The 254,249-nt window shown below is 45.6% G+C and overlaps 4 protein-coding genes across 12 annotated transcripts; all 4 read left to right on the top strand.

Annotated features, from left to right (window-relative positions):
• The first annotated feature begins 42,342 nt into the window (after positions 1–42,342).
• Ablim3 (actin binding LIM protein family member 3) lies at positions 42,343–157,044 on the top strand. 8 transcript variants are annotated; one of them, XM_051201141.1, is made up of 23 exons: positions 42,671–42,950; positions 86,789–86,926; positions 100,428–100,611; positions 102,180–102,292; positions 108,890–109,016; positions 112,925–113,018; positions 118,811–118,898; positions 132,417–132,475; positions 134,719–134,790; positions 136,613–136,768; positions 138,296–138,325; positions 138,767–138,896; positions 139,542–139,640; positions 141,494–141,541; positions 143,856–143,990; positions 144,531–144,595; positions 146,113–146,260; positions 148,483–148,512; positions 148,923–148,981; positions 150,977–151,037; positions 151,795–151,802; positions 152,259–152,339; positions 155,590–157,044. In XM_051201141.1, the coding sequence occupies exons 1-23, from the start codon at positions 42,938–42,940 to the stop codon at positions 155,701–155,703; spliced, it is 2,052 nt and encodes a 683-aa protein (XP_051057098.1). In that variant the 5' UTR covers positions 42,671–42,937; the 3' UTR covers positions 155,704–157,044. The 8 variants fall into 8 exon arrangements, with proteins under 8 accessions (XP_051057091.1, XP_051057092.1, XP_051057093.1 ...); XM_051201134.1 differs by lacking the exons at positions 150,977–151,037; positions 151,795–151,802 and adding an exon at positions 42,343–42,514 and having other exon boundaries at positions 42,851–42,950; XM_051201135.1 differs by lacking the exons at positions 138,296–138,325; positions 150,977–151,037; positions 151,795–151,802 and adding an exon at positions 42,343–42,514 and having other exon boundaries at positions 42,851–42,950.
• A 12,010-nt stretch (positions 157,045–169,054) lies between these two features.
• Positions 169,055–222,206, top strand: Afap1l1 (actin filament associated protein 1 like 1). 2 transcript variants are annotated; one of them, XM_051200747.1, is made up of 19 exons: positions 169,055–169,197; positions 191,943–192,071; positions 192,948–193,031; positions 193,766–193,863; positions 194,928–195,036; positions 197,862–197,960; positions 198,513–198,724; positions 201,460–201,639; positions 203,503–203,595; positions 205,912–206,005; positions 206,222–206,374; positions 207,862–208,073; positions 210,029–210,174; positions 210,705–210,777; positions 212,055–212,166; positions 214,974–215,138; positions 216,853–217,031; positions 218,812–218,940; positions 221,136–222,206. In XM_051200747.1, the coding sequence occupies exons 1-19, from the start codon at positions 169,182–169,184 to the stop codon at positions 221,157–221,159; spliced, it is 2,307 nt and encodes a 768-aa protein (XP_051056704.1). In that variant the 5' UTR covers positions 169,055–169,181; the 3' UTR covers positions 221,160–222,206. The 2 variants fall into 2 exon arrangements, with proteins under 2 accessions (XP_051056704.1, XP_051056705.1); XM_051200748.1 differs by lacking the exons at positions 169,055–169,197; positions 191,943–192,071; positions 193,766–193,863.
• A 3,866-nt stretch (positions 222,207–226,072) lies between these two features.
• Grpel2 (GrpE like 2, mitochondrial) lies at positions 226,073–236,889 on the top strand. Its single transcript, XM_051200870.1, has 4 exons — positions 226,073–226,238; positions 231,622–231,775; positions 233,027–233,108; positions 236,096–236,889. Exons 1-4 carry the CDS (start codon positions 226,165–226,167, stop codon positions 236,458–236,460), a joined length of 675 nt encoding a protein of 224 aa, XP_051056827.1. The 5' UTR covers positions 226,073–226,164; the 3' UTR covers positions 236,461–236,889.
• A 6,150-nt stretch (positions 236,890–243,039) lies between these two features.
• Pcyox1l (prenylcysteine oxidase 1 like) lies at positions 243,040–252,963 on the top strand. The gene is made up of 6 exons (XM_051200787.1): positions 243,040–243,268; positions 246,902–247,108; positions 248,163–248,337; positions 251,027–251,238; positions 251,464–251,604; positions 252,039–252,963. Exons 1-6 carry the CDS (start codon positions 243,058–243,060, stop codon positions 252,698–252,700), a joined length of 1,608 nt encoding a protein of 535 aa, XP_051056744.1. The 5' UTR covers positions 243,040–243,057; the 3' UTR covers positions 252,701–252,963.
• Positions 252,964–254,249: the final 1,286 nt, after the last annotated feature.

Below are 254,249 nucleotides of genomic sequence, written 5' to 3'. Positions count from 1 at the left end.
TGCCTGCTCTTAGAAAGCCTCTCTGCAAATGCTTCTTTGACTGTTTGATAAAGCCAGGCCAGTGAGAAACCATCTGCAGTATCAGTGACCCACTTACAGCGCTGAGCATCCGAGCTCCCAGCTGTGGACCCCAAAAGTCCCGGTGAGAGAGAATCCAGGAAATCACCCAGCGTTACCCAGAACGTTATGGGTGAAGGGCTGAACTACCCAAAACATTTAATGTGTCAGGCATTCATGAAGAACTAGTCGTGCTAGACCAACCTCTTTTCTGTTTCAGATGGGCAGTGGAGCCGGGGAATGCACCTCATACAACCTCGGAAATCTCCCTTGAGGTCACTCACAGGAGGTAGAGCGAACAGGCCACATACCTTTGAGACTGCTCAGGGGCTTGACTGCTCTAACATGCCAGCCACAGGATCACTGGGCACTGATCCCCTCCCCCCTTCCTACCCAGAGCAAAGGTCTGCAAGAACACCCAAGGACAAGAAGGTACTTGCAGAGAGAGGCAGGGTCCTGGCAGGCCTATACCTCAGGCTCTCTGGAGGCTGAACTTTCAGGTTTCGCTGGGCTTTTAGGAAGGGCAGTGGCCTGGTCGTGTACATTTTAGGAGGAACATGGAGTGACCGTGAGAAGGACAGGAGTCATCTCCCTGGAGTAATCCAGAGTGTCCCCAGTGTATCCTGGATCAGCCTAGGGACACCACTACAGCTTCCCAAACTGTATGCTAATTGGTTGTGAGTCAAACAGAACGTGCTTTCTATGAGCCAAGCACTCATTATATAGTATTTAAGGACCATAAGAGCCCCATAATGCAAGCATTTTTCCCCTTTTTTGATAAGGGCAAAAATAAGTAAAGAAGGACATTTCACTTGCCCAAGTATGCACACACACACACCATTTCTGAATGTCACGCTTAGTACTTGGGCCCATCCTGGTTGGTCCCATGGTTTTAAGTGTCACTTTCTTTGACGTGTGAGCTCCTCCCACCAGTATCAAACACAGGCAAATGTTCTTACAGAGAACCCTCTGGACCAGCCATCCATGGTGGAAAGCATAGGAAAAGAGGAGGGCTAGGAACGACAAGGGCTCTCGGGGGTGTGGTCCCTTGATCCCGGCCCCCTCATGGTGGGCGTTTTGTCTGCACAACTGTTTAAAGTGTCTGTTTTCTATGATGTATACCCTGCCCTCCCCTCACCCAAACCTACTGCAGATGAAAGGGTAAGTTGTTCTTCAGAATGCAGCCATTCAAAGTCTCTGAGAAGTCCTCAAGAATCAGACAATGCAGAGTAGCCAAACCCTGGTCTCTGTGTGCAAATGGATAGTCTCAGCCCTTCTCTGGGACTTATCCCCTTATCCCTCCCATGCAGGGACCACACAAGCAGAAATGATGATGGATCAAGACCCAGGTCAACTGTCCCAGAGGACACCCTGGGGAAGCTGGTTGAGACAGACATTTTGGCAAGTCTGAAATGGATGCCCATTTCGAGGATTCCCTCGAGATGCAAAGACCTCAGTTCTGATCATGAATTGTTCTGATGAATCATCAGAACAAAGAGATTTCTAGGCAGAGAAGCAGCAGGAGCAAAGGCCCTGTGGCATTACACCTAGATTGCATATTAAAGAAAGCATGGTTGCTAGAGTAGGGGAAGATGGGGCGGGGGAGGAGGGTGAGCTCAGAGGCCACAGTGGCAAACTCTCCTTGTCTCCACGCTGGAGCTCTTGAGGGCAAATAGCTGTATTTGTTGTTAGCTTAAAACATCAGGCAGGTTCTCTACTATTGAGCTGTATACTCCCAGCCTGATTGATCATGTTTTTAGATTAGGATGAATTTCTTGAGATGAAACTTCACCCTAAGTGCCTTCACAACCACCTTTACACTGGTGGCCAAACACCTATGATAGTTTCCTGCTAAAAGACTACAATTCCCAGCTTCCCTTGCAGGCTATGGATGTCATTTCAACCCCTATAAGAGACCATATTCCTGGGGCTGGAGAGATGGATCAGAGGTTAAGAGCACAGGCTGTGCTCTTCCAAAAGTCCTGAGTTCAATTCTCAGCAATCACATGGTGCCCTCTACAGGCAGAATATTGTATACATAGTAAATAATCTTTAAAAAAAAAAAATAGTAATCAATTCGTTTAAAAGAAAAAAAAAAGAGAGAGACCATATTCCCAATCTTCATGTTAGGGCACAAGTGAGTGACAAGATGTCCTCTAGTAAACATGGTCAGGCCTAAGATCAAACTAAGCCTTCCCTCCCCCTCCTCTGTTTTGTGTTGTGTTGTTTTGTTTTGTTTTGTTTTGTTTTTTAATAATCTAAGAACCTGGGCACCTGCAAGTTGGCACAGAACAAACTATTCCCTCCATGGCCTCTGTATCATCTCCTGCCTCCAGTTTCCTGCCCTGCTTGAGTTCCTTCCTGCCCTAACTTCCTTTGAGGATGGACTGCGTGTGATGTGGAAGTGTGAGCCAAATAAACCCTTTCATCCCAAAGTTGTTTCGGTCATGGCATTTCATCACAAGAGTAACCCTAAGATGCCAGGTGACCCACAGTGTCTGTGCTGCTAATAGAGAGGAGACATCAGCCTAAGACCTGCCACTGGCTGTCTCAGTGGAGCAGTGAGGATGGAGAGGGGAGTGACCTCAAAGGGAGAAATCCAGATGCATCATCAGCAAGCATTATTCCCTTTACATGTTTGGTGGCAGCTGGTGCGAATGAAGTTGGTTAGGTGATGGAGTGGCAGCTGACCCAGCAGGGGAGAAACAGGGAGAGGCGCCTCTGCCCAACCTTGGGAAGCCCCTGCTGTGCTCTCCCCTAGGGGGAAACACAGGAAGGGCTACTCACATCAGCAGGGGTTCTTCCTTCTGGAGACCAAACATTCACAACTGCTGGTGGAGTTCCCCACCCTGTACATGTCACAAACTAGTTCAAGAAACCTTCCAGAGCTCAGAGTGCCCAGAACTGCAGGCCAGGGACTGAAGACCAGACTTAGCCAGGGAGCTCCTGGTTTGCCACTGCACATGGAAATATATCTTCTCTTGGAAATTTTACAATCACGTCAGGGTAATGAGAAGTGGAGTGAGTACGGGGCAGAGGGTGTGTCTAAGGTATAGCACTGAACATGGGGAAGGCCTGGATTCCAGCCCCAGCATTAAAAAAAAGACAAGGGGAGAGAGGAAGGAAGGAAGGGAGGGAGGGAGGGAGGGAGGGAGGGAGGGAGGGAGGGAGGGAAGGAGGGAGGAAGGAAGGAAGGAAGGAAAGCTACACCTGTGGGAAAGAACTGAAAAGGCCTTGCTACAGGTTGAACTATGCTCTTCTTGGAGGCAGGGAATGGGGGGGGGGGGGACACAGAAGTTTTACGTGTTAAGCATCAAAATGTGATTCTGTTAGAAATTAAGTTGTTGTAGGTGTCATTATATAAAGAGCACAGTAGAACTCCAATCCAGTATGAATGGTTAGAGAGAGAGAGAGGAAGAGGGAGAGAAAGTGAGGGGGAGGACAACTCAGCTGCGCGTAGTGACCCTCCATTCACCCAACATTCAGGGTGCTGGGGTGGAAGGGTGGAGAGTTCCAGGCCAGCCAGAGCCATGAAGCAAGACCCTGTCTCAAAACAGCAAGAACCAGGCTGGGCATGGCCCCACATCTGTATTCCCAACACCCAGGAGGCAGAGGCAGGTGGATCTCTAGGTTAGAGTCTAGCCTGGCCTACATAGTGAGTTCCAGAATAGTCAGGGATACACACTGATACCCCGGCTAAAATCAAAAAAGAAAGAAGAGATGGAGGGAGGGAGAGAGGGAAGGAGAGAGGGAGGAAAGGAGAGAGGAAGGGAGGAAAAAGGGAGGGAGGAAAGGAGGAGGGAAAGAGGGAAAGTATGAGCAAGGTACAGTGATACATGTGTAGGCAAATGTCACAATGAAACATTCATTTTGTGTTAACTTTAAAAGTTAATTAAATTTCTTCCTGGTCATAAAAGTCCTTACTGTAGAAAAGCTGAAAGCACAGAAACATAAAAAAAAAAAAAAAAAAAAAAAAAACCTCAGTGACGTCATCCCCTCGAGACATACCAGTGTTACTCAGTGTAATGTCCGAGTCTTTAAAGCACATATTGCACTTTGTACTTTGTCATTTTCCAGTCTTACATCACATTGTAGACCATTTTTCATCCCTTTTTAAATTTTAAATTTTTATTTATTTTATTTGTGTGAGTGTTTTGCCTTGGAGATCAGGAGTTGGTAGAGTCCCTGGAAATGGAGTTGACTGGTTGTGAACCACCCTGTGGGCTCCGAACCAGGAGCTCTGCAAGAGAAACACATATTCTTGACCACTGAGCCATCTCTCCAGCTCTGTTCATCATTTTTAATGGCTGCCAAGTGGTGTGGTTCTGATCCCCTACAAAGCTCCTTTCCTGTTACAGGACATAGGGTTCTTTGCGTTGACAGAATTGTTTTATTTTACTTTTTTCATTGCAATAGACAGAAAAGTCTAAAATAGAGAAAGAGCAAGAAATAGAGTGCCCTCATGGGCCAATGACAGCAGAGAATAGAGTGTGCCTCCTGCAACTAAAGGACAAGGATTACTGTAGTAGTTGGAGCTGGGTTTTGGGAGGAGAAACGATCCTCCTCTCAATTCCAGGGGAAGTGTGGCCTTGACAATTTGCTGTGTTTTTTTTTCCTTAAGTTTATTACATTTAAATGTATGTGATTTATTATTTTTGTGTATATGTGCATGGGTTTGTGTACACTTATGTGTGTGAGTGTTCTTGGATGCCAGAAGACGGTATTGGATCCCTGGGAACTGGAGTTAGATAGTTGTGAGCCACCAGAGGACATGGTGAACCAAACTCCAGCCCACTGAAAGAGCAGGGTCCTAGTTTCTGTGGTTTCTTTTGCTGTGATAAAGACCACAACCAAAGGAAGGAAGGGTTTGCTTAAGCTTACAACTTCTAAGCCTTCATGAAGAGAAGTCAGTGCAGGAACCTGGAGGCAGGAACTGAAGCAGAGACCATGGAGGATGCTGCTTACTGGCTTGTTCCCCGTGGATTGCTCAACCTGCTTTGTTACCTGGGCAGGACCAACTGCCCAGGGATGGCACCACCCACAATAGGCTGGGCCCTCCTACATCAATTGTTTATCAAGAAAATGCACCACAAACATGCCTAAAGGCCTATCTAATGGAGACATGTTCTCAATGGAGGTTCCTTCTTCCCAGATGATCATAGCTTGTAGGAAGATGACAAAAAAACTACCCCACACAACAGTGAGTGCTCGTAACCGGTGAACCATCTCTCTGGTACCATCTGCTGACACCTCAGTGTGGATTTCTGACCTCCAGAACTAGGAGACAATAGATTCTTGATGTTTGAAACATCCAGGCTGAAGTGTGTCACAACTATTGTTGAACCTCTCATGTCTTAAAATCAGGTTTCCAGGTCAGCAAGCTGAGGTAGGACTCTGTGTGTGTGTGTGGTGTGTGTGTGCGCGTGTGCCAAGTTGCTGATGACCCCAGCCAGATCCCAACACTCCCTACCACTCCCAAACAAAGGAATTTCTTTTCAGTTCAGATCAACTTCTGAAGGAATTTAAATCTCAGGCATCAGACCCAACAGAGTGGGTGGGGAAGAGGAACCTCCTAGTCAGTGAGTGCACCTGGGTGTCCTCTGAAGGGAGGACATCAGGGGGCTATAGGGGTAAGCTGATGACAGCATTCAAGAAACAGATGGTCATAGTGGTTTAGTAGTGAGAAAGAAGTCTATGTCCAAATTCAAAGAAAAACTCTGAGGACATCACTATGTGATACATAAAGTTTCCATGTGATGTAAAAGTGAGAGTCTATTTAACACACATAGACAGAAGTCCTGAATGTGTGTGTTTGTGTGTGTGTGTGTGTGTGAGACTGTGTGTGTGCAGATCTAGTCATTCCCACCCACCTGCCATGTGCAGTTCCCTGAACTGAGAAGGAGCTTACAGGAATCAAAGTAGGGAGGAGATGGTCTCTTGTAGTGCATGATCTTTTGTGTCACTGAACATTTTTCAACTATAATGTTCCACAGCAGTTTTCATGCTGTAAATATAAAGATACATGAAGGAAGAGGAAAAGAAAATGTTCACATATAAACATGGCCAGTCATGGATTCCTATAGAAGGGAGGTCTGAATCCATTTTATCAAGAGATTAGTAATGAAATGAACATGAAAATAATTTAAAATACTAATAAATGAGAAAAGGAAAAGATGAGACAATTAGAAGAAAATGTATACCTATGTAAGCCAACACATATCAATAAAATAATTGCTTGTCTTTAAATTTTAGTTTTACAAAAAGAAGGAAGGTCTGGGCACATTCTAAGCCACTGTACTCCTCTCCTGCCCTGACCCAAAGAATGCTGGGCATCACAGAGGGTGGTTCCAGTTTCAGAGCCAAAAGCAAGAGGCATGGCATTTGGAGGGAAGAGGCAGCACTATCAAAGAGGTTGCTGTCACAGGCATAGTCTGATAACTGGTGGTTTCTCAGTTTCCTGGTGATATGAGAGCTGCCCAAGGCCCCAACTGATAGGGAGCTCCTGCTCCCTGGAGTAAGCAACAATTTAGGGTCATCTGCTGGCATGGAGACAATGAAAGAAGACACACCATCCTCTGTGCTCCTCCCCAGAAATAAATAGGGCCACCATCCCTAATGCCCATCCCTAAGATGGCAATATTAGGCGGGGTCCAGTAGTGGCTCCTTAGGTTATTGGAGGTGGTCTATCTGGGGGTTTGTGTACCTCACCCAGTCCCTTCCCTCTGCCTGCCCCATGAAGCACTTCTCGCCATTACTGTACCCCCCCATCCTCATCAGAGATTGAGAAAATGGGACTACTTAATCTTGGACTTGGACCTTCTGACTATGGACAAAATAAGCCCCCTTCACTTCAAAAGCAGCCTCTTGGGGGCGTTTTGTAACAGTAGTTCCATGATGACTATTCTAGCAAGCAAGATGTCGCAAGGTCCTTGCTGGGACCTGGAGGACAGCATAAGTGGCTTCCTCTACTTCTGAAGACACCACTTTTCTGCCCATACATTCTGGTTGAGTATAATGTGAGACTACACAGATGGACACCCCATACACACTCAGTTCTAGGCCTTGTCTTATCTGGGAGAATGAACTAGCAAGTCAGAAGGAACCTGCTGTCAGCCATCATAGAAATAGAAATCTTACTGTTTGCCTTCGCCTCCAAGTTGTCAACTTGTAGCCAAAAGACCTAATTTTGAATGTACACTCTTAATTGTAGGCCTCTTTAAATACAAGCACAAAAATCAGAAATAAATGAGGGTAACATAAAAGCTCTCACAAAATGGTGCTGAGCTGTCTAAAAGGTGTATGTAGGTGTTTGTTCTTTGCTTGTGCAAAGCCTGTGTGTGCTACCTGTTCTATTTGTCTCCGCACATTCTGTGAGTGGAAAATGTAAAACCACAAAGAGGAGAGGGCATTCTTCAGTGAACAGAATGCACCAATAAGTGAAAATGGAGAGTAAACCCCAGACCCTGCCACAGAGCCCACATGCCAATCCACCCAACAGAAGGCAGATCACCAGAAAGATGCCTTGCAGCATCTTTGAGTCTGACCCTTCATTCTTCAACAGACCTGTTTGCAAGCCTTTTACTCAAGAAGGGAAATATGCTTGTGCAACTGTTTCTATCTTCTAAGACATGTGTGGACATATTTGCTAAGTTCATGAATTTGTGCAACATGAAAGGGTGTGTATGTGGGTCCCTTTTCTAGATATTTTCATTGACTGCTTTCAGATGGTGAGTTTGGACAAAGTAAACTCTTCCTGGAAATGTTTTTGTCCTTCCTGTTGTGATGTAACTTCAAGCCCCCATACCACTTCCTTGAAAATTTTGTTTGTTTCCCTGGAGGTAGATGTGTGTCTTAGTAACTTTTCTATTTCTGTAAAGAACACTGTGACCAAGGTAACTCTTGTAAAAACAAAACAAAAGCAAACAAACAAATAAAAAAACATTTAATTGGGGGCTTGTTTACAGTTTCAGAGGTTTAGTACATTATCATCATGATGGGAGTTTGGCAATACTCATGATACTAGAGCAGTAGCTGAGAGCTCCATCTTGACCCACAAGCCAAGAAAGAGAGAATTAACTGTGCCTGGCATGGACTTTTAAAAACTCAAAGCCCACTCTCAGTGACACAATTCTTCAAACAAGGCCACACCTACTTCACAAGGACGAACTTAATCCTCCTCAAATAGTTCCACTCCCTGATGACCAAGTCATTATCATTCAAACTGCCTCATCCTACTCCCATAGGCTTGTAGACACATCATACTGCAAAACTGCATCGGGTCCAACTTCAAGAGTTCTGAAGTTCAAAGTCTCTTCTGAGACTCAAGGCAATCTCTTGGGTAATAGTAACACCCTACAAAATCAAAATTAAAAAAGAAACAAATCACATACTTCCAACATACAATAGTACAGAATATGCATTACCATTCAAAAGGGGGAAGAAAGGGAGCATTGGGAGGAAATGCTGGACCAAAGCAAGATCGAAAACCAGCAGGCCAAACTCCAAACTCAGCATCTCCATGTCTGATGTCAAAGTGCTCTCCAGATCTCCAGCTCCTTTCAGCTTTGTTGACTGCAACACACTTCTTTCTCTTGGGATGGTCCCACTCCCTCTTAGCAGCTTTTTTTTTTGGAAGGTATCCCACAACTCTGACATGTCTTAGGGTCACCTACACAACCTCATGCAATGGCCTCCCTGGGCCTCCATGCAGGAACACCCCTGATACTCACCTGGCTTTCCTTAGCCACAGATGGAGATCCTACAATCCCTTTCTTATATTATTAATTCGATGGCCAGAACCACGTGGCCAAAGCTTGGTGAGTTACATTTATATAAGCTCTCTATTGTTGATCATTCCCATCACTGCTTAAGCTTTTTATTTTTTTAATTCTTTTTCACAAACTGGTAGCTTAGCTTGGAGTGACAACTAGTAACCACATGGCACAGTTAATACTAGGCTGTTTGAAATTTCCTCTGCCAATGCTATTTATCCAAAACTCTTCAATGTAGCCTCTGGCAATTTTTTAGAACAAGAAAGCAACCAATATCTTTGCCAAAATATCACAAAGATCTTCTCTAGACCATTTGCTAATAACCCTCCCCATTTGCTAATAACCCTCCCCTCGTTATTTCTTTTTACTGTAATGAACATTCACAGAACCCTCTGTGTTGAGTGAGAGAAACCCTAAGGATGACCTGGGGCATTAATTCAACAGTTACTAAAAAAACGACTACATTTCAAGTGCAACCTGGCTTAGAGAGACAATAAGGGGAGTGTTAAGCCCACAAGTAAGGTGTGCCCTTTGGAAGAGGTAGAATCCTAGTAAATATGAGAGAGACTAAGCAAACAACATTAGCCACAGCGAGCAGAGGCAGGGAGGATATGGACACATAGCAGGAAAGCTAGAGGCATCCCCATTATCTCATCCACTGGTCCAGGGTCCACACCCTTCAGTGCAGAGCTGGCACTCACCTCAGCCCAGGGCCAGAATGCACCCAGCTTGTCAGCCCTGGGCTGAGGTGGAAGTTCTCCTTCTACAAACTAGTGTTTTCTTCTAAGCTTCCCCCACTTGTATCTCAAACTCATATACCCAGCATAGTGTTGGCCCCAGGACACCAGAATGCCCATCACACACTTCCTGCAACTCCGGGATGGGCTCCTGACCCCGGGGTGCAGACTCAGACTCTGAGTGCCCATGGGGTCCAGGAAGTAGCACCAGCAGTGAGCAGCAGTGGTCCCCACTCACCCATCCCAATCTGCCTGAGCTAGCAGAGCCCACATCTTGGATGGCGATCATCTGGCTCTCCTTGGCATCCCAGACCACAGACCCCAAACGACTAGCAGGATTCATGAGCCACTCACAGGTGCCAAGGGCAGGCTGGGACCTGCAGCTCCCAAAACTGTGTGACCCCCATGCCCCGGCCCTGCTTTCCTATGGTCCACACTCTCTTTCTTCCGTGGGGTAGTGACTGTCATTAACAACAAACATATACACACACGTGTCCTCTATGTACCCTCTGTTGCTCAGCGTTCCTTCCAGTTTATCTCTGTATCGAAAGCCTTATGCCAAATAAAACAGCACCTGTTTGTAGAGCCTCCTCTTAGGACTTGCCTTGAGCAGGTCTTGCTAGCCCTGCTGTTCCAACCAACTGCCCTTCTGGGTTGTCCTCTATGCTCTCCAGCCTTTGCTAGACCCTTTCATGATAGTCTTCTAGGGCTGCCATCTGCTCATCCTTACAGGCATGGAACTACATTTTTTAACCTTTCATTTTTTATTCATTTTCACACTGACTTCCTGTTTTGTGATTATTTACTCACTATATGTTCCATAGGGTTCTAAGCTTGTCTGTTTTGAGTCACCTTGCTTAGCTTTATACTATGTATCCTCAAAGTATCTGCAGAATAAAGAAAATGATGGTGAACTTTCACGCAGATGGCATGGAGCCAGACATTAGCAGCCTTGCTTGTCTTTCCCAGACCAGTAAACATACACAGGCTCTCCTTGATGCAACTAAGGGACCTGGCAGATGAGAACAAATTTATAGTGGATTAAGACACAAGAGAAACTCATAGATCACTCGGTATAGAAACCAGCTAAGGCAGTAGGAGGGAACAGCCTGTATCCTAGAACACACAGTGAAGTGAAGACCTCGCTTGAGACCCATCTTATGCCCCAACAAACTGTGCGGTCTTATGAAAATTCAAAGCCTTTCTGTGCTTTGGTTTCTACAGCAATTAAATGGGGAAGGGATGGTACCTACCTTGAAGGTTTGTCGTGAAGATTAAATGTGCTATTCAGAATAAAGCTGTGCCTATAATAAATATTATCCAATATAATGACCTGAATTATAGTCCAGCAATCTTTCTACCATCTGTATACCAGTTCAAGAATTGACACCTAGTACACGATATATGCCAATGAGTATATGTTATCTAAATGAGCAGCGTTCACCCATAGAAGAAAATGCATTCCACACTGGTGCTTAAGGGTAGACTATTTATCTGGAGCACTCTGGGTCAAAGAATGTTCATTCATGGCAAGGCTTAGTGGGGAAACCAGACCTAAGGCAATGTACTATCTATTGCACAAGTTGAAAATCTAGAACTTCAAGGAATACTGGGCACCAATAGCTAATCCTCTCACCGGCTCTCAGCTTAGTCAGTTTCTCAAACTGGGAGAGTTGTGGCCAGCCCATCAGTGTAGAACAGAGGTGAGCAACTGCTGAGCTGGTCATAGTGGGACTGGAATGCCTCTCCCTGTTTTGTTGTTTCATCGCTGTACCATCGTTGTCTTTTATTCTATGCTGTACTGTTGATTATTCTCAAACCATACCTTAGGAAATATTAATAAGTCAAAAAAAACTGGAAAAGGAAACTCAGCACAGAAAATATACCTAATAAAACAAGGGCTAAAATTACATGGGAAATCTAGACAGCAAGGCAAGCCTCAGCATGAGCTGGGAAATGCCCACATTGTTGAGTCACATTCTTCTCAGGTTCCAGTAGCTACTTACTGAGCAAGCACATTACCAAGAAAGACCACAAAAAGTTGACTCTTTCAAAATAGAAGCAAAAGTACACTTCTTTAGTACTGCACCAAGTTATAACTTTAACAGATCTGCACAGTACAGAATATCTGAGAAAGAAACTATATGAAAGTAATAGCCAATCAAATCCATGTTAGATTACCTACACTGTTGACTCTACAGGGTTTGATTGCTAATATTTTAAGTCTCCATGAGCAATACACACATACATAGAAAGAAATCTATTTGTTTTTTTAAATTACAGCTGCTGGGAAATGGTCTCAAGTGTCTTGATTTCAACCCTCTACTGAGCCTCTTAGCACCTCAAAGATCCCATCCCGGCTTCAGTAGATGCATGATGGCAACAGTTGCATGAAGATGGTATTTTGCAATTTTAGCTTTGTATTTATACTTCAATGGTGTTTGTTGCATGTAAATTTAATCTTTTTTATGGCTCAAGGAGAATGAGACAAACCACGTCTAAATCTTTTCTTCAGGGAAACATTTGCCATCCTAAAGCCAAGACTCTACATTCATGACGACACAGAAACCATTATGCCCAGGCTACTGAGTCTCTGGCTGGGCTAAAGCTTACTTCCTACTGAAGTATAGAGCCTTCCAACTTTCAGAAAGCACCTAGCCTAGATCGTCTGTAAATATAGTCTAAAACATAGTCTTTAAAACATTTTCTATGTTTAAAACAGCAGTGTGGTTGTATGTTATTGTTGTTGTTAGTAGTACAGGGCCAGTTTTATTTGTTTGTTTGTTTGGTTTTTGTTTTGTTTTTTGAGACAGTTCTGGCTGTCTCAGAACTCATTCTGTAGACCAGGCTGGCCTCGAATTCAGAGATCCACCTGCCTCTGCCTCCAGAGTTCTGGGATTAAAAGGATGTGCTCCCACATCCATCCCAGAGCCATCTTTAAAAGAAGTAGCTTGGAGCTCAAGGGATCAGAACCAGTCATTGACTGGATTGTGTTAGCTTGACTCTGGTCTGAGTGCCTGCATGTCTGTCTCAGTTCATTCTCCTGCAAGGAGGGAACTTCCCCCTGTCTTCTTCCCACAGATGCAGAAGCTGAGGCCCAAAAAGATGCCATACCTGACAGACTCACACAGTGAGGCTACCTTGAAGCAGATGGACAAAGGCTACCCTGTGTAAGCAGTCAGAGTGTGGAGCTGCAGTAGTGAGGGTCTAGAATCCTTGACACAAAGATCTGTGGCCCAGATGAGTTTGTCAGGCAATAAACTAAATCACTCAATGGCAAGGTAGGATGAAATGTGAAAGACATAGGTTAATATATTTAGCCTTAAAGAAAGGGAAACCCTAGGAGGCAGAAACAAAGGCAGAAATCAAAGCTCTGGGCAAGTGGGAGCAGATGCCTTGAGAGCCTAGAGGTCCTCAGAGCTGGAACTGGATTCCCCTCAGATAGTAGCAATTTCCCTGAGCCTGTGTGAAGCAGGAATGCTAGAGATGGTTCTTGCCGAAAGACCTGACAACTGGAATGGTTACTGCTCAATCAAAAGGGAGGTAGGAAACTTTCTTCCACCTTCCAAGGATACATTGAGGAAGCGCAGCATCTGTCTGAGGCCTTGTGTGGAAACTGCCAACCAGCAGGCCACTCCCTGAGACAGAGGAGGAACTGAGTCCACCTATCCATGTGGGATAGAATGAGTCCAGAACACAGACATTGCATAGACTCTTGACGCAACAGCCACTCTCTAAGGACTTTCATAAGGAAATATTCATGAGAAGCCCATTCCAAAAGCTGAACTTCAGAGTGATTCAGCGTAGCTCATGGTTATACAGATTCAAATCACACAAGAAATTAACCACCAAGGGAGTGGGGATAAGAGAGAGAGGAAAAACACACAAAAAGGAAATTATCAACTTGTTAATCTTCACTGCAAAGATAGAAAATGAGAGCTATTCCCCAAGGTGTGACCTTGGCAACTCCACCTGTGAGACTCTTCAGAGACCTGAAAAGCATCAGGATCCACCAAAGGAAAGCTTGAGGGGAGAAGGAACTAGCCTTTGCTGAACTCCCAGCATTTCAGGACCTGGGACAGGAATGAGAGAGACAGTCCAAACAAAAGGGCAATCACAACAATCAGGCCAGTCAATAGTCATGTCTTTGTCTCCACCCAGCTCTCTCCCTTTATATCATCTTTTTAATGCCCAGTGCCATTTCAGCAAGCCAGCTCAGCCCCACTCAGTTCCTGCTCTGTGTTTCTTTTTTTCCCCCTTCCTAACTCTTTCCTTTTACTTACTCATCTCCTGAAAAATACAGTCTGGCCTAGTTTATAAGTCCTATGTGCCTCAGATTTCTGAGGCACAAGACTGCTTGACATTATCGTGTGGTGTGTATGTGCGCGTGTGTACATATGCACACACACACAGATATATATATATATATATATATATATATATATATATATATCTTTCCCTCTTCAATCTACCTTTAGCCCAATTCCCTTATTCCTTCATTCCTATGGTTCTCTTCTATGTGCACAATAATTAATGTATTGTTATATACACTGCTTCCCAACACAGCATCCACAGCAGCAAAAGCTACTCTCTAAGGAGAGACCGTGTGATGCTATCCATGTCTCTTTACTTAAGGGTTGATGATTTTACAGTTGATTTTCATTGTTTGCATAGTGGGTCTACTCCTGGATACTGACTATTTCCTCAGATAGTGTCCATGCATGGAGAGTACTGGAGAAACTGCCCTCCAGAACAGCAATCTAACAGGAGAAAATGACACCTAAGTCTCTCTAGAACACCACAAACATTTCTAATGAAAGAAGAAAAGGTGGCTTAAAAATTAAGTTAAAAAACTTCAACCATAGATTTAACTCCTAATATGTAAGTCCTAACAGAAAACCGTCAGTAACATGAAAAGCCAGACAGCACATCTCCTCCATAAATCTACCAATTTCAGAGTAATGATTCCTACTAAATATGACTTAAATGAAATGCCTGACAATGAATTCAGCAAAATGATGTTAAATATGTTCAAATAAGTGGAAGGAAACATCAAAAATGCCTGAATTGATTCAAATGAACACAAATGAACAGTTGAATGAAATAAGGAAGTAAATGCAACTTATTAAATGGAATTCAATAAAGACACACAAGATAGTGGTGGGAACTGAATATGATGTTGGTAATGAAAAAAATCCAATGTTAAATATCTGACAAAATAGACTAGTCAGAAGACATGAAGGCCACTTCATACCAATTAAGGGAACTATCCATCAAGAAGCTATTAGGATTCTGAACATACATGTGTCAAATGCAAGTGCAGCCAATTCTATAAGGAATACACCACTAGATATAAAGTCACAGATTAACTTCAACACAGAAATAGTGGGTGACTTCAATATTCCACCCTCACAGACAAGTCACCCAACAGAGTACAGCAAAGTATTATAGCTAAATGGCATCATAGCAAATGGACTAAACAGAGCATCTATACAAACATTTAAAATATATACATTATTCTCAGTTAAATATGGGCAGATCTAAAATAAGGGCACCACCAGCCTCCCTCCAGATTCATTATGCACGCATGCATGTACACTACATACATTTACACCACATTCCCATACACACAAGAAGTCGCCGTGCTAACACGTGGAAGCTATTCATGTGTTTAAAGAGTAGATCTCATGTTAAGTGCTCCTGCTGTCACTTAAAAACAGAGACCACTGACTATAATGAGACATGAAATTTCTAACCAGCAAAAAGTGGCATTGAAAGCACAAGTAAGCATTTTAGGGTCTGAGCTGGTCACTTTTCTTGTGACCGTAATAGCGTAGCTGGCAAAAGCAACTGAAGGAAGGCAAACTGAACCACTTTGGCTCATGCTGCAAGGGTTACAGTCTGTGATGGTGGAGAAGAGTCATGATGGCAGAAGTGTGAGGCAGCCGGTCACATTAGATATGCAATCTAATGTGGAGGTGGAGAGCGATGGATGCTGGTGCTCAACTCACTTTTCTTATCTGGTCTAGGACCCAGCCCATGGAATGGTGCTGACCATTTAAGGTCTCCCCTTCATCTAACCTCATCTAAGGATTTCCTCACAGTCATGCCCAGAGGCTTAGCTCATAGGTGATTTTTTTTTTTTTTTAGATCATTATTAACCTTCAAAAGGTGATTTTTTGCAAGTCTTTGAAAATATACAAAACTTTGTTGCTATTTACAAATAGTATACAAATAGCAAGAGCAGAAGAACATGAATTAGTGATCTCCACTGTCACACACAAAAGTGCTTCCAAGTGCACCCACAATGAGCACACACAGAGAGACACACTCACACAGAAACCCACATACATCAACTAACCTTTTTCGTTTTTAATTCTTCTTTTTTCTTTTGAGACTGGGTTTCTCTGTGCAACAACTCTGGCTGTCCTGGAACTCCCTTTGTAGACCAGGTTGGCCTTGAACTCACAGAGATCCATCTGCCTCTGCCTCCCAAATGCTGGGATTAAAGGCATTCGCCACCTCCACTCAACACATCTACTATTCTTAAGTGTCAACAATAAAGATGAAGTTCTATTACCTTCAGAAGACCTGAGATCCTTGTTGCCACCCTGGCTGGACTCAATGCTAGGTCTACTTCATTAGGAGGAGGATATCATTGCCTCTTAGAACTTCTCAGAGCCAACTGTATGCCTGCAATCCTAGCTCCTGAGAGCAGAAGGCAGGAGGGTGGAGCCATTCAAGCCAGCCTGAACTACAAAGTGAGACCCTGTGTCATGTCGTCTCCCTTCCTAAGCTGCTTTCCTGCGAAGTTCACGGAGACCAGAAACACACTGTTCCCATGACAAGCAGCCTACCCATCCCCTAGTCAGATTTCAAGGGTGACTTCCCTCTCAATATAATGTGTCTCCCCCCCCCCCGCCCCCAATGTGGCCATTAAAGGCTCTGGGGGGGGGGGATAGCACAGTGACACAGGGAGAAAAGCTACAGGCAAAGAATGGAGATGCAGCAAGTGCTGATGCCTGCCTCAGAAAATGTATGCAAGTGAACGTTTTCTACCAGTGACAGCCAGTGGTACCCACAGGCATGGTGCACAGGTGACCTCCAGGGACCTACGCATGGTTCTGTTTGAGGTCAGGTTGCCTGACTGCCATTCCTTTGGGCCCAAAGTTGCTGAATGTCCACAGTCCAGAGTGCACAGCATCCATGTTCCTTTTTCTCTCTTCCCAGGCTCTTGGCTCTTCTCCCTTCCTATCTAATGCTCAACGGGCAAATAAAGAGGAAATGGTAGCGCTACTTCCCAGGGAATGGGGATGTTACTGCCAGTGTCAGGCTAGCCCTTAGCTAGGAAGCTAAACTACAGTGACTAAGGAAACTCAGTGCTTCTGGGTTGCTGAAGTTCAGGACGGGGGTGATATTGAGGTATCTGTGGGGCTGGCTAATGCACCCCATCTCAAAAAGGCCCCAGTGAAAAGGGAGATACCACCACGCAGGGGGAGCTGTGGTCATCTTCCCTGACACTCGGGCAGCCGGTTGACTTGAAATGCCAAGTTGCAGATACCAACAAGCAGATTATAAAATGGGATGCTCTGCTAGCATCAGGCCAACATGCTGTCAACAACACCACCAGTAACAACCTCAATAATAAGAACAAGTGTGTGTCAACATGCACAAGCACACTGAACCAGACACCAGTCTAAGTGCATTTAAACTCACGAAAATCTTGTTAAGCAGATGCTAATACGTGTTTGCACGTGAGAAAACTCAGACACCACAGAATGCCATTCACTGAGAACTGACTCTGAAAACTCCTGAGCTATGCTGCCACCTAGTGGTTTTCCAAAGATGGATTCCCAAAAGTCTTCAATCCTGTTTCACCTACTGCAGCCAGCCACCTGGTTAACCCTGCAATTACACAAACTTAATCAAGTCGTGAGTCCAGCTGCACCAGACGTGGACTCCTGACGTGAGAAGAAGCTAGCCCATCTGATACCTGGTATGCAGCTTTTTCTCTATTCCTGTCCCTAGGAACCACCAAAAACTACAAGCTGGAGAGCCAGCAGCATACCTTTACAGTCCTACCTCAAGCATTCTCCATCCCTACATCATAATTTGGTTTTCAGAGACTGAGATTGTGTGCATCTTCCAGAAGGTACCATACTAGTCTTTTGTATAGGTGATATTATGCTAATTATAGAGCAGAAGATAGCAATGAATCTGGACTTGATGGTAAATTATATGCATACCAGAGGGTGGGAATAAATCCAACCAAAATTCAGAGCTCTTCTAATTCAGCAAAATGTTGATGAATGCAGTGGTGAAAAAGTATTCCTACTAAAGTGAATTTAATTTTTTTTTTTTGCATGTGGCCCCTCCCACCAAGAAAGAAGCATGGCACTTAGTGGGTATTGGCATTTGGAGGTGACACATTCTGCCCTTGGGTGTCTTAATCTGGACTATTCACCAAGCGATTCAGAAAACTGCTGGCTTTGAGTGGGGTTCAGAACAGGAGAAGGCTCAGTAAGCTTTTTTGAGTGCTCAGTGCATTATTGCTACCTATAGTCTCTCTACAGCACAATAACACACCATAACATCTCACTCCCATCTAACAGTAACTCTGTGCCCACTGATCAACCTTTCCCGCCCCTCTCAACCCTATCTGTACTCCTCAGCCATTGGTAACCACTACCATTCTACTTTCAACTTCTATGAGATGGACAAGTCTAGATTTTATGTGTGATGTCGGGTGGTACTTGCCCTTCTGTGCCTGGCTTACTTCACTTAAATAGTGACAAGCATATTGTCACAAATTATAGTAATTCATTCCTATTTTTGGTCTAATACATATATGCCATACTGTCTTTAGCCATTCATTCAGTGATAGACACAAATTATAGTAATTCATTCCTATTTTTGGCCTAATACATATATGCCATACTGTCTTTAGCCATTCATTCAGTGATAGACACTTAGGCTCTGGCTCTGGTGGCAATACTACATGAGAGGCAGCCATCTCCTAGGCATGGCTGTGTCAACCCCTTTGGTAGTAGGGTTCCTGTGTCATATGGTAGTTCTATTTTTAATTTAGGGAGGAACTTCTGAGCTGTTTTTTCAATGGTGATGAATGTATTGTTTTTAGAACATGTTTATGTTTTAAACATAAGCAAGAGGTGGTCCAGTGTGTAAAGATGCTTGCCATGCAAGCGTGGTGGCCTGGGTCTGATCCCTAGAACCCACATAAAAGCAGAGGAGAGCTCCAACTGCACACAGTCATCCTCTGACCTTCTCCCATAGGAGCACCATGGCTCATGTGCCCCTGCACACAAAGTTTAAAATATGCTTGTGGACACTGACATTCTTGTTTCTATTGCCTTTGCCTACACTTAGCTGTTTAAGAGGGAACACCCATCTCTCTGTCTCAAATGCTTCTGGACTTGGCCCATAAGTGTATCCTGCAACAACGCTTCTCGCATTCTTTAGTACAAGCTTAGTTTTCAGTGAGTACTCAAGTTGAAGGGACTAGAAAAATCTCCCTTGGGGATTAACAGAAGACACAGACAAAAAGTAGTAAGGTAACAAAAGAATTCATCAAAAACTTTAATACAATGTATCACCAAAAATGAGCAGATTAGATATACTTTTCAATGAATATGGATCAGCCATCAAAATAAAACACATTCTGGAACAAAATACAAGTGTTGATCAATTTAAAAGGGTTGGAATCAATTATACATATTCTCTAGCAACAAAGGAATTAAATTAGAAACCAATAAGAGGCCTATACTTGGAAAATCCCCAAGAACAAACTGATCAAAATGTTTCTGAGTAACCGAGGGAACATGGGAGGAATCAAGAGAGAAATCAGAAAGCAGTTTGAACAGAAATCAATCCAAACACAACACATGAAAACTGGCAAGGTCACAAAAGAAATGTGTAAAAGGGCCATTAAGCCATCAGATTCTAAGATTAGAACAGAGAGAGTCCAAAACAAGGGGAATATGGAATGAAAATAATAAATATAAGAGCAGAAATCAAATAGGAAAAAAGAAAGAAAGAAGAAGAAAACATGAGTGAAGTCAAACAGTTATCTCATTCACAGATCAATAAATGTTTGCTGCCACAGGACCCAAACCCCCTTAAAAACACCGTTCCTCAGAGCTGTGAGGCCAGGGCATGTGAGTACTGGGTGGGGCTCCTGTGTAACAGTGCCTCCTCTCATCTCCTACTAGACATACCAGAGACCCAAGACCTGACTCTCGGCAAAACACAACAACTTCGGGTATCCAGGCAACAAGGGGGAGGTAGGAAAACGGGATGGGCAGCCACCTGCCTCCATAGAGCTCATGAACTGTCAAGCCTTGGCCTGAGGAGCAGCTCCTCCCTGCCTCTCTGAAGATTGCTTCATGCCTATCAGGCTGTGGAACATTCTTCACATTCTAGGACTGAGATGCACCGTTTGGTACTTTTGAGGGCTGTCAGCATGGAGGAGGGCAGAGAGCATCCCAGGAATCAAGTTCTTGTTGCTTTCCTGAGTGCCAGCCCTTGGAAAAATAACCACACCTAGGCTCACTCTGAAAACACCTCCCTTGGCTTTCTGATAAATCTGGAGGGGTGGGTGCAATCTTAACCTCAGTGCCAGAACCATCAATGAGCCAGCTCCTCTTTTGAGAGTATGTAAGCCCTCAGCCACTGATTCCCAAGGTCCTATGCCAACCAGGACTTCCCACATGATGAACTGGAAGACCAAATATGGCTTTGGCTACAAATATGTACAAAATCCAGCCATACAAGGTAAATTAATAAACCTGCTGGCATCTGGTATGCAACTCCAAAAGGAGTGGCACTATTAGGATGTGGGGCTTTGTTGGAGTAGGTGTGGCCTTATTGGAGGTGGGCTTTGAGGTCTCATATAGGCTCAAGCCATACCCAATATGACAGGCCACTTCCTGTTGCCTATGGGTCAAATGTAGGACACTCGGCTACCTCTCCAGCACCATGTTAACTGCCTGTACACCTCCACATCCCACAATGATGAAAATGGACTAAACCTCTGAAACTGTAAGCCACTCATAATTAAATGTTTTTCCTTTATAAGATTTGTGTGATCATGGTGCTTCTTCACAGTAGAAACCCTAAGATACTACCTCTTTAGTTGGGCAGGCAAAAAAGGAGTTGACATATGAGCTAAACCTTGAGCTCTCAAAATTGAGGTAGAAAAACTAGGGGCTGAGTACAAACTTGAGAAGAGAGATTAATGACACATCCAAAGATCTCTAATAAATTACTCAATACTTCCTTAGGCACTGTTTTCTGAATAAATTCTTGGGCTTAATTCTGATTCTATTGCTGTAAATGACAAAAAGTGCTTGTGCACACAGATAAGCACAAAAGTCAGGAAAGTTAAATGCACAGGCATCCTTCAAAGGAAAGATGTTTAACCTGTTCCTCCTGGAGTCTGGGAATGGTTGTAGTTCACAACCTGGTGATCCTTTGATACCTGTTGAGCCAGGATCCACCCATCTCACTGACTTTTCCCTCTAAAACCTTGAGTATTGCTTCCAGACCATTAAACTAATCCTTGTGAGAGATGTCACTTGTACTTTATAACAGCCTAAGTGACTTATATTTTGTCTTATGGCCAGGCCAATCCTGACACCCATGGCCATTATGTTTACCTCAGTTGTTCTCTTTAGAATCTTTTCTTAAGCATTGTGTCTAAGTCAACAGGATTTTGCAAAGAGCTTCAATGTAAGCATATCTTAAACTTTGTTGTACTCATGGGGCTGAGTTCATCATTATTAGAAAACTTTAAGCTATGCTTAAAGATGGTAAAAAAAATAAGTTGGTGGTCAGACTCTTGAAGTCCTGGCCCAATACCAGTACCAAAAACAGGGCTGAGGTGAGTTTCATTCTTTTCTCTTCACAGATCATTTTCCTGACTGCTGTGAAGCCTGCAGAAACCTCCAAAACTTAACACAGTCTTAGGTGAGGGTACAAACTCAATCTCTCAGACAGGGTTTCTGTTGTTTTACTGTATGTAGAACAACCAAGCTAGCTGGTCTGTGGGCTCCTGAGTATTCTCCTGCCTCTGAAGGCCATCTCTCCATTAGCAGTACTGGAATTATGGACACAACTATATTCAGCTGCTACAAGACCTTCAGGCTTGCAAGACAGGCGCTGTTCTCAGTCATCACCCAGAACCTGCTCTCCCCATTTCAGTGTGAGCCGTGGCAAGTCAATCCTTCTTTCTGTTTTGCTGTCTTTTCTTCTTGCCTTAGGCTTGCTAGAAGTTTATAAATTAAAGTTTATTTATATAAATTTATAAATTATTTCTTCTGTATTCCTATTCTCTATTTTATTGACTTCTACTCTGACCTTTATTTCTTTATGTCTTCTTGCTTTGTATTTAATCATTTTTAATGTTCCTAAGGCTGGTGGTACATGAGTTAATCATTGTAAGATTTTTCTCCTTTTAAGTGTTTTTCTCCTTTCATAAGTTCTCCAGGTTATTCTTTGGCTGCAATCATACCCATTTTATAGACCGTGGTTTTACTCCTCACTGCAAGAAGACTTAGAATTTCCTTACACTTTCACCTTTGCTCTATACACTACTTGTAAGTGTAGAATTTTTGTTTTCTAATTATTTGGAGTTTTCTCTCTGCCATTCCCTCACTCACCTCTGTTTTAATTTCATAATGGTCAGAGAATATGCTTTGAGTTGTTTAATTCCTTATAAACTGGAGAAAATTCATTTCATAGTCTAGAATATTACTTATCATGGTATGTATTTTATATACTTGAAAAGAATCACATTTGGGTTATGTTAATAATAACCTTTAAGTTTGCAACCAAAAGGTAGTATCTTCAGAGTACTTAGGATTCATAAAATCTTAAATATGTGTGCAATTAATAATCACAATTAATAATACAGAAAGAAGGAACTGAGATAATTGTATAAATTATCCACAGCTGTATTTGGAGACACCAGCATCAATCGCTAGAATGAGTAGTTAAGAAAACAGAGTAGAAGCTGAATTCAACTCAGCCCACATTTCTCCTCTGTCAATATCACATTACCATTATCACACATGTGTTGCTCCCTTGGTATATATTTGATTAGGGCCTGCAAAGTCCTGTGTCTACAAAGCACAAGCCAGCAATTAGCAGGTGATGTCACTTGGGTGACAACCTGCTTTAGATGCCGGAGGAGGCATATCCATGTTACATAGTATGAGACAGGCCTAACTAAGGATCAGGTCCCAGTCAGTTTTTAGGGGGACATGACCTAGAGTAAAACTAGACCTTCTGATTTTTTATGAAAACCAAGAAGCTAAACCTTTAAGTGAAGAGTCCTAATTCTTGACATTGGAAAGGTAACTCAGGATAGATTTGAAAACGAAGAGGGTGATACCTAAGCACAAATAAACTTGTCTACAGGCTGGGTCCTAATGGCCTTTGCTTTGCAATGGTTCTTCCCCTTGAAGATCCCACAGTCTAGTTGACAGAAGGAGATATGCATCTAGACTCTACATGTTAAATGAGTGTGCAATTATATCCACTGGAAGATGAGGACAAAGGGCTGTGCTTTCTTTTCTGATTCAGCAGGCATGCCTCCATCACCCAAAATACACCAGCCATTTCATCGGGGAACCAACAGACAAATTCCTGCTCTCTGACAGTGAAAGAAACAAGAAAATATGATGTTCTGAGTTATAGGTGATGAGTAATATTTTTAAAAACATAGTTGGAGTGTACTACATGAAGAGACCATTCCTAAGCGTGTGAATAAAGTTAATCAAGAGTCAGGCAATAGCTGGGTGACTTTAGCCTTGTCATGCCAGAAGGGGGCAGAAGAGAGCAAGATTGCTGGCACCTGGACCAGCAAGTGGACTACCAAGGAGGGAGGTCTGCTGTCAGGGGTTGTTAGTACAGGTGCTACAACTCTTGTCAAAGGAAACAGACAGGCTTAGCAGAGAGTGGATACCCAGGCTACTCACCAACCCCTCATCCCATCCTAGTACCTGCTATTGGCTGCCCAACAGCCTCTTGGCAGGACATGTTTGAAGATTGTTATAAGAAAGCAAGATAAGGAAGGCTGGAAATAGGTATGCTGGCATGCTCCTGTAATCAGGTCCTCCGAGGCAGGACAGTGAGCTTGAGACCAATGTAGACTATGTAGCAAACCCCTGTGGAAAAGAAGTAAAAGGAGGAGGACATGGGAGAAGATGAGGAAGAGGAAAAGGAGAAGGGGAGGAGGCAGCTCAGAATGCATAGAAATGGCCAGGGGTACAGTAGGAGACAAGTTAGGGAGGCATGTGGTTTGTAAAGTATGGTTGTCTGTGTTCGGAGCACTGGCTTTCACTCTGAGAGAACCATGAACCACTTCGGCATCTTAGCAGAATACTGGCGGATTTGATGCCCATTTTACAGGGGATCATTCTGGTTACTCCGAGAAAAGTGATTGTGGGTAGAGAGGGGCAAAGGTCAAAGTCGTTGGCCCTGACTTGGGTTGAAATGGTAGCAACGGGTTAGTAACAGGTCACAGAAAGATCCAACAGTATAAATGCAGAATGGATTGCACCAGTGTGTGAAAGACGCCACAGTGTCCAGGACAGTTTTAAACATTTCAGCCTGGGCACTGAGAAAGACGGAGCTGCAGTTAACCGGTACAGGAAAGCCTGGGAGCGGGGCTGGCTTAACTGGAGGAGGGTGAAGAGGGGACATGTCAGTGTCACATCTATTGGATGTCCAAATGAAGACACTGAATCCACGGTGCGGAATTTACGAGAAAAATGCGACTGAAAATGTAAATGTGAGATTCAAAGAGCAGAGAAAGATCCTGGGGATACAAAAAAGGAAGGCAGTACTTCTAATTGGGATAAAAGGCAGAGTTACAGCAGCAGACAGGTGAGGGAATTACTGCAGTAAGGCGTAGCGCAGGAGGCTGGAGGCACGTTTCAGGGAAGGCTGGTAGAGTCTGGAGGAGCTGTAGGCTTGGGTTTTAAAGGAAGTTAGGCAGAAATAAAACCGTCCTCGGCGCCGCTCCTCCATCTTGATTCCTGCAGTTGTCATCCATTTGGCACGCATTTATTGGGCACCTCCAGGACCGTTCTGTTCCAGATGCTGATGATAGGTGCTTATTGAGCACCGCACACTCAATAAAAAGAAGCAAACTTCATTTAATCCTTGCAGCACTCAGAATGAAGAGTCAGTCTCCCCAGTCGAAAGACGAGGAAACCAGGTGTCAATGTTTTCCGGTCCTCTCAGCCAATAGAGGAGAACGGACTCAGATAGAACCTGACAGTGTGACCCTGGGACCTTTGTCCTTCACACTCTTCCTTGCTGCTAGGAAACCTCAATCTAACCAGGCATCTGTGAGGTGCAGGCCAGCAGCCAGTTGAAACACTATTGAGCTAAGGGCCTGCGGTGCTGACCGCTCAGTTTTCAGGACACACCCTTATCAGAGGAGGAGCCAGCTGAGGAGCCAGAAGCAACTGTTCTAGGGGGAAAGGTGGCTGCTGATCAAGGCAGAGGTCATCAAGCTGCTATTCTAGCCTCATCCAGAGGGACCAGTTGCTCCTTCCAAAATGTCGGCTCGCCATTGCTCGGCTCCAAAACAAACCAGGGTGAAGTCCATCACCGGAAGTGAACTCTGAAGTAGCCTTCAGCATCAGTGCATCTGCCCCTCCTCGCCTCCTTCTCTTCCAGGCCCATTTCAAGATAGAGAAACTGAGGCAATGTCTGTGACCAGGCCTGTCTGTATTAGGACTCATGTCTGAGGACTTGGTTCACAACACACTAACACTTATATGACCCATGCTAAAGGCTAGGCTCCCCACAGCAGACTAAGGTGTGTGTGAGTGTGTGTGTGTGTGTGTGTGTGTGTGTGTGTGTGTGTGTGTGTGTGTGTGTGTGTGTGGTCCATGGCCCCAGCCCAGGATTGATGCTCCCTACCACTCCCAGGCAAAGGAATTTTTCAGTTCAGCTCGACTCCCAGAGGAATTTAGGACGCAGGCATCAGTCTCAGCAAAGGGATAGGAAGCAGGGATCCTGCTAGCCAGTGAGTCCACCTGGGTGCTCTTCCCTTCGGGTGTTCACGCCTGGCCCCCTGGAGGCTATGTGAGGAGACTGACCGCAGCATCCTAGAAACAGTGAGGGAAGAGGGGTGAAAACGCCCATTGAAGTAGAGTGGAAACCTAGCAGTGAGAAACAAGTGGGTGTCAAGAAGAAAGGAAGGAATCCAAAGATAAGACATATGATGTAAAAAGAAAGAGGAAGAGAAAGGAAAGAGAAACTGGCAGTACCATGGAGTCGGCACGAACCCATTTATTTGTGAAAAAGTATATGTACATATGTGATATGCACAGGAGGCTCCCTCGGCATGACAGCTGGCATGCATCTGTTCCTCCCAAGAATGCACTGGGTACCCCTCCTCTGCTAGAAGAGGGTCAGGCAGATAGAATGGGCAACACCCTGCCTCTCACAACTGTGCAAAGAACTGGGGCCAAGATGCTGTTGTTGTCAACTCTGTATCACCATGGTAACAAGCTTCTGAGCATGTCTATGAAGGATTATCTAGATTAGGTTAAGTGAGGTGGGAATACCCACCCTAGAGATAAGACCATCCTCATTGGTGGAGTCTTGGGCTGAATCAAAAAGAGAACCAAATATGAATCTTCAGCCTCTCCTTTCTGCCTGCAGATGTCCTGTGACCAGCTGCTTCAGGCGTCTGCTGCCATAACGGACAGTATCCTTGAACTATGAAGAGAACAAAACACACCTTGTCTTCCTCACATTTCTTCCTGTCAGTCAGATATCTTGCCAACAACGAGGAAAGTAACTGACACAAATGGGGTTAGGGAAAGGCACGCTGTCTTTTTTTTTTTTTTTCCTCACAAAATTTCACATCAGAAATTCATGGTGATATGTTAGAATATTTACCTAGCATGCATAAAACCGAGTTTGATCCCCAGTGCAAATAAAATATTTTACAAAGATGCTAAATAAGACACTTAATATTTTCCTGTGAGAAAACCCCATTAGTTTATTTTTTCAATTGTTAAGCACTCGCTTATATACTTGGTGTGTATGTTTGTGTACCTGCCAGAGTCAGCATGTGAAAATCTAAAGACAAGTTGCAGAAATCAAATTTGTTTTTCCATCATGTGGGTCCTGGGTATCAGACTCAAGCTTGATAGGCTAAGGCATCTTGCAGTCCTCTTATTAGTTGTTCTTTTTCACAGTCTTATATAGCTACTGATAGTTTATACATACATATATATACACATATATATGTATATACATATATATATATATTCTGAGTGAGAGCTATAGTGTTGTAGCCATTGCAGATTAAGCTGACAGTTAATCTTTAAATGTTCAAAAGAAGGAAAGTTCAGAAACCATAAAGTTACCTTGGATTAGCACCAACTTCTCAGGTTATTCAGTAACCTTTGTAAAAATCCTTTTAGTTTCAAAACTAAATGGTATGCTTTGAAAGACACAAGCATGGCTCACTGTAAATTCTCCAAGGTCTTATGACTCTATAGCTTTTAGCATTAGTAGTCAAGAAGTCAAGCTTCATAGGTCTATCTGAAGCTTTTGCAAAATGATTTATTCATGAATGTGCCATTGCAGACATGTATGTAAGAGAAGTGTGGGGACTTATCACTGAATAAGGGTCATAGGAGCTCTTAGAAGGGAGGCCAATGTTCCCTAGGCTATTGCAACCCAATAGGCAAGCACCACCCCCTACCCCATTCCACCCCACCCAGTCTCAAGCACTATACCCAGTCTCTGAGAAAGAGGAGGAAGATAGTTCTTCCTATCATGTGTAGGAATACACATGATACTGTGTATCCCACAGCAAGTGGGTTCCCATAACTACAGAGTCCTGTACTTCTTGTTGCTTCAATAAAATGTCATGAGCAAAAGCAAGCAGTTTTTTTGGGCTTATGATTGTGGAGGAAGAGTACATAATGGAAGAAGAGACATGGCAGTAGGCAGCTGGATGGTAGCTGAGCGATGGCATCTCCATCCACAGGCAAGAAGCAGAGAGCTAACTGGAAATGAAGCAAGGCCATAAACCCCCAAAGTCCACTCCCAGTGACATACTTCCTCCAACAAGGCTCTGCCTCCTAAAGGTTCCATAACCTTTCCAATAAATGCAACCAACTAGGACCAAGTATTGAATACCTGATCCTGGAGTGGGATGGGGGGAATTCATCATTCAAACCATCATACATCCCATAGTCTCCTGCAGACTGGCATAGACCCGTGCCTAGAGAGGCTCTATAGAAAGATCTCAGGGAAATACCTCCATTTTCCTCCATGAATGTCATATGATATGGTCATACTATCATTTTCCTGATCACAGATCTCCTTTCAGCTGTGTTCTCTGAATAGCCAGGCTTTTAGAGAGCCCTGCCCATCCTTCTCAAATGTACATTCCCTCAATGCAGACTACCCAAGAGCAGATGAGGAAGAGTAATGCAGATTATATGGAGGGACATACCCTTCCAACCTGACTCCATCCCTGAGCTTCTACACAGAAAAACCAACAAGATCAACCATTAGTCAATGATAGCAAACATATTATCCTCATTCCAGATGCTAAGAATGCTGTGATAGACTGGTCATTAAATCTGAAATCAAAGTTCCTTTCTAGACTTTGGATCTATCAGTTGTAAGCTACATTCCTTTACAGTCACTTACAACATATAACAAATATGAATTATCACTATTAATATTTTGGGTGGGGATAATTAAAAGGTTTGTCCTACAGAATAGCTATGAGGATTCAGAAAGGTTCACAGTGCTTGAGTTCTGTTGCTCACAGTTTGTACTCATGTGTGGGAAGGTGGCACATTCTGAAGGTTTTGGGGGATTGCCTGTGTGTCTAGAATGGGCAAGAGAATGGGGAGGAAAAGGTGCCCAGATGAGCAGAATGTGTCTGTAGCTGGCACAGAGATAAACTCTGCTTCAACAGAAACACTACACGGAAGTGCATCCAGGTCAAACCAGACCTGCCTGTCCTCAGAAAAACAGATTTCTTTCTCTTGCCTCAGACCGGGATCAGTTTGGTTTCTTCTCTCCTCTTGCCCATGAACTGCATTCCCCACACATGACGTTTGCAAGTTATTTCCTTCATAAGCAGGAGAAGAAGAAAAGGAGGAGGAAGAACAGGAGGAAGAGAAAGAGGAAGAAGAAGGTGTAACTATGTACTCAGTACTTTCCATCCTTACACTATATTAGGCTTCACTGAGCTGTCTTCCCGTTTTCACGATTCTGTCTCATCTGGGGTGTTTTTAGTGATACATTTCTGTGGGTGATCTTGAGAAAATCAAGCATTCCTCTTTCAGCCCCTTCCCCTCTTCTTTAGTCCCCTCATACCTCTGCTTTCCTTTGGAAAGCTTTTGGCCAACTCCTTTGGAGAGTGTGTGCCCAGACCCTCCTCCAGGAGTTCAGGTGTGTTATATCCGAGACACCACTTAAACATCCAGTGCTTTCCCTGTGTCCTTCTGGTGTAGCACCCACCAGTCAAGGTTCTACCAGCATGCTTAAAGCAGCTCCCCGGGGACTGGCTACAGTGGATCATATGGGCAGGTTCCTTGGAGCTGACTCTGTGGAGAATCAGAACCTCTAATACAAAGTCCTGGGGATTTTCCATTGCTTCCTAGGGAATTCTGGTTAGCATTTGTATTGGCACGTGTTGTAACAAGGTTCTTTTTACAGGGCAAGGTCCACAATTTCCAGCTTGGGTTTGTTTCTGACTCTTCTAATCCACACTGGTTAATTAAAAACTTCACCAACAGGGGGCAGCATGGGCAGAGCAATTGGACTTGAGAGACTTCATTGTGACCTTTTTCATTCCTACCAGCAACAGTTATCAAAAACAAAAAAGCAAAACAAAAACAAAACAAAACCCACCTACACAGAGCTACCTGTGTCTTCAGAGACACAATGTGTGACATCCTTCACCATACCTTCAAAGCAGGTATTCCACCTTGGTGTTAGTGGGAAGGAAATCTATGGTCTGAGACATGTCAGATAATGTCTTTAAGTCTTTATGTCCAATAATGGCAGAGACAGGCCTCTCACAGATTCTGGGAGGGGGTCAGATGAAACAGAAACCATACATGATTGCATCATCATGTAAAACTTAGAATACCAGAGAGCTAGCCCCAGTTGGTAAAGTATTTGCCTTAGAAGTATGAGAACATGATTTTGTTCCCCAGGACCCACATAAGATAAAAACAGGCATGATGGCCACGCACTTGTAACCCCCAAGGTGGATGTGAGATATGTGTTATCTGGGGCTCACTGACCAGCCAGCCTAGGCTACTGATATAGTTTCTGACCAGTGAGGGAACTTGTCTATAAGTAAATAAATATAAAACAAACCAGAAACACAAACTTGCTGTTAGGAGTTTGGCTCATTAAGAAAGTCCAGATACTTTTAACCTAAACAGAGCCACGTTCCTATGGAGATCAGGCAAGCAAGTGACACAGACACATCCACACTGTACAGGCAACAAAAGTGACAGCTGGTGAGAGGGAATCAGTGAAATGCCCCAGACTGTCTCTCTGTTCAGTACATTTACATAATATCCACTACTGTGTCTTGTCTTAAAGTGAAAATGAACTACCTGGGGTCTTTTCGAAATGCAGACTGCATCTTGGGGGTTGGGGCAGGGCCCTCTGCAGACTCCTCTGTGATCATCCACAACCTACACCCCCTCCAGCCTCTGCAGCTCTTTTGCATGAGTGAAGGCCCTCAGTCTGGATGGTGTGAACAGTGGAGCCGTGGACCTCTTGGTTCTACACCTCTGCCCACTGAGGGCAGTTAATACTTAAAGATGCATCACTCTATCAAGCTCATCACTTTATACTCACTGAAGAATCTGTGATAATAGCAAAGTTTCAGGCTCCTAAATTTTGAGTGACTGATCCCAATGTGTTGGAAATGTAAAGTAAGCACAATTTGCTTGGAGCAAAGTAGGGGTTGTTTGTTTGAATTTTCTGCAGGGTTTATCAAGGAATATTTTGTCTCCCTGAGGACACCTAACCTGGAGCCTTTTTAACTGTCACAACCAGCTACTAGCTTCTCACTACTACATGAGACAGGAGTACACAAGCTGCCAAGCATAGAACCCATGAGAATACCCTGCTCACAGGGGCACAGCTGGAGAGAAACGCTGCTGCAGCATCACACTCGGAAACATCTTTGGCAACTCAGTGAATGATATTTTAAAACACCGCTACAGGTCCTGTGTAAGAGAAAGATTACAGACTAGACATCTGAACTGGAAACCGTGGAGGCCTCATGCTTTCCACAAGGTAGGACAGGGGAGTGGTTGAGGGGTCAAGTAACTAGGTTTAGGTGCTACTTTAGCCACCACGGATCCGATCCTAACGGATTGGGAATGTTCCCCACAATCTCTCAGCCTTTATTTCTCAGACATCAAGCCACTGAGTCCCTGAGCAAGGGCTGCTTCAGGAAGGCAAACGCATGAATTTAGCTTGTTTCTCTAGTAAGGGCTACTGACTCACTAAGGGAATGAGGGCCCTTGATTTTAAAATCTACTCATTGACAACTCCATACATGCATATAGTGTATTTTGATCATATCCACCACCCCAATTAGCCCTTCTTAGCCCACTCCCATTGAATTCTTCCCAAGTCCCTCTCCTACTGTTATCATAATTCCTTTTAAAATCTGATGCAAACTCAGCCTTTTAAGTGTTGGTTGTTGGCTATGAAAATGACTCAGTCAGTAAAGTGTTTGCCATGAAAGCATGGAGACCTGAGTTTGGATCCTAGCACCCGAGTGAAAGCTGGCCACCTAGTCCCAGGGCTGGGAAGACAGGGATAGATGGATTGCAGGCCAGCCAGTCTAGCCAGACAAGTGAGCTCCAGGTTTCAAAAATAAGGTGGGTAACAATTGAAGAAGATATCAGTGTTAACTCCCACCGTCCATATGCCTGTGCACACATATGTACCCATACAAACAACACACATGTTGATTGGGACGTGAATATTAGGGATTAATGTTATCAGGTGCATAACCAGACTTGCATTAAGATATTGTATTTTGTATATTTTGTATCATTATAGGAGAGACAACCATGATGTGAGCTAAGATATTTGATTTTCTATCTCAGGCTTAGTTTCTTCATGTGAAAAATAACAGTAATAATCTCTATCCCACAGGTCCCCCCCACACACACACAGGAAAATTAAATTTAAATGAGACAATGGACACAAGGCCTTTTGCACAGTGCCTAGCTCTGTGTACAAGGAGGCTTTTTATGCTCTTAGCCTTCAGCGGCCAGATCAACACCTGATCAATTACCTCTCCACAGACAGGAGGAGACAGTTCAGAAATCAGAACCGTCCCTGCGACCAGGTTGACCCAGCTTCTCTCTCCTGGACAGAAATTCAGGACTCCAGCCTCCTCCACCTCTCCTCCAAGTGCAAGAACAAGGGTGTTGGAAGTAAATACTTCATGTTCTTCAGCACACTCCTGTAGCCAGATTCATAATGTACCACAGTGACTGGGTACCCAATGCTTTTGCTCTACTGCCAAGCCAAAGACACTAAAAAAGATGGCAAAGCTGAAGGTTATTGAAAGGGCAAGCAATGATGGGGATAAAAAGAAAAAACAAAACAAAACGCCTTTGACTACATTTTACACAAAAAAACTCCATGTCACTGTGCACCAGAGACCCATGCCACCACATGCTTCACATACCATTTGTTATGAGAATGAGAAAAAAGAAACAGAAAACATCCAAACTAGCATCAAGGCAGCATTCAAGAAGGTAAGTTCAAGCATATATTTGTTTGTGCTCTATGGCATGGGGAAAGCTCGGAGCCAAGCAGAAGCATCTCTTCCAAGCCCTCCATCTTCCAGATGAGCAAACTGAGGCACCTGGGGATTAAGTAACAGGTCCCATTCTTCAGCCTGCACTGACTGACTTGGGAATCTGGGTGCAGACTGCTCATTCCTGTTTGACTGGGAGGTGACACTCCCAGCCTGTAGAGCTAGAAAGAAATTCAGAGTTCTACTCTAAGCCGTTATACTCATATTTCATTCAAGTAGTGGTGACTAGCCTTTTACCACGTGCCAGGCACCATCCTCTGCACTTGGGCTAAAGGAGAGATGGGGAGGGTGCCTACTCCTTTTATGTCTACGTACAACCCAGTCCATAAAAAAGCACAAACAAATTGTACACAATGGCTTCAGATAGCTATGGCTAAGAAGGAAGGACAAGTTATCCTCCAGGAGGCATTGTTTACCAGACCTGAGACTTGATGGATAAGAGGTCACTGGTCTTGTGGCATTCAGATGGAAGACCTGGGCTAGGGAGGAGCATTCCTAGTTAGGGTTTCTATTGCTGCAACAAAAGGCCATGGCTGAAAAGCAGCTTGTGAGGGAAAGGGTTTACTCAGCTTACATTTCCACATTGCTGTTCATCACCAAAGGAGATCAGGGCAGGAACTCAAGGCAGGAACCTGAAGGCAGGAGCTGATGCAGAGGCAATGGAGGAGTGCTTCTTACTGGCTTGCTCCCCATGGTTTGCTCAGTATTTTTTCTTATAGAACCCGGAACTATCAGCCCAGGGGATTACACAACCCATAATGGCCTGGGCCCTGTCCCATCAATTACTAATTAAGAAAATGCCTTATAGTTGGACCTTTTGGAGGCATTTTTTTAAAATTGAGGCTTCCTCCTCTCTCATGACTCTAGTTTGTGTCAAGTTGACATAAAACCAGCCAGTACAGGGCAGTAACCACAAAAGCTGTAGGCAGGTGAGGGAGGTAGTATAGACAGAGGAAGTCTATGGTGGGAAGAGTGGGTGAGGTCGAGATTTGAGGAAAGTAGATCAGGGAGGTGGGCAGAAGCAGGATGTAGAGATGCGTGGATGCAGGGATGATTTGTCTGGGTGCTCCTGGCTTGCCAGGTAGAAACGAGGCTGAGGTAATAGCTGAAGCCTCTGAGCTCCCTGGATTGATTTCCACAAAGGTCCTTGCATCATCATGGAGGCCTTGTGTTAAGACACCACAACAATTCAAGAGGTGACACACTGGCCCTCAGACTTATTATGTTCACACTTGGGGCCCAGCAAGGAATAAGCTTGCAGATGTTCACAGAGCCCCAGGAGCAGAGCGATGAGGCTTAAGAGTGGTCCCCTTCACTTTAGTTACCCTGAATCACAATCATAAATCAACCCCACAAGCCTAGAGCAAAAGTTTTGCTAGAGCTAAAGGCTAATTTTTAATTGTTAGGATTTTGGTTTTGTTTGGTATGATTTGCTTTTTACTTTTTTTTTTTTTTTTAAACAGGGTCTCTCTTTGTAGCCCTGGTCATCCTAGAATCTCTCTATAAAGTAGGAGAACCTTAATCTCATGGACTCATGGGGATCAGCCTGCCCCCACCCCCAGTGCTGGGATCAAAGATGTGTACCACAATACACAGTATTAATTTTCAATTACATGAGAACACCCAAATATATTTTCCTTGTTTAAAAAGGGAGGACTTAAATAAAATATGGTCCCTGCAGCCAAAGCCCCCTGAGAGTCCTCCTCCCTGAACTTAGTCCCTAGCAGTCTCCACCGCTTTCCCACTAAGAACTACATACATCTTCAGCTCAGCAAATATCCTTCTAGATCATATCTTATGCCTTAAAATTTATAAGCTATGTCATGTGGTATTTTATGAGTTTGTTTTAGTACATTCAAGCAAACTATAAAGATCTACAATTTGATTTTGCCCCATCCAGGCAATATGTTTTAAATGGCTATGTAGGTCACTGCATAAACATCCATTTTCTAATTGCTACGTAATATTCCTTGATATTATATAAACAAATTGTAGTTTAGAATGTTTCAAATTATTCTTTTTTGTAATGTGTATAAGTGTTTTTCCCGAGTGGATGTCTGTGTACCATTTTTATGCCTGGTGCCTGAAAAGGCCAAGAGAAAGCATTGGACCTCCTGGAACTGGAGGAACAGGGAAGCTGTAAACCAAGAAGGTTCTGGGACTCAAACCTGGGTCCTCTGGAGCAGCCAGTGCTCTTAATCACTCAATCATCTGTGGTGGCCAGTTCTGTCATCTTCACACAAGCTAGGGTCATTTAGGAAGACAAAAACTCAACTGAGGAAGTCCCCCTGCTAGATTTGACCTTTGGGCAAGCCTGTGGTACATTTTCTTGATAGATAATTGATGTAGCAAGGCCCAGCTCATTTTAGGTGGTGCCATCCCTGGGCTGAATTCTATGAGAAAGCAGGCTGAGCATGCCGTGAGGAGCAAGCCAGTGAGTAGCACTCCTCCATGACCTTTGCATTAGTTCCTGCCTACAGCCTCCTGCCCTAACTTCCCTCAGTGATGGGTTGCTACCAAGTATAAGATAAAATAAACTCTTCTTCCCATGTTACTTTTGGTCAGGGTGTTTTATGGCAGCAGTAGAAACCCTAAGACATCATCCTCTCCAGCCCCCTCCAATTCTTCCCATATTACAACAAATGCTGCAATGAAATTTCTTCTTTGTGCACTTTTGTGATGGTTCCTCTCAGAAAGATGGAAGACTTGACTCTTAATGCAGTTCCCCAATGAAACTGAGTCAGCTGAGGACATTTTTCAGAACTTAGTGATGGCCTAGGTTTGGGAGACCCATTCTTATCATTGCTTCCATCACAGCCTTATCACATGACCCTTCCAAGCCCCTTGGCAATCCTGTACAAGGAAGAACCATTGATGACCTCTTGAGTTCACAGTTCTTACATCCTACAACTCTGTGGCTCCATGAATTAAATCTTTGGGGTTCTCTCACAGTCAGGGGTTTAATTCCCTCACAGAGGTTACATGGCACATCCCTGTGTGTCACATAACACCAAGATCACTTCGTGCCATTCCATTCAGAGTGATGCAAGTTGAAGGTGTTCCTAGGAACATAACTAGCACATACATAGCCATTGACTTCTGTGTTCCCTTTTTTCATGCTGTCTTAGTTAGGATTTCTATTGCTGTAAAGAGACACCAAGACCAAGACAACTCTAATAAAGAAAAACATTCAAATGAGTGGCTTACAGTTCAGAAGTTGGATCCATTATCACCATGGTGGGCCATGATGGCATGCAGGTAGACATGGTGCTGGAGAAAGAGCTAAGAATTCTACATCTTTGATTTGCAGGCAGCAGGAAGTGAACTGAGACACTGGGAAGTATCTTGAGCATAGGAGATCTCAAGGCCCACCCCCACTGTGACACACTTCCACCAACAAGGCCACACCTCCTAATAGTGCTCCCTATGAGATCCCTTCCTGGGATCTCACCTTTTTCAAATCTGTGTTAATCCTGAGCCTGAAGTGTTAATCTGTAATGATGAGACAAAACTGGCCACATCAACTTTGCACATACTTTAATTTACAAGACATAGTTTTTATCTCACTACTGGATTAACCCTAAGACATACCACATAGTATAATACAATGAAATAAATACTGTTTCCATTACAATTCAATAAGCCAAGACAAAAATAATTCACTGCTTTCCCTGGGTTAGATAGCTAAGAAATAAAAGATTACCCACAACTTCATTAGTTCTGAGTCTTTATTCTTTCATGATACACAGTATAGTATTAGGTTTCTTTTTAGTGTAAGTGTGGAGATCCATTTGTAACCCTAAGGGACTAGGGGAGACATGTGTCCTCAGCAGAATCTAAAAGTCTTAGTGGAAGACCTCATCCAAAGACAAAAATTTAGATCCTAAAGAGCAGCCAAGTGGATAAAGACGAAGAGGGTAAACTTGGGGAAGTAAGTAACTGAACTCCAAGGAGCAACGGACAAGTCTGTGTGGTGTGGGAAACATTGACCTCTCTAACTGAAGACAACTGTGCAGGCTACCTACTTTAGCCCTTGAATTAGGACTAAGAGGATGAGGAGGATCCAGCTGTGGTAGAAGAGCAAACCACGTATGAGAGCAGTGGGCACAGAGCTCCCAAGTGGATGGACACCTGTATTGAAAGTCCTGGACGGTCAGTGCTAAAGGCATTCAAGGGAAACATGGGACTTGAGATCTTGTGAACACAACTGCCATTGCTCAGAGGAGGCACAGCAGGGGTGGACACAGCAGTGGTGAGCACCGCCAGCAGGAGAACTGAAGATAGAAGAGACACTGGAGATGCTGAGTAAAAAGCAAGACTAACTCAACCTGTAACCTGGAGGGCAAGTGCAGAATCCTCCCTAGTGTTCCTTCAGATCCTACCCATGGGGGAACTAAGCCACAGACAGTTGACAAGGGAATGACTGGACTGTGCCAAGTGCTCTGATCTCCCTCGTGTTTACACACACACACACACACACACACACACACACACACACACACACACAGAGAGAGAGAGAGAGAGAGAGAGAGAGACAGAGAGACAGAGAGACAGAGAGGGACAGAGAGAGAGCTGGACTCCAGATCCTTCCTTCTGCTAGAAGAGCAACCATCAGTGACCATCAGAAAGGAACTTCACACCATGGATAGATATGCCCATAAGACCTCAGCAGAATCCTGCAGTGGGCACTTCTCCCTGGAGTTTCCCATGTGGTCACCCCCAATTCTCTGATCTCAAGGCCAGCCCTTTGTTCCCCTCTAGAAGCCTTGCAAACATCTTGGAAACTACTTTGATTTTTTTTTCCAACATTTCTCCACAAAACAATGTAAGGAACAAGAGGAAAAGCATAGCTGTTCCAGCCAGAACAACAGGGCCATAGCCTGCCAATTCCACCTAAGTTTAGGTATCTCCTGGGGTGGGTGGAAGAGAACAAGACTGGGGGAGGGAACCAATATGGGGCTAGGAAGCAATAGGCAGAACACTGTCTCCTAAAAGAGTTACCTTTCTAGGGCCTGGGTCTAAGCAAAGACCCATAGTGCTCTAGGGGATCAAAGATTCCCCACATGACCTTGGAAGATGGTCAGATCTGCCTAGTTCTAACCAAGGACTCTCCATGAAGTGCCCACTAACACTCAGAGCCAATATTAGGCCTCAGGAATCCTCTTGTACAATCCTCCTGCTATAAATATGGAGACCTGAGCCCATGAGTTTCACCTAATGAGTCATCTAGGTTGCTCAAAGGAGAACAGGTAATAAGCATTTACTTGTGACTGACTCTGGACCAAACTGTGTAACTTTGGTTGCTATGAATACTCACAATGAGGTAAGTCTTGATGGAATCTTTATGTGTGAGGGACCTATGGGTTTGAGGTTTGGTCTAAGGCCACAGAGTAGACAGAACTGGCCTCCAGACTATCTCATCCCCTGTCTCTGTCTCTTTACCCATGCAGCATGAAGACTGAATCAGAATCTGTGGCCCCCACACCAGCAGAACCACTTGGATCCCAGGCCCTTTAGTCCCGAGAGTGTGGCTCATCATGACCATCTATACCCTTGTCAGTTCTTCCACATGAAGTTATCAGGCCCAGCAGTGATGTCCAAGCTTGCCTTTGGATCTGTGGTGGTTTGAATGAAAATGACCCCAGAGGCCCATAGGGAGTGGCATTATTAGAAGGTGTGGCCTTGTTGGAGTAGGAAGTGTGTCACTGGGGGTGGGCTTTGATGTTTCAGAAGCTCAAGCCAGGCCTAGTGGTTCACTGTCTCTTCCTGCTGCTTACAGATCCAGATGTAGAACTCTCAGCTGCCTCTCCAGCATCATATCTGCCTGCACACTGCCATGCTTCCCGGCATGATGACAATGGACTAAAACTCTGAAACTGTAAGCCAGCCCCAATTAAATGTTTTCCTTTATAAGAGTTGCCGCAGTCATGGTGTCTCTTCACAGCAATAGAACACTGACTGAGACAGGCTCCTTTGCTCTATGGACTTTACCTCCCTCCAGGTCCAATTCAGACTGCCCCTTTTCCTTCAGCCTCATAGTCACCTGACTGGGATGCTGCTCCTCACTTGCCTCACAGACTATGATCATAACTCTATCACTCATCAGCATGCTGTCTTCTCCCCTATGACTCTGCAGCATGGTCCCTCCTGACAAAATAGATGCTCAGTTAAAGGCTGATAAACAAATGAATTAAAACAAGTGCCTACCAAAATGTCTTCTGTGTGATACTTATACAAATAATTTTGTTAAAAATATGTAATCCAGAAATGTTCACTCATCCAAGGACTGGTGGTTGGGAATGCATCCATCTGGGCCTTTTTATATGCATTACAGCTGCATGTGCATGTGGTGTCTACATAGGATCCATTTGTGGGATGATAATGTAATCATTTCATGTGTGTTCTATATTTTATTATATGGTATATACAAATGTTCCAGATACATTTTTCTATAGTATTCTTTTCTCATTTAATCACATACTTCCAAACCAAGGCCCCTTTGCTCTACATGTTACTACATATTATTTTTCAAAAGTAAGAATAGAATTTCTCGCTCTTAGCGAGGTACTCCCATAAGAGAGGTGGCAGCTTTTATGTTATGAGCATCCCTCCCATGTTCCTATACTTGCATCAAGGTGAGGGTGAATGAGCACACCAATGAATAGCAACAGCACCAGAATGGGAGGTGAGGAGTAGGCAGTTAGGGCAGAGAGGAGTGTGGGATACAACAGGATGGGGAGTGAGGGGAGGGAAAGATGGATACAAAGAAAAGTTAGGGGTTCGGGACTGTGTTACTTAATAGCAATGAGTGAGGACAGGGTGTGGGAAGAGGTGAGATAGAGGAGAGGTAGACATGGCTCTGGTTAGAAGCAGGGAGGTCAAGAAAGATGAGCATCTGTGAAGAGAAGCCACATCATGGGCAGCCCCACAACAGCCTCAGAAGCCAAGGTGATGGTCCTGGGTGAAGCTTGCCCCAGCTGGCGTCCTTTTCCCTATGACGAAGGCAGAAAAACTGTCTCCCAGAAATTTTTGTTGCAGGGTTTTCTAACAAGTGGGAGACTGTTTACACAGAGGACTTGTTGTTTTATCTGTTTTTTGAGACAGGGTTTCTCTGTGTAATCCATGCAGGACTTGTTTGTGTCCATCTGGAGCCCCAAAGTTAAAAACAAACTTCCAAACAAAGGGTTCCTGCTCTATATCTGTCACCTCTGGGCTCTGGACCAGAGGGAGCCAGGGCTTTGCTTTTCTGATGACTTCCACAGCCACCAATCACCACCCCCGCTTCCCCCTGTGTCTTTCCTGCTACTTCTGATTGTTGTGGATATCCTCATAGGAACAGCTTTGGGGCCTTTTAAAATCCCTTTCTTCCTAGCTCTAGAACCATGAAGAGAAAACAATATTGTTTCCCCCATAGAAGCTTCTTGGGTCTTGTAGAGGGGTCCACGGTTTCTCCTCAGGGGTTTCTCCTAAGGACTGATTTCATCATCCTCTAGCAGGATATGTTGTTGAAAGAATCTCAGAGTAGAAGAATCAGTTAGTTAAACCACTTGCCACTGAAAAATTCTAAGGTATCAAAGGTTCAATGAGGGGCTATATGGGAACTGACAGGATTGTCACTGGGCACAGAGGGGGAGTCAAGAGTGGCACTGATGATTAGTCTACATTGCACCTTCATACATTCCACTATTTTATACAGCAATACAAAAGGTACCTATGTCATTGTACCCATTTTACAGGTGAAGAATTTGACCCTCATTGAGGCTGAGTATCCTGTCTGAAGTCACGGAACTAGGAAATGATGGACTTTGAAGAGTCATTTGATCTAAAAACAGCCCCTGGGCTCCTAACCAGACCACCAGTAATTGGGCTTTCCTAATTTAAGTTTTGCATAGTTAACTGCCATCTTCTCTCTAGTCCCCACAGGGCTGATGCTCTCTGGGTATAGCAGGCTTGTCCTCTAGGACTGGATATAAGACAGGCATAGAATAAACATTCCATATTACTACTTTTGAGTGACTGAATTAAAAGGTATGTATACCATCTTTTTTATTTGACTTTCTTTGCTCTAATCTGATAAGGATTTTAATTGAAGCTTTGAATAACAATAAACGGAACTAATTTGATGTTTTTATGCATCTTGTTTAACAGAACTTTGTCCCAGCAAGGGTGGGAATATAACTTTTCTCCAAGAATTAGAACCTAGTAAGATAATTTGGAATTGAATAAGAATTCCTGGTGGAAATCTATAGGGGTCTCTAGAGAGATCTTTGGGAAGAACTTAATAGTTTATTAATCACTTACTATGTTTTCAATGCTATTCTAGGCCTCTGCCTTTTTCAATGCAATGATATATCTAAAAATCCCTTGGTGTGCCTATTGAAGTCTGGACATCCATACTTCTTCAAGTACCTCAAAACTTGTTACACACGTAGAACTCTGAAAACCACTATGAGACGACTGGGACTATTTTCACCTCGCCTCACTGGAAAAGGAACCATGAGACAGTATCATGCCTCGGGTTTAGGGCCATATCCCACAGTCCATCTGTGGCTGGCATACACATTCTGTTTATCTAAAAGGTGTCTTTTCTCCATTGTTAAGAGGAAGGCAATCTCACCTTAACCGGTGAGCCCAGACTCAAGAGCACAGTTAACTTCTAGTTAATCCAGATGCCCAGAAAGGTCTGGGTCTGCCAACAAGAGGCTGTGCCTTGGAACTGAGAACTGTGGAGGGTGTAAATAGTCTGTTTTCTAGGTCCATACTTGTCCTAACCAGAGTAACTCTATGGACTAGTCTATTTCTTTATTGTTGTTGTTGTTACATTTTGATAAGCATAAATAAGGCCGAAACAGTGACAGAGTCAACAGTCGATGGGAGTGTGAAGGGCACCACCCTATTTTGGTCAATTGTCACCCAAAATTATGCAAAAACAAATTTCATGAGAACTAATTGCTGAAAAATAATAACTCACTGGAGAGCTAGTCACCTGTGCAAAAGCTGACATAACATGAAGTGACATGAAGCCATGTACCTGCTGCTGCCTTCCTCCGATATGAGTGAGCTTCAGGGTGAAGGTACCTAGACCTTCCACAATTAAGGTTGTGTAAGAGACAAAATGTTTAAGAGTCATTTTGTCAACAAACACTGGCACCTACTTGCCAGCCCCTAGTGGAGGAGGTCTATTGAGACGACCTTTTTTTTTTTATTTTTTATTTAATTTTATATAACAAAGTCCAATTAAATGAAAACAAACATTTATACACAATATTTGGGAATTTGGGCGTCGTTCTTTCCAAACTACTTCCTGCTGGTAAGGGGCGCTGTCTTGGGGGATTCGAAGAAGATTCAGATATCCTAGCTGTAGTCTGCAGGGCTGTTTTGTCCAGCTGTTTGGAATGTAGAATCAGGATAAGACCTTTTTTTTAAATGGAGTGAACATTTCTAGTGAGACACAGGAGGTAGGCAATTATAACAAATTAATCCAGTGATCTCAGGAATCAAGGGGTGTCCCCCTGAGGGTGGGGGACACGAATTGAAAGGATAAAGGCATCCCCAGTATCTCATTCACTGGTCCAGCTGCCACAAGCTCCTGTTCAGTATTGGCCTGTCCAAAACCAAGGCACCCAGCTTGTCCTGGGCTGAAATGCTGAAATGGGAGTTCTCCCGCAAAGCCAGTATCTCCTTTTAAGTCCGTCCCAATGATAACTTTCCTTCCCTGTATAGGTTCATCCCAAAGATCCAGGTCCACCACCCCATTTTGGCCCCCAGGACATCAGAGTCTTTTTTTTTTTTTTTTTTTTTTTTTTCCTGCCCACCACCCCCAGCACCCAGGCAGAAGCCCTGCAGGGCGGGGCCTCGGACACGCGCCGGCGCATCCAGCAGGTGGCAGCAGCGAGCAGCCGCGCCCCCCGCGCTGCCAAACCGGGAGCCCACATCATGGATGGCGAGCTCTCAGGTTTCGCCTGGCTCGCTCTGGCATCCCAGAACCCAGACGACCAGCGGGATTCATGAGCCGCTCTCAGGGGCCGGGGCAGGGGCCTCTGGCTCCCAAAGCTGGCCAAGAGGTGGGTCCCGGGGCGGGTCACTGCTCCCGAGGCCGGGCGGGGACGCACTGCCCCCGCCCTGCCTCCCTATGGTCCACACCCCCTTCGGGCTCCGCAGCCTGCCGGCTGGGATAACACAGGGTGAGCGAAGCCGGCGCTGACAGCCCGCTACTGAACGGGGTTCGGGTCCCAGGTGGTGCCGGGGACGGGGCATCCCAGTCCTTCCCCCTGTTCACCTGCCCTACTCGTCCACTCGCCTTCAAGGCCAGCGGTTCCAGGCCAGACAGAGAGGGACCAGCAGGGGGACAGCGCACCTGAGGATACACAGCTGGTTCTGCTCTGCCTTTTCACCCCTAGGTGATGAGTGAGGCCAGGAGAACGCAAGATTTAAAAAGCAACCGGGGCCTCCGTATTGAATGAAAGACCCAGAGCAAAGGCATCACCATGAACACGAGCAGTAAGTGGATCCTCCTCTCCTTTGCCATGGGAACAGGGGTGGGGGCGGGAGGTGCAGGAGCCTGCGCCCCGGCTGCCTGGAAAGAGGAAGGAAGCCGGTATCTGCTGGGGACACCTGACCCTGGACTCTGTCCTTTGGGTGCTGTCGGAGCTCCCTGGCACAGGGAGAGAGCTTTGGGGATCTGCCTTTTCCAGACGATTTTGCTAATGTTTAATTGGCGGCGCCACTTGCCTCTGTCGGGAAAACTGCTGTCTCTTAGCTATGCCTGGAAAGGCCTAGGAAGCAGCAGTGTGGCCATTGTCTGACTGTGGGGGGCTCCCAGGAGACCTCCTTGCCCACATCTGGAAACCCAGGGAGGCCCTGCTTGTCCCGGGAAGAGCAGGGAAGCTGTGGGCGGGCCTGGGCGGACCTGAGATAGCAAAGAGCAATTTGATAAACAAATCGTCATGAAGCGCCTTTGGGTCTAGAAAAAAGATCCAGCTTTGGTTCCCTCTGTGGTCCAGGCTGATTGCCCACTTACCTGGAGGCTGCTTAGCCTACAGGAGAATGAGAGGAAGTGGCAAGTCCTTTGAGTAATAGCTCTGGTAATGGCAGAGGCAATAACTGCCCTGCAGAGCCTGGACCAGACATTTTGCTCCTGGTTTGGGCCCTAGCTGTCAGGAAATGCTCTCAGGAACCCAGGAAGTGACAATCTACCTCCAACAACGTCCACTCTGACCATAGGCTCTGGTTGGGTAATGCCTTAGGGAGACATAACTGAGTTCAAATGTCACTGTGCTGCTCTCTTGTCAACTTGATTGCTGGGGTCATCCTAGCCCCAAAAACGATTATTGAAGGAGAGGACTCCTCCTGTGTGCGTTCCCAGTTGGAGGCTCTGACTTTTGGAAATAGTCCCAACTCTGCCTCTCAGATTGCTCAGCTGTGAGATCAGGATGGTTGGATCAGAGACCCTTCTGATCTAAGAACTGACAAGTTCTTTCTACAAAAGCTAGAGCTCAGCAGCAAGGGCACGGTGCATGGGTCAGCACCTGGGTAGGAGACTGTCCAGCCTAGACTCCTGTTTCCTGACCCTCCCTCCATCCCAAGGCCTTGGCACAGAGTTAAGGGAAACAAAGCAAAGCTACTGGGATGGAAATGAAATGTATTTATTTACTATGTATTTGTGTGACTCACGTCTCTGTTGTCTTCCTTTGTGTATCACACAGCTATGCCAAGCAAGTGAGTGAGGCTGGGCTCCCTTTCCCTCTTATAGCCGAAGAATTTTCCTCTTAGCTGACAGTCTGAAATTATGGCTTTGGCTTCCTACCAGACCTGAGGAGGGGGTGGGGGCAAATCCTGTTAACCTGTCACTGGAGGGCCATATGTTTACATCTGTGTATGTCCAGAAAAATTAAGGTGTGGATTGCCTGCCACTCCTTACTCTATCTAGGAGGGAATTGTATTTATGGGAGTCTTTCCCAGTAACTGATAGACAAGAAGGATAGATCATCTGTTTTCCAAGGAACTAAGAAAGGCAATAAGAAACTGACTCTGCCTTTTCACAGTCTACAATCCTAAGAAATGCTTATCCTGTTAGCAGCATTATTTCAGACTGAAAACAAAACAAAAAAACCAAACAGATTTTCCTTCATTCTGTCCTTCCTTTCTTCAAAATAATGATCAATGTGGTTACATGTACATGACACAGACTGAAAAAAAAATGCCTTTTTTTCCCCCTGGTTAGGGAATGTTAAGCTTGCAGGGGTCCTGGGAAATAGGCAATAAAATGGCCAGGACAGCCTTGGGAGCCCTGAGCACCCTATGGGGAGGTATACTCAGTAGCAGAAGACCCTGTGAGGAAACTCAGACTCGGGGCCTGAGAACTGACTTCATCTTTAAACTTCACCCCAACAAAGGGAACCTACAGATGGGGAGAATATAAATCAGACCTCACCAGAGTGACAAGGCCATAGGGCCACAGAGGCAGAGTGTTGGCAGGAGGCCCCTGGTTAGTTTGATGTTATAAAAAACTGATCCCGTTCATGACATGGAATAGCCCAATTCGCACAGCTCTCTGTGTTTATCTCACTTCCAGTTAAGGGGTCCTCACCCCAGTTACTAAGCTGGCTCCACATAGAAGCTGTGAGATGGCTCCAGCTTTGTAGATGAGACTTTGCTATTAATATTAGGTCATTCCAAGTCATGTAGTTAATTGTTGGATTGTGAAAGGTCCTGGGATGGGAATTGTATGTGACAGTGTGTCCTATTCCCAATCAGTGGTGCAGGTGCTGGTATCAAAGTTTGGACAAATTGTAACTTATTGCCCAACTCCTAACCAGTTCATCTGGAGAATACAAGGGCTGTGGCTTGGAGGCAACTGTAAGAGCAGCTAGCCAGGTATTGTGTTGCATGGCCTGTAATCCCAGATTTCTGGTGGCTGAGGCAGGAGGACTTCCCTAAGTTCAAAGCCAGCCTGGGTTACCTGGTAAGTTCCAGGCCAGGATAAATTACAAAGTGAGAGGAGATAGAGAGAGAGAGAGAATTGCTCAAGCTCACCCTGTATCAGATGGTTCCAAGTTCAGTTTGTCTTTTTCCTCTTAGTAACTTTGTGATATTCAGCATGTTATTTCAACTGAAAAAAAAAACCAGACTGGAATGGACACTACATATAAAAATTTTGTGTAAAATACTTAGTGAAGTACTTATCCGCAGACACAGCTGCCATCATGTTACAACAGGTGATCTGCCTATCATCTTTCCTCTGACCACCATTGGCCATCACCACTAGATTAACTTCGGGGCATTAGCAATCAGATCACTTAACCTCTCAGGTGTCACACCTTTGCTATGAAGTGAGAATCATACCTGAAAGGTAAATTTGGACAAAGGAATGTTTTATAAACACGTGTAAATTATGTTCGTTAATAAGAAAGTTGTTTCTCACATAACAAAACAGGAGAGTGTTCAGCCAATCGTTACTCAGTGTGGATTTCAGCAATATCTGAGTCCTTGCTTTTGACATGATGATCAACATTAGCAAGGCATTTGGAAGAAGAGTGATTCTGGGGCTGGGGAATGGGCCGAAAGGGTACAACAGGTAGGACTCTGCCCTCAGAGCCAATGAGGGAAGAGGAAGGGGCCTCCTAGAGCAGGACTTCTTAAACTTTTCCACTCACAACCCCTTTTCACCCAGGAAATATTTGCACAGCCCCCAGATGTGTAGGGATGTGAAGTAGATCTAGAAATCAAATATTTGTGTTGAAGAGATGGTGCAGCATTTACTGCTTTTGCAGCTTCTGACTCCCAGCACCCACGTGGCAGTTCACATCCTCTGCAACAGGAATTCTACTAATTCCAGTTCCGGAGGATCGGACGCCCTCTTCTAGCTCTGTGGGCACTAGGCATGCTTGTGTTGCACACACATACATGAAGGCCAAACACTCATACACATACAATACCATAAATAAATCTGAAAATGATTTTCAAAAGAAGTCAAACTTTTTGCTGACAATAAATTATAAAGAAACATATTTTGAAAGAATTCTTTGAAATACTATAAATGTACTTCCTATTGAATACTAAAATAAATTTGCATACTGCCATGCATAATATGACTATTTTTACATAATTAATTAACTCGTGATTGACTATTTGATACAGTAGGGCATAGAATATCTTCAGCATTTTCAGAGTTAATCAGTCTCTTGGTTTTATAATCATCAATTCTGAAAACACCATCTCACATAAATACACAGTTTAAAAAAAGGTAGAAATATGTTTAGGGCTATTTCAGAAATTGCTGGAAATTCTTTCCTAATTCCAAGCCAAAATTTAATAATTTTTCATGAAAGTAAAGTCAACAACTCAAATAGCAGTTTTTAAAGGCAAATGTTCTGCCAGGCAGTGGTGGAGAATTCAGGTAACTCTCTGTGAGAGACCAGCCTGGTCTACAGAGTGAGTTCCAGGACAGCCAGGGCTATACAGAGAAACCCTGTCTCAAAAAACCAAAGGCTAAAAAAAAAAAATAAAAAAATGAAAAAAATTTTTAACATAATACAATCCAAAAAAAAATACTAATTTGGTATTTACATAGTGAGGTGTGATAATAGAGCGGTATAAAAGCCTTTGTTTTCCATGATTGAACCATTATGTTTCTATAAGAGCAAATAACGTTGGTAAGTACAGGGAAAACACTGACATTCCTAACATGCAATAGTTTCAAATCTGAGCTACAGTGTTTTGGGCAGGGTTCTTGGCACCTTGTGGTGCACTCTCAGTGAAGAGACAGGGCACTGTGAGGTCATGTGACACAGCACAGCCTAGACCTGCCAGAAGTGCCAAATTCATTACCTATTCAACTTTAAATTCATCTTTGTTCCTTGAGCAGTCAGAAGCCTTTCACCCTTACCAAGTTTTCACAACCCCTGCATTGTTACACAACCCCATGTAAGTGGTAACCCGGTTTAAAAGTTGTATCCTAGAGGAGAGACAAGGTTTCAAGGCCAAGGGTAGGCCCTGGCTTCTATGGCTGGCTCCCTCTTCTAGCTTTCTTCCCTCCTATACATTCCCAGTCTAATTCCAGGGATTGTTTGTCCCCTGTTGCACTGAGGCATCTCCTAACTGGTGTGTCCCACCCCAGTCATTCTCCCTGTTGGATTTTCATCGCCTTCTGCAGCATTGCAAATGATCCAGCTCCACCCCTCCTCTACTACACCATTCTGTGTCCTTTTGTTTTTGTTTTTGAGACAGGGTTTCTCTTTGTAGCCCTGGCTGTCTTAGAACTTGCTTTGTAGACCAAGCTGGCTTCAAACTCACAGAGATCTGCCTACCTCTATATCCTGAGTGCTGGGATTAAAGGCATGCACCACCACCGCCCAGCTCTGTCCTTATATTTGCCTCCTTCATGCCTCTGTGAGCCCACTCCTGTGACCCTAAATGTCAGTAAGTCCTCTCTACATCACACCAGCCACTCTGCCGTCTCCCATGCTTCACCCAGCTGGCCTCTCCTCCCTCTGAAGCTGAAGCTCTCCCCAGATCCCTGTGCTAGCTAACATCTCCATGGAGGATGTTCAGAGTCTCCAAACTTGTTCTCTGTCATTCTATACACATGCATGTGGTCCCTACATGAGGCCCAGCTCTGAAAATACCCAATTCCACATAGGCTGTGTTATGCAGCCTGCAGCAGTGACACACCCTGGGGTTTTCATGAACCCAGAATCAGTTACTGTCAGTCTAGAGTCATGGATACCATCCATCAATTGTGAATGCTCAGGCAGCAATAATCTTTTATTGTCTGTTGAAGTTCTTGTGTTGATACCAGGAGTTCCAAAACCATAAGAGATTGAATAGACCCCAGTGTGCTTGAGGACCTGAACACTAGAGTCCTGTAAAATGTTGTATTACTCACTGGATGAGAACTCCCAGAGCTCCTGAAGGCTGTGCTTCCCTATATGCAAAACTCAGGCATGGGTCATACTCATGATGAAATGAGCATCCTGCACACCATGGACAATGCCCTCCATGCTTTCTCAGGGCCTGGCACACTGCCAAAATTACTCTTTCTGTGAAATTACTCTTTCTGTGTAGTCTTTTGTTGGAAAGCATATTCAGAAATTATTTAACCCCACAAGAGAGTTACCATCAGGAAGAAACTGAGCTTTGAAGTATAGATTCCTGGATTCAAATTCAGGGTTATCATGCACTCTGTGATCTCAGACATAATGTGTTATATCTAGAATGTGAGGGGTAAAAAAAACAAAACAAAACAAAACAATCAGGGTTCTTGAGACAACCAATTGAAATGCTCACTGAGGACAGAGGTGAGTCAATCTAAAGTTGGCCACTGAGTAAAGCAAGGTTCTGAACGGATGGTATCATAGCAGCCAAGCTCTTCGATTGACATCAGACTGCTTTATCATTACAATAGCCAGTATAGGGCTTTAGATATAAATGAGCCATAACTTTCAGGAACCCAGTATTGTATTTGACTTAAGCTGTAAAGGGCAGTGAGAACCCTACATGGTTGACACATATTGCCCTGATTCAGAAGAGGTACCAGGCCAGCAGGGTTCTTAGTGGTTTCAAGATAAAATAAGGGGAAAGATTCAATAGAAAATAGACCTTATGACTGCCACCTACTTAGAGTGTAGGGTTAAAAAAAGAAAAACAGCTGGGCTCTCAGCTGGGCTTCTGGCAGGGAGCAATGTATAGGGAGACTGAGAAAAAGCTTTTTCACAAATGTGTGGGAAACACAGAAAAATAAGAAGAGTCAGCAATGGCTACAGCAACTAACCCTGGGAGGCTAGTTACTGTAGCCATTCCACAACCCTATCATGATGACCCCTGGCCTGAAGGGCAGAAGGAAGGAGCCAGGAGGGTCATCTAGGATCTGGGTAGGCAGTACTTAAGAGGACCTGCCATCCTTGGCTCCATGAGAGTGACTACCCCAGTTCTAGAGAAGTAACCAGGGAAACAAACACTGTTCTGCCCTCCCTGTCTTGAGTCCACCCAGTGGCCCAGTGCCACCAGAGCCATGGGACAAGAAAAGCATTTGACAGATCTATAGTAGCCACCCTTCCACAGCCACACAGGGCTAAGAAGAGAATTAGGAGACAAGGGAAGTCAGTGTAGCCATCAGCCCAGGGAGCAAGATGTCCTTCCTGTGCAAAAGCCACTGCCTACATTAAGTGTCCTAAGACTTCAAGAGAAGGATCTATCTCCAGCACAAATGCAGTAGGATGCCACTCAAGAAGTTCCAAACTTGGGGGGAAAAAAGTTCCCAGATAAAGAACATGTGTTGCTAATGATTACCTTCAGGGGCCTAGAGGAACAATGTAAATAAACCACTTTTAAACCATCCAAAGTAAGGCACATACATCCCGGCGTCTCGGTGTGCTTTCAAGAGCACTTGGATTGTACAAAGGAGGTGATGTCAGCCCCGAATCCCGACTTCCCTGTCTGGCAAATGTTCCATCTTGCTGAGATAGCATCTGCTGTAGTGAATGGTCAACCCCTGGCTCTCACCCAACATTCACCAGATTCCATTGTAAATGAACAGAAAACAAGCAGAAGTGTGTAAGCACCCCTCAACTCTAGGTAGTTTGTCGATTAAATTGTCATCCTGTAGATCCTAAGGGAACACCGATCTAATATGCTGGAGTTTAAATCCATCCCTACCCTTACTTGATGTGTATTTATAACTAAACTGCCCACTTTCTACCCAGCTTCCCTGCTTTGATGATAATCAAGGGGGCTTGGAGTATTAGTAAGACTTCTCATAGAGTTGTTGAGAATAAATGAATCTGGGGGCCAGAGAAACAGCTCAGCAATAAAGAGCAGTGTTGCTCTCACAGAGGGTCTGGGTTTGGTTTCCAGCATCCGCGTGGTGGTTCACAACCATACTTAACCCCAGTTCTAGAAGATCTGATGTTTACTTCTGACATCTGAGGGCACCTGGCACTCACATTGTACATAAATGTGCATGCAGGTAAAATACTCATATGCATAAAATAAAATCTTTCTTAAAAGTAATAAATACATCTGTAGTTGTAAATTGCTTAAAGTGATGTCTAGCACATACCAAGTGATTATAAAATGAGTAAGAAAGAGTGTATTATTTCACTAGGGTTTTCATAGCCTGTATTACATGCTGAGTGTTTTGAACAAAGATGTGTTGTATAGTTGGTGGGCTTTTTGCTTTTTGCGGGTCCCCCCCACTCATTTGGCTATTAGAAGGGTCCACCACCCAACTCCCAAATAAAGCACACAGAATCTTCTTTCTTATGAAGGCCTGGCCTTAGCTTGGCTTCTTTCTTGTGGATTTTTCTTGAATTGTTTGATCTATCTTTTGCCTCTGGACTTTTATCTTTCTATATACTTTTCTTTACTTCATACTCTGTGGTTTACTGTGTAGCTGGGTGACTGACCTCTGGAGTCCTCTTCTCCTTCTCCTTGATCCTCTATTTATTCTCCCTGCCTGCCAGCCCCACCTGTTTCTCTCTCCTGCCTAGCTATTGGCTGTTCAGCTCTTTATTACACCAATCAGGTGTTTAGACAGGCAGAGTAACACAGCTTCACAGAGTTAAAACAAATGCAACAAAAAAGAAAGTAACTCATCTTTGCATCATTAAACAAATGTTGCACAGCATCAATGAATGTAACCCATCTTCAACTGATATTCTACAACAGAGTTGCTTTACAATTCTTGAGGCTGCAAGTCTAAAATCAAGGTTTTACCACAGGGAGTTCCCTCTGGTGATCTGAGGCTCCTGGTATTTCCTAGCCTTTATCTAGCCGTGTGTGTGTGTGTGTGTGTGTGTGTGTGTGTGTGTGTGTGTGTGTGTGTCCACATTATTCCTTCTGGTAAGGACACAAGTCACACTGGATTTGGACCACCCTCATGGCCTCGTTTTAACTTGATTTTCTATGTGAAGTTTATCTGCAAATCAGATTGTGGTCTGAGAAACAATATCTTGAGATATCCAGGTCTGAATCAGGATGGAGGACACAAGTCATCTCTAGCAATCTCTAGCACCAATCTCTAGTCTTATTAGGAGAAAGCCTTCAAAAGGAAGTACTCCCTGTGGGTAGGTTTCTCCAAACACTGAGCCCCCAGAGCTGGCATAGGATACTGACAGGTAATATGAAATACTAGTGTTACCTAAGTTCTCCCTCCAGTGTTGATGCTTAAACACTCATTTTGCCATTCCTGACCAGAAAGATAGACAGACATCTTGGGCTATAAGTAGGGCTCAGTTGGCAGAGTGCTTGGCTATATGCAGCAGGCTCTGGGTTGGATCCCAAGTATGAACGGGGGTGGAAGCTTGCACCTGTAGTCACAACACTGGAGAGGTGGAAGAAGGAGGGTCAAAGGTTCAAGGTCATCCTCAGCTACAAAGTGAGAGAGAATGAAAAGAAGGAATAAAGAGAGAAAGGGAGGGAGAGAAGAAAGGGAAAGAGAGGAGGAAAAAAGAGGAGTGAGTACCTCATACAAGGGAAGGCCAGAGGTGGCTTAGAATGTTCACACTCAGTTTGAATACACATCACACACCCACTCAAGACATTATACAGCTATGATATTCAGTAGTGTAAGGGAATTTATAGGCATAGTCTTGGTTCCCAGTTTTCCTAGCTTCTGGCGATGTTCAAAAAGGAAATCAAAACTGGATGATGTATTCACTCAAAGATTATTTGCTAAATCTAGGTCTGCACCAAGCATGACTCTGGTAACAGACAATAACTATAACCAGTGTGGCTCACTTTCAGCTCACTTTCATGAACCACACTTGTAAGCGCAATTAGGCCCTGGTGGCCAACATGCTGTGTTTGCCCTGTACTGAATATTTAATAATTTTGAATTATTAGCTAACTACAAAACTAGAGCTTGCATGCTGGTGGTGCACACTTTTAATCCCAGTAATCAGGAGGTAGAGATACGTGTATCTCTGAGTTCAAGGACAGCATGATCTACAGAGCAAGTCCCAAGATAGCCAGGGCTACACAGAGAAAGTCTGTCTCAAAAAAAAAAAAAAAAAAAAAAAAAAAAAAAAAAAAAGAAAGAAAAAAGAAAAGAAAAGAAGAAGGAAAACTATAAGATCCCAAATCCCTGTTCCCCACTCCCCAAAACATGACCACAGTTAGTAGGATTTATACTATAAGTTTACTATATGTATACAAGTTTCTTTAGCCCCAGTTGCTCCCACTTCCTGTTACTCAACAGAAGTTTCTATGTTATGTTGCCACTATGACACTTGAATTTTTATAGTCCAGTCTATTAGATGACCCATATAGCATCAAATGTGGAGGAATGCATGTAGAAACTGTAGCTCATCCTTGATGCTTATGGGAGAACGTCCTGCCTGGAGTTGGTAACTGATCAATCTACCTCCTACTGGCAGGTATTAAAGTCCCCTTGAAGAGAACAAACCCCACTGTAGGTCTTTATTTCCTTAGCTGATGTGCTTCTAGAGGGTGGATATCTTACCCTATTAGATGCTTTTGAGCTAAGGCAGGGTACCCTGTCCCCTGGAGATCAGCTTTTGTTTCCAGGGAATGTGGTCATAGAAAGCAGGACCAAGAGCAAAGGAGACTATTTTGGATCAATGGTCCCAGTGCTGGAAGAAAGGCATCCTTCAAGTCTTCTTTGATGGTTGTTCCATTTTTGTTGTGACATAAAAATCATGTATGGTCCATCTGAGGACATCCAGTCACAGTATGAGCTCAGAAAGACAACTGCCAGGAATAAGTGCTGGGAAGCCTCAGCAGGACTCTCCTTTAGCAACCTGGGGCCTTTCTAAAACCTCTTCCCATTCCCCTAGAGGTCACAGAAAGCAAAGCACAGTGCCTGTTACATGCAGCTGCTCAAAATACATCTGATGGATGAATTGGTTAATGAAAAGCCCATGTTATCTGCAAAGCTCTTTGGTAAAGGTACATGATTGTGTCCCTTCTTAGCCAAATTCTCCCTTCCTGGACCACCATAGTTATCCTTCAAGGAAGGAGAGGCCTGGCGGTGAACTGGTCTCAGGCTCCGGAGGAGGCACTGTGCACTGTGTGCTACTGGCCTGTGACATTCAGGCTGTGTGACTTCGAGAGATCAGAGCATGGCTCTGCCTACGGGTGCATCATGTTCAGAAAGGACAGTAATAACCATGTGCTCAGGACGAACTGAGCAAACAGTGGAGGATACAAAACCTGCTAGGGAGCAGGGAGACCCTAGACTCAGCATCGCACATCAGTCCATGTCTGCCTGTGAGAGCAGCTAACCCCTCAGAAAGTTTAGTAGAGCACAAGGTAGACAAAGCACAAACAGGCAGGCTTCCCATTGCTGTGGGCTGCTGGGGACAGGATACTGCTTCTGCACCTGTGACCAGCCCCACCCCCTCCCGGCCAACTCCCACTCCCCACGGGCAGAATCTTCCAGAGCTGTTGCCTTGCCTCTGCTTGATTTTGTGCAAAGCAAAGGTCTTTCTCCACGGGCTATCATCACTTGCCCTTGCCGGCAGAGCCAATGAGATGACTGCTTTGAGTAGTCTAATGACACAGTTGATCTATTTTAAGCACCTGAAGCGTACTCCACCAAGTGCCAATCTTCCTGCTGTGAGCCACTCTCAGCACGCAGGAGCAGGGGCTGCCTGAGGTCTGTTTCTGCATTTTAAGATCCGGAAAACCACCTAGGAATCCTGGCCCGGCTGTCCAAAGGTAGACTAAGGCATCCACTGAATTGTGCTATTTTCACAGTCAGCATGGAAGCATTGCGTCTGATGTTAGGATTATGTGGCACAGGCACCTCAGGTGACCATAAATCCCCCTTTCAAAGGGCACACACAGAGCTGGGACTGTCACACACATAAGAAGAGGAGTCCTGGGAGGCAGCGTTCATAGAACAATGAGAAGCCCAACCTCCATCAGAGATGCCTCCTCCTTCCCCTCCTCCTAGTGAAGAGGCATTCTTTTCTAACTATAGTCTGAGTATTTTCTGCATATTACTTTATTGAATCCTTACACCACTCCCCTGAGTTCTGTAGCTAAGAAACACCCGCGTTATGACGCATCTTCACCGTTCTTCACAGTCAGACCTAGCACAGTCCATAGCGATTATGCTCATTAGCTCAATGACTTCCTTTCTATCTCTTGTCCCCTTTGAAAACTCCCATGATGGCTGAGTGACAGGCCCTGCCTGCTTTGTTCTGCTTAATCCTGTGTTCCTAATTCAATCTCAGATAAGTACTGCTTGTGCCAGCGTATGTAGAACACAGGTTCATGGCTTTCCCTGTACTAACTCCCTAAGCCCTCACAAAATTCCTGTGTGGTAGACACCATATATTATACTTAATTCACAGGAAAAGAAACTGTCTCAGACAAGAAGCAGCTGGCTCCAAATCTCAGATTTGAAACAGGAAACAGAGACTTGAGTAAATATGTGAAAAAGATAAATTTAGTACCCTTATTTTGCATAAAAAGAAACTGAATTCCACAAGTAAATCACCTGGACAAGGCTCCACAAGCTGGGAGGCAGCTGTGCAGGTGTCACACCACGTACATCTGGCTGAGGCCACCTTTTCTGCCTTCCTGTCCCTCCTTTGTACATTCTTTCCCTATTTTCTGCAATGGAAGCCCCAGGGAACACATGGATTGGATGTTAGTCTTGCAGCTGGATATCCCAGTACTATTTGCTCATTCACTCAGACAATAAACAAATCCCCAATTTGTGTGGCAATGATGTTCCAGGCAGCTGAGATACCCAGGACAGAGATGCGAATCAAAGATCATTTCCATCAGGCATCTCTAAGACACAGGCTGGTGGGGGGGGGGGGGGATAGTGCTATGAGCAAAGCCTTCAGGTATAGAGAGACAAGAGGTATGATGGAGGCAAGCCAAAGTCCTTTGGAAGTCCTGGGAATGCACAGTTCAATCTAGACCCCAAGAAGATGGACAAAGTTGTGTAAGGTCAAGGAGAAGGGACAGCATGACTTAATTAGTTATTCTAATTGACATGCATCCCACAACCCCTTATTGTACAATTTCTGAGTCTTGGGCCTTTGGCTGGAAACTGTGATGTAGAATGACATAAAGGGCATGAGCATTTAGGGAAGGGTCAGGGGCACCAGCAGTTGTGTGCGTGCAGTAGGAAATGTGAGGTGGTGGGATGAAATAAGGCTGGAGGACTGGCGAGGATCTGGTCTTTGAGACTTTCAGGTGCCAGCTAAGGAGTAGTCAGTGAGGAGACAGGAGAGGTTTTGAGCTGAGTAGTGACCTGACAATGGCTGTGCATTATTTAGGAAGAACTCATGGCATTACCTAACTGATAACACTGCGGAGCCCAGGAGTTGGCAACACGCAATGTTACAAGCGACTTATGAGAGGGAGAACGTGGGACTGCAGAGAGTTCATGGCACTGATGCTCACTATACATCACTACTCTGCATCAGTACCCTTGTGCCGGCCAGTGGACCTGATATCTGATTCTGCTTTCTGACACTGTGCAAACTGTAAAACTTTAAAACTAGGTCACTGACTCGATCGAGAAACCTAGATAGTAGTAAGTGCTAGAGCTACACGGTCAGGCAGGTAGCGTGGGTTCAGATTCCAGTGGTGCTCTGCTTCCTGGCCATGTCACCTGCAATGACTCTATTTATCTCTCCCTGCCCACACTTCAGTCTTCTCTCTAGATAGGAATAAGAGTGGAGTGAAAGAATGGGTTGAAATGCTTAGCATAGTACCCAGCATGTGGAAAACACTCAAAAAGTTGGATGGTGAGAAAGCAATGAAATACAGGTGAATGTGCTGGGAGAAGTCACTCTAAATGTGTGAACTAATCATCACGTTGCACTATTGTGACCGCCATGTCTTCATTCTCCTGGGAAAGGGAATCAGAGCATGTATTGATAACACAGGACTTAATTGTTAGCTAGTAACTAAGGACTTTATTACATGTTAGACCCCATTCTGAAAACTTCCCGTAAGTAGTTTTTTTTTTTTTTTTTTTGATGTTTGTTTGTTTTTTTATTGCAGCCATGAGTCAGAGATCACATTGATTCTTTGTATTTTGTTCTTCAAGACAGGGATTCTCTATGTATCCCTGGCTGTCCTGGAACTCACCCTGTAGAACAGGCTGGCCTTGAACTCAAGAGATCTGCCTGCCTCTACCCCCTGAGTTCTGGGATTAAAGGCATGCCACACCACCACCTAGTGTCACATTAATTTTTAAGGTGACTATTTCACTTCATTAAGGTTACTGAATTGAGATGATGATATAGGGACTCCAGTGGCCAATTTATCTGACAAACGTGGGAAACAATAAAATCATAGCTGTGACCTTATAGAAAAATCTATGAGTGCATCCATACCTGAAGCCAAAGCTACCTCCCACCCTAGACTTCCCGGTTGTAAGAGCCAACAGATTCTATTTTTGCTTCAACTCCTTTCAGCTGGGTTTCTGTAGTCTACACCTGAGCAGACTCTAAACAAGGAAAGGCGAGTTATAAGCCATATGTTTCACTCTTACAACTAACTATTCCTATTTACCACAGTCCTAGCCATCCCTAGGATAAAACACTGTTCCAGACAGATACGTCTCATCCCCTTCTCAACTGACTTAATGCTGTCTGCTAAAGTTTATTTATTCTGAATATTTTGAATCAAACATTTTTCTGGCTACAACTCATTTTCTGTAGGTCAGTGTGGTTTGCTAGTGCATTCCTGAGTGCCTCTCTTAAATCCAAAGCTCCTTGAGGACAGGAGTCATGTGTCAGTCAGATGTGCATACACTTGCTCGCCATCTGCAGTCCCAAGCCATGGAGGGACCAGGGCATAGCTTCCAGAGCTTTAGGGAATGCCTGTGCATGCTGAACTTCAGATGAATGGCATCTGCCAGTGCATGTGTTGTGGGAAATTAAATTTGACAGAAAAGCTATCAGCAGATACAACACAGAGTACTAATACAGAGAGGTCCGGAAATGCTTTTGACATTAAAAGGGAGCCCTCAGGTAACCTGAATGTGATCTCATAGATGTGTGTGGTTGGAGATTTGAAACTTGCATGCAGGACATCTACAATAAAAAAAAAAAAAAAAAAAAAAAACTGGGTATGTATGGTGGCACATACTTCTAATCTTAGCATTTGGGAGGCAGAGGCAGGTGGATCTCTATAAGTTGGAGGTCATCCTAGTCTACATAGTAAAGTCTATGACAGCCAGAGTTGCATAAGACCTTGTGTCTTAGTCACTGCTCTATTGCTGCAAAGAGACACCATGACCAAGGCAACTATTATAAAAGGAAGCATGTAATGGGGGGGGGGGCTTGCTTACAGTTTCAGAGGTTTAGTCCATTATCATCATGGCAGAGAACATAGCAGCACAGAGGCAAGTTCTGGAGCAGTAGCTAAGAGCTACATCTTGATCCATAGGCAGAAAGAGAAAGATCTGGGATTCATATGAGCTTTTGAAACCTCAAAGTCCACCCACGATGACACACTTCCTCCAAAAAGGCCACACCTCCTAATCCTCCTAATCCTATCAGAGAGATCCACTCCCTGGTGACTGAGCATTCAAATCTATGAGCCCATGGGGGAGAGGGGACATTCTTATTCAAACACCACACCTTATCTCAGAATAAATGTTAAAAATAAAATTAAAGGATGTGAAAGATACAATGAATAAATAAAAAAAGGAAAAAAAAAAGAAATTAAATTAAAGGAGTCCTTACAGCTGACAAATAGAGCCATCCCTGCCACTATTACATGACCTCTGTTAACCAATATGTAATCATTGATTCAAAATATATCACAGACCTAAAGAAGATAGAAGCTAAAATCATAAGACTTCTAAATATATATATGTTAAGTATCTTATGACTCTGAAGTAGGCAATGCCTTCCTTGACTACCAAAATCAGTAAAAACCCAACCAACACATCCCAAAAGAATAAAGATAAGTGGCCAACAGACCCTAAAGAGGACTCAACATCATTAGTTTTCTGGTGAAATGCAGTTCAAAATGTCTGTGTGCACCCACCCTGGTGGCTGGCATTTCTCATACGTGGGAATGCCATGGTGGGAATACAGACAACACAATAACGTTAGAAAACTGCATGAAAGTGCCATAAGAATTCACAACACACCTACCTATGGTCCAGCAACACCATTCTTACCTGTGGACTCACGAAGGATGAAAACATAGATCTGCAGGAAGATTCATGCAAGAATGTTCCTGGCATCTCCGTTCATAATAGCCCAGAGCTAAAAGCAACCCAACTGTTTGTCTGCACACAGCTAGATGAGCAAGATTAATCAACATAGGCAGAGATCAAAACAGAGATGTCACAATCAGTAAAATGCTTGCTACATAAGCCCGAAGACTTGAGTGTAGTTATTGACACTTGTGTTTTTAAAAAGGAAGAGAGAAAAGCCAGGCACAACTGCATACATTTGTAATCCCAGCACTGAGGAGGCAGAGACAGGAGGTTCCCTGGGATGAGTGATCTCTGGGTGCAGTGAGAGGGTCTGTCTGAAAAGCTAAGGTAGACAGCAGCAGAGGATACCAATGTCACATCCATGAACACATAACATCCAAACATAAATCATAACAGAGTTTGGTTTTGGTCAAGAAAAGAATGACTGGCTGCAAAAGATCTTTCTATGCATTATCAGGAGAGAAGGAAATGTCCCTTGTCTTGATTATGACCTTGTTTGCTTATTTACCAAAACTCTCGGTAAGATCAACGTGTTTAAAAATAATCAGTTGTACACGGTTGCAGTGTACAACTGCAATACAATAAGAATACAAGAAGACAGTTTAAAGTTTCCTGCTTTGCTGAAGAGTCTGCCAGACACACTATGGCCTATGGGCTGAAGATGGAAGATTACAAAAGAACTTCGGGTGACCAGGCAGTGAGTTGTCTCTGTCATTTCTAGAGTTTATGTACTATGCTTCTGTGGTCTTTGAAAGGTTTGAAGAATGCCTATTTATCTCTGTGTATCTTGAAAAACCTAACTAACTTAACTCTAAGCTTTGACTATCACAGGTAATTATCTATAATCTATACTACATTATACATTACATTTCTAAATGAGCTATATAAACACAATACCTAAACAAGAGGAGAAATATACATATCATAAAATTGACCTTAAATTGTATCAATAAATGAAAATCCATTCCAAAACAAAGTATTCACATCTATATCATAATCCCCTTTTTACTTTTAAAAAGATATTGGTTGTGATCATTAACCACTTATAACTAAGTCCATTTAAATGAAAACAAACATTTATAAACAATATTTGGGAATTTGGACGTCATTCTTTCCAAACTACTTCCTGCTGGTAAAGGGCGCTGTCATGGGGGAATCCTAAGAAGATAACCAGAAATCCTGGCTGTAGTCTGCAAGGCTGTTTTGTCCAGCTGTTTTGAATGTAGGGTCACCTGGTACTCTGTTTCAGGGGGTCTGGCTTGCTCAAACCACATTAGTCTGGAAAGAATCCACAGCTTTTCATTTTCTGTGGAAACAAAAATAGAAATCCTTTTCCCCAGTAACTTGTCCTTACACTTAAATTTTTGAGTCAAAGCATTTTTAAAATATATAAATTGAATTAATCCAGCAGCATTTCCTTTATCAGTTGTTGTTTCCTCAGCAAACAATACAAAGACAATATAATACCATACGGTATATAAATTCTCTCCATCTGTGGCTTTTTATTATTCTGCTTCTTTTCTATTTTTTTTTTTTATTTTTTTTTTTTTGAGACAGGGTTTCTTCTTGTAACTCTTACCTGCCCTGAAATTTACTCTGCATACCAGGTTTACTTTGCAAATCACAGAGATCTGCTTGCCTGTCTCCTGAGTGCTGGGATTAAAGGCGTGTGCTACAACACCCAGTTCCTCTTTGTCTTTTTAAAACCATTTTATATTTTTTCCATGTCTACGTATATTTTAAAACACACTGTAAACCTTTAGAGGTTTTTCTTAATATGAATCTGTCATTACTGTAAATCTTTATCTTTTTCTGGCCACGAGTCTTTTATCTGGTAAACAACAACATTACTACAATGAAAGTCATAGCTGTGTCAGCCGTGATTTACCAAAGATGGTGGAGGGTACTTTTACCGCCAGCATGGAAAGCTGTGCTCACCGCCTTGGTCTGTGCTGCCACCCAGAAAGCATGCTGCCGGCTTGGAGATGTGGTCACTGCCATTGCCATCTCTCATACACACCAATAAATTGTTAGCAGAGTTATTTAAAAGCTGTGCGGTTGTTTTTGTTTTTTGTTTGTTTGTTTGTTTGTTTGTTTTGCCTCTTATGCTGAGTCAGGAATCTTCCCTTAAAGGAGCCGCGCAAATATCTGCTTGTCTCTAGCAAAGCAGAGTTCAACCTAGAAAAATGCTGGTACCAAGAAACCTTGCTTGTCTCTGTTCTTTTGTTTTTAAAACCCTTTTTTAAGCTTTTGTTAAATTTTAAGTGGAAGTTCTTACTAGCCACGTGTGCGCCATTTGTAAGGTGTATGGTTTTTCTGCCCGCTGCCTGGTCTTGTCCCGCCGCCGCGCCAGCCCCAATTAACACACAGAGACTCTGTATTTGATATTATACTGTTGGCCAGTTACTACTTTCTTATCGGCTAGCTCTGTCTTAAGTATTAACCCATTTGTGTTAATCTATGTATTTCCACGTGGTCTTCTTACTCGGAGCCGGCTGCTGCATACTGCTCTCTCCGGGCTCTCCATCTTGACCCCTCCTTCCTACTTCCTCTTCCTCCTTGTCTCCTAGTCCCTCCTATCTTCCTTTCCTATTGGCCAACAGTGCTTTATTTATTAACCAGTATGAGAAACATATACAGAATGACATCTCCCATCATCTCCTCTTTTCTGTCTAAATAAAAACAAGGGTTTTAACCTTAACATAGCAAAATATATAACACAACAGTTATCAAATAAGAATCACAGTTAACAATATTTAGCCCATTAACATTTAGCAAGATTAAAAAATTTATTCTATCATCTATCCCATATTTGTGAATCTAAAGTCTTATATGTAACTTATCTTTAAGCTTATCTAAGGAAAACTATAACCATAACTATCTGTCTTCAACTCCTTCAAAGACCACAGAAGGATAGTATATAAACTCTAGAAATGACAGAGACAACTCACTGCCTGGTCACCCGAAGTTCTTTTGTAATCTTCCATCTTCAGCCCATAGGCCATAATGTGTCTAGCAGACTCTTCAGCAAAGCAGGAAACTTTAAACTGTCTTCTTGTATTGGCAGTTTGTCGGTCACTTTTCTTTATGTCCTGCAGACTGTCTGGCAGACTCTTCCATGAAGCAGAAACTCTGTAGCAATGTCCATCTTGAATCAGCAATCACTTTTCTGTGGGTCATGCATGTCCAGTTTATATAGCACAAAGTCAAACAGTCCAGACAAGAGCAGTATCTTGTCCAAATTGATAGTCTTGCCATATTGGAGGCAAACTCCATAATGAGGTTCTTCAATGTCCATCTTCATGGTTGTCCCCTTAGAAACCGATCTCAGCTATCCTGCTGACCCTGTAGCCTCTGAGGCTGGTATGTTCATGGGGCCCATCCTGTCGGCCTACTTGACCTAAACAGCTATTTCAATTAGAATACCTGTAGAAGTATTATTGGTTGATAAGCAAACCTTTAAGCAATGTATATTTCAAGAGCCACCTGTCCAATATATTTGTACTGCTCTCCGTTGCCCCAATACCCTACCTACACTGGCCTCCTGGATGTAATCATGTTCTCTCCAGCTTCAGGTCCCTTGCCTGTGCCTGCCCCCCCCACTCCCCCGCAGGCTTGTTCCAGCCCCTGGACTACAGGGGACTCCCTCCTGTCTTTGTAGTCTGGCTGGAGTACTTCCCCTCCCCATTCCTCATTTCCTTCATTCCACTCACCCCATCTTGTGTATGCTTAATCACTTACCATAGATCTTTCCCATGTAATTATCAACTTGCAATGCCCAGGAAACACAACTGTTTCCCCAGTCCCCAATACATAGACATTACCCAGTAAATTTTGATAAACAATGACTTTTGCCAATGTGTGTGAGCTTTAGTGCACTGCCTGTGTGATCTAATTGTGCTCAGAACTTCCTGCTTGGGGCCAGGTCCTCACTGGGTTTGGAGGGTGCCAGAAAGGTGACACCAGAATAACTATCTCTTTAGAAAGGCTTTTTGTGTCTGTCGACCTCAGGAAGACCAAGACACTTTCCATGTATGACTGTGCTGTGTGGCTCCTTGTCGGCCTGTGGTCTGATAGTCCTGCAAGTGTCCACAGGTGAAGAATCTAAATCTCCAGTCCTTCCCATCCCACGCCTGGCAATGGCCCTGAGTAAGTGGCAGGAATCAATGTCCATGTTCATATTTTTATCCAGGACCTTTAAGTTCCCTGGCCAATCATGGGGCTCACCACCCTAATCTCATCACTCTGTCATCAGACAATCTTTTTTCTTCTGTTGTCAGGATCTGGTGCCACCGCCTTCCCTGAGGCTATTTCTCCCCTTGACTAAATCAAGGTCCAAAGATGGCCTTCACACCCAAAGCAGCTGGCCATCGCCCTCAGCTAACCTGCCCAGGATACCCTCAGGTGCTTTCATTCCTACAAATGGAATGAGCATCCTGATTTAGAGTACCTCAGCATCCATGACATCAGCAGGAAGTACTCCTTAGCTGGTAGCAAAGTCCACACTGGGTATAAACATATATGATGCTTTGCAGAACCTCCAAGAGCTTTGAGCTATAAGAGCAGCTCACCTTCTTCCCATCTGCTTGCCCCTTAGTCACATTTCCACTTGTCTTCGTGGCTGTCTCCCTTGGAATGCATGTCCTTTCCAACATGTATTGTCAATAACTCTTTATATGAGCATGATTTGGGGCTTCTGTTACTGATCTGAGATCCTGTCCTGTGGTAATGAGTTTGGACCTCTGGCCTACATGTTAATTATCGTACCAGAATTCTTGGAGTTGACTGGGGACAGGATGGCTCTTTGGCTAGAAGGGAGGCGTTTCTGGTAGGGTTTTGTTTTGACTATTAATGTAGCTCGGAGAAGCTAAGCAAATGAACACATTCGTGTGCTTTAATAACATTTCCCCATTCTTGTCTGAACAGCCCACTTAGCTGAGGTTTGAAAAGCAAGTGGCAAGGAATTCCTTGGGCCTTCTTGACCTTAATATTGCCAGTAATCAGCTTTGCTACCAAAAGTGCCAGGAAAATTCTCCAACATTTTACAGGGCAGGATGACAGGAAGGGGTCTAACTAAAAGTATGTTTTATGTAGGGACATAGCTGGCTAAATGTACGAGGGCTGGGCTGGCATCAGGTACATGGCTTCAGTACCCTACACCTCTGTTTTCTCAGCCAGAGACAATCACATGACACAAAGCATAAAGCCTTGTGTTGACCTCTGTCTGCTAGATATGTGGGCACCTTCTTCCCCGGGCTGCTTGAGGGAAAGAGAAGCCAGCAAAGATCTGAATTGATTTCTTTTATTAGTTTTGGGTATTGGTAGTATTTCTCTCACCCATTAAAGTCTAGAACAAACCCTGCCCTCAAGAGGAGCACAAGGCAGAGCGGATTTTATTTGGGTTACAGGTGACTGGACCAAGGGGGTAAGTGTCAGTTCACTGTGAATTTAATGTAATTACATACCACTGCCTTCATTTCAAGTATTGCTGGGTCGTGCCACTGCTCACACAGCCTAGTGTCTCCCCAGAAAGCACACTGCCTTGAATACATGATAATAAAAGGGTCTCGGGGTGGTCTCCATAGGGTGAAGGATTAGCCACTTCTCTTTGTGTCTGGAAGGGCAGTGAGCAACCCAGACCAAAAAGAAAGAGGCCTTTCATCATGTCTGTCTGAGCAGGTGACTTTTCTTGGCTGACGGGCTCAGAATGTCACCCTTCAGCTCCTTTTACAGCTCCCAGGTGAATGCTGCTGTCACCAGGAAGAAACATGCTATGACCCTCTCAGGAACTCACATTTTAGTTTTACCTTTCCTCTTGCTTGTACTCTTGGCTCTTGGCAGCTGTTCCTCAGATGATTGTCCACTGATGGCTCACCTGTCACAGGCAGTTGAGTGGCTTAAATATGACTTCTCCCTGCTGAAAACTGTCAGCCTCTCTGTGTTCTCCTAAATGTGGGATCAGGTAACCCAGGGAAGCACCACCAATGTGCCTCTTTGGAAGTAAGGCTCTGCCAGTGTGCAGAGGAAGCCAGATTCCATGGAAAAAAAGAAGAAACTTCAGGGTGGACGCCAAATGAAAGCAGGTCTGAGATGAAGCTTAGGAGACCAACAAGAGCCAGGAGTTGGGTGGACATGGCCCTTAGGCTATGGCAGGCTGTCTAGCTATGTCTCAGGGTAGAATGAAGCCACTGGGGGGTAGCCAAAGGCCCTGGATGGGAGTCAGAGGTGAGTATCATTGGATTTGGATTTTTGAAAGCATCAGTTTGATTGCTGTACAGAGAATGAGTTGGGAAAGACCAGTTAGGACTTGGGATCCCCCAGGCTGGGGTTGGGCTGATGGTAAATGGTGTAAGTGCCTCCTAATCCAGGGCCACTGGATGGCTTGGTTCCCTGGTAGCTAATTAATTTTAAGATTTTACATATTTTTAATTGTGTGTATGAGTGGTGTGTGTGTGTGTCTGTGTGTGTGTGTGCATGAGATGCTCAGAGAAGAGACATCAGATTCCCTAAAACTGTAGTTACTGAGCCCAGGTCCTCTGCAACAGCCATCTTTCCAGCTCACCTTAGTAACTTTTGTACCATCCATGCCACTATAATTATTTGGGCTCTATTAAATAGTATAGTAAAGCTGTCGTATAGAACTACTGTGTACTGGGTGGCACAAACAACTGAAGGCTATTTCCTCACAAATGTGGACACAGAAGTCCAAGAGCTGGTCCAGACCCGGGTGGTTGCTATTAAGGCAAAGGTGGTTTGCAGGAGATTACTCTCACAAATGTCATAAATGCATTGTGACCCTTTGTGAAGCCTGTATCCATCTCCTCTTGATCATGTTGGATTAGAGCCTACCTCATAACTTCATTTTAACTTACTCGTCTCCTCCTTAAAACTCTGAGATGGTAATGGTTGGGGATTCGATCTATGAATGGGGAGGGGTCATGATTCAGCCCATTGGCAGTCCCTCCTGATGGAGATAAGCCTTAGTATTTCTCTTCTCCCCACCCCCCCTCATCCCCACAACTGCACTACGCACAGTGAAGGTCATATAACACTTTGATGGATTTCATTTGGGTTTTGGTGTTCTACCCGAATGGTGGTGTGATTGTTATTATAACCACAGGGATTTCCTGTGCTGGTTACTTCTTGGGAACAAATCTGTTGCATTTTACTTTCTTTGTGGCCTCAAGAAACACCTGCTATAGGAAACAGCTGTCAAGTTCATCCCAACGGGGGAAAATATCTTTACCTCCTCATCTCCTTGGTGGCTGTCCCCAGATGTTTGCTGTGTATCCACAAGAGCACTCCAGGTTGACACACAATCTCTCCTCAAATGACTTACAGTCAGGCACGGAGATGAAACAAGCTCACGAGTCACGGTACTACGTGTGAGCCGTGCTGGAGATCAAAGGTTTTCAGTGTGATCTTCAGGGTCTTAGCATTAGCATCGTGTAGGGATTGGCTAGAGAAAGGCAGGTGCCCAGCCCTGATCCTAGAGCAGCTGAACCAGAAACCACAGGATGGAGTCTGGCAATCTGAGTTTTGACAAGGCATCCAGGAACTGAGATGCCTGCTCAAGTCTGATGGCATAGCTTAGCCCTAAGAAACCTGTGCCATGAGATTTCAAAGAAAAATAGCTCATATGTGGAGTAGGGGGGGTGAAAGGAAAAACAGAGACTATTTCTAGAAATGTGGTGCATATGAGAAAGGCCTCAAAGAGTGGGTAGGATTTTTATATTTATATGTAGAAGATCATATTTACTACAGTTGCCATCTGCATGTTTATGTATTTCTTTTTACAAAAGTAATTAGCAGCCTGGACTCTAACTGGGAAGATCTGCTAGCTGTCCCTTCCTTGCATTTCCACCAGCATATGCTCAGCTGAAGAACTGGCAGTTGCAGTTGGGGGCACTTTGCTGGAAGCTTGCCAAGTTCCAAACACAGCTTGAACATGAGGTTCTAGCCCTAAGTCTGAACATGAGCTTGAACATGAGGTTCTAGCCCTAAGTCTGAGACAAAGCAATTCAAAGCATCTTTGAATCTCATGGTGGGAAAAGAATTGTCATTTAACCCAGCTGGCCTTGAAGGATGTGTGGCACCAGGACACAGTATAGACACACACCTATTTTGCCAGACTATTGAATGACCCTGTAGAATAGTTGACAAACTCTGGTCTGAGGACCAGTTCTAATTTACGTCCTGTTTCCGTAGGCACTGTTTGCTTGGAAGACAGTCATGCCTGCCTACTGATAGGCTGGCCCATGGCTGTTTTGTCCTATAACAGTACAAGTTCTTAATGCTCTCTAAGTGATCAAAAACCCAGTTCAGACTACTACAAATGTGCACCGGTTCATATATCTTTAAAGTCCAGGAGAGGCCTATATGGAAGGCGGTGGCTTGAGATCCTCTGTGGGGCAAGCTCTGAGCCACTCCACTTCCCACTGCAAGTCCTAGTCACCCACTCAGCTTAGCTCTCCAGGCTTCACCACCCATGTCCTTTCTGCTCCACCCAGTTCCCACTGCAGAGTGCAGGTGACTCTTCAGTGGTCATGTGGTCACTAGACTTGGAGTCAAAAGTCCTGAGTGTGCTACTAAACAGCAAAAATATGGGATGGCAGGATACTGTGAAAATCAAAACAAAATTCTGAATGAATATAAGGGGTTGCTTTTATCCGCTTAGAATCAAAGCATGTTTAGGCTGGCAAGAAGACTAACATTCATCCCCTCCTCTTCGTCTGAGTGAAAGAAAAGATCCATAAATGTGTTTTAGTTGGCTCATAGTATATTCCTTTTTTTTTTTTTCATTTGTTTGGTATTTGAGCCAAAATATAAAACACTGGGAGTTTTACTTTAAAATCCTAGGGTTCAATTTCACTGAACCTGTGTCCCCACAAGGCAGGAATCAGTTGAAACCAAGTAGGGGCATGCCTTTGGGACAACAACCTGCTCCTCCCTTTATCATGCCCCAGCCACATCACTCATGTGTCCCCTTTAGCACTCAGTTCACGCTTCTTGACTTGATGCTCTGATACCCAATGATCTGACTTCTCAGCCTGTAAACTTTATAATCTCCCATACTCAACCACAGTAAGAAGCACACTATCCTAAGAGGCCACCCATATCTTCCCAGGGCATCTCTAACTTGGGGACAGTTTTCTCTCCATCATCAACCTACTTAGCACACCAAAATGGCTAAATGACTTGCCACAATTCTTTTGAATATTGAAGGGTTGGAAACGAAGTGCTCAAGATTGTGGTCCTTTTACCCCCACCAGATGGAAGTGTGTTTGTTCCTACCTTCTTTCATGAATCTCCAACTTGACTTAAGATGAAGTACATTTTAAATGTTTTTGACATCAAGTTTAGTGTTGGCTGAAATCCCAACTTTCATATTCTATTTTGTTTTCCTTTCATTTTATTTTGGGGTTGTTTTTGGTTTGGGGGATTTTGCTAGTTTTCTATTTGTTTTAATTTGTATTTGTTTGTTTTGAGACAGGGTCTCCCTATGTAGCACTGGCTATTCTGTAATTCACTCTGTAGATCAGGTTGGCCTTGAACTTAGAGATCCGCCTGTTTCTGCCTCCCAAGTCCTGGGACTAAAGGCATGCACCACTATACCCAGATAACTTTCACATTCTAAAGAACGAGAATTAACACACTTTTTCTATAGTGAACCCTATGACAAATACCTTGGGCTCTGCAAGTCACATGGTCTCTGCTGCTATTGTACTGTGAAAGCTGCCATAAACATTGTGTCAGTGAACAGACATGGTTACTGTGATATTTAATCTTGAGGCCAACTTTATTGGATTTAGAGAAGTCTAGATTAATAGAACACACCACTGGGTGTGTCTGTGAGAGGATTTCCAGAGAGGATCAAGTAAGAGGGAAAGACCAGCCCTGAATATGAGCCACACCATTCATCAGATGGGATGAAGAAGCCCAGACACCTGTTGCTTCCTCGTTACCATGAGGCAATCAGCCTCCTCCACCACAGGCTTCTGTCACCATAACATTCTGCCTCGCTACAAGCACACATAGCAATGGGCTGAGTGAGCCATGGACCCAAATCTCTGAAATCATAAGCCCCAAACAAACCCTTCCTTTCTTAAGGTGTGTTAGGCAGTGTTTTGTCATAAGTAATGAATGGTCTGACTAATGTAACTGTGTCCCATGGGACTGCTCACAAAGACAGGCAGGCGTTGACTTCATGCTATGGAATCACTCAGTAGGCCCACTCAGTAGGGTTTGGGGCAGTGTCCCAGTACAATCCCACTTTTATGGATTAGCTTAAATGGAACATTTCCCAATAACTTGCCATGATTCTTTTGTGGGATTTTACCCCTCTAGCATCAAGACTCATATAGTATTACCCTTTCAAAGATATTGCAGGGTCTCTGAGAGTCCCCAAGACTCTTTGAGAAGTCCATAAAAATCAGCATGATTGGTAAACTGACCTTAACTTATGTCCTGCCCCATTCCTTCATGAGTATACAATAGAGGTTTCCAGAGGCAATGTGTGGTGTCTTCACCATTCTGACTGCTAGTGGAATCCGTGCATATCTTAGGCATGATTGCTCATATGATAAGTATTTATATAGACAACTAATATGGACAAAAGCTATTTAGCATTCATGAGAAAACTTAATTTTACGGAGGAGTCCAGGAACCTGGACTTTTCAGAACTGTTGACATGGTAGGATTCTGACTACACTGTCCTTAGGCTGTGGCCCTTCAGGTGCCCTCAACAAGAATATCACTTTCTCTTAGGCAGGAGCTATGTTGATCATCGAGTTTCATGTTTGCACATGGATGTGCACTAAGTAGGCTTGTTTTATTTTTTTCCTTAATCTTTAGTGTATGTTTCTATGTGCCAGTTGTTATGCTTGGCATCAAGACTTGAGAGCCGAGCTCAAAAGTACTCTCTGCCTTTGGCATTGGAAAAGTCTTTTGGGAGGACTAGAGATCAAACAAATAATTACCTGATACCTGCTGAGAATACATACCTAGGATTATGAGAACCAATGACACAGTTTACACTGCTGAGGAGAGTTGGTGGACAGCATTTGCCCTGAGAATTGTGGAGTGGAGGAATTCTATCTAAAACAGAATTTCTTAGCTTTGACATTTACAAATATCTTAGAACAGATAGTTCCATGTAGAGAGGAGAAGGAAGAATTGCCCTGTGTGTTATAGATTTGGTTGCTAATGCTAGGTGTCAATAACATACCTGCACACACCTCGGTTTTGATAACTAAACTTGTCTGTTGGCATTGCCAATTAACCCTGTCTGAGAACTGTCCCTAGTTGAGAATTGCTGATCTAGAAAAAGGTTATGGTAGGAATGCCACTATAGTGTGTGATGCTCACAGCTGAAATGGAGCTGGCAGCAATGGAGAGAAGGCTGACCTGGAGAGATGCAGAGGTCATCTATCTGCATGGAGCTTGATAGAGGATAGACAATGAGATAGAGTAGTAAGTGGCAAGGGATGACTTTCATTTGCATAAATGACAATACATAAGCTGACTATGAAGCCTCAAGGTCCAGAATTTATTATACATGGCAGTGAGGGATGATACCTTTGCCCTTCTTGCTACCAGCATAACTAAAGTCATCTTTGCCTGGTAAAGGATGGCTACAATAACATACCCAAAATATTCTTCCTAAAAGAAATGACAACTTTATGGGTCTAAGGATAAGTCATTAGGAGTCAACTTAATACTATGTTTAGTTTAGCAAAATTGGACCTATAACCTACCTAGACCCAGGTTCTCAGTGCATCACTCAAACCTCATCAGAGAAGCTTCCTGAGATTAACACAGAGACATGCAACTGGTCAATGATAAGACAAAGAATAAGAGACTGTGGCGTTCTTGGCCCTAAATAGAACATCTATATCACACCTCCCTCTTCCAGGGCTCAAGGAAGCAGAAGAGGGGAAGGAAAGGGTCTCAGAGCCAGAGGCAGTGGATGAATGTAAGGAAACACTGTTCCCACCAGACACAACAGGGAAGTTGCACATAGGAACTCACAGCCACTGTGACAGTTGGTATAAGACATGCAAAAGCTCAAACCAGACAAGAGACAGAAGGCAGCCATTAAGTTTCACCTCTAGCTGAATAGTTATGGGTAATTGATAGCTCATAGGAAAGGAAGAGTTAGTTTTCTTTAAGGATGTAGGTCAACCACACCCCAGTAGAAGGTCATGTATCCAAAAATGTATGAGTAACACAAACTGGACTCAATGCTTTGTTGTTTCTTTTTTAAGGAGTATATAAAGTTGGGCAGGTATTAAATGAAGAGATAGATCTTGGAGGAGTTGGAGGGGGTGTAAATATGCTCAAAATGCAATACATGAAAGTCTCAATGAATTAATAAAAAAATTTAAAGCAGAAAAAAGAAATGATAACTTTAGAGAAGGAAAACCATCTGCCATGGCTGAGAGAATGAAGCGTGTGTTTAATCTAGCAGTAGTGGGGCAGTATTTCAATGCCAGTTGATTTTTTTCAAACATTCATGAAAGTTGGCAAACATACTGCAGAAATATACTTTGTAATACCCAGGAGGAAGCTGGCATATTATCTGATAACACTATTTGTGTTCTCGCCTTAGCGCCATGGAATGCTTAGCTTTTCTTTCCAGTTATTAACCCAAGAGTTCTCATTAAAGGGATGCCCAGAGGAGTCTGTCTGGAATATGGCATCTGTGGTAGGGACCCATCACCTGTGTTTTAACAATCCCCAGCCCACCAAAAGGATTCTACAGCAGCTGGTCAGCTGACCTCCTCAAGAAATGTCTTGTAGTGAAAAGTGATTCCTATCCATCATTGTCCTCTCCCCTGGGATGTGTTTATCTCTCCCAGATCTCCTGTTTCTATCCAGAGCTGTTTAGATGCTCCCAGACCATAGTCCCCTGGGTTCTGTATAGGGTTTGCAGCAACAGATGCTGGGTCCTAGCTAGACTGCCCTTAACAATTTAGACATGTTTATTTTATGTTACAGAAAGCAAAAAGAGGGCCACGGTGAACTCTTTGGAGGGTCCATCAATACCATCAAGCCCCCAGGTGGTTTCTGTCTGGAGTGGCTTGGAATTCAACATGAGTGCACAGCTCCACTGTGTTAAGTGTAGTTTTTCCCCACCTCCAGTCCCATCGTGGTGCCAGCCTCAAATAACACAGAGAGAGACGCTGCATTTGATATAATTCTGTTGGCCAGGTACTAGTTTCTTATCGGCTAGCTCTGTCTTAAGTATTAACCCATTTTTTATTAATCTAAGTACTTCCACGTGGTCTTATCTTACCGGAGAGAGAGGCCAGCGTTCTGCTCTCTCCGTCTTCCATCTTGACTCCTCCTTACTACTTTCTTGAATCCTCCTTCTCTCCTAGTCCCACCTATCTTCCTTTCCTATTGGCCAACAGTTCTTTATTCATTAACCAGTATGAGAAACATATTTACAGAATGACATCTCCCATCACCACTGTTGCATATGGATATCAATATCCACCAGAGAAAATCTCCCCAGGACCCCATTCCATCCAACCTCCAAAAGATTTCTCTTGTGTCTCATTGGCCAGTAGTGCATCACATGTCTTTTGCCTGAATCAACCCATTGGCAAAGGAAGGAAATTACTAGGATCCATTTTTACCAGTCAGGACTCTCCTCCCCAAGATGAAAAAATGTCCACCTTCTCTAAAAGCCATGTGTGCTCTGAAGAGGGGCCCATTAAGAAAGAAGCAGCTCAGGAGGCAAAGGGAGAAGTGGCTACTGAGAAGGCATCCGCTGGTCTCCTGCCTCTCTTGTATCACTTACTCCCAGCTTCCCTCACACTAGAGCCAGAGCCAAAGGCAAGCAGGAGTCTGGTCTACTTGGACCACCTCCATGTCCTCAGTTAAGCTGTGGGCCATGTTATATCATGTGCTCCAGCATGAAGTGTCCCTAAAGTACCTCCTACTCAATTGAAATCCATGACAAGTTATAGTTTGGATGGAAAACTAAGTATTAGAACATAGCTTAGCTAGCTCCAAGGGACAAAACCCCAACTCAAACTCACATCTTTCTATAGCTGGAGAAGAGGGTAAGTAGAATGTACCATATTGGTTTGTGTAATCAGAAAGTTCAGACACACAATAGCTCTAGGTTTATAAAGATCTACAGACTCAAATAAGGCATTCTGGAATATGTTCAAACTCAAGTTCTGAGGCCATCTCCAAGAGGAGACCAAATTCAGATGGCACCAAAACCCTCATGACTGACCTCTTACTGGCTCAGTAAGGCAGATGCCTTTCCCAAGAGCTCCTAGAATTAAAAAAAAAAAGTCTGGAGGGTTAGGTCTTGTGTCTGCCTAGAAGGGGCTAGCACCATCTGGATGGGCCAGGTCCAGACTTCTTGGCCACTGGGTCCTGGGACAGTGTCTATCCTACCCATATTCCATGGAATGTCTTCTTACAGAAAAGAGATTCCATTGCCAGAAGAATCTGAGAACAGATGCTGAGCAGGCAAAACAACAGATGTCCACTATACTTATGGGTGAAAATAAAAAGCTGTTTGCAGGGCATTATACCCAGACTACGCCACCATCAAGAGCCTCTTGTCCATATACAGAAAGATCAAACATTTCATCCTACCCCTCCATATTGTAAAAATTATATTTGAAATTTGACATGACCATTTGTTGCCCAGATTAAAATGAGAACTTTTGTCTGTTAGTGTAGTAAAATCTTTCTATTGTTCTCCTCATAAATGATATGTAAAAGTTTTCTCTATCTTCCTTCTATTGCCTTTTGGTCTTTTTCTTCCTTTTCTTGGCTGTTTATCATGTCTTGACTTCTTGGTCCCACAAATTAAGGACCAGCAACTTATTAATAACTATAAAAATGGCACTTTTTTCAAGGGCCAGCAAGATGGCTCAGCAGGGAAAGGAACTTACTTGCCCTGCAAGCCTGGTGACCGGAGTTCGATCCTCAGTACCCATGTAAAGGCAGAAGGAGAGAAACAACTCCATAAGGTTGTCCTCTGACCTTCATATATTGTCTATAATGCCTGCTCCTTGGGACACACACACACACACACACACACACACACACACACCCCAAATACTTTAATGCTGTTTCTCCATGACACTCACCCCAGTGTTTCTCTTTCCTTCCCTTCCCAGTTAGAAATAATTAATAATCCTATCATTGCCACATAAGTCTACCTTAGAGGACAGCTACTTAGTGGTGTGTTTTAACCATCATTCACATGACATACACGAAGTGAGTGCCTGCTATGTCGGGTACAGGAGCAGTGGTTCTCAACCTTCCTAATGCTGTGATCCTTTAGTACAGTTCCTCATGTTGTGGTGACCCCCAACCATAAAATTATTTCATTACTACTTCATAACTATAATTTTGCTACTGTTATGAATCATAATGTAAATATCTGATATGCAGGATATCTGATATGTGACCCTTGTGAAGGGGTGATTCAACACTCAAAGAGATTGAGAACTGCTGTAGTAGATGGCCTATTACAGACAAAATCATTACCACCACCATCATCATTACCACCAGTGTCATCACCAGCATCAACACCACCATCTTCATTACCACCATCATGCCATCATCATCACCACCATCACCACTACCACAATCACTATCAACATCACCATGACCACCATCGTTATTATATATACCTTACTGAAGTCTGGAACTTCCTTTAAGGTAAAAAGTAAAGTTTTAGTAGTAGCTTCATCGCTATGATTATTATGGCAAGCTTTTGTTGCCATGGACATACTGCTTTTGGATTCTTTCAAAAATCCTGAAGAGTAAATACCATTATTCCATCTTACAGAAGTAGAAACTAAGGCCCAGTGGCATGAGCCCCTGGCTCACACTCACAGCCTGTGAGAGACAAAGTCTAGATATGAGTCCTGGTCTGACAGGTTCTGTAGCCTAGTCTCTCTCCACACTTGCCCAACAGGAAGTGGAAACTGGGTTCTGTTTTCCTGTAAAGGTTAAGGTATGGATCCACTATCATGCATGCTTCAGACTCGCTCCTTGTGTCAACTGCTCCTAACCAGTGGCAGATATCCTTGAGGGTTCAATTAATTCCAGTTCCATGTGTTTCTAATCTCATAACCCCCTCTGAGGGGCCTTGGATTTCTGGCTCTCCATTGGCAAAAGTAGGAAGCTAGATCTAAACCAGATGCCAAATATAACAATCTACATTGAGGAAAATACTCTACTTCTATATTGTCTAGAGTGGTAGCTTAGTAGTCTATGTCGTCACTGAGCATTTGAATCGTCTAGCATAATTCAGAATTGAACATTAAGTCATTTGTTTGTTTGTTTATTTGTTGAGGCAGGGCTTCTCTGTGTAAAAGCCCTGGCTGCCCTGGAACTCACTCTGTAAACCAGGCTGTCCTCACACTCAGAGATGCACCTGTACCGAGATTAAAGGTGTGCACCACCACCGACTGACTTGAATGTTAGATCTTAATGAATTTTCATTTAAAAGGCCACATGACCAGTGTGTGCTGCCTAACACATCAGATAGTCTGTCATCAGCTAGAGTCATCTGTTTCTCTTCCTGCCTCTGACAACTAGTTAGCAGCAGATCTTGAAGTCAATTTATTAGTAGCAGACAGCATTTTAAATGAAATGAATAAAATGATGGGATGGAATGGAACTTAAAAGAAAAAGAAAAGGTGAGTAAGTATTAATTTAAGTGTGCTGGGCTTTGTTTCACAGATTTATATCCTGGGATTTTATCTAAAAGAAAAAAATTTTTCCAGTGGGTCATGGCCCAAAAAAGTTTGAAAATTGCCTCCTGCCCCTGAGCTATGTCACTGAAACCTTGAGAGTAACAAGCTTATGTGCAGCTCCATTCTCCAGCCTGGAACTCTGCAAGACATCACTGCAGGAGTATTCTGTCCCTCCAGGTCCTACAGGCATGTAAACAGCATGTGGCTTGTCTCAGATAGTAATTGAAAGTGCCTTTGTGGTCATCTGCCTATATGAATGCAAAGACCCAAAACTGATGACCTACAGGCAGAATCAAGTTTTCACAGGCAGGTCCTCTTAAGGATTGGCATGTGTGTTTTCATGACCACACTCCCTGGGACCCAGTAGTTTTTCCCACGTTTGGGTAGATAGTCTCTTCAGTTTGGGTACCTTGGTTGGGTTTTGCCATCCCCATCATCTGCCTCTCATGGCAGTGTGTGTTAAAGCCTGTACTTGCTATTCATTAAAATGACAGAAAGCTGGTAGACCCCAGAATGCAGCCATTAACTTCTCAAAGAGTCAACAACAGCAAAGGAACACGTTCTCTCGCAAAGAAGACAAGAATGATGGAGAGTGGAGGAATGGAAGGGGGAAAGGAGGGAATAAGAAAGAAGATAAGGATAAGGAAAAGGAGTTAGAAAGATGACTAATACCCTCATAGCCTGGGGGAGGGGAGGCCTGAAGCTGGGTCAGGCTTCTGTGGAGTTCAGATGAAGTTCTAGTGAATACCATGAAGGTCATGAGGGGACCATTGCAGGACTCTGAGCATTTGGGCCAGGACCTTATACACCAAAGAGAGCCTCAAGAAACCCTGAAAGATCATCTGAGAGCTAAGAGAGAGTTTAACAGAGCTTTCGTGATTCCATAACCTGTGCCCTGCCCTCAGATGAGATGACCCTGGCCTGTCACCCAGTGTTTTCCGTTTCCCTCAGGTCTGATACAGCCAGCACAATGATGACCTTGGGGGCTCCTTCCCTTCTCAGAGGCTCAAGGTTGTGTCTGTAATAGGAGAGATGTGGGTAGAATGAGGCAGGTGCAGACTGGGGTGAACATGATCTATTTCCACTACCATGGCTCTGAGTCCAAATACCTGGCTTCTCAGCTAGGATCTGAACCCAGAGCCTTGACTGTCTACACTTCCAGAGAGAGACTAATTGTGGCTAAGGAAAAGGGAAGTGGAGGAGGGGGCATGTGGTCTGTAAGACCTTAAAACACAAACACCAGGCCACCAAATAAAGTATGTCTGGGAGGCATGCCCAAGCCAAACAACAACTGGTCCAGGAAAATTCCCTGAATTATAAGGACAGAATATGTTTGCATCCTATGTGGGGGGAGGAGGGAGCTTAGAAATCTCTAGGTATTTCTAGAAAATTAGGTTTCTCAGTCCCTCCACTCTAATGAGAAAACCTTTGAGTCCAGGGAAACCAGTTCGCTAACTGATACTCCCAGGATTTCTCTACAGTACATGGGAGCTGGATGGCCTGCCAGGGTCTCAGGAAGCAAACATTGTATAAATATTGAAGCCTCTGACTCAGGGGCCAGGGGACTGAGTCACTCAGAGCACAAAGACAATTGCCAACTTCCTGAGTGCCTCCATTTTCCAACATGGTTCACAGGGCCCCAGACAAAACCCAAATGGCATTTTTCAGATAAGCTGTAAAGTGACCCTGGAAAGGGGCTGCCAGGCTGGAGTGAGACAACCACATTCTCCTCATGGAGAACGTCCAGGCAGGCCTTAAGTGCCGGGGACTCAGCAGGGAGAAGAACTTGCCCCTGCCTTTTGGGGTGCTCTAGACAGGAGATACTGCTGAGAACACCCCACCAAAGAGGGGAGCAAAAGAGAAGAGTGGGCCTCTCCTGGACTACTGAGGCCTAGCACACTCGGCTCCAGCCTTTTCCTGCATGATGACTTCAGTCACATTAATTATCCCCTCTGGGCTTTGGAATTCCCTGCAGTGTCTGTCTCGTGAGTAGTTGTGAGAATTAAATGATATGATGACCACGAAGCACTTAACACGGGTTTGGTACATGATGTTTGCACAATCAATGCTGGCCACTTTATACCCTTTTCCAGGCTTTTCTGTGCTACTAACTGGGTGTTTGTGCAGGCAATGAGGGATAAGAGAGCTGGTGTTGATTGATGGGAGCCCTCTCCAAAATGGAAAAATAAAAATCCCAAGGCTGGCAGAGACCTAATACAGTCTTCCTTGCTCCATCCATCGTCCTTGCCTGTCCCCAGCCATTCTTGCACAGCCTGGATAGTGGGTTGGTAAAACCCCATAACCAAACGGCCAAACAATATTTTTGGAGCAGTGAGGGTTAGCATCTTCCCTCCATTCAGTGAACAAGGCCTCAGGGCCAGGAAAGGCGGCAGAAAGCAGAAGTTTCCTGGCTTTAGAATGTCTAAAGCCTGTGCCTTCACAAGAACAGAAGGGCTTTACTGCAAATCCAAATGCTCAACACAAAGCATAAATTAGGGAGGACAGAAAGAGCTCCTATCCCAGAGCTAACAGGATTATTCCTCTGCCTAGGGCCAGGGAGGGGGCTCTCTGAGCAAGAAAGGAAAGGCCATCTAAACTGAGCCCTTCAAAGGAAACCCAGTGCCAGCCCTCTGGATAGAACCCATGGACACAGGCACAGTCAACAGCAGACTGGGTGGGAAGGGAGGCAGGAAGGGACAATGTGACTGAAGCAGGGTTTCCACTTATAGAAAAAGAGAAACAGACACACATACACACACACACACACACACACACACACACACACACACACACACACACATATATATATATATATAGAGAGAGAGAGAGAGAGAGAGAGAGAGAGAGAGAGAGAGAGAGAGGCCTAATTCCAGTAGAACCAAGGAGAATTATTAGAAATCAATGTGCCCTGTGGCAGCTCTCTGCCACAAAGCCCATTTCATGTCAAACCCATGTCCTTCTGTTATAGCTGTCTCGTGGCAGCGGCTGTCAGACAGGGGCAGCTTGTCTGGCCAAGAGCGTGCTGCTCTGACATATGTACCGACAGCACTCTCTGGAAGAAGGCGGCCACGACTGTGAAGCATGCTGGTGTGCCTGGCAGCAGGGCTGCAGAGGGCATTCTGTTGCCTTTAAAGAGGCCTCGTGTGTATCAGACTGCGCTCTCAACCTGCTGACCTGGGAAATGGCCAGGCCAGGACCATCTGTGGGGAGACCTGGGGAACTGAGAAGACTCATACCTCCATCCTGCTATACAGATGCCAGCATCCACAGGGTTTGTCTCTCTTGAGGTCCAGCATGCACACCTGCCAAGCTCTTTTGACCTGAGCCAGGGAAACTGCTCAGGGCTGAAGTACTCTGGCCTGAGAGCAGCCATCATGGCTTTTTCATCCTCTGTTAAGGGTGCTGGATTGAATGAGTGCTACTCTGTACTCTAGGATCCTCCAGTCGTCATTTCTGGATCTTTTCTCAATGGCTTTCAGGAAAATAAATGGCCACTGTCAGAGGAAGTTAGAGGCCCTTTTAGCTGCTCACCCCAGTGCTCCTCCAGAAAACCCTGTGCCAGCAGACCACCGCTGTGGTCAGAGCATGGGTTTCAGGGTCACACTGACTGGCCTTTTACTAACTGTGTGATCTTGAGCACATAGTCTCCATTCTCTAGCCTCAGTTTCCTCATCCATACAATAAGAGGAGTGGTGTTCTTCCTTGAGTGAAGGAAACTCATTGGGAGGACCCATGCAGCTTGCTGAACACACTTCCTGACAGAGAGGAATTTTATTTATTGCCCTGGTAAGCTTCACTTCTATGTTTACCCCTCCTGCTTCATCCTAGGCTTCTAAATCTTGGAAACTGGCCCTGGCCATTTATGCAACACTAGACCTCAGCATGGCCATTGGCTTGGGATAAGTTCTCCCTTCGTAAACTCTCTGATCATCTTTCTGTAACCTGAGCTCTGGGCCAGGTTTGCCTATTCTGGTTATACAGATTTGACAACCCTACCCCCACCCTCTGAGCCTCAGTTTGTTCATTTGCTCAGTGGTTTCATAAATCAGTTCAGTCTTCCTTTTACTCACCCATCAAAAGAGAAGGAAATCAGCATGGTGAGATGAACATGTACTACATGCTTGATGCTGAGAATAAACTAGTAGACAGAAGCAAGGTCCTCACCCTCATGGGGCTCCCAAGCAGCTCCCAAGCCAGTGCATACATATAACTTCTCAGCCCCTGTCAGCCCCTCTCAGCCCCAAAGGTCTGAGCATTATTATCATGACACAGACATGGCCTTCTGTAGTTACCAAAACCAGCAAATCACTCATTTATCCTAAATAAGCACATACCACAAAAACCCAAACTCTCTCTTTGGAAACAACAGATGTGCTCAAAATACTCAGCACAGACAGATCTTGTCTCATTTCCACAGCAGGAAATGTCCAGTTCACACTTTTCTGCAGCCCCCAGAAAGCCTTAAACAGAGCTCCTGAGAAGGAAGAGGTTGCTCACGATGGCTAATGGTTGGCAACCAGCATCCACCAGGAAGGGACAGAAAGCAGCCCTTGCTGGGTTTGTCCATAAGTGGATTTGAGAACTGTCTGAGCCAGGTTCAGTGGCTAGCTGATATGGGTAATTTCAGAATAATGTCTACAATCTATTCAAGGTAAGCATATGGGACTTCAGAAGGCCTTTGAAATTAGTTATTGCTTTTTGAGCCTAAATAATTTGTCAAAGAGTACCCTAGGCACAAACTAAGTTACTTAATACAAATATTGAGCTATTCCCATTCTAAAGATAGGAAAATTGAGAGCTCAGTTTTGCAAATTGCTCAGTCACACAGTAATCAAGCTACAAGACTGTAATCCAAAGCGCATGCTACCCCAGCATCCAAATGTGCCCTGTGCTTTTCCTCTTCCAGTGCAGAGATTAGTATCTCTGTGATCTCATCTTCAGAATCTAGATCCTGCCAACAGGATTGTTTTAACTCTGAAATCAAACCCAACATCCCATTGTGGGGTTACCAGATCTATTCCTATGCAAACCTCCTTAACCTGTCACACAGCCACTTTGTACCTGCAAAGTGCCGGGATCCACACTTGGTGCTCCTTGGTACTTTACCAGTACTTGAGAACACACTCAGGGTACTTTGGTTCTAATGGAGTTAGCAAGCTATATGTGGCAGCTGCTGCACCCTGCACCCCACCTAGGTGTGCTCTCGCTGGGCCTCAGGCCATTGCCAGATCATTGCTGAAGCAGTGGCTTCTCTGCTTGATGTTTCACCTTGCAACCAGAAACACTGCTGTTTCTATTACACTTCTAGCCAATTAGTCAAGCTGTTAGGCGGTCTCCACGTCAGTTTTGTTGCTCTTTTAATTATACTCCAGCATAGGTGTCTCTACATTTTTTTTAAAGAGTATTTTAAGGACACTCTATTAAAATATGAGAACATTCTTATCTCCAAGGTCAGGTGACCCTTGGGGAGAAGGAAGAACAGATTGCACAGGTGGCCCATGGGGAGAAAGAACATAACTTCCTTTGTAATGTTTATGAGGGAAATCGTGCCATTATCAGCTTTTAAAGAGACTAATAAATCTGACAACATAAAACAGAGGCTACTTCGAATGTAAGACCATTTAGTAGAGAGGATAGAGTGTGGAAGATGAGAAACCCAGAAAGAGACCACACAAGGCAAAACCATTTGTTAATTAGAGCGAGCCTCATAAATCATGTTGTCTAAGATGGGTGGTGGCCAATACCAGAGCTGAGGCTGGAGAAGTCATATGATTTACCCGAAATTAGAAAACTAGATGCCAGCAGAGAGGGAAACAAAGCCCAGGTCACTACCATCCCTCTCAGGGAAAGGCACAGGAAGGCGTAAAAAGATAGCCAGAGAGGAAAAGCAGGTGCGGAATCAGCTGCTGAATCAGACTCACGGAAACAAGCAAGTGCTGGTAAAGATGGGGTGAGGGGCCTTCACACACAGTTGGTGGGGATGTAAATTAGTGCATCCGCTATACACATCAGTATGGAGGTTCCTCAAGAGCTAAAAGTAGACATGTCATATGACCCAACAATATTTATCATCAATATGTACTTGAAAGGATCTAAGTAGACATACAACAGACATGTCTGCACACTGTTGTTCATCAAATAACTGTTCACGAGGACCAAGTTCAAGAATCAACCTAGGTGCCCAACAACAGATGAACAGGTAAAGAAATTGTGAGATGTGTGAGAGTTACACATTATGTATATGTACATATATATAATGAAGGATTTTTAGCTATAATTATGTTGTTTACATATATACATATTTATGATTTTTAAAATGTGTATGTCCCTTGATATAAGTCTGTGTACCGCATGCCCCTGGAGGCCAGAAGAAAACATCAAATCCTGTGGAACTGGAATTACAGATGGTTATGAGTCACTTAAATTTGTTGGAAATGGAACCCTGGGTCCTCTGGAAGAACAGACAGTGCTCTTAACCACTGAGCCATCTCTCCAGCCCAAGAAAATCAGTGCTTTTTACACAGCTCAGAATCTGTTACCAGATCAAATTTAGCATGTGTGAGTGTGTGTATAAAATTCAGGATGTATTGAGTGGTCCCAATTACAAATTGGTTTTTTAATGTGACTTTAAAATTTGGGGGGATAGAAAATGAATGATTTGGGCCAGGTGTGGTGGTGTATGCCTTTAATTCCAGCACTCAGGAGATAGAGGCAAGAGGATCTCTGTGAGATCTAGACTAAACTCCAAACTTCATAGAAAGAGTCTATGGAAAGAGAACAAGAATAGTTTATTTCAAAGGTGATATCTGTGAGATAATTTACACAAGTTGTTTTTGTATTACCAGAACTCAAGCACGCTTCATTTCTTTTCTTCTGCCTCATGTTGTATTTTTGAAACTATTACTTACTTGCACTATCCCATATGGTAGCCACTAGCCATATATGACTACTTATATGTAAGCCTACATTAATTAAGATTAACGAGAAACTCGGTGTCGAAGTCATGCTAGCAACATTTCAAATGTTCAGCAGCTACATATAGCTGATGACTAGCATACTGAACAATGCAGATATAGGCTAGTTTTGCCAACCTGGCATGCACCACTACATAGCACATTCTAAGGACTGGCAACAGCGATGACTCTCACCTAAATAATTATTTTTTTATTTTTGGTTTTTCAAGACAGTGTTTCTCTGTATTGTTTTGGAGCCTTCCTGCAGCTCTGTAGACCAGGCTGGCCTCAAACTCATAGAGATCTGCCTGTCTCTGCCTCCCAAGTGCTGGGATTAAAGGTGTGGGCCACCAATGCCCGGCTCACCTAAATAATTCTAAAAGAAGCCAGAGGTTCCCTGGAAGCAAGTTGAGAACATATCACATAATCTATATTGCCTAAACTTGGCAATGCCATGAATTGTATCACAAGTAAACAGAATTACTGTCCCATAAGGCTTGTCACTTCCCTTAAATAATGGACAAGTTCCTTACACAACAGTAGTTTGGAAATCTGTATATGAATCAACCTGGAATCTAAAAGACCTTTACCCACAAGTACGATAAATTTTGTGAATTCAGCTCACTACTTTATAGGACTCAAAAGGTGGGATGAGGGGATAGCCAGGAGAAAAATCAACAAGTCGAATCTTAGCACTTGGGGTACAGGATAGCTCAGTGACAAAACTTGTTGGGCATATACTGCAAAGCCCCAGGTTCTGTCTGCTGGCATTACAACCAAAATCCAAATCCAAGTAACTCAGCATTTCATAGGAGCTACAGACGGGTGGAGAGATAGGGCACATGTTTCCCACACATCCCCATACACACCTACACAAAGAATATTGTTACGTTAATTTCCTAATCTAATTAGCCAAAAATACAAACTCTCCCTGGAAATGAGATAGCTGCCAAAGCAGGGGCATGGGTGGCCTATCTCAGCCCAGTATCCCTAACCCCAGCCAGAGGTCTGTTGACACTTTCTAGTATTTAAAAAAAAAAAAAAATCTTAGCATACCTGGAGTCGCACCACCCTTTTGTGATCAGCATCTATCAGCAACCTGGAAGAACTCTCACAGGAGTGAGTGCATGAATGTCTGCTAATGAGCTACTTAGAGACATCACACCCTCATGGTGCTTTGGCAGTGCACAACATTCTTATAACAGCATCCTCATCCTGGGGGTGGGGAGGGAAAACAGAGTTAAGGTTTCAGCCCATAATGGCCAGTTCTCACCATCTACCCCCTCTAATTTTATCTCTTTTTACCAGGCTCAAGACTGAATTCTGATGGAGGATCATGCCCACAAATGCCCTTTCTAAAATTAGGAAAAAATTAATTGGCCTTGAATGGTGGTTCTTGAACTATAAGACAGATTGAATCAAAGTTATGGATGGGCATGTGTGCTGTGGGTCTGGTGGGGATTTGAGAGCCTTCCAAGCTCTCCTCACTGATGGAGATGGCTGTACTATTTGTTCTTATTTCATTTTCAGGCTCACAGCTTTGCTTCCCTTGGCAGTGGTATACCACCATGCTGCTCATATGAGCAGGATTTATATTTTCTCATGAACCAGAGAGGAGGAAGGAGTGTAATGTTTTCTAGGGGACTCTGAGAAGAAATTAGAAAAGAAAGAAAATGTATTAGAATAGAGGGGATGCTTCTTGAAATATTCTAGGTGAGGAGCATTTTTCTGAGCTGTGGAGACACACTAGTCATGACATCAGTCAACATTTCCAGGACACACACACACACACACACACACACACACACACACACACACACACACCTGGGCATATGCATGGGTGCACACCAGAGACCAGAAGATGTCAGATTCTCTGCAGCTGGAGTCACAGGAGATTGTGAGCTGCCTGTTGTGGGTGAAGCAAATACTCTTGACCACTGAGTCATTTCCTAGCCTTTGGCAAGGCTGTTAATGCATTTTTTCCTGTGCTAACTCATCCAATTGAGTTGATGATTTCTTTACCTGGCCAATGAAGGCATTTCTTTGATTTATCTTTTCTGTCTTCAATTTAGGACAGAAAAGAAAAAGAAATGACTAATAGAGAGAGAGAGATTATGAAATTGAGCCAGGCATCTTGGTGACACCTATAATCTTAGCACTTGAGAGGCAGAGTCAGGAAAATTATGAGTTCAAGGTCGATGAAACTCTTTTTTTAAAAATTGATATTTTCTTCTACCCTACCTACCAAAATTCTAAGAATCTAGTTCCAGGGTTAAGCAGCCAGATCATTGCTCTTTAGTGCATTTGTAATTCTGGACAGCTGTAAGTAAGGAAGAATCAGAATCTCTGTCCTCTTGTCTTTAAAAAGAGAAGCGTGAATGCGATAAGTTGAAGAGATCATAGACCTCCTGATCATGAAGCTAGCTTGAAGATGATGTGGGAAACACTAAATTTCATTAGGGAAAATATCAGGTTCCAGACTGATCAGATAGGACAGTCTTGGTTGTGTTGCACTAACGAAGTCTTGGAGGCCACAACAACAAAAATTTGTTCTTGCCCATGAGGCATGCTTATGCATGAATTCAGTCTCCAGGATCTTGGGTACCATCAAGACTTCCTTCACTCAGAGCCTAATAGGTGAAGAGAACAGCAATATGCAGATTGAATACTGGTTCCTTGAGGGAAGCAATGCACACACTCTCCATTCACGTTCCATTGCTGAACAAGTCACCATGTGCACTCCTTCATGTGCCTAGACGGCATTCAGATGCCAGTGAACAGGCTACAGCTACACTAGGTCTAGAACCTCAAAAGGATGTGGTCTTTAGATCCCCTCTGCAGTCCCAGGGTACAGGTGAACTTATAATGTATGAAGTCTACATGCTAAGTGGTGTTTTCAGAACCAGAGTGAGCCTTCTAACAGAGGATGAACAGGTGGTTTTCAACTATGTCTTCAACTTGGAGTGGAAATAAAGGAACTAAATAATGTTTCATCAAAGAATTCTAAGGCTACCTACAAAAAAGACTGGGTTTCTCAAAGGCAAAGTTACTTCATCAAGGTGCATCAGATGACTGCAAATATCATTTCAACCCTGAGGTCTTGTGATCTAGGCAGGTACCTATTATTCAATTCCAAGATTTTAGGGTAGTTGAACCAACTACATCTCGTGTAGAACTCAAAAGTAATCACAAGCAGGTCTAAAGAGAAGATTAATCATTACTAGATCTCTCCAGAACTGCCCAATGTTGATAGTGGTACTTGGCATAATGTTCTATAAAACTGTGAAAGTATTGTTAGAGCCATTTCAGAAATCATTGGAAATTCTGCCTCCATTCAAAGTCAAAATTGATTTAACAATTTCTTTACAGAACTCAAGTGAACAGCTCAAGCACCAGTTTTTAAAATCAGGCATTCTAACACCATACAACCCAACGATACACTTAGTTACTTCTAACATGCTCAGACCTGATCATCAGAAAGAAGCAGAAGTCTTTGTTTTCCGTAATTAAACTATTGTGTTTCTATGAGAGGAGAAAACCTAGTAGATCCATAAAACCACTGTAGCTCAGAGCACACAATGATCTAATATCTGAGCCAAGGTGTTTGAGGCAGTGTTCATTAGTAATGTATAGTATGAGGTCATGAGCAGGGGAAAGTACCCATAGCATCTTTGTTCAAAACCAAGGCTGCGGGTAAGTCCCACCATACAATGTGGGTGAAGGTGAATGCTTCCAGGAATGGCTAGATTCACAACACATTTAATTATATATATACATATATATATATATATATGTATATATCTATATATATGCTGCATGTTTAGAAATCTTTTACTGTTGCCAGATTTTTTTTGCAACCCTCCCCCACTTGCTTATATGAACCCAAATGAGGCATTGGCCCACAGTTTAAGGAGTTTGAACTGTAGAATAACAATAAAACATATGGTACAGGAAACACAAAATGAGTAACAACCATGTATTATCATTGTTAATTATCCTATACTATACGTGGCAGTATGCGCTTTCCGGGACTGGCAGTGCAATATCATACACATGACTAAAACCTTGTTCTAAAGCATCACTCCATCAGAGCAGCATCAGGCAATAGTGCATTTCCAGCTCCTTTCTGATGCCAAAGGCCCCCTGTCCTGTATCTGACCTTGGCCCAGGCCTCCTGAAGCACATGATCACATTCTTTCCTCTTCCATTTCTCTTTATTTAGCAATCTGGCTTCTATTGTTGCAAGGCAAGTCTATGTGCACGGCTGAGTCTTTGTCTGTTGGAGGAGGCACATGGACTCATCTCAGAGCTGTTCAGGACCTAAGTCCGGCAATGTGCTGGGGGCTTTAGTGTGGTGGAGTTATAATTTCTACCCTTCCTACTTTTTATTCTTCTAGTTAAGATTATGATATCTTACAGCTGACTTTTCAAAGAATTAGAGCCTCCTAGACAGTGATCTCTTGTTTCTCTTTACAGTTCCTTACCAGCAGAGTCCTTACAGTCCCCGGGGCAGTGCTAATGTCATCCAGTGCTACCGCTGCGGAGACACCTGCAAAGGGGAAGTAGTCCGTGTCCACAACAACCACTTCCACATCAGATGCTTCACCTGTCAAGGTAGGAGGCCGTGCCTCAGCTCCCTTCTCAGATCCTTGGCTGTTCCCTGCCAGTACGTGCCTAGGGACAGGGAGAACAAACTGTTGAGACAGCTGTAAAGGCCAGCACTTCCTTCTGAGAACTCGCTCTTGAGTGATGTGGAGATGATTGAGATTAGGGCTGAATGAGTGGATGTGAGAGGAAAAGAGGGCAGTCCTTAAGGCTAACTTCTTCTTTTTTTTTTAATCATTTATTTATTTTTTACTTTGTATGCATTGGGTTTTTTGTTTTGTTTTGTTTGTCTGCAAGTATGTACAGGGGAATCAGATCCCCTGGAACTAGAGTTCCAGACAGCTATAAGCTGTCGTGTGGGTGCTGGGAATTGAACCAGGGTCTTCAGGAAGAACAACCAGCGCTCTTAACTGCTGAGACATCTCTCCAGCCCTCAAGGCTAGCTTCTACATTGGAAAAGACTGCTGCTTGTGACTGTCAGTGAATTGGAGAGTGAATGATGGTTTAAGCTATCATGGATAAACCCAGTCTGGCTTTGAGATGTGCAGCTGTTCTTTGACAGTATGGGCAGTTCTCAACAAGGAAGTCTAACGAAAGAAGATTCGCGTGACTTTCCTAAGGTTTGCCATTTGGAAACAGATGTTCTGTTCCTACAGCTTACCCACATAGAGCTGACTCACAGTGCCCTACATCCTACGCCAAGGCTAGCTCATAGTTCCCAAACAGAAAGGATAGCTACAGCACAAAGGGAGAGGGGCTCCTCTGAAAGAGTTCTGTCGCCCACTCCAGGGTGCTGACAAACACCTCTCCTCGTGCATCTCCCATCTCTGCCTCCAGGCTGCCAAATTCACAGAGCAGCCATTGCCATGGTGGACTGCTTGTGAATTTGACCTAGAACCTGTCACTTGCACCTGGTGATCCCAAGTTTATGTTCTGGAAGTTTGATGTGTACTTTTTGTTTGCTGTTCCCTGTAACTGCCCTGTGGATACCCATAGCCTGGTCTTCCCATGACAAATTATATCACAGGTGCTCCAATTGAGCCCCGTTTGAAATGACTCCCACCTATGGCATTATCTTGAAGCTTGCTCTTTGACCCATTCTAGGTCCTCAATATTCTGCTTAAATCACGATCCCCAGAATACATTACAGTTCTCAAGGTCAGACAGACACAGCAAGCACTATGTTTCTGTCAATGGAAATCATACTGACTTGATTTCTTAAGGACTCAGTTCTTCCCATTAGCTTATATTGAATTTATGGTCAATGGGAACTTCCAGCTCTCTTCTTACCAATAATCACCTCAGTCTCACATATCTGAGATCAGCTTCCCTTGCCACAGAAAAGAATTCTAATTTCCTTTCTTTATGACCCAACTGGGCTTTGTAATTGAGCAATATGTATTTCATATTCTCCAATTTATTTACAGAAGCATATATAGAATAATTTTAATTTGTGCAGTTTAAATTTTATATTTATATTGAGAATTGGCAAAGCCTTTAGTACACTTGCGCTATACAAGTATTTTGGTGAGTGACCATTTTTACATCTCAGAAATTGGGGCAGGACAGAAAATAAAAACAATAAAGAAGTCATAAGGGAGAGATGTGTCATGTATCGCTGCAATTAATTTTCTGAAGAGAGTGTTAGCAAACAAAACAAAACATAAGCATGCACCAGTGCCTGCACATGGCTTCTCACTTCCAGCAGGCTGACCTGGCCTCCTTCATGTGATGGTGTCAGATCTCCAAGCACAAGAGGATAGATACCCTTCAGTAATCAAGACCTTTCACACCCCAGCTTGGGCCATACTTGTTCATGTCCTACTATTGACAAAGCAAGCCAATAGCCAACCCAGACTCAAGCCTTAGCTGGGGAAATCTGAAGCCTCAGATCTCAAGGGTGTGAATGCAGAGAAGGGAATCATTTGGCCGCCTGCACAGTCCCCACAAGGAGACTATAGAGTCTCCTTTGACGGAGATTTTAAGGAGGAAAATAGACCATTATTTTTTTTCTGAATATTTCTAGGTCAGCTGCTTGGAGGTAAAACAAATGACAGGATTTGAGTTTCCTTCACTAACAAGTAAGGAGATTCGTTGCCTTCAATAGACTCCTCATTTAGAATTCTGAAATGTCTGCGTGTGCTTCTTGCAACTCTTTCAACACGCTACTGTGCTGAGATAAAAGGAAGGAACCGGCAGAGGTCAGAAACAGTCAGGGGAGTTGGTAGAGGAACAGCCAGTGTCAGATTTCATCCCAATGGTTTGTGCAAAGCCTAAGCGGATCGTGGAGAAAACCATGCCATGCTAGAGCCACCAAAGCTGGGATATAATAGGAAACCATACAGCAGAGGCCCTACAGAAGGCCTACTCACAGAGCATGATGGGAAAAAATGGCTCTCAAACAAAAGCAAAGAAAATAGCAAGGAAGCTTGCCTACTGGGTACAAGAGACTGAAACGTCTATAAAACTGTTGAATCCTTTACATGATTCACAGAGGATACCCATATTGTGTATTCATTTTATGAGTCAAAGTATATTTTTAATTTCTATGAATAATTTTATTTTCAACATGCCATTTGTAGAAATGAAAATCTAACAGATCCCTACAAAGCAAGTTGATAAGTGTTAATAAACAGACAGACATACACCAAAAAAAACTAACTCTAGGGCAAGGTGGTGCATGAAACTTCACAGGAGAGGGGGTTGACCAAAAATAAAATGAATGTTAAATGAAAATAAATCTAATAGTAGGGGGAAAAAAATCTAAACAATGAAACATCTTACGGTAGCGAGCAGCCTAGCACCTGAGAAGCAGAAGTTCCAGATATCAGGCCAGAAACAAAAATCTACAAAATAAAACAAAAGTCCAAAATGGGAGCAGGGAGGCAGGAGAACTAGGAGTTGGAGGTCATCCTCCGCTGCACTAAGTCTGGGACCAGCCTTGGGGATGTGGCCCTCTCAGAAAAGAACAAAGACAGCTACAGCCAGCCACCTGCAGGTGAGGGTCTCAGATGTGGCTCTGAAGGGTCTGCAAGACACCTTCCCTGGAGATCCAGGAACCCTTGGAGATTGGTTCATTGTGGGACACACCAGTTCCACCTTGATACCCAGATGCTGAGCCTGCTTAATGCTTCCAGAACTTTGAGGAGCCAGGGGGCTATGGTTGTCACAGAAAGACTCCCACCTGGACCCACACTATCCAGCCCCAGTAAAAACAGCTGTGCTCGCTGACCATCAAGGAGGCCATCTTGGGTGATGGAGTGGCCCATGGCTCTCCATCTTTGTTGCAGGCACTGGTAGTAAAATGACTAGTAAAAGGTAGAGCCTGAGGCTGAGTCAGGAAGAGTAGGAGGAGTGCTCAAGGATTGTTACAGAGCAAGGCTGGATAAGGTATAAGATACGGTACATGCTCAGTGGTGCCCTTCTGCTTGGGGTCACATCATTACAACTAAGTCTCAACTTGTTCCTCCAGTTGAATCTGGTAGCCAGGACCTTGCAAGCTTCCCAGTCAGGATAGGGGTTCACTGTGAAGTGTTTCTTCAGTAACTGATACTACTCAAAAAGATATAGGAGAGCAGGGAATGGCAAGACGCTTCCAACTTGACTCAGATCAGATCAGTTCAGGTGTTTCCCAGAGTCAAAGATTTAAAATGTAGATTCATACTTGACAAATAGTAAAAGCAAATAATAATTCTTTTGGAAAGAACTCGGCTTTATGAGAAAAATGAGTAACTCAGAGACAAAAATGCAAATCATGGAGAAGAGAGGTGACAGAAACAATGGAGAGTACATATTAGAATGTACATTATCTATAACTGTATGATAAATCTCTGCAGGAAAAATAAAAGAAGCAACCTACATACATCAGAGTGAAACCTCAGGTCATCAAAGATAAAGAGGTAATCTCAAAAGAACCAGAAATAGAAGACAGGTCATCTGCGTATGGATGGTAAATAGGATGCCAGTTGGTGCTTTAATATCAACAAGCAAGCCATGAAAGAAGGATGTTCTTTCATATACTGGGACGAGGGGGGGACCCTACTTGTTGAAGTAGGATTATGTATTCATAGAAACCATTTATCTAGAACAAAGGCAACCCCACATAAAACATCATACAAGCTGGGGAATGACAGAATTTTTCCCTGTAAGATAATGAACAAGATGGGAATATCTGATCTCTCCACTAATGCCTAATAGTATGCTGGATTAGGCAATAAAATTAAATTTAAAAAGTGTACAAGTTGAGAAGAAACAATGAAACGTCCCCAGTGCAGATAACACAATCTCATGTATAACCCAACCTATGTCATGCATGGAAAAAAAAAACTAGTAGAACTAACAAAAATGGTTCAGAACATGAGATCAATATTCCAAACCATTTGCATGTTTGTGCACTGGCAATGAACAATTGAAAATAAAATTGAGAGGGCTAGAGGTCTATAGCTCTGTGGTAGAGCACTTGTCTAGTATACACAGGCCCCAAGTTCAAATCCCAACACTATTAAAAATTAAGTAAAACCGAGGAAACAACTCCAAGGGCTAGTGGAATGGCTCAGTGGGTAAAAGCACTTGCCAACAAGCCTTCCAATCTGAGTGTGATCCCTGGAACCCACACGGCTGAAAGAGAGAACTGATTCCCACAAGTTGTTCTCTGATCTCCACACATGCACTGTAAATGCACGCACAAGCAACACACAATAAATACATTTTTAATAGTCTACTTACAATAGTAAATATATACAGATAAATATAACAAAACATAAAAAAACATATGACAACTAGAAAATACTAAAGCAAACAGAAAGCCATCCTATCTTCATGAATTAGACTGCAATGCTGCTAAGATAGCTTGAATTCAGTTGGGTCAAAATAATATAATGTCTAGTCAACTCCAGTTGTCATAACAATACAGTAGACTGGGTGGCTTAAAAACAGAATTTTTTTTTTGGCATTTCTGTACAATAGTACAGACTCAGGATGTGTTGGACTCCTGGCTTGCAAATAGCCACCATAGTAACATTGTCTCTACATGGTAAACAGAAGGTGAAAGGGGAGAGAGACACACAGAGAAGACAAGAGAGAGGGGGGGAGAGAGATTTCCTTATAAGGAATCTAATGCCATTCATTACAGGGCTCTATTCTCAAGACCTCATCTAAACCTAAACTTAATTATCATAGGACAACTACATCCCCAACCACCATCAAAGTGGAGGGTAAAGCTTCGGCATAAGCATTTTGAAACAGCATAAATCAGTCCACAAAATTCATAACAAATTACAAAGAACAAACAATGAAAAAGAATACTGAGGACCCAACACTTCTCACAATTAAAACTTGCTACTAATAAATATAATAAACGTGCAGTGTGGCGCTAGCACAGAGATTGACATAGCAATCAAGAGAGTAGAATCAAGTGTCCAGAAATAAACCTTTATATTTATGGCCAGTTTATTTTCAATAAGGGTGCCAAGATAATTCAATAGAGAAAAGCAAATATTTCTATAAATGGTTCTAGGAAAACTGAATATTCAGAGACAAAAAAGAGACAGTAAATAGACTGTTTCTTACAAACATATAAAAATTAACTCAAAATGGTTCAAAGACAAGCATATGGGCTAAACTGTAACATTTTAACGAGAAATAGATGAATAAACCATTGTGTCTTTGAGCAGGGCACCAGCTTCTCAATACTGAAAGGAGACTCGGCAAAGGAAAAACAGGCAAATTAAAAACACTTAATTTTATGCTTCAAAATACACCCTTTATTTTATTTTCTTTTTTGAGACAAGGTCTCATTTTGAAGTCCTGGCTAGCCTATAACTCACTATCTAGACAAGGCTGACCTCGAACTCACAGAGATCCATCTGACTCTGCCTCCTAAGAACTGGGATTATAGGAGTATGCTACCATGCCTGGCTTAAATACACCCTTAAGAATGTGAGCAGATAACAGCCCACATGAAAGAAAATATTTATTCATCAGATATCTAATCAAACAGTGTCTAAGCTATGTAAGGAATTTTTGCAATGTAATGATAACGATAACCTAATTTCAAAATGGGCAAAGGAAATGGCATTTCTCCAAAAAAGTTATGTAAATATCCCATAAACAAATAAAAATGCTCAAAATCATTAGAACCCAAAGACAGCAAATCAAACCACAATACACACAATTTCTCATACAAAGGATGGCTAAAATCAGAAAAGCTCAATAAAAGTGTGGAGGATGTAGAGGCATTGCGACCTTGTGTATTGTGGGTGGGAATATAAACAATGATGCTATCTTACAGACTGTCCGGCAGTTCCTCAGAAGGTTAAGCCTAGAATCCAAAATTCCACTCCTAGGTGGTTTTTCATTTTAAGAAAAAAATAAAAACAGAGTCTGCTGAGATGATTGACAGAGTGAAAACTGGATCTCCCAGCCCCATGTAAAATGCAGTTAATCCAAGTGATGGTAAAATGGGAAGTGGAGACAGGTGGATTCCTAGGAGCTCATGAACCAGCTAGCCTGCCTTGTGGAAAAGCTGCAAGCTAAACAAAAACTAGAAGGCAACTAAGTACCAACAGCCAAGGTTGTCCTGTGACCTCCATACCTGTGCCATGCACACGGGTACCTAGATCCTCCACATACACAAATGCATACACATACACACATGCAAGAGAAAAGAAGAGAAAATACTTCACACGAAGTATCATGCACGATGTTCATAGCAGTACTGCTCATAGTAATTGAAAAGGGAGAATATCAAGCATCCATCAGCTGATCAACTAATACATAAAATACATTCTGTCTATACAATAGGATATTATGCACCAATAAAAAGGGATGAAATACATTCTCCAATGTAAATGGACCTTTGAAACATGTGGGAAACCGATCACAAATATGTATTTCAATCTACATATATGAGTAAGCAAGATTACTGGTTGGAAGAGGTTGAAGAAATAAATATAAGTACTGATTTTAATGGATTTATAGTGTATTTTGTACACCATATTTCAGTATACTAAAGCATACTAAATATGACTGATTTATGCATTTTAAATAGTTGAACTTTATAACATGGAATTGTGTGTCATTAAAGACTGCTCAAAGAACAGTTTTAGACAAAAGCTGAATTTTGCTTCAACAGACCCTCATTAAATGAAATTTTGGACTGTGCTCTGTAGGCAGAAGAAAAGGGACCCCAACATGGAGGAAAAGAGGTGTAACATGCAATGATTAGCAAAATCTTAATGGAAAATGTTTGGCAGTGACAAGAGATAACTATATGATGTATAAACTACTTATATTAGAGAATATTAAGTAATACTCAGAAAAAGCATATAACCTTAAATAATCACAACAGAAAGAAATTTGAACAATAGTTAACCAAATACCCCATTCTAAAAGTTTGAAAATCAAGGTGAGTACGAGGGAAGCAACAGGAGGAACATGGTAGGTTCCTCTGAAAACAACAGATCAACAAAACCAAAGTGAGTTCTTTTCAAATACAAGATAAATAGACAAAGTGATTGAAAAAGAAAGCACTTAAGTAGAAAGAAGTACACAAATGGGCAAAGTTAAAGTTAAAATAGGAAGATACTACGAGTGCTGTTATAGTGAAAACAAGACATGCTATCAACAGTTTAGAATAATATATTTTAAAACTTGGGCAAAAAAAAATCAATCCTGTCAAAATGAAACTTACTAGAAGTTAGTTTTTAAAATGTTAAAAGCTGAGTGGTCCTGTAGCTCCCCAAGATATTGAACCACTGGATCTTTAGTTAAAACTCTTTTGCAAAAGAAAGAGGTGGGGGTCAGTAGCAAAGAACTGGATAAGTAGACTATCTTAAGTTTGCAAAGCTCCAATGAAGTGATGTATCAAGACAGTGGCAGTCAATAGCCAATTCTCCCCACACTCTCACCCCAACCCATAGAAGTACAATGAACATAAAAGCACAATGGCATTTCTAGACTATCAAGCCACAGACGTGTAAAGAGGGGAGCAGGTTAACCAGCGCCACAAGGTACAGCCAGCAAAGCCCAAACTCTAGGGAACTTTAGAGGACAGGTGACCCACTGGAAAGGTGGCTCAGTGGTTAAGAGCACCTCCTGCTCTCGCAGACCAGGATTTGGTTCCTAGCACCTGTACAGCCATCTGTAACTCCAGTTCCAGGGGATCCAATGCCCTCTTCTTACCTCTGAGGGCACCACGTGTACACATGGTACACAGTACGCAGGCATGCACGTACTTATACGTACAAAATCAAATATATCTAAAATAAATTTAAGCCAGGCATTGGTAGTGCACACCTTTAATCCCAGCACTCAGGAAGCAGAGGCAGTCGGATCTCTGTGAGTTCAAGGCCAGCCTGGTCTAAAGAGCTAGTTCAAAGACAGGCTCCAAAGCCACAGAGAAACCCTGTCTTGAGAAACCAATGAATAAATAAATACATACTTCACATAAATTTATAATGACAGTGCTATACTGGATAAACTATAGATTCAGAGCAATTCTAGTTCCTTCCATAAGGTTTCCCATGGAAATTAGGAGTCTGTTAAAATTAAATTCTTGGCAAAAGGTCTGTGATTGTCCATGTCCCTAAGGAGGAACAGCAAAGCCAAGGGCCTAGCCATCATCGCTTACTGTCAGTGTGTAAGTTACTGATACACAGGGTCTTGGAATAAGGTCTGGTAGATAGGCCACAGAACTGAATATAGAACCAGAACAAAGCACATAAGGAAACAGGTCTGTTGCTGGTCAGTGGAGAACAATTAAGCAGCTTCATAAACAGCACAGACATGATTAACTATCCATGTGGGGGAAATTGAATCCCTACTGTATATCCCTCACTAATATTCATTCCAGATGGGTGGACCACAGCCATATGAAAAGCAGTACAACTACACTTCTAGAAAACAACATCAAGGCATCCTTTTAGGATTTGAGAGTAGAGAAGCATTTCTTAAATGTGATACAGAGTATTCAAGACATAAAGAAAATAATGGTAAATTAACAACTGAGGTTGTGCACCAGGGTCTCAATGATAAAGCTCACAGCTGAGGATCTTCCAAACACTTGTTGCTCTGGGTACTGTTCACTGTAAATTTCTCACAATATAGAAGCACCTTAGAAGGGGGTCACAGTGACAAATAAATTGTCTGGATCAGGTTGGCCTGTGGATATTTCTACGAGGGTTGTCTTGGTTGATAGTTGAGGTAGATAGACCCACCCTGAATGTGGGAGACACCATTTCTTGGGTGGATCCTGGATGGTATAAGAGTGAAGAAAGTTCGCTGAATACTCTGTCCCAAGTAATAAGCACAAGCAAGCAGGTGTGTTTACTCTCTCTGCCCTTGACTGTGGATGTGACTATGGACGTGGTGCCGCTTGAGCACCTGACTTGACTTCTCCACAATGATGGCTTGTAACCTAGAACAGTAAACTGTATAAACCCTTTCTCACTCCCCGGCACAAAACGTCTGAGGATGGGACTTCATCGGAAAACATAAAATGAGAAGACTAGGACCACAGGTGTCAGCAGGCACAAGGGAAAAGGATTCATTCCTAAGAGATAGACAAAACACCACTAAAAGCTCCAGTGAGTAAAAGAGCAGGAAATACAAATGGCCCGTAAACATTTGAAAATATTCTCCAAGTTTAAAGTCACACTCCGATACCCGTTCACAGGTGTCACATTCACAAATCAGGTCTCCCCAAGTATTGGTGGTAATGAGGATCTCTGGGGTCTGCTGGTGGGAACATCAATTAAGAAAAAGATAAAAACCTAGAGGGTAGATAATGATGCTCGCAGCAGCTTTTCATAAGTGCAGCACTTGCCAAAGCTGGTCTCAGCAGCGGAACAGCCTCTGCAGCTGCATCGTCCTCATGTGACTTAAACACACAGCCCCCCAGAGACTGCACAGACTCAGAAGGGTACATGCAGAAGGGTCCGGCAATGTCGAGTTCATATACAGGGCATTCTAAATGTTCTTTTATGTGTGGATAGTTCATAAATGGTAAACCTACAAAGAAAGCCATAAGGATGATAAACACCCGATCAGGGACCATGTGAGAAGGGGGCACTATCACTATCATGGAGCAGCAGACATGTTCCTCAGGTGCTGAGAATGTCCTAGTTAAAAAACTAGGTACAGACACATGTGCACACATTTTAATTATTCTTTAAACTGTACAGTGCATTTTCTCTGTGTTATATATGTCACAATTAAAACATTTTAAATATTGAATTACATTGTCCTCCAGGTCCTTCTAACTACAATCTTGAAATTTTATAAAATCTAGTCTTGAACATCTTGATTTCTCTGGTATGATCCCAGACTCACACACCTGATATCTCCATAGTAACAAGCTAGCTCCCTCACCTTACAAAGGAGCTACAGAGAAGCCAGGGAACTTTAAAATTATGCAACACCTGAGATGTAGACAAGGACCACAGACAAAAGTCCAGCAAAATAGTGCATCTCTCTTTGGCACACGCTGTGGCTGTGTGAGATCTACTTCCAGTTGATGTGTTCACAGGTAACGTTCATCTGCATTTTCGATAAGCAGTTCTAAGTTTGTATAATTGTCTTTCTTACTGTACAGCCATATGATCTGCTTTAGTTTTGTTTTTACCTGGGTGGGGGAGGGAGAGAGTTTCCACAAGTAGAGGTCAGAGGACAGCCTCACTTTCTACCTTGTTCAAGATGGGATCTCTTGTCCATTGCTACATACTCCGGGTCAGCTGTCTGTACCTCCCATGTTGCTGTAAGGATTACAAATGTACAAATGTGCTCCACCGGGCCAGCTTTACATGGGTTCTGAGTAACCAAACTCAGATCTTCCTGCCTGGGTAACAGCGGCTTTTACCAGGCATCTCCCCAGCCCCAAGTGATTGACTGTGTTTTTAAATCATTAGACTGTGTGTGTGTGTGTGTGTGTGTGTGTGTGTGTGTGTATTGGCTACCCGGGTGAACTCATTCTCACCAGCTCCTCACGTAGCACATGCCGTGTGTGGCTTTACCTGCCCTCATCCGTATCTGTTGCACTGCCCCTGTTTGCTCCTTGCCTCCCATCACTGCTCCCTACTGTATTTCCAGGAGTCCCTAAGATTCTTATCAACTTTTGCATCCTTCCTCCTCAAGCTCCTTGGAGGAAATGAAGGAACTGATTGTTCCGAGTTTTCTCAGGGCCTCCTGGTTTTCTCCACTGGGAGAGATGGCTCTGGAGGAGGAGTTGGCAAGGAAAACAAAAGAGGGAAAAAAATGAAGGGAAAAAACAGGAGCTGTTTCCAATGAGGTAGTAGGCCATGACCCAACTAATTCCATGAAGCAATTGATCTACCACCTGCATGCCCAGAACAGCCTGTGCTCTGCCTCTGCCTGTTCCCAAGGCCAGGTATTGTTTGAGAGGATGAATTTTCTTGGTGCCTGAAAGCTGAGCCCTTCCTGGTCTCCTGTCACCACTGTCTCCACCATCCACCCTACCTTCCCCTACCCCAGCAAGACTTCCTACTGAATCCAAAATGCCCAGACACATGGAAAGCCCCAAGCTCTTCTTGTGGGCCCACAGGAGGTCAGTTCTAAAATATCAGCCTCTTCAGTTTGCACAGAAGTAAACTCAGGTCCCCAGAAGGAGAGGGCCAAGTTCACGGTCATCCAGAGACTTATGGCAGGGACAAGACTAGAGCCTAGTGATCTAATTCCCAAGTCAGTCCATCCCCCACTGCCTGCTGCCAGCCTACAGAAGAGAGCAAACACTTGCGAGATATGTTTGCCGGCATCTGGAAAACTCTCCCGTTTCCAGTCTGTTCTTTTGCAGAACTCTAGGTAATGAAACAGTATTTACTGAGGTGATGTCACCCATTACAAGATGGCTTCTCATATTGACAGGCTTGGAAACTATTCTGTTGGTTTCCCTACCACTGGTTGGGCTTAAGAGAGCTGCCTTGTATCTACCAAAATCCTCAGGGAACCCCTGTCAAAGGCCAGAACACTTGTTGGGTAGTTTACAGAGAGCCATGATTCTTAAGGCTAATTGTATCATCATCCAGCCCTTTCCACCCAAAGACAGCTTATGTGGAAGCCAAGCTACCAGACAGTGGCCAGATAGATGCACACAAGGGGACAATTCCTGGCTGACCCATCCTGGTTTTAGCTAAACTGGTACACTCACCTGCTTACTGTGGTTTCATTGTCTGCAGAACCCTTTCATTTCCATGGGAGAAACAGCCTCTTTCCATAACTTATCATGTTCATTTCATAAATAAACTTCCTATTGGGCAATCGTATTCCCACACACAAGGCTCCTTTGGTGGGGCTTGCTCCCCCATAAATTCAGTTGTTCGAATACCAACAAATCCATGTGTTTTTCTCTTACCCAACTACTTTTTTTTTTCTACACAATGCCAGGCTGGAGAAAGCTTCCCAGTCAATATCAGCTTGATTTCTCCGAGTCCTGTGACCAAAGTGTGTGTTTTTTTCAGCAATAGGATGTCGTCATCAAGTTCTTGGGGATAGCCGAGAGTAATGGCAAAAGCCTGCATTGTTTTACAGCCTTTAGGATGTCTCACCTCAGCCCCAGCACCAACCAACAGCTCAGGGCTATCCCACACATGCAAAACCTGAACTTCTTAAACTGGACTGATGCCTTCTTCCTAGTGGGATGAAACCGTCTTTTCCTGTGATTTCCCGTCACTCCCTCAGACTCCGCTGCCCCACCCCACACAACCGTGGCTGGCAGCTTCCTGCAGTTGTGTTCTGTGCCATTCCATGTTGTCAATGCTTCACTTGGATGCTACCTGAGCCAAGGATCCTCCCATAGTCCCTCCCTCCACACTTACAGAGTTTCTTTCTTTTTCCCACGGTCTGTACCTACCCCATGGCCCCATCTCCCATAATGAATGATACCCTCTCTCTGTAGACACATTTATCTCTTTGCAGTTCGTGGGTTGTGTATTTTGCATCCATGCCTGCAAACAGACCAACCCTGCTGATTGGCTGCAACAAGAACCAACCAGACACCTCACATTTCCCATCCCATTGCCAAGCCAAATTATCTCCTGTTAAGGATTTGGAGCCTGTGGTGTCCATATTGCTCTTGACCTGGTAGAGAGTCAAGCACATAGCAAGCTCCCAGGCATTTTTTTCAATGAGTGATTCTTTCTCAAATTCATGATAGCACCAGCTGTGTGGCATGTCATGAGTCTCAGGGCCTTGAAATTCATTGTATTGAAAGGACTGTACAATGTCCATGATCTCCAAGGACTATACATCAGAATCAACTGAGCAGTGTGCAAACTGAGCCCTGGCCCCTGGGAGTCCAAGCCAGGCTTCAGCATCTGCCTATGAAGAGCTCAATATGATTCTCATGCAGGTGACACAAAGGCCTATGAGGTCTGACATGCCACCACCCCATGACTCCCAATGACAACGTCAGACACCAGCCTTTCCCCTAGTGAGGATCTTCTGCTTGCACGTTCTCCCTGGACTCAACCTGCACCGCTTCTTCCCTTGTTTCTCCAAGTGTGTGGTTGCGGCCTGGCCCAGTCCGGCTTCTTCTTCAAGAACCAGGAGTACATCTGCACCCAGGACTACCAGCAGCTCTATGGCACCCGTTGTGATAGCTGTCGGGACTTCATCACGGGTGAGGTCATCTCTGCTCTGGGCCGCACCTACCACCCTAAGTGCTTCGTGTGCAGCTTGTGCCGGTGAGTGTCCCAGGGCACCAGGGCCCTTTACCCAGGCCCCAGCGAAGAGGAAGACATGGTCTTTCCCGGCAGCTCCAGAGCATATAGGCCTTATACTAGGCCCTGGGTTTCTGGAAACTTGAGTATGAACTACTCTGGTAGAGCGATGGTTTTCAAACATCTGGCATCTCTACCCTGTCTTGTCACATGCAGTCTAAAGGACTAGTTTGTCCTATGATGACAGCAGGAGAAGGGTCCCAACCCCATGCTTGATGGCATTCCATTTCCCCTCAAAAGACTTCCAAGTATCTGTCTGGTCCAGGCTTCCACACTGTCATCCTCAGGTAGCATAAGGATGTCGGTGATAGACTTCCTCCATCATCACAGTGGTATCTCTTGCTGATAGAATGAATGATCCTAGTAAGTGGCCTCGTCTGTGTAAGCCTGGGTAATAGAGGTCAAATCCACTGCAGCCTCATTGGTTTCATGAAGATGATTGACAGGGTGCATGGAGAGACCTGTGTCCAGTGACTGGCCCGCAGTGTGCCTGCTCTCCCCACTGTGACAGTCATCCAACCACTCTCAGGACGCCTCCTCCCGCCCACTTCCTCTCGCCCACATATTAATTTAGCAGTGTGCACCCAGGCTCTGCTGCATGCCAAGCAACACATTAAGGAGATGGAAACAAAATGAAGGAAACCTCAGCCCTGCCCACAAATGTGTTAAAATTTAATGGCCATCTCTGATTAAGTCATAAGCAGAATACGATTTGAGTACATGTGTGTTTTTATTTGGGAAAAGAAAGTATTGATTAATTATTTTCCACTGGTTAGTTGCCAAATAGAGTAACCAGTTAGAATTTCTGACTAAGGGCTGTATAATAATAACAAAAACAACAACAAATCGAGACAATGAGAATATAGTTTCCCAAATTCCCACCCCAGAATTCTCTCCAGTCTCCCCAGTGTCCCATGTTGCTGATATAAAGAGAGTGGGGCTGCTTACTAAGGGCTAAGCTCCAAGTGCCCCTGACAGGTGCCCCACACCACATGTGTGAAAGCCACCATTAACATTGTTGGTGGTGCTGGGGATCCGTGTGTCATTTATCATTTTGCTGGGAGGGCAGATGGACGAGCTTGAGACCCCTTGGCTGGAGAGACAGAATAAGCACCCAGGAGGAGGTGGAAATGCTGTGTGGGAACTGACAATCTCCTCACAGGGAAGAGGAATTGAAGAACTGTCTAGATAGTGAAAAGGAGAAATTGGCCCGAATGGTCTCTGGATACCTGGGAATAGGACGAACGCTGTGAGGAGTGGGCTGCCTCTCCCTGTTACAGCTGGGAAGCATGAGCTCACAGCCACAGCACTGACTAGCCACTGTCCCGTGATATAACTAGCCCAACAACTCATCCAGTTCTGGCCCCCTGGATCCTGTTAGTGATTCTGTTATTCTGAATGGCACCTGCCTTGTGGGATGCTCCAAAGCTAGTTGCTGTCTTAGATAATACTCAAGCACATGCTCTGTCAGTCACCGGTAGCCACGGGATCTTCAGAACAGGAGAAACTGACTCTTCCTCATTTCTTTGCAGGAAGCCTTTCCCTATTGGAGATAAGGTGACCTTCAGTGGTAAAGAATGTGTATGCCAGACGTGCTCCCAGTCCATGACCAGCAGTAAGCCAATCAAGATCCGTGGACCAAGCCGTGAGTCCTCCCCATAGGCATCTCTCTGTCTGTGAGCACTGCCCTCCCAAGTGTCCTGGAGGGAAGCAGGGGAGGTTCCCACCCTGAGTGGATCCTGAGGCATGACCCAGTTGGCATACAGCCCAGGCACAAGCTCCACAGCACAATTAGGGGAAGGCAGGCTACCTAGCTATAAGGAGTGATAGCCAGAGCCACTCACCAGCTAGTGGGGTAGATCTTTTTCCAGGAGGAGCTGGGCTCCACTGCAACACACGGTCGATCAAGTGTTTTATTATCAGTAGTTCCCAACTTTCAGAAGCTCTGCTAAGTATTAGCAGTTAAATCTCACAAAAGAAGTCAGGAATATCCTGGGAATAAACCCATAGGGCTGTGCTGGTGCCTCCCAGAGTCTGTTTCCAGGACCACTGTGTCAGCTGTGTGGATCAGCAGCTTGTGAAAGGGCATATTTCTGGGCTCATCTTGAACCCGGTGTCATCATTCTGCATGAGCTTTGTGGGCAATTCCTTAACTGTTCCTAAGATTGAGAATGAAATCTAGTCTTGAGAAGGGCATTCGCCATGCCGTACTAATGTTTTATGTTTTATCAAGCCACAGATTTGAGGGGCAAGTACAAATTGAGAGTGTGCGTTAGGCATTCCTACTCTACAGAAGTCTATCCACTCAAGTGACCAGATATTTCAATCACCATTGCAAATGCCCTTGGAGAGCTGTGACTGCATGTACCCACAAGCACACACAGACCCAGCCCCCTGGGTCTCCTGAGCCACATTGAGCTCCAGTGATCTTTCATGTTATATGACACCCTGGCTGGCCCCATCAAGAGAATCAATGAAAATCCATTAGCCTTCTATGCTGCATTACCGTGTGGGAACAGAGGCAGCCAGCCATGGCACCAGCACAGTCAGCATGCTGGAGATGCATCAGAACAAGGAGGGTGAGCCAAGAAGACTCCACATCAGCAGCCCTCAGCTCCCAAGGGCTCCATTACAGTCTGCCTAGCCATGGTGAAGCTGATGGGAGACGCAATGAATGGGCTTCCTCCCTCACCTGCCCTGCCTTGCAGTGGAGTCAGTTCTGTTCCCAGGATGTGATGTTCGGGGCTCTTCCTCCAGTATTGCGGTTTAATAAGGATCAGGATAAACAATGTTTATTTAGGGAGAAATAACTCACAACATAGACAGGTGAACAACAACAGGTTCCTGCTTCCAAGAATTCCTCTGGATGTCCTCCTGACCCATGCAGCTGGCAAGAGAGTACTCTCCTGCGCCTCCTCCGACCTAGTTCCCCAGGTCACTTCTGCCCCTGGCTCCACCCCACAATGGGTGTGGTCAGTGCCACAGAAGGAGACAAAGTGAATATCCCACTACACTCCAGTGTCCTTGTTGATACTCAAGAATAATCTATTATTCTGGCCAGTTTTCATCTCAGGGTGACTGAGTGTGCACACAGCTATCCTTCATAACTCCTTGAAATCACATCCCTTTGATAAAAGACTGGAGACCGGAATAAGAACTGTGGTCCTGTGGCTTATGCTTCTTTGGAGCTCAGAGACCCATGGTCCCATGTGTGAAGTACAGAGGGAAGCAAGCTTGAGTTGGGAGGCTGCCAACCTTCTGCAGCAGACAAAGTGGTCTGTTAGCCTCCCTGAGACTTGGTTTACCCAGCTATGAAAAAATAATGGGATGCTTTAGCATCCTCACAAGAGTGTTGTAAAACGCAGCTGCGTTCCTGCACAGGGATCAAGTTAACATGACTGTTTAAATGCACCTTAGAATGAATACAAGTCAGAGGAATAACTAATAACCATGGATGTGGACAGCAACCCCCTTTATGCTGGAGAGGCAAATGGCCCACCATAATGGGTTGAAAGATCCAAAACCATAAGCCAAAATGACTTTCTCCCTTAAGTTGTGTTATTTGGTTACAGCAGTGAGAGTCCTGAGTTCACTGTCAATTCTCCTGGTGCACTGTGTGTTTTTGTATGTACTGGGGCCTCATTCAAGGGGTGGACTTTCTCAGCTGAGTGAAAGGATAAAACTAGAACAAGTTCTAGAAGAGATATTCTGAAATGTCTCCACCATAATTTTGCAGATTGAGACAGTGAGAGAGATGAGGAAAAGTTAGAAGAGAAAAAAGAAAGAACAAGTGAGCATGTAAGTTGTTTCCAGGGGAACCCAGGTCTTTGGCTTATTGCAGAAAGAAAGGCCTCTACCCATGGATCCACAGAGCAAATTTCCATGAAGAATTTTCTCCAAGAATATCACTGACTGCACTGCATATGCAAGGGAGCCCTGACTAGAGGGCATAGAGAATGTCTCCTTAGTTCCCAAGGAATAAAGAGAACTAAAACCAGGTCCAAAGGATTGGAGAAAAGTATTCCAGGGGAACAGAAATGGACAAATAACAGTCTTTTTTCAAGCTATGCAGGTGTGAAGTTTCATCTCTGTAGAGTGGATATATTCTGGAAAAGCAAGAATAATGTTTACTTAAAGGAAAATAGACATGAACTGTCAAGAGGGAAAAATCATGTTATCATATGAAAAAGAAACACCTCCTCACAGATCTCATGAAGAAGAATCAATAGCAGGACCATCACCACCATTATCACCACAACAGTCATCATCATCACAGTCATCACCATCACCACCACAGTCATCACCATCACCACCACAATCATCACCATTAACACCACAGTCATCACCATCACTACCACAATCATCACCATCACCACCACAATCATCATCACCATCACAGTGATTACTATCACTACCACAATCACCAACACCACCCCAATCATAACCATCACAGTCATCACCATCACCACCACAGTCATCACCATCATCACCAGCACCACCACAGTCACCACCACAATCATTATCATCACAGTCATCACCATCACCGCCACAGTCATCACCATTAACACCACAGTTATCACCATCACCACCACAGTCATTACCATCACCACCACAATCATCATCATCACTATCACAGTGATTACTATCACTACCACAATCACCATCACCACCACAATCCTCACCAACACCACCACAATCATCACCATCACAGTCATCACCATCACCACCACAGTCATCACCATTACAGTCATTGCCATCACTAGTAACTCCTCCATCACCTCTAAACTACCATGGTGTGTATCACCATCACCACTTCTAGCTTTTATTCAGGCATTTTTATAAATGAACAGTTAATATCTCATTTAATCATTACAAGTCTGTGAAGGCAATAAGAGTAATTGTTTTGTAAGTAAGAAAACTGAGACTCGGAGATCATAAATGACTTTTCCAATGTAACACTGATGTTAAGGCATGAGACCTGGCTCTCACACTATTCCCTTCTAGCGAGAGTATGTCTTTCTAATTGGAAAGGCTCTGTCTTCCTAGGCTAGTTGCCTAAAGCAAGGTAAGTAACTCGCTGTGCCTCACGGAGCCCACTTACTTTTGCTGACCTAAATGGAATGATGATGTGGGCAACTAGACTAAAAATGGCTGCATGGGATCTCTAGAGGCTTAGATAATAAAGTGAGAGGTTTGAGAGGAACAGGTGGAGAACTATGTTTTCCACCAGCTGAAGACTGTAATTTTGGAATAGAGAGGCATACAAGAGGAGTGAACAGCTGGCTCAGAAAAACACCAGGGATCGGGAGTGACTCCTTCAACCCTGCCTATGGCACCAGACCCACATGCCCCCAGAGAAGTATGCCCACCAGCAGACAAGGGTGAAAGAAGGGAAAGGAAGGAAAACTCCCAGGAAACAGGAAGCCAGTACAAGGAAGACCAGCAGAGTAACGTGAAAACAAATAAAGGGTATACCAGAATCCTCGAAGGGAATAAGCAAGGCTTCCCTACAAAGGAGAATTATTCAGGCTTCAGATCAGACGTTTGGCAACACATGGGGTATGGGTGAAAAACACAAGAATGTGAAATAGAACAATCCCTTATGTGAGGCCTGCATTACTGACCTGGTTGTAGGGAAGACATTGAGAAGAGCGAAACTAGAGATGAGTCTTTCCTGGGTCGGCTTCTTGCCACTCCAACCACTCCACTCCACCAGCTCCTAACTGTATGCAGCTCAGAGTGCTAAATCAATCTCGGAGGTGTCCCTGTTGCTTGGAGAGATGGTACCTTTACTGGAATGTGGCCATTTCTGCAAACAGCCAGCCTCCAAAGAAGCCTTATTGAAGAGTCAGAGTTTTGATTGTGGCTAACATGATGCCTGTCACATGGAGTTCCCAAGCGAATATGGATGACCATATCAAGTGAAATGTAAAGCATGAAGGGTGAGGGAGAGACAGACCATGGTTGCCTTTAGTTATCTGAAGGAACCATCATGGAGGAAATGAGAAGATTGTTCAAGAACGGAAGTGACAGGATCAGGCCCTTGACAGTCATGTCTGTCCAAGCACAGCACAAACTAACTCAAGAAGGGCTGAGCGTTTGGCATGTGATAGAAGCATGAAGCAGGCACCACCTGTGAAAAATTTCATAGATTACTGTTCTGGATGGGACACTTGGCCAAGGGCTCTGTGAACTTGGAGCCTCTCTGTAAGTGTTAAATCCTCTTAAGGAGCCACAGAAACACAAATGTCATATTTGTGATCTAGAAAGTGTGACCTGAACTACCAAAGCCATTGAATTTTGAAACCTGCGATTTTATTTGGGAGGGTGTGGCCCCAACATTGGGCAGCATCTGTCTGGGCCCACCAGCCAATCCAGGTTTGTATCTGAGAAGGGGGGTGTGAACTGAGGAAAGGGTACAGACAAGTTCACCGGGTGCCCTCCAGACTCTCTCTTGTCTCTTGATTATTTCTTCCCTCAATCCACACTCCCCCCTCAGGTACAAACTAGACAGGTCAGCTGGACCCAACAGATGATGCCCCGAGCATGGGTTATTACAAGGGGAGAGGGGAGTTCCAGCGAGACTTACACACTGATTCCAGAAAAGTGAAAGGGAAAGAGATAAATCTCCACACTCCTTGTTCTCTAGCCTATCTGAAGGCTTAGAGCATTTTGCAGTTGGAGACCTTCCTGCCCCAGCTTATATCAGTGATGTTGTTCTAAAGGTACTTGGCAGCCAAGTATTCCATACTGTAGGAGCTGACTCTAGAAATGGGTCATCGAGTCCCAGATGCTCCCCACAGCCTTCTAAACATACCACGCTTCCTAGACACACCATCTTCTCTTTAGGACCAGATTAAGCACTGTTCAGCCAGGCTCCCCCAAGTCTATATATGGTTCTCCTCATATGCTCCAAAGTGTGTGTGTGTGTGTGTGTGTGTGTGTGTGTGTGTGTGTGTGTGTGTGTGTGTGTGTGGTGATGGCAATAAGGAGGTTTGACCTCAGATAACCTTTGCCTGGTAACCATTTTCCTCTTCTTAAGTGGACCATCTCATCAGCAATATCTGAATTCCTAGGATTTTCCAAGGACCTTGGATGCTGGCTCTATTTCCTGCCCTTCCCACCCCTCTCTACATTCATTGAACAATAGACAGACCAGACCACTGGGCTCTAACCTGCTTTCTGTCCCAGCTCTGGTTCCAGGGTGACAGTGACAGGGAGCGAAAACATACTTCCAGTTTGGGACAGTCTTTTCAGACTCTAGTCATTGCATGTGAAGGAAAGATGAGCATGGTAAATTCACCCCTTTGCCTGAGCACCGTGACATCCAGTCATTCGTGTGTGCTTCAGCAAATGTCCTTTGAGTCCCCGCTCTGTCCCATCAGGCTGGGCAAGAAAATAGATTTAGCAAAAAACACAAGGATGGCCTTTCGCTGTTTTGTTGTTGTTGTTTGTTTGGTTTGGATTTTTTGTTTTTGCTTTGTGTGGTCAGATACTTGGCAAGTATTAAATGGCAAGTAGCCATTTAATAAGGAAAGATTTCTTTTGGCTCATGGCCTGGAGAATATAGTTCATCGTGGCAGCAGGAGCGAGTCACAGCTGTGGCAGTGGGCGCCCACTCACATCTCAGTAGACCAAACAGCGGGAAAAGAGGATGCAGACACCGGGACAGCTAGCTTTCTCCTTTTCTTTTCCTTATCCAGTCCAGGGTCCCAGCCCCTAGGCTGGTGCCACTCACGCTCAGGGCAGCATAGAAATACCCTCACTTCTAAATGTGTGTCTCTGTGGATTCTAAATCCAGTCAAGTAGACCAAGAAGAGGAACCACCACGTGGTCCTTCCTAAAGAGGAAAAGGAAAGAAGCGGCCTACCTCCAGAAACAGAGCATCCCACATGTTACCATGCAGAGAGCGTGGTCAAATTCCATTGTCTAGATGGGGGCTGCGATGGTGCATGCTCAAACTCCTAGGTGGTGCAATATGTCAGGGAAAATGAGCTTGGATGAAGAGTGGTTATGGTGAACAGCAGGGGAGCTCGTTCCTTACCCCTCACTCCATGGTCCTTTGCCTATAGGCCAGAGTTCTGGCAACCTTTCCTCTTGCCTGGTAAGGTCCCTGGAAACTGGCAGCACCAGAGTGACCACCTATGGGGAAAAGTGGCATCTAGGATAGGTTCTCTTGGCATGGGATGACAGCAGGAAGTTAAAGGGATCCAAGATGTTCTACTTACTTTTGTCTTTTCAGACTGTGCTGGGTGCAAAGAGGAGATTAAACATGGCCAGTCACTCCTGGCACTGGACAAGCAGTGGCACGTCAGCTGTTTCAAATGCCAGACCTGCAGTGTCATCCTCACAGGGGAGTACATTAGCAAGTGAGTGTCTCTCCCTCTCCCAGCCTGGGCTTCCTGGGCCTCTGCATCCTACGAGTCTTGTCCCACTGTCCTCTCCAGAATCTCTAGCATCACCCTTCATCACATCCATTGGAAGTCACACAAGTCACAATGGCCATCCTCCCAGCCTCTTTCTACCTTCAGGCCTACCCATGTTGTGTTCATCTCCCATGATGCACTAGTGGTCTTCTCCTATGGCTCCTTCCCTTCCTTCCATATGCCTCCAACTCAGAAATGGCTTCACACAATCACTCCCACCTCCGATCCACCGTTACTATCCTCAGGCTGCTCTATTTCTTACACAGGCTACCAGCATTTATAATTACATATCATAGTACGTATGTCTTAATAATGTGTATGTTTTCAATGTTTTACCATTTACTAAACTTTTACTGTGCACGAAGAACTAACAAACAGCTTTGGATGGACTATGACATTAGACCTCCAATGGTCAGGTGTGGCACACACTTTTAATCCCAGCACTAAGAGGCAGAGGCAGGTGGGTCTCTGTGAGTTCAGGGCCAGACTGAGCTACATAACAAGTTCCAGGTCAGCCAGAACTATAATAACGTGACCCTATCTGTCTCAAAATTGAAAACAAAGCAGAAATAACAAAACAGAAATACCTCTCATGGTGCAGATACTCAAAGGAGAAAGCAACTCGCACAGTGACAGTTTTGCTCTCTGACCCTCCCTGGGCAGGGACTTTGATTTAGTTATAGCTATATCCCTTGCATTTAACACAATGCATGAAGTAGATACAGTTATTGCATGGCTTTAATAGAGACAAGAGGAGATGGTAGATAAGTAAAACTATCAGGCAAGAGGACTCAACCCCAGGGACTTACACACAGCAGCTTTGGACAAGTTCTCTTCAGGCTTCAGCACTAGTGACCACGTACACATATTAACATCCCCAAAGGCAACTGTGAACAATGACCCTTAGCACTGTGACACTTTCTGATCCTGGATACTTCCTCTGCCCCACAACTGGCCCAAATCCAGGGCATGTGAGCTTGTAGAGCTACCGTCCACATGGTGTTTGCTGTGGAAACACATTCAATAAGGGAGACAAGCTGTGGACAGAAGAATTGTGACCCCAAGGGTTTGTGGAAAGAGCCTGTGAGTTATGAGTGTCACTCATGAGCGACTGAAAGCCCAGTGCAACACACCGAAAGCATACTTGGAGCTGATTGGCTTAGACATGGGAAGGCCACAGTTGATTGGCTCAGACATGGGAAGGCCACAGGTACACTAGCTTCTTAAAGGTGTCTTCAGCACTATAAAGTTGCTCTTCTCCCCTACTCCCTTCTTCTCTCTCCATTCTTCCTTCTCTTACTCTTCTGCTTTCTTCTCTATTAGATTTATCCCCAGGCAGATGAAGTAGCAAAGAAAATCACCAGTGGTGCTTGCGTTTTCAATATCTGTTCAGCGAACCTAGCAAAAAGAGAGGCCTTTCTACAAAGGCTGCCGCAGAAGTCCCATGGCTACCCCTGATTTAGCTGCCTTGCTTCACCAGTCCATTCCTGCTCAAACACTAACCGGGAGGCCCCAACCCAATGGCAGCTTAGAAAGCTGAAGTAGGAAAGGGAGGCCTCCAAAGGAAAAGTCCAGGAAGAGGAAATAGCTGCTGGCCAAACACATCCTATACTGTGTCCAAGGTGGATAGTCAGAGAAAGGAAGGGTCTCTTCTAACTAGCTGCAAGTGGAATCCGGAGTCTGTGAGAGCCTTGTAGAAGGTTTGAGCTAGGACTTGAAAGAATGGGTAAGAGTAAAAATACAAAGACAACCTTGGAGGCAGGATCCTAGCCCATCCAGGGCAGTAGGGTAGGCATGGGTTAAATGCTTCTCTCCTCTTTGGGAACTCAAAAGTATACACAGGTGAAGCAGAGTGCCCGGTTGTAGAGGTGCACTGAAGCACGGTCACTGAAAGCCCTAAATGTCATGTCATTAAGTGTTAGACATTCCTCCCTAAGCATGCTGGGTAAGGAATGTCTGTGGGAAGTCACCAGCCAAGAACCGTTGGTCCTAAACTAGAATTCCTGGGGTAGTAAGGGCTAGCACAGAATCCTGGAGCCCCAACCTAGACCACCTCACTCCCTGGGTGTCTGGAGTCTGGCTCTGGACCCCTCACCTGCTGCAGCAAAGTGGTAGGAGTCAGGAAGTCATTGCAAGATGCTCAAGGCAGAAATCTTTCTGCCTGTGTGACCTTGGCTATGGACTCAACAGCTTTTACTCTGACTTTGCTCATTTGTGAAAACAAGGATAATAAGACAACTCCAGAGCTCTATGTTCCATATCTAATAAGGACACCATAAATGTGCCCTTTCCCATCTGCCTCTGTTTATAATCAGGTATATTCCCAATTCCCTGAGGTGTCCCCAACCCAGGAATCCAAGTGAGGCTATGTTGGCATCTTTGCCCAGATGACAATCTTATTTTCTTTGCACGGTCACACACACAGAATAAGAACTTGCTTAAAGGTCAGAGAAGTTGAAAGAGTCAGGGAGATTTCCTGGGCTCGCACACAAGTGCTGTTTTAACTTCAGATAATGCTAACACCTCACTCCCACATTAAGAAATAGCCGGCTTGCTCTTTAGGCCTCTCTGTGTCTGAGCCATGTAACCTTACACCAGAAAGTGGGGCCACAGTCTCCTTGACGACTCTCACAGCCACTGTGGTGATTACTACCCTTCCTGAGTAGGCAGTGAGCCAGACACCAACTAAACCCTAGCATACAATGAGCCCATCTCCTTCCATCCTCATGAAAATGTGGGGAGAAGCCAGAGCACCTGGGTTTGAGCCTCAAGTGTAAGCAGGTCCTGGGTGACCTGGGAAAGTTACTTACCTATTCCATGCATGGGCTTGCTCATTTCCCAGGGTGACCTGGGAAAGTTACTTACCTATTCCATGCACTGGGAAATTAATAGTGCCTACCTCCCTGGGCTGCCATAACCAGCAAATGAAGTGATCCATGGGCATCATTATCAAAGCAAGAAATGCCAGCTATTAGCAAGAGAGAACAGTATAATAAACCATAGCAGGGATGGGGAGATAACTCAGTGGATAGATACTTACCACACAGGACTGGCACCTGAGTTCAATCTGAAGGCTGATCCCCAGAACTCATGTAAAAGTGGAAAGAGAGGCCCAACTCCACAGTTACCCTGTGACATCCGCATGCCTACTATGGGTTCATACACACACACACACACACACACACATACACACACACAAATATGCACACACATACATATATGTACACACGTGCACACACAGACTGATAATAACAATAAATAAATAATTCAGAAGAATAACCCCTGGCAATCTGACCGCTGTTCACTGAGTCCAAGCACTGGAGAGACTCAGCGTATAAACAGCGCTCATGGGAAACTTCTTGTCAGGTACTGGTCCATCAGCTCAGTTATGTATAAAATTGTTGGTTAAGGGAGGAACTCTTAAGGATCTGTAAGAAACTGGAAGGGAAACCAAGGTGGGCTAGAAGGAAAGGGAAGACATTTTCCTTGTGCTTTGAGAATGCTGAACCATGTGCAAGTATTATATTTTCCACAGGAAACAAAAGGTGTCTTAAGTTGTATCTTAAATGATTTTTCAAAAGAGACCTTAGGGGAAAGGGAAGCAGGCGGGTCTGGATAACTCATGGGAAAGGGGAAGGGAAAAAAAGGAAAGATACCCAAAATGACAGCCCAGATCAATGGCTCCATCGGTGCCTAGGGACCTCGCCAAATGCAGATTCCCACGGATTCTCTTTACCTGTAGATCGAGGGGCAGTTTAATTTTGAAAAGCATTCCCAAGCTCCTAGTCTTGACCAAGGACACCCTCCCCACTCTATTAACTTCCTCCTCCTATGTGGACTTCCTCTTGCAGGGATGGTGTTCCATACTGCGAGTCTGACTACCACGCCCAGTTTGGCATCAAATGTGAGACATGTGATCGGTACATCAGCGGCAGGGTCTTGGAGGTGAGTGAGGCTGAGTACCCTAGTGTGAGCAGGACGGTCTGCTACTCCAAAAAGTCATCACTGAAGAAGAGAAAGTCACCCTGTGCCCTTTCTCCCATTGCTTCAATCTCCCAGAGTTACCTTACTGCATGGCCCTGACCAGATAACCTTGCCAAGATCTGAGCACCCCAAAAATAGAATGTGAACAAAATAATTCTTGGTTCAAAGACTGCTGTGCTGGGAAAATCAGTTGCTCCTTTGGATTCAGACTCCAGAAGCTTTCTGAGGAGTAACCATTAGGATTTTCCTCCTGGCTCCTGGCTTTGGTGATGTGCTAATGTAAGAACCAGCTTTGTCTAGCAGCTTGCTCTGTAAGCCCTTCCTTGGCTGGTCCATCACCATGGCAACAGCTCTCCCCAGCCTCTGAGGCACAGCTCTCTCTCTCTCTCTGCCAGTGACAGACAACCCACAGCCCCTTGCTGAGTCCTTGGCCTTCCTAGCCTTTCTTTCCACACCCTGTGGGGCTAGATGCTACCTGCCCATACTTTGGGCCATCTACCTTGAAGAGCTCAGGAAAAATAATACCATATGGATAGGGACAATTGAGTTATGACATCTTTCTACTGCTAATTCATACTCCTGTTTGAGGTGATGATCTTTGCGTCTGTCGACCTCAGATTTGCATCTGACAGTGGCTAAGGAATGGCAGGCTAGTTTAGCTACTGTAGGCAGAATTATTTGTGCTGCCATTTCCTTGGGGTTACCATGAGGACTAAGTTAAAAAATATTCAACAGTCACATGTAGGCTCAGCAGGCGAGCATAGCAATCAGGACAGGCCTGTGTGAGGGGAGGGTACTGAAGCAGAGACCTGAGGATGATGTGTTCAGTGTATGAAAAGCTAGGGCACAGAACAGGGAGAAAGGCCAACATGACCTTGAAAATTGAGGGTGGGGATGCAGAGTGTGTCACAGAGTGCCTATTCCTTGCTTAAGATCTTTGGTTTTATGGTAAGTATAGGGGAAATCCTTTGGAGTAGCATGATAAGATTGCATGTTTTTTAAAACTGCACTGGATGTGATATGGGAAATTAACTGTAGGGCAACAGAAACAATCAGATAAACAGATGGAGTGAGTTACTAAATAATTAAGCATCTCCAAGGACCAGTGAAGAGTGCCAAGCAGAGGGAAAGGAAAGCACACAGGCCCAGGTTTCCAAAGGTGTGGGGTACAAGAATAAAGAGTCTATGTATGATTCACTGGGCACTGGGGAGTTGTGGAGAGACTGAGCAGGAATGACCTGGCAAGAGCTTCACCTCAGAGAAGGTAGCAGGAGGAATCTAGGAGAGAAGTCATCAGGGAGCCTCTGCGTACCAAGGGCAACCACCTTTGTCTCCAGCTTCATGAAAATAGAAATTCAATAGCTCAGACACTGTGGGACAACTTGAGAATTTGGGAACTGAGGAAGAAGAAGCCAAAGTTGTACCAGAGTGTTGAGTCTGGGTGACAAAAAGCTGATTATGGCATCTGTGGAACTGGAGTTAGAAGAGAAGCCAGGTGACCCAGGCAGAATCCTGGAGAGCATCTGAGATGGGTTGTGATTGAAATCCCAGGAAGGTTTCAAGAGGACACACAGGAACATATATCAAAGCCTAGACCTGGAGAAGCCTAACCCTTAGTAATGAGTAATGGTACAGTGAGAATAGGCAGATTTTCCAAGACAGAGGGGAGAGATGGACAGAATGCAAACGGGCTAGCACCAGCTGTGAGAAGTGGTTGCCTGCAAGTGGCACAAAGAGGTAAGAATTGTTACCAGAAGAAGAGAAATAATTGAGGATATAGGAGGAGGGTTACAGAGATGGCTCAGGTGGTAAAGTGTTTGCCGTTGAAACGCGAGGATGTGAGTTGAGTTTGATCCGCAGAGCATGTAGCAAAAAAGTCAGGTGCAAACAGTTGGTACTTGCAATCCCAGCGCTGGAGAAGCAAGGACAGGCAGGTCCCCAGTGTTCACTGCTCAACCAGCCAAGGCTACTTGGTAAGTTTCAAGCCAGTGAGAGACCCTGTCTCCAAAATCAAGGTGAAGGGGTTGGTGAGATGGCTCAGGTTAAGAGCATTAGCTGCACGCACTTCCAGAGGATCCAGGTTCAATTCCCAGCACCCATATGGTGACTCCTGGGGATCTAGTGCCTTCTTCTGGCCTCTGTGGACACAAGGCATGAAAATGATGCACAGACATACATGAAGGCAAAGTAGTCATACACATAAAAATAGTTTTAAATGGACAGCTCTTGGGGGGATGATAGCTAAGACCTCCACAAGCATACCCACACATGAACCTGCACACATATGTAGACCTGTATGTGCATGTACACACAGGATATGATAAGAAAACTGAAAACAATGTAAAAGATAGAGCTTCAGGAAACATGGCAGGTCAATTGGAATGTTGGTCAAAATGTAGCAAAGTTAAGGGATAAGGGTGCTGGGAAAGACTGGTGCATGTGGGGAAATTTTACCTTATATAGGAATATTGGTCAAATGTAGCAAAGTTAAGGGAGAGGGGGGCTGGGAAAGGCTGGTGCCTTCGGTGAAATTTGCCTTAAATAGGAATTGCTGACTGCTTCTGCGTAAATGATGGAGAAGCATCCAGCAAGTTGTAGAGCCAGTGGAGCAGAGGCCTCCAAAGCTGGATTTTCTTTCAAGAGAAGGGATCTTGATGCACACTAGGCTGCGACTGGCAAGGTTTTCTAGTGGCTGCTTTTTCTCAAGCAATGCTATTGTTTCCCAATGTGGCCGTCTCTCCCTTCAAGACAGCTGTGACTGGGTTCCCGTAGAGCCTATTTGTACCAGCTCCTTCAGCATATGAGACTGACTGACATTTCTACTTTGAGCTGGGAAAGTCATTTAGCAGTCAGATATCCCAGATGAAAAAAAGGGAGACCCGAGACAAGTGATGCCTTCCCAAGGTCAGCAGCAGAGATGGAATCTGGAACTGCAGCCTTCTGGATCCCACAGTAGTGCCTACGGCTCTCAGATTCTCATGGGTCGGGAGAAGAAAAAGAAAAATCATGGATTTGAATTCTAATTTTATCATGTCTAGCCAAGAAACCTTAAGCAAGTTACTTCCAGGGCAGTCTTTGTCAATAGTGAAGACTGTCATTTCATTCCTAATGGATATGCTAAGCAGGACTTTGTTTAGTTGGAAGGCAGAGGCTACACTCAAATCACAGGGGCTGAAAAGGAAATGTATCCATTCCCATAATAAGAGTGTGGGCATCGTTCTGAATTTTGACACAGCTGGAGAATGAGGCTGATTGAGATCACTTGAATCTTTGAGCATCTTGGCTCCACATTCTTCTGCTTTGCCTTTATTCTGAAAAAGATTCTGCTTTGGGGTTGGGTTATTGAACACCAGTTGCTCGGGTTTATATCCTATCAGCCACATCCATGATGGATAATAAACTGTTCCTTCTTAATTATTCAGCAAACATCTGGGGGGGGGGGCTCTCTGGATAACTTCAGGCCCATCCATGAACCCACTGTGCCATAGAGTTGGAATCAGCTTCTTGGTGGGGCTAACACAATAAAACCATATGGCCTGATAGCAGGTGGTCCAGCTGAACAAAAGCTTAATGCTATTTCTGAAAGATGGGCAAGGATGCTGGCTAGGCAGTTGCCCATTATAGGACCAGCACATTTCCAGTATCCTGAAGACACTTAAAACTGTTTCTTGTCTTCTTGTCCCAACATTCCCGTTCTAAGGCCATAGCATGATTCCTTCTCCTGGGATAGAACTCAGTATGCTGAGCGTCAATCCCATCCTTCCTATGCCCTCAGCAAAATAAACCATAGCCTGCTCTTGCTCTGCCTCCAACCATTGCTGCCATCCTCAGTGCTCGCTAACACGGCCTCCTTTCGGGTACCAACTCTCTGCTACCTTTCTTCACTTCAGTTTATTAATGAGTGAAATGGCCCCCTGCATCTCTCTGCCTCGGTTCCCTTATGCTGGGTGAACCTGGCAGTCTCCCTTCTCCCCCATTGTTTTCTAAGCCATCCAGGACCAAGGTTGCTAGAGGAGAGTGCCGTCTCTTTCATCGGGGGCAGGGTGGCAGGTATGACATTTAAGAAGATGTATACTTCAGTATTGCAGAACCACTGTTGCTATGATGGGGGTGGGGTGGGAATCAGGACCAAAAAAGGCCCTGTAATTGAAATGGTAAGGAGACACAGTAGGAAGAGGCTACTAATTAAGCTGATTATCCTTGTCATGGTACAGGAGAATCAGTCCCACAACTTCCTTGCTTGGAAAAAACAGCAGCCTCTTCCTAAAGTTTGAACACAGCGTACTAGGTTGACAACTAGGACATTTTCTCACTGGCGGAGCCACATAAACAACCAAGAATGGAGAAAGGGGACACTGAAGATTCTTTTGCTGTTGTGGGAAACTACCCTTTTCACATTCTTGCTGATTCCAAGAACCCCACCCCTAAGATTGTTTGGAAACAAGATTTCTTTACACAGTTGTGATTTTGGAACTAATGTCAGACCAAGTAATGGCTTAGAGAAGGGAGTTTCATGACCCCAACAGTCATCCATGTACCTCATCCCTCCCCTAAAAATACCTGCACTGATAAGGAAAAAATTCATTCAAAACAGGCTTTACTTTCCATCCCAGACTCTGTGCGACTCCTCCCATTGGCAAATTCTAGGTCTGTCACCAAAGGCCCTTTACACATCACTGGGTCTTCTGAGATGGGGTTCTAGTATCTAATGCCGAAGCGAGGGGAGGGGAGAGGGAGGGGCTGACACTGCTACCAGTTTCCAGGGAGATCTTCAAACACAGCTTCCTCAAAAACCACCACCACCCCTATCCCAGCTAGAATAGCCAGGCTCAGGTCGAGAGATACAAGTGCAGCCATCTAGCCCAGGCATTAGGAGCTCCCAGGCAGGCCCTGTTTTTCACATAATGTAATTTATAGACTGAGTCTACTTTAAAAAAAAAAAATCAGTCCCTCTTAAGCTATTCTCATAATTCTTGCCATGTTTGTAAACTTCATGCACTCAGCCTTACCTAACACTTTAATCTGTCTTTAACTTAACTCACTTAACAGACAACTGGTACAACATAATGGGAAAACAGAGCTATTTGCCAATTGAAGACAACCCAAAATGAGTATCATTCTAGCCAAATTTTCTTGTTTGTGAAGACTCTAAGCCTCGTGCTTGTTCTCATTCTTAGATGAGTGTGTTTTAAATAATGCTTGATGCATGGTACTGAACTGGTATGTTTCTCTCTCTCTCTCCCTCTCTCTCTCCCTCCCTCTCTCTCTCTCTCTCTCTCTCTCTCTCTCTCTCTCTCTCTCTCTCTCTCTCTCTCTCTGTGTGTGTGTGTGTGTGTGTGTCCCTCCCTTCTCTTTCATTATCCTGGGACAGTGTTATGAAATCTTGTGTTCATATCATGGGACTTACAGTGACCTTCATTATCACTAGTGTTGGGGCCCCCCACACATGCTGGCAGTCCTCAAAGCAACATTTCCGTGTGAGCAATGAGGGGATGGGGAGTAGTGGCCTCTGATTGCCATGTACATGTCCAGGGAAATCCCCTGAGCTTCCACCAGGACCCATGAAGGAATCACCAAGCTATCTGGGTAGACTCTCATGGCTGTGGATGCCTCTGGGCAGCCTCCCAGCCAACCACAGGGCCGTGGAGAGAGACACCAAAACCACCAGCATACGCAGGAAGTGTTCCCCCACCATCCCCTACTGGACAGTAGCCTCCATTCTGATATTCTGCTCCGTATCCTGATTTCCACAGGCAGGAGGGAAACACTACCATCCCACCTGTGCCAGATGTGTACGCTGCCACCAGATGTTCACTGAAGGGGAGGAGATGTATCTCACAGGTAAGCGAATCTGGCCCTCAAAGGCATTCTGATAGGCTCATGGCTGGAAAAGAGATAATCTCCTTCCATTTCAATGTTACCATTGCTGCTGGCTGGTCTTCAAGATTGCGATTAATTTTCTCCTCTCTGGGTGGATGGGGAAAGGTGCGGGAGTGACTAATATGAAGTGACATGTAATCTGCCTTCCATCCCTGTGTGCCTGCACCGGCTGCTCCACTGGCCTGCTTCCCTGGCAATACTCTCAGCAAATTCCTCTGGCTCCACCTGGGGATGGGAGGGTGAGCTGTACAAGGCCAAGGGGTCAGAGAACCTCAGGGAGATGCCCAGGCTACTGAGTTCACACAGTTTCTTCTTGTCCTGATCCATCCCGTTGCAACTCCCCATATCTCAGAGCACCATAGTAGGCTATTGTCAGGGCTCCCAGGGTGAAAGCCACAGGGGCTTCCCCCCTCCCAGAGCTAGCCCTTCTGTCCCAAGACTCCTGCCTTGGCCACCCAGTTATCTCCAGATTTTACTCATCCCTCTGTGCTTGGTCCAGCCCCGCATCCTAGTACATCATGGCACTTTTAGCTCTGCTCTTCTTAAAGGCCTTTCCAGGCCTCTCCAACCCCACTGGCACCAAACCTTGTTTCTAGACTTGAACAAATCCACCACCAAATCAACTTCACAATAGCAGTTACTTCTAGGGCCCCTAACATGTGAAAGCTCTGCCTCATCACAACCCTACAGCCCAAGGCAGGAACTAGGTATTACACAATACTCACATGAATGGCTGACTGTCAGCCATGACAAATGATGTTAAGGGGGAAGGTATGGTGGGGGCATGCCAGGGAAGGTCCCTACAGGAGGGCCGAGAGCGCAGCTCCTGGTGAGTGACTGATAACTGGTTATGCTTATTCTCTTTATATCACTGTCACCGATGAACCTGACAAGAAGAACTTAAAGGGAGAAGAGCCTCCTTTTTGTTGAAGGGTTTTCAGTCCATCATGGCAAGGACCTTGTGATATATCCTGTTTATATCATGGTGAACAAGGAAGCAGGGAGAAAGCAAGGCCCGAACCAGGGCTCAGGCTACAACTTTCAAAGGCCCACTTGTAGTGACCTCCTTCTGTCAGCCTCCTCAAGGCACCTTGGCCTCCCATGGCACTCAGCTGAGAAACAGGCATCCCCAGTATGAGCCTATGGTAGACATTTAAGATTCAAAGCATAAGAGCTGATACCTTGGTCTGTTTAGGCTGTAAAACAAACTAACATAGATGGTGGCTCATACATGATAGAAATGTATTGCTCAGAGTTCTGGAGGCTGGCAAGTCCAAGATCAAGGTGCCTACAGATTTAGTGTCTGCTGATGGCCTATTTTCACGCCAACCCTACCTTCTTGCTGTATCCTGACATGCTGGAAAGGACAAGGTGGTCCGTGGAGATCTATTCCATAAGGGTATTGATCTCAATCATGGAAAGTCTGCTCTCATGATGCAGACCCCTCCTCATAATAATGTTACATGAGAGGAGCTGGTACTGTGGGGCCAGTGGAGGGCTGAGAGGCAGGGAGGAGATCAACAACTCTTAGATAAACCAAGGGGGACCAAGTACAAGCAAAGTGCAAGAGGCTGTGGGGACTCAGAGAGGAAGAGATTAGACTGTGACACTGGGAATATCTAGGGTGCTGGCTGAGTCACTATGATTAGCCTCGCCAAGAATGCTCTTGGTGAGGAGTGAGAGTCCTTCAGGGTTTCTCCAGAAAATATCCCTGAGTCCAGAGGCCAGTTACAGGGAGTGGGTCTTCTTAGGAATTTTGTCCTCACCACAGATGCCCAAAGCCAGGAAGTCCCTCAAGCTGTCCTTTGCCTTCTGTTCCTACAGCAATTACTGAACCTCAGCACTGTTGAGATCTGAGGCTAGACAATTCTTCGGTGTGAGTAGGATATTTAGTAGCATCCCTGGTCTACACCCTGAAAGTGCCGATAATGTGCATTCACCATTGTGACAACCAAAAATGTCTCAGACATTGCCTGATATCCTAGTATATAGGGAAGAGGGCAAAATCATCCTCAGCTGAGACCTGCTGGCCCAGAGCTAGGGAGCACTGGGCAGGGGTTTCTGTGTGAAACTAAATGAAGAGGCCATTTCAAACACTCTGGGACCCTGCAACAGCTCCCTTGAACATGCCGTTACTTGGGAGCTAGAGGGGAAGGGTGTTGCTTGAAGCCCTAAAACTACAGACCTGGCTGTATAGATGAGAGAGAGAACACACTTAGAGAAAGGCAGATGCCTTTGTGAACCAGTGTACAGGCCAACAAGAACTTGGCCTGAGATTCCCTCCAGGCTCTCCCCACTTCCCCCACAGGACTTAGAACCTGACTAATATTCAGGTCTGATACTTGTGGCTCCCCCTGAGCACCAACACCCTCCACGATCCCAAGTGGTTCCTGCTTCAGGTCCCTGAATTACCAGTCTTAGTAAGCCAGGCATCACAAGGATGTGAAGTTTGCACTTGGGTTGAAAAAAAATCTGCTGTGAAGCATTCCTTTCATTTGTTCAACCTCCTGGCGTTGAACCTGCAATCATACTCACATCCCCATCTGTGCACTTCTGAGCCAGCACTCAGCATCTTTACCTTCCTGCTTAACTTCAAATCCTCACCTTTCCCCTTCGGCACTTTGGCCTAGACTGCTTCAGACTGGATTGCCAGGCACTATTGCTTACTAACTGGTTTACTTTAGACAAACATCTTACCTCTCTGGACCTTGATTGTCTAACCTGTCTGATAACTTCAAGATGCCCCTGTAAGAAACAAGTCTAGTAAATCCCTGATCAGAGAAAGTCCTCTCTTTGTTCACTTAGCATCTGTATCTACTGAGACCTAGCATGTGTTTGGTAGTGTTCTAATAGCTGGGGAGACAGGAAGGAGCAGCAGAGGCAAAGGCCCTGCCCTCAGGGAGTTCCCAGCCATAAGTTAGGAACTTTAATGACCCAGCTTCCCACAGATGCTGAAGGAGTTAAGCAATGGAGTCAAGCCAACAGCTCTGTGATTGGGAGAGAAAGTACACTGTAGAACTTAAGGCATAAATGCCTCCAGGAGGTGGGAGATATTCTTGGTAGTGAAGAAGAGTTGTCACCTTCTCATTAATTATCCCCATCTCTACCCTTCTGGCTCGTGGGAGAGTGGGAGTAATTGCAGAGTACGAGGGGCCTCAGGGGTTGCTGAGTGATCTGGAATGAGGGGGCTTGGGCCATGGGTGCTAGAGTCATAATGATTCTGATTTGGGTGTCATGTGTGGGCGGCAGCCACCAGAAGTTTCAGTTACCACTGGGAGCTGAGCCTAGAATACACTCACAGAGTAGTAACACCACAAGTCAAGAAATGGCAGCACCGGAGTGGAATGAGTGAGCCGAGTTGAGTCCTGAGTTCAAGTGTCAGCACTTCCATTGAGGGGTTGTGATCTTGAGGAGTGACTCCCTCCTCTGGCTCTCTTCCTTCCCTTGTCAAGTGAGGCTTGTGTCAATCTCTCATTGATCCGTTCCAATGAAGGTCACACCACTCAAAGCTGTCTATTGCAAGCCAAGCACTGTGCTTGGAGACAAAGGCAGGCATGCTTGGTGGAGTTTATTGTCAGAAACGGAGAGGGAGGCATTAATCAAATAGAAGCAACAATACCAATAACAAAGTAGGGAAGTGCTCTGAGGAGCAGATCTAGGGACAGTGGGGACGGATCAGAAGACCAGGAGGCCAGGGAGCATGGGTAATGGGGTGGGGGTGATGAAGAGGAGAGGAAAGTTGTGGAGGCAGTGAGGGTAGCAGGTGAAAAGTCCCCAGACATGGTGCAGAAAGAACAGACATACACCCCAGGAACACTAGAGGACAGAAAGAATGTGAAGGTGCCAGAGCCCTTAGAGTGGGGTGTGGAGGTGGGTGGGCCAGAGACACAGAGTATTAGGGTCCTCATTATAGACTCAGTTTCCCGCTCTGCAGCAGGACAGGCTGCTTCTGGTAGATGATTGCCAAAGGAGTATCTTTGGCTTGCTACTTTGTGTTTTAGTCACTGTGTGATAGCTTTCTGATGGACTCTACTTGGGAGATGTCTGATGTCTGTCTGGGGGGACTTCTGGGGCCCCAGGAGACTACAGCAAGTTTCCTTTTCTTTGTCTTAAGCTCTGCTATGCACTCTGTCTTTCAACTGTTTCTGTAAAGAGGCCAGACTTCTAATCTGTTATCCAAACCCTTCATTTGGGCTTCCCCAGGAAATTAGGTCACTGCTTTTAGTGTAGCAAAATAAAGCTGAAACACTGCAGGTTCAGGACAGAACTTACACTGGAGTCACAAAGACCCAAGTCTACAGACAAGGGTGCTGGGCTGGGCTCTAAACGTGGCGCACATGCTCCTCCTCCTCCTCCTAAATATGCCTCCATCTAGGAAGGCAGGCTTCGGTCTTTATCCAGCCTTCTAGCTGCACCATGTGCCACTCCCCTCCCCACTGCCACATCAGAGACAGTTAGCACTGGAACGCATAAGGTTATCTCTTATCATTTGCATATTTATTTGAAGAATGCATTTTGAAATACTAGGACAGACCCTACACTGCTTTGGGGTTTTTTTTTTTATTTGTTTGTTTGTTTGTTTTGTTTGTTTTTCAAGACAGGGTTTCTCTGTGTTACAACCCTGGTTGTCCTAGAACTTGCTGTGTAGACCAGGCTGGCCTCAAACTCACAGAGGGCCATCTGCCTCTGCCTCTGGAGTACTGGGATTAAAGGCATGGTCCACCATGCCCGGCTTGTCCCTACACTGCTAATAGAAGTATTGTAGTAAACTATGGGTCCTGCCAGTGTTAAACATGAGAAACATAGTGATCATCACAGTCTACTCACTGTTTCAGCATCTGTGCTGTCAAGTATGGTACTGAGTCTCCAGTGCTCCTCATTGCATCCATTGAAGGGGAGATGGCAACGGCAATCTGTGAGAAGGGAAAGTTTGGGGATAATGGAAATGCATTGAAAGGCTTCTGACTTATTCTAACCAGGTGATCCAAAAACTTTACCTACCTTGTCATTTTCAGAAGGCCTTGGGCTTAGGGAACTTACAACACTTGGCTAGTCTGTCTACTATGGTTTCTTCAAAGCACTTTGCTTTATCTGTTATCTGTAGTCCTGGTGTTACTACTGTGTGTGTGTGTGTGTGCTAGAAAACAGCCTCCAGTGCTCTAGTGACCTTCCTCAGGCACTGTCCACCCTGGTTTGTTGTTTGTTTTATCAATGGGAAGACGTGTAACTGAGCAACACTCTGTATATGGAGTTCAAAGGACAGTTTTCAGGACATGGTTCTCACCTTGTTGCGGCTGGGCCTCTCTTCTCTGAACTTCACTGTCTACTCCAGGCTAGCAGTGATTCTCTGTCCTCACTTCCAATTTCACCTTAGGAGTCTTGGGATTGCAGATATGTGCACTGCCTGCATCCAGTGTTATGTTTTGTTTTGTTTTGTTTTGTTTTTTTAATATGGATTCCAGGTAATAAAGTCAGGCTATTAGCTTTTCAAGCACTTTTACCTGCTATGCCATCTCTCTAGTACTTACACTGGTTTTTGAGTCAAGGTCTCTCACAGGCCTAGAGCCAGCCAAGTAAGAAAAGGTGACAGCTCCAGAAATCTGCCTTTTCCTGCCTCTCCAGCACTGGGATTATGAGTGTAAACCACCGTGCCTGGATTTTTTCACATGGGTTCTGGGAATCAAACTCGGGCCTTCATGTTTACACAACACACACTTTACCAACCAAGTCATGTCTCCGGACTCTATTACCAAACTCTTAACCAGAGGTTCATAGTTGACCTCTGGATACTGTGAATCTCTTGAAACTGCTTGACAAATTTCACATGTAAAAGTTCCTCTAGAAAGAAGTCTGTGTCTTTCACTTGACTTTGGAGCAATGCCATGATCCAAAAGTAAAATGAAGGGCCTCTTCTCTGTGTTAACACAAACCCCACAGATCCCAGGCTTCCTCTGAGAGTTATGCCAAGCCTTCTCTGCAGAGATGAGGCTATTTCAGACCACTTTTTTTAGTTCAGATGATGCAAGGACCTGGTAGTGGGAGGTAGATCCTGCCACAGCTGAAGGCACAACTGACATTTAGCAAAGGCCTCTTTTTCCTGACAGGTCACTATGACAGGTGCACCAGGCCAGTAGATGTCCCACTGAGGGCCTGCAGTTGTCTCCAATGATGGCATGCCAGCCCACATTCTTGATGCCCAAATCTGCTCCAACCACTTGCTGGGGCACAGTTGCCAAGTGGGTTGCTATCACACATCAAGGTTATCACTTTCAACTGGGTCTCTCTAGTTCAGATCGTAGGAGTTATGCTTAAAAACTTTAAAACTTATGTTTCCCCAATCCTGCTATGTAATTTTAGATTTTTCAGACTTCTTATTCTTTTACTAAATTGCTATTTCCTCAAGTCTGCCTGTACTAGGCACATTTCATTTTAAATTGAGTACATTTTAATTTTTGATGAGCTGTCTCTTTCTCTTTTTTTCCTCCAGACTTTAAGGGTTACCTGACATCTTGAATCACAGAAAATATTACAGTGTTGTATCTGAGGCTTGCATGTCCAAAGTCTATTTGCAGCTTGTTCGGATCAGGTCACCACAAACTTAAAGTGATGTGGCCATTTTCTCACCAGTCACATGCCACATCTACTTCACAGCCAATTTGTTCATGTTGCTCAAAATTAGGTCCAGAGCAGCTATTTTCCTGGTTGCTTCTTCTATTTTCTAAGAAACAAAATTGCCTTCGGGGCAAGTCAGTAAAGTGTCAGATACTCAGGTCGGAGTTTGAGGAGAGGTTTTATTAGTCTGGACTTCTCAGGTGGCAGGAACTCAACTCTAGCCACATTAGGGGAAAAGGGAATGATTGATGGGCTGACAGGACTGAGAAGCATCTAGAATCAGCCTCATTGAAGGGCCACTGAGTGTCTCCGGGTCAGTCTTCTCTCTGCATCTTTTTGCATTGGCCTCATGCTCTCCTGCTCCAGACATGGAGCTATGTGATGGGAAGGAGGATGAAGCCAGCCCCTAGCCAGCAGCTGTGCAAAGAGGTGTCCTTCTCATCTGAGCTCAGCAGGGGAGTCCCAGAGAGGTTCTGATGACCTCACTTGGGCAAATGCCAGGCCCACAGCAGCCTGGAAAGATAAAGGTGAACAAACAGCTAAGACATCTTAGTTCCTGGGACCTTGGCTTCACCACCGTACAGGTCTGCTGTGAGGATCAACTACAGGATGTGGGCTCAGGGCACAGCCAGGTACTGCTAGCTCTGCCAGTCAGAGCTCAAGACAAACCCATGGGGGGTGGCTGTACTCTAGGGTGACAAACATTTATCAGTGCTGGGCTGTGTCAATATTACCATCATAACATTAAGAACACATTAAGAGGACAAGGAGATGACTCAGTGGATATGAGCACTTATGCAAGCATGAGGAACTGAGTTTGAATTCCCAGCACCCATGTAAAAAGCCAGACATGAGTGTGTGTGCCCGTAACCCCAGCATAAGGGAGTGAAGACAGGCAGACCCCCAGAGCTCACTGCCAATCTAGCTGAAACAGTAAGAGATGCTATCTGTCTCAAGGGAATAATGCAGAGAAGATAAAAGATAGCCAACATCCTCTTCTGACCTCTACATGTGCACACAAAGGTGTGCATACTCACACACTCACATGCAGCCACACACACAAACATACACATACCACATAACCACAAAAGGGGGGGAGAAAGGAGGCAAAGAAATCATGAATTCAGTGCCACATTGGGCTACATAGCAAGATCCTGTCTAAAAAAATAAAAACAAAATTTTTAGAAAAGACAGACAAAAAGAAAAGTTTGGCTCTGTGTTTTTGCTTGTGTGTATGTATGTGTATGATGGATACACATGGTACATGTGAAGGGCAAAGGAGGGCATTGGGTCCCTTGAAAATAGAATTATAGACTTTCATGAGCCACCATGTGGGAGCTGGGAATCAGATCCTCTGTTAGGGCAACAAGTGTTGCTAACCACTGAGCAATCTCTCCGGCCCCTATTATTGTTGTTTATTATTCTCTGTCTCTCTGTCTGTCTCTATCCCTGTCTCTGTCTCTCTTTGTCTGGTATGTGGGGCATGCATGTGAGTGTGTGTGTGTGTGTGTGTGTGTGTGTGTGTGTGTGTGTGTGTGTGATTAATCCTTACAACAAACCCACAAGGTTGATATTATCAATTCCTACTTTGAGGATGGGAAACAAAGGCACAGAGCAGGACTGAGTTGCTGTGGCCAATGCAAAGCTGCAAACAGCATAACCAGGACTCGAGCCTCATAGGATATCACATTAAATAATGCAGCAAGTGCCTGATGCCTGGGGAAGACCCCCTGACACCCAAGATGATGGCAACAGTGATACCATTATACCCAGCAGAGCCAAGGGAAGAGCTTGTTCATCCCCCTCCCACAGACTGCACTCTCAGAGGAAGAAGTGCCCTGTAGTCTGCAGAAGCAATCCACTTCCTCGGGGGTTATGGGGCAGGGGTTTTCTCTTTTCTTGAGATAAACATTTACATAACATCAAAGTAACCATTTTAAAATATATACATATTGAAGAAGACTTTGATCCATTCACAATGCTGTACAACCATCATCTGTGTACCTCTAGCTCACCCCAAAAGAAATCTCCTTTAAGCAGTTGTCTGCTCGCTCACACCTGCCCCTAAGTGTCTGGTATCCACTAAGGTGCTTTGTGTCTACAGACTTCCTCTTCTACAGTGTATGTCTGCGAGTGTGTGCACATGAGTGGGGATGTCTGAGAAGGCTGATTGCCTGAGGTTGGAGTTAAAGCTATGAACTGCCTGTGTGGGTTCTAGGAACCAAACTTGGGTCCTCAAGAAAAGCAGCAAGTGCTCTTAACCACGGAGCCATCTCTCTGGCTCTGGGTAGGATTATTAATGGAGCAACTCTAAGGTCACTTCTGGTTCATGTCACAGAGGCAGCGCTGCTACTGCTGTGGAGGCAGAATGCCGAGCAGCCTCGCCCTGCTAGGTCGTAAGCCATCTAGTGAAGAAACCTGTTGAGGCAGAATTCCCTGCAGAGTCAGAAACCTGAAACTCAGTCACCTTCATCACCAAGTGAGAAGGGCCATGAGTTAGAAACTGGGAGGATCGTGGCAACCCACAGTGTCTAAAAACATTCTGATTCAAAAGTGTTTACATAGTCCTGACCCAGAACTTCGGACTCACTGGGCATCCTGCAAGACGAGTACACCAGATCCAGCTCTGACATTTTAAAAGAGGCATTGGCAAACTGAATGCCGAAGTCCCACAGAGAGGTGGGTGGGATCCTAGCATCCTGTCAGCCCCAGATGCTGCAGGTCTAGGGTGTGCTTAACTAATCCTGCTGGTTCTGCTGCTCATGAAAGTGGGCCTGAGCCAAGCTGGATTTGAGTCTCTGCCTCTAGTCAGCTGATGGCCCTATAACTACTTCACAATAGGTTTCAGCCACAGAACCTGGAACTGTGGGGGACAGTTTCAGAGAGTGACTTGTTGGACCAGGGGCTTAAGCAAAACATGTCCCGATCTTGTAAGATGGTAGAGCTCTATCTTGGACAATTTGTTTTTCTGTTCCATAGTATTCGTGAAAATTACCTTGGCACACTGTATTGTATTTAATCATCTGGTTCCCGTCTTTAAAATCATAAAGTCACTGGAGAGCTGTTGGCTCTGACTTTCAGCTCTACCTCCAAGAAATTGGTAACAGGGACTCAACATGGGGGCCTAGGAATCTTCACCAGGTTTTTGGACTAGTGCTCCACCCAGGTTACATCTTGACTAGCCACCACCCAGTGAATGCTCTCACACTCAGTCTAGAATTGTAGCTATCAAAATGAAAGGGTAGCTTGCTCTGTTTGCCCAAATCTCCAAGCACTGGCCTAACATCAAATATCTTGCTTCTTTGCTCCTCTGTGTGTGTGTGTGTGTGTGTGTGTGTGTGTGTGTGTGTGTGCACGTGCACGTGCGCACACATGCCCACACGCATGCCCACTCAGTGGGAAGAAAGAGAGAGAGGGGGAGAGAGAGAGAGAGTTCCCACGGTACACATGTCAGGGGACAACTTGTGGGAGCTAGTTCTCTCCAAGTCAATAGGCTTGGTGGCAATTGTCTTTACAGACCGGATCTTGTCATCAGCCCACTTTTCTCTACTCATTCACTCAGTGAGTATTTGTTGAGTCTCTTTGGTCCCTGTGGACACATAGCTAGAAATCTCTCTCTTCATAGATTTGCATTCTCATTGGGATTATTAGACAGGTCAAATGTTTATGTATATGGAGAAACCTACTGGGGGAGAAACAAGAATTCCACAGATTGAGATTGCTGTTTAAAAATCTATCAGTATGATTAACATATGACAAATCCCTTCCACAATGTTGATGCCGAACACTTTCCTATCTGGTGTATAATTGTAAACTTGTGGAGGATGGGAGCTCATTATCAATTGAGCAAGAACATTCAATTCATGAAAGTTAGTTTTCCTTCCCTGAAATTTTTGCCCTAAGTTCTTGTTGCAAATTTAATGAAAGCCTTTTCCCTTGGAAAGCTCTGAATTGCTTCCCAGGGTGAAGACACTGCCTTAGAGACTGATTTGAGTGTCCTTCCTGACCTGATTACCATCCTTCTCTGGGTGCCTTTCACACTATAACTGTAAAAATACCAAGAGAGAATCCAATCAGTCATTCACATAAGCCAGGCACTGTGTTGGGAATTAAAAAAGAGAGAGAGAGAGAGAGAGAGAGAGAGAGAGAGAGAGAGAGAGAGAGAGGAAGGAAGGAAGGAAGGAAGGAAGGAAGGAAGGAAGGAAGGAAGGAAGGAAGAACACTTTGTTCCCTAGTGCCTTACTTAGAGTTACTATTGCTGTGGTGAGACAGTATGACCAAAAGCAACCTGGGGAGGAAAGGGTTTATTTCACAGGTCCGTACAACAATTCATCATCAAAAACAGTGAGGGCAAAACTCAAATGAGTCAGGAACCTGGAGCCAGAAGCTGATACAGAGACCATGGAGGAGTGTTGCTTACTGGCTTGCTCCTCATCACTTGTTCAAACTGCTTATAGAGCCCAGGACCACCCACAATGGGCTGGACTCTCCCACATCAATCACCTATCAAGAAAATGACCTACAGGCTTACCCACAGCCTGACCCCATGGAGGCATTTTTCTCAATTGAGGCTCTCTTCCCAGATGATGCCAGCCTGTGTCAAGTTGACTCAAAACTAGCCAACACACTGGGTGTTTTCTCTCTGTTGATCTTGTGGCAAAGGGCTTAAATTCTCAGAAGACCATAATAATATCACACAAGTCTTCATGAGAAAAAAAAATTACTTTTTCTTATGTTTATCTGAGGTTATTGCTAGCTACCAGCAATCCCCACGCCCTTTTTATTACTTATATGATATCTGATAACTCCTTACCTTTTTCATTTTTAATTGCATCTTCCTCATGTCTTTTGATTCTTTCTCTCTTCCCTGTCAGTTCATATATAAACATGCTTTCTTATATGCAAAGTAAAGCTAATAGCCATTTGTGGCTGATTTTTATTTCAAACTAGAAATATCAATGTCATGGAGTCAGAGAGAGAGACAATTTAGTCTGAACCCACACACACTTCTGTCATTTCCCCCAGCCTGGACGTCTGCCTGCTTCACCTTTCCTATTTGTCTTTCGCTTAATTTCATGACCTCATCAGACCTCCATGTCTATCTCAAGCATTTCCTACAGTGACCTGGAACATATGTTTCCTGCCATAGCCACAGTGGTAAACAACTCCTGGTAGACTCAGAAACAACTCAGAGAGGAACCGGAAATGCTCTCTGTAATTTAAACTCCCAAAAGGAAAAGATCACAACCTACAGCTTGCTTGAGAGCAGACACACCCTGTGATCACTGGCTCAGACCCAGAGTCCCTCTACTGGGCTCTGATAACCACTGCATGTTACTTTAGACAGAACCAAACTCCTCTTGAATAATTAAACACATCCAAGAATACCTGCCTGTGGAGTGCATGGGTGGGGAATGGGATGGGAGGGTGGAGGGGGCATGGGAGGGAGGGAGAGGAGGGTGAGACAGAGGGAGAGGGAACTGGGATCAATATGTAAAATAAGAAAAATAAATAAGAAGAAGAAGAAAAAGGAATACCAGCCAATAAGAAGTGGGGGGTTCTTATCCCACAAAAGACAAAACCAGCGTTAGAGTAAGAACTTTGGAGGGGAAAATAATCTCTAAGACCAAGTGTTATCTCAATGTTTATTCAGAGGAGGAAACTGGGAGCCAGAGAGTGAGGCTCTATTAGGGGCTGAGTAGAGAAAAGAACTTTGGACTACAGATGTGGGGCTGATCCTCTCTTCTCTCCCTCCAGTCTGGTTATTTGATCTCACACCAAACCCCTGTGCCTTCACTGGTATTCTAGTCCTAGGAGCTCCAGGCAACAGCCATCATGGAAAGCATAACCTAGAAACAAAGTCAGACAAACATTTGCCATCTGGGTGCTCAGGAATGGAGCCATTTGCTGGCTACCGAAGGAGTGGCTCCAGAGGGATAATATGTTCCTATTTTTTCCTCTCTAATCCAGGACACCTGTCCCTTCTTTGGGGAATGTGCATTATTCGAGGCTTCGAGGCATGTGACCAACCACCTGTTTTTCATGCCTTTCCAAATTGGCCTCTTAGGTTTGGAGCCAGCCAACTGGACCCCCCACCCATTATAAAATGTTGGTATTAGCAACATTAGTGTACTAAGTTTGAAGGGTCTGGAGTCTCAGAGGATTTACCAGGTCAAGATAATGTTCCCAAGCAGAATAGACTCCATGACACCTCCTCCCCTTAAATGCAATAGCTCTCATAAGTCCTAATTCTCTCTTAAGTCTTTGAAGTGAAAAGAAAGATGAGGTTAACCACGGTTTGTCATTTTCTTTAACCCCCTCTGTCATTCATCCATTCAACAAATATTTATTGGCCACCTGCTATGTGTCACTCACGGCTAGTCGTCTGTTCATCTTTTCACCCTGCAAACCCATGAACTTCCACTAAAGGCAAACTCTCTGCAGATGCTGTGGGAGACAGTCCCACAGATAAAGCTCAATCCTTGCCTAGAAGGTGCCACTTAGGGTGGCAAATTCACAAGCTAAATGGCTTAATACTGTATTGTGAAGAGACCTCAGAGAACCATGGAGCCCAGAGAAGGAAAAAGTCACCTCCAGCTGACAGGTAAGAAAGTTCATGAGGACGCCTTGTGAGCTGAGAGGAATGAGTAAGAATGAGACACCCTGAAAAGGTATATGTGTAGTCAGATTTGCACATCAGTGACTCTCCAAGACAACGGGCAGCTAAGAAAGCCAGGAGACACAAAGGACCCCTCCTGACTGCTGTCTATGTAGGGTATACATGCTGTCAAACTAAGGTGAGGTGTGTACTCTGGTCAGTGGGAGCTTTGAGAGATCTGAGTCTTTGTTATTTTCCTGGCCCCTTAGGTTCTGAGGTTTGGCACCCAATCTGCAAGCAGGCAGCCAGGGCAGAGAAGAAGCTCAAGGTAAGAGACATTGTCTTCCATGCTACCTTTTGCCACAGGTTGGGAAAGCTCTGCTTTAGTACAGAGAATGCCAGCTCCCAAACATGTGTCCATTTCTGCGGGCTCCCTAATGGGAAGAGTTACTTCATGGGGCTGGGGGAGGATTAAGATCTTGTAAATGAAAGAACAATAAAAGACTTTATGCGTGGGAGATTTTTAAGTGTGCCTAGGGTGGGTGAGATTATAACTGTACCAGCCAAGATGGCAGCCAATCTGAGGCACTTACGTCATGGTTTTTCCCTACCCTAAGGTTATTTATTAATAAAGATAGTTACTATCATCTCAGTAATTGATAGTTTGCAGAATGTCTTCATAGCTCTTCTCTGGCTGGATTCCTGCAACCTCCTGAGACAGATGGGGCAAAAAATTGTATCTATACCTTGCCTGTGAGAAAATCAAGTCTAAAGAGAGTCATTTGACAGTAATGATGCAGCCAGGCAGAAACAGACTGTTGTCCCCAGGCACACAGCAGACCAGCTGAGACCCTGGTCCCTCAAAATTGCTGCACTGTGACAAATGCCAGGAAAGCCTGTAAATCTGAATCCCCAGTTGGGGTCACCCAGGCTGCAGGAAGAGGTTGAGTTTCTGGCCTCTTCATGCACAGAGAGAGACTCCTAAGATCTGTGTTAGGGATGGGGGAGCAACAAGCTTTCTAACATGCCTTTATAGTCTTATCCCTGCTGTCAACCTGACCCCTTCCTTGAATGTCTCTTACATTACTTGCCAGAATCTTCTCAACAAAAAAACACAGGTGCACATTTTCTAATCCGCTAACTAACCCTTCTCCTTTGCCATTTCATCCATTTAATGGATGCGGGATTCCTTCCAATCCATATGTGAATCCCCCATGCTGTACTTCCTGAGGCCTGCCCCATTTAAAGTACAAGAAGACCTAGTTGTCGTTTTTCTCAGTTTCCTCTCTGGAGAATTTCCCAAACTTGGGTTCTTCCTAGAACCCAGACACTTTGTGCTGCTTCTGTGTGCTACCTCTTGGTATCAGTACCCTCCACTCCGCTTTTTCTTCCTTTAAAGCAACCCAACTCCTTTTCATTTAACTGACCTTATTCTAAAATGAAATGGGGTTGCTGTGTAGAAAGAAGCAACACTGGCCATAAACAAAATAAATTCAATGATAATGAACTAGTCGTTGAGTATGAGTCTTAAAAATGCTAGCTAGTGTTGCTACCACACTCTTTCATTCAAAGGGGAAATTAAGTGTTGTTGGGACAGCTGTTGACATGTGTTCGCACCAAATCAAGAGTCCTCCTCCAGCTAATCAGGAGGCTTGAAACAAAACACTCCACTTCATCACTCCATGATGTGGTGTCATCAGATGTTTCCATCTTCATTCATGTCCCCAGATCCACCTCCAGTTCTCATTCATTTGGTAAAAGCCGTTCTCTAGCCTCAATTGGAATGCTTGGAGATGGATGGAAACTGAGCAGGCCCAAGGCACGCCCATTTTCCTTTTGCATGTCAGGAATCTGAGATCTCCTAAATCACATGTATTTCCCAGCACTACGAACTGCAACACTCTGAGATGCACAGAGGGCATCATGCTGTTGGGAGCCGGGGCCGGTAATCCGTCATGGCCACCGTGCAGAGGCAGATGTCTTAAGGTTTTTCACTTAAGTTGATGTCAGCTTGCAGAGGATCTACTGCAAGGAGTCATTGAATTGTGTAAGATGTGAGCTTCCGTTTGCTTCTGCGTTGTTTACTAAGCTACCAAGGAATGAATACTAAGCAGTTTTATTCATTTAAAATAAATACATTATTGGCTGAGATAACCCAAAATGAACTTTTATGAACAACTTTCTGTTTAAAATGACAGCTATAGCAGACTTTGTTGACTTCCCAAGGAAGGCCTTACACCCTCTGAGGAGTGGACAGGGGATGGGGAGGGGGATTGGTGAGGGGAGCGGGAGAAGTGGGGGGGGGGCTGGGGTAGGTACATAAAATGAAAAAAACATAAAAAAGATGGCTACAGATAACTAGAAAATAGATTCAGCATGAAGTTCTAGGTCTGTTGGACCCCATTCACACACAGACAAGGTCGAAAGGGGCAGAGAATAGAGAGGAAGGACAGAGAAGCCAGAGTACTTTAATCATACTGCTGAAGTCCCCTAAGAGCTGCATTCTCTACCTGTTTCTCCCTACGAAGCCTGAACTTGCTTCTCATCCCTCTGCCTTCATCTTTCCCACAGCATAGACGGACATCTGAAACTTCCATCTCACCCCCTGGATCTAGCATTGGGTCGCCTAACCGAGTCATCTGCGTATGTATCGCTTCTTAGCAGCTACGGGGCTCTGCTTACCCCTGACCTAGCATGTGAAATGTTTTTAAACCCTTTGGGCAATGCCTGTCTTGTTCCAGGTGACATACCAGATCTTAAGGATACAGAAGGGCGTGGGGAGGACGTGGACTTGTTCTCAGACACAGTCTAGTAAACCAAGAGCCACGGGGACAGTTTAGAGTTAAAGGAACACGAGCAAGGGTAATGACAAAAGAAACCTCCCTGCATTCTAAAATCAATTCCAGGTGCCTCCTTTCCCATTCCTTAACTGAGACCAGACAAGACAGCAGCTAGATGGTCAGAGAGGCGGTAGAGGTGGGAGAACGTTTGTATGTAGGAAGCGGTGTGTGATAACTAGAAGCAGAAGAGAGAAGTGTCAAAATGAAAGAAAAATAAAAAGGAGTTGCAAAGCTAATGGAGACCTTTCTAAACAGCTAAGAGGCCCAAAAACAAAACAGACCCCTTATTTGTGTCTAAGCTCCCATCTTTAGGTCCGTTCACACAGGCAGAAGTGACAAAAATTAAGCTAGACGACCTCAAGGACCCTGTGGTTATGTACTGTATGCTGAGCTTCCTCTCTGTGACAAGTACTGTGCTCTGCCCTGGAGAGATGATGATGGACAGATCTGGTACCCACCCTCATGACACTGGGCACACACAGGCCATGGATAGCCAACTGTAACCATGACAAGTAGCAGGAGATAAAGGCTCTGTGCACGCTTTTGATGCTGCCAATGAAGGAAGAGACCTGACCATCCAGAGCCAGTTGAGAAAAGGCATCCCAGAGGAGGAAATACTGAGTAATAGAAGGGAGGGACTAACAGAAGGAAGACAAGCAGTGTGGGTGGCAGAGCCAGGGGTCAGTGGAGTAAGCAGCATGGCTTACCACAGGGCAAAGGAGCCAAGAGCAAGAACATACAGATACTGGACAACAAACCTGCCAGGCCCAGGTGGGCTTTGACACCATTCAGATTCACATCCAGCTTCCTCTTTGACCCCAGACAGTGCCCATCAATGGGACATTCCTGTCCTTTTTTCCCCTGGACAAGAGAAAATAAGAAGAGTTATTGCTGTGATGTCATCATTGGTCAATACTGCCATGTGGCTGCCACAGGGAATAAGCCACTTTTCCCTTCTTTTTTATGGTGCTGGGATTAACTTCTGGGCTTTGTACATGTCAGACAACTGTTGAGCCAGTAAAGTATTGAGCTCCATCCCAGGTCAACACAAGATACTGTAACACAGGCTGTACTCATTGCAGATTCCTATCTACAGCCTGGGAGACAGCAGGCCCCTGGCATGGAGAAAGGCACTAGTCACAGCAGGCTCACAGGGCTCAGGTTAGGGATCTATAAATTGAGAAAGTTATTGGTGAGCATAAGCTGGTCCCCAGAAGGGAGTTACCAAGATGGCTGAAACTAGGGACATCTTTGTGTTGTTGGGTTTAGCAGCAGCCATCATCCAGGTGTGGTGTTCCAACTGCAGTCTGTGACACCAGTTAATGGACATTTGTGCTTCAGTTTCCACGTCTATAAGATAGTATTTATACTTCCTTTGGGGAGGTATTGTGGCATTTAGAGCAGGTCATCCTAGTAAAGCTTGGGGCCTCACAAACAATATTATTCAAGAGGTAGCCTCTGGGACCACTCTTATTCTGACATCTACAGCTCTTCTCTTCGCGCCTAATACCGTTTTAAGTAGAAACTAGAGATGCTTGATCCTCTCGTGCCTTGTTTTTGGTCTCTCTTTCCTCTTTTCCCTCTTATCTTTCTTCTTCTTTCCTGTCCATTTCCCTCCTCCCCAGGCTAAAGTGGATAATGAGATCCTTAATTACAAAGACCTGGCAGCTCTCCCCAAGGTTAAGTCCATCTACGAGGTGCAACGCCCTGACCTCATTTCCTACGAGCCTCATTCCAGATACACCTCCGACGAGATGCTGGAGAGATGTGGCTATGGAGAGGTATTGCATCTTGCCCTCTCTGGGACTCTTGAAAGAGCCAAGATACCAGCCAACTTCATTATAGACAACTTGGCCACCACAGTATTGGCCCCCAGACCCTTCTAACCTAGAGTGTATAGCCAACTTGTAGACACCAAGTGCTTTCATCCAAAAGTATGGCTTTAAATAAAGCATTAAAACATGTGTTTCTATCATCTAGTGGTGACAGCAGACCCTGTCCATATCACTAGGCTCTCCATTCTCCCCAGACCCTACCACACCCTACTGAACCAGCATACAAGCTGGAAGCCTAGAGCTACTCATTACTTGGGCTGTTGCTTTTCTCACAACAGCAAAGTCTTGCTGATACTCAAGCCTGTGTCTGATACCATACCAGGCTCAAAGGACAGTGACATCCCTAATCCTTGGCTAGGCATGTTCTCTCTATTTTGAACCTTACTTCAAACCTCATGCTCAGAACAGGGCGCATATATATATAATAAGATTCTGCATCACATGGGCTTAGAAGCCGTTATATGGTTAGTAGATAAGGGAGAGTTCTCTGGAGAAGGCAGATAGCTATCACAAAATAGGTCCTGGCCAGCCATATTCCAGGAGATTTCTCACCCCATTCTAGGCGCTTGGGCTATAATGATGTGCAGCAGGCTCGCAGGTCTCTGTCCCAGCTCCACCACCCACTAGCTCGTGTGGTGGAGCAACAGGACAACATGTCCACAGCAACAGGACAACCAATAAGGGTTGGGTTCCATTTGGTTGAAGAGTTCGGTGCTGAGAGTCTCTGAGTTCTGGCTCCTAAAATGGGCCTGGAGAAATGAATCAAGTATTTGCAGACTCCAGTTCTAAAACTAGAGACCAGGACCCCTGGGTCAGAGCCAACCCCCAGATGGTTTTGGTTCCCTAGCAGCATCATTCAGAAATGTAAATTAGCTGTCACCATGTAAATGTTAAGAGCTTTCACATAAGAATGTGCATTTCTTACTTGTCTTAGAAATTAAGAATCTGGTCAGTGTTGAGTAGGTGTTCCAACATGGCTCTGATCACAGCTGAAAACAGCAACCCAGCTAAGTGGACTGAGTCTCCAGTTTGCTATGCCCCTTACCATTCCAGCATTCACCACCGTGGTGTGGTTCTTGCTTAGCCCTTAATTTGGATACTGCTCCCCTAGGCTTTGTCTTCATGAACCACAAAGGAGAAAGACGGGAGAGGGTTGAGAAAATAGCTCTGAGATTGGAGTAGGGGAACCTGGGTGCAGATCAACACCAGTCTTTTCCTGAGAGGCCTAGCATGGCCCTGGGCTCTCACAAATAAGAAGGGGAATCATAATCCCAAGACTTCCTACCGCTTGCCAGCAGTTCTGACATTCTAGAATTCCAGGTGACCTGTCCTCTGGAAAGAGTCCCCAGGGTGCAGCTGCAGGCCCTCACCTTATCACCGTGTTACCATTTAACCATGTTCTGTCCCTTCCTCTTGTCCTCCTCTCTACCTCTGCTCCCTCCATGGCTGCCTTCAAATTCTTCACTTTTAAAGTCACTGGGAACATTATCTCCTTACTCCCAGGTAATTAATCTGATATATAATATGTTTTTTTTTTTAAATATATGAAAGGTGGTGTTCCTTTATGAAGACCAAGAAGGGCTCTCTGACCATCCCTCCCCTGCACCACCGGGGCCTGATCTCTCAACCCAAAATGTTTCCCCCAACCAAGCAATAGCATGAAGGATGGGAGTGGCTGGAAAAAAAAAAAAAAAAAAAAACCCATGTGTCTATCAGACTCCTTCGTGTCTCTGGAATCCCTAATCAGACTCCAGAAACTGCATATGGGTCTAGTCAAAGACTGTGGGTTGTGCATGAAGGTCTGGGAACTCTCCCCCACCCTCCTCAACTTACGGGATGACTCAAGCCTGAGCTCCTAGACTTCCAGACTCCATAGCATGCCCCACCTGCCCACTAAAAGACCTTCACCACAGTCCCTGCTCACAGTCCCACCTCCTCTTCCAGGACATCTATGAGAACCTAGACCTCCGGCAGAGACGGGCCTCCAGTCCGGGATACATCGATTCCCTCACCTACAGTCGGCAAGGCATGTCGCCCACCTTCTCCCGTTCACCTCATCACTATTACCGTTCAGGTAAGGCAAAGGGAGACCCAAAGGGAGATGAAGAGCAGGGACACTGTGGTCACTTCACGTCTCTGGGCTACAGGGAAAATATACCCTTTCCATAGCAACATGGCCACTCTGGTGACTAGTGAGCCTGAGTCCCTAAGATGGGTATGTGACAGAAATGTGGGTAGGGAACTGCCAGGAGAGGGAATGGCAGGCAGCCCAGTGACCCTGGTCAGAGGAAGGCTCCTCTCTCTTGCCCATCAGCCTGAACATCCACATAGCATCAAGGTTGGGGTCTGGTCTTCACCTGAGGGCCCTGGCCCCACTCTGCCAGTTAACCGGTTAACCTTGAGCTAGGGGGAGTGGCAAGTGTTTGAATGGAGAAAGGGGGAAACTAGAGGAGGAGCCTAAGCAGGGCGGGGTGGGAGGATAAGCAGGTAAAGATGTTTTCATGGCAGACTCAGACTTGGGGGGTCAAATGAGGAAAAAGGTCAAGCTTGTTCCTGCCGACAAGCTGCATGAACGCGCAAGCTGCTTCCACTCTGGAGCTGAGCACACTGGGACATCCAGCCCACCCCCACCCCTGCTGCCATCACCTCATGGCTTCCTTACGTGCTACCTTGTTTAATGCCTGTTTTCTCTCTGGGTACCACTGCCTGCATGCTCCAGGGCCTGAGAGTGGCCGGAGCTCTCCATACCATAGCCAGTTAGATGTGAGGTCCTCCACTCCAACCTCTTACCAGGCTCCCAAGCACTTTCACATCCCAGGTAGGCGCTGCCAGCCCGCCATTCCCAGCATGAGTGCATGCTCCATGGGGGTGCCAGATGCCTGTGCCACTTGCTTGATGCCACACAGGCACTGAGGAGTCCATTGGGGGGATGGGAGGGGGCCTTAACCAATCATCCATGCTAATTCACCTCCCAACAGGCCTATGGGCTTTGATCTATTCACCATATAACCAACCTTGATCAGGACCACACAGAAGGGCCAGGGAAGAGAGAAATAACCAAGATTTGACTTTTTTTTTTTTAATATTACCAATTGACATAGTAAAGGCAAAACAGTGAAGGGTGCTTGCCTCAGGATTCTGTGGCTGGAACCATGATCCCACCGCCTGTAAGCTGGGGCCCATCTCTTGGCTTTTCTGGGTAGCCAGGTAGTATTGCAGACCCTGAGGTTGCAAATGAGCTCTCCAGCCCATATCTCACCTTTGTAGTGAATACACTTAAATGTATTGAGAGAACCAGCTTCCCAGTTAGCTCAGCTGTTAGTGTGATACTTGTAATGTGTGGATAGAGATGATGCATGAAGGAAAAGAAAAGGTTAAAGGGCAATTAAAGGTGATAACAGTTACTTTATATTTTATATTGTTATACTTTGAAATACATAATATATAGTATATAATATATACAGTATTGATATAGTTTATATTATAATAGATAAAATAAACAGGAAAGGAGTCCAGAGCATCGTGCAAGAGTGAGTAGAGAAGGGGAGGTTGTGCTAGGTAAAGTGGGAAGAAAAAGACTTCTTGGAGGAAGTGACATTAAAGTTAGTGATGAGACTATCCTAGGAGAAACATGCCAGGCAGAGGAAGCAGCCAAAACAAAGTCAGTGTGCCTAGAGCAGGTGAGCAGAAGCCAGAGGACTGGTCCTGTAGGTGTGGCCTCATAGGAAATCCACCAGGCATGTTCTCATTTGCTTTATATTGCTGTGAGAAAGACCATGACCAAAAGGGTTTGTTTACAGGTTATAGTCAACCATTGAGGAAAGCCAAGGCAGGAACTCAAGGCAGAACCCTAGAGGCAGGAACTGAAGCAGAGACTATGGAGGAGTGCTGCTCTAATAGCTCACCCAGCTTACCTTTTTTAATACAACACAATGCCATTTGCACAGGTGTGGTGTTGCCTACAGTGAATTGGGTCCTCCAACATCAATCATTAATCAATAAAAGGCCCCGCAGAGTTGCCTACAAGCCAGTCTGATGGAGATAACCTCTCAATTGAGATTCCCTCTTCCTAGATAATGCTATCTTGTGTCAAGTTAACCTAACAAGTACACTGGATTGCAATAGAGCCAAGTCTACACCCAGTCTTCCAATTTTGAAACTCCCGCTAATTTACCCTCAAGAGCTCATCCTGTTTTTTTCACCTACACCATTCCCAATAGCTCTTGAGGGAACACAGTATGTCTGGCTCTGAGAGAGGGCAAGGTAGACAAGGCCGAAACTGCTGCTTCCCAAAGACTTTTGCATGGAGTGGAGTGAAGCCACTAGTGAGAGACAGTGCACACCTCCTGCACCAGGCCTTGCTTAGCATTCTCCTTCCTCTGCATGCCCATCATTGAGCCCACCTGTCTCCCTTGCTGTCATTTGCATGCATCTGCCCTCTCTCCTGCTTTACCTGGAACCTGTTGGGTGACAATAAAAGCTCAGCTTGGGGATAAGAAGCCTGCCTGGGGGAAGATGGGAAAAGTTGCTGACTGGCTCTCTCTTCTCGGATCAACTGACCAAGTGCTGTTTCCTTTCTCTCTCTCTCTCTCTCTCTCTCTCTCTCTCTCTCTCTCTCTCTCTCTCTCTCTCTCTCTCTCTCTCTCACTGTTCCTTCCTGGTCTCTGGCAGCTGGAGAAAGTAACATCTACCGAAAACCCCCGATCTACAAACGACATGGTATGGTCAGTGGCAGATCTTAGGCAAACAAGGAGGGGGATTATATAACCAATGCTGTGCATGGGTCCCCAGGAATGAGAAGATGCAAGACTACAACATAGTCCTTCTTGCTAAACCCCACTCAGAGTGACTTTGTCCTTGTCATTTCAAAAGAGCAACAAATTATTCATGTCCCCTAAATCCTTTCTTACCACCTCCCAACCTACCTTGCCTGCTCGATGCTGCTCTAAATTCTGTGATCAGAGCAATCCTGAAAAAATGTCTGAGCCCCTCTGAGAGCTGCACTCAGAATGCCAACAGTTCAAATTGTTCACTAGAATTGTGTGAGACGCATGGATTCCTATACCGAATTTGGGGCCTCTGCATTAAGCTTTTCTGAGTGTGGATGGAAGCTCATAATGAGAAAGGGACAGGAAATCACTTCCTCCTTTCATACTTTGTTTCCCTGGTGCTGGCGATCAAACCTGGGACCGTGTGCATGCTAGACAAGCATCCTACCACTCAGCTTCTTCCCTGACCCCTCATTAATTCATTTATTTGGTGTTTTTTTAAACAATGGTCTGTGGAACATCTATTCTTTGGAAACTAATTTTAAAAGGGCAGACTCACTAGCTTCCTCCATGACCCAGACATGAGAAGCACTGAACGTACAGTCCAGTAACTTCTTTACTCATAATTCTGCCTGCACGCCAGTACCAAAGTCGTCCATGCTGGGACCTCCTTCTCCTTACTACACCCCAGGTGAATTCGCACATCTTTCCCTTTGAGGAGGCAGACAACAGCAGCCACCCTGGCTGCTGGCATTTGTTCACTGTTCTAGTTAGGCAACAGAGGAAAGCACAGACTTGGAGATGGTAAAAGCACTCCTGTACCATGGACCCTGCTGATCAGATGGTGGGCAGGACAGTGCAAGTGCAAGTAATGGCCCTGGGTGCCAAAGACCCTGAATATTATTTTAGACTTGGGGATGAGACAGAGTCTCGCTAAGAGGCTTGCCTTAAACTCACTGTATAGTCCCAGGTTGGCCTTGAATTCCTGGTTGTTCTTGACAAGCCTCTCGATTGATGGGATTACAGATATGCACCACCAAGACCTAAGATTCTGCATTTAAACAGGATTCTTCAGTTTTCAGAGCTGGTGGGGCAGTTGTAAGCCTGTTGTATTGATGCATGTGGCTAGAAACGCAGGTGCTGATCCTCCCAAAGGTAGTTTGTCTTGACATACAGAAAAGGTCCCTTGAGAACCATGTTTTTTAGGACCCTTCAGGTTTTCCAAGAGAGTACCAGGACCAAAGCAGGCTCAGGGGTCCAGAGTGAAGGTGGCTGCATCATTAAGAAATCACAAACACCATCAACCAAAGGAAAGCACCCAGGACACAAGTCAAAGGAGCAAATTCAGCAGCAAGGGATGGATGCACAGCCCTTGGCTCAGTGCAAGCCCGGTGATGCCAGAACCTTCTGCTCATATGGTCCTTGGATCATAGATCTCTTCCTTGCAGCCTCCCTGTAGCTCTCCCTCAAAAGTGGTTGGAGAGCCACACTGGTTTCTCCGGCCCTGTCCTGTTAGCCTGTCACCAGTCTATCCCACGGTAAAGTCACTGCCCTAGAAACACTGTGTCTGGAGTAAGTACTTGGTCACCTCTGTTTCAGGATTACTTCAGTCAGAACCCGAGCTACCACACAATCCTAGTACTTAGAGATGAGGAAACTGATGCAAAGAAGGGTAGGATTTACCTAGGATTGTGTTCAAATTAAGTGGCAGAGATGAAACCACACACCCCTACACTTTCTTTACTCCCTGTCCAGGGCCCCTTCCTTCAAGACACACAGCCTCGTCAAACAGGACATGAAGACAGCTGACCTAACTCAATAAGCTTCTTGGATCTGTCTAGCAATTCCTTCCTCAATATGGTTCAAAGCCATGATGAAGGATGAAGCAGGCTTCAAAGATGTAAGGAAGGAAAGGGCCAGGCTCACCCAGCAACTTTGAGGTTTACTCAAGGATATGGTTTGCATGTTTACCATGAGGGTCCACAGAATGTGCTGGAAGAAGCCCCAGCCTAGTCAGTTCTGGTACAAACTGCTAGGTGGTCTTGATCAAGCCCTTTCCCTCCTCTGGCCTCAGATGTAAAATGAGGGACTAGCCCAGGGTTTCTCTGGCTTTGAGAGTTTCATGTCCCAGACCTTCCTACCAGCGACCTCTAACCTTCAATATCCTTGCCTCCCTGGGATGGACCTCAACAGAGACATATAATGTATGCTCCCATCTTAGACACTCCTGCCTTCTTGAAGTGCTGTCCTTTGGTCCATTGCAGGTGATTTGTCTACAGCAACCAAGAGCAAAACAAGTGAAGACATCAGCCAGGCCTCCAAGTATAGTCCAGCCTACTCACCTGACCCCTACTATGCTTCAGAGTCCGAGTATTGGACCTACCATGGGTCCCCCAAAGGTAGTACTACCACAGGGCCAAAGCCAGAGCTCTACCATCTGTATCAGGGACAGTCACCAACTCTTTCCCACAGTCATTTACTTGGAATGCTGGGAGGGGCTGTAACAGATTCTCAGTCCTTCTACAGCGGGTGTTAGGTACCAGCCCCAGAACCTAGGGATACACTGGGGAGCAAAACACCAGGTTCCTGCTCTTCAGAAGGAGACCTAGTGTTTAAAGATGGAAGATATAAACCTTCCACATCCCGTGACACCACACCCCAAGATGTTCCTCTCTGTTGTGGGGAGGAGTTCCCATCAATATCCATTTTGATTAAACATTTGGCTCTACTAATAAACCTCCTTTCTAAAGAAGCTTTATAGAAGCTTGGGGTGACTTCATGACCTTCTAAGAAGCCACCACTTAGAGAAAGAGCATGGCACAGAAGCAACCATAACCAAAATAGCAGTGAGGATGCCCATGTGAAATTGGGGGAGGGAGGGAACCAAAGGGCTGAGCAGAAAGCACAGGCTGAGGTTAATCTTGCCTGTCCTTTGACAGTGCCCAGAGCCCGAAGATTCTCATCCGGAGGAGAGGAAGAGGATTTTGACCGTAGTATGCACAAGGTGAGCAGGCTGCATCCTTGGATAAAATACTTAGACGTGTTTTTTTTCATTTGCAAGTGACAGAAACCAAATTTAAACTCATCTCAGAAGAAATACATAGTGGTTCCTAACTGAAGAATCAGACAAAAAAAGTTTGGCTTCAGTTACGACTACTTCCATCAGCTCGAAATGAAAGTGCCCTTAGAAAGTCTCCCTTGATTTGTAATGTTTGCTTGTGCATTGACTTTCCATTCAAACTGGTTGTTTGCATGTGTAGGAAGCAGATACCATCATCCTTCACTGCTAGTGAGACTTCAAAGTGGCCCAGCCACAGTAGAAACCAGATTAACAGTTCCTCAAAAAGTGAAACACAAAATTACCATAGGACCCATGCAGCAATTCCTTTTCTAGGTATATAGGTACAAAAACAATCATCCAAGCAAACAATATGTCCACAGCAATAATCAGGTACAAATCAGGCATTAAGAGGAAAGGGGAGACCAGAGAAAGGCTCAACTGGTAATGCCTATTGTGCAAGCCTGAGGACCTGAGTTCCCATCCCCAGCACCCATGTAAAAGCCATGCATATCAGTGGACATCTATAACCCCAGTGCTGGTGAGAGAGGGGCCAGAAACAGACATGTCCCTGGAAGTCTCCAGCCATCCAGTCAAGCCAAATCAGTACATTTCAGTAAAAGACCCTGACTCAAGAAATAAAAGTAAATAAGGTAGAGATTGACCAAGGAAGAAACCCAATGTTGACTTCTGACCTCTACACACACACACACAGGTTCCCATTTGTACACATACATAAACATGCGTACACATACACAAACAGAGATGAAGTACTGATAAACACCTCCACATGAGTTAGCCTTGAAACATGATAAAATAAGACATACAAGCCCACACAAGTTTGTTTGAACCATATGGAGGTGGGTTTTACACAGCACTGTAAATTTACTAAATATCACTAAATTGTTTGCAGTGGGTTCAAACAACTATAGTAAGAAAAATGTGTTTTTAAAAAAATTGTATCTATGCTGTTTTCCTTATCACTACTTCAACAGTAAAGCCTAAGAATTTCCACAGGGTGTTTCTATGGTGCTAGTAAGTGCATGAGAGACAACACAGCTCCAATGCGCAGGAAGAGATGCAGAAGCTATATGCAAATACCACACCACTTTCTCTAAGTGACAGTTTAATTATAGGAGGATCCTCATCACCCTGGAGTCAGGGAGAGATCCTAAAGCAGATGCCCTCTGGCTACTGGGAGGTGACTGGGCTTCGGAATAGTAAAATTTTCATTTCAAGTAAAATGTAGTCAGGGCAATGTGGTCCTGTCACTAGTTAGACCTGTTTGGAGGACCCACCTCCAGAGCCTCACCAAGATCTCAGGATTACTCGGGGAACAAAGATGAACTCACAGAGTTCTGAGAGAGTGGGTTGGCAGAGGCGCCTATCGGGCACAGCAGCTCAGTCATCCCTCATCTTGCCCTGCTGCCTCCTCCTAACTCCATTCTCCTCCCCCCCCCCAGCTCCAGAGCGGAATTGGCCGGCTGATTCTGAAGGAAGAGATGAAGGCAAGGTCGAGCTCCTACGCGGATCCTTGGACCCCTCCACGGAGCTCTGCCAGCAGCCGGGAGGCCCTGCACACCACTGGCTATGAGATGTCCCTTAATGGCTGTAAGCACTGCTCTATCCTGGTATCTCTTGATTGCTTGCCCCCTGTGAGGCACAGTCACCACATCCTCCAAGCAGTAGAAGCCCCATATCGTAGGTAGGAAATTCAGATGCAGAAACCCAAGATCACTAAATTCACAGAAATGGATCTCCCTCTCCCTGGAATTGTGTTGGAACATAGGCAACCCCCAGATTCCATCTTTTGAGTGAATGAAGGGATCAGGAGGGACTGCCCCTGTCTCTCTCACTTTCCTGACTCTCTTGTCATCCTCCTGGGCCTCTCCTGGCTGTGGAACACAGACTGAGAAGAGGGCTAGATAGGGCACCAAATGAAACCATGCTCTCTTGAGTGATCACACCACCTCTTGGGGCTGTCTGGAGCGGAGACTTCTAATTAAATTCACTGTATGTATAACATTCTCATCTGGATGGCTTATAAACACATGGCCTCTTTTCTGGGGTGTTGAGCCTCCCATCATTTAGAAGTAAAAGAGCAGAGACCTTTGTCAAGCACTTCAGCTTCAGGCTTTCTCATAAGTGTGAGAGGCACGCCTATTCCATCTGCCTCCTTCCTTTCTCACCTCTGTAGAGTTCGGTCCTGCTAAGACTACCTCCACACACTGCTTTCTGGGTGATAGAAGGCATTGTTGGTTATACTCCTGTGCTCCAGGCCTTTGCAGACATCTCTGCTGGTCCATATAATCCACACAGTATAGGAAACACTCACTTCACAGATGCTAAAAGTAACATTAATCCACGTATCCATGGCCAGAAAGACAGTAAGTGACTAAGCCAGGGTCAGACCTGAGTTGGAGGGAACTAAAGCCATGAACTTTCCCCTCTTCACCTTGCTAAACCTTGATTTTGTTGAGACTGAAGATGGCGTGGGATGGTGATGAAGTCATCTTTATGGAGTGTTATGTATGGGTTAGGGACTGTCTAAATGTTTTTTTAATATTTAGTGTGTGTTGTGTGTGTATGTGTGTGCACACATGTGCAACCACATGTGTGCAGGTGCTCCTGAAGGCCAGATGAATTGGATCCTCTGGATCTGGAATTACAGTTACTTGTGAGTTCCATGATGTGGGTGCTGGGAATTGGACTTGGGTCCTCTCCAATAGCAGTACATTCTCTTAACCACTGAGTCATCTCTCCTGCCAGTGTGCTAAGTACCTTACTGTATTATGTCATATTGTCCTGGTTAGGGTTACTAATGCTGTGATGAAACACCATGACCAAAAACAACTTGGGGAGGAGAGGGTTTATTTGACTTAGGCATCTACATCATAGTTCATCACTGAAGGGGGTCAGGAGAGGAACTCGAGCAAGGAAGGAACCTAAAGGCAGGAGTTGATGCAGAGGCCATGGAAAGGTGCTGCTTACTGGCTTGCCACTCATGGCTTGCTCAGTCTGCTTTCTTATAGACTCAGGACAACCAGCTCAGGGGTGGCACTGCCCAGAGTGAGCTGGATCCTCCCCCATCAATCACTAATAAGAAAATGTCCTACAGGTTCACCCACAAACCATTCTTATGGGGGCATTTTTCTCAGTTGAGGTTCTCTCCTCTCACTTTAGCTTGTGTCAAGTTGACAAAAAAGTAGCCAGCACATATGTATTGTTCACATCATTACAAAGGATACACTCCCAATTTGCAAACAAGAAACTGAAGGTAATTTGTCTGACATTAGAATATATAAAAGACAGAGAACCTGTATGAACTGATGAGACTTTTCCCTACCTAACCACTTGGGGCGCTGTTTTCCACCTCTGGCTCTGTGTCTCTACAAGGCACCAAGACTGCTTCAAATTCACCTATTGACTAGGGTGTAACTGGGTGAAAAAGAATGTGCCTAGCATGTATGAGGCCTTGCACAATGCATAAAACATATATTAAAAGTCATACAAATATACATGCATGCATACATACTACATATTCCTACTACATCTGTGTAACAAATATCCCAGAGCATGTGTTCCCTGCCAGGTGAACTGTGGCTGGGGGATGGGGGGCAGGAAGGAGGGGAGTGGTGATGATAGGAAGGGTGGTATTTAGATTGGATAGTAGGACACTGACCATTTGTAAATGAGTGCTGATTGAGCTCCCTGCCCCCTTCCTACCAGCCAGAGTCTTTGGGTATGAAGCCATGATTCTTTGTAAGCAATAAATGCCTCTACCATGCCAGTCTATGCCCATGACCACTGATCTGGACTTTTCTCTCTTACAGCCCCTCGTTCACACTACCTGGCTGACAGCGGTATGTTCTTCCTGCTCCACCACAAGCCCCTGTGTCTCGTGAGGACAGAGCCACGGCAATCGAAGCTCCCCATAGCTCTATTGACAAGAGTCCTAGCATAAAATAGCCACTGTCAGATGTGGGTATCCACTTGGGGTTCTCCCAAAGAGAAGGAAAGGGCACAGGCATCTATCCTCTTAGGATAGATATGTTCAAGTCAAGGCCAGAGTGTGTGAAGAGGTGGCTTCTGGTTAGCCTAGAATTCTATTGGATCGGGGTTCCCCAAGATAGTCGGGGAAACTTGCAGAGAATTTGGTATCCCCTGATCCCACCCCACTTTCCACTGGGTTGAGGGTTGCACTGGCCAGATGTCCCCAAGGAGAGCAACTCTGGCTCAGAGATAACTGACTGTGGTTCTGCCTCCTTTCTAGATCCTCTCATCTCCAAATCTGCCTCACTGCCTGCCTACAGGAGAAATGGGCTGCACAGGGTAAGGGGACTGTGCTCAGAGCCTCTGCCCAGGTGCTAACACTCTAACTCTAGTGATGACCTGGGTGGAACCAAGGAGAGGTCTTGGGGTGAAGGTAGGGTCGCTGAAAGAGGTGGTAACCACCCCCTTTGGTCACCAGTAGAAAGAGGCCCCAGGGAGATGCCGGTGAAGAAATCTGTGCCACACACTGGCTTTACCAGCACCAACTAGCTTCACACCTCAGGCAGGGTAGTGACTAATGTGAAACCCATTTTGTAGGTAGAACAATAAAGGCAAAAAGAAGGGAGCTACACGCTTACATTCTCTCACCCAGTGAGAGGTAGAGCCGAGATTCGAGCTCTTGAGTAGTTCATGAAACCTCCATTTAAACAGTGAGCTAGTTCACTGGCTGGAGGAGATAGGGGCGGGGTGTAGAACTGAACAAGTGATGGGAACAGGACACTGTGACAAGTATTGAGTTTTAAACCTAAGTACCACCGTTCAAGATTCCGGGGACCCTACAGTGAAAGCCACTTTTCCTGTGAAGTTCACAGTGCTAGTTAGAAGATGAACAATAAGTAGGAAAATGTAATCATGTTTGGTGGCCAGAAGTGCCAAGATGAAAAAATTAGCCAAGGGACCAGGCGGTGGTGGAGCACGCCTTTAATCCCAGTACTCAGGAGGCAGAGGCAGGCAGATCTTTGTGAGTTCAAAGCCAACCTGGGCTCCAGAATCGAGTCCCAGGACAGGCTCCAGCTACACAGAGAAGTCCTGTCTTGAAAAACAAAAACAAAAAAAATTGCCAAGGGGGTATAAAGTCGATGAGACAATAATAAATTTAAACAAAGGTCGGAATGCAGTGGGGAGGGACCTTAATGCTTGAAAACCTGCAAGGGCCTTTTAGCTGCAGACAAGCATAATGCCTAAGTCCCTGTGCCAGAAGAGAGCCATAGTGCCAAGTCATGAGGCCATAATGGAAAGAGGGAGGGCATGAAGCCAGATGGGAAGATCATTAGAAGCCATGCACCTCAGGAAGGAACTTCAGAAGGTGTCTGTAGATGTGCCTGTGAACCCAACTTGGATTTTCAGTGAGATGCTGCTGTCAGCCATGGAGAGTACACACTACAAACAGGCCAGGCGTGGGAGCCACACATCTTCTGGGAGACCACCTCAGAGTGGGACACGCAAAGCACGGTGCACCACTGGAGAGAATGTTTGGTCTGTATGGCCCTAGGCTGTGGAGAAGCCTTTATCAGTGCACTGGTGCCACATGTCACTCGTTTGGCAGATTTACTTGTGCCAGGTTCTGCTCTGAGTGCTTGCAATCTGTAAGTGCCCAAAACAGATGGCTCCGTGCTTAAGAGCATGGGCTTCTCATACAAAGGACCCAGGTTGGGTTCCCAGCACCTACATGGTGGCTCACAACTCTCTATAATTCCAGTTTCAGGGGCTCCAACGGCCCTTTCTAGCCTCCACAGGCGCTAGGTATACACACACACACACACACACACACACACACACACACACACACACACTGTGCACATACATACATATATGAGCCAAACACTCAGATACACTTTTTAACTTTCCCTGTCTTTTCAGAGTTTAGATTCTTGTATGGGGGAGAAAAAGTATTAGTATGTAACAATAGGAAACAAATCCAATACCGGCAATGTTGGAAGGCAGTGTTATGAGAAAAGGAAAAGGGTGAGCAGGCTAAAGAAGGCGGAGAGTTTATGGAAGGGATGTCTTCCAGTTGTCAATAGTGCTGTCTGTCCGGGAAGATCTTGTACTGAAGGGCCATTCCACTGAGTAAATGGATCTGAACTGGTTGCCCACTGCATGCTGGGACTAAGTTGCAGGAAGAGCACCGTGAGCTGCATTTCCCTAAGTTGAGACTGAGGCTACAGAAAGAGCTCCCTGCCTGGGGCCTGGTCCACATTCTGGAGGTAGGCAAGTGCTTCTGGGAAGCAGCAGTGAGCTTCTCAGGCCAGCCCAGCTCTGTGTTCCCTACAGACACCCAGCGCAGACCTCTTCCACTACGACAGCATGAATGCAGTCAACTGGGGCATGCGAGGTGAGTACTGCTGGCTGGAGCACAGGGGCAGGCTCTCCGAGACTTCCCATAGACTCAGGATGAGTGCTCATAGCTGTTGCTTGACCTGTGAACCACAGCTACCCATTCTGTCCCCTCTGTCAAACCGGTTCCCACTCCCTGACACTTCCACTCTCTCCTTTTCCTACTCTTCCCTCATCCTCTCTAGTCCCTGACCTTGGGTGGTTTCCAGGCCATCTGTCCCATCCGGGCTCTCAGAGCATCTGAAAGTGCTGATTACCTTGTGGTGCTGGACTAATGCTTCCAGTCAGACAGGGCACAGGGAAACAACCAGAGCCAACTGCATGTTGTTCCCAGAAAAATCTCCATGAGAATCATGCTCTCTGCCAGGAAATCTCTCACGCTAGACTCCGCTGACTGCTTGGAGTAGGCCCTGGCTTAAGTGACCATAACACAGCCTCCAAGGACCCCTAGATGACTGAGAAAATGTCCCCAGGCTCCACTGTCCCAGATTCTTCTTTCTATTTCACATGGCTCAAAGGCTGCTTTCCTTGTAAAGCCATCTCAAGAACAGCCAGTCCCACCTCTAGCCACCACCAGCCTGTTCACGCCAGCCTGGATGCTCTCCCATAGCGAACTCGGGAAGAGGGGGTTCCCATAGCTTAGAACACTCTCTTTGTGGAGACCACATCAGTAGGGCACTGAGACAGAAGCCAATGTAGTGATGTACAGCCCAGAGGTGGGGTCCAGTTGGTACATGTCTCTTTTCTCTTTGCAGAATACAAGGTAAAGAACGCATAGATCCTGGGGTCTCCAGAATTCTGGGAACCACTACCTTGGGGAGCAGCAAGAGGATGGCGGCATCATCTATGCAGAGAAGAAGCATAGATGGAGAACTCTCAGGACTAACGTTGTCTCACCTGATTCTCCCCGAGTCTTTTCTAACCCTTTTCCTGTCCCTAAAGACTCTAGGACACCACAGGGTCCCACTGGGCAGCTTAACAGCCACCAACTATCAGACACATTCAGAAGGCCTTAGGCCCACATTAATGTCAAGTGTCACCACCAAGCTTATCTTTAGCAATGTTAGGACACTCTGGGGACCAAGCCAACCCAAGAAGGGCAGACCCAGCCTTTCCTCCTGACTAAATGTCCAGCCTTAGTGGATAGAAGAAGGAGCCCAGGCTCAAACTGCAGCTGGAAAATGCAAACCAAGCTAGACACACCCCCCTTTCTTCTTAGATCTACCCATATGAGCTGCTGCTGGTGACAACAAGAGGAAGGAACCGACTGCCAAAGGATGTGGACCGGACTCGCTTAGAGGTATGTACAGGCGTGTCTAACTTTCTGACATTGCGGCATGACCTCTGTCATCTATAAAGTTCACACTCAAGAACTTCTTTAAATTAAAAAAAAGAAAGAAAGAAAACTATCCTAATGTTTAAGTCTATGGTTTTGCATTAGGCTGCATTCATAGCCATTACAGGGCACAGGTTGAACATGCCTGGCCCTGTGTAACCCTGAGGAAGACCTTTGGGATTGAAGAGATCCCATAGTTGCCAGAGCTGACCCCGCTTGGGACAGAATGAATCATTCAAGGACCTGTCTCACATCTTAGGGCCTTGCTCTAAAGATCACAGTACCCAAGACCTGCACTAGGATGGATCACAGGCCTGATCCTCCAGCCTCCCCTTGCCTTCATCAAGATCTTCTCAACACCTCTCCCTCTCACTTATATCAATGCCTCTGCCTGAGTCTGAGCTTCCTATTGGGAAGACTGTCTGTCTGCACATGGTTAGGAGAGATGTCAGAACGCATTTGTGGGCTTGAATGCAGGCTTCCCAAAAAGGAAGTTTTGTGCTCCTCAGAAAGACCATGGGAGCCAGCTTTGCCCTGCTGCTGAGGAATTCACCCAGGGTAGAGGCAGAAATGGGCCACCAAGCTCTGTAAGTATACCCAGCTCTACATGCTGAGTTAGCAGCTTAAGAACCTTGGGGAATTTGTTCCCCTCTTCATAACCAGGGGCTTCGGGTGTCTGCTGGTGCTGAAGGGGACAGCTCCCAGCCATCTCAAAAGAGCCAGCCTTAAGGCTTGTAAGCAATTCCAGTCCCCAACATGCGGGCTCTGGAAGCTCAAGTTTCCCAAGCATCAGAGCTCTCATCACATGTGGTTCTACCCCAGAGCAGGTAAATTGCAACCTGGTGAAGGAGCTCAGGTCAACCCATAGTGAGTTTTAAATCGCCCAGGAATGTCTAAAATGTAGTGCCGAGTTAGAAACCAGCTCTACTCCCTGATGTGTCCTCAAGAAGTACAGAGTACAGACGTTCATTTATCCAACAGATATTTATCACAACTCTATTAAAAGGCTGGCAAGACAGTTTATCATGTAAAACTGCTGGCCATGGAAGCCAGGTGACATGGATTCAATCCCTAGGAACCATGTAAAGGTAGAAGGAGAGAATGGTGTTCACAAAGTTGTCCCACCCTCTGCACATACTCTGTGACATGTGCATCCCCAGCCGCACATCATGCACATGCACACAAATTAATAGCAAATTAAGCTTTTAATTTAGAAATTCACTATAGGTGCTAAATGTTGTCCTATGTATTTACCTGTGTGAGTAAACAAAACAGAGAGCCTGGTCTCTTGGAGCTTGCATTATGTGAGAAATAATAAAGACAATAAAGGACATAAGGGGAAAACAAATGCTTCACTGTGCTAGCAGGTGATAAGGGGAAGGGTAAAAAGCCAAAGGAGGGCTGAACACGGGACTGGGAGCGAGGAGAAGCAAGCTGTGGTTGCAGATAAACTGATAGAGTAGGTCTCCCCTACTGTATGATATCTGAGCAAGTTATCCATGCCTTCGTGGGCAGTTTCTGGGCAGAGGGGACAGCCGGAACTGAGGCTTCAATGCAGAAGTGAGCCTCATATGGTAGGAGACATCAAGAGGTGAGTGTGGCTGGGACTGCAGAGTGCAGACGAGGAGACGGCAGTGACAAGTGGGGATGGGATCGTCTGTTTCACGATTCTCAAAAAGCTCACACGTGGTAAAAGTGAGCGAACCAGGCACGCCCATGCTCTGTACTCTACTTCACTCTTGCCAACCATTGAGGCAGGCACTAGAATGGCCTCTTTCTCTAGAAGTGACTTGGAAGGATTGCCCATTTGCCCAAGGCTATCCACCCATGTCTACATAGATCTAAAAGCTGTGCTAACACATTAGCTCACAGTGGCACTAAGCCAGCAAACTGGCTAATTGTTGTATGGCTGTATGCATACTTCTCAGTGGGTGTCCTTCAACACCCAAATAAATACACCAACTTCTCAGAGGATCCAGGAAGTGTGCAGCCAAAAGATAGGCCGTGTGTTTTCTTTTTAAATAAACTTTATTATTAAAAAAAAAAAGCACAGAGAGAAACTGATCAGACCAAGTTTATACATCTCAGTGAATTTCTGTACGGTTAGGATAGCCATTCTAAAGCTGTAGAGCTCCACGCTGGATTTTACACTTGGAGTGCACTTATTTCTCCTTTTAAAGATCTTAAATTTTATTTTGAAAATTTTCAGACTCCCAATAAAGCTGTATGAATAGTAAAATGAACACCCACCTAGCCTTCACCTAAATCTATCAATTCCTAATATTTTGCTACATTTTAAATGTCATATACTTCAAAGTCTAAAGGCTTTTGACATGAGCCTTCAAGATTGCTGAGAACAGAGAAGAAGGGAAAAATAAAAGGGATGATGGGAATCTGCCATGAAATGAAGAACTGTGTTTGATCGCATGACAAACTCATTTCCATACAAGGAATGGAAAGGACATCCCAGTGGGTAGAGAAATATAAGCAGTGCCCCCTTTCCCCCCCCCCATTCTTCTGTTGAGAAGCCTGCTAGATCATTTGTAACATATATGGCAATATACCCTGAATCCTTTGGTGTATCTCTTTCTCCCAAAGGACAGTTAGGTAGTGTTAATCACATGTACTTATGGACACAGATACACAGACTTATAAAGGTGAGGTCAACCAAAGTGTGCAAATAGTGCTGGGGTAAAGTCAGCACCCACCTGAGCTGGAGACAAGGGATGTGTCTCTGGCCAGCATACTTCTAGAGGTCCCCAAGAAACACTACACCTGGGCCTCCACACATTCAACACATACCACACAAGTTCCTTGTCCTCACCCTGGGCCAGACCCAGGGAACTCAGAGTTCTAATTGCTTTTAATAATAAAAACCTGGAGCCAGATACTAGGGCAAATGCTAAAAGATCAGAGAGAGAAAAGAGCAAGCCACAGCCAACTCTTACCTTGCTAACTCCCCAGCCGAAAAAGGGCTGAGTTCCTGTCGCCTGCCTTGTATTCCTCTCTCTGCCCAGCCATATCACTCCTGTCTGTCTGTACAGACCTCCAGACCTCTGTGGTTAACCAGTGGCTAGCGCCTCCCTCTGATCTTCAGGCAAGCTTTATTTGTTAGAGTATGAACAAGGTATCACCACACCAGAGTAAAGTGTGGTGACTGCTGAACCCACATCACACATCCTCATGCTGTCTGTGTTCTCTCTGCGTCATGCAGCGCCACCTGTCCCAGGAGGAGTTCTACCAAGTCTTTGGCATGACCATCTCAGAGTTTGAGAGACTCGCCCTCTGGAAGAGGAATGAATTGAAGAAGCAAGCCCGGCTGTTCTAGGCGGAGGCTCTATACATATAGATGCATTTATATAAAGATGTATGTAAATCTCTATCCTGACACGCGATATAATCCCCTTGTATAATGGGACAAACATGCTGCCTGCCATGAGACTTGCTTTTCTGTACTGTCAGGCGAGCCCACATCGTCAAGGTATTTTTATGCTCTTTCTCTTTTCTAAGTACTGTGGGATCTGGGAAAGGGATTCGAAGGGGCTCCATTCTTTTAGTGGGGACCCTTTTTATACTGAAACATCTGCCCCACCCTGAGTCCCCAAGGTCTAACTCCTTTTAAAAGGTGCCTGGACGAATCTCTACTCCCTGTTTCAGGACCTTCCCCCAGTCTCCAGGGCTAATGCTGGCCATGCAGTTTCCACACACTGTGGTCACAGATGGGCCCTCCAGTGGAAGGTCCACAATGATCTGCCCGAATCAGTGAGCACCTTCGAGGCCTCGTGAAGAATTTTCTCCACACCTCCAAATAGGAGCTAAGTGCTCTGTGGGATGATGCAGTTAGATATGTGGGCCTCAAATTCATTCCTTACACTAGTACAGAGTGGATGGGTCCTGGCCTCTCCTCAACACAGCACCCCCTCCTCTTTCTACCCTTGGTCCTGACTACTCCCTCATGCAAATCTAGACTTCATGGTAGGAAAAGGAAAAAGGCACTTCCCTGCCCTCTACCACCCTAACTGGCTCATCTCCCTGCCCCACAGTGGTCCCAGCACCCCCAGCACCACCTGCCCCCCTTTCTAGGAGAGGCCATTGTTGCAGTCTGTACTCTTCAGCCTTATTACAATCTATGTGCCTGATGATCTACACACCACAGGGCTAATGCTCCCACATAGCTCCAGCAAGCATCCAAAACAGACACACTCACCACCCTGTGCAGGGAGAATAGTCCACACCCCCAAAGAAAAAGCTTGCCCTATGCTACTGGTCCCTAGACGACCGTGCATCCGCATTGGACCCCCACCTGTCCCTGCCCCAGACCTGCTACAACATTGGTTGCATCTCATGGGGGAAGCTTTCAGAAGCATGGGTGTTGAAGGGATTCCAGAATGAGGCATTGTCCAATACTGCTCATGCTCTACCCTGGTGGCCTCAGGGACTGGATTCTCCTGCAACCGGTGAAAACAGAATCTTCTCTCACCCCCACTCCAATGCTGAGCAATGTTGATTGGTGGCAGCTCTTTCCTCTTAGAGATTCCTGTGTCACAATAGTTGGGGAGTCACAAGGGAAAGATGGAGAAGCTTAAAAGGGCAATTATGATGCTCAAAAGGCTGGTGATGTGGCATGGTGAGTGTAGAAGTGACTTCAGCAACAAACCCTTCCTAAGCACCTGCTGAATGCTGAGCACTGAGTGGGGGAGGGGGAGGGGCACTGGGATGGATCAAGGGGGGGGTCCTAGTTTCAGGGGCATGCAAGTAATAGGACACCTGGTAAGGCGTGTACCAGACATGACGGATGCAAGGTAGAAAGTGATGGACAGAGGCCTGAGAAAGTATGTGTGATGTTGCTGAAGGTGTGTGCAGCTGGTGCAGCCCGAGGAAGCTTCTAGAAGAGATTGCATGCAAGCAAAATCAGGAAGAATCTGAGGGATCTGCAAGCTGGAAGGGTGACAAGGTGGAGGGACTAGAAGGGAAGTCTAATGTACTCTCATTTAAAAATGTCACCTCCCTGCAACTTCTCTTTTTGGCCAATGTCTTTCAACTTTCCTGACCCATTAGAAATGTCCCCAGCCAGATGCAATCATTAAAACTGCCTCATTGTCACTGGTTAACGACTTGGGAGATTGAAGGGCTTTTGTTATTGTTGTTGGATATTTTTGTTTCCCATAAAAGCACATCATTTCAACCCAAACCCATGTCCTCTTGTTTCTTGTGTTGGGGGAAGTAGCTGGCATAGGAACAGGCTGACCATGCACAAAAGCAGTTTGGTCACTAAAGTTGTTAAGGCAAAGAAGACCTTCGTTCAGTGGTTCTCAACCTTCCCAATGCTGTGACCCTTTAATATAGTTCCTCACGTTGTGGTGCCCCCCACCCTCAACCATAAAGTTATTTCATTGCTCTTTCATAACTAATTTTGCTAGTAATGAATCATAATGTAAATATCTGGTATACAGGGTATCTGATACATGTCCCCTATTAAAGGGTCATTTGACAACTCCTAAAGGGGTCGCAACCCACAGGGTTAGAGCCATTCCTTAGTTGAGCCCTTAGAACTTACCTGAAAAAAAAAAAAAAAAAACCCAGGTGCAGTGGTGCACTCCCGTAAAGGCCAGTACTGGAAGGTGGGAACTGATGGACACCTGCAGCTCCTGTGCTAGCCAGCCTAGCCTAATTGGCAAGCCCCAAGTCCTAGTGAGAGACCCTGTGTCAAATGACAAGGTAGGCAGCATCTGAGGAACAGCACCTGAGATGTCCTATGGCCTCCACGTGTACCATGGGCACATATACACAAACATACAAGGTGGACACTATCTGGCTTGTTCTCTGCAGAATGCAGGGGGCTTCAAGATAGCAGAGGATTTTTTTAAATCACAAATAAGGCTCTGTAATCAAAATTAGTGTTAAACACCATCAATGTGCCAAGTTCTATGCAAAGGACTTTAGGCATATCATCTCATTTAGGCCTCTTTAACAACCCAACAGGTAGCTGTAGTTAACATCCCCATCTCACAGGTGGGACAACTTTGAAGAAGAAATATAATTACTACCAGTGGGGCCAGGAGTCGTCTCAGCCTGCCTAACTAGAAAGACCAGCTTCCCATTCTTAGCAGGTAGCTAGTGTTCAAGGTGGCTTGAACATTAAGAGCAACCAGAAACCAGGATGCAAGGTTCCTGAACCCAGCAGTTTAATGATGCCATCAAGCATCAGGTTCTTTGTGTCCCTTCAACACCATCATCCTTTACATGCTGGCTTTTATCCTCCGCCAGTGTGCCCCCATCTTTATAAAAGGCTGCTGTGATCCCAGGCATCTCCTCACATAACCATATTTAAAAGATGGGAAAGGAATTTCCCTCTGCACCGCTGGTTTAACCAGGAAAACTTCCTCAGAGCCCCTGAGTCAGCTTCTGCTCCAGCCTCCTGGTTGGAACTAGGGAGTGCATCCATGAGTTTACCACAGCGGAGATAATTTGGCATTTTTAGCCACCATAATGAGGGGCAGGTCCTGCTGGATTGGAAGATGAGAAAGGGGATAGCAATGACCTATGGGTGAGTGTTGAAGTTTTTGCTACATTGTACTGTTTAGGAGACTCAGTGCATACTGCCAAGGGCCCTGAGATGGCCTGCCAAGTATTTCATAAGCTAGCTCTACATTTTGACATCTCTGAATATGAGATTGGGGGTTAGGGAGATGGTTTGGTGGTAAAGAGCAGTTGCTGAGCAATCATGAGGACCAGAATTCAGGTTCCAGCCCTTGTGAAACAAGCTGAGCATCCCAAGAACCTGCAAATCCAGCTCCAGGAGAGTTGAGAATAGGGACATCTCTGGGGCTTGCTGGCTTCTAGTCCAGCTGAGAAAATAGAAGCTCTGATTCAGAGAGAGACCCAGACTTGAAAAAGAATAATAGAAGACACCTGACATTCTCTTTTGGTTTCCACATGCATACAGAGGCAAACATGCTAGCACACATGTGTGCATACACTTACACAGAAGCGAATGAATGAATCAATGAATGAATGAATGAATGAATGATCTTGAAAATGAGACATGGGTTAGGCTCTTTCCTGACCTCTTATTCTGTCATTTTTAGCAAGATAATTCTGGTCCAGTGAGATAGCACAGGAGGTGAGGTGCTGATGTCCTGAGTCCAGTGCCTGGAACCCAATGATGGAAAGAGAGAACTGGCTTCCATGAGTTGTCCTCTGACCTCCACATATGCACTATGCACATATGTTCATGAGTGCACACACACACACACACACACACACACACACACACACACACACATTTTTTTTTTCAAGATAGAGTTTCTCTGTGTAACAGCCCTGGCTGTCCTGAATCTCACTTTGTAGACCAGGCTGGCCCTGAACTCATAGAGAGTGCCTGCCTCTGCCTCCTGAGTGCTGGGGATTAAAGGCATGCATCACCATGCCCAGCCAAATACATATTTTTAAAACAACCAATTTCTTTTTAAAAGAAAAGAAGGAATAGACTCCTACTTTTCTTCCCCTCCTTTTCTCTTCCAGACAAGTGACTCAAACGTACAAAAAGACACCAAGGATGTCTTTGTTCCTGCCTGCATATGCACCCAACAAATGTTTGCTTCGTGAGCATCTGCTGCCAGACAAACAGTATGGAAGACATGCCTCCTGCACACAGGTCTAGATGAGAAACAAGTTCTAACTAAACAGAAAGAGACAGTACGTGGAGACAGCTGCTACAGAAACAACAGACAGGGTGCCACAGGAAAAGAACTCCCTTCAAACACCTCGTGAGCGATGAAATGGGTCAGCAGAGAAGGCAGAAGTAGGAGCATTCTAGACTCAGGGAAACCGCGTGTGTCGAGGCATTGGGTGGACAAGAGCTTGTCTTGCTGAGTATCCGGAAGTGAGGATGAAACGGAAGAGTAGAGGAAGGAGTAAGAGTAGAGATGGCCTGTAGTCGGACTTTTCCTTGGGCGGCCAGCTCTCAAATAAAGACAGGGAGACTGCTTCTTAATTATGAAAGACTGGACTATAGCTTAGCTTAGGCTTGTTGCTAACTAATTCTTACAACATAAACTATCCCAATTATGTTAAACTACAGCCTATCACTTGGCATTATCTCTCCTCCATCTTGCACCTCCCATCTCTTCTCTGTGTCTCGATTATCTCCTCCTACTTCCTCTCTCTGCCTATAAATCCCGCCTATACCTCCTGCCATAATTGGATGTTCAGCTCTTTATTAAACCAACTGCAGCAATATATCTTCACACAGTGTACAAATATCCCACAACATTAGCTGGGTAGGCAGGGCCCATAGTAGCCAGGTAGACATGAAAAAGATCTAGCCGATACCCTCCCATTCCTCCACACTTTGTACGAATATCCTGGCTTTGCTCTGTGCTTTTTAACAATGAGTGTGAGAAAGAATTGCTCTAACCACTGCTGTGGAGAGTGTCATCTCCGATCAGGAATGTTGATGAGTAATGCAGAGTCACAGGCCTGCCCAGTCCTCCCCTCCAGCATCTGTTATAATGAGTTCTCCCAGGAGATGCACAGTAGTAAAGGTGCTCTAAGCCATCTGCCTTCCATAGACAGACTCAACCTTTTCTGTCAGATGTTCTCAGGTTCTTGGAGAAGGATTTTCCCATACATAGCCTTTTTGAATACTGAAAGGCAACATTGCATTAACAAGCCAGAACACAATGTTGGGGGCCACCACCATCACAGATTATAATTAAACACAGCAATAGCTGCACTTTGTAGCTACAAACAGACCAGCTGAGCCTTGAGTATATTCACTGAGACAAGGAGCCTGACCAGCTACACCAGGGACACTTGCCCATAGCAGACTGCAGGAACAGGGATACAAACACCTGCTGTGGAAGTGGCTGCAGCTGGCCTCTAAGGACTGTCACATGAGCTAGAAGTGCCGCTATTCAACACAGCTAGAAAAACTAATGGGAAAGTAAAGCATGGCCAAAATGAATGCAGCTGGGGGCTGAAGAGACGGCTCAATGGTTAAGAGCACTTGCTGCTCTTGCAGAAGACCCAGGTTCAGTTCTGAGCATCCACATAGTAGCTCACAAGAAGCTACCATAATTCAAGTTCTAGGAGATGCAATACGGCCCCTCTGGGCACCAGGCATACATGTGGGGTAGAGACATACATGCAGGCAAAATACCTATATACATAATTTTTTAATTTTTTTAAATTAATAGCAATTGACATCACAGAATTACACTGTAGGTCTTAAGTTTGTATGCTCTTAATGTTCCTTTTCTTAGAGCACACTTGGTATTTACTTTCTTTGCATATAATTTTGTTTCAAGCCTAAATCTTTTCTTTAGACTAAAAGGAGAATTGTAGTGAGACATCCACCCCTCCCGCATCTGTTGCATTGACCACGCCCATTGGGGCATGGGAACAGGTGCTGGCATGACCTGGGGAGGCATTCTTGGGACCTAGTGGCAGTCATCTGTTTCCCGTGTAAGTGATTTCTCCCCGAATAAACATCCATCAGTCTATTGTTTCCCAGATTCTTATTTATCTACGATACTACACCCACTCCATTAGTGCCCTGTGTGGAATGAGGATCTGAGTATTTCACAACACTAAAATTTTTGACTACACAATGACAAATACCCACTTATATATACCATAATGAGCTGCTGCCAAACCGTGTGGAAACCCTGGAGTGGGGCTCTAAATGAGCAAAATGCACAATCTGTGAGAATGCATAGCCTTTTACTGATCCTTCCTGCCTCTTTAGCTGGTAGACACATGCAGGAGATGCCAAAGACCAGCATGAGCAAGTATGCACACAAGCAAAGCTAAAATATGATGCATCTCACCACCATCCCCAGCAGTCTCAAATCAAGGTTTCCCCCAGGCTGTGAGTGCCCCCTCTAGACCACTGCTGGAACTGCAGGGATACAGGCATAATTCTCCAGTTATCAGGCATGCTCTGGTTCTCCAGCTATCAGGGAAGTTTGCTAGCCTCCTTTGCCACAGATTGATAGAGATGACCTGAAAGCAGAGACTATGAAACAAGGAAGAGCCAGGAGAGGGAGGGAAATTCTCTGTTTGCATGCCTAGATCCACACTCTCTTTAGAGGCAACTTTCCCCTGTCAGCCTTTGGGTTTAAGCTGTTTTGAATTCCACCAAAGTAGTTACAACAAATATCCTGAATTAGCATTGGCAGTGTAGTCTGGTGTGCTGTCCATGTGAGGGGTGGCCACAGCCTAATGGTGATGTACCTGGCCCTGTGAAAGCTCGTGGCAGGATGTGGGACTCACTGGGGAAACAGAAAAGCCAGTGTGAAGGACCAGAAGTTTGCTTTTTCAGCCCTGGTAAAGGACTTATGCAATCCTCGGTTCCCAGTGCCACACGTGAATGTAACACATAAGTGTGCCCTTCCTCCTACTCCCTAGCACACTGGGCCACCCGGATCAGAACAAACTCCACGTGACCCAAAGTTAGTCCTTCTGATGAAATATCATAGCCATTTATTTGATTTTTTGTTTTGCTTTGTTTTGGTTTGGTTTTTGAAACACCGTTTCTCTGTGTATCGGTGGCTCTCTGTAGACCAGGCTGGCCTCAAACTCAAGTGCTGGGATTAAAGGCATGCACCACCACTGCCTGGCTTTTTTGTTTGTTTGGTTGGTTGGTTGGTTTTTGTGTTTTAATGTCTGTACAAAATGTCATTCCTCATCAGCCTCGGTGGCAGCAAATGCTGGAAGCCTGGCAACCCTCCCCTCCAGAAGCTCAGATGCTTCTGCAGGAGAGAGGAAGCTAGCCCAATCTGTTCCATAGCCAGGGCCTTGACATAAGAGACTCCCTGCAGGGGGCAGCCTGGGATGTGTGGTCAAGACTTCCTCACTATTTCCATAGGCTCCTGGAACCTTCCTCAAAGGAAACCCACACTGATGACATCAGGACAAGACTTCCAATAGCAGAGCAGAGGTGAGCTCTGTGCTCTGATCTTGTTGTCTCCAGGCCACTGTTTTATCCTGTTTGCAGATGAACATGTTGAGCCCTTGGTATGTAATCCTTCCAGTTTTTCACAGCTGTATGTGGCAAAATCTGGACTGGAACTCAGGGTCGTCTCGCCTGATGTTCATGCCCTTAACCACTGAATAACTACCTTCCTAAATGGAGTCAAGCAGCATTTGAAGAATGCTTATTGCTATATGCCACACATGGCACCAGGCACTCAACATACATGGTCATGTTCAAACCTTTCTGCCACTCTGCTAGGAAGCCTTACTAACCTAGATGAGGAAGGTAAAGTTCAGAGAAGTTGAAGGTCATGCAAAGACTAGGGTCTACCTCCTTCCAAAGGTTAACTCTTTACCACTGTGAGCCACAAACTGAGCAGAGTGACAGGCCAGGAGTGCAGTCCACTACTCCCCATTATGCCGATAAGGCCTTTCGTAGTTTACGAAAGACTTTACCTGCTCTTAGCCTCTGTTTTCCCACGTGACAAAGGACAGGGCCAGATGGGCTGGTGTCCCAGTCTCCTCTCCACTCTGGAATTTCCCTAGCTTCAGGTTAGTTCCTTCTGATCCTCGAAGCCTGGTGTTTGCCTTGACCCTCAGAGTAAAAAGGTCAGCTTCTCAGAAAAGGTGGCTTCTGCTGCAGCATTCTGTCCCAGGTGGACAGGAGCTCCAGAAGTCTGCATAGGGAAGGAGTCCCCTGCCAGATACAGCCCATGGCATGGCTGGTTCTTGATATTCTAAAACAGTAGTTTTCAACCCATGGGTAGCAACCCCTTGCACAGGGGTCACCTAAGACCATCAGAAAACACAGATGTTTATATTATGATTCGTAACAGTAGTAAGATTACAGTTATGAAGTAGCAATGAAAAGAATCATGTGATGGGGATCGCCACAACATGAGGGACTGTATTAAAGAGGGGCAGCATTAGGAAGGTTGAGAACCACTATTCTAAAACAAAAGAAATTAATGACCAACCGTTTTCCAAGACAGGGTCCCCATGTATCCCCCATGTATCCCAGGCTGATCTGGAACTTGGTGTACAGTCTAGAATGACCATGAAATCTGGTCCTCCCACCTCCTCCTCTTTAGTGCTGTAATTATAGACCCACACACACACTCAGTTTGTGTGGCACTGGAGCTCAAACCCAAGGCTTTCGTGCATGCTGGGCACACATTGAGCAATGTCCCCAGCCTGTGACCAGTGTTCTTACGTCAAACAGATTATGGGCCTTTAAGTTGGTTCGGTAGGTAAAGGTGCTTGCCACCAAGCCAAATGACCTGAATCCACTAAGACACATGTGGTGGAAGAAGGAAGCTGGTTCCCTTAAGTTGTCCCCTGACCACCACCCATGCATGGGGTACACTTAATGTGGTAATGTTTTAAATGTTTCTATGGAAATCTGAGTTTCTGGGTTCTTCTTTAAAAAATGCCAATCCGTCCACCCCAGGTCTGAGCTGGCTGCTTACTGCCCCCTCTAAAGGGAAGGGGAACCTTGCTTTACCACAGTCCCCAGCACTCCAAACACCCCTTTGCCCCTGGAGACTTCAGTGTATGATTTCTCTTGCGGGGCCTTGGCGCTCCGGCCTTGGGACAGAACCTAGGGTGGGGCCAGGCTATATGAGGCATTTGGACATGATGACAAAGGATCCTTCAAACATTTTCTCCGGTCTCACAACTTTCGCCTGTGTGAGCCTGAGCCCTGAGTTCAGCAGGAACCCCTAGCCAGGCTGCATACAAACCACAAACCCTGGAGCAGGAAAGAGGGGTACTCACTCACCCTCTCTCCTCCCTGCAGCTGTCACCAGATTGCTGTCTGTTGCTGGGGCCCAGGGTAGACCAGCAACATGTGTCACTTCTCTGGACTGGGGCTATAATGCCAACATTGTGCTGTGTGGAACAAGAGAGGTTTTCATCCAGCAGCCAGCCTCGAGGAGACACTCAAGCAAAGGGCTTAGGGATCACCCTGAACAAAGAATATGGGAGAGGAAGCTAAGTGGCCCTGGTGCACACATGAGCCTGGAGAGTGCGGGGCATTTCCACAGGACACCTTGCAATCGCATTCCCTTCTGAAAATAGATACCAATAAGACATTCCTAGAGGGATAGCAGGCCGGCACTCAGCATTAGCAACAGCCAGCAATGGTAGGCCTTGCAGATGCTGTGAGTTTACTGACTGATTCATATCATGAGCCTCCCTCACTGCTTACTAGATGCAGGGTCCTGAGCTGGGATGTAGGAAATCTCAGAGTAAGACACAGCGCCCACTGGCACTGTGACTTAGAGCCAAGAAAGGATAAGTAGATCATACATTGATGACATGGTGGAGGAATTGAGATTCACACAGCACCAAGGACGACTCAGGCCCCAGACCTCACACACACACACACACACACACACACACACACACACACACACACACACACGCACGCCGCTCATCCCCCTCTTCCCCCTCCCGTCCATTTCGTACACTTCCTGAGTCTCCTGAGATGCTACAAACCAACACTCAACTGGTGGCAAAGGAGAATGTGGAATATTTTCAAGGGGGAAATAACAGTCTGATTAGGGTCATGAAAAGGTCACTCTGGCAATCATAAAGGAAGCTGACCCTGGATGCAAAATGACAGGCTAGAACAGTGTTTCTTTCCCTGATACAAGAGCCCTTCAGAGTCCAGGGTTTTTTGTATTTTTTTTTTTTCCTTTCTTTCCCAGGGTTTCCCTTCTACCTGATAAGCTAAGAGGGAGTCTGAGGACTATCATTTGTTTTCACAAGACCAGGAGCAGGATGGGGCTGAAAGTTTCTTCCTGGTATTGTTCCCTAAGGCCAAATTTGATATCTTCTTACAAAGCTGCACCTCTCTATGTGGAATTCTCTCAACAAGCGCCAGGTGAACCTGGAAAACCCAGCAGTAAGCAAGAAGATATGAGGGAAGTCTTCATAGGCTTCGCCAAAGTCACATATGGAGAAACAGAAAAGGGAATTAAACACTAGACATCAGAAGTGCCCTTCGCATCCTTGTCCTCAGACCTAGCACCTGATACCCCATGATTTGGCCAATCCAAACCCAGCTGCAGACAGTCCTGCAGCGTTCTATCTCCATGTCTTGACTCTCACTGTTTTTCTTTGCCTGTAATGTTATCTTCTCGCTACACATTTGGATCAGTCCTGAGCAAACGCCTGTCCTCTAGTACTGTCTCCTTGGTCAGCAAGAAGCCATTGCTTTGTCTTCATGGACACCAAAGCACTTCCTCTCACTTGTGTGCTTTGTACAGAATAATCTGTGTTAAAATTGCCTCCTCTTTTAGACCATAGATCTCTTGAAGACGGGGCTCACTCCTACTTAGCATCTGCTCTCTCAACACCAACTTACACAGATCCCAATCCATGTTGCCTAAGGGAACTAATGGACAGTGGGAATCGTTTGTGGTTCCTTCTTAAAGGAAAAGTGTAGAAAACCATATAATGATTGTTTTGTATTAACACACAGATACCTTCTCCATGCATCTCATTGGCTCACTCTGGCACCAACCAAGTTGCAGCCAACTTGGCCTACATTTCCACCCAAGGAAGTTGCAGGCTAAGACAGAGCCCCTGTCCCTCCTACGAACTTTATTCTCAGAGCCATGCATAGATTGTGTTCACTCTCATTTTTATGCATTTCCTAGGCCATAGTTCAGTTAATCCTAGTGCATAGGTCACACACACACCCCCATAGATACATGTAAATCTTTGCTCCAATTATCTGAATAAAGCTTCAAGGTCCTTTAAAGATTTTGAAAATTCTATTGTTTTAAAAAAATGTTTACAAAAGCCTCCATATGTTTGGCAATGGTGATGTTTTATACTGACGTTTGAAAATTATTTCATTGGAGGGCATGGTAGCCTGTCACTGTACTCCCAGACTCCAAAGCAGGAAGAAAGAGGCAAATGAGTTGGAGGCCAGCCTAAGCTACTTAGGAAGAAACCTTTCTCAAAAAGGAAAAGAAGCGAGGGAGGGAGGAAGGCAGGGAGGGAGGAGAAATGGATTGAGGGAAGGAGAGAGGGAGGGAGAGAGGGAATAAAAACTTGAGGTTGGGGTGGTACTCTGTAGTAGAGTGCTTGCCTTCCATGAGGAAGGCTCTGGGTTCAATGCTCTGTGCTGCAACATATTGAGTAAAGCATTGAACTAATGAGCTAGCCTGGGAACTGCACAGACGATTTCCAAGTTCCAGAGTTCATGCAGTGAATTTAGGAAGCTAAATCCACTTGCAATTGTTGGTTAGCTGCTTTAGAATTGAAAATGACCTTTTCAAATTGGAAAAGTGGGTATGAACAAAGAGGAACTGGGAAACTAACAATGGCTCACATTTTCATAGCTATTTATGGGCTATAAAGTGGGCCTGCATCATCTGCCCTGCCAGCAGCTCTGTGAGGTCAGTGTGAGGGCTCCCTGTGCACAAATGAAAAGGCCTGAAAGATGGGGTATATGACACGCAGTACCTACTGATCAGAAACTTTTTTTTTTTAACCACACCATACCCTCAGAGCACTCTACACACAAATGTATTAAACAAGCTATCAGGGTCATTTTGCAAGGGTAATGTTAATTTCAACCTGCAGATAAAAACAACAGAGGAAATACTTCGAGCTGAAGAAACTACAAGATGGCCATTCTTGCTTCGGTGCCTTTGCAGAAGTGTTCCAAGCATCAGATATATTGTAAAGTAGCTGCTCAGTCAAAACTGAGACACAGCTAGGGAAGTGTGTCCAAGCATTGGGCTTTCTCCTTTAATCCCAGCACTCGGGAGGCAGAGGCAGGCGGATCTCTGTGAATTCGAGACCAACCTGGTCTACAAGAGATAGTTCCAGGACAGCCTCCAAAGCTACAGTGAAACTGTTTCGGGGAAGGGGGGGTGCATTGGGCTTGAAAAGCACCTACAGACTCAAATTCAGGCCTTTGATGCTATCTGCATTCATACACTACCAGAAGTAAAAGAGTTGACACTTTCATACAACTTCACACTAAATCTCTTGGCTAGGCCGTAGCAATTCATTTTCTGCATCCCATAATTAATTTCAGAGGCATGCACTGTATTGTGTTTTCGGTGCTAAAATTGTTCTCTTCCGTGGTGTCTATCACCTTGCTTTGGTATCTCTTCACATTTTAGTACATTAGGAACTCAGAAAGTTGAAAGTGGGCCGGTCTACCACATGCCTTACTAGCAATTTTCTGTTTCTCCTTTCCCTGAGAGGTTTTCTTTTTGAAGATCTTTGTTTAATATTTCTCACTCCTTTGTGGTCTTTTTGCCAACCTGGCTATCTAGGCTGGAAGGTGCTCTGGAAAAAACAAACAAACCAAAAAAAAAAACAAAAAAACTCCTGGGAGTGGAGATAAACACAAAGCCAAAAAGGTGAGCCTAAAGAGTCCTAAGGAGGAAAGCAACAGCAATCCCCACAGTCTCAGGCTGACTGGGGATTGAAATGGTTGGCTTCCCTGTCCTTAGCGGAGGGCAAGCAAAACTGAGTGGTCCAGGCAGGTCAGCCACGCAGGCACGGAACCGAAGCGTTTGGGCATTTAGGCTGACCCTGCTAGCCCAGCAGGAGGGCGGTGGAAAGCTGGGCGTGGCTCTGGCCAGTGCGGGACGGACACCGGCGGGCGGCGTAGGGGGCGAGGCGTGCTCGGGTCTATTCCGGGAGCGCGCTGGGCGGGGCGGGGGCGTCCTGCGAGCATCCTGTCTGGGGGAGGGGACGAGCTAGCCGCCAGGGCAGCCCCAAGAGCGTAAGCCGCCCGCCCGTGCAGCAGCCGCTGCGCCCTGGGCTGGGCGCCCCGGGATCCCCGCCGGCGCCATGGACCGTAGCCGGGGTAAGTGCCACCACCGCGGTGGCCAGGAAGGGAGATCCAAGGCCGGGAGGAGCTGAGAAAGAGGAGGAGAGGTGGCGGCGGGGCTTGACGGGAGCGACACTTGGGCGCAGGTGCCTCCTGCAGCAGGAACAATCCCCGTGTGTGTCAGCCCCTCTTGGTCTAGGTCTGAGTCCTCTCGGGTGGAAATTGGCGCGTTTGAACACTCTATTTCCTAACTTTATTCAAGGCTCCCCAAGAATTGTTGAGGTCAACGAGCTACCCCCACCTTGCCACATGTAGGGAAAAGGTGGAATACGGGATACAGGTTACACTCCAAGGACAGCCACACTTGCGTCTCCTAGTGTGCGCCCTGCGAGAAGCCCCAGGGCACAGAAGTTTGCAGCTGCTTTGGGAGAAGGCGGGGCTGCGTGAGCACGCTTCCGCGCGTCTGCTTGTGTTTGGTGTTTTAGAGTCCTGAGGACTACTGCAGTTGGGACTGACCCGGGCAAAGATAAAGGCTTCCTGGGACCTTGTGGCGGGGACAAGGCACATCTTACTAAAGGTTAGGCCGCTGCAGCGAAAGGTGCCTACTTGAGCATGGGGGTAGTGTCAAAGACTTGGGTCCCGCTGGCACCTCTACAATGCAGAGATCACAGGTGTGAAAGCACTTGGCAAACTGAGTGTTGTGTCTTTACCAGAAGCAGTTTCTATTGTTGTTGCTGTTAATGGAAAATTCCTCTCCCTTCCAACAACCATCCTAACAATCCTCCCTCCCCTGCTTGCTCTGCTGGAGCCCCAGGGGCAAAAGTGTTTGGGCTGAGATGAGTGCCCCAGCAGGTGTGTAGATTATCTTCCCCATCCAGGTAAATTCAGAAGGCCTTAGAGGACCCCCACCCCATCCTCTTCACTGCCCCTCTCCAACACAAAATTCAACACCCAGTCTCTCTTTCGGGGTCTTTGGGAGAGCAGGCAGACATTAGAGGAAGGGCTTGAACTTGATTCTTCAAAACTGAGGCATGGTTTAAAGGCAGTTTTCACCTGTTAACTGACTTCTGGGCAGGCGTGCACACCCACCAGGGCAGAAAAGCAGACTAGGCACTTCCCATTCCTTCTCTTCTCCTGCAATGCCCCAACCTCATATTTAATGCAAGGATCATCCTCAGATGTCACATACCATCCTGTCTGGTCCCCTGTACCGAAATATGTATGGAGAACTAAGGTTTGACTGTTCTGTAATCAATATGGTCACTTCAAAATGCAGCCTCTAGCTGGGAGATGGGACCTCCCCGGAATCTCTTGGTGCCCAGAGGACTTTGACCTTTTCTACCTTTTTTTTCCTTCTCCCCTGCAGCTCCTGTCACAGGGTCCTGTTAGTGCTGTAGCATTAGCTTTCTGAATCTTGCTTCCTTGATCAGAAGTAAGCTTCCGGAAGTGATGGCAGAGCTTGCTTGTGAGACAGTGTCTGGCACATGGTGGGAACTGACCCGTGTGGCTATCGAGTGGGATGAAGCATGTTTCTTGCGGCATCTCTAATTAACTAATCAGAATGTCTACTTTTAAAAGGAGTCTGCAAAATTCTCAACAACAGGACTGTTCTGTGACTGACTAAAGGCCATGCCAACCCTTTGAGTAAAGTGGTATGTGGCTGGAGTGCACAAGACCAAGTCTTCTCTCCCTACCTTAATGAGCAGTTTCAAATACTGTGGTGAAAGCAAACATGACTGTGCTGTGGATTAGAGTCTGAAATCTGCCTGCATCTTTAAGAGAAAGTATAAAACATCAGAGATTATGTTAGCAGACTGTGGTGACCCATCCTAGAGTCTCCCTGAGGGACTGTCTGGATTAGGTTGGCCTAAGGGCATGCCTTGGGGGGTGTGGTTCTCCTGATTATGTAAACTGACCCAGCCTAACAGTGGGCAGCATCGTTCCCTAGGTTTGTGGTGTGGAGAAGGTGAGCTGAGTGGGTGCATTCTGTCCCTGGTGACAGTGGATGTGACTTGCTGCTCCAAATTCCTGCCACCTTGGTTTCTCTGCAGTAACCAGCCTCACCTGGAATTGAGAGATGAAATAAACCCTCTCTCCCCTTAGTTGTTTTTCTCAGGGTATTTTGCCATAGCAACAGGAAACAAAAGTAAGGCATAGCCTTCCTTGTTGTGACCTCAGGTAGATATGTACAACCCCCCAGTCTCCCCTAACCATGTCAAGGAAAGTTTTTATAAGGCAGATCTTGTTTTAGCCTCTCCCACCACCTCAGGGTAGGGTGATCTTGAGCAGGTTAGGGTCACCTTGGGCAAGAACACTGTTCAGTATTTGCAGCCATTACAGCTAAAATCACTTGCACTAGACTCCCTGTTCAGTCTTCCATGTTTTCTCTCTGAACAGCTCATGGGTCAGAGGCTATCCCCTCTCAGGAAAGCAGGCTGTGGCACAGTTCCAAAAACCAGGCCCCTTTAATAGCAGAAATCTCTTTTCTCGCAGCATCTCCAGGCTGGTAGCCCAGGATCAAGGTTAACCTCGGACGAGGCCTTTTCCTGGCTTTGATCTTCTTTCCGTATTTTCACACACCCCTTCACTATGGTCTCCTCTTCTTAGATGGACACCAGCCCTGTCAGACATGATGTCCATTCTCATGACCTCATTTGACCTCAGATAACTCCTAAAGGCCCTGGCTCCAAAGCCCATCACATAGGACTTAGGGATTCGATATATGAATGGGTAGCAGGTAGAAGAGGACAGGTGACATGAGTCAGTCCAGAACAGCCACTGATAATAATTTGCAGCCATTTCTGTGTGATGTACAGAGCAAGGTTTAAACCCAGCCTTGACTTTAAACATACTGCTAACTGCCTCCGTGGCGGCAAGGGAACTGCCAAGCCCTAAAATAAGACTAGATTCCAAATCATCTATCGAGGTTTCCCTGTGCATATTCTCTGACACAAAGAGACACATAGAGGATAGGAACAGACCTGGGGAACAGGATTTCTCTTCTCGCAGCAAGCATACTGCCTTGGAATAAGCAAAGTGGGATTCCTACAACGCAGTCATAGACATAGAAACCACTTATAATAGACTCCCTTCCCGTGGGATATCCTGGGCAATGCCTGTTACACAGAGAGAACTGGCCACCAGAGAGGTAGCACACGGGCAGGCCTCATGACTCCATCTTCCACAGGGCAAGCTAGTGAACTTTCTGTCCCCAGATGAAGCTAAAATGTAGAAGTCAAGAATGCCTTTTCTCAGAGGCATACATGTGAAATATATATATATATATATATATATATATATATATTATGAGGAGCACTCAGATGCTTGCTGTTAGTCAGCTTGCCTTCAAGGGCTTGAGTTCTGAACTCATATCATTCCCCCACCATGTCAGATGAGCCTGCCTGTAGCTTTTTCTGTTGCGAACACTACGGCATAAAGAGCTGTCAAAGGAAATGGGGGTGTTTATGAGACAAGACAAAATTTGAAGGGATGCCATATCATGAGAGCAGATTGCTTCTCAGACTAGCATCCCTATAGGAAAGGTAGGGTGTGGTGAGAGATGATTGTCATCCCAGACTCGGTAAACTGAAGCAGGAAGAAGACTACAAACAAAGAGAAATAAAGAAACGACAAAGAGATTAAAAATAAAAAATAAACAACAACAACAAGTGCTGCCTGGGCACACAATGAGGAAATAGTCCTTGACATATGTGTAGGCTACAGACTACTGTCACCTTCTCCTAATGGTCCAGAGGATTCCATAAACACCTCCCTGACGCTGTAGACGACAGGGCTCCTGGGTATGTGTACTTTGATCTAAAGCATTCCTCTTTTATTTAGCTGCACACTATAGCACAACCTCTGTTGGGATTTAGGGACCAGTTTGTGAAGATGGGATCTGGGAAGAAAAAGGGCCAATGCAGTTCAGAGTCAGTTATTTAAAACTAGTGGACTGGTGGGGTTGCTCAGTGGGTAGAGACATCGTCACCAAGCCTGACTATCTGAGTTCCTCAGGACTCACATGATGGAAGGTGAGAACTGACTCAAACGACCTTAGAATGTATGGTGTGGTACATGCCCCCATCTCTGTGGAACTTCCCCCCCCCTCTCTCTCTCTCTCTCACACACACACACACACACACACACACACACTAAATGAAAGGTAAAGAGAGGAGGGGGAGAGAATCTGTTGAGCTAAGCAGATCTGAACCTCTCTCCTAAGCTGCCATCTTGTAGTCTTGCAGTGTCCCCCACCACACACACACACACACACACACACGCACGCACGCACGCACGCACGCACACCAGCACTAGGCCTTTGCTGTCTGCTCCCTGTTCCCTCCACCTGTCCCTCACACTGCTGGTTTTACTCCTTCTAGCTTTGAATACTCTGTGCCTTCCCTTGTGCCACCCTAGTCACTGTCCGACCATGTCTTCCCCAGGGCGGTGTTTCCCAGGCTTCCCAGCTGCCTCTGCCTGCTGCGGGCCGTGTGCCACTGGTGGTTACTTCCACAGCTGCAGTGAACTGGGGCATGGCATGCACTGTTGGTAGAGATCTTTGAGCACAGGCCTTCCCTAGCTTGTTCGTAGCTGCCTTCTCAGTCCCTGCTGCCATGTTCAGCACTTAGGAAATGTCTGTCAAGAGGGTAAAGAAAGGAAAGTGATCAGATCCAATCACGAGTAGACCCTGGATTTGCCATGTCAGAGATCTTGATCTGAGGGACAGAAGTGTGGGCTTTATCATTTCACATTGTTTCCTTTGCTGTCCTCCTTTGTACAGTCAGATCCCAGATCCTGTTGACTCTTACTGGGAAATGGATCTTGGGTGGCTGCTTCTCCTATATCCTGTTCCCCCTACAGGGTCTTCCTGTTTCTACTTTGGGCTTCTCCAGCATGCCTCAGATACCACTCTCTATGTGTCTAAAGTAGAGCTCCAAATCAGGCCATGGAGAACCCAGAGAAAACACACTCCAGAAAGCTGATCAGGGAAAAGCCCTCAAGTAAACTCCTTCTCACTGCTGACTACTACAGTTCTCAACACTGCCATGACCTTTGACCCTGCTCACCCAACCTTCCAGGACTCCTGTTGCCTACCCTAGTTAAGTTAGGGGTAGTCGGATGCCTTTCCCACTTTTCAACCAAGTCGAGCTCTGGGGTCCAGAGCTGTTACTCAATGTAGACTCCTTCTAGCTACAAGTTCTCTTACTTTAACTCTTAAATCACCAAGCAGGGCATGGTGGCACACACCTTTCATCCCAGCAGAGGCAGCTGGCTCTCTGAGTTTGAGCTAGCCTGATCTACATAAAGCTCTAGGCCAACCAGGGCTACATTGTGAAATCCTGTCTCAAAAGCCCTAAAAGTAAATACATAAATAGCCATGCAATTTTTTTTATTATAACCCATAACAGATCTAATTCCTCCTAACCATGCCCTGCATCTTTTTGCAACTTTGAGAACCATTTGACATCTCCCCAGTGTTGTTCACTTCAGCTTGGCCTGGTAGATACTGAGCGTTTACAGAAAACTTTGGTCAAAGGCTAGACCACCCTCTGCCAGTTGGTCATCGTGTATAGTGTCATTTAACAACAGTTTATGGGCCGGGAAGAACTGATGCTGGAGTCTTCCCTAGATACCGTTTCATCCTTGAGTTCCTCTTCTGTGTCTCTTCCCAGCCATGGCAGTGCAGCCACTCTCCTTCTGTCGCAGGTGAAGGGCCTGAAGTTTAGCACCTTCCTGAAAGAGACCAGCCCGGCATCCCTTCCTGTGGGGTCTTCTACCACATCCCCACTTTAGTTCTCCTAAGACTTCCGGTTACTAGTCCCTCCTTAGGAGGCTGGGCTTTAAAAGGTTCTAGATATCCTTGTCATGTGTCTTCCGTGTACGTGTGAGTCACATGTGTAGGACTGTTTTCTGCTTCATATCCTCAGGGTTTAACACGTGTCAAATGCTGAATATTCGTAGTCACATCCTACTCACATTGAACACTCACCGTGCCGCCCGCCTGTCCATGTAGATACTATCATTATCCCCATCTTACAGATGAATATATTGAGTTTTTAAGAGGCTGTCTTTTATCTACTCGGGTATACTACCTGCCTCCAAATCTAAGTTCCTTTCTCATTAGTATATGTTTATCATATAAAATAACAGGCTTCATCATGGCATTTTCAGACATGTATAGAGTGTACTGTGACCATAAACACAATTACCCAGCAGGAGGGGGCCACAAGTATTTCCTCTTCTACTCTCATGTTGTTTCTTCTTTTTTTGTTTCTCTTCTCGAGACAGGGTTTCTCTGTGTAGCCCTTGCTGTCCTGGAACTCTGTAGACCAGACTGGTCTAGGACTCCTCTTACCTCTGCTTCCCAAGTGCTGGGATGAGAGACATGCACCACTACCACCCAGCTCCTGTGTTGTTTTTTAAATCCCGCTTGCCCATATGAGAGAAAACATGTATTTGTCTTCATGAGTCTGGCTTTCTTCACTCAGTTGCATGCACTTTCCTGCGGGTGACATAATTTTGTTTTTTGTAGCTGAGTAGACCTCCACTGTACATACATACCTCATTTCCCCCTATTCATTCACTGATGGGCACCCAAGCTGATTGTGTAGCTTGGCTATTCTGAATATGCCACAGTAAACATGGTGTGCAGGCACATCTGTGTGAGGCAGACTTAGGGGGTCTCTGGACATGTACCCACAGATGCTCTAGCCAGATGATATAGTAGTTCTAGCTTTAGGTTTTTGAAACACTCCTATACTGGTTCCCATTGTGGCTGCACCAATTTACCACACCCCGTCCCCCAGGAATGTGTAAGGGTTCTTCTCCCTACCTCCTCACCAGCATTTATTGTTTCTTATTTCTGAGCTGCTGGCCTGACTGAGGTGACATGGAACCTCATTGTAGTGATTTTGCATTTCCCTGGCGGCTAGGAGTGTTAGGCACTTTTTTTCATATGCTTATTGGCCATTCGTACTTTTTCTTTTGAGAACTATGGTTCATTTGTTCATTTATTAGCTTCATTATTTGATCTTTGCTGTTTAATTATAAGATTCTGTAGTTTCTCCGGCATTCATCCCCTGACAGATGTGTAGCTGGCACCGTGGTCTCTGGGCTCTGTTGAATATTTGCTTTGCAGTATAAAAGCTTTTGGAGCTCCCACTTGTCTTTAACATTGTTCTCTTCTGCTTCTCATGAATGTTGGGGGAGGAGGCACTTGAGGTAAAGACTGCAAGGAAGGGACGGGCAGCTGCTAAGAGAAGGGACACCCTGAGGGACACCCTCCACCAGTGAAAGGGTACAGCCAGCCCTGTGAGCTGAGGTGGTAGGTCTTCCCCCTTCTCAACCTTCGCACGGTACCTGCTGTTGAGAATTTTAAAAGTCACCAAGGAAGCTAAACCAGGAGGGGCCCAGGCTGGGTTAGTCATCCATGTAAAATTCCATTTGGGAATGCCAATGCCGCCTGTCATGGGGGATAGAGGTGCAGCGCAGGCCAGGCGTGATTCTTCGCCCTGGCACAGCTGTCAGGCCATGGTGGGGGCAGAATGTGGCACCACATTGCAGTCATTCCAGCTCGGGGAATTCACCAGCAGCCTGCTGCTCAGGAGGCAGGCCAGGGGGCTTTTTATAGCCCTCTAAGGACAGGGAGGAAAACCGACCCATGAGAAAAGCAGAGCGCTTGTCTTGTCTGGCCACCACCCTCTCAATCATGTAGTTCCCAGTGTGAGTTAAGGAAGCTGGTGCACTATTGGAGGACGGAAGACAGGGACCCAGCCCCTGGCTCTTTAAATCACCTTCTTGGTGATTGTTTGTTTGTTTGTTTGTTTGTTTGGGTCCTTTGTTTTGTTTTTTAAGACAGGGTTTTTCTGTATTGCTTTGGAGCCTGCCCTGAAACTCACTCTATAGACCAGGCTGGCCTCGAACTCACAGCAATCCACCTGCCTCTGCCTCCTGAGTGCTGGAATTAAAGGTGTGCGCCCCACCTCCTGGCTGGGCTTCAGTTTCTTTATCTGACAGATTACTCTGTAGTGACTGTATTAGCGTGCAGTGGTCAGCAGACCTCAACTCGTGTGGGCCAAATAACAGATTTATTAGTGTAATTGTTGAAGAACTGTGCCTGTCCCTTATGTGTTGTTGATGAGCTCCCACAGCTGGGTAGTGGGGACAGACCATATACATCCTACAAAGCCTAAAACACATGATTCATCTAGGCCAGCCATTCTCAACCTATAGGTCAAGACTCCTTCAGGGGTCTAACAACCCTTTCAAGGAGGTCACATATCAGATATCCTGCATATCAGAGATTTATATTGCAATTCATAATAGTAGCAAAATTACAGCTATGAAGTAGCAATGAAAATTGCTTTATGTTGGTTGGAGGTCGCCACATCATGAGGGAGGAACTGTATGAAAGGGTCACAGCATTAAGGAACCACTGATCTAGGCCTTCCCAAAGGTTTGCCCACTCTTGGTAAGGGTGTAGAGAGTGCAAGCCCTGCAGGGAATACTGTGTTGGGGCGTGCTCAACACTGAAAACTGAACCACAAGTCAGCCATAAACAGTGCAAGAGATGGGAACAGCCACTTCCCTCTGCTTCTCAGATTACTTTTAGCTTCAAAATTATTTTTGCAAACGAAATTTTAGGCAATAGAGTTACACAGGGTGAAGCTAGGGAGTACTGAGCACAGCAGCCTCCCTCCCCCTCCATCTTACTCCCAACACAGCCCCCCCACCCCTGTGGAAGCCAAGCAGACCCCATAGATTTTACCAAAAGAACACATGGAAACCATGTGTCCTCAGTGGCCATCTGAGGTTCAAGGGCAGTAGCATCCCTAAAGTCATGTGACAGAGCCTACAGGTGGCATTGCAGAGAATAGCTAACATCCCAAGCAGAGCAGAGACCCATCTTTAGGGGACAGGTCTGTCCCTTAGCTGTGCTTAAGTGGGTGGCACAAGGGCCAGCCCTGCTGCTCCAGAGCCCCCAGGGGTCAGATCTAAGGCTCTGCTGGACAGGTTATGGAAATCCAACTGTGCATTGCATCACCATGGCATCACCATGGCAGAGTCAGGTTTGAGAACCTGTTTTCTGAGAGACCCAGAACCAAAAGAAAAAAAAATTAAAATCTTTATTTTTTTTATTTCATTGGTACAAAGATTTTTTTTAAACCTCAGAGTGTCTGTTACAATTGACATGTTAATTTATTCATTTTTCCCTTTCCTAAAGAAGCTGTTATTCAGTAGATAAAAACATCTTCAGATCAGTGGCATCTTAGGATGGAGAAATTATGATAATTTATACAAAAGCTTTCTTTTGAAGATGGAATCAGATTCATTCATTTGTAGAATAAATATTTACCCTTCCTGCCCATTCTTGTTGGAGGGTGTGCTGAGGGTAGATCCTGCTGATATGAAACTGAGGAAGATTTTTTTTTTAGCTCCACTTGAACCAAGAAAAGCGATCTCCTGGGGCCATGCCAGGAAACCAGAGAGACTAATGGCTTTTCCTCGCCTCTAGCTAGCAGCCAGGTGTGGCTCTGAAGGGCTACAGAGAGCAAGCTCGAAAGTGAGACTATGCTGGTGACCTGAAATCATATCTGGTCGGTGTCCATCAAAGAGAATATGTAAAGGACCAGAGGGCTCAAGGGATACTCTGTAGCCAAGACCCTCAGAAACACTACAGATGGTGTTCCAGGTGGGGGAAGTGGTAGAGAGGAGAGAAAGGCCCAGAAGGTGCTAAGGAGTGAGCAAAACCAAATGCCTGCAGCCCAGAGCATCAGAGGGAAGTCAGCAGAGCCTTGAGTGCCCTCACAGAGGAGGCCCCCCACTCTCGGGATCTCCAACAGGGTGTGTCCCTATTCTTGGAGACTGTGCTGCTTAGACTGTGCCTAATTATAGAGACAGATAAGGCCAGAGTCAAGGGCCTTAGCTGCCTGCTGGTGTCTGGTTACCTCTTTTGGATCCTGTGTGAACCTGCTTCCATTTAATCCTGTTTCTTTGGCTAAAGCCATCAGGAGGGTCCCTGAAGGCCTGGGGGGGTGCTCTGTGCTCAGCAAGCATTCTGATACAATGCTTGGAATTCAAGTTTGTATCTGATTGTCTCTTATAAAGCAAGAGAGGAGGAACCCTAGTTCTCCCCATCACTTTCAAGCCTCTTGCTCATGTACACATCCTTTATTGGCATTGGAGGAAGACATAAGGATTGGGGATGCTCTGGGAACTGGGTGAGAGGCCATTCCTGTTATTGTCCAGCAAAGAATCTGGCTACATTCTGCCTGTATCCTGAGAACTGAAGTCAGGCTAAATTCCAAAGTAATGGTTCATTTATTTGCTGAAGGAAATTTCAATACAGGAGCATTTGGGCTGTAACATGATTACTCTTCACTGCTTCACTACTCTTCAGGTTTCCATGGTGACCTCTATCCCCACTGGCTTTTATAGTCTTTCTGTCCCCTCTGCCTCCTCTTTCACAGTTTCCTGAGCCCTAAGGAGAAGGATCTGAGCTCATTTGATAGTTCCAAAGTCAGTCTGTCTGCTCTCTCTCTCTCTCTCTCTCTCTCTCTCTCTGTCTCTCTCTCTCTCTGTCTCTCTGTCTCTCTGTCTCTCTGTCTCTGTCTCTCTCTCTCTCTGGCATTGTCGAGTTGTGGGTCTCTGTATTTGTGTCCATTTACTGCAGGAGGAATCTTCTTGAGCTGGGGTATCTCATTGGCCCAGGACTTGCCAAGTAGGCTAGGCTGGTGGCCAGTGAACCCCAGGAACCACCTGTCTCTGCTTCCCCAGAGCTTGGATTACAAGCCTTTGTCTGACCTCTGTTTTAATATCTGAGATGCCTCCTAGTGCTTAAGATGTGTCCTCTTACTGACCTGTGCTCCAGCTGTCGCCATCTAGAAGCTGCATGACCTCAGGCAAGATATTTAACATCTGCGTATCCTTTTCCTCACCTGCAAAATGAAAATGATCATGATAGTGCTGTGTGGATCCAGAGCACTGCATACAAACCAGATCACCCCTCATTACTGTTTAAAGCCCTCCCCCCCTTTCCTGATCATTCCTGCTCATCCTCTGATTTAACTAACATCTAATTGGATTTGATCCCTGGAAACTGTCAGAAGGAGAGAACTGACACCTAAAAGTTGTCCTCTGACCTCAACTCATGTGTCAGTCCATACACACACACACACACACACACACACACCATACACATGCACTCATATTGGGTGGCCCAGGGTGGTGAGCTTGATCTAGAAACTCTTCTGCCTTAGCCTCCCTGCTTCTGGGGCCATCACACCATCCTGTTGTTTGAAAGGCATGGACAGGTTAAGGCCACCCTGCTCTTAGTTGCAGAACAGAGTTGCCCCATACCCTCCACTAAGCTGTGAGCCCATGAGGACAGCAACAGTGCTTCACTTAGAGTGTGTCACATTGGCATGGTGTTTAGCACAGCAGTGGAGCATGGCAGGTGCACCTGGAGAGGGGCCAGTGGATTCTTTTTCAAACCTTCTATCCAAGGGTGGACGGGCTCCTGGGAAGGTGGGGAGCCTTGAGCAGAGTGCCCCTTGGGTAGAGGGGCAGTGCCAAGACCACAATATTAGGTTCACTGTATTGAAAAAACTTCCAGCTCTCTGGACTAAAATGAGAAGCAGATGCCCAGGATGCCTCAGTGGAAAGGCTAGGGTCAGCGCAGTGGATTGTAGGTACACTGTAGCCTGTGATGAGAAGCCAGAATCAAATGGATTCTTCTTCCTTTCCCCAGCCCTTGGGGCAGATGACATTCCTCCAAGAGTGCCTGTTTTCCCACCTGTAGGACAGAGGTCACTCGGAAGGGAACATAGGAACAGTGGCCTGACTGGGACAGGCACCCATAAAGCAGCTGGGAAGCCTTGTTACTCTTGACGATGGTGCTGAGTAAGTGATCTCACCACTGGTGAGATGCATGGTCCAGGTGGGGTGCGATGCTTAGGGTGAGCGCAGAAGGACCCTTTGGACAGTCTACTAGCTTGGAAATCTGTTTCCCTGCTTCCCTTCCCCTTGCTTGCAGAAACCTTCTGAAGTGTCTTGGGTTGCTATGAAGTGGGCTCTGAGCCAAGCCCCAAGACTGCTGCCCAGGAGACCTCAGGGGAGGGTACAAAAGGGGGGAAAAGCCATGGAAGTGGATGCCTGAGTATCCAGTGATCACAGGCACTTAGAACTTCACTTAACCATGAGACTTGGAGACTTGGAGTTCTGCCCCTTTCTCTCTTCCTGAAATGGGAGTTTTATGGGGCTTTATAGGCTCTACTCTTCACTGCAAGGTGATTTTATTTTAGGCATCTGCTCCCATATGAAGTGTTTGTCCAGTCCTAATTAGCCACTTCTGGCCAATCGCTCTTCTTCCACTCCTACATGAGTCCCTTCTGGCTTTAACAACCAACCCACGTTGCATCATTCCATGACCTCTTCCGGTCCTCTAGGACTCAGAACACCGTCTTTCCTTTGGGACACAGAGAATTTCCCTTCAGTATCTCATGAGTCGGGCTTCTGCTGTCCTCATTTCTCTCCACATTTTGTCTTCCATACTCCCACTAGAATGGCTCATTAAGGTCTGATTACAGCATTCTAGAGCTTCTCCAGCTCCCAACTCTTCCATATTCCTCCTTTGCAAACCAAAAGTCAACAAGCCACGTAGTTAGGGTTATCACATAACAACCCCAGTACCAGTTTTAGGAATTGCCTTTCTTGTTATTTGGCTTACAGTTTGAGGTGGCTTTAGGTCATAATAAGGTTCAGCTTGGTTAGTAGAGGATGATAAGCAGTGCCCTACTGGATACCCAGACCAGTTTCATTATTTCCATTCTGCATGTGAGGAAATAGACATGTAGAAGTTAATTTTGCCTGAGACCACACAGCTTCTAGGAGGTGGCGGCTGGAGCAGAGGTCATGAGCAGACAGCACTAGGAGAGGGTCTCAGATACTAAAGGAAGGTTAGACAAAAGCCAGACAGAAGAAGCATGACTGTGAGGCGAATGGTGATATTGGTCTGCAGGTAGGAAGCAGAGTGACAGGGAGGGCTATGAAACCACAAGGCCCACTCCCTGGTGTATACTTCCTCCATAAAGCCTTTACACCCTAATGTTCTATAGCTTTCCAAGACATTAGTTGAGGACAAGTGTTCAAATACCTGAGCCACAATGCAGAACAAAGATGTATAAATAGCTGTTTCCCACTGGTGCAGCGTGAGTTTGCACACTGTCGCTTGCCATTGGTGCAGCCTGAATTTGCACACTGCAGCTTCCCACTGGTGCAGCCTGAGTTTGTACACCATGGCTTCCCACTGGTGCAGCCTGACCTGTGCTCATAGCTACTTCACATTGATACAGCCTAAAGCAGCTGTTGGTCCTTATCTGGCTGCTTTCTCACACTGAGGTTTCTGGGTACCGACCTCAGCCTGAGTTCCCATATGGGCCGCTGCTTAGCCTCGCCTCCTGAATCTCTATGGAGTCTTTCACATGCTTAGAACCATTACTGGACATCACATATTTACTCTTCATGGAAATGGATGGGTCTACAAAACCTCAGTCCACAGAGTGCTTGCACACTGTAGTGATGTGGTAAGACTTGAGTCTCACACAGTAGGTAGGCAGTTATGATCACCCACTCTGCTGTTGAGAGAACTAAGTTTCAAACACATGAAGCAACTTGGCTAAAGCCACGTAGTCAGTAAAGAGGTGGCCAAGATTTGAGCCCCTGGAGTCTGTGGATCACAGTCTGTGCCCTGTGTCTCTAGATAAGTGACTGTGTCCTCTCTGAGTCTCACTCGGTCCACTCATAGGCCAGCAGGTTCTACCTTCCTTACAGGGTTAGGAGGAGAAGGTAGGTGACATGTGCAGTGCTTAGCACAACATCTGGGACTGAGGAGCTGCCAATGTGAGGCGCTGTTTCATGGGCAACTTTGGCACCACTACTGCTCCCCCCTTACCTTGGGTGAGGGAGATGGTGCAGACTGTCCGAACGGAAGCAGGCTCCCATCTTGAGTGGGAGAAGGAGGAGGTGTCACAGTTTCCCACTTCCTCCTAGAATGATTTCTGTTGTGAGCTAAGCAGGGAGGAATTCACAGACAAAGGAACAATTCTGGGAGAGCCCTATCCCACAGCCAGAAGCTACTTCCTCACAAGAGGAAAGTTATAGGCGAGCCCCCACCTCCTCCCAAGTGCAAATGACATGGGGCTTCCCTGAGACCCAGAGCCAGGAGCTGGTTCTCCAAGCAAGAGCCCCTCAACAGGGGCAGAGTTGCTGCTGGGAATAGCAGTAAAGACACTGGACGTCCCTGAGCCCTGTCCTCAAGTCTGGCTCCTAGATTCGGCCACCAGATATGTCCACATGACTGCTTCCCCCATTGACCTGACCTTCCTGGCTTCTTATCTCCCTATCATGCTGAAATTACAGCAGGTTAGAGAAATTGCTAGCCTACCATCCTGGTAATACCCTTGTTTACAAGTACAATTCATTCCCCTATCACCGTGTGCCAGCACATCTGTGAGTTCCACATTCTCATACCTAGGAGGAAAATGGTGCTCAAAGAGACAGCATAACCAAAATCACCTTGCAAAGATGAGGGGGGTAGTTAAAACTCAAAGCAAATCCTCTGAGATCAAGTCCCTGACCTATCTATACACACAACATTCTCCTGTTCTTGAGCCTCCTTCCTACAAAGCCCTTCTTTCCAGCCATTGCTCTTTTTAACATACACAAGCCTTCCAAGGTGACTTGCATGGGATAAGACTGAACTCCCGGAAGATGCTGAGTGCCAGGCCCTGGCTAGGCAGGCAGGGGTGTCTCTACTGCTCCTTGTCCACTCCATTTATACTACAGTCTTCCTATATAACAGGACAACAGGAAATGTTTACTTTGATGGGGGAAAAAACAAAAAGCTGCTAGTCTAACCAATACCGCCACTTCCCGAATTTTGTCCACTGTTTGAATGTTCCTTGGTCTTCGAAGGAAGCATTTAAAAAGCCACAGGAAGAAGCTGGGGTCCCCTGTGGCTCCAGCCAGGTAGATTTGCAGCAAATTGAAAGAGACCTTGAGCAGAGAAGGAGAGTTCTGAACCTACAGATGGAAGGAGTGATTCTGCTAGCCTTCCCTGTGGTGCCAGTGGCCTCTGCAGAACTAATTCCAATTGAGCACCCATAGGAGCAGCATTCCAGAGGAAAGACATCACAACCAGCCCCTCCCATTCTGCCATCCTCAGACTTATAAAGTCATCACCTATATATAAAATAGGGCTAGCCCACCTTTGTACAGATTAATGCATGTGAATAACATGAAGTCTCTTAAAGCAGGCAAACCACCCATGCTGGCTGAATGCCTACAATGTGCTGGATGCTGTTCTCTGTATGATCTTCCCTGTCAAGCCATTCCTACTGAGGGGCCATACTTGTGGGCTAACAGTGATACATGTACAGCACAGGGCTATTTGTCTCAGACATGCATGGCTAAGAAATGGTGAAACAGGGCTTCAACTTAGGGGGTTCTGTTAGTTACTTGTCTTGTTGCTAGACAAAAAGCAATTTATGTAAGAAAAGGTTTATTCTGGCTCCTGGTTTGAGGTTACAGACTGTTGTGAGGATGCGGTAACAGGAGTGTGAGGCAGGTGGTCACAATGTATCCACAAGAAGCAGAGAGCCTGGATCCTAACCTATATTCTGGTACTATCCACGTTTAGGGGAGGTTTTCCCACCTCAGCTAATCCAATCTAGAAACTATATCACAACCCTGTGCAGAGGTTTGCTTTTGTGGCGATCTAGAATCCCACCAAGTTGCCAATCACAGCTAGCCATCACAGACCGTTTGCTACAGTATCTTCTTATTTCCACCATTTACAATTTAATGTGCTAGAATTCACACCCACCACCAACAGACCGCACCCTGCAATCTTTCGAGGCTATATTCCCAGTGAGACTGCACACAGTCCTTGGGAGCTGAGCCAAAGGAGCAACTGGGCTTTCATTCCCTTTTTTTAACCAGAGCTTTTTGTTTTTGTGCTTTTCTTCTTCCAAGCACGGTTTCACTCTGCTGAGCCACAGTTGGGATGGACATGTTTGTTTAGATCACATTAACTGGCTGTGCCTATAATTCATTCCTTCCACCAGTCCTTTGGCATATACTTCATGTGTGGTGCGAGCATGCTCCTGACCACATGGAGGAGGCCCAAATTAGGGAAAGTGACGGAAAAAAAAAAAAAAAAGGCACACCGAGGATTTGATCCCAGCACTACACAAACAACCAGTGGGATGACGCGCTTGTCGGGAGGATCAGAAGTTCGAGGCTGAGGCTACACAAGGATACAAGAGACTCTGTTCCCAAAATAGAAAAGAGTAAGGGGGTTCAGTTTTACTATTTGTAGGCTGGAGAGATGGCTCAGCAGTTAAGAGTACTTGTTGCTCTTCCAGAAGACTGGGATTAGGTTCCTAGCACCCACATGGTGGCTTACAGCCATCTGTAACATCAGTTTCAGGAGGTCTAATTATCTCGCTGGCCTCTGCCAGCATCAGGCTTATACTGGGTAAATAAACATACATGCAGACAAAACACATGCTTAGAAATATGTAAATAGATCTTTTTTAAAACTCTGACCACATTAAATGCCTGAGGGAGAGCTCCATCATGGTGTGGTAGGGGATAGCAGTGTGGCCAAAAGAACAGAGGTTTCTGTAAGGGAACATGGCAGAGTAGAAAGCCGAAGGGAAATCTGAGAGGTCAGAAACACTTAGAATGTCTGGATAAGGACCAACCAGCATGGGCATCCTGGGCAAGGTCTCCTTGGGTCATGGGGAGATTCCTCTTCCCTTTATCTCCAGACCCCAACACTCAAGCTCACATCTGGTATGCTCCCTGCCTTCCTTGCAGGGTAACCGCTCAAGGTTCTCATAGGCCATAACTCATTAATGGGCCTGCGTATAGAAACAACACACAGAGGGTTGTCTCCACCTTCCTTCCTTCTTCCTTCCTTCCTTCCTTCCTCCTTCCTTCCTTCCTTCTTTTCTTCTCTCTCTCTCTCTCTCTCTCTCTGTCATGGTTTTTTGTTTGCTTGTTTGTTTTGGTTTTGGTTTTTCTTTTTTTTTTTTTTTTGGTTTGGTTTGGGTTTTAGTTTTTTTGAGAGAGGTTTGGTCTGTATAACAGCCTTAGCTGTCTTGTCGCTTTGTAGCAGGCTGGCCTCAAACTCACAGAGATCAACCTGCCTTTGCCTCCTGAGTGCTGGGATTAAAGGTATGTGCCACCAAGTGCTGGGACAAAAGACGGCTGTCACCACAATGGGCTGACATCTTGATGAAACAGTTTTAAAGAAATGCCTGGGTTTTTGGGTTTTTTTGTTTTGTTTTGTTTTGTTTCTCTCCGAAGAGATGGCTATGAGAGGGAAATTGGGTCATTTTGCTGCTTGAAAATTTGAGGAAGCCAAGAGGGAGGGGAGGGAAGAAGGGAGAGAGGGAAAGGAAGGAAGATAGGCCCTTCATAAAACCTCACGGGTGGCTCTTCTTACTTTCCTGTTTAAAATTAGGGGCTTCTCTGGCTGCGGACAGGGTGAGTTGTCTTTGTGATCTGTCTAGAGATCTGTCAGGTAGTGGGGGTTGGGGAAATGTGGGCAGGGCTGACCTCACCCCCAAAGGGAGCCCAGACCTGTGGCTTGCAGAAAGATTTGAGATCTACCTGATGGCTCTTTTAAAATGAAAATTAGATTCATTACCTTTGAGCCCTTTCTGTACACCCCACATTCCCAGTATCCCTGCTGGAGCCCTGTGCTTCTTAGCTACTAAGAATCCTTCTGGTTGAAGCTGTCCTTGAAGCTGCTCCAGGGCTATGGGCAAGTGACTATTGGGAGCCTGAGGCTTAACCTCTGATACATGACATCCTGTTTTCATTGTGTTTCACTGGAGACTGTGGGGAAGCAGTCCCTAGGTCTCCCCAGGAACAATACACACTCAGAAGTCTACTCGTAGGTGTACATGTAAATTCCAATTTTATTTGAGAAACCTTCATACAACCCAGAGAGTAATCACTCCTCATCTTGAGGAAAAAAAAAAATCAAAGACTTATGAACAATTAGGCCTTTTTTTTCCCTGTTTGTCTGACTTTAGTCCTTAGAATTCATTATACTGTTCTAACAATAAACTAAACCAAATAAATTTATTCTAAATAAACTTTAGACATAAAGATTATTCTGTCCTGATGTGCCAAGCCCTTACACGATTCTGTGGACTTGACTGAGGCTAAAGAAATGACAGACAGACAGACAAGCTGGGATCGGGTATACTAGACCCTCTGGTTAAGAAGATGCAGTACTCTGACAGCTAATTGTGTTTATTTTATAGAGCTGAACAAGGAGGCAGGGTATATGGTGTGTGTGTGTGTGTGTGTGTGTGTGTGTGTGATGTATGGCTAGATCAGGAGACAGGTTTAAACTCTGTTGGGGGCCAATCTTCAGATCATAAATGTGGACATCTGGGAAGAAAGGTATGGCAGATGTCTTCTGTATACATGCTCAGTTTCACTCTTGGACCAGAGGAAGGCTTTGCCATGCCTCTGAGCCTGTCCCCTGAGGAGCAAGGAGACTTTGCCATTTTCCCATGGGTATGAGGCTGTTGCCTTAGACATGACTGTGCCCATGTCAGCAGCACACATTCACTCATGCTGATACCGTAGTCTGTCCCACCAAAAGCTCATGTTACCTGGACCAGGAGTAAAGGAGAGGGATAACCTGTGAACATGGGTGACTGAGAACAACAGAGGCCTGGCTCACGGGTGACATTGCCGGTCCCGCTAAAGAATCATGTCCCCTCACTTGACTTGGAGCACCTTGAGTGAGATGAGGAGCTTTACTGCTTTCTGCCACTATCATTGCCCAGACCTGTGCGCTGTCCTCATGGACAGAAGACTGCCAGAGTCCTTGTTCTTACCGCCTGCCCCCCACCCAGCACCTTTCTGGGGGCAGACACAGATGAAAACTGACTGTCTAGCATTATCACTATTTACTTGTGGGTCAGCAGCTATTAGTACTCTATTTGATAAGAGATTGGAAGCTTGGGAAAGTTTAGAAATTTTCCCAGGATCCTCCAGCTGGAAAATGACAGTCCCAGGAGAGGAGTCTGCCGCCTCTGGTCTCTCTGACATGATTCCTCTTAAGCATCAGACTCAGGAAAAGTGTGTTTCACACTGGAGATTTCTTTTCCCTCAACTAGTTGTGTGGCCACAGTCACACAACCTCTCAGACCCTCGCGTTACAGATATTTAAAATAGGAGAGCTGGGCTGAGTCATCAAAATATCGTTTTCATTAGCAGTGCTTGTGTGCCATGTGTTAAAATAAGTCTAACCTGTTGTCCACAAATCTCATCTGGTCAGTGCTTTGGAATCCACTTGTAAACATAAACAACTCTGACCACAGCATACAATTCAGCAATCATTTAGTGAGTGTTGGCTATAGGAACAGCAGGGCTTTACCCAGTCCCCAGAGCCCCTGAGGCTTTCTCTGGGAGATAGGAGGCACCACAACCTGGGTAGCAGTCCACACTCTCCATCATTTTCTCCTTAGCCCCTCCTTCTCTGTCAAGTTGATTCCAGTGATCCATCTTTGTTCAGTAATAATCAGTCCTTCAGGTGGGGGAGGGAGGTGTCTCAGTGGTAGAGCGCTTACTTGCCTAGCATGTCCAAGTGCCCTGAGTTTAATCCCCAACAAAGGGGGGTAGGGTACTTAGAGAAGTCAAGGTTTTATGCGTGTGATCCTGTCAAAGACCAGGCAAGAAACAGAAATCACCTTGTAGAGCTTAGTACTAAAGCCTCTGTGATAACTCAGGGGATTCATTCAGAAACAGTTGTTCCTGTAGAAAGGGCAACCAAGCTGTGATCAGAGCAGTAAGTGTAAGTGTAAGTGCGGCTTCCGGGAAGGCCAGAATGATGCTGCACTTGGGCATTTGCCTGGGGATTGGAAACACCTGGGGATCCCAAAATATTTTCCAGGGGACCATGAGATCAAAGCTGCTTCCCCACCCCCACCCCCAGACATGGTTTCTCTGTGTTACAGCTCTGGTTGTTCTGGAACTCACTTTGTAGATCAGGCTGACTTCAAACTCACAGAGCTCTGCCTGCCTCTGCCTCCCAAGTGCTGGGGTCAAAGTTGTGTGCCACCACCATCCACCTTCAAAGCCACATTTTTGTTGCCTTGTTATTGTTGTTTGTTGCTATCTCAGTGTGGTTTCAGTCTGGTGTCTAGCTCCCTGGGCTCAAACTACCTTCTTGCCTCAGGCTCTTGATGCCAGAACTGTCAAGCCTGACTCAAAATTATTTCAACAAAAACACTAATACACAATGTGCCTCCTTCGAGCTCCTGCACAAATGTGCAGGGAGGGACAGTATCTAGGGGCACATGAAGATGACAGCTGTGAGGGCTGCTGGGATGCATGTGTATCTTTGTGGTGTACCAATCTCTTGGTTTAATTGTTATGCAGCATTGATAGGCACACCCCACAGCAAATGAAAGCTTATTGGGACCCTGAAGAATTTCTAAAAGTATAAAAGAATTTTGAGACCCCCCCAAAAAAAAGTCAGAATGCCTGGTGTGAGGCTGTTCTGCCCAGTACCCCCAGAGTGCCAACAGAGTGGAATAACAAGTATTCAGTGCTCTATTTACACCATGACAGGCTCCTTTGTGGATGGTTAGGTATGAATGTGAATATCAGAGAGAGAGAGAGAAAGAGAGAGAGAGAGACAGTAGAGCAACCAGATTGACATATAAAGTCCAGCAAATGTTTTGAGATTATCTTAACTGAAATCCATGTGTCCTGAGGTCCAGTGATGTCCGTGATTCCTTTGGAAAATACTGCCTTCCAGGCAATGGAAGTTCGGCTCTATTGAAACTTAATAGTTCCTGCTCTAAAGAAGGGAGCTACTACCCACTCAGACCCTCATCTCTGTGGCACTGGAGACTTGGGCCCTGGGGACAACAGGTATCCTTCTCTGCAGCTTTGGGAATCACAGCTGGAAAGCAGTGGGCTCCACTCCTTCGAAAGTGTACAGGTCCCTCAGCTCTACTCGGCCTCGGTAGGCATTCTGGAAAATAGGTCTCCTTGTCAGAGCACTCACTGCAACCTGGTGGGGATGAGTTAGGAAGTGCTCAGAAGGTAGCTACCACAGTGCCAGTGGCTGGAATGTTCCTGAGGCAGTGGTCCCATCTGGATTGTCAACCTCATCATTTACTCCCAACTTCAGGCTAATGCCTAATGCCACAGAGAGATGGCATCACTACCTATCCCCAACAGTGCACTGTACAGAAGACATCTGTTTGAAGCAAAGGCCAGCATGAACCACTCTTCAGAGCAGACTGCAACCTAGACTCTTAGAAAGTGAGGCACCTAGTGTAGCCCGCCCTTGGGAAGCCTTTGCACATCCAACATGAGTAGGGTGAATTTCAGGCAGCAAGAATGCTGAAGTGTGGTATAAGAACCTTTCATGGCCTCCTGCAAGGTGTGTTATGGTTAGCCCATGTAGAGAAGAAAAAAACTGAGTCACTGAGAAGTTAGGTAGCTTGTAGAAAATCCTACAACCCCGAATTGAAGCCTAGTACTCTGACCCAAGATGGCTAAAATGAGGACTCTCCTAGAACCAAGCCTTTGCAGATTCACACCAGCACCTCTTTGCCTCCTGGGGAGGAAAGATACCAGTGGATCTGAGAATCAGGTCCTAAACAGAAGTCTAAGACCTTCTAGTTGCTTCTGGGTGTTACCTTAAAAGTGAGGTGATCCTGACACCTACCTTGATTGTTGGTAGGATCAAATAAGACACTGCAAGACAGTATAGTTGTCTGGCCAAGAGAACAGGGCAAGGAGTCGATGGAGACTCGTAGCTATTTGTATTTTACTTCTTCACGTCTTCATTTCGTTCTTTATATAATGGTGACAATAAAATGCTTGATCTGGGCTTTAGATGATAGAAGATAAAGACTTGTTAGTACAACGCAAGTTACCATGTACAAGTGTCTGTCATAAAGCAGGAATTTGCTACTGTTGTGATGAAGCTGGCCATTGGCCCTAAGACAAAAGAAGTCCTATATGGGACAGAGAAATGTCAGTGACATCATGGTTTTGGTGTCTTTAAAGGACTCTCTGCTCTGAGATCGTGTAATTCACTGGGGTCTCTGACCTGGGAACTTGTCAGAAGCACAGAATCTCAGCTCCCACCCCAGACCTCCTGAGCCAAAATTTACATTTTGGCAAGAATCCACGTGATTCCTGTGCACACTTAGGCTCTAGATGCGCCAGCGTATGGGTGGAAAGAACAGCAGTGATCACTTTGGGTATGGAGTAGAAAGAGTTAATGTTTCGTTTGGCTCTGGCACAGGAAACAGAAGGTTCCAGAGATTGAAGCTTGTGAATGGATGAAACAGGAAGGCTTCCTTCCTGCCTGTGTTCTGGGCAGCTGGGGACTCTGGCTGAGATATGTTCGGAGCTCCTGTGCCTGCAAATCAGGCTGAGGCAAAGAAAGGCCATCCTGCTCCTGCTCAGGGTGGCCTGGGCTCAGATGTGCCAACATGGACACCCCTGTCCTCAGGCCAAGGCCATCTGAGGTCTAAGGCAGAGTAGGAAAACCAGAGGAAAGCCACTGGGTTTTGAGTAGGGTCCTCCTCAGAGCGGCCTGTGGGACAGCTGAGGGGAGGGAGCTGTGTCTCTTTGTAAACAAGGCCTTGCCTTCTGGCCCCTGCCATCCCGACCTCCAGTGGGTGGGGCAGATCTTAACTCAGGGCCTTACTGTCCCTCCCCAGTGCTGGAGCAGCTAATTCCAGAGCTCACTGGGCTCCTCAGCCTCCTGGACCATGAGTACCTCAGTGACAGCACCCTGGAGAAGAAGATGGCTGTGGCCTCCATCCTGCAGAGCCTGCAGCCCCTCCCAGGTCAGTCCTGAGAAATCCTGCTTACACAGACAGCAATGGTACCATTCACTCCAGAGCCTCTATAAGGGGATAGCTAAGCCTCAAAGCATAGCAGGTACTGTGCTGTGACCCGATATGCTCATCCACCCAGGCCCCGCCCCTCCACTGCAGTTTTGGTTTTGGTTATGTCCTTCTGCATCCCCCACCCTCCACAGACTCACACAGAACATGCATACTTATATATTCAACACACATGACTCACAGCATAACACTCACACATAATGTACCACATATACTACATGTTACATACAGTAAGCACTAAATATACCATACATACAGCACATACACATATAAACACATGCTTTAGCTACACTATAATGTATACATGTGTGTGCAACATGCAGTTGCAAATAGACTGCACTCCTGTGTGCTCTCTGACACATGCATTACCACAAGTAAAACAGTTCCCGTGACTTTGCACATGCCCCCTCTACAACCATGCAAGTCTGCCTCACTACCTACATAGCAGCTTGCCTCAGCCCCTCTGAGACACTGCCATTCAGCAGACATCATACTGTCTCTTCATAACTAACAAACTGTACACTGGAGTCTGAAGGATGAGGTTGAAAGTCACCACTGAGCCATACTCTCCTCAAACAGATGTTACCTGCTGTCTCACAAGATCATTGGGGGGGGGGGCTGTGGAGTGCATGTGACAGAGACAAAGGTTCTTCTTCCCCGGAGTCCTTTTTCCTCACCCGAGCTGGCCTATAGCAGCACTAGGCTTCTGGGTGCCCATCCATGTGCAGGCAGAGATCACAATCACTGTAGCGATGCAAACAGGCGCAAAGAGGCGAGGTAGCCTTCCCTCCTCACTGATTTGTCCTCCTCCCTCAGCTAAGGAGGTCTCCTTCCTGTATGTGAACACTGCAGACCTGCACTCAGGGCCCAGCTTCGTGGAATCCCTCTTTGAAGAATTTGGTAAGTTCCCTGTCCTGACCTTAGCCTTGGACACATACACACAGGTACATGAACACACATGTGCATGTGGGGTCCCAGCCTTGTGTTGCTCTTGGCTTTCGCACTGAGCCCTTAAGTCTCCTCGGGCTCCTGTGCCCAGGCAGCTCTGAGAGCCTGTGTCTGTAGTTAAGACCCTACCCCAAGCTCGCAGGAGTGAATGTGCACAGCATGGAGTGGTTACCTTGCAGCCACCGCCGTCCATCAGTCATGGACACTGAACCTGGCTGAGAGGTTCAGCAACTCAGCAGAAAATAGGAACCATGACAGGAGAGGGTAGCTGCCTGAGCCTGAGAGCAGCCAGCTGGCTTGTGGGAGAGAAGGTGCCATGCAGCCATCCTAGAGAAGAAAGTACTACATTTAAGGGAGATGTATGGTCTGGGAGAGCTTCTGAGACAACAGTCCCTGTACAGCAGAGAGACACCGGAGCCTCATATACATACACAGGAACCCCCTTACCTCCATGTCATATTCTCAAAGACCTCCAAAGCACCCCACAAAGATATTCTACTGTGACCTCTGTCTGGAAGCCAGGCAAGACAGATTAGTACAACCAGCCTATGGAAGAAGGCCAGGGCACTCACTATTCATCTGCTTGTGCAAGTTGCTAATGATGGAGAGAGCAGGGCCTGCCTTCACAGGCAGACCTCTGGACCCCAGACCCAGCCTTCTTTCTGCCACCTTGGTTTTCTCTGTAGACTGTGATTTGGGTGACCTTCGGGATATGTCGGATGATGGGGAACAACCCAGCAAAGGAGCCAGCCCTGAGCCAACCAAGAGCCCATCTCTGAGAAGTGTGAGTCCTAACCCTGTCTAGCAAGGGTGAGGGAAGCTGTTGCTGTAACCCCGGGGCTGCTGCTGCTGGGAAGGACCCTCTTTTCTCCACTGTGATGGTTAAGGGCAGATACAGTGCTGTGTGGACTGTGGCGTGCCTACTGTGAGTCCTGCAGAGTAGGAAAATGGTGACGAGCCTAGTCTGTGCCCTTTGGCCCAAAGGACTTCACCAGCCAGCCTCAGGTTATCTGCACAGGTGAGAGGGAAATCTCTAGACCAGGAAGGGGGACTTCTGCCATCCCCACTGCTCTGTGAGAGGCTGTGTGAGCCAAGCACTTTTCTTGGAACCTGAGTCCTCACACCTACAAAGTAAAGGGTTCGATCTAGTGTTCCCAGCCGTGGGACTACAGTTAGAGACAAGCTTTGCTTGTCAGCCACAAACTGTTAGCATCAACGCCTCTGTCACAGGTACTAGTTGTCAACTTGGTATGCCCTTTACATGCATACAGACACCAAATGTGCGTGGTACACTTGCTGTCCCCATTTTACAGATAAGGCTCTGAAAAGCTGAGGTCTCGGCCCCAGATTTCACTGCTCACTGAGTTACATGCCTCGTGTTGCTCCTTGTGTGATAGCAGAGCTCATACCAGTGTTGGAGAAATGTGGCTGTTGTCCACTCAAAAGCACAACAGCCGCACTGGGCAATTTACAAAACTCAAGACACTGCAAAGGAGCTCTGACACCTGCAGAAGCAGAACAGCATGAAGAGGTTCTCAGCTCTGAGTGTAGTAAATGCTAGGGGCTGCACCTCACACAGCGGCACACGCTATAATCCCAGCACGCAGGAGGGAGATGGGAGCATGGCAGCTCAGGTCCAGCCTGTACTACATAGAGACCTTAAAACACAAAATCAGCCTAGAGCGCCACATTCAGATGCCTCGTTAGTACCCTGGTCTCCTGCCCTCCCTCCCTTCCTCTCTCCTTCTCTCCTTCCCTCCCTCCTTTCCTCCCTCCTTTCCACCACCTGTTCCCCTCTGCTGTGTTCACAGCCTCCCTGCTTCACAAACCTTATTTGTTCCGCTGCAGACAGCTGATATGCCTCCACCCCTGCCCAACAAGCCCCCACCTGAGGACTACTATGAAGAAGCCCTTCCCCTGGGGCCTGGCAAGTCCCCCGAGTACATCAGCTCCCATAGTAAGTTCTGGTCCCCTCGTAGCCTACAGGATTCCCTCAAGAAGCTGCAGGTCATAAGCCACTGCCTGCCCAGCTCCACTACCCTTCCCTGGAAGGGGCTGCCCATGAGCCCCTAACCGTGGGACCAGTGGTATGGCCCAGGGGCTTGGCTTCTAGTCTCAGTTGTGTGGTTTGAGATGGACCCTTGTCTTTTGAGGATCTCTGTCCTCCATCCTCAACAAGGAGACACCATCTCCAGTCATAACAAGAGTGCTAGAACATAAGTGACAGCCATTAGTCCTGCTTCCCAATTCTGTATGTGCATATGGATGGATTGTGTTACCAAGTCAGGACATCATAGGATGTGGCCCATGGTTTAAACTGAGCTTCATAATTCAGCCTCCAACCCCAGGGAGTCATACTGTAGTACAGGCAGAAGTAGTAGAGGCTTGATTTATATATAGTTAAACCATCTTTTTAAAAACTATGAATATTTTGTTTATTATGATCTACTTATACCATAATGCTTGTAAAGAGAATGCATATATGCATATATATGATTTATACCTAAACATATAAAAAACGTTCTGTGTATGTACTCTTACTGATGAGATAAATTACCTTAGAAAAATCTCTTAAATTAGCCACAAAGGAGAGTCCTTGTTGTTCCACTGACTTCCCCGTGTGCGGCAGGTGATCCTCCCTTTGCATAGAGACTTGATATTACACAGGGAACCAGGGTTCAGATGCCCAAGGATGCGAAGCTGAGTTTGCTGCTGGTGATGTCAGTGTTCCATTTCCCTGGGACCCTGTAGCACAGCAGTCAGTGTTCTGTACCTGCCACACAGGTCCACTCCGATCAGAAACTACTAACTCACCTGGCACATGTGAATGACACATCATGGAAGAAAATCAGGCATAGAACACGGTTTCATTTGTTCGTTTTTTCTAACTCATGCAATCTTTCTAGGACGTGCACGAAACTGGTAGCAGCACTTTTCTATGGGAAATGAATAGAAATCTAGGTGGGACACTGGGCAGATAATAGTAACAGGTGAATGTGGTGTGTAATTTGAGAACATTTCTTACTTAAGCTAGTTTGATGGCATTCATTAAAATCACAGCTACTAAGAACCTGAGGCAGGAGGATTGCTTGAGTTCAGGAACTTGAGGCCCCTTCTCAGCAGAAGATAGAGAAGGAGGGAAGTAAGGAAGGGAGGAATGTGGGAAACAAGCAAATCTGGGTGAAGGGAAATACTCTTTTATCAACACTCTTTTTGCACTGCTTGTATCTTCCCACAGGCAAAGGTATTTTCATGATAAAATGGATTAACTGTCCGCACAGTCTCTAAAAGTGTCCGTCCATGGGGTTGTGTGCACTTAGCATTACACAGCACCTTTGCTGTCTAGTCCATGAGCATTTTCATCATCCCCAAAAGAAGCTGAACCATGAAGCACTTCCTCCTCAGTCACTCGCTGCTGCTCCTTCCCAATGCCCCCGGCCTTGGGCAGTCACGTATCAGCTTTCTGGCAGTAGGGCTTTGCCTGTTCTGGACATTTCGTATAAATGGAATCATCTGACATGTGATCCTTTTAGATCGACTTCTCTCACTTAGCACAGTGTCTTCAAGTGTTGGCATGCTCATCAGCACGTGCTTCCTCCGACAGCCGATACTCTTTTCTAAGGACATACTGCATCCAGTGTATCTTTGCATCAGCTGATGACGTTTATGCTGTTTACACATTTTGCCTGTGGAGAGGCTGGGCCAAGTGAACTGTGGCCCTCTTCAGGCTATGAGTTTCCAGTTCCCTGTCACAGAGGTGAAGCAGGCAACTTTTCCTAGTTGGTCCATTAAAAGCAAAGGAAGAAGGGAGGGACAGAGCTTGCTGGGCCCCAAGTTGCATGTCGAGCACCCTGGCAGGAAGAGGCTCCCTAACCTTCCCAGAGAGCTTACTTCCTTCATACAGGGCAAAGAAGCCCCCTCCTAGGAAGGCCAGAAGGGAGGACATCGGAAAAGACCATTGACCCATTGAGGGGAGAACCTGCTGCCCAGCCAGCCAGAGTGTCCTCCCCTCACACGCATACAGTGTTCAGTCATGGTGTTAATTTTGCCCCCACATGTCCCACTCCCCCATCTGCCAACTCCCCCAGTCCACCTTGCACATCATGCTGCCAACATGTAGGCCTCAGAGAGGCAAAGGCAGGATCTGAGCCTTGCTTGGGAGTGAGCCGAGTATCCCAGTAGCTAGGGATAGCAGGACAGCTTTTCTCAGGAAACAGATGGACAGGAGGAACCTGATGACCTAGAGCCAGCGCTCTGAAGAGCCATGTAATGAGTGAGCGAGCCAGCCTGGGTGAATGAAGGCATCCGGCTCAATTCTGAACCACCCTCAACAACTAGCAATCTCTGTGGGGGCCTACTGCCCTGTGTGTAAAACGCAACCAAGCCTCCTTTCTTACAGAGACATACCTCACACCCTGCTGTACAGAGACCAGAGCTATGATGAGGACATTCACACACACTCAATGCCATTGGGAGATGAGAGGAAACATCTCTGATCTGGGTCTTAAAGGGTAGGGAGTAGTTCTCCAATAAAAGTGTAGGAAAGCACAGAGAATCGGGTGAACACAGGCCTGGAGGTCTGGCGGGGCTCGGCAAAGCAGCTTGCAGTGACAGGTATCTAGGTTAAGTGAGGAGCCACAGCAGACCAGATGTAGTAGTAGCGCCCCGCACCCAGGCTGAGGCTTCCCTGAGTCCCCACTCTGTCCCTGGGCCTTTCCCAGGCCTGCCCCCTGGATTCTGCCCATATTTCTATAAGCTTGGCTCTTTCTGACAACCTCACAGATGGCTGCAGCCCTGCCCAGTCGATTGTAGATGGCTACTATGAGGACGCAGACAGCAGCTACCCCACCACGAGGATGAATGGAGAGCTGAAGAACTCCTGTACGTACCAGGCAGCTGCTCACACAGCTGTCCTCCTGAAGAGCTGGCCCTGGGCATGCACACACCCACAACCCCTTACCAGACTGTGAACACCTGACAGGTCTCAAAGCCCTAGTTCTCAGTGGGTTCGGTGGTGAAAACCACTGGGATGGTTTCCTTATTTGTCCTGGGGACTTGGGTTTTGAGGATGGCCTGAGACAATGGCTGTGGATGGTGATGAGGTCAGAGCAGTAACAGAAGTTTACTGAGCACTTACCAGAATGAGGCACTTAGCTAAACATTGCCCGTGTCGTGGGGTCCAAGGCACCAGATGAAGTGGTGTCTGGTATTTATCATGACTACTTACTGATAAAGAACTCCAAGAAGTGAAGTCACTAAGACCCCATCACAGAGGCCAACCCCAAGCTTTTGAGTAAGGCCTCTAGTCCGTCCTTGTCCTTCCACTGATTCCCATGGCTCAGGCCCCAGAGTAGGCTGCCTGCCAGGGTTAAAAGGGCCTTGTGGGGGTGAGGGGACACAGGGACTGAAGGTCCTTTCCTATAACGCCCACAGACAATGACTCCGATGCCATGAGTAGTTCTTATGAGTCCTACGATGAAGAAGAGGAGGAAGAGAAGGGGCGGCGGCCCAGGCACCAGTGGCCCTCTGAGGAAGCCTCCATGCACCTGGTTAGGGACTGCAGGATATGTGCTTTCCTGCTTCGGAAAAAGCGCTTTGGGCAATGGGCCAAGCAGCTGACAGTCATCAAGGAGGAGCAGCTACTGGTGAGTGCCTCCCTGGAGGCCTGTGGGTGTGTCCTTAAGTGCCTGCTGGTGTGAGTGGTCTCTGCACGGAACCTAGGGCATGGTACATGAAGCCCCAGCACGTACACACACACACACACACACACACACACGCACGCACATACACATACGCCCTTTAAAATCAGATGAGGCATACCTAGTTTTTCTTTCCAGAATTTCTCTTAATGACTTTAAAACATTCATTGTTCTTTATTATGCAAGTTAATGCACTTGATTCATAAACTAGGGGAAGGGCTAAGAATGTAGCTCAGTGTCCAAGTACTTGCCTAGCATGCGCAATATCAGAATTCAATCCCCACTACCACAAAAATAAATAAAAACAAATAAATAAATCACTAGATGGGGGAGAAAATGATTTGTAAAGACATATCTCTGCTTATCATCCCAATGATTGGGAGGCTGTGGCAAGGGGGATTTTCATGAATTCAAGGCCAGCCAGGGCTAGCTACATAACAAGACCCTGGAACGAAACAGAGCAAAAGAATGAATGATTTTCATTGACTGAGAGGAGCATGGGCTGCTCCTGCAGAGGACCTGGGATTGATTCACAGCATCTACATGGTGGCTCACAGCATCTACATGGTGGCTCACAGCCATCTGTGGCTCTAGTTCCGGGGGATCTGATACCCTTTTCTAGCCTCCTCAGGCCCTGCACAAACCGGGTGCATAGGCAGGCACAACCCCCATAAACATAAAATTAAAATAAAGTAAGAATCATTCCGTTTCCACCCTTGTTTTCACACGTCTGTTTATAAAGCAGTGGCTCCCAGTTCATACTACTATGTAACTCATTCTCCCTTAAAGGAAGCTTTTCTTTTAATGCACTGCATCTCGTTACTGTTGTCCCTAAAGAAGATGCACTGCCAGGTGATAATGGCACACACCTTTAACCCCAGCACTACAGGGGCAGTGGCAGGCAGAGTTCTGATTTCAAGGCCAGCCTGGTCCACAGAGTTAGCTCCATAACAGCCAGGACTACACAAAGAAACCTAGAGTAGGAACATAATTGTAGGAAAAAGCAATAGCTGCTTCTCTCTCTCTCTCTCTCTCTCTCTCTCTCTCTCTCTCTCTCTCTCTCTCTCTCTCTCTCAAGTGTTTTGCAGGGAGATGGTCATGCACCCCTTTAATCCCAGCATTTGGGAGGTAAGAAGCAGGTGGATCTCAGTGAGTTCAAGGCCAATCTGGTCTACAGAGTGAGTTCCAGGACAACCAGGACTGTTACCCAAAGAAACTCTGTCTTGAGAAACAAAATAAAAAAAGGGTGTTTCGGTCTGTCTGTCGGCCATGCTTACCACACATGGCTTTGAAACCTTTCTCACCATGGCCAGTGAAGACTGGCCACAGGCCAGGGCCAGTCCAATGGTCATAATGGGTGTGTTTCCAGCTCTGTTTGTTTGGTTTGGTTTTTTGAGACCGCCTTCCCCTGTGTAGCCTTGGCATTGCTAAAACTCGATCTGTAGACCAGGCTGGCCTTGTACTCACAGAGATCCCCCTGCCTCTGCCTCCTGAATGCTGGGCTCGAAGGTTTGTGCCACCACACAGCTGCGTTTTCATTCTTTCACCTCCTTTCTCTATTAGATCGATTGCCCGCTGCCACCAGGCCCTCTAACCCAGAGGGTACAGAGTGACCAGAGAAGGCAGCCAGTCTCAGCCCAGCTCCAAGGAGAACGCTTTAATAATTCTTCAGTACAAGCGGGGCAATGGAAGGGGATTAGCTGGAGTGGGATGAGAGAGTGACAGAAGGGTGACAGTGATCAAAATCTGAACATGTATGGAAACGTCGTTCATGGTGAAACCTGTGATTAGGATGCTAAAAGCTTAAAAGGGGGGAACACAGCTAGCTCAGTGGGTAAGGGCATTTGTTACCACACCTGACCTGAACTGGACCCTGAAACACACATGGTTTCAGCATGTTTGTGTCTGGAGGCTACATATTTACTGTGGCACACGCGTGTCCCCCATCCCCATAAATAAATATGAAAAAAAATAAAAAGAAAAACACAGTCTGATTCCTTTTAAAACCTAGTTGAAAGCTCTAAATGAAACACTAGCAAACAGAATCTAAATGCTTATAAAACACAGGACTACTGGTTTATTCTTGTAACACAAGGGTGGCTCAGCATTCAAACTACCCTCCCCCACTTGCTGTGTGTGTGTGTGTGTGTGTGTGTGTGTGTGTGTGTGTGAGAGAGAGAGAGAGAGAGAGAGAGAGAGAGAGAGAGAAGAGAGAGGACACCTTACCAGTGTATGTCCTACTGAAGGAAGTGTCTCTCCCTCCCACCCCCAGTATCCACTTACAGATCCACTTCGTAGCATTGTTGTCAATGTCTGTCTGTGTCTCTGTTAAGGTTGGCCTCCCTGTAAGACGCCTGCCTACCCCAGGTCAGCACTGTGCACCTGCCAGGGTCCACTCCTAATGCTCTGCCATGGAGCCCGTTCAGCTGGCATCCTCCCAACTCAACCTATTTGTTCTATGGTTCTTCAGACCACATGGTCTTCCTCCTATTGTGCTATAGTCTGCCTTTTCCTCATGGACAGCTGTGCTGGAAGAGTCCCAGAGACCCCTCTCAGGCTTCTCATTGTGAGATGCTGCTCACAGTTGGGCCGAGGGTGGGGAGTCTACTCTGTGTGTGAGGGTGTCTTCCCTCATCAACCCTCTACAGCAGGAGGTTCTGATCCCCTTTCTCCACATACAGTGTTACAAAAGCTCCAAGGACCGGCAACCACATCTGAGGCTGGCGCTAGATGTCTGCACCGTCGTGTATGTGCCCAAGGACAGCCGGCACAAGCGGCATGAGCTGCGCTTCTCCCAGGGAACCACGGAGGTGCTGGTCCTAGCTCTGCAGAGCAGAGAACAGGCTGAGGAGTGGCTGAAGGTACACATGCACAGGACACACGGGTGGCTACCATCCTGCCTTCCCTCCCTTCTTCTCTTTCCCCAAGCCTGGGGCTGTAACCTTGGAACTACCAAGCCTTATCTAGAAAAGAAGGGATCCAGGGGACCCTGTGCAGGAGTAGGGCTCATATTAAATAGGACTTGGATATTCACAACAAATATACCTCATATAGGTGGTCTATATTTTCCAGTTATTTAACTTTCCTATACAGCAAGCTACACTCCTGGAATGGTGTACTTGATGCCTTTAAAAACTGATGTTATCATTAGGCCAACTAGGCCTTTTAATTTAAAATTTAATTTAAATTAAAAATAGGGGGAGAAGGGAACCCTTTCTTGTTTTCAGATGGGAATGTGCATTGTTGTAATAGCTGCTGGAGTCCAGCATCTTTATGGTGTCATAGATCCATGAAGCCACCATGTACTAATCACTTTGTACCATGCCGTGTTCCAGAGCCTCGTGTATATGACCGTTAGGGCTGTTATTACTTACTTTCAAAGCACAGAGAACTTAATGTGATTGCCAAAGGTCACAGACGGCATCGAGGGATTGGGACCAAGATGTGAAGCTAAGTAGATCTACTCCAAAGTAGGCCTGGTGGCATGGGAAGACTTTGGTGGTACATGGATTTGAGTTGAGTTCCAGAAATAATCAAATTCACTAGCCATGAGATTGTGCAAATGACATTACTTTCCTGTGCCTCGGCTTCCTCATCTGTTAAATGGTTCTTTTAAGGAATGGTCAAGAGTTGCCCCAGTGCCTGCCAGACAGTAAGGGAACAGTAGCTTCTGTGAGTGAATTGGTTAGCTTCTGACGGTGGTGGTCATAGCACTACCCTGCCCCAAGTCCTTTCCTCAGGCCCTTCATCCATCTACTCCACTGGACACCCTGCTGTCCTCTCCTACCTTCCTGATGGAGCAATGAAGCCAAGTTCCTCCTTTTACCTCCTCCTTCCTTCTCTCTTCCTTCCCGTGATAACCAGCTCTCCCAGAAATGTTTGGTATTCACATGCCCCTGCTTTTGTGTCTAGAGGGGAAGGAAGGGAAAGAAGTCAGAAGTAGGAGCCTTAGGCCCAGAGTTCAAAGGGATCTGCCTGGCCATGCTGGTTGTCTAGCCTAGTCCAAGGCTTACCTAGCAGGCAGCCATGACACCTACCTTGGGGTCTGTCTCTGCTGTGTCCTACCAGAGCCTTTACCTCCCTGGGTCTCATCATCCTCACCTGTAACTTGAGGGTCACAGACTGCTGTAGGGATAAATGTTGCTGTCTAGGTGAGCATCAGATGGTGCCTTAGCCCAGGCTATCCTGAAACTCGATCTATAAACCAGGCTGGTCTCAAACTCATTCTATAGACCAGGCTGGCCTCGAACTTCCTTACTCACCTGCCTCTACCTGAGTACTGGGACTAAAAGCAAGCACTACCACGCCCAATTTAGATGGTGACTTTTTAGACTTTATCCTCTGCATGCTTATGCCTAGGACCCTGAGGAAGTGAAAGCATGTCATTGAAAGCAAGGTGGGGACCCCAGCTGCAATGAAAGTCCTAACTGTCACATAAGCAAACCCCCACCCTTGTAAGTCTTCAGAATTCACGTCTGTCTTATCCATGACCTTGCCCTCCTCAAACAACAGAGAGCTGTTCTCATGGTATGGATGCATGTGGCAAGCCCTTTCAGACAGGCTCTGACAAGTCCACATTCCTGCAGCTGGCTATTTCAGCCCTACTCTGCCTCCTGGTGGCCTACTCCATCCTCACAACAGTCTTGATCCCACAAATCCCAGCCATGTTTCTATGCCCAGAGCTTTCCAGGGCACCTATTCCCAGCCCCATGCTCTCTTCACAGGTTATCCGGGAGGTCAGCCGGCCATGTGGGGGAGCCGAGGGCTTAGAGGCTCCCAGGTCCCCAGTCTTCCTGTGCAAGCTGGATCAGGACAAGGTATGTCTGTCTCCTGTTGTCTCCTCTGGAAAAGGCTGTGGACACTAAGCAAAGGCCACAGACTCACAGGCTGGTGGTGAACACACACACACCTGTGGCATCATACAAAGCACCAAAGTGTCAGGTACTTAGTCAGCTTAGTCTCTGTAACAACATATCTGCCATAAACAGCCGAAAGAGGAAAGATTGATTTTGGTTCAGCCCCAGTCAGCTGGCTGCATGCTGCAGGCCTTGGGTGAAGCTACGCATCATCAGGGTACTGCATTGCAATAGTAGGAATAGGTGGGAAACATGTAGGCAGGCATTGCAACTCACCTCATTAAAAAAAAAAAGAGACAGAAAGTAAACAGGGAGGAGGAAGGGACCAGGTGTGTATCTTCTCAGAACATGCCCTCCAGTGACACCTGGCCTAACCAGTTCCACTGCCTCCCATCAGTTTCAGATAGTTAAATTTAGCCCCGAGTAAATCCACTGGAGGATGAGAGCCCTTAGGATCCAGTCACTTCTCAGAAGTCCCACTTCTGGAATGCTTGTGTTGGAGACAGAGTTTCAGAAGGGACTGCAGTAACCAAGTCCCATAGTAAATAAGGAACAGCGCTAGCGTTTAAGCCCACACAGGCTGGCTTAAATCCCACTAGGGACTCTGCTACCGCAATAGAACACCCTGCACAACCACTGGGCAAACCCTATAGAGAAGGCTCCACCCACACCAGGCCCTATGCCGAAACCAGTATGAATCCTGATCCCACTGCATCTACAGCCATGAATCAAAACAATCACATGGTATCATAACTGCAACTCTGGGTATAAGCTAAGAGAGACAGTGCCAGGCTGCTGGTGAGTGCCAGGGAGACATGCTCCTGTCTCAGACGTTCAAGAATAGTCCTAAGGAACCATGCTTCAGACAAGGATGCAAAGGGCAAAAATAAAATAAAAACTACTCAAAGCAGCAAGAATTGGCAGTAGAGCAGAGAAAATGTGGGACCGGAAGTGGCTGGCCTGTGTGGCATGGTCTAGAGATGGGGAGCCCTTAGATCTGGCCCTGGACAGGGACGGGAAATGGAACTGGAAGCTTGGGATGGCTGGAGTATTAGGGAACATGGATGAAGTCAAGTGAAGGAGAAGCCAAGCCCTGCCCACATTTAGCTTTAGCTGGCTGTAAGGCCGGCCATAGGGAAGCAGCCCTGGGAGAGGGGTGTGACTATGCAGGAACACACCATGGTACACTTAGCACTGGGAGAGGGGTGTGACTGTGCGGGAACACACCATGGTGAGGCCTCTGGTGCACTTCAAAGGCTCAGAAGAGCAACAGTAGGGCAGGCTGCGCAGTGGAGTTCTCTGCCATGGTTGAGTGTACAGGAAGAGGGTAACTGATGTACTTGCAGTGGTCTTTTTGTTGGAAGCTGGGATGTTGTGTTAGTGGGTCTCTTTCCATGGGATCACAAGGTTGATATATCATCCCTGAGTTCATTACAAAGTGCTCACAGCCTGCCTCTGTATCTGTTTCCTGTCTTGGTGTAAAAGTTACTACCTACACACTGTTGCAGAAAAAACAGAGCTATAACTTCAGTTTCGAAACCTACAGACAAGATTCTTCAAATGTTTGGACTGCTCATCCACTTTCTGATAGGTGTCTCCCCATTCCCACAGCTAACAAGAAATAGTGGTATAATTCCTTCCATAATTTCTGTTCTACCTCCTTGTAGCATATGAGTTTATTAATGAATCAGTGAAAGTATGATTACTCATAGACTGGCAACAAAAGTGTGTGTGTGTGTGTGTGTGTGTGTGTGTGTGTGTGTGTGTGTGTGTGTGTTCATGTTCCTTCATTCTCTTATTCAGGGTAGAATTGTAATGGATGTCTACTGATCATTGATCTTATCACAACTCCTTTGAAAACATATTTTAGCTCACCCTTTTTTCCTGTATGCTGTCATCCCTTTCTGGAACTTCATCCTGATTAGCTTGCACAGGGGCTCTTCAGCATCCAAGGTTGCCCCCCTTGTCCATCCCTACAATGCTACTGGATTACATCCACATCCCACATAAATGCTTGTCCTTCTCCCTGTCACCTGCCAGATAGAGTGCATATTCCAGGACATTGCTGTCAATGCATTGTAATTAATGATCTCACTCTTCCGGTAGACTGTAACATAAAGATATGACCATGTGTAAGTCATCACTACCTTCTTGATAATACTGGTGTGGTATCAAGTACATGATAACTATTGCTTGGAGAATTGAAAGAAGACTGCACAAATAAGGGAGTTCTTCTGAGAGTCCCCCTGATATGAAGCTGTCTGTGTCCTTCCCCAGAGATTGTCCCAAGAGAAACAGAATTCAGACTCTGACAGCCTGGGTATGAATGACAGCAGCTCCACCCTCAGCCGCCGAGAAGCCTGTGAACATGGTAGGAGTTTCCACTTGTCCATGCAGGAGCATGTCAAAGATGGGAGGGATTTTGCAGGTCCTGGGGACCTGAGTAAGGCCCCTGGGTCTTTCATACCTGGGATCACAGGCTAGTCTCAGTGTGTAGATTGCAAGGGCTGCTGGGAAGGCCAGAGATGGGTAAAACTGGGAACATGGCCTCCTTCCCCATCCCTGTGACCCACTCCTATGCTACCAGGCAAAGGGAAGAAGAATAGCCTCGCTGAGCTAAAGGGCTCCATGAGCAGGGCTGCAGGCCGAAAGATCACGCGCATCATCAGTTTCTCCAAGAAGAAGGCGCTGGCTGAGGACCTGCAGACATTCTCCAGTGAGAATGAGGTTCCGTGCTGTGGTAAGTCCTGACTCAGAGAAGAAGGTAGGGCATGCCCCTGAACCCAGGTTCCCGGAGCTGATTCCAGGAAACTGTCAGTGCAGGGACCCTGGCCCTTTCCTCTGGATAGCTAGACTCCACTCTGTCAACATCCACACCTAGGAAAGGGGAAATCCGTTGACCATCTTATCTAGAATTCCTGTGAACTCAATCAAACCACCATCCCTCTATAGGCTTTAGTTTCCTGTGCTAATATGAAGAGGAGAAAATCCACAGCGTTTAACATGCCAGGTATGCTAGCCTTGGTACTACATACCCGTAATTCCAAAACTAGGGAGCCAGAAGCAGCAGGTTTGAGACCATCTGTGTCTACATAGCAAGTTCAAGGCCAGGGGTGAGCCTGAACTACATGGGCCCCATCTGAAAAAAACAAATGGCAAAAGTATATAGGTTTCATTTATATGTATATGTAGCTTATATCCTGCCTTTGTAAGCTAGAAAAGGTAAAAGTTACACAAAAACACATCTGCTACCTTTATGGAGCTGGAAGGAGTTTAACTCCGTGTGGGAAAACTATGCAGAGGCTGGAATTGCTTGCTGGCAGGGTCAAGCACTTTGAAAAGCAGTGGTTTCTGGTTTATGTACATAAAGATATAACTTATATAGATTATACCTAGTCTGATAAGGAAATTACTATAAAAATATTAAGTACTTTTAAGATAAATGCATGCTAGTAAAAAGTGCCTGGCAGAGAATGCATTACCTGTTTCATACAAATGCCGTGGTCCATATGCTATAACCCAGTAGATAATCACCTGTTTTAAAGGGGATAAGGGTGTGTCTCAATGACAGAGCATTTGCCTAGCTGTGTGAGATCCCAGGTTCCATACGCAGCATAGCAGAAAATAAAATCTTCTATTTCAAGTATGCAGAAATACTATATTAGTTTAAAAGCTATAATTATAGCCTATCAATGGCGACACACATCTCTAATCCCAGCACTCGGGAAGCAGAGGCAGACGGATCTCTGTGAGTTAGAGGCCAGCCTTGTCTGCAAGAAACCTAAAATGATTAGAGGAGAATCTAATTCTATCTGTAGTCAGCTGTGCAGCTAGCTAGCCTTCTGCTTAGGTGTAGAAATCAATCCTTACTGTGGCTAGATGTTGGCATTTCTACATGCTGCCACTAGGTGCCAGCATCATCCATCATTTTCCATCTTTCAGTAACAAATTCTATTTGGGGCAGTGGAGGGGCAGTTGTAGCTTTCCTACATCTTCTCTAATAGTGTCAGCCATTTCCATCACACTTGGAGTGGTCCTGAGGCTGTAAAAGGATGCATGAATAGCATCATCGATGTGAGATCACAGCTAGACAGCCGAGACTCAAAGAGGAGGATGCCTAAGGTGCCAGGCCTTCCTGCCAGCTAGATCACAGGTTCGTGTAGATATCTCTCAGAGCCTTTGCACAAGGAGCTATAACGAGGTCATTCCACTGTGTCTTTGTTCCAGGGTACCTAAATGTGTTGGTTAACCAAGGCTGGAAGGAACGATGGTGCCGCCTCAAGTGCAACACTCTCTATTTCCACAAAGACCGCACCGACCTACATACCCACGTGAATGCCATTGCCCTCGGGGGCTGTGAGGTAGCCCCAGGCTTTGGACCCAGGCACCCATTTGCCTTCAGGATCCTACGCAACAGGCAGGAGGTGGCCATCCTGGAGGTGAGAAAAGAGCCTTTGGGGTGGGGGATGGGGTGGGGGGGTCTTGTTGCTATTCTACCACAGGAACTTTGGGGGAAGAACCCAACTTGCTTGTGAGGTAACATAGGAAACATCAGGGAATGCTTGAATTCCAAATAAACAAGGAATCGTGTTTTTAATATGAAAGTAGCCTGGGTGATTCGGAGACACACCTACACTGAAAGGTTGCTTGTGTATCTGAAGTTCAAACCTAACAGAGCGCCCTGTGTCTTTATATCCTAATTTTGGCAGCCCTAATTCTAGAGCCCAGGTTTGCTTATTTGCCCTGACCTTAAAGTTCCAGGTCCGGCAGGCATCTCCTGTGGTCTGACTAGGATCTGATTCTGGACCTTCCCAGCAGGAGTCATCCACCTCAGAAAGCCACTGCCTGTCAAGGTGCCTGTCACTCCCACGGAGCAACTCCAGTCTCTACAGAGTCCCCCACAGGGTTAAAGTCCTCCCAGCTCCCTCCACACTGGCAGGGCTGCAGCCGTGTTGTTATATAACGTTTCTTTTTCTAGATCCCCGCACACACTGTGAGCTCAGCAAGCACGCATTGAACAAACTGTGCATGAGTGGTGTCTGCTCGCTGACCTTCCCACCTGCTGGCCCCACCCTCCTCTCTGAGGTTGTTCAGAGCAGGAAGGCAACCCTCCATGTGACAGCACCTTGGATGCTTAGAATTCAAAATGTTGACACAGGAAAGTTCAAAGGTCCACCTGCCCACGTTATAGACAGACAGAGGCCAGGGCGGCTATGTGCTTTTCAAGGCTCAAGAGTGCTAGTACCCTCCCCATCTGCCTCATTGTTTTTCAGTTTCAAAAACTATCTTCCTGTTGAGTTTCTTTCTTTTCTTTTTCTTTCTTTCTTTCTTTTTTTTTTTTTTTTTTTTTTTTTTTTTTCCTTGGTTTTTCGAGACAGGGTTTCTCTGTGTAGTTTTGGAGCCTGTCCTGGAAGTAGCTTGGTAGACCAGGCTGGCCTCGAACTCACAGAGATCTGCCTGCCTCTGCCTCCCCAGTGCTGGGATTAAAGGAGTGTGCCACCAATGCACATATCCCATAACTTACATAGAGTTTTCAAGGGGATTCCCCCCCCTTAAGATGATGCTTCATTTATTTCTTTAAGTTTGTCATTACTCGCTAACTGATTTTTCGATAATGCACAATTTCAGGATATGTTTAACTAGCCAGCAGTTCTGGGGAATTTTCCTATAAATTGTACTGTAATACTTAGGTAACTATAGTCTAAGAAAGTTTTGAGTTACATGAGCAATTTCCTATTTAGAGGAATGTAAACATGGAGGCTGGAGAGGTGGCTCAGCAGTTAAAAGCATTTGTTGCTTTGGCAGAGAACCCTCTTGTGATTCCTAGCACCCACAAACTGGCTCACAACCATCTGTAACTCCAGTTCTAGGGAATTGGATACACTCTTCTGGCATCTGCAGACACAAAACATTAATGCATTACACATATATGCATGCAGGCAAAACAATCAGCCACACACATAACATAAAAGTAACTTTAAAATAATGTGTTTTCAGACTAGGGATGTGGCTCAATGGTAAAGCCAGGCCTTGAATACACAAAGGTGCTCTGGGTTTGATCCCCAGTATGGAAGAAGGAGAGGGAAGGAAGAAGTTTTGAGAACACCTAAATGTTGTTTTTACATCCAAATGGTCAGATATAAAACCCCAGAGAGTGGAGGGTAGGGGTGTGACATAGAAGTGATCAGGGAGGATTCCTGGGAGGAAGTAGCTTTTTGAGCGGATGCTTGAGAGAATTCAGGAGCCTCGGATTTCTGCATGTGTGTCTAGTCTAACTCTTCCTCCATCACTAAGTACTGAGTACTTACAAATATTTGTGTGGTTCTCTGACATGAGCAAGCAGCCAGAGGCTTCACGCTGTGAAAGTGAACTCCATTGTGCCTCCTCTTCCCAGGCAAGCTGTTCAGAGGACATGGGCCGCTGGCTTGGGCTGCTGCTGGTAGAGATGGGCTCCAAAGTTACCCCAGAGGCGCTGCACTATGACTACGTAGATGTGGAGACCTTAACCAGTATTGTCAGTGCTGGACGCAACTCCTTTCTGTAAGGGTAGTTCCATGGCCCAATCCTGTGGGGGGATTCCTGCCTCAGCTCCATTACCAGGCTCTGCATGCAGCCTTGAGCACTGAATGGAAGGGGCGGGCAAGCTCAGGAAGCCAGCTTTCTTGGGACAGATGGCACCTTCACTAGTGTGGGTTGGCTTGGCCTGAAGCCTGCCATCTGACTCACAAAGGATGGTGGGAATAAGCCACCTGTTGTCAACTTGTAAGACTCACAGGTGTCTAGGCAGTAAAACTGCTGCCAGGGACTGGAGAGATGCCTCAGTGATTAAGAGCACTGGCTGCTCTTCCAGAGGACCAGGATCAATTCCCAGCCCCCACATGGTAGTTCCAGGAGACCTGACACACTCACGCAGACATACATGCAGGCAAAACACCAGTGCACATAAAAATAAACAAAATGAGTAAAAAATAAAAAAACAAAAACCACTGCCCAGCATCAAATGAGAGAAGACAGGAAGGCAGCATAAGCCACAAAGTGTCACCAACAACACTGTACCTTTCATGTTCTAGGTATGCACAATCCTGCCAGGATCAGTGGCCTGAGCCCCGTGTCTACGATGAAGTTCCCTATGAAAAGGTGCAGGTATGGTCTAGTGACCCCGCTTAGTAACATGCCTGCCCTTTCTTCTTTCCCCTTCATTGCCCACTTTATCCTTTGCTTCAGAGAAACTGACTTCACTAAACCCACCTCCTCTCAGTGCCACGCCCTGTGCCTTCTCCTGGGGAAGAACCAGAAGACAGGCACACTGGTGGCCTTGCATCTAGAAGAGACGGAACAAAGCTGCCAAGGACAGGGCACATCTGTGAGCCAGGGCCCTTCCTGGACTAGATGATACTTTGTGCCCTCACTTCCATGATTCCCCTTTTTAGAAACGTACCCAGCCCGCCCTTTTATTCCCAAGGTCTTTCTTGAATGCAACTTGAAGGTTTTGCTCAGTTGCAAAGAAGCTAGTAGCTGGATAGTTTCACACTTCAGATATAGCTGGGTGTGGTGGTGCACACCTTTAATCCCAGCACTCTGGAGGCAGAGACAGATGAATCTCTGATTTCGAGGCCAGCCTGGTCTACATAGTGAGTTCCAGGACAGCCATAGCTACACATAGTAAGACCCTGTTTCAAAAAAAAAAAAACTAAGCACTTCAGATATGAAAGCTGGAGTCAAAGGGAAACTTCACTTTGCTTTTCAGATCCCCAGCTTCCCAACTCCACGTGGGTGTGTGGGTCCTTCTCAGGAGTGTTTTGAGAACAAAATGAAATGATTCATGTTAGGAAGGAAACGAGGAAGGAAGGAAGGAAGGAAGGAAGGAAGGAAGGAAGGAAGGAAGGAAGGAAGAAGGAGGAAGGGGCACAGTGCCCAGCAGGCAGAGAAGTAACATTGTCATTCCTAATAAGATGGTTACATGACAGTATGTATCACATCAAGGCCTTGGCTGGACTTGCAGCATGGGAAATACTCTTCAAGCAAAAATGCAGCCAGTTTAGTAAGATGCATCACTTCTGACATTGGCTCCTGTCTTCCAAGCCATTACTTCCCTCCTTTCCCTCTTCTGATGGAAAACTGTATTAGCAATTCAGAAACTAGAAGAATCTTTCAAATGATATGTGAACAAAACGCCTGTAACAAACACAGGCACACGCAGTTTCCCGAGCCTTCTCATTGGTCTCTCAGTAAGTACTCCAGCTTAAGGTTGCCTTTTACCATAAGGTTCGAATGAATGGTGCTAGTGAAGGCAACCTGTAAACTGTAGAGAGCTGCTGTGTGTGGAAGGCCAAGATCTCAGGTGCTGGCCAGAAGCTCCCTGTCTGAATGGACGGAACCCTTCCTGCACTCAGTCTTCTTCCTCTACCCCCCTTGCCCAGGATGAGGAGCCCCAGCGCCCCATGGGGGCTCAAGTGAAGCGCCATGCCTCCTCCTGCAGTGAGAAGTCCCATCGTGTGGACCCACAGGTCAAAGTCAAACGCCATGCCTCCAGTGAGTTCTGTGGTCTTTTCCTGCTCAGGGGTCTCAATACCACACTCCCGGAGTGAGGGAACAAAATGGGTAAAAGAGGTCCATCAGCAAATACTCTACCCTAAGGAAAATAATGGGGGATAGGCAGCGTGGGAGTGCTTAAGATCCCAATCCCCATCACAGCAAGAGAAACAAAAAGAATTTAACAGTAGGAGCGTGGTGGTAAGGGCAAAGAGCAAATGAATAGCAGAGGGAGGTTTGCAGAGAGGCTAGAGTGCTTAGATCCTGTTCTAGAGGTAGACCCTACCTGACTTACCCGAGATCCCTCACTCGGCATTTACTGATTATTCAAAAGGCCAAAAACTTAACTTCATGTGATTTCTCTTTTACTTTTGAGATAGTGTTTTCCCTGTGTGTCCCTGGATGTTCTAGAACTCACTCTGTAGACCAGGTTGGCTTAGAACTCAAATCTCTGCTTGCCTCCGCCTCATGAGTGCTGGGATTAAAGGCATATGAATTCTTAATACTAGCTGCTAATTAAAATGTTTTTATACTGCATGAGCATTATCTGTATAATAGTTGAGTGCTTCAAAGTATATAAGCATACACAGGTATATCTAAGTAAATGTAGGGGAGTGGAAAAGAGAGAGAGAGAGAGAGCTCATCTCTAATCCTGTTTTTTCAAGAAGGCCTGAGTTTATGGTCTCTGACCTAGGGTAGTAAGCAGCTAACCACTCCCTCCACAGTCCCTGAGCTGGGGTGTCACAGATCCACAGCTCACTTCTGTGTCCCCATCTGTGCACTGTGTGCCCCAGATCACACAGGGGACCATCCTAGAACAAGCCAGCTCCCCATAGGATAATGTACTGTTTCTTAAGGTTTCTTTTCCCCTACCTTTGCTTTTTGAAGACTTTTTTGTTTTGTTTTTTGAGACAGAGTTTCTCTGGAAGTCATTCTGTAGACCAGGCTGGCCTCGAACTCAAAGATCTGCCTGCCTCTGCCTCCCCAGTACTGGAGTTGTGCACCACCACACCTAGCCTTTTGAAGACTTATTAAAAAAAAAAAAAAAAAAAAAAAAAACCTTTCTGTCCCCTATCTCCATTGCATTAGTATATATAAATCATTGCTCCCAAGACATCTGTCTTCCACTCCTCACTTGCCTGAGACACTGTTATGTGACTTTGAACAAGTCCTTTCCCCTGTCTAGTTCCATCAGTAGGAGGGAGGGATGTGTAGCGTTCTTGAGAGGCACCGGAAATAAGGGCTTTGAAAAAAACCTGTTTTAAAATGGAAAACTGTTCTTCATGTAATTGACTTGCTGCAGCCCCAGTGCTCAGGAGACTCATCCAAGTTCCAGGCCAGCCTTGTCTGCACTAATGAAAAGGTCAGCTAGTGCTGACCTGTTGTGAAAAAATAGAATTCACCTGACATAGTGGCTCATGCCTTGAACCCCAGCACCCAGGAGGCAGAGGCAGGCAGATCTATGTGAGTTCGAAGTCAACTTGGTCTACTTAGTGAGTTCCAGGACAGCCAGTGCTACATAATGAGACCTTGTCTTAAATAAATAAATAAATAAATATCAATGAATAAGCAAAGTAGAAAACTGAAGTCAGTATATCAGATTAAAGAAATCACTAAATAACAACAACAAAAGGTAAAACCTAGATCCTGATTTTTGTTATTGTTTGTTTGTTTGTTTTTAATCAAATCTCTCACAAGAGCCCAAGTTACAAGAGCTGTGAAAATGGGGCTGGTCTGGCTTAGGCCTATTGGCCTCCCCATCCCCATCCCAGGGGCCTGTGGGCCATTGCTAAAATCACAGGGTTCCTGGAGGGGCCACAAGGTATAGGCCAGTGACATCCAGAGGCACACAGGAGTAGACCTGCCTTGGCCCTCAGTCTGCTGTAGCAAAACTTCCTAAGATGACCTTTTTAAAAGCAACAGCTCAATTCTCCTAGCTTTGGAAGCTGGAGTCCAAGTCAGCAGCTGTGGTGTCTAGGCCATCTCCTGTTGCATAGATGGCTATCTTCCAAGGCCACTGATGTTACCTATAAAGATTCTGCATTCCTGACCTCATCACCTAGAGTCAGACAAACACATGTACAACTTGTCTCTAGTGCCATTCACAGTGGAACCTAATCTTTCTGTGCCTGGCTTCCTCATCAGTACAATAGAGTAATAAACAAACAGCTAATATTAAGTAGGATCAAGTAAGGTACACATCGAATAATAAAATGGAGGAAGGTTAGATGGGAATTCAAGCAAGTAGATGAGTGTAGCATACACTGAGTGAGAAACATGATTCTGTGCAGTTGCTTGCTGTCCATCATGGTGGGCCTACAGTACACGCTGGGGCTTTCTCTCTTCCCACCCTTCCCCAGCAGCACACTGAGCAGGGCCTGACCCTGGCATGGATCTGATCTGAGTTACATGTAGATGTCTTCCTTTAGCATAAATAACCTGAGGCTTGACTCATTCAAAGTATACTTTCTATAAAGCAATATGGGTCATGCATCACAAATTTTGCTTTATTATGAAACGACTATCGTTATTTTCTAACATTCACTAAACGTCATCACTTGCCAGGTACTATAGTAAGTACTTTTCCTTGACTATCTCGTGTATCCTGGAAGCCAAATTTATCACTGTCTTTATTTGTGCATCAGAACGCTGAGGCTTGGGGGGAAAGTGCAAAAGCACACCAATCATTTGGGTCTGACAACACACATCCAGTAGAGAAAACTCAAACCGTGATCTGCCTGGTTCTGAGTCCCTGTGCTGTGCTACCTCACTGTTCCTTCCTAGTGAGATGTTCTGTATCTCTGCAGGTGCCAATCAATACAAGTATGGCAAGAACCGGGCTGAGGAGGATGCCCGAAGGTACCTGGTAGAAAAAGAGAGGCTGGAAAAAGAGAAGGAGATGATTCGGACAGAACTGATGGCTTTGCGACAGGAGAAGAAGGAGCTGAAGGAAGCCATCCGGAGCAACCCAGGTACCTTCTGAGGTGTGGCCCTGAGTGCACAAGGGTGGCTCAGCCTGAGACCACCCTGACTCAATAAGGGGAGGCCCAGCCCTAGAGCCCATTCATCTGTAGATCATAATGGGCCTAAGATGAGGACCTCTGGTAAATCAGAGAATAAACACATGGAACTGTGTGTGGTGGAGCACTCAGGTGGCAGAGGCAAATAGATCTCTGTGAGGCCAGCTTTGTCTATATAGAAAGTTCTAGGAGAGCCAAGGTTACATAATGAGACCCTGTATCAAAGGAAAAAAAACTGAAAGAAAGAGAGAATAAACACACAGCAAGTTGGCAAGGAAAGCATTTTGGTTTCAGTACAAGAAAAATTGTGGGGCTAGGGATATAAGTCAGTGGTGGAGCACTGGTCTGGCATGTATGTGTAAGTCCTTGGACTCAATCCCCCCATACAAATAAACAAACGAACAAAGGACAGGAACTTTGTAGAGGTAAGAACCATGATTTGGAACAGACTAACTATCCTAACCAATGTTTTTTGTCTATATCAATTTGCAGTATACATAAGCTGTTATATCATTACTTTTACTTATATTTGTCATACACACGTACATATAAGATTTATAAATGGAAGATCTTTGCCTGTTTTCTTCACTGATCCATATCAAGAGTCCAGGACAGTGCTTGGTCTGTAGTAAGAATTCAATAAACAACTACTAAAGCAATGAATGACTGCATTTAACATGACTGTAAAAACCTTCTAGTGGAAGTTAAAGGATGGAGATGATTCTGGACTGAGCTAGCTAAAGCTGTGGCTCATTGATAGAATGAATTCCTGCCTGGCAGTTACAAAGCCCTAGGTTCAATCCCCAGTACTACATAATCCAGGCGTGATGGCTCACACCATAATCCCAGCACTTTGGAGGCAGGCATTTTCCACTGTACAGTCTGAGGCAAGCCTGGACTACATGAGACCCTGTTTTGATTTTAAGATTTTTATTTTTAAATGGGAGACTGTGGATGTAGCCCTGTGACAGAGCCCTTCCTAGTGTACAAGCCCTTAGCTTCAATCTCCACCCCCATCCCCCACCCCCACACAAATGGATCTTCTTTGCTTGACCGAAGTATTAATGAAGTTCTGTCGGTTTACACTAAATCAGCAGCAGGGTCGTCCTGGAAAACCTGGCTCAGTACCCAAGTAACAGAAACCAAAATCACACACAAAACTGCAAACTGCAAACTGAGAGATCAGATACGTGTAGTGAAATATAGGGAAACAAATGCTTTCAGTCTCTTCCTCTTAGTGACGTAGTGGCTACACAGCACAAGCCTTCACCCAGTCCTCAAGGCATCCCAGCAAAAAAAGGCGTCTCTTCCCAGTGACCACCACCAAAATCTCAGGAGTCACTCCATTTGGACCAACTCTATATTCTGAACCAATCACTGTGAATGGAAGATGAGAGGTGATCACCGACCAGGCCCCCAAGTTACATGGGACCCACCCACTCAAACTAGAGGGATAAGAGGGCAACAATGGTTTTGCAGTGAAATATTAAGATACTCTTTCCTGAAGATGGAGGCTAGGCAGATAAAGACCACACTACAGAGTGTGGCTGGTAACCTACCTCAAAATCTGTCTTATAACTGCACGCACACTGCTGGGAAGGCTCTCTAGGAGAGACAACGGACCTGAGGCCCCACAGACTTTTCTCACCAGTGTTTCTGGACTCAGGAGCGAAGTCGAAGGCCTTGGAGGAAGCTGTGGTTGCTCTAGAAGCACAGTGCCGTGCCAAGGAAGAGCAGAGAATCGACCTGGAGCTGAAGCTGGTGGCTGTGAAGGAACGCTTGCAACAGTCCCTGGCAGGGGGGCCCGCCCTGGGCCTGTCTGTGAGCAGCAAAAACAAGAGTCAGGTGAGTCCTTGGGGCAGCTACTTCCCAGCCACCCCACTCCAGTTTTGACAGAACTGTCTCTAGAAAATGCCAGATGTCCCCAGGAGGGCAGGGTTCCCCGTTAGGAAGTTACTATAAACTGCCAGTGGTCCTATGGTTCCTGTATAATACCAAACCACTAGAGAGAGAGAATACATGCATGCCTGTATCCTTGTCTGTATCATGTCTGTCCCCTGCCCTGGGTATTTGTGTTTTTATTAAGACCTGAGCGATAGGGGTGCAGTGCTGTAGTAAAGCACATGCCTGGCATGTATGAGACACTAGGTTAGAGTCCCCAGCACTGAAAACAACACATGGGAGTTAGACTGTTTATCATGTCCCTAGCCTCTTATGGGAGTCTGGATAATAGGAGTATAGCAAGTGTTTGCTGGATGATTAGATGCCCCCTCCCTGCTCTTGGACAGCCAAACTGGCTTGTCTGATAAGTGTGAGCTGGCACTGGAACTGTGTTCCCAGCCAGTCCATATGGGCACCTGACCTGAAGCCAGACAATGCTTCCTCTCTTTGGGGGCATCCTTAGCTCCATTTTGCAGGAGGAAAACCTGATTCACAGGGGGCTTGGAAAGCAGCTAGACCTATTTCCTTCATAACAGTTGCTGCTTCTAAACCCCTTGGGGCTAGATGTTAAGGTTTCACACTGCATTGTTAGCGTTACTATTGCTGTGATGAAATATCATGACCAAAAAGCTATTGACTTACACTTTAAGTCACTGCTCGCCACAGAAGGAAGCCAGGGTAGGAACTCAAACAAGACAAGGGTGCTGCTTACTGACTTGCTCAGCTTGTTTTTTTTTTTTTTTTGGTTTGGTTGGTTTTTTCTTTCTTGTTTGTTTGTTGTTGGCTTTGGTATAGTGTTCTGCCTGCATGTATGTGCCTGTAGGCCAGAAGGAGCCAGATCGCATTACAGATGGTTGTGAGCCATCTGGTGATTGAACTCATGACCTGTAGATGAGCAGCCAGTGCTCTTAACCACTGAGCCATCTACAGAGACTGTCAGCTTGCTTTCTAGTAGAACATAGTAACACCAGCCCCCCACAATGGGCTGGGCCCTCTCCCATCAATCACTAATTAGGAAAATGCCCTACACGCTTGGCTGAAGTCCCATCTTATGGAGGCATCTTCTCAATTGAGGCTCCCTCCTCTCAGAAGCTCGTGTCCAGTTGACATAAAAGTAGACAGCACACACACTTATGGAGTTGAATAGTAAGCAATCATCTAGAAGGTTTGACAGGTGAAGATAGTGTAGACAGTAAGACAATATTAGGAGAAAGTTAAGCACATATGCATGAAGCTCTGTGTTCAACTCTACCAGCACCACACAAAAGAAACAGTGTAACTATGGAAGTTGAATTCCAGCTCTCACACTAAGCAGCCATGTGGCCTTGCACAGAAACTTGACCTTCCTGATTCAGTCCCCAAGATGGGGTGTTAGTAAACAGTACATACCTTACCGGCTCATGGGAAAGCCCATCAGTACACTGGCTACTTAACAGGCTCATGGGAAAGTCCATCCTTACAATGCCTGCCTGATGTATAGAGAGAGCTCTGTGACCTTGCCTGTCACTGCCTTTACCCCCCGCTCCAGTCCCCAGCATCTTCTGTCCCCTGCCCTGTTCAGTGCTGGCATGTTTGCCTAGTGCTTTCTAATCTAAAGTTCACCTATACTTAAGTGCAGGTTGGGTGCAAATAGACAGCACTATATTTCACCTTCATAATGGTTTTGTTTGTTTGCCATGAACAGGAAACTACAAACAAGCCCCAAAGCAATATCCCAGAGCAATCTCTCCCTGTCAACTGTGTCTCTGAGCTGAGGAAGAGGAGTCCATCCATTGTAACCTCCAATCAAGGAAGGGTGCTACAGAAGGCCAAGGTAAACCAAGAAAGAGCTCAGCTAATGGTAAAGCACAGATCTGGATCTTTCTATAAAAGACCCATTCCAAAAACCCAGAATGCCACCTAGTGAGAAAAGGATGCATATAGCCATCTGGCTTCTGAGCCTAACAGCATTCCAAGGTAGTAGAAGTCAAGATTGGGGTTAATGGGCCTGGTGCAAGGCTAAGTACGACGCCAACACAAGAACAGACAGGCTTGAGGTTCACTGTATGACACTGATCCTCAACCTCTTCTGTGTAATTCTTGGGGATGGCTGTTAAGAACATCTTGGTCTTTAAAAAGGCATATGTATTGTTAACACTCCAACACATTTCTCAAGCATCTGAGTAACTCCACACCATAGAGCAGAAAACATCCTATATCTGGCCTCATCAGGTTTTGCCCCCAAATGAGTTTGTGCTAAACCTAGAAACTATGCATGCTTCAGGGTTTTCTGGGTTTCCGAAGATAACAGGTAAGATGGTGTGGAACTGAAAAACAAATGTTCAATACTGGACACAGTGGCACACCCTAATCTGAGGCAGAGGGATCATGGTTTCTAGACCAGCCTGGACTATAGTGAGACCATATATGTATCAAGCTCAGCCAGTGAGACCAATGAGCTACTGTGAAAGCTAACACTGACCTCTGCTTGGGGAGTTTGATTTAGAAGCACCTAATCTTTAAGCAATGTGGGGACCAGTAGGTTTCCTCTTCTTTAAGATGAGAAGCTATATAGAAAGGAACCCAAACAAGCCTTTCTTTGTCTTGTGGACTCAGGAAGATAAGATTTCACAGTGAAGACTGTGGTGCCAGGTCACAATGCAATCGAGGTAGTTATTCTAACCATTGATAGCTGGTGCCTTTGCAGTGGGCCATATACAAGCAGAGATCTGAGGGGAGTGTGAGGAACCCAAAAGGGGCTGGAGGGATGGGAAGAGAAGATCCAGAAAGAGAAGAGCACGGGCCAAGTCCTCGCTTGTTTGTGGACAAGTAGGCAGAAGGGTGAACACTAAATGTGAGAGGCAAAAAGGAACAGCCAGGCCACAGTAGCCAGGCCCAGAAGCCAGCAAAGTTTTCCTGTGAGGGTCTTTGCACTCAAGAAATATTTTTGACATTGTAGGCTGCATAGTCTCTGTCAGCTCTGCCACTGTGGCTGGAAAGCAGGTCCAGACAAAAACTACCGCATGAAGAATATGACTGTGTCCCAATAAAACTTTACTGACAGGCATTGAAATGTCAATTCTGTATCACTTTTACTTGTCACAAAATGCTGCTGTTCTTTTGCTACTTTTTCCAGACACTCAAAGACTCGATGAAATGTGCTTAGCTGGTAGGCTGCATGAAAACAGATGAGCAGGTTGAGTCAACAGGCTGCAGCAGTCCCTCATCTGTGGACTTCAGACCACTGGAAGAACTTAATGCGCAGATTTGAGCAGACTGGTTTTCTAAATGCCACCTGCAGTTTTCAAAGCCCACTCTGGGATTTGGAGAGATGGCTTGGCGGTTAAGGACACTTGTTCTTGCAGAGGACTGGGGTTCACTTCCCAGCATCCACCTGGTGGCTTACAATCATCTCTAATTCCAGGGATCTGATACCTTCTTCTGACCTCCATGGGTACCAGGCACACACATAGTGCACAGACAGACATAACAGGCAAAACACACATACACATACAATAAACAAATCAATTTAAAAAATGAAGGGGAAAAAAAGCATTCTGGCCGGTGGTGGCACGTGCCTTTAATCCCAACACTCAGGAGGCAGAGGCAGGCAGATCTCTGTGAGTTTGAGGCCAGCTTAGTCTACAGAGCCAGTTCCAGAACAGCCAAGGCTACACAGAGAAACCCTGTCTTGAAAAACCAAAATTAACCAACCAACAAACAAATAAAATAAACATCCTGTCTAGGTATGTAAACCCATCACTTTAGAGGCTGAAGCAGGAGGCTCACCATGAATTTAAGGCCAGCCTGATCTACATGGAGACCTTGTCACCATCACCACACTTTAACAAAAAGCTATCCTGACTATTCTGCTGAGAATGGAGAAAGGGACTAAAGGTCATAGAGACTGAGGAACAGGGTCTCCATGGTCTCTAGCCTGGCCAGTGGAGCTATTCATAGTGAATGTAGTGAGCGTCCCACTAGAACCCTCAACAACTGATTCTTCCCCCTTATCTTTCTGTGCCTTAGGAATGGGAAATGAAGAAGACCTAGGAAGGGTGAGAATTCCATCCTGAAGGGGTATCGGCTTGTCCATCTAAGGAGGAAATGCTTTCTTCACAAGATGTCAGGAAAAGACTGGAGCACCCAAAAGACCAGCTTGATTGTCTGCATGATTCTAGGGATTGTGGGAAGGGAGAAGTGGAAAGCATCCTCCTGGCTTTACAAAGGATGGAGGTGGGAGTGGCAGGAGATAGAATTGTGCACCTGTAAATGTTTCGTTAGGTATCTCTACCTCCTGAATCAATGAAAGCACACATGAACAAGCCATTCCACCTTTTCTCAGCATCCAGTCCAGTCCTCGAGGCAAAGGAAGCCAGTGTTGAAGTACTGGTAGTGAGTGTCATGATGAAGGAAGATGCTCCATCACCTGAGAACACTTGGGCAGACTGCGTTCCTATTGGGCATTACAGGCCACCTCTGGGTGAGGGTAATGGACTGGAAAATCAATATGTCCCTGCCTGCACAACAGTGAACAAAAGCTATTGAGAACATAAAAATGCCACAGTCATTCTTCATGTTTCAGTGCCTGGCAAAGTACAGCCACTGGAACCTTCCAGGTTTGAACATTTTAAAATCAGGTTACCTCAGTATGCACAGGGCAAAGAGAGTTGATCAGCTGGCCCATTTTAAACTTACAGTGGCAGAAGTATGAATGCCCACACACTGTTGCATGCATTGGAGGGTAGAGTCGTTTGCTGTCAGTCAAGTGCTTACCTATTTAAGGTGACACTGAGACTCCTGGGGCTGTGGTTGGAGGACTAAGATTTTAGCCTAATGAAGTCTTCATCTTGTACTAGGAGGCCTGTAAGCCTGTCTCCCTGTGTGCTATGAAGTAACACTATTGAGAAAAGCCAACAGGATGGTGGCTCATTTCTGCCATGAGGGTGCTAAGCCTTTTCCAAACACTTGATATTTTTATAGGACCTCAAGTCCTAGGCAACCTCTTTTCTATACCATTCATGACTGTCTCAACACTGGGCTTTTAGGTCGATTTTTAACATATTCATCTCCAATAAAGATGAAACTGTTCAACTCTGAGAGGTTAGCTGACACTTGGAGGTGGGGGGGAGACAGGGAAGTTGTGGATGGTTGGCTTCCCTCCTACGGCTTCACATACTTCAGCCTTGTTGGAACCTTACCAGTCTTTGCAGTCACTGGAGACCAGAGTGGAAAACCAATCACCTCACTGGTAGGACAGACACATTAGGGATTACGGTCCTGGGTCCAGAAAGGGCTGACTGCTGATAATCGTAGGATAGTCTCAGCAAAGTCATTCAACCCCTCTGGCTCTCATTCAAGAACAGGCTAAGTGGTTGTCCTCTCCTCCCAAGACTCTGGGTGGGTATTTAATGAGCTAATTCATGAGAAGCGTCTTCTATATTTAAAGTTGGAAATGCTTGTCAGAAGTGGGTTTTAGTATCAGATACTAAAGGTCTGACTCAAAAGATTTTATTTATTTATTTATATATATAAAATGACTTATTAAGTAGTAACAGCTATCAAAAGGCATCCAATCCAAGGGGGTAGGGGTGTCGTTCCCAATTACATTTCAGTGCCTAGCGGACCAGCAGCCCATATTTGCCCATGCTCCTTATTGAGGTGTATATTCTACAATGGTGCCCACCACTGTGTCTTAAGTATCTGTCACACTCTTTCTTAGGCAGTTATTTTAGGGTTAAATGCCTTTTCCACAAGTATATCTTGGGCTCAAAGAAGGAAGGGCCCTGCATCATTAATCATTGACACACATGAGGACATGCCACCTGCCAGATGCTAACAGCCTGTGTCACCTGAGGCCCATGCTCAGAGTACACCTAGTACTTGCCTAAACACTTGGCTGCTGCCCTCTTGAAAATGTTTCTCCTTAATGACTTTTCAACAAGAGATTCTGCATTTTACTCTTATCTTTTAAATAATGTAACAAGAATCCAGCAGGAAGACTCAGAGGGTGTCCTTAAGGGGGCTTGCTGCCAAGTCTGAGGACCTGAGTTTGATGCTCAAAACCCGTATGATGAAAGAATGGAGAGAACCAACTCCCAGAAGTAGCCCTCTGACCTCCATACAAACACCATAGTACTTATACACACACACACACACATTAAATGTAAAAATATTTTAAGATAGTGTAGCTAGCTCTGGTATTTATTGCCTTTCTAAGTATTATGCCTATACTTTACAGTAAAGTTCTGTGAGACCAGTTAAAATCTTTTTTTTTTTTTTTCCCAGTTTGGTGTGATTCTATAATCCTTTTTTTTTTTTTAATTTACTCATTTATTATGCTTGCATGTGTGCCACTACATCTCATTATAGATGGTTGTGAGTCATCATGTGGTTGCTGGGAATTGAACTCAGGACCTCTGGAAGATCAGCCAGTGCTCCTAACCTCTGAGCCATCTCTCCAGCCCCTAGAATCCTTATTTCTTAACTCCAAATCTCGTCTCTTCTGTGGTTCTCCATTCAGAAGCACACTTGCACCTAATAAATATATGAATAAAATCAGAATTCACTTGGTCAACTTGGCCTACGTAGCAAGTTTTAGGCCAACCAGAGCTACACATTCTGTCTTAAAACACACATACGTACACACGTGTATACATAATGAATGAATGGATGGGTGTGTGTGTGCGCGTGTGCGCGCGCGCATGTGGCCTGAGTTGTGCAGCTAAAAGAACTGTAAGCAAACTGCTAAAGTAGACACCATCTCCTGTATACTTTGGCTTGTTAAAATGCCTTCTCTGGCCACAGTTCTGTTAGGAACTTGAAGTTCTAGCTTTTCCCCACACTGAAGTGTTAGAGTCTTTATGTCCCTCCTCTCACTAACCTCTCAGAGTCTCATGTTTTTTATCTGAAGAGGTCTGCATTCTTACAGAAAACCACATGAGTACAATGGTGTGTGGGTTGTCACATCTGAGCTGGGCCTTGGACAAGATCAAAGATACAGAAGACTGTCTCTGTCCTCATGGAACTCATGAACTGGCAGAGGGCAAAGTCTGACCCAAGTTGCTAGAGCAGAAGGGAGCTGTATTTTGGTGAGGATTCAGAGTGCTGAAGAAACATGTCCAGTTCCTCCCTTTAAATATTTTACTCATTTTGACCTTAAGGTCTATTCAGTAATTAAGCTTAAAACCCCAATCACTAGTTCATCTTCACATTGACATCCCTTAATCCAAAACCATTGTTTTTCTCTTTTTTAAAGAAGAGTCACATTAATCCCAGCACTTGACTCTCTTGAATTCAAGGCCAGTGTGGTCTACAGAGCTAGTTCCAGGACAGCCAGGGCTACAGAGAAATCCGTCTGGGGGTGGTAAGGGTTTCTCATGTATCTGTAACTGGCCTATTCATTTGACATATAGATCTAACTTGTCCTGAGACTGACAGAGATCTGCCTGCCTCTGCCTCAGCCTCCCAAATGCTGGGATTAAGTCATGGACCACTACACCCAGCAAAACCCTAAAATGTATCCACGGCTTTGGATGTTAAAATGGCTCAGCAGGTGAAAGGGGGTTACCACCAAGCCCAATGACCTGAATTCAATCCACAAGACCCACTGAGTGGAAAGACAAAGATCCTCTGGTACATGTATTCACGTGTGTACCCATATACATACACACACATAGAAAAAATAAAATTTACCTACATCTTCACTGACATCTAACTTCAAAAAATGAGTGATCAAGACATACCACGAAACTCAGACTCTAAATTGCAGAAAAGAAGCAAGACAAAATACTAAGGAAATAGGATGTAAGCACTGAGACTTAACACCAGCCAGTTAGGTTTCTCTGTAACTACACTATCTAAGGTGATATGGGATGAAATGGCCTGCCCTACAAACCCAGCACTGTAGACATCGAAGGGCAAGTTCAGGGTTTCAGAGTAAGACCCTCTGTCAACAACCCTAATAAAAACATTCTGTCCTCTCTTGTCAGGGCTCTTCCAACAGCTTGTCTTTATTACCTCTTTTTACATTCTTCAGTTTTCTCTGAACAGCAAAGGGACTTTCCCCCCAGTACCGAGAAGGGTCTGGCATGTGCCAGGCAAGCACCGGACTACTAAACTATAGCCCCAGCTCTCTTGTATTTTGAGGCCATCTCACTAAATTCCTCAGGCTGCGCCAGATCTTTTAATCCTGTTGCCTTACCTCGGAGTGGCTGGGATTACAGGCCTGAGTCTTCATGTTGTCAAGCTATAGCAATTAGGTAACAAAATACAGCTCTGTCCTGAAAGCGCTTAGATTTTAGTAAGCAGAAAACAACTCAACACATATAATTAACGTACAGTTGGGTCAGAAAACAGCCTTCGAAAGAAAACTCGTGGGAGTGACCAGGGAAGGTGCGACCAGGCCGCGGTATTTGTATTTCTCAGTCGGACGTTACTATACCCTTTCCCCGTATTTCAATCTTTTGCTTCGAGCACTTTCCCTCGGGTTCACTGGCTCTTTCTTCACAGAGGGTGTCACTCCTGGAACCACTGTTCTCCCTTTTCACCTACCAACTTTTCGGCTATATTCTAGTCTTTTTCAGTTTTGTGTGGGCGTATATTTATTTCGGCGCGTACACGACTGGGCCCGTGGTGAAGTCAGAGGGCAAGTTGAGGAATTCTTTTTTTCTCCACGTGAGTCCCAGGACCCAACTGGGGTTGTTGAGGCTGGCGGCCAGCGCCCTCGCCCGCGGAGCCATCTCGTCGGCCTTGGGGCCATGCCCCTCGCGTTTAAGCACGGGTCACATTATAACCTCACACGCGCTCCTCGAGGGCGAGCTGAGGACCCGCCTCGCTCACTGTGAACTTCGCACCTACTAGGAACCTCTTGGGGCAGGCGTACCCCGGACAGATTCTATGCCGAGAGCACATTTTGTGGGACCGGGCCCGGAAGAGAAGTGTGGCGCACAGGAAACCGGAAGTCCCGTGCCTACACCGGGGGCGTGGCTTTCCGGCGAGCGCGGCTCGCCACTTGGCTCGGGTGCGCGTGCGCAGTGTCGGCGTTCTGGCGTGGATCATGGCGGCGCGGTCGCTGTGGGCGGTGCAGCGGCTGCAGCGCCTCCTGGCCTCCGGGGCCGTGTCGCAGAGCAGGTAAGAGGGGCGGCGGGGCCGGGCACGCCGCGGCGTGGCGTGGGCGCGGCGATGGGCAGCAGTGGAAAGGAAGGCGAGGGCTAGCTCGGCGCCCGCGAGGACCGACCTCAGGCCCCGTGACCCCGGCGTCCACGCCGCGGCTCTTGTGAGGGAGGCTGAGGCCCATAGGCGCGCCTTTCCCGGGCAAGGAAGATAAGGGGATCCGAGGCCGCGTCCAGGGAGGCGGGGACGCAACTCTTCCTAGCCCCTGCTCATACGTTTCTAACAGGGATACATTAGGGCTCTTGGTCCGGGTCCATGTGGTCTAGTCGCTGTCTCCAGCTCTCGGAGCATCGTTTACCTGTGTGTAAAAGGAGAGCATTGGACCGTTCTCCAAACGGCCTTTCCATCTATCTTAGGGATAGTCTGAAGGTACAGTTACCGTCAGTGGACTGCAGAGCTATGGACAGCCTCTTCTCATTATTTCATGTTTAATAGCTGACGAAACTAGGATCTAGGAAAATTTACCAACTTTTGCGAACAAATCTTAAGGAAGTTAACACGTCCAGAAACCAGTCGTGGTTCTCAAGCAGGTGTTTTTGTATTAATGAACACGGTTCATTATTTTCTGGGGATATTCCTAAGAAAGAATTACAACACAAACAAACAACAACAAAAAAGACAGTCTATGAGCTCGAGGACTCTTGACTTGTAAATTAGCTGCGGGGAAATCCAGGAAATTTGCATGGCCATTTGTCATTCTTCAATCTTGATGCACCTGACCTAACACACCCGCCCTACCAGAGCTGTGTCAACGATCAGGGCCTGGTGGTTTGTTTTCCTACCTTTGGCAGTCTGTTGGGTGAGGTAAGGAAATAATCAAAGAATAGTTCCTTCTGAAGAAGTAATTGAGCACTGGCCTCTTCTCTTCAAACTGTACGTTTTGGCCAGCTTTCTGTTTGTCCGGCATATATGTATGTGGTTTTCTAGGAGGGCTGGTCTTTGACCATGCATAATTTGCCCTAGATATATCTATGATAACTCTGTTTTCAGAATCAAGTATTTAGGAGCATGTATAATTGGATATCAGACCATAATAAAAAAAAAGACTAGCCTGAAAAGTCTGGGAAATAAAAGTTCCCTATCCTGTGTCTAAGCCAGCATTTCACTCTGCCTGGATTATTCTTATTAAAACAGGCTCCTCCTTTACCCCACCCCACCCCCTTAAGCCTTTGTTTAGATTTCTGCCATCTCAGTGACCACTGTTCAGTGTATGTGGGTTCCTATATAATAAACTCTTTGCTTTAAAAAGGTCTTGGAAGCATAGATTGACCACCCTGGTAGTTTTTCACTTGAAATAATTAGTGGGATCTAGGAGGCATAATGAAATATTTTACTAAAATTTACTAAAATACCAAATATTTTAGTAAGAGCAAGGGCCCATAGTAGCCAAGGAATTTTTTTTTTTTTTTCTGTTTTTAAATAAAAGTTGTATTGCGAAGTCAACTGGCAGGGAAGACAGGAACAGAAAGCTTTTATCTCTTTCCCTGGTCAATTGATGGAGGAAATATATAGGGAGAGAGAGGCTATTTCTCATTTAGATGGTGAAAAGGAGAAAGATCTAGGGTCCTTTTGTGCCATTGTAGATGTCATTGTGCCTCTTCACAAGTCATGTGCTTTTTAGGTGGTGATTATGTTTTTGTGCTTAGGATTTTGAGCTTGTGATATCAAATGTCATTAGTAAGCAAACTAGCTTTTGGGACTGTCCATTTTTAAAAAGCCTGTTTGAACCAGGCATTGGTGGCACAAGCCTTTAATCCCAGTACTCAGGAGGCAGAGGCAGGCTGATCTCTGAGTTCAAGGCCAACCTGATCTACAGAGCTAGTTCCAGGACAGATTCCAAAGCAATACAGAGAAACCCTGTCTCAAAGAAAGAAAAGGAAAAAAGCCTTTTTGAAACTGCCCTTCAATGGATCCTGAAAGCAATTCCTGAAAGACAACTTCAAATGCTTTGTTAGTTAAGGAATTTATGTCCTGTTGTTGTGATGTTTCATTAGCTATGTAAAATTTTATAATATATAACTAGTTAAACAAAAACTAATTGACTAAAATAAGGTTCTGTTTGAATGACCTGTTCAGTCCAGAGTCTACCAGTCATAATTTCTCTTTCACAGCTCAGATTTTCCTCCCTTACTGTATGTGACCACTAAGTCTCGAACTTCTGAGTTGCTTTTACTCATTTTCCCCTTCTATAAGATAAAGAGTTAGACCAGAACTCTATAACTGTGTGGCTTCCTGTTGTTAAATAGCCTGGCTTAACAGAACATTAGCTCTGTGTATGCATTTCTTTTGTTTGTTTGTTTGGGGATGGTTTTGTTGTTTGGTTTGGTTTGAGAGACAGGGTTTCTTTGTGAAATAGTCCTGTCTTGGAGCTCACTTTATAGTCCAGGCTGGCCTGGAATTCTCAGAGATCCACCTGCCTCTGCCTCCTGAGTGCTGGGATTAAAGGCTTGTGCCAACACTGCCCTGGGGTACTTGTTCTTTTGAGGCAGGCTTTTACTGTGCTGCCAGAAAGACCCGCCCTATATCAGCATCCTAGTACCTGAGATTACAGGTAGTCACTTGCAACTTTGCCCAGTTTACCTCTGTAGTCTTGAACAAGTCATTAAACCTCAAGCCCAAGCCTCCCATCTTGAGTTTTTTTCATCAGTAAAGTAGGATTTATTGTGAGGAGATGAGAAGGCCCTCAGTGAGTGAAGTTCTAAGGGAATGATTGCACTGACATGTGTGAGCCATGTCAAAATTCCAGAGTCTCAGACCCACAGAGGAATGGCAAAACCTTCCTTCCGGAGTGAGAGATGGGGGCATGGTGCATTTGGTGGGCAGAATGCAAGTGTTAATAATGTCTGCAGGAAAGATCTACTATAACATTCTCCCTCACTGGATGAGTACAGCATGAAGACTGCTCCCCTGCAGAGATTATTTCTACTGACATTAATTTGATCCAGCTGTACACCACAGCCCTGCCTCCTTGTTTATCTGTGTGTAATAACCTTGCCTCCTTGTTCAACTTTATGCAATAACTTCATCTTTCTGTGCAATCTATATAACAAACTATATACAATCAGAGCTTCCAGGGTGCTGGTTTCTCCAGTGAGAAGCCCTAACTACCTGATCCCAGCTTTCCTTCTGTCTGTCTTTTCTTCACATTCTCACCACCCTAGTCATCCATCTTTGGAGCTCTGCTGGATGCAGCAAGTGGTGCCCAACCAGGGACATGGACAGTGGCTTAAGGAAACTCTCATTGGTCAAGTGAGGAAATACTTCCAAGAAAAGTATGTTTGTGCTGGTAAAAGGGGGGAAGAAGATAAAGAGAAAGAAACAAAATAAGAAAGACATAAGGATAAAGGAACAAAGGGAGAGAGGGCATGGCAAGTGTCAAGTATAATACGGGACAAAGAGACTCTAAAGATAGGCAATTATATTTCAGTTCTTAGAGATTTTTGAGAAATCCTGGAAGCAGGGTAAAAACATTGCAGCGCCATCAATGTATATTTAGAAGACAGGTATCTCTTGACAGGTTCTTTTCATTAGCAGCCCAAGTTGATACTACAACGCACACCCCCTCCAGCCCATGGGAATTTCTTTCCTGGATAACTTGACCATCAGAGAAACTGGTCTATAGATTAGTAGATTAGTGGCCATTTGGCAGTGTCAGATAGGGTGTTCACAGCAACCACTGCTTTGGTAGAAAAACCATGCAGATCAAATACACAGACTGGGCCAAATGCTCTTGGAACACCCAATTCTTGTTACAAAAAAGAGATAGGGTAAATGGAGGATTGTTACAGGGTTTAAGAACCATAAATAAAGTCATACATGCAGGCAGTAGGTCCCTATAGCCAGGACTGCCATCATCTGCTACACCATTACGTTTTCATTAATTAACGTAGAATATTTTTGCTTCTTTTCCCATCAGTGTTTATGGTGACATCTCCTGTGTACTCAGAATAATGCAAGCTTTGTAGATGGCTACACTGGTCAGAGCCTGGTTCCAGAGTTATACCACCTTTTACACAGAACCCAGGAACTCTGTGTCACCACCAGAGTTCTTGCTATATTGATCATATTCAGTTGCATATCAGTCTCCCTCAGCCATTGGCTTGAAGATCTCAGGATCCCTGCTCTGTTTCTCTGTTGCTGTGGAGCCCAGCTTAAGACAAGCTCATTTTAGTCTGTAGGTAGACTTTTTCATTGCCAGCCCACTTCCGAATATCCACACAGAGAGCTCAGGCTTGTTACTAGCTAACTCCTACATTTTAAATTTATCCATTTTTTCGTATCTATGCTGTGCATGGCTCGATAACTTTTCTCAGTAGGGCAAGTTCATCTCTCTGTGTCTCCTCGAGATTCTCAGACTCCGCCCTTCTTCCATTATCCTCTTTGTTTGGTTCTCTCGCCTAACCTTATTCTGTCTAGCCATAGAACAGTCAGCTTCTTTATTAAACCAATCACAATGATATGTATTCACACAGTGTAAAGGAATATTCCATAATAGTCATGCTCTGTACCACCAAAAATGCTACCTCTTTACACAGTGAACAGGCGAGGCAAATAGTTAAGCAGTGTGATCAATGTTTTCCTTTTCAGCCCATCACACAGGAAGTGTTGACCCCAGAGGGTTATGGCCCAGTGCTCTCTGGCAGATGGATGTTACTCATGTCTCTTCCCTTGGGAAATACAGCTTGTGTGTGTTTAATGCTGATACCTATTCTCAGTTTACTCCTCTTCGCATGGGAGGCTGCAGAATATACCGCACTGCTTACCTGGAGCAAATGGTTTAAGAGGAAATGGTATATGATGTGAGAAGTACAAGCCTTTTTATGGTGACAAAGATGTGGCTTTAGAATTGGTTGACTCTGGACATAGTAAAAATGTTTGAATTGTACACTTTAAATGGCAAATTGTATGGCATGCCAATTATTTTTTAGTGCATGGGAGCTTTGCCTGCATTATGTCTGTACCACCTGCATGCCTGCTGCCCACAGAAGCCGGAATGCATTAGATCCCTTAGAACTGGAGTTACAGGTGGTTGTGAGTTGCTGGATGGACGCTTGGAATTGAATCCAAGTCTTCTGAAAGAGCAGTCAGTGCTCTTAACTGCTGAGCTGTTCTTCTCACCTTAAAGCTATTAGTTTAAAGAGCACTTTAAAATCTAGTCATGTTTCAGATGTTGGTCAATAAAAACATGAGGCAGATGAAGTAGAAAAGTGCTGAGGAAGGACTTTGTAGCATTTGTCACCAGGACTGAATACTGGAGAGCTTGGGCTCTAACTGCTGTAGTTTGCCTTTGTATCGTGGCATTTTTTTCATTATGTGCCACTACCCTACCCCACCCTCTTAGGGGATGGCTACACCCATTCAGCACTGCTACCCAAAGAACTGCTGGGGAAGACTGCAGTTCTGAGGACCCTCCTGATGTACTCGGTCCCTCCCTTGCTGAACAAGCCTTAAGACTAAAAGCTGTTAAACTGGAAAAAGAAGTTCAGGATTTAACAGTAAGTAGTCGATTTTATATTATTTGTTGTTTATTTTCTCTGGTTTGAATGTTCAAGCAAAGTGTGTGTGTGTGTGTGTGTGTGTGTGTGTGTGTGTGTGTGTGTGTGTGTGTATGAGTGTGTGTGTGTCTGTGTTGGTGGTGTTGTTTATTAATTAACTTTAGGCTGGCATGGTTCTGGACCCCTCTTTGTCCATTGTTCTCTTGCTGGACCTATTGGGAGGAGAAACATCTGTGGTTTTTAAAAGGCCACTTGCTAAGGATGGTGCCTTGTTTTGGTTCCTTCCCTCTTGTTTCACAGCACTCAGCTGATGGTTTAGCAGTTCAAGGTTGTACAGTGCCTGTCAGGTGATAGAGAATAAATATTTGCTGGGTGTGTGAGGTCTTTGTACTCTGGTAATCAGAGAACATCTGACTTACTGGACACAGTCATGATTAAGCACAATGAGAAGAGGTAGCTAAAGCAGAGCAAAGGACTGCAGGGTGCTGGGAAGTGTGTCTATGAGAGCAATTAAAGAAACTAGGAACCAAAGAGAAAACAGGATGAGTTAACTCCAGACAGGGTTTCTCTGTGAAACAGCCCTGCTTGTTCTGAAACGCACTTTGTGGCCACGAACTCACAAAGATCCGCCTGCCTCTGTCTTCTGAGTGATAGGACTAAAGGCACGTGCCACCACTATCCGGCTTTTTTAATAGATTTATTTATTATGTATACAATGTTCTGTCTGCATGTTTTGTATGCAGGCCAGAAGAGGGCTTCACATCTCATTATAGATGATTGTGAGCCACCATGTAGTTGCTGGGAATTGAACTCAGGGCTTCTAGAAGAGCAGAAAGTGCTCTTAACCTCTGAGCCATCTCTCCCGCCTCGGTGATAGGTTTTTTAAAACTTATTCTTTGTCATATGAGAGTACAAGTCAGTGAAAGAAAGGTTGGCAGTATTGCCTAAATGTGAAGCTGTTTTCTCTGGATAATGAACTGAAACCGATGTGTTCAAGCTAGTTGGAATTACTTACAATCTACAGAAGAGTAAATAGATTACTGCTTTGGAAATTTGGAGAGCAGCCAGTCTCAGACTGTTTGTTTGCTTTTAAACAACTACTGGTTTTATTGGAGACCGAACCCAGGCCCTTGTGCATGCTGAGAAAGTGCACTGAGCTGTATCCCTGCCTCTTATTACAAGGGCAAGATTTTATAAAGTAAAAGCATTCTTTCCCACTGATTTCTCATTGATTTTCTTTTTGGTATTTAGCTGAGATACCAGAGAGCTGTTGCTGACTGTGAAAACATAAGGAGACGAACCCAGAGATGTGTGGAAGATGCCAAGATATTTGGTGAGAGATAATTCGTAATAGAATAAATTTAGTTGAAGGGCAGGCACTTTGTAAGCATGTCTGTAAACTGATCATAGTAGAATACATCTGAAGATGTCCCCTAACTGATTAATCCCATGCTTCCCACTATCCATACCCACAGCCTTTCCCTGCTACACCTGGGAATGGTGTCATGTTAACCATTGCTATAATAATGCTGGCCTTTTTTTTTTTTTTTTTTTTTTTTTTTAAGGGTATACAGTTACTACATTTCCAATGTTCTAGTGTATATAGAAATAATATTTTTAGTACTTAATGAACCAGCGAATCATTCAGACATTTAAGAGGAAAATCCAAAGAGCAGTGCCTAACTAGGAATGCTAAAGTTTTCTTAATGTAAGCAACATTGGTCTGTATGCATAGGATTACTTTCTTGCTGTCAGTACTCTGTAAGTCAGTGATTTAAAACAGTCTGAAGAAAGCTAAAACATGTGTGTGTTTGTGTGTGTGTGTGTCTGTACGTACGTACACATGTGTGCATCGTATCCAAGTTTATAGCAAGGCTTAGCAAACCATAACCAGCTGCCAGTTAGTACTTTTGAATTTCTTGATTTTTTTTTTTCTTTAAATCCATATAAACTTATTTTCTCTTTACCTACAGAACATAAAATCCATGGCTTTTGCCTCTTGTCCCACAAACCCTAAAATGCTTACTGTGTGGCTTTTTACAGAAGAAAATTGTTGGCTGCTGTGCTGTGGAAATGTCTGTTGCAAGTAGAACAGTTTTAGCAGTGGGGAACTTCTGATGTTCCACCTACTTGATGAGCAAGATGGATGGACACCAGAAGTCAAGCTTTGAGTTAGAACTAGTTTACTGTGAGTTTACTCAAGAAATGGTAAGACATCTGGGAACAAATTCATGTTGACTAACTACCAAAGAGTTTGGTAGTTGCCCAGTTTATTAACTTAAAACAGTATATGTCTAGGCAAAAATACTACAGAAGTCATTTTTCTATGGAGCTTCCCCTTAGTGGCCTGAGATACTTAAGAAACTGAAGGGGGGTTGGAAAGATAGCTCAGGAGGTTGAGAGCATTTACTGCTCTTCCAGAGGTCCTGAGTTCAATTCCCAGCAACCACATGGTGGCTCACTACCATCTATAATGAGATATGATGCCCTCTTCTGGCTTGCAGGCACACATGCAGATAGAATATTGTATACATAGTAAATGAATCTTTTTTTTTTTTTTTATTTTTTTAAAAAAGAAAAGAAACTGAAGGGTTTGCATGGAGGGAAAAGGAAAGGATAATGGATTTTTTGTTTATAATGGATATATCATGACAACTGTCTGACCTCCTTGCAAGCGTAGTTTTAACTCAGTGTTCTGTCTTCTTGGTCACAAAGATGAAGCTTTCCCCAAGAGATTACATAGCTACCAGCTACCACCTATTTTTAAAAAAATAATAATGATAATAAATTGAGACTTGGGAGATGGTTCATAGGATAAATTACTTTGCAAGCATGAAGTCCTGAGTTTAGATGCTCAGAATTCATGTAGGAAAAAAGTCAGGTGTGTGACTAACCCAGTGCTGGTGCGAGGGAGACAGGCAAATCCTGGAAGCTCCCTGAACTCTGTTTGAGTGAAATGTCTAGCTCTGTGAGTAATAAGAGACTCTCTCCAAAAAAACTAGAGCAAACTATCCATTGTTGACCTATCACTCCCACCTGTGTGCACATACAGGCAAATGTGCATACATCACACACAAAATAATGAGAATGCAATAAAAAAAATCTCTTCCTCGGTGTACCAACAAGAACTTTGGCTTCTGTTTAACCAAATTTCCACTACTTCCCTGAAGAAAGATCTCCTCTGGGAGTACACAGGTCAGCACAGAAGCTTGCTGCTTTAAAACTTCTACTGGCTGGCTGAAAATGTAGCTGAGGGCCAGAGCATTTACATAGCATGAGCAGAGCCTTGGGCTTGTTCCCCAACACTGAAAAACCCAAGGTCTGTTCTCTTCAGGGCTGTTTCCTGGAAGTACCTTTTGCTCACCCTTCCCTACCTCCTCTCCTACCCTAAACTAGATGATGCCACATTTCCTCACTTGACACTGGCATTTTTTCATTCCTTATGAACCCATCTGCATGCCTGTAAATCAGTTGGTATGTTGCCAGTATGCTGCTGTTGGACGTGTGTGTCACCGTTTTCCTCAGGAAGCTCTACTGGGTCTGGTATCCTGGGAAATTAAAGGGAGAATTCCTTCCTCTCCTTTGGTCTCTCCCATCTGGTCAGTTTTCTCAGGTCACTCTGTCAATGTTTTTTTTTTTTTTTTTTTTTTTTTTTTTATTGCTTAGGTAATAATAGTCTAGATGGCTGCCCCTTTTGACATAGCTCTAAACCTGTCCATAGATAAGAGTCTATACTTCTCACTAACCCCTACTGGGTACTATGCCGTAGATGTTCAATGTAGTCATTACTTGTCCCAACAGGAATAGGAACTGTGGGATCTCTCAACACCTGAGTAGTTTATATTTACCTGTAACAGTTCACAGTGCTCTCTAAAAGGCTTCTGTGGACCTTTCCCGGCATCTCCATAAGGACACTCACCCCATCCATAAGTGTACCTCACCTTCCTATCTAGCCAGTCTCCAACCAGTGGCTCTTAACATCCTTAGCATAGTGTTGCCTTTTCTTATTTTATGCACTCTACCCCCACTCTCTCAGTGAAATATTCCTAGCTTATCTCTTGAGGGTGGCCTTTGCACAACTAAGATAAGCCTGTTTTTAGTCTATTTTATGTAGACTCGCTTAGCCCAAGCTGTATCTCTTCTTAGTTTCCCAGTAGGATTCGTGGAGACAGACTTTGCTAAAAGGACACTGACTTGTCAGTTGAGCTTGTATGGTTGAGCTGATCCCCAAGTCCTGTACTAGCCACACCTCTGGGCCTCCTCTAGATCCTAACCCTAAGGACAGCATTGTTCTCAGACATGGATCTTGTTTCTCTGCAGGAATCCAGAGCTTCTGTAAGGACTTGGTGGAAGTGGCAGACATTTTGGAGAAGACTGCTGAGTACTTTTCAGAAGGATCCAAACCCGAGGACCACAAGCTTACTCTGGAAAAAGTCTTTCAAGGACTGTCCCTTTTAGAAACAAAGCTGAAAAGTGTGTTTGCCAAGCATGGCCTAGAGAAAATGACACCCATTGGTGACAAATACGACCCTCATGAGCATGAACTCATCCGTCACATGCCAGCAGGTGTTGGGGTACAGCCTGGCACTGTGGCATCAATACAGCAAGATGGCTACAAACTTCATGGCCGCACCATTAGACTTGCCCAAGTGGAAGTGGCAGTGGAGTCTCAGAGAAGGTCATGAGCAAGCCACCAGGAACTAGAACTCCAGGGCCCCGCGCCCATGTCTCCTTTATTTATTAAGCTGGTTTGTATTATACATGAGGTCCTTCGTGTGCTCCGCTTTGGATTTAGTCATATTGGCTTTATCTCTACAATATCTTATTGGTTTTATGTGACTTGTCTCATCAGAAGTCCTACCATTGGGCATTTGAACAATGTGGCAAGTGTCCTATGGCCTTTACCAAAATGTTTACAAAAATCATTTAAATTGGTACTCTGATGACTGAATCCAAAATCTGTATCTGTGTTTTCAACTACTTACTGGAATTAGTACAGAATCCTGTGTCTTATATTTTATGGGAAAAGGAGATGGTGGGGATTGGTTTGATATTTAGGTACTTAGATGACAAAGCTTTACCCATGTATAAATTTAAATAATTTGGGTTGACTTGTAGAGAGATATTTCAAGGCTTCTTCTTTATTTCATTTAGTCATCTTTTGTACTTGTATTCCCTGTTAAGGATCACACTTAGATTGTTCTTAGCCACCCGTTCTGGTCCCATTTGGAAGGGCTAAAGGGTCCAGCCAGTCTTCCTATTTTCTTGTTAGTAAGGTATACTCTTTTATTAAACTGGTCTCAAGTCTGTGAACAGGCAAGGGGGGCCCAGACGTAGTGGCTGGCCAGTCAAAATCCCAAACAGTATCAGGGTGGATGATTTTTTGCAGTACACAATTTACACAAAAGTAATGCTGCCCTCTCCCTTTCGTGCACTCAGAATGAACTAGGCCATCCTCTTTTCCACATTAGGGTGTGGTGCTGCTCTGGAGAAGACAAAGGACTTCCTGTAGCAACAGCAATAAAATACAATCAAAGTCCTTGGCCACATTGTAAAACTTTGGGGACACTTACCCCAATCAGCTGCTGTCACCTTCTCCATTCCAGTTTTTAAATACTCAGTCAAAAGCACCCAAAATAAATATATAAATATACATATATATACATATATATGTATGTATGTATGTATGTATGTATGTATAAATGACAAAAGAAAAAGTTGTTTTTGTTGTTTTTCCCCTGCACATTTTGTCAAGAAAAGGTGTGAGCACAACTCTTTTGTTGTCTGCCAAGAGTCATTTGTAATGCATAAAGGGCCATATTCCTTGTACTCCTTGCTGAACCATACCTGCTGGAAGGTAGATGGCAAGGCCATGGTGGAGCTGCCCATCCACACAAAGTACTTGCACTTGGGGAGCAATAACGTTGATCTTCATGGTACTAGGAGCCAGGGCAGTGATCTGCATCCTGTTTTAGTCAAAGCCTAGGTACATGACAATACCGACAGGGAGCACTGCATTAGCATAAAGGTCTTTGCTAATATTTACTTAATGATGGAATTGAAGGTAAGTTTATGGACTCCATAATATTCTGCACCCAAAAAGGAAGGAAGGCTAGAACACCTGCAGGCAGCAGAATTGGTATTTGCCATGGTAATGATGACCTGGCCATTGGGCAGCTCATAACTCTTCTCCAGGAAGAAGGATGCAGCAGCAGGCATTCCTTACTTGGCTATGGCAAGGTTGTAGCCACACTTCCTGGAACTTCATGAGTAATCTGTAAGGTCTTATCCAGCTGAATCCAGACAGAAAATGAGGTAAAGATAGTTTGTGTGTGTGCGCGCACGCGCGCCTAGCCCACTGAGTTTAGACACAAAATGGTGTATGGGTAATTCCTGTGGATGGGCACTCTGTGTGTGTGTGTGTGTGTGTGTCTCCCCGCCCTCTAGACAAAATGCTTTGTGGGCAGTTACTATGGATGGGCACTTTGTGTGTGTGTGTGTGTGTGTGTGTCTCCCCGCCCTCTAGACATAAAATGCTGTGTGGTAGTTACTATGGATAGGCACTGTGTATTGTGTGTGTGTGTCCCTGCCTCCAGAGACCATCATGAGGCTGGTGGCACTGTCACAGTTGTATAGACAACACAGCCTTGGTGACTGTGTGTGGCTGGGGTGTTGATGTTCTTGAACATGATCTGTGTCATCTTTTTATGACTGGTCTGTGGTTCAGGGAGCCTTGGTAAGCAGTGAGTGCTCCAGGGCCACACCTGGCTCATTGTATAAGGTGTGGTATTCTCTCTGTTATCCAAGTTGGTGACCATACTGTCCTCCATGGGTACCTCAGATGAGGATGCTTCTTTTGGTCCAGGCCTTGTTGCCCACCATCACACCCCAGTGGGCAAAACACCACGGAAGCAGGAGAGCACCTTGGAAGCATCCCCGCCTATGAAGGTAGCTTTTTAGATGATGGAGCCAAAGCAGTGATACCTGCTTCCATAGCAAAAGGTAGCAGGTGGGGACGCAACATGAAGTAGCTGAGAGAGACCTGTGTGTGCCTGGTGAACGTGGATTCTACAGACCGTCTTCCCTTATAAGCAAAGAGTTATTTCCAGCCCCTTGGGTATGAAGTAATTTTAGGCAGGCAGTACTAACAGCAATGACCCAAACACATTTGTATAGGTAATTACCTACAATGGCAGGTTCCATCAATGCTGATGCCTTTGTCAGATTTACCCTGGGATCCTATATTAGATTGTATGGGGAGGCGATGGACAAAAATGCTGAGTTCCCATGAATTTCATTTAATAATGTTGAACTATGCCTTTTCCCCCCTATGGTTGAGATTCACAGATTACTACCGCTCATATCAACATCCTTAATTTGTGTTTTTAGAGCACTGGGGATTGAATGCAGGGTCTCTAGAATGCTAGGTAAACACTATACAATTGAACTCTGCTCCTAGCCCTGACAAGCTTGGTTTCGTAGTTTTTATATCCATCTTAAGCTGTATTTGTGTGAACATCTATATCCTCTTTTATGTATTAACCTTGTAAACTTTTATAAACCTGTATATTTTTTACATCTTGATATCTGATGCAGTATAAAAGATTTGTCCAGTAAATAATGAATGAATGATACATGGGATAAATTTTATAAAGTTTACTTTACAAAGAGGTCTTACTGACACAGGAGAAAATAAGTTGATGTAAACATGCCTAGGAAATACTAAGTTACACAAGTAGTATTTAACCAAAGGAGTACTCTGGTCCTTGCCGGGCAGTGGTGGTGCATGCCTTTAATTCCAGCACTCGGAGGCAGAGGCAGGCAGATCTTTGTGAGTTCAAGACCACCCTGGTCTGTACAAGAGCTAGTTCCAGGACAGCCTCCAAAATGTAGTACTTAGGTTCTCTTAGCATAACCTTCCCAGGCAGACAGGACAACCTTGGTTAACAGCTGCCTGGAAAAAGCAGTGCTGGTCTGTCTGGGATAACCATGCAAATATTTTACATTGTAAATTTCCCTATTTGTCCAAACAACTAAACCTTGTCACTTCTGGCTCTGTGAAATGGTGGCTAATGACTCAAAGGATACCTTGGAACCAGGAAATGATACAGGCTAACGGCTTTCTGTTGAGAACTGCCTCCCTATTGTGCATTAGGCAGAAGTAATGTTCCTCTTAGTGATGGAGTGAATTCTCAGTGGGAAGGCACGTCCATTCTATAACAACTTTACCCTTTCTGTTTAGGACTGGACTCAAGAAGCAGCCCTTTGGATTACAAATTAAACTGGCAGAAATTGAATGAGTGGGAGGAAAACCAGATTCCATTGTGTACATGAACATAAGAGTCATGCAAAATCTGAGAGTCGGTGCCCAAAAATCGGTGTTTCAATCATATCCTGACCTATGAACAGGGCTTAGGTCTTCAGGAAAACAGAAAACCATGATGAGTAAGAGTGGTCTCATAGGCGTTGTCGGGAGAAGAACTTTGATAAAAGTTCACCAATGTAGATTTCCCTTTTCAACTCAGACATTAAAAAAGCAAAGTCAGTCTCAGCTACTCCTGTGACTGCATTTTCCCAAAATAAAAACCAGTACAATATATAGCAAAGGCTATTTTGAGGTGACATTCTGACCTCAGACCTCCAGTCATATTTTCAGGTGGTAAATTAACCCTCAAGAGTGTGAAGCCATCCTCCTTTGGCCTCCACCAAATCTAAACACTTGGGCAAAGATAGGACTTAGAGATGGTATAAAGTGTACTAGGAGCAGTAAATATATTTTAAAAATTGTTTCTATCTTCTGTGCATTGGTGTTTTGCCTGCATGTGTATCTGTGAAGGTGTTGAAACTCCTGGAACTGGAGTTACAGACAGTTATGATCTGCCATGTATATGTTGGGAATTGAAGCCAGGTCCTCTGGAAGAGCAGCCAGGGCTCTTTAAAAACTATTTTTATGGCCATATTTTAATGTATACCTTTTGGCTCCATGTATTTCTGCACCGTGTGCATGCCTGGTACTTGTGGAGGCCAAAAGTGGGCATTAGATTTCCCTGGGACTGAAGTTAGAAATGGTTGTAAATTACTATGTGGGTGTACTTGAAAGGTATTGTTTACTGTAGGCTGTGGTTAAGAGCATTCTGACTGCTCTTCCAGAGAACCCAGGTTCTGTTCCCAAGACTGCACTCAAAAGATTCTCTTGGCAAGGCATTATTTTACCACACCACTAAGTGCCTATTGTAAATTTTTGGAGCAGGGAAATTCCACAATACAAGTTTGCCCCCTTTCCCCTTCATTTCTACAAGATTGACAGATGGAAACAATGAGAAAATGAGCCGTGTATATTTTGGAGTTACTAGCTGTCATTGCCAGTGAACTAGAATGGAGTTCTGTTATCTAAAGAGTGTTCTGATCTTTCCATATATTTTTGCAAGTAGGCCAATGTTAGGGTCTTTCATTATTCTGTAATTTTGCAGACTTAAATTGTCAATTCAGAATGAAATGAAGCTGTAATAGCAGAAAGCTCAAAGGGGACCAGAGAGCCAGAACAGTGTAGTAGAGCTCAGGCTTGGTAGGCATAGACTTTGAGGACAGTTCAGGTACCTGTGACTTCTCCATGTTTATAATGGTTATAATACATGATACTGTGGGGATCCCATGAAACTCCAGGAGTCTCTCCTGTTCTAGTGCCTAAATTATCACATGGTTTTTCTTGCATTTTTTTGATTGCCTAAAGCATAGGGAAAAGGGAAGACTAGTTAAGTGGTTCTATTAAAAATAGTGAGTTGTGTGTGGGCAATGGTGGCCCACACCTTTAATCCCAGCACTAGGGAGGCAGAGGCAGATGGGACTCTATGAGTTCCAGGCCAGCTTGGTATACAGAGTGAGTTCCAGAACAGTCAAGGATACAAAAAAAAAAAAAAAAAAAAAAAACCTGTCTCAAAAAAACAAAATAACAATTTATTGTGAGCTAACCTGCTGTGACCTTTGTGGCTTGGGTCTGGAACCCTGGCTAGGGATGGTGAGTAAATGAAGATTGGACAGACACACAGTGAAATCTGGATCAGGTGGGATTTTCTAATGCTGCCGCTACTATTGGGTGTTCATTAGGTACAGCATGGGAGAAGGGTTAGCTACTCTCAAAGGAGGTCTCTGGAGGCCAGAAATCCCAGCTGTAAACATCCAGGAGGAAGCCACGGTTGCTAGTCTTTACACGGTTGCTAGTTTTCCATAGACAGACTCTCGAGAAAAGTTTTGCCAATTAAAGGCCTTGTCCTCACAGGCCCTACCCATATCAAAATACATACTCACTTAGAACTTCACTTACTCAGTCTTCCCCACCTCTTCACTGACTATCTTAGGGTTACTATTGGTGGGATGAAATGCCACGATCAAGAGTAAGATGGGAAGGAAATGGTTTGTTTTGCTTACAATTTCATATCACTGTTCATCACTGAAGGAAGTCGGTTCTTAAGCATCTCTGGGGGAGGAGTCATCATTTGGCAGCCTTTCTGAGATGAGGCTGCTTTTGCAGACATGGGGGAAGAGGCTTCCACCAGAACATCCACTACCTAGTGAGGTCCAGGCCAGCCAAAACTACATGAGACCTAAGTAAACAAATAACTAAAAATAAAGGGAAGCAGGGCGTTGGTGGCTCACACCTTTGATCCCAGCACTCGGGAGGCAGAGGCAGGTGGATCTCTGTGAGTTCAAAGCCAGCCTGGTCTACAGAGCTAGTTCCAAGACAAATTACAAAGCAATACAGAGAAGCCCTGTCTCAAATAAATAAATAAATAGGTGGTAGAAGGCAGATGGAATTCGTAGAATCTAGAAGCAAAAACAAAAATGGAGGCTCCAACACAGACATGCTTGTTTCTGCACTTGCACAAGCAAGCATCCAGTCATGTGGTCACCAGCTTAGTCAGCAATTCACAGCACTTTGAGGGAGTAACAAGCCCCCAAAGGGATTTCCCCTCCAATATCTCACGTGATCATTACAACCTAAAAAGGGAGAGCCTAGATTATTCTGCCCCCTGGAAACAGACACCAAGCCAGCACATCATAAAGCTAGTTGTTGAACTCCCTTCTGTGCACCTCCCAGCAACTGGGCCCTGGTCCTGATGTTGAGCTCCAAAGACGCGCACACCTGCGCCTGAGCTGAATGAGCCAGCCAATGAAGAACCCGCATCCAAGGAGGAGGGACAGGGACCCTGCCAATGACTGGGCCCTCCCTGAGACAGCTGTAGCTAGTGGAGACCTCGTTCTGCAGAGGGACGGTTGCTCGACCAATGAAAGTCTGGGGCCCGCCAGGCTACAAGGCCAGACAGCCAGTGGGACGTCAGGGCGGGGCGCGCAGTCGAGCGCCAACCGCGAGCAGGGATCCGCAGCGTGCAGCCTGGTCACCTCCCGCCATGGCCCGTGCTGCCCCGCTGCTCGCCATGCTGGCCACGCTGCTCACCGCCGCCACTGCAGGCGGAGACGCCCCGCCCGGAAAAATCGGTGCGGGAAGGATGCGGTGGGGTGCTCACTGAGGAGGACGGGCGGGAAGAGGGTTTGCTGCTGACCCGGGCATGGGAGGGCTGCTTCCGAGAGGAGCTGGGTGCAGGATTGCTTAGGAGCTGGTGGGCACGGTAGAAGCGTGCACAGGGGAGGTGCTGATGGAGAGGGTGGCGTGGACCCGAGAACAGGGGCACCTGGGAAGAAGGAAGGCCTGGGCAGGAATAGCAACTGACAGCTGTCCGCAAGGCGCATGGTCGCGGAATATCTGCTTCTTGAGAAGCTCTCGGGTGACAAGACAGGAGCTGGGCGGTGGCGTTGGCAGGGGTCGGCTGAGGGCCCTATGAGAAGCAGCAAGCTATGGCTGTGGTTTCTACAGGACACTAGGCCCTTGCTTAGGATGAAAAAGTTCCATGTCTGGAGTGCGTTTTGCAGGTTCTGCGGGCTCTAAGAAGGCTTCCTAGAAGTAACATCTAACCCGAACTTCCGGTCTGTAGAAGGTAGTTCTTCCGCGGGACAGAACAATAGATTGCTGGGGGTGGATTTGCTGAGTGACAGAGTAGGAAACTTTTCCCCCCTCCATCTTGCTAGACAGGCATTCTACTGCACAACCCAGAATGGAGACCTCTTAACGGCAGTCATTTTTCTGTACTATTATTATTATTATTTGTATGGTTTTCCCCAACATTTTATCCCGAAGTTCTCAGACATACAGCAAAGTTGAAAGAATCTTACAATCTCATCCATGCGCCCACCACCATTCTATTTACTACTAACACTACTCACATTTTGGTGCAATTTAAAATAAGTTACAGGCACCAGGACACCTCACTAAACACACTGGTTCCATGTTTGTTCGCAACTTTTTTCTTTCTTTTGTTTTAACTCTGCATGACCCAAATGTTCTCAAATCTCTTTGCACATGAATTTCCACAACCAGAAATGCTGAGTTCCTAGTTGTGGGAGGACACAGTGATAAATAATTCCACTAGGCTGCCTCTGTGAACTCCAGTTGACAGGGGTGCCTTGGGACGTCTGAGATGGCATAAATTTGCCAGGGCCAGCACATTGCTGAAGCTTAATTGTGTAAGTAAACTACAACAGGCCACAGAGGGTTAAGGCTGACCAAAGCATACTGGAAACTGATTTGAGACTGAGAGTCCACAAAAGACTGGGTCCTGGGGCCTTGGGTATTAAGAGAAGCCCAATAGAGGTTGACTTAGGCAGGCAGGGACCAGAATGTGCAGTATTTTTTCCTGGGGATGAGCAGCAAGGACTACCCCAACAGAACCAAATGGTGAAATTCTGTAGCTTGCAGCCTGCTTCTTTCCAGCTTGTCCCCAGACACACCACCCCCAAGTCCTCCCAGTCGAGGACGAGCTGCCCTTTAGCTTTCCTGAGTGCCTTAAACCCCTTCAGTGGTTTGGACTGGACCAAGAAAGGATGACAGGGTGCTTCCTGTTGAAGGTCATAGTCCTTGGGCTCCCGCAGGATCCTATCTCAATGCTTCTGAGTGGCCCTAGGATCCTCTAGAGTCCCCCTTGATACCTTGCTTGTGCTGTTTTCTCCTCTCACTGGCTTGCAGATTTGTCTCTAGGGTCCTGCTCAAATGCCCTATGTGAAGCCTGTGTCTGTTGCTTCCTTCCCAGGACTCCCTGAGAGCCTGTTGTCCTCCTTAGTTATGGATTGTTTTAGTTGATCATCTGTGAGTCTCTCTGCCCATTGGCCACTTAGGCTCCTGGGAACCAAAGCCCTCTTTGGTTCATTTCTGAGCCTCAGCACATCTTACAAGACAAAGAGAAGTGTCTGTTATGTATGTTCCATAACCGTGCTCACAGTGAAATCTCACTCATAGCCTGGGGAAGTACAGGTTAAATATGGCACCTCTGGGATTTGAAATGGCCATTTCTTTGGAGGAAATAGGTAATTTGGGACTCTCCAGAGGAAGAGGGAGGAAGGAGAGTAGAGTGGCAGAGTGATTAAGAAAAAATGAAGGGCATTCCTGGAAGTGACTCTTGAGTACTGAGAAAAGGAAGTTGGTTATTTCAGCATGCAGTGGATAGTTCATGGACCTTGTTATCCACCAGGGTCTGGGGGCAGCATAATCCCGTTTCCTCTGTCCTCAAGCCATGTGAGTAAGGGTTGGCAAAGGCAGAGTTCCAGAGCTGCTGGAACATGTATGAGAGACACCGGCCTCTCCTTAAAAGGGGTCTCTGGAAAACCTGGGCTAAAGGCAGCAGCTGGGGGTGGGGACTGGAGAAGTTTTGGTTTTTTTTTTTTTTGTTTGTTTGTTTGTTTGTTTTTGGCCTGGCTAGAGGGAAGTACTGGGCTGTCAGTGAGAAGGAAACAGTGTTTCAGATGTTGGGCAGACAGAATTGCAGGTAAGGCAATAGCCCAGCCCAAGGGTTGTATAACTTGTTCATTCTCCTCCCTCAGGGTTATCTGTCTAGACAGTGGTTCCCAGCAGCATCATGTGGTAGGGTAGACTTTGACCAAAAGGCCTGCAAAGAGCCAATGAGTAAATATGTTGAGTTTTACAGGCCATTTCATGGTATTTTTTCTACTCACAGTAAGTAAAAGAAAGGGTGTGGTTTTTGTTGGCAGATGTCCTTATCACCCAGAGACTGAGAGGGAGACTCACTTGAGCCTAGGAGTTCAAGGCTAGCCTAGGCAGCTTGGTGACACCCTATTTCCAAGAAAGAAAACCTGCTGGGTATGTGGTTCATGTCTTTAATCCCAGCCCTGGGGAGGCAGAGGCAGAGACAAGCAGAGCTCTATGAATTCAAGGCTAGCCTGGTCTACATAGGGAGGCCTTGTTTCAAAGAAGAGAAAAGAAAGACTTGTGCCTATAAAAGTTCTAAAGCAATCCTGTTCTTGGATTTTGGCCTATGGGCTGCAGTTTGTTGATTCTGAATTAAGGTCACCAACCAGTTAATTCTGAAATAAGAAAAATGGAGGGCATGGGAACTTTTAATAGAATCTAAATTTATTCTCCATTTTCTTTAACATTGACTGATTGATGTATACAGAGGGGCTGCATGTATGCCATGGCCCTCCGGACAACTTGGCAGGAGTTAGTTCTCTCCTTCCATAGGTCCCAGGAATCAAACTCAGGTCAACAGGCTTGACAGCAAGCCTCTACTTGAATCCATCTAATTGGCCCAACTTATATAACCCCCCCAATGGTTTGTGTGGTTTGATTTTTGAGATAGGGTCTCCCTATGTGGCTCTGGCTGTCCTGGAACTCTCTCTGTAGACCAGACTGACCTCAAACTCAGACATCTGCCTGCCTCTGCCTCTCAAGAACTGGGGATGAAGGCATACGCTGCCACCACCTGGCTCAATTTATTCTCTTTTCAGAGCATTTTGAATTTTGAGATTCCTCTCTGTTGCCGATCGGGTCTTCCTTTGTCTGATGAGGATGGTAGTAGGTGTGGGACGGGCATGGAGCAGCTCTTGGTTGTTAGGCTTAGAGCATCCTAAAACTCAGACTGTGAATTCTCCCTTTGAGATTCCAGAAGCCTGCTACCTGCCAGTGTCAGGAGCCTCCACTCGGCACAGGGTAGTGCATAAGTAACCAGCCTCTCCCCTGTTATGCTGTCTCTCCTTCCCTGCTTTGTTCATGTCTGCTGACAGCTGTTATTGGAGCTGGGATCGGGGGCTCTGCCGTAGCCCATTTCCTTCAGCAACACTTTGGACCCCGAGTGCAAATTGTGGTCTATGAAAAAGGGGCTGTGGGTGGCCGCCTGGCCACCATCTCTGTCAACAAGCAGAGCTACGAGAGCGGGGCTGCCTCCTTCCACTCTCTCAGTCTCCACATGCAGGACTTCGTGAAGCTGCTGGGTAAGTGTCCAGCACTGTGGACTAGTGCCCAGTGCCTCCGGCCCTTCCCATACTCCCCTAGACCCTTACAGTCCCACAGTTATCTAGCCCTGTCTCCTCGTTTTACAGATGGAGCAGCTGAGACCAGAGAGGGGAAAGAACTTGCCTGAGGTACACAGTGAGTTAGTTGCAGAGCCGGGATTAGAACTCAGGTTTGACTCCCAGGCCAGTCCCCCTTTTGGTGTGCTGCCTCTTAATTGTGCAATCATCAGTGTCCACATCCTGTTGCCCACCAGATACTTGGTACTCTACCAGGTGGTATGTGGACATTGCCCCAAACCTGACCAGCCTTCAAGATGAGAGACAGGGCTCCCTCTAAAGAGACTGGATCTCAAGCCATTAATATCTTTCAGTTGAGATGATACTGCTAATGTGATAAAGTTTGGACTCAAAGTCAGCATCATCTAAACTCGAAAGAACACATACTGTCTGGTAAAGAAGTTCCAGTTTTCACACATGGTCCTGTGGGACCACATCCTTTAGATATGCCAAGTACATACAAGCAAATTCGTTTGCCATAACAGAAGGTTCAAATGTCCTTCCTGCCACCTTCTCTGTACTTGGGTAAACACAATGCCATGTAAGTATACAGTAGACTGTCCAGGACACAGAATGTCGTGTATGTTATGTCAGGGTGGAAGGGACGAAATCGTGGCCATATACATATTCATGAGTGGAGTGTTCTTTTGAGTTGTAGAATGCTGAGAAGCTAGAAGGATTTACTGTGAGTTCAGGGACCCATATGAAAGCTAGCCCTGCCCTGTGAGCCTTTAGACATTCTGGAATGGTAACACTTCCCTCACTCTTGACTGAGCAGATCCCTGTTGAATGAAGTGCAAAATGGTACATTGTTTTCATTTTCTTATTCACTAGGAAGAACAAATGTTTTTCTCAATGTATTCATTAGTTTGCTACTTATAGACAAGAAGCGCAAGGCCCCAATGCAAAAGTTCAGAGCACTTCTGGGCCTCCTGGGGGCCATGAAGGTGAGCTGAGGGGCTGCTGGTCTCCGCAGGGTTGAGACAGCGGCGTGAGGTGGTGGGCAGGAGCGCCATCTTCGGCGGGGAGCATTTCGTGCTGGAGGAAACCGACTGGTACCTGCTGAACCTCTTCCGCCTCTGGTGGCACTACGGCATCAGCTTCTTGAGGCTGCAGATGTGGGTGGAGGAAGTCATGGAGAAATTCATGAGGTAGGGCCAGGCGGAGCTGCAGAATGATGGTAGGGGCATCTTAGGAAGGAACTGATGGGTTGGAAATTGCAAAAGACGAGTGAAGGCAGATGCAAGGACCTTGCACAGTTCAGTGCAGGCTCAGTGCAAGCTCCAGCCTGAGGAGTGCGTGGGACAGGGCCCCTGGCTTTGTGACACTGATCTTCATTCCTCCCACTAAATTTCTGAAGCATGGCTTGCCAACTCAGTCACTTACAAAGGCTACAGTGGGATGTAAGTGAGTGAGGCCCCTGGGTGGAAGAGAACAGAGGGTTGGGGGGGGTTAGGTACCCTGAAGAATAAGGCTGCCTGAGGGAGGCAGCCAGCTGCAGCACACTGAGGCCAGCCACAAGGTTTCATGTCATGAAATTTCCTAGCTTTTCAGTGTTTATCACCAATTGATTTTGTGAACCAAATGAGACATTCGTGTAGGTTATATGCAGCCTGAGGTCACCCATTTGCAAGCTTTCTGACCCTACTTTGTCCCTCTGGAACAGTGGTTCTCAACCTTCCTAACAGTTTTTCATGTTATTGTAACCCCCCCAACCTAAAATTTTGTTGCTACTTCATAACTGTAATTTTGTTACTGTTATGAATTGAAATGTAAATATATGATATGCAGGATATCTGATATGTGACTCCTGTAATAGAGTCATTCGACCTGAAAAAGGTCAAGGCCCACAGGTTGAAAACCAAACCAATGCTCTAGAACAGACATTCTCTCTTTTTTTTTTTTTTTTTTTTTTTTTTAAAGACAGGGTTTCTCTGTGTAGCTTTGTAGACCAGGCTGGCCTCAAACTCAAAGAGATCCACCTGCCTCTGCCTCGCAAGTGCTGGAGTTAAAGGCGTGCACCACCAACACCCGGCTAGGACAAACATTCTCTTTACTCTTCTTTCCTCTTGAGTGCCAGCCCCTCCCTATCACCTCCAGATACAGAGGACACGTGACCTGTGCCTTCTCTGTACTCACATGCCAAGCAGCGACTCCTCTTCTGTAGCTACTCCTGTTCCTGGAGCCCTGAGCAGACGCTGCCCTCTGGTCCCTTCATTGACTCTCCTTAGAGTCAGACGCCCAGGTGTGGTCCCATGGCGCCTTCTCTGCCTTCTTCCGTTCTCCACTCCCTTCCCACTCTATGATTAGGCCATACAAGGTGACGCTTCTTCCTTACATTCTCCAAATGTCCCCCAAAGCCTCTGGACCTTCCCCTCTTTTTCTTCTTTCCTTTTAAGCTGATTCCTTGGTACTTTCGTACCTGTATGTAATGCATTCTGGTCACAGTTGTCCGTCTTCCCTCTCTTAGTCTCCTTCCACTCCCACCAAGGCCCTGCCATGCCTTTTGTCTTGTTTTTGCATTTCCTTTGCCATCCACCGGGCTTAATCTGGACTGCTCATATGGGTACTGATGTAGAGCTGTCCTCTGGACAATGACTCCCTCTCCTCCCACAGCCCTTGACTGCCTTTAGCTTCCTTGGATGAGTTGGGGCCCCTTGATCCCCTCACCATCTATGACGGAATGTTTATGGGTTCCATCTTGTGCAGGCCCTACAGTTGCTGCTCCTGAGTGTCACAGCCATGCCATGCCCATAACACTATTTCACAACCCTTGTCCCAGCCATCCAGCTTCCCCCCTCCCTTCCTTCTGCCTTTGTTTGACACAGAGTCTTACTATGTAATCCAGACTGGCCTCAAACTCACAATACTCCTGCCTCACCATCCAAAGTCCCAGGATCACACTACTTCCATCACGTACACAGTCATATTCAGCCCCTTCTTTTCTTCCATATGATTTTCCCTCTTGTTGGTTTTAAGTAGCTCACCATGCTGACCATTTCCTGTTGAAGGAGGTTCCACCAATCTTCCAGCCCACATCATGTCTTCTTCCAGACCCGCATCCCTGCCTTCTTCCAGCCCACATCCCTGCATTCTTCCAGCCCACATCCCTGCCTTCTTGCAGCCCACATCCCTGCCTTCTTCCAGCCCACATCCCTGCCTTCTTCCAGCCCACATCCCTGCCTTCTTCCAGCCCACATCCCTGCCTTCTTCCAGCCCACATCCCTGCCTTCTTCCAGCCCACATCCCTGTCTTCTTCCAGCCCACATCCCTGTCTTCTTCCAGCCCTGCATTCCTGTCCATCCTGTGGACACTGCTGTCTAGTGGCCCGTTTTAAAACCAAGCCCAGAAAAGGCAGCAGTTCAAAGACAAGCTAGTGTAGAATATATCAGCAGATAGTTCCCACCTCTGCTAGTTCTGGGGCTGGAAGAAATAGAGGGACAGGACAGGAGCTCTGATTGACTGAGAGCACTGCCAGATCAAGCTAGAGTAGGGGAGAGTAGCAGTATGAGGCTATTGCCATCAAGCCCAGCTTGGTCCTTGAAGCCAGGACAGACTAGAAGCTAGTTTTAAAAACAGAAAGTCACCAATACCCAGAAATATATTAGCACCTTGGTCAGGAAGTGTAATATGATTGGCATCTAGCCACAACACTAGGAAGCAAGGTCCTTTGGGATCCCAGACTGCACTGTCCCTGACCACCAGGGAGGAGGTACAGACAAGCCCACTTTAGCCACGGAACAGGCCAAAGGAATAAAGTGGCAGGCCTCCAGGACCTCACGACAGGTGGTCAGGTAAAAAACCCCTCTGCACAAGACTCTAGTCCCATGTGTCTCCTAGGATCTACAAGTACCAGGCTCATGGTTACGCCTTCTCGGGTGTAGAAGAACTGCTCTACTCACTGGGGGAGGCCACCTTTGTCAACATGACCCAGCGTTCAGTGGCTGAGTCCTTGCTCCAAGTGGGGGTCACACAGCGTTTTATTGATGATGTTGTCTCTGCTGTCCTACGGGCCAGCTATGGCCAGTCAGCATCAATGCCTGCCTTTGCTGGTAAGTGTGCATCCCTCAGCCTGCCTATCTTCTACCCTGCCCACATACTCAGAACAAGCTGGTCCTATGAAAACCTTTCCCTGGCTTACTGCCCTTGCCCCGTTCTTTCCGTTCTTTTTTATCACACTGTATTTTCTGTATGTTGCCCCTGCTCATGGTTGGATGGTTGGGAGGAGGCTTGTCTTGTCAGGGAGGCCCAAGATCTTTCCTTCTTCCCTTTCCCAGGAGCCATGTCACTAGCTGGGGCTCAGGGCAATCTGTGGTCAGTGGAAGGGGGCAATAAGCTGGTTTGTTCTGGTTTGCTGAAACTCGCCAAGGCCAGCGTGATCCATGCAACAGTGACCTCTGTGACCCTGCACACTACAGGTGAGTGAACAAAACAGGAGTTATGCCTCTACCATTCCTAGCCAGCTCTCCCCCTCCTTCTGGACCTCAATCAGAGTGGGTTCCTACTGCAAAGTATTTCTCAGAAAAGCAGGGGAAGGGCCACCAACACTAGAGGGCACTGTTGTGGTTCATGTGAGCGCTAGGAAGCTTCCTCTCCTTGGATCTACTATCCGTCCCGACCATTGAGAATTTGAGCAGCATCCTTACCAGTTCTGTTGCTGCTGAACCAGAAAAGGACTTGGGCCTTGTAACACCCAAATCAGTGCTCACCCAGCAGGGGCATCAATATGGAAAAGGGGGACAGCTTGTACCAGACTCTTCACTGCAACCCCAGTGCTGGGCCCCAAATGGAAGGAGGGTATGTTGGCAGAAGCCCAGGAATAAGTGGACGCTTACCTTCTCTCTCCTGCTAGAAGGGAAAGCCCTGTACCAAGTGGCGTATGAGAGTGACAAGGGCAACAGCTCTGAGTTCTACGACATCGTGGTCATTGCCACACCCCTGCACCCTGACAACAGCAGCAACAACATCACCTTTGAAGGCTTTACTCCACCCATTGATGACATCCAGGGTTCTTTCCAGCCCACCGTGGTCTCCCTGGTCCATGGCTACCTCAACTCTTCCTACTTTGGTTTCCCGGACCCTAAGCTTTTCCCCTTTGCCAACATACTCACCACAGATTTCCCCAGCTTCTTCTGCACTCTGGACAACATCTGCCCTGTCAACATCTCAGCCAGCTTCCGGCGTAAACAGCCCCAGGAGGCAGCTGTGTGGCGAGTGCAGTCCCCGAAGCCCCTCTTCCGGACTGAGCTGAAGACCCTCTTCCGTTCCTATTACTCAGTCCAGACAGCGGAGTGGCAGGCCCACCCCGTCTACGGCTCCCGCCGCAGCCTCCCAAAGTTCGCCCTTCATGACCAGCTCTTCTACCTCAATGCCTTGGAGTGGGCGGCAAGCTCTGTGGAGATGATGGCTGTAGCTGCTAAGAATGTGGCCTTATTGGCTTATAACCGCTGGTACCAGGACCTGGACAAGATTGACCAAAAGGACCTAATTCACAAGGTCAAGACTGAACTGTGAGGGTTCCAGAGAGAGACCAGGGACTCAGCCCCACACTGAAGATGGAGCCCACTCTAGCTGCACAGGACTGACAAGGCTGCACTTGTGGGTTGCTCCGCGCTCTCTTCCCTCATGTACTGAGCAGATTTTCCCCCGTGTGGGTCCAGGTGACCTACTATCTGCCTAAGGATCCTCTCTTAGAGGCTGGCTTTCTTTGTTTTTTAAGTGAGAGATTAAGAAAAGGGAAGGGAAGGAAATTCAGGTCAGTGTTGTTGGGTTTTGGGGGTTTTGTTTGTTTTTGTTTTTGGGGGGTGTGGTGTTTTTGTTACCATTCAAGAACAAATAAAACTCACCCTCCAAGCCACTCATGACTTCATTTTCTCACTAGAAGCCGAGATGGCTGTGAGGAGTATAAAGCAGAGACCTCAAGTTTTCTCTCGTTTCTGTCTCCCATTACCAGCCTCCCTAATGCACAGCCCACAGCAAAACATTTACAACCAGCTACTTAAGTGGAGGCAAGATCAGAAAATGTCAGCATGTGAATGGGCCTTCTGGTGCCTGTTCTAGTTCAGAAGTCTTAGAGACTTCACCACACCTCCCGCCAGCACTGACAAGTCCTGGGATGGTAAAGAGTGGACTTACTTTGCCCCTGAATTCTCCCCCCCCACCCCCCCCAGCAGGGGGAAAGACAGTATGGGATGGAGTTCTTTGGAGGTTAACCAGGTACTTTCTCTGGCACTAGCTTCATTGAGAAAAATTGTGCTTGGCTTCTCTTTGTAACCTATAAAGATCAGTAGATTGGGGCTGGAGATGTAGTTCAGTGGTAGAGTGCTTGCTTAGCATCTGTGAGGCCTTGGGCTTTGACACAGCCAAACCATTACAGAAATAGATGAAGATTGAGGATCACAGGTGTAGCTCAGTGGAGGGCGTTTATTTGGAATGCACGAAGCCCCTGGTTCAAGTCTCAGTACCACCACGCACCCAAATCAGTTTTTGGAGTGAAACTTGTCTTCATTCCTTTGTAGCTGTGCGTTTCTGCAGAGGGCGCACACAGAGGAGTGGAGCCAGTGTGGGCCACCCACCCACGCCCAACATGCATGGGTACACACAACACATGCAAAACACTCAGACTTGTTAAGCACTTTGGGGGAGGGGCTTCGATGCACAGAGGACACACGGCCACAAGAGGACCCTAGCCTGGAAGCTTGACCAACAGACAATCCTGAGAGTCATCTGGGCTGTTTCCTTCTGCAGGGAAGAGAAGAGCTCACAGTGAGAATATAACTTGTCTGAGGTCCTTGCTAATTTGTAGAAAACAACCCCTACCCTGAGCTTCACCTTAATTGAATTCAGCCTAGGGCAAAAACCCCTCCCATGCAGTTGGGGGCACACTGGAATGAAGGTTCATGCTTTATCAGGTGATGGTGATGGCAGTGAAGAGATATCTTCAGGGCATAAGTGATCTCTGTGCAGTAGCTATTACAGAAGCCCTAAGACTGGCATACCAGTAAAACAAATTTTGGTTGAAGTGTGAAGAATGAAGATGTTACTGGCATATGCAGAGCACAGG

The sequence above is a fragment of the Phodopus roborovskii genome, unplaced genomic scaffold (genome assembly GCF_943737965.1).
Source record: "Phodopus roborovskii unplaced genomic scaffold, PHOROB, whole genome shotgun sequence".
NCBI lineage: Eukaryota > Metazoa > Chordata > Mammalia > Rodentia > Cricetidae > Phodopus > Phodopus roborovskii.
The sequence above is the reverse complement of the archived record's forward strand: the minus strand, read 5'-3'. Positions and strand labels throughout refer to the sequence as shown.

Excerpts from the sequence above, each read along its gene's own strand:
- Ablim3 (XM_051201141.1), top strand. Across the intron at positions 139,641-141,493 it reads CAAGCACTTTCACATCCCAG|CTGGAGAAAGTAACATCTAC; the intron begins GTAGGCGCTGCC and ends GGTCTCTGGCAG. Across the intron at positions 152,340-155,589 it reads TGGACCGGACTCGCTTAGAG|CGCCACCTGTCCCAGGAGGA; the intron begins GTATGTACAGGC and ends TGCGTCATGCAG.
- Grpel2 (XM_051200870.1), top strand. The coding sequence starts at position 226,165 with ATGGCGGCGCGGTCGCTGTGGGCGGTGCAGCGGCTGCAGCGCCTCCTG. Across the intron at positions 226,239-231,621 it reads GGGGCCGTGTCGCAGAGCAG|GGGATGGCTACACCCATTCA; the intron begins GTAAGAGGGGCG and ends CCACCCTCTTAG. Across the intron at positions 233,109-236,095 it reads GGAAGATGCCAAGATATTTG|GAATCCAGAGCTTCTGTAAG; the intron begins GTGAGAGATAAT and ends GTTTCTCTGCAG.
- Pcyox1l (XM_051200787.1), top strand. The coding sequence starts at position 243,058 with ATGAAAGTCTGGGGCCCGCCAGGCTACAAGGCCAGACAGCCAGTGGGA. Across the intron at positions 247,109-248,162 it reads GGACTTCGTGAAGCTGCTGG|GGTTGAGACAGCGGCGTGAG; the intron begins GTAAGTGTCCAG and ends TGGTCTCCGCAG. Across the intron at positions 248,338-251,026 it reads GTCATGGAGAAATTCATGAG|GATCTACAAGTACCAGGCTC; the intron begins GTAGGGCCAGGC and ends TGTGTCTCCTAG.
- Afap1l1 (XM_051200747.1), top strand. Across the intron at positions 193,864-194,927 it reads AGAGCCCATCTCTGAGAAGT|ACAGCTGATATGCCTCCACC; the intron begins GTGAGTCCTAAC and ends GTTCCGCTGCAG. Across the intron at positions 217,032-218,811 it reads GCAGCAAAAACAAGAGTCAG|GAAACTACAAACAAGCCCCA; the intron begins GTGAGTCCTTGG and ends TGCCATGAACAG.